We start from the raw sequence: 256083 nt of genomic DNA on the forward strand, positions 1-256083 counted from the left end.
CAATATAACCAGTTATTTCTTAAAAGAGGTGACCTGGTTGTGGCTGTCTTGCCAATTTTTGTGGCCAGTGACCATACCCACCTGTCGGCCCACTGCATTGTTATGTAGATTCATAAGCCTGGTGGCTTGTCCTCCTGCCTTGCTGGACTTCATGGGACCATCAGCAAAGGCAGAACCCATCTGGAGGCCATAGCGGAGGTTGTCCCCACAGCCACCCCACCTGAAGCCAGGCCCAGGCACCTCAGATGGGACAGATCCACAGGAACAGATAGGTAGCTCCCCTGAGGCACAGGCCCGGGCAATGGAATGACTGACAGCAGCAGCAGCCAATGCATAGACAAACGCAGATTCCCTGGTCCCTGTGAAGAAAGAGGAAGAATCCCAAAGAGTCCTGAATCCCAGAAATACCAACGTGATTCCTAGTGACACAGAGCTTTCTTCATACAGAGAAAATCACCACGTACTCTTCAGAATCATCCCCACCTCTCGTTCATTTGATGCTAACTGTACGTTTCACAAGGGTCTCAGCACAGTACAACAGCAATCAGAATTCAGGACCTGGGGAGAGGGAGCGTGAGGGAAGCGTTTCCTTTTGGCTGATGCTCCAGGCAACACTGATTTGGGCTCCAGAGTGAGCAGTGGCTCGCTCTCTTCAGCCTCATTACATGGGTCCTTCGAGAGAGCAGTGCTGTTTACAATTAGTACCTTGGTTTTCTACAGCTCTTTTCACCCAAGGATCTCAGAGCATGCATGCAAGCGCTCACTCTCTAAAGTGAAATCTCACAAACTCGTCACAAAACTGTGGTGTAGGTCAGCATTATTCTCCCCATTTCACTGAAAGAGAAAATGAAGTGCAGAGAGTGAGAGCAACTTGTAAAGTCACACAGCAAAACAGCAGCAGTTCCAGAAACAGAATCCAGGATGGTTTACTCAGTGATGAACTTTAACCGCTCAAGTACATCTCCTCTGACAGATTATTATTTCTATTATAGCAGCACCCTCCCCCATTAGGGCCAGAGCCCTATTGCATTAGGGAGACAGGGCCCTATCAGTTCCTTCCAAACAGCTCCCCCCTGCCCCCAACCCAGACGTGGGCAAACTATGGCTTGTGGGCCACATCCGGCCTGCAGGACCATCCTGCCCAGCCCTTGAGCTCCTGGCCTGGGAGGCTAGTACCCAGCCCCTCCCTTGCTGTGCCCCCTCCCCCGCAGTCTCAGCTCGCCACACCGCCAGCACTCTGGGCGGCGTGGCTGGCTCCAGCTGGGCCGTGGGGCTGCAAGCTCCTGCTCTCTGAGCAGCACGGTAAGAGGGCGGAGAGCAGGGGCGTTGGATAAGGGGCAGGGGGTCCTGGGGAGCAGTCACGGGACAGGATGGGGTTGGATAGGGGGTGAGGTCCCAGGGGGGGTGGTTAGGGGCGGGCGTGTGGATAGGTGTGGGAGTCCCAGGGGGACTGTCAGGGGTGGGGGTGTGGATAGGGGTCGGGGCAGTTGGATAGGGGGTGGAGTCCCGGGGGGGTGGTTAGGGGTGGGGGGTTCTGGGAGCAGGCAGTCAGGGGACAAGGAGCGGGGAGGGGAGGGAGGTTGGATGGGTCGGGGGTTTTGACAGGGGACAGTCAGAGGGCAGGAAGTGGGAAGGGGCGGATAGGGGGAAGGGGCCAGGCTGTTTGGGGAGGCACAGCCTTCCCTACCCGGCCCTCCATATAGTTTTGCAACCCCGATGTGGCCCTCGGGCCAAAAAGTTTGCCCACCCCTGCTCTAGCCAGTAATTCCTTTCACAGGAGCAAGAATGCAAAAGTCCTGCTCTGAGTCAATAGCAAGTGGACAAAACCAGGTATAAAAGAAAATATAGTTCCTTTGTGCCCCCCTCCCATCTGCATCTCATTCTGATTCTATTCTTAGTGCCATCTTTTTTCACCCTGTTTTGTTCTGTTCTTCACTTTCCCCTGGGATTAACTCTCCCCTTCTAGTTTGGGGGTCTCCAGCAATTGCTCTTTTTTTGATGTGGAAGTTAATGTCAGTCACACAGACTGAGAGCTAGCTTTGAGACTGCATCCTGCAGTATCTGCATGCTCCAGGCCAGACTCTGATCTCAGTTACACCGGTGTAAATTCTGTATCTCTCTAGTGACTTCAATATGGTTACTTCAGAGTATCTGACAACATGAATATGGCCCATTGACTACAATGGGAATTTTGCATGTGAAAGGACTGCAGGAGAATGAAAAACTACAGTGCCTAGGCAAGCAGAATATAGAAATGCCAGATGATATAGCAGAGCTTCCTTTACCTTTCATGAGGTCAGGGGTGAAACTGGGTGCATACTCAATGGAAGAGCAGTTCCACCTCATATCTGAGAACGTTTTCTGGCAGACTCCCTTGGTCTCTTTGGCTGCATGTACAATGCTGTGCATGAGCTCCAGGTTTCTTCGGCACAGCTGCAATTGGTCTGGAACTAGCCCATCCAATATCTTACAGTGCTGGGTCTCGTTCCAGGCTACCCTGCTGCCATTCACCATCAGCCCTCTGTCATGAAAGAGGAATTACCATAAATGAGTGAGACACGGGTAGAGAATCGAGGCCAGCCCACTCTTGTTGTGACCAGGGATGTTACTGGGGCGGAGAGGAGGAGAGATGAGCCATGTGTTGAGTATTGGTAACTGGATACCGGGCCTTTCACCTCTAGATCAGGAATCTGGTTACGGTCCAAATCAGTGACAGCTGTTCAGTGGTCTCCCACATGAAAAGAGGTGGTGGGTCTCAGGCCTGGAATCAACATTGTTAAAACAAACATAGCTGGTACTAATTGCATCCCTTTGTTGGCATCCTCAGCAGAGGCACCTAGACTGAATAGACCTGACAGCTAAACTCCCCTCTGGGCCTAGAGGCACCCACTCCAGATCCAGACTGAGGTACATTGTAGGGCAGTGCACTTGGGAAGCTGGTCCGTCCTGCTGCTGTCAGTGCTGGGAGTTGTCCTGGTGGCACTCCACCCTTAGAGGCATTCCCTTATACTGTGTAGGGAATAAGTGTGAACAGCGTGTGGGCTTTAAAATGTATGTCTCTAGCTCACACGTTTGTTACATTGACACACGGGGCCTGATTTTCGGAGGGATGAGCAGCCACAGCTTCCATTGATTTAAAATAGTGTTGGTGCCCAGAACTTCTGCAAATTGGGCTATAAACCGCCACATACGTGTGTATCTTGTATTTATTCATACATACAAAGGGCCAAACTGGAGCAAATGGAGACTCCCACCCACCCAAGGCTGCATGTGGCCCATTATTGCTATGTGTGAACTCAGTGGAACTAAGCAGGTATAAAGACCAGCTAACACTTGTATCCTGAGAGGCAAATGTCAGACTGATTTGAGATGCCACTTAAAAAGCAAGACTGAAAATCCTTCCATGCTAGCCCCAAGGCAGGCAGTGGCTAGTTGGCCAGAAGGGGAAAGGGCGGGATGGCTGTGTTGAGTTTAAAATCCAGTAGGGGAACAATGGCGCACAGAAAGTGTCCCTGTCCCAGGGGGAAAGGCAGAGGAGTTGGACTGCCAAATGGCAGAGGACAGAGAAAGGGAGCCAGCTCCCCGCCGGCTCAGCTTCTCCGCTCCCCTGGAGGGTGGCCAAGCCTGCCCTGTCCCCAGGTGGGTTAGCCCAGGCAGCAGTTTAGGGAACAGGGATTTTCCAGCTGAGCTGGGGAGCCCCGGGCAGGGCATCTCTCAGCTGCCGCGGGAGGGGTGGTTGCCAGGGGCTGCGGCCCCGCGCCCCACCCCTCTGCCCTGAGTTGCTACTCACAGCCACTGGATCGCCGCGGAGAGTCCCAGCTGCCAGAGCAGCGCCAGGGTGAGCCGCAGCGGGGCGGGGAAGCTCGAGCCCATCGCAGGAGCGGGCGGCGCTCAGGAGAGGAGCGAGGCGAGTCCAGGAGCAGGGCTGGGGGGCGGCCGGCAGCCCCCGGCTCTTAAAGCGCCCGGGCGCGGCACCCCCCGGGGGGACGGACAATGGGAGTTTCGGGTGCAATTCACACGGCGGCTCCGCTCCCGGCCGGACACGCGGGGCCGTTCGCAGCTTCGTGTCAAAGCCACACAACCCGCCCCTCCCCCGAAAAGGCCGCCGAGCCCCCGCCCCAGGGCCCGGCCAGGTGTCCCGGGGCTGCCCGTAGCTACCCAGAGTCAAGGAGAAGAGGGGGCAGCGGCAATGCCCAGGAGAGAACCGGGGGGTGCAAAGCCCGGCAGGATTGGACTGGGGGGGGTGCGGGCTTGGGGGGCACAGGGCCCGGCCTGGGTGGGGTTGGGGAGGCCGCAGAGCCCGGTTCTGGGGGCGGGACTGGTTGGGGCGCAGAGCTTGGGGACTGACTCGCGGCCACTGCCCTTTCGTGGCCGATCAGGGGATGGGGCCCCCTGGCTGTGCCCGGGGCCCCCTGGCTGTGCCCAGGGCCAGCCTTCCCCAACGCTGCCCCTTGGGGGCTGCTCTCCTGCCGGCTGGCCCGGGATCTCAGGGCAGTGCACGGGGCTGGTCTCGCAGAGGGGTCTCTCTCTGGCCAGGCCCTGGTTGCATTAACACTCCCGCGCATTTAAATAGCGTCAGACAAATATTTCAGGCAGTTCTCAGAGGTGTTGAGACTGTGTCAATCTCCACTTCCCCGGGGAGTAGCGAGAGGCTGGCTACCCCTTTGAAGAGGCGCTTTGAAATGAGAACTGGGCGGCTCCGGTTTATCTGCATGTGAATTGCTGTGAATCAAGGCAATCAACTGGGGGCGCTGTCCCGCTAGGAGCTCACGAGGGGTTTGTCCCCAAAACCAAGGGGAGCCCCGTTGCACTGCCCGGTCCCCTCCCGCAGATTAGAGCAAAGGCCAGTAGCGTTACACCGCTGCTTCAAACTCACAGCCCTCCTGTTTTACAAACCACCCATGGGATTGACCAAGGGGTGCGAACAGCTGGAGCGTGGCGGCCTCTTCTTGTAGGAGAGCCAGCCAGTGAATCCACTGCCAGCTTCTGCTTAGCACTTCCATAGGGCCTTGTATTTGCAAACAGTTTACAAATATTTAGGATTACTGAGCTGCCTGGAAGGGGAGACGATTAAGTATTAGTAACCCATAAACTCACTGAACGTTAAATCTCACCAAATGAGGGTAGATCCATCCTCATCATCCTATCCACTCATTATACTCCACACCTGAACATAGCCATTATATGAACAACATACCCTCATATCTCAATGTCTGTACTTTGACCCGTCAACCTTTTACCCCCAATCGGGGAGATTGCAGATTATGTGTTCCTTATGCCATCTGATCCTAAACTGAATTTCGCACCCCTTGATAATCTGTACGTTACTTCTATGTTTAAATGCTGTACAATTCACTTTTTTTAAAACATCATCTGATCCTGTTGCAAATAGGAAGAGGGAGAGGAACCAGGTTAAATTGCTGCTGCCGATTTACATTGTATTCACATTCTGGGTGATTTGCTTTACCTAGGGTAGTTCTAAATTACACCTCCTAGAGGTGATAGATTTGGGGGTGGGGGGAAGCCGAATTTTTGCATTAATTGACTTGACAACACTTTGTGAATCTTCAGTTTTCCACCTTCCACTGTGCAGTCAATTAGGGCCAGATCTTCAGAGGATCTTGAAATCATCTGAATCCATTTAAATAGTTGAAACCAATGGGAGTTGGGAGCTGGGCCTTCCTTCTCTAGTTTGAGTGGGACTTTGCTAAGACAAATGGGTTACAAAAATAGGACAGTGTGGCAGTAAAACCTCTGAGATTGGCAGGGAGGTTCAGCAGCCGATGTAGGATGTTAATATTTATTGTTTGTGCATGGATAGGGGGGACACACACACAAGGAGAAGTCCTTATCCGGAAGTTACTGTTTACAGTCTCACCAAGAAGCAAGCTGTAAAAGAGAAGGAAAGGTGAGGGTGACAATAAGAAGAACTCAAGATTACTATGTGCACATCTTGATGGTTCTGAATAAATTAAATATGTGTTTGCTCATAAATAAAGAATATCTACTCTCCCCACCTGTCCCTCAATCTAGCCATGATTAATGGGTGCATTTCCCAAGGTCAAGCCTTGAGGGATTTGAAGGAGGAGAACCAGGAGATGGCTTTACAAATTAGCTCAGGCAGGGTTGAAATTACTTGTAAATTTTTTTTTAACTGATTGAATTTCAAGCTGATGGTGTCTCCTTGAGTGATTTGGCCAGTGCCACACTGTGAACGGGAACTGAACTCTGGCAGTTCCTAGCCCCCAGCCCTGTGTTCCATTGCGTTTGTTCTTAATAATCCAGTGGCCACTGTTGCCTCTGAGTGTTTTATTCCAGGGCTGACATCGTTGTGGCTCTGGAATAAGTTTAGAAATGATGGAAACAGCATTATGCCATGGTTTAACAGTTGGTGTGAACATCAGAGACAGTGGCAATAGGGCACGAAGTAAAGGGTTGCTCTTCTTGGCCTTTTGCTCTGTAAGATAAAATGATACTGCAACCCTACACAAATACTTGCTTTGTGTTTTTAGCCCTTCTGCCCTCTCCTTCTCTCCTGCCCCCACTTCCTCTGACCCACTCTTTGTCACAGGTGTCCATTGTGGGCCAGGTATTGTAAGATAGCTCAATGATGCATTAGAGCATTACTACTATGGATTCATATACTCATGACTTTGTGGTACAAAGACTTTAAATGGAGCTAAAAGCAACAGGTGTCGATGTCCCATTAGATTGCCTGGTAAATGTTTTGCATTCTTCCTGAAAGGAGATTTCAGAGTTAAGCAATTTAGGATTACAGCATGTATGCATTGGCTGCAGCATAGAAACTCAGAGTATCTCTGTCAATGGGGCCATGTTCTGGCCTGTATATGGGACATGTAGAGGATGGAAAATTTCCCCTTCACCATCTTTTTATCATGGACAAAAATACAAGGGCGGGGACAGTGGGCAACACATCAAACTCCTGGACATTTCTTTGCATATTAAATAGGAGGAAATAGCTCAATGATACGACCAGTTGGCAATTATCAGTGCCATACCTTGAATGGATCATTATTTCTGGGGCAGATCTTGGAGCCCAATTTCTGCCGTGTTTGAAAGATGTTTTAAAAATACATTGTATTTATACATTTCCCCCCCTTGGATCTAGTGAGGACTAGAGACCTGGGCACCCCTTTCCCTCTGCTGTGACCCCAGTCTCCAGGTTACCTACAGTGTAGCTCAGTGCCAATACCCACCCCCGTTTAAACAGCAGGACTATCCAAATATATGAGTCAATCAAAAATATAGAGACCATCTCACTAAGCCTCACCAGCAGGGGGAATCCAGCCCCCTGGGAAAGGCAGAGACATGTGGGGCCAAATTACAGCCAAAAGCAGCAGCTCTGGCCTGTGTTACTAATAAAAGCAAGCTAAATCCCCACCGTAAAGGGGGCAGAAAGTAAATGAGAGAAGCCCAAAGATCCTCTCTTTTGGATCTGGGGCTAGGAGTTTGGGCTCCCCAGTGAGTCCCCTCCTGAAACTCAGCATAGGGATTCCTCGGAATCTGATTGAATGTGGGAAAATCCTGCTACTGGCCATTGACTTCTCAGTGTTACCTCCTTCCACTTTCTTTTCCTAGAGACAAATCCTTTGCTCTACCTGTTTGACTTGCTTAGGATATTAGGAGCTGCTAATTGTTTCATAACTGTATGAGGATCAATCTGCAGAAATTTAGTGTGATTAGGAGAGCCTCTTGGGGACACCTACCAGGGATGCGTCAGACCGGCTTGGGGAGAGCTCTCAGCATGCTGCCAACAAAAACATTTCCAATGTAATCCCATTAAAGCACCTTTCCAGAAGCTGTGTGAAGGAAAGGGGCTGCAAAGCAGCTTCCACCATCATTTTGGAATCCATAACACTGGCACAAGATATATACACAAGCACTGAGAACAGACACACTATACACAATACACAGCCCTAAAACTGATTGATTGATTGAACTTCCTCTATGCCTATCACCAAAACATCTGCCCACAGCATGACCTAACTCAGCATGATGCTGCAGTTAGTCTCACAGCACAATAAACCCCTTTCCTTCTGCACTGGCCCATACCATCCATAAAAAGAACCAGCAATTATCCAGCCAGGCAAATACTTGACCAAAGCAATGTGCTTTGCACTGCACAATGAAGCTCCAGCTCTGATGGACTGAATTCCAGAATGTGGCACACCACATAAAATACCCTCCTGCCTCTAGTAGTACCCCAGAGTGCACACTGGGAAAATTATAGCTAAAGCACCTCAACTATCTGAGCCACAGCACTGGTGCAGGAGATCAGAGCAGGTCCCAAACCACAGCAGGCTTCCTGGATCAGAAGCAGCACCTTGAATTCCACTGCTACAGTGAGTGAGGCCCTGCTGAGAAATGTACACAACTGAGTAAAACCATGCATATAAAACTCAGGGAATTTAGCAAGACAAAAAGACGTGGGGAAAATATAAAGGAAGGAATGCCTTCACTGCAGAGTTAACTTGGGCTCTTATTCACCGTAGATTCGTTTGATGCCTTGGTGCAAAGCAGGGCTGAGGGGAAAGATTCCCACTGGAACAGATGGGCTGTGTTGGAGCCAGCAGCCTTGTGAAGTCAAACGCTAATATCTTTTGGAAATATTCCCAATTAAGACCTTTGCCTTGGGCTTTTCCACTCTCTCCCTTGTTTTGCGATCACCGCTTTAAATGGAAGGGATCTTCTCTTTACTGGCCATAATTAGATGGGTAGTTTATATCTTCCCCCTGACCTCCTTTTGACTTGCCATCATGTGAAACAAAATGATGATAGAGCTTGGATTGCTGACCTTCCCCAGTTAATTCCCTGTGATGAAAAGGCATTTAGTGCTTTGTGTCTGAGTAATGGTCCATGAGGAAGGTACCTACTGGGGAGGGGATGAGGTCACTCCCAAATCCCAAAGGGAGATAAAAGAGGCTTAAATTAAGAGAAAGAGAGAATATCTAGCTGATACTGTGTTATTGCTGGAATCAACTGATTTCCATCCCATTAGCTTTTCTGCTCCTGGGCTCTCCCCGATGATTAGGTTTTGAACCACGTGGCTTTCAGCAAACCCTGGTAAATTGTGGAATGACTTTTCAGCAGAGAGGAGGGAGAAGAGACCCAGGAGGGGAGTGGGAGAGTCAAATGGAGGAAAACTGCTTCACACAGCTGCCCAACAAAGGCACAGCTGGGATGCCTCTGCAAGGACCCCTTCACATGGAGGCCAGTAGATACCCTCCTGCATATGGATTTCTGCTTCACTGTGTTCCAGGAGGAGGAGGAGTCTGGTCCATCTCTGCACCTCAAATCAGGGCACAAGACAGAACCAGTTTTCATTTACCATGTGTTCTCTGACAGAACGTTGCCAGTATCTTGCTTTGGGTTCTGAGGTTGAAACAGAGGGTTGAGTGCTCTGTATCGGGGAGAACGGCCTTTTCTTTTCCTGTGCAGTAGGGACTTGGAAAATCCTCCCTGAGCATCTCTGAATGGGGAAGATTTCCTGCTGGTGAAAGTAGGTTTGTGCTGCATATTTCGGAGAGAAAGAAGTGCCATGCAGTCTGGCTGGAGGATTTGGCCTGTCCCATATTCCTGGAGCTCTAAATTCCACGTTAAAGATCAGACTCTTACCAGAACTGGGGGCTAAGATGCCTATTTATTTTTTAAATCCATATATTTTTCAGCAAAGCATCTGAGCAAACAAAGTAGCAGTGGCCACCGTCTCCTGCCTTCCCTTCTTGCCTTGCCTGACTCCTTTCTAGTGTGTGGTCATCACGGAACCCTACAAAACTAGCCTCAGACACAACAGTGACATCAAGTGATGTCTCAGCTACAGCAGGACAGGTTTCTTGCCCTCTTCACTGCCCTGCCTTGCTTCAGATGATGGCCAGAAGGGAGAAGAAACAGAGTGGGAAAGATAAAGAGACAAATCAGCTATTATGGCTTTGATTCTCAGACTGGTATTGTCTCTGCTTGCCTGCGACTGACCTAGATGGAGCTCCAGCACATACATCAGTGCATCCTCTCTTCTTCCTCCATCTCCTAGCTGTTTGGATCAAGATACAGCATAATGGGAAGGGACCATCCATCCATTGATTGCTCATTCTTATGAAAGATTAAGACATTGGCTATGTTGCCAATGGCTGTGTGTGGTCTGCTGGCCACATTTCCTTGTTAGAGGGAGTGAAACCTATTCAGCAATGCAAAAAAGTTCACCTGTGAAAGAAGCCCTGATGGAAGGCCGTGGAAGGTATCCCTGTGCATTTCCTAATCCAGACAGACCCAAGTGGAGTTCAGAGAGCCTGGTAATACCATAGCCCCAGGTTTTCTTATTGCCCTGGACACATTCCAGGCATTTCAGCCTCTTCTACATTGTTAATTATCTTGTATGTCTCTCTCAGAAGGGTGGCAATTCCTCTTGCCTCTTCCAAGGCCATGAAATGTGCATCATCTCATCTGTGATGAAATTCACTGGCTGGTTTCAGATGAAATGCATGGAGGCGTGCTTGGGTGAGATCTGCTTCTTCTCACCGTGGAAAGCATGGGGCAGCAGAAGGGGACTGCCGAGGAAAGAAGAGCTGGCTAGGTGCTGCACAGCAGGAGAAACTCAGGGGAGTGCCAGGAGATTAGCCAGAGGGAGTCAACTCCCACAGAAATCCAGAGGCCTGAGGCAGCCTTGGCGTAATTCCTGGCTGGGAGCTGGTGGTATAATCATCATAAAGAACAACACATGCACTGTAGGTTCAGGAAACAATTCTCTTTACATTAGTTTGTAATAGCCTCAGCATCCTCCACCCAGCTCAGTTACTTCTTATCAATCCAAAGTCTCCTCAGGGCACCCCTTCTATTTAACGATGTGTGCTGCTGTCATTTTCTCCACTTAATGTTTGGGCTGCAGTTGGGCATTGCCCTGTGTTATCTAAGGACTTGAGTGTTGTCATTGCGTGTGAAATCTTTTTCTCCACCTTGGACCAGTTGCTCCTATAACTACTTTGAATTCAATGTGCTTACGCCCAACACGAATCTGGTCCATGAACTTCAGCCTCTTCTGGGAGCTATGAGAGAGAAACTGGTCCCTTAATTCCATGACACATTGGACAGTACACAAAATGAGATCCCAGAAGTTAGAACAGGAAAAGCCTCATCTAACTAGCCTGTTCTCCTGGGGTCTGGTGCAGGATTTGACCATACAGTATTATCTCCATTTCTTTGTCCTGTATACTATTAAATTATTCAAGCAATGGAGCTTCCATCAATTCTTTTGGGCAATAAATCCAAGTCAAATTGGTCAAAATGATTCCTGATAATCCGCCTACATTTTTCTTTGCTCCATTCCATCCTGTTGCTACTTGTTGTGCCTCTGGATGTCTGCAAATGTATTTTCTCACACCCTACAGGCATATGTGTTGATAGTTTTTACCTTGAACACAGCTCAGATATATGGCACACACTTCTCTTTAGTTATGGCTCACATACTATTTTCATTCTGAATCTCCTTTTTTAGTGTTTTTAAATAACTTTCCTCATAAGTTCCCCTTTGAGATGAAGTGTCTTGTGCTTGTTCTACGTCCAGAGGTGGGGGGAAAGTTTGAAAAAAAATCTGTTCAATGGATTTGGAGTTTTCTGAACATGAAAAATTGTTTTTTCAGCTGTGAAAAATCGTTCAGGTGCTTTTTCATGCTGGTATAACAAAACCAGCTGGAACATATCAATTCAACTTCATCACATCTTTAGCCCTCAGAGATGCATGTTTTGCTAAGCTTGAGTGAGCCATGAAGTAATCAGTGAGTGAAGCCACTGCACTGGGCATGCCTGCTATGTTATTTTACATATCAGCATAGGTGCCTATCCCATGCAGTTAGCCAAATTTTCAGAATCACATAGACCATGGAACATTCCATATTCTCCCAGCCTGCTGCCAATCCCCTGCACCCTCTGAGCACCATCCAAATGGGCACGGTAGCTCTGGCAGCCTCCGAACTGGGCCCCAGCTCTGTCAGTTTCAAAGTCATTGTGCTCTGTGCTCATGTACCCAGAGCTGCCTTGCACCCAGCAAAATGTGCTTAATGGGACAGTATCTACACTGGCTCTGTTTCTCTAAAATCTCCCACCGGTGCAGCTCCTTTCGTGTGAGCGATGTTGGGAATCCTTGTGTAGGCAGGTGCCAGCATTTTAGCTACTAACCCAGCTCTGAACAGGTTTTCATGACACGGTCGCTGGCACTAGGGGGAGCTACACCAGTCAGAGGAAAGGTGGTAGATTTGAGGAAAACTGGCAGAGACCCTAACCTCATTGGGTGATTTCATTGGGCTAATTTCATTAGGTCCCTCTAACAGAACCACCCAACTCCAAGGAAAGGTACTGCCAGCACAGTGCCTTTGCCCCAGCATTCCCACAACCTGCCCCAAGCCTCTATGCAAAGGCAGGCTTAGCAAAATACCACATCTGTGCAGAGTGTGAACTACTCATGCAGCTTCCTCTACCACAAATCCTGGGTGTCGAGAGGAGCCTAGCTGTGGGGTTCATTAACTGAATAGGTACAGGGACAAGGGACACTTGACTCTTAACAGCAGCTACCACTTGAGAACATGACAGAGCAGCAATTTCCCAGCAGGTGCTGCGATGGGATTTCTGGGCAATGGGAAGCTACTGCCTCATCTATCTAGCTCTGAGCTCTTTGTGCTCCTGGCAGGCCCCACACTGAACACTTGAGAAGTGGGTGTGAGAAGAATTCCATGCATTCAGAGGGAGGGAGCAGGACTCTCAGCAGGATGAGACAGGAAGGAGAACCCCCCTAAGCCTTCAGGAAAGTAGCACTTAGGATGCTAAGTGGCAGGTGACTCACCCTCACCAGCCATGCATTGTGACCCCTGCTCCTTGGTTTATCTGGTTCTCAGAGAAACTCCAGGGGATCTTTATGACCAGAAATGGGTTTGACTATCCTGGGCTGCATACAAACTGACAGGGCCCCAGAGGGACCTAACACCTTCCCCCAGCCTGCAGCATAAGGCCGCAACCAATACAAACACCAAATGCAGGGCCCTGACAGACAACTTCAGGATGCTCCTAAACACCCTCAGCTATACAGACTCCTCCTGCCCCTTAGCACTGACCTTACTAATGTGGGAGATGTTGGTGCCTCTCAGTCTAGTGGCCAGGTGTCCACACTGATAAACCCCTCCACAATTGGCTCTAACTGGCCTCTTTGCACCTCAGCAGACAGACCACAGAGATGGAGCTCAGGGCAGCCTGAGGCATGTTGGTGAGGTGAGCATGGGAAGGTTGCACTGCAGCTGCCTGGGCTGGACCCACTGTATGGAGAGCCCCTATTTGTCCCTTTTTCACCAGCATGCATGTTGCTAATCTGCAATAGAGTTGACTCCCTGGTACCTGTGAGACCCCCTCTTCCATTCTCCAGGCTCTCTGCTTCTTGCTCCAGCTGAGGATCCTCTCCCCACCCCATATTCAAAGCTCTCCCACTGCCCCACATCCCCAGCTGATGGGGGAAGGGACAGTGCAGTGAGAATAGTCCCTTCCCCCCTCCATACACCCAAGCACAGGCTCCCCCTCAGCTCCCCTCCTTTTCTATTCCCCCATTCACTCCACCTTTATGACCACCATAAACCTCTTCACATCTCCTTTTCAATGAGGCTGTAAAGCATGAACTGGTGACCTGAGGACTCCAGACCATGCTGTCACCAGAATAGATGGGTTCCTAACCCTTTGGCAGTGGGGCGGCTGATATCCCAGACATGCAGCCGGGCCTGGTGTCTGTGGCAAGCGTAACTGCACATCAGTCTGTCCAGGGGTCAGCTCCTGAGAGTTCAGTCGCCACAGGCAGGAATGCCCACAGGAGGCATTAGGTGCATCTGGTCAGGAGTCCAGGTGTAAATTTTTTCAGTTCTGGCTTGGAGATGATTGAACTAGGGAAAGAACAGGTGGGTTTGCGCAAGTTTGGCCCAAGATAGGGGAGAAATCTCATGACAACAGCTCACCAAAATTTGGTGCTGTTGAATTTACAGCCCAACTCCAGCCCTGATTTGGCCTACCTCCAGAACCCGCCCAAACAGACTACAGAAGCAAATACCAGCCTAATGGCTCATTATCTTGAATTATGAAAAAGCTAGCTCCTAAGAACCCTCTACAGTCACAATCTCAGAGACCATATGAAAATATAAGGTGAGGGTACCATCTAGTGGGGGACATAGTCAGATACCCAGATTTCCAAGATGTTCTGTACTGTGGCCTGCAGAACATCAATAAAGGCAAAATGAGAGTCCAGTTGGTACCCATCAGTTGGGCCTTCCCACTTTCATTGAACTCCTGCATTCAGTGCTGGCATTGGCAGATGGCAATTTATGGCATAAAATAATTTTTTTAGTTGGTGCATTAAAACTGGAGGCAGAGCTCCTGTCCAGAGCCCATTCCAGGAGGCACAGAAATAAGAATGTGTGTACACAGAGCATTGGATAGTGCCCTACATTTGAGGATCTCAACATGCTCTGTATATAATAGATATGCCTCAGTACAGCTAAGACATATTTATATCCCTTTCTCAATTCAGGTGATTCTGTCCCCAACATGGTACTGATCCCAGAGTCCCTTCCAGGGGGCACAAGGACCCCATTCCAGTTTGTCTCCTCCCACAGGGTAGACAGAGAATCTGTTCTTGGAGTCGTCCTCTACCTGTCCTTGGTACAAACTGCCTTAGCTAGCTAGTGCTTGTCACCCAAGAGTCAGAGTGTGAGAGATCCCAGACTGGCATTCTGTGCCCCATTGCCCTGGATTGATACCTGTTTGCTGCATCCTGGCCCAGATACACCCAATTATTGTTTGGGTTCAGTTCACCCAGACAGCCCTGGGTATGGCTGGTACTTTACACTGGCAACTTGGCAAACCCAAGAATCTAAAATCAAGTAATTGGCAGGCAAATCTATTAAAATCCCAAAGCACTCAAATATCAAAGCCAGTGAGAGTTTGAAAGGGAGAGGGAGAGTCGAGTTGGTGGGTATGATAGGCAGGTACTTATGCATCTGACACTGAGGAGCCAGCCTTGCTGTCAGTGTTACTGAGGGGATGGAGTACGGCAGAAGTTTGAAGCAGCCAGCATGCAGCATTTTGTCTGTCTGACCCCTGACCTCATTGAAGCCTGCAATGCAGCAATATATTGCCTCTGTGGCACAATGGATAGCGCATTGGACTTCTAGATCAATGACAGATGAAGTCATTCAAAGGTTGTGGGTTTGAGTCCCACCAGAGCCATATTTTGGTGGTTGGACTAGATGACCTCCTGAGGTCCCTTCCAACCCTGATCTTCAATGAACATCAGAGCAGGTAAAAACATTTACTCACCTCTGCTGTGACTGGATGGGAGAGGGGCTTTGCTGCATGTTAGCAGCAGATCAAACACAAGTCTCAGAGTCACACCATTTCCACAGGCAATTCTAGAAACACAGGACTGACCCCGAAGGACCAAACTTTCCTACCAGGTCAAAGGAGCAACATTTCATTACTTTGTTTTGATTGGATTAAAAGGTCCAGCAGAAGAAATGGCTGCCTGATGCCTTGGGCTCTGTTCACACCTGTCCAGTGGTTGGTGGCTATGGAAGAGAAGCCCAGCAAGAAGCAGATGTAGCAATGAGCAGAGTATATACGCTGCAGGAAGATCTGGATAATGGGGTTTAGTAGAAGCCAGGAGTAGCCAGTAGCAAAAGCCACCAGAAACCAAAATGGGGGCACAGTGGTTTGTTATTATTTTACAGGACATTGTCCTGGGTGTGAATTGTCCCAACCACAGAACAGGATCCTCTCCTGGAATAAGTTCATGTGGAGGCCCTGTGGGTACACGCACAGTATGACACAGACAGACACAGGATGGGGTTGGTTGTTATGATCAGGAGGCTTCATGGAGCAGGAGGACTCTTCAAAGTTGTTTGCACAAGTTGAGTAAAGGAGTTTGCGGCCTGGCTGGGAAGCGCTCCCAAGTGGTAACGCTGTCAGTTTGCTGGGAATTAAGGATAAGATTGGAACAGGGTGTAGAGCCTGGCTCTGAGCCGCTGTGTGTTAGGAGAAGCAGAAATACTACTACAGCTGAGCACTCACACAGCACTGCACTAACATCAGCTAATTCACATTCGCATGTGCCCCTGGAGACCCAGTGGTTGCCATTAGGGGCAACATTTGCAGATAGACATGGCACAGCGCTAGCCGAGACAGGGTAGTTTTTCATAGGCTTGGAAGAAACTGCAGTCACTGGTTACTGTGCAGGAGCCATTGGCAAATGCTGCCTGTTTAATGGCATACCGTGAAGATCACTATTACCTTCCCTTACTCACTGTTGGGGAAAATAAGGGAAAGAAGGTAAGTGCCAAGCTCCCATAACAAGTCATAACAAGCATCTGGGTTAGAATTCAGAAGCTGCTGGCTCAGTTCAGGTGCTGAGCTGTTCCCAAGCTCAGTCCACTGGAACATGCTGCCTCCTAAAAAGGCAACTTTGTGGGTCACCCCCTTTGCATATGAGTCTTGCAATGACCGGCTCACAGACAAGGGCTTCCTTTTAAAGCAAACACCATTCTTCAGTTGAGGTCACTTCCTCTTTCCAACCTGAGCCAGAGAGTGAACAAAGGGTAAGTGCTAAAAATACCCAGTCCACTTCCGTGTCACACTCCATCCTGAGAGGGGTTTTCCCAGGTCAGGAGGGAGGCTTCATTTTCCTACATAGACTCTTCAGAAAGGTTTTTTTTTTTTGGGTGGGGGGAGGGAATGTCATGGAGAAAGTGAAATGGAGCCACAGTAACCACTGCCACCCACCAGGGTGGCTGGTGTTGTTCTTGTGACCGGTCCGTGTGTCATGTGGGGAGGAGTGGAAGAGTCTGTATAAATGGATAAAAAGCAGGAAGGGAACACTTGGACAATATGACTATTTCCAAACCAGCCAGTCTGGATAACATGTCTAGGGAGTCAGCAGACAGACTGTCTCCCTGGGGAAATCTTGTAGGAAGGACAGCAGAGGGATCCAGGCAAACTGCAACCCATCACTGGGCTTGTCTATGCACAGAAGTTGCACCCATTCCATTAATCCAGTGCCACATCACACCTTGTTAAACTGGTCAAACTTCTGTATGCAGGGCAGGTCTCTGTAACTGCCATCCTGAGTGAAAGGGCAGAGGAATAGAGAGAGAGGAAAAGGTCATGAAATACCTAGACATTAAGGGAACTGTGAGCATTAACTAAACAGCATCGAGGGGGCCACAGAGAAAGCTTGCTAGGGAAACTTGATTGCTTCTGTGATAGGACGATGGAGCTGTGTTCATCCAAGGATTTGATAATAGCTTTCATGAAATCTTCGCTGATACATTAATTAAATTGGCTTGGATAGGAAGACCAGAACAAAGGATGATGGAAAAAGCGCAACTATTGGAGTTAGGGGCCCTTCAGGGCCCTGCATTACTCTGGCACACACCACTGGCTTGCTTGGTGCTTCTCACCAAAATACAGGTCACAGCTGCCAACATCCATGGGCTGCCTTACACACATGAGGCAATGGGGAGACCTGTACAGTGTTGCCCAAGAGTAGGGAAAAAGAGGTGTTTTGCTGGGAGTCCTTCTCCCATCCAGCAGACAGAAGGAAAATGGGGATGGAGAGAAGAGAGAGCCCCTACCCCTTGGTGGCCGGAGGGAGGCTGCTGGTGGTATTTGATGAGTATCTTGTCCTAGGACATTTAATAGCTAAGGATTGTGTGTTGCAATGACGTAAAGCCACCAACGCTCCAGAAGTATCAGGCTGTCATGTGGTGGTGACTCTTCCAACTGCAGCACTGTTCAGGAGTGAGGCAGCTCCCCCTAGTTCAGTCAAATCCTTAGGTGGGTGTGGGGGTGTCTGCATACACTTTGCATCACACTAGGGACAAGTACCTACTTCCCCCTCCTAGAGCTCCTCACTGAGGGGATAGGTGACCCAGGGTAGAAGAGATTGTAGGCAACATTCCAGGAGGGAGGGGCTGCCTCTCCCTCAGGGCCAGGCCTCCTTCCTCTTTCTGGTTTGCTGGCTGAACTCGTGGCTTCACCACAGAAAAGATACTAAGAAGTGGGCCGTGGGAGGCAGTCACCTGCCAGAACCGGCCCATAATAAGTGAACTCATGAAGGGACTAACTCAGACAGCGCAATTATAGCCCTGAGCTCACCCAGACTACAGTAACAGCAATGCCTCCTCCCATGGGCTAGGCAGTGAAGGGCAGGGGGTCTGTCCCCAGCACTAGCTGGAGAGGCTGGAGCAGTTTGTAATGCCACTCTGTTAGGGATTCCAAAGGGCTGGGACACTGTTACAGAGACAGCGCTTCGCACGCCCCTGAGACCATGCCCACTTACAGCAGCACAATCCATAGTTTGGGCTACCTGGCTGGTTGCATCTCCAGGCTCCCACCCATCTCCTTTAATGGAAGCTCAGCAGGTAGGATCCAGACAGGGAAAACATGCTAATGTAACAAGAAAAATTTCACTTCTGCTTTTCCTGGACCATCAGGCTGGTACAGTGTGAGTGAGGGAGATTTTAGACACACCAGGAGGGAGATTCTAAAAGGAGACTGCAAAGGAGGAGAGACTTTGCAAATTGCCTTCATGTCGCTCTACAGTGAGGAAATCTCCCTCCCACCAAGATGCCGCACTGGCTGGGCTGTGGCAGGTTCTAGTCCCTACTGAGCCCCATCACAGAGGAAGGAAGTGCCATGAACAAAAAACCCAGCACCTCTAATTAGAAAAAGCTGTCAGGGGAGTTTTGCTGAGTCACACAGAACAAGCAAGCGGTATTAAGAGATAGTGGAAAGGAGTGGCAGCAGGGACCACAGCAATGGGTGCCAGTGTAAACGAGAAGGAAAGAGAGTCTCTTTTCCATATATAGGGCATGCAGTGGGGCCCACTGAGCTCTGAGGAGGGAGAGCAAATGCATGGTATGGCAGGTTCTTCTGTCTAATGCACAGAACAAGCATCACCTTACCTAGAAATGCTTAGAAAACCTCAATTTCCCTCAGGAGGAGAAACAGAGTAAAAATAGAGGGAAAAGTTTATGAGCTTCTTTTGCAAAGATCCTTCCACCCAGAACATAGTGTAAAAGTCTCCCACTTGCCTTAGTTACCCAGCCTCCAACACCACCCTCCCTCACCTGCTGCACAGGGGACAGGAGGCTCACTTAGGCCTTGTCTTCATGAGGAAAAAAGGTGCGTTCTCGAGTTAACTAGCATGGGATAAAATCCTAGAGAAGATAAGGCAGTTTATGGTTTCACATGAGCTAGCAGGTTGAGTTAGACTATGAGGGAGCCTTGGGTTTACCGTGACCTGTTCACGTGCGTTAATACTACAGCTGCCTTGTCTTCACTAGGATTTTACCTCCTGCTCATTAACTTGAGTTAAGAACAGAACACACCTTTTTCCTAGTGAAGACACAGCTGTAGTGTCTGTGAAATGTTCAGTGGCCACAGCACTATATAAACCCTCGGGATTATGGGAAAACATTCTTCCCGCCCTGTCTTCCCCTTAGATGCTGTGCTTGACACACTGAGGAACAGAGAACAAATAATCTCCAGCCTTTGGAAGCTGCTTCTTGCATCTTTATGAGGACTGGAGCAGGATGGACATCCGAAAGGCAGCTTTGGGCACAAAGGCAGCATCGAGACTTTTGTATGTGTTTGCAGCCAGTCACCTTTAATACAGAAGTGCATCTAATGAAGACTAGAGGGCCCAGCGTGCAATGCTCCAGTTCAATTCAAGTGACCATCCACTCAGATTGAAAGGGAGGCATACTGGGGTCTGTAGACTCCCTGGGCTGCCCTTTCATATTAAAGGTGAAGGTGCCTGTAACTGGTTCCATTTTACGTTGCCAGCACGCATAGTTCTTGGGTACCAGGTGAATTACTAAGGGCATGGCTACACTTGCAGAAGTAGAGCGTCAGGAGTTAAACCAGGCCTTGGAGACCGCAGCAGGGAAAGCGCTGCCGTGTGTTCACACTGTCAGCTGCAAACGCAGTGATGTGGCCACATTTGCGGCACTTGCAGCGGCATTGGGAGTGGTGCATTATGGGCAGCTATTCCACAGAGCACCTCTTCCCATTCTGGTGCTGTGGCTTGTGGGAAGGGGGTGGGGGAATATGGGGCATCCTGGGTCCTGTCCCAATGCCCCGTGATGCATCACTTCGCATCCCTGTGCTTCCATCCACATTTGGCACCATCTTTCAACGGTTTTTGTACTGTGTGCTCTGTCTTCCCTTTCGGTCTGTGGGAATGGATTCCGAACTGCTGAGGAATATGCTGATGGATCTCGCCAGCACATCACGGATTGCAGTCTAGTTACTCCTTACGCTATCAAGTGACAGCGAAGAGTCCGAGGATGATGTCGAATTGGGGATTGGTCCTGCTTTGAGCAGGGAGTTGGACTAGATGACCTCCTGAGGTCCCTTCCAACCCTGAGATTCTATGATTCTATGATGACGACACAAGATTGCTTGTGGCATTCACGGACATGCTCACCACAGTGGAACGCCGCGTTTGGGCTCGGGAAACAAGCACTGAGTGGTGGGATCACATCATCATGCAAGTCTGGGATGACGAGCAGTGGCTGCAGAACTTTTGGATGAGGAAAGCCACTTTCATGGGAGTGTGTGCTGAGCTCACCCCTACCCTGTGGCGCAAGGACATGAGATTGAGAGCTGCCCTGCTGGTGGAGAAGTGCGGGGCTATTGCAGTCTGGAAGCTGGCAAATCCAGACAGCTACCGATTGGTCGCTAACCAGTTTGGAGTGGGAAAGTCGACTGCTGGAATTGTGCTGATGCAAATTTGCAGGACCATTAATTGCATCCTGCTCAGAACAACCGTGACTCTGGGCAATGTGCGTGACATTGTGGCTGGCTTTGCACAAATGGGTTTTCCTAACTGTGGAGGGGCAATAGATGGGACGCATATTCCAATTCTGGCACCAGACCACCTAGCCTCCAAGGACATAAATCGGAAGGGGTATTTCTCGATAGTTCTCCAAGCACTTGTGGATCATCATGTGTGATTCATGGACATTAACGCAGGCTGATCCGGAAAGGTGCATGATGCACGCATCTTTTGGAACACAGGCCTGTTCAGGAAGCTACAAGCCGGGACTTTCTTCCCAGAACAGAAGATCACCGTAGCGGAAGTCAAAATTCTTATTGTGATCCTTGGAGACCTGGCTTACCCTTTAATATCATGTCTCATGAAACCCTACACAGGGAGCCTTGACAGCAGCAAGGAGTGGTTCAACAACAGGCTGAGTTGGTACAATGACCGTTGAGTGTGCTTTTGACCATTTAAAGGGCTGCTGGTGCTGTCTGTTTGGGAAGCTGGACCTGGCCGATGACAACATCCTCATGGTCATAGCTGCATTCTGTACCCTCCATAACATTTGTGAAGGGAAGTGTGAAAGCTTCACTCAGGCATGGACCACGGAGGTTCAACACCTGGAGGCTGAATTTGAACAGAGACCAGAGCTATTAGAGGGGCCCAGCGCGGGGCTGTAAGGATTAGGGATGCCTTGAGGGAGCAATTCGATGCTGAGAGCCACCACTAATGTTTGGTGCCCTGCACGGGAGTGAAGTGCAGTGGCTCCAATGCTAGTAGGCATCTGTGTTTGCTACGTATGATGCACTGACTTGCAGTGCCTGTTGCTTTCCTGGGCTACGGTATCTTTTACCTAATGCAATAAAGAAGGTTTTCAAAGCCAAAAAAAATCATTTATTGAAAAGAAACACAACTGCTGGGGAACAGAAAAGGCATGACACATCTGTGCTGTGTGGGAGGAGGGAAGGGGGCGGGGTGGGGAATGGGACAAGCACAGATTTGCGTATGTCTTGTTATCATATTCAGCCTTTCTGTCTGGAGTGTGGTGCAATGGGTGCTGCACTTCAGGCTGGCTAAAATGCATGGTGAAGGGGGCTGAGTGCAGTGGGTAAGGGTTGTAGTTTGCTGGGCGGGGTGGTGAAGCTACAGGTGTCGGAGGCAGCTGGTGGCGGTAAGAAACCGGATGTTGGGGGAAGTGAGTTGGCGGTGACATGGGGGCACAAAGGAAAGAGTTTTGGGACAAGGGCTGTGGGGCAGGGGCAGGCGTGGATCTGCTCCGTCTGCAGTGCTATGAGCGCCTGCATTGAGTCTGGTTGGTGCTCCATAATGCTTAGCAGCTGCTCCACCCTTTGGTACCGGTGATCAGCATTCTGCTGGTGGAGCCGCCTTTCAGTCTCCCATCACTCCTATACTTTTTGATTATCAGTAGGGACTGCTGCATAACTTCATGCAGAAGGTCCTCCTGGCTTCTTCGCGGCCGCTTCCTGATTCTTTGTAGCCTTTCAGCTGTTGATAACAAGGACGGCTGGGATCTCAAGGTTGCATCTGTAAAGCCAAAATGCAACACTTAACAGAGGCAGCATTGTTCACACCAGACAGAGCAATGATTCGGCTGAACTTAAAGACAAGTACAATGTACACAATAGCAGAAAGTGCCCGTCCCAAAGCGAGCGCACATAACCCACAGGAGACCCGAAATGGTGAGTAAACAGAGGGGCAAGGAGGACTGATTGTTTCACGGCCGTACTGTCCTCTGGGGTTCTGTGCCTTGGGGAGAGCCAACAGCTGCAGGGGGCCCCTATACTGAACACTGTCCCTACATTTTCCACAGGATGAATTCGTCCTGGAAGATATCTCGCTGCTGAGGGTGACCTGGGGAGCAAGGGAGGATTTTCTACTACAATGCGGCTTCTGCCCTGGCCCTAATGCTGCTTGCCTGTGTGGATCAATGGTCCCTCCAACCCTTTTAGGCACAGTGGTGCGGACATGTTAGCCTTACTAGGACAAGGAACACAGTAGCTTTGCCAAGGAACCTGTGCAAGTGGATTGCCCAGCTTCTGCATGAGACCTTTGATGAGATCACTGAGGTCAATTACTGCATTGTGAGAGAGCACATCAACGCCCTTTTCCGCATCTAGACATGCATGCAGCCCTAACCCTCCTCACCCCAAGAGCCCACACCAAACAACTTCCTTCCCAAAATAAAAGCCACTTACCAGGCACCTCCTCTGCTATTTGTTCTTCCTCAAACACTGTCTGCTGCTACTGGCTACCTTCCTCCTGGCTTGAAAATAGCTCCTGGCTGTATGCGTATTGGGATGCCGGGCCGTCCTCTGGCTCTGGGCCCCCCTCCTCCTCAGCACCCTCGCTCCCGCTTTCCTCCTTCTGCCTTGTTGAACTCTGGGCTGCTAAGGCCTCTGGTGCTCTTCGGAGTGGAGGTGAGGTCGCCCCCAAGTATTGTGTCCAGCTCTTTGTAGAAACGGCAGGTCGCAGGGGCAGCACTGGAGCGGCAATTTGCCTCTCGGGCTTTGCGGTAGGCGTTCTGCAGCTCCTGCACTGCAGAGTGTCCTGGTCATGGCCTCTTTCCATCATGGCCCTTGATAGCTGCCTGTAGGTATCATATTTCCTACTGCTGGAGCGCAGCTGAGACTGGACAGCTTCCTCCCCGCAAACACTGATGAGGTTCAGCACCTTTCCATTGCTCCATACTGGGGATCGCCTGGCGCATGGAGGCATGGTCACCTGGAAAGATGCACTGAGAGCACTACACGCCTGGCTGAGCAAACAGGAAGGGGAATTTCAAAATTCCCAGAGAATTTAAAGGGCAGGTCTGACATTTGGTCACCTGAGGTCAGAACAGTTGAGTTCAAAGTGATGATCAGAGTGGCTAGAACAGGCATTGTGGGATACTTCTGGAGGCCGATCAGAGTGCATTAATGGACCAGGGCATCCATACTGGTCCCACGGCGCTCCAGCCAGGGCGCAGCAAGCTTTATGCTTCTCGTGGAAGTAGATTACCAGGGGCGCTCCAGCCGTGGAGTCCAGGCGCTCTACATGCCTTGCCAGTGTGAACAAGGAGTTAGGGTGCCCGGGGCTGATTTAATGCACTCTAACTTGCAAATGTAGCCAAGGCCTAACAAAGCTCTCAGTGGGGCACAGCAGGGCTGTCCTGGTTTAGAGTGCATGGAATGTACAACACTGAAGGCTTCTTCATGGGGGCAGGGGAAGGTGATGATGAATAAACCCTGTGAAGGTCAAGTCAGCATACTGTGGAATGCATGGAAAGTACAGCCTCGTATGTGGTTTAAATGAAGAACATTACTAACCAAGAGGCCACCCAAAATGCACATTTACAGCTTCAAAAACACCTGTCATAAAACAACAGCACCTGGGGCTTTGTTTATCATGAAACACCCTCTGAAGTAACCATGCCCTGGATATGCAGAGGGCATCCATCCCTCTCTCCCTTATCTTCTCTTGCATGATAATCACAGCTCTTGGGAGCAGCCAGATTGCTTATATAGCCCCAGTGGTGCGTGCACAGTGCTCTCCAGACAAATAAGAAAATACATCCCTGTCCTAAGGAGCTTCTAATGTACATGAGAAGGATAAATCCATAGACAACAACAGAGCCTGGTGGGTAGGGAGGGAAGCACAGTGGAATAGAGACCAGCATAATCCCATGGCCTATCTTGGCCACAGCACCCTTCTGGATCAAAGAGAGTCTGAACTGAACATGGAAACATGGGCTCAGCTCCATCCAATGAGATAGGCATAGAATTCCATTCATTCAGAAAGTCGGTTTGTCACAGCACGTAAGGCAGTAGTCGCAGACGTACAGACACAACGCAGGTGGCGGGGGGGTGAGAGGTAGAGGGCAGCACCTTCTTTAGAGCAAAGTGTCCTTTATTTTACAATGAATCATTTAATGACAATTCATGAATAATTTAAACCTTTTCCAAACCCCACTCACTCTGCGGTACTCTGCAGCCCTAGACATGTGTAGAGCTCGACTTGTAAACATTCCTGGGTGTCGCACTCAGTGTCAGGCTGGCTGGGGTGACAGAGACTAGAACTGAGGAACCCTGAAAAGCAATGGGTTTTGTCACAGCAAGCCTGGCAGCGAATGAACGTGTCTGAGCTCAAGAACAACTCCCATGATGCTAATGAGTGTTTCTCTTTGGCTTCCTGAGTCCCAGAAGGAGTAACCTGGCGGCTAGAGAGCTGTAGTACCACAGTACCTCAGTACCACAGGAGCAGAGTCCCCTACTCGCCAGGCCCTGCTCAGCACCTCAGCTTCAGGACTCTGCTCCTGCAGCATCTTTTAAATCGATTGCTGATTATCTGGGGAGTGTGAGCACCAAAGGTGAGAGCGTTACTGGTTAGAACAGTGACTGGGAGCTCTTTGCCTTGATGACTTCCATGGGTGGGGGAGGGCAGCTTTCCCTGGAGCTAGACAGCCCAATTGTGCTCTCCTGTCATTGTGGAAGATGTCAGCCTGTCACAGCCACTGCAGGCTTATGACGAGTTTAGAAATGGTGGCTTGGCTGTCCTAGTTCAAGCTCTGCCTGCACGCTGACCTGAAAAGCTTAGGGGTTTTGACTACAGAGAGGCAGAGAATTTTCAACTCGGGTTCTTTTTGTTGAGGTAGAATCATTCCTATCACAATGGCCAAGAACATGGCAAGCCACCCTCAGGCACACTCTGCACTGCTCAGAGCCACTTAGAAGCATCAACTCAGCACAAAGGTTTGGATGAAAGTTCAAGGGACAGGAGTGTCAACAAAGGGGAGAGTCACGTTTTTAAACAACATCCTGGGATTCTACAGAAATCACCCTCTCCCCCTTCCCCACAAGGCCATTTTTGATACTGTAAGCTGTTGTGTTTTGGGCCCTTACAGGAGAATACACTACAGATTTGTTTACACGTCAAGTGCTACAGCCAAACAGCTGCTGTAGTGGAGACACTCACTACAGTGATGGAAAGGTTTTTTCTATTGCTGTGGTAAATCCCCTCCTTTGAGAGGCGGTTGCTAGATGAATTTTTCTGTGGACCTAGCAGTGTCTACATCAGGGTTTAGCTCAGCTTAACTAAATCTCCCAGGGTGTGAACTTTTCACACCTCTGAGCACTGTAGCTAGGTTGACCTGTTTTAGGTGTAGACCAGGCCTAAAACTTCCTTACAAGGGGCGTTTCACATGACTCTGCAGCCCTCATATTGCAGGGGGGAAAGAAGGGGTGGGGGGCTTCTTGTTTACTAGGTTGACACTAAGAAGTATTTAATTTGCCTATTGAAAAGCCAAGTGACAACTCCTGGAGAATGCTGAACAACAGTTCTGTAGAATAACAATTCTGTTGCTGTGGAGATAACTATCTGCTCACAAACAGAAGAGGGTGGGTTCAGCTGTGAAGCAGGAGGGGGAGATCCCTGAAACAAGGTTGCTGCTCTTTGAATGGCAGGAAACCCATGAGGGAATTCTTTGTAAATACAACAATATTTCCACGGCTCCCACAATGAGCAGTTATCCCTTGCACACACACAAAAACAGTATGGAGAGATGGTCCATGGAGGCTACAGCATGTGTCTAAGCTGCTTGCATCAGGAGGGAGCACAGAATATTGATTTGATTTTGAATGTTTTATTGTCTTGTTTGTGAAGCCTTTAATAGTGAGGGGCAGGTGCCTAAAATACAATAAATATTATTCTCCCTCTCCTGCCCCGTACTATACTTCTGTAACTCTGTCTGTTACAATCTCTTCAGTTCTCTTTTCCTTATTTGGATGATAAGGAATGGGGTCCACCCTGTTGCTTGTGAAGCTCAGATACTTTGACAGCTTCTGATTCTTTTTCAGATGACAGAACATCCCGCAGCTGAGAAACAGAAAGCAAAGAGTGATCAACACCACCAATACCATCAGGTAGTGATTTCCTATCTGATGAGGACAAAGCCACGTGGGCTTGTTGGCTATCTTAGCTGAGAAGTTCCTGTTCTTGTCCTGATAAGAGCACAGAGTTTCATTCAGATCCAACACACTCACACGGGCAGCTTGTAGAATTTCCAGCCAGCTCAGTGCACAACAGCTAAAGGGATTGCCAGCAACGTTCAGATGATTGAGGCTGCTGGACCATCTCATGGTGGCAGGTTTCTCTAAGGCCTGGAGGTTGTTATTGCGAATGTTCAGGTTTTCCAGTGGAGAGCAGACCAGGTCTGGGGGCAAAAGACTCAACTTGTTGTCTGACATGTCCAACTTTTTCAGCATCTTCAGACAAGGGAACTCTGTCTTTTTATTGTCCATCTGGTTTCCTCTCAGAGAGAGCTTCTGCAAGGAGAATTCCAGACCCTCCAGAGCTCCTTTTGGCATGAACAAGTCTTCATTCTCAGACAGATCCAGGGAGACCAAAGAGGTTTGGTTGAACATGAAAGGATATAGCCTCACAATGTTGTTCCTACGTAAACTCAGATACTTCAGCTGAGGTATGTCACAGAAGGATGTACAGTTACCTCTTTGAGCTGAGTTATGACCTATTGGTATCTCTCTTCTATTAGCATTCTGGCTCTCACAAGGCTGGAGGCTGTTAGAACCAAGGTCAAGTGTTTCCAGTTTAGGCAGAATACTAAAAAACCACTGTGGCAAGGAATGAATGAAATTGCCTTGAAGATCCAATGATTGCACTGACAGAAAGGCATTGTCATGCATCATGCCTGGCTCCTTGCTTTTCGTATCACCAGGAGGTGACTCCACAGCGATATTATGGAGACAGTTCTTAGCCATATTGAGATTCTGGAGGGAGGTCAGATTGTGAAGGAAAGTAACTGGGAACAAATACAACAGGTTACTGCTGAGATCTAAGTCAGTTATCTTTGACAGTCCAGCTGCTGCATTGTAAATATTCAAGGATATGTTAGGTCTTGCCATCTCATCATACCACAGTCTGAACTCTGCTGTATTGGTGGAACTTGGTGCCAAAGAGACCATGGCATTATCAGAGAGGTTTAAGTGTGTGAGGCGATGCACCTTGGGGAGCTCTGGAAAGTAAATCAGTTTGTTGTGACTCAGATCTAGCACCTGAAGCTGGTACTGCTCCTTTCTCTCCTCTGTAACAAAGAACTCCAGGGCATTGTAGCTGAGATTTAAAACTTGCAGCTGTGTGAGGCTGAAGCCCGAGATACAGTGAAGGGAATTCATGGCTAAATTCACCACCTTTAGACTTACCAGAGCCTCAAAAGCGCCTTCCTCTATTTCCATGATGTAGTTGTTGTTAAGGTTGATCTCTCTTAGCTGTTGAGTTCCCTGGAAGATGCTCCCTGGCAGCCTGGTCATCTTGTTCCAGGATAGATCCAGTTTCTTTAAAGAGGTGAGATTGCTGAAGTACCAGGCTGCCATATCACTGTCCAAATTATTTGCCGAAAGGTCCAGGACCTTTAGATTCCTCAGTGACCCGAAGGCTCTTCCATTGGTGAAGTAATTCCTATCAAGGTGGTTTGCAGCTAGGAGCAGAGAGTGAAGATGAGTTAGATGAGTCAGGGCCATTTCTGACACAGTTGCCAACTGGTTGAAATGCATGTTGAGGTGCTCTAGCTGCCCTAACTTTGATGTGCAGCTTTCCGTCAGGTTTTGGATGAAGTTGTCAGAGAGGTCGAGCTGCTTAACCCCAGGGCCAAGCTTCTCTGGAAATGTGCGGAGGCCAAGACCTTGGCATGAGACCTGAACTGAGCTCTATGGAGAAACAAGGAAAGCCATCAATGAGAGTGAAGGAGCTCAGCCCACACCTCATTTCAAACCTGGCTCCTCTCCTATCACACACACACACCTTACTGCTGTTTGGAATTTTACTAGAAATCCTCAGACACAAGCACGCGCTCCCCTTAGGCAAATACTTTCGACGTGGCGGGCTGAGATGAAGGCATAAGCACCTTCACACACAGTTTCTAGCATAATCACAAATCTGACCTTGTGGGTGGGAAGCTCTTTCAGAGCTGTAGGGGGTTCTTTGTCACCTGGCTTTCTGAGGTACAGTGGGGGCCGGAACTCAGAGCCGTCCCTTGGGTACGGCAAATCGTGGTGACCGTTCCAGGCCCTGTGCTTTGGGGGCCCCTGCAGGCGGGACCGATTGGGTGGCGAGGTCAGTCCCAGAAGTGACGGATTTGTCACTTCCGCACTGGGCCCCACATCCCCCTAGGGAGGGCCCTGCTGACACTATTACCTTCAGAGAAGCCCCTGAAGAAGCTCAGGTTATTGGTTTGCGCTGCTGAAACCCTCCAGACTGGGTGACACAGATGCACCTATGCTGGCCAGCAGATCACAGCTTAGAGTCAACGAAGGAACCACACAGCACCTCTGCTTCCTCGCCTGAACAAAAATAAGGCACGAGGGAGGCAGACAGCTCCTGACTGCTAGGTCAGCACTGTTCATTGGCTGATCTCAGGTACCATCATCACCATCCTTTTCCCTTCACCGGCAAGGGTCTGTGTCACACTCACTGGGCTGCAGAAGGGTATGAGACTGTGTGGAGTCTGACAGCTGCATCCCAGAGCCTAGGCTGCAGTGGGGTGCGTGTCCTGATGGCTCCTCTGTGCCATGTGCCTCTCCCCCAAGCACAGCCCTCAGTCAGGCACATATCCAAGGAGGGGACAGGGAGAGAAGAATAGTTCCCATTGGGAACTGCCTCGTCATTTCTTATCCCACAATGAGAAACCTCAATCCTCTGGCAGCCACAGTCCTCCCTCAAGTGTCAAGTGATCCATCCCACCTCCTCTAACCACAGCCTATCACTTAGCGAGCGGAAAAAGACACAGGCAGGGGGTGTGATCAAACCAGGAGGCAGTGCCATGACCTCTGTCCCTTGTTTTCAAGCTGAAGTTTGTCATTCACTTGAGTGACTGGCTGGGAGCGAGCTCCAGCTTTAGCGCCTGGCCATGAAGAAAAAAAGATGTCTAGGGGTTAGTGCTCTCACTGTCACTGGAGAGACTGGGTTTGAGTTCAGGCCCATGTTCCCTGGCTCTCCAGGCCAAGACAGCCGGGGAGTAGAAGCTGGGTGGGTATAAGGGGAGGAGAAAGCCATCGATCTCATTGCTTACTGGGGCTCAGACGGTCTCCTCCTCTCTCTGCTCTGTCCCCCACATTCTAATTCTAGAGATCTGGTGTTTCACCAACTGGTCCCCAAAGGGGAGCCACCCCGGAGATCAGTCACAGAAAAGTGGGGGAGGAACAGACAATACAGGGTGACAAGATGTGTTCAGGGTATTTAGCGTTTCCTGGCCCCATACATACAAGTGCTGTGTCAAGCCTCACTCAGACACATGGTATCCAAAAAGCTGCCCAAGACAGTGTCTGTCTGGTAGAAACTGCTGAAGATGAGGGGTAACGATATCTCAGGGTGACAAAATGAAAGCACCTGGGTACAAGGCTAATGGTGAAAGGGGGGAGATTACAAGGCAGAGGTGGGGGGAGAGAGGCTTGAAGACAAGGTCTGAAAGTCCTTGAGGCAGAGAGAGACAAGAAAGTGTAAGAGAGGGGACATTAAAAGACAGGCTATTGAAGAGGAGGTGGCTGCTAGGCTGAGGTGGTCAGAGTTTTGGGGGAAGATTTTCAAAATCTGGTTTTAAACTTTTAGTATCACAGCAGGGTATGAGCACAACCAGCAGTTCCTGTCTGAGACCCACCGGGGGCATTGTTTGGCTATTAAATCACAAAGGATCCTGGGCAATTAGCCTTACCTGCTGGCATGGCAGAGGGTTTGGGCTCACCTCCGCACTAGGCTGGGCTTTGAGAACAGATGGGAGCAGCCAGAGCAGCAAATATCCTCTTTCAGCCAGCCGGTGTTCTGACAGAAACATGATGGGCTCCAGGAGCAAGCAGCCCCTTCCCACTGCTTCTGTGCTCTCATCTGGGCTAAGGGAGAGAAAGACTTCTATATAAATAGGCTCCAGTGAGGGCTTGGGGAAGGAGATAGTGTGTGGGAGTCCCAGCTACGGTAGTGGGAAAATAAAGATATAAGCCTCTGACGGGGAAAAACAGTATATGAAGCCACAAAGGAAAGAGAAACTAGGGAACAGGGGGTGGAGATGCCACTACACATACTTCCAGGTGATCATTTGAAACTATAAAGGAAATAAATATCAGCAAAATGGAGCCGATAAGGCCCAGGGAAGGAGAGGAGTTTTTGTGGGTATTCCCCAGTTTGGAAACCACACTGTTGTCCAAAGGGTTTGTCCTAGGGTCTTATCTGCAGCCACCTCCTGCTGTGCTCTGGGTCAGAACTCACAGCTAAGCCTGGTTAGCTTGGATAGGGGATCCCAAGCGAGCAATTAGACACTGTAGGAAATGCTGGGCTCAGGCTAGCACCTAAGACCAGATGGTGCCACCAGGCAAAATGTAAACTGGAAGAGTAGGGCCCCCTTTGCTGCCCAAGCTGGAATAGTCACAGGTGGGAGGTGCTAGACATTTGAGGGGAATCAAATCCCTTTCTGTGGTGATAAACAGCACTGGGGTCATTGTTCAGCACTACTGGCCATGCCTTCCTCCATGAGATGAGGAGGATATGAGGCAGGAGTGAGCCTGGAGAGGGAATTCCCTTCTCCCTCTCTGGGCTACTGCAGCTCATGCAGAGGGAAATTTTACAACAACACCTGACCCTTTGCTGGGGAGCGAATGCACCAAGGGTTTTACCATCCAGCTCCCATGAATGAATCACCCAGCACAGTCCTGAGGTGAAGTCCAGCTCACACCCTCACGAGGGGTTTCCTGCACCTGGAGTATCCCATGGGCTCCACTGGTGCTTCTGCTAGGGGGTGCCCAGTCTCCCACAGCCCATGGGCTACTTCTATTCCCAGGATCAGAGAAGCCTCCCAAAGGGATGGGGGATGGAGCCTCCCTGAGCTACAGGAAAAGGGAGGCGAGGGCAGAAGAGATGGGCTCAGAGAGGTAACCCGTTTAAACCCCTGGCATTCCACCTTCCCCTCGCCCCCAGACAGTAACAAATGTACCAAGAGGGGAACATGCCCAACCCAACCACACAGCTCTGAGCAACAGCAGCCAGCAAGAGCCTTTCACCTCCAGCATAGGGCGCAGTGCACAGAGAACAGAAGCCATCACTGGGGTGAGTGAGCAATGAGTCTGCAGTCTCAGTCCAGGGCTCTGTGAATAGGTGTTCACAACATCCCCTCACCCCCAGTTAGCCCCGAACTGAATGGGCCACAGAAAATGACCGCCTGTCTTTCCCTGGACAGGGTGCAACAGGCATGGGCAGGAGCCAGGGGTATATGTGGGTGATGGGAACGGGAACTTGTGCTGCCACTGCCCACTGCATTATCACCATGCCTTCCTCCTGGGCCCCTAATGGTGTGAAGCATGGCTGGAAGATGATTGCCTGGTATTTACACTGCACTGGGGGAGAAAGGGGAGAGAGAGGGGATTTTCCTATGACAGCCTCATATTTAGGGTGACCAGATGTCTCGTTTTTATAGAGACAGTCCCATTTTTGGGGACTTTTTCTTATATAGGCATCTATTACCCCCACCCTATCCCGTTTTTTCACAGTTGCTATCTGGTCACCCTACTAATATTAGCTCCCCCAATACCAGCATATCTCAAAAAAGAATTTTTCTGTGGTCACATATCCAGGGCCACTCTGCCACCTACTGGTTGGTCCATACATGTCACAACAAGAATGTTTGGCTGCTGGGACAGTTCATGGGATATTTTGCTAAGTGGACTTTTTTTGTTTGTTTGGCTCAATGCTGTTGACTCTTCATTCCTTTCCTGCAGCAGGCTGCACCGCCACTACCCAGTTTGCACAAGAGCTTTTATATTGTGGGAAAGCTCTCTGTTTCTTATGGTTCAGGTCTCAAGCAAAATGCAGTGCTGAGGGTCAGATGCACCTCAGTGAATAAACAGGGCTCTTGGGGTGAGTAGAGAATCCTGTGGAAGTTCTAGTCTCTGGACTGGAAAACCAGGTACAATGCTTTAAACCCATCTCCTTGGTCAGTCCTCAACGGGTGCAGGGCCCCTGAAGGCAACAGCTCTTCTAAACCTTGCTTGTTCATATTGATTCTATTGAAGGCCTGGGTTTCAGGCTATGAAGGCAAACACAGACCTTAGAGAGAGCAAGCCTTTATTGTTCTTTAGAGACAACCAAAAGATGTCACAAAATGTTTACAGCTCCAAAAAACATGGAATCTCCATTTAGGGAGACACTGGCCTGCAGCTCTCTAGCTCACCTCCTCCATCCAGCTTCACCACCCCTAGCAAGGAGCAGAGGAGCGGGAAGGGAGTACAGGGAAGGGAACAAAGTTAATCTCTCTCCTAGTATGGGTGACCTAACTCCCTAGCACAAGACCCAGGCTCTGTGCATCCCCAAGCCTTTTTCCACATCCCCAGAGTGTCAGATGGGGGAACCCAAACAAACTCCTCTGTGCACTTTAAATAGCTGGTTCTGGCCTTTAGGGTGAAATTAACTGAAAGTCCCTGATCAGACTCTGGCACACTCATGTACTCCTTGGAGAATCCCCAGCATTTCCATCCAAAGGCTGGGAATTCCCTGTGCCTATCCATTATCTATTCTGCCCTTTGGAAGAGGAAGAGGTGTCAATGCTGGCACCAATGACAGCGGCAATAGTGATGGGCATATCTGCACCGTCTGGAACACAGACACTCTCAAAGAGAACGGCCGTCCTGGGAAATATCTTGGTGCCAGAAGAGGTATCTTGTTCCTGTGCTGAAGATAGTGCCCTGGTGAGTTCGGCAGCATGAAAGAGAGCCTGCTTGGACCCCTGAATATGGGGCCACATGAGTAATTGAACATGGCCCTGCATAATATCTTTCACAAGGCAAGTTGCATTGGGCTCTCTGGAGGGGGCCAGAAGAACTTACACAGCTGGTTCAGAGGGGATCCCATCTTCCTCCATTATGTTCTGGATGGAGGTTGGAGGCAAATACTGCTGTAGGGATTCAAGCAGTGGCAATGTAGCCAACAGCTTTGAGGGAGGTGTCCAACAAGAGGATGGTGGTGATGGTATCAGCATTGGAGGCCCAAACTGAGGAGGAGTATGTGCCAAAGATGACAGCAGCACTGGTAAGGAGTCCCCAAAGGAAACATGTCGGTGCTGGAGGAGAATGATGCCTCCTGTTTTTCTTCTCCTTGGCCTCTCTCTGCAAGTTGGATGCTACCTCTTCTCCTTTTGCTCTGGGGGAGGGTCACATGGAGATCTGGAAGCCTGCCTTTTGCTTACAGCATCTATCAGCATCTATTCTAACAGGCCCAAAGGAGTCTTCAGTGCTGTCACAGACCAGTGTGCCAGTGTGGACTGTCTACATGGAGCTTGTGGTGAAGGACGGTGCCAGATGGAAAGCTCGGCCTCTGCAAGCATTTGCTTCAGAAAGGTGACCTCGGGCCTGATATTGCGGGAAGTGCCAAGGCAGGAGTGGCGAGGTGCCTCTATGGCCTCTTTAGAAGCAGACCTCAAGCTTCCTGCAGGAGTATCACGTCAGTTTACTTGAATGCTTGCAGTCTGAGCTAACTGTCCCTCCTTGTCTGAGGAGTACAACATGGCAAGTCATGCACTGGGGCACACTGTGTGATTGTCCCAGGCCTGGGGCATGGGACACATGCATCTGTCTCGGGGAAGATGGCTGAGCAAGGTGCTCATCTTTTGAGCCCCATATGGAATTTGAGATCCGACATGGTCCTGGAGATAACCCAAGACCAACATCCAACTAACTGGTCACTAACAAAAACTAACAACAATTAGCGGTGACTATCCAGAGCACGGGCTCATAGACCAGAGAAGACTCGTGCTGTGAGTTCTTGGTGGCAGTGGCAAAGGATCTGAGGGGTGCACTCCCTTATACAGATGGAGCCAGTGATGTCGTTCCGAATACAAGCGTGTGACTGTCCCCCCCCCAGGGGCAACTGCTTTTCTGTACAGCTCCACAGCTCAGCATCAGAGGCGCTGAGTCTCATCAGTGGGAATACAAGGAGAACCTGCTCTTGTGACTTGACACTGCTGCTGGGTGTTTCTCAGACAGAGCTAGACTGGGGCCGGCGGGGCAGTACCTGGCCAGACATGCCGCTTGGCCCCAGCTCCTGGGTCTGGCTGTTCTAATGGTTTCAGCAACACGGCCCTGTCCAGGGGGAGAAGGGAAGAGTGGCCACGCACCAGCAGTGCAACAGGCGTTAGTGCTGTAATGGGCCAGCATGCTCTGCACACAGGAATAAGCTAGTAACTTTAGGCTCCTTGCCTCACACCACAGCCTTCCTTCTCTGAATGAGGTGACCTGTCGGCAGGTTCATGGTATAATACAGCACCTGCAAAACAAACGGCACAAAGCAGAGAGCCCAGATACTTCAGAGAAAATCTCCCCCCCCACCAGTTTGAGAGTCCGAGCATGGTTCAGAGTGAGCAGGTGTCTATCACAACACACAACATCACATCTGGCCCTGACTAGCCCCCTTGTTGACAGACTCAGTAGAGAGGCCAAGGAAACCGAGTCCCCCTTTCCCACTTAGTGGAAGTTTTTCAGGGCTGGGAGGTAAGGTAGACTGAAAGGCAATGGAGTGTGCACCTCCCATCAACACAACCATCTCACTTTGGACTGAAAATAAAGCTCCTGCTTTGCAGTAATGCCTCTACCCTGGGACTTTGGCTAATGGGGTACAGTTCACTCCCTTCTTTTGCATACTTAATGCCCATTCCCAGCTCAATGGCCCGTGTCTCGGAGGGCTGGCATTCCCCAGTCACTGTGAGATCTCTCTGGTGTCCAGGCTTCGAGCAGAGGGAGCTCTCATGCACACATCTTGGGGAATGGATCATGAGTGTGAGCTGTGAACTGCTCTAGATCCTGATCCCCAGGCCATATATCAGGGAGTTACTGTTCATCTGTAATGGGCCAGTTCTGCTTCTCTCTCAGGCTGGCTCCCTTCTTGCTAGTCACTCTCCACGGGGTGATTACAGTCAAGACTGGCCCTAGCCATTTTGGCAGCCAGGGCAGAAAACATTTTTGGTGCCCTCCTGCCCCGAGTGGCCAATCAGCAAGCAAAAATGGCCAGCCAATCAGAGCTGAGGAAAACAAAAAGCCAAGTTGCAGTGGGGGAGGTTTAGATTGGATATTAGGAAAAACTTTTTCACTAAGAGGGTGGTGAAACACTGGAATGCGTTACCTAGGGAGGTGGTAGAATCTCCTTCCTTAGAGGTTTTTAAGGTCAGGCTTGACAAAGCCCTGGCTGGGATGATTTAACTGGGAATTGGTCCTGCTTTGAGCAGGGGGTTGGACTAGATGACCTTCTGGGGTCCCTTCCAACCCTGATATTCTATGATTCTATGATTCTAAGTGGAATAGCAGTACTGTGCCCTGGAAGGAAGCACCTGCTCGCCTGACCCTAGAATCCGTCCTGAGTACAGTGTCTTCTGGCTCCACACGAATCCAAGAAAGGAGACCCCTGGCCATTACTGAACAATGCTGAAGAGGTCAGGGTTCTATACCATTAAAACAATGCAGCACAAGGGAGCCCTAGCATGCAAAAATCATAAGGCAGGCCCCCAAAATGATAAGATTGCTTAAAAGTCATGAGATTTAAAAATATAAATCTGGGGGTTCTTTTCTCTTCTGAGCACTTAGGGTGCACTCAGTTCACATTTTCAATATTTTCTCTGCAACCATAAATACCAGAAACTTTCATTTTTAACTAAAAGCTGTGATTCTCATGCAATCTCCATCCCAGTAGCTGGGGCTGTAAGAAAAATACCAGCTATAGGGAGACTCATCATAAAATTGTGAGAACTGGCAACACAAACTGCTAGCAGACAGAAGGTTCTAAAGAGGAAAAAAGAAATGTTTCAGCCGGGACTGAACTAGGTCAAATCAGGAAAAAGCTTTATTTGCAAAGAAAATACTGACAATTTACATAAACTTACATCCCAGTTTATATACAGTATGTATATTTTATATACAGATAGTGTCTTGAATGAAGATGCTGACTCACAACGCAGCATCACTAGGTCACTGTGCAGCTCATACAACAGTAAGACGGGCTCGGAGTTGCTGTATCTGTGACCAAAACTCCTTTACCATACTATTTTCATTAACGAGCCTGAGTGGAGGTTTACTGGAAGCAATGATTCATAAACTGTTGACTCAATTAAAGGAAATGACACATAAACCTCATCTTGTAGGTATTTGTAAAGATACGCAACAACAACAACAAAATACATGATTGCTTCCTATTGCAAACTCAAGTGGGTAGAGTGTACAATCCAGGAGCCAGAAACACTTATCTGCAGGATGATGGGGGTAATAAAAAGAAAGGGGGGAGGGACCTTGCTGCATGATGGACTGAAGTTCAGCCTTCAAAAACTAGATGGTTGACACTGCTAATTCCAAGTCACCAAAGGTTTTGTTCCTAATGCTCCCTGCAGGCACAGTCTGCTCTCAGAAGAGACAGCGGGAAGAGATGGAGGCACAGAATAATGAAACGTACTACACTGCTATTTGTTTCAACAGTGAGTGAGCTTCTGTATGCAGCAAGTGGTGTTAAGCCTGCATTCATACTTATTTGCAGCATTTCTGCATTCCAAACCGATTCAAAAGCATCTCAGTGACATGTGTAGCCTGAACACAGCACTTGTGGATAAATCCTCAGTTCAGTGGGGTGACCTTTAGACTACCATAAAATACACACTTGCTTTTCTTTGCTCTAGAAACTTGTGGCAAGGCTGCTGTGAGCTGGAGAACAGCAACAGGATTCTGTTTCGGGGCAGGAGGGGCACTAAAACTGGAAAGACCAATAAGTAGCTGGACAACTCGGGAAGCTCAGGACTAATTTTCTTCACTGTCTCTCCCAAGAGGGATAAAAGGGCAGAATTGCTGAGATGACCTGTGATGGCTCCCATGATTGTGAGAATAATTGATCCATCCAGCTTCATTTGTTCAATTCAGAATACTTATCTAAACACAAATGCTGGCACTCTTCCATCACTGCATTTTAATTTCTAGTGTTCTTTAAGAGGAACATCGCAGTCCAGTGATGACCAGGCACGATTTGTCAGTAGGAGCAGGGCTATTTAAGTCCTCAATAGGTTAAGAAGGCAACCTGCTTATCTGTGTAAGAAGGGCTCTTGGGAATAGCAAAGGCAGCAGGTCAATCATTCCAAGGTAGACAGCTCACAACTAAAGGCATCTACTGCAGATATTTGCTTCTTTTAACAATGGCCTGACTGTAGCAGCATTTCCAGTTTCTCTAAAAACTGTCTCCACAGAAAGAGTTTTGGGGGGTTTAAAACTGTATATTGTAAATCAGTAACCATTTGCTACTTTTCTGCAACTGGGGCACAGCTAGCAATAAAACGACAGTTAAGGCCCACTGGTGAGGGTGGAGGAAGTAGATTGCTACTCAAAGAGAAAGGGCTGAGACAAAAACAGGAAGGCAGCAGGGGCTGCATTTGCAGAACACAGCACCACAAACACACACCAGAATTCCCGATATGCTCGACATTTGTCCATTACCGAAGCACTCCCTTGTCTCAACCCGATTAGCAACGCGTGTCAGACTGGAAGACATCACAGTGGATGACTGAAGCAAGCCCCTATTTTCCCTAGTATCTCGTTAAACTCTCTCACAGTGCCTCTTTTCGCCCCTGGTGACTACTAGAATCTGGTCTCACACCTCTTCTGCTCAACTTCCTTTGCACCACCAGAAAATTAAACAGGGGCCCTGAGATGTCTCAGAAAGAAGCCATGCTATAACCTAGGTTAGGGGTGGGCAAACTTTTTGGCCTGAGGGCCATATCGGGGAATAGAAATTGTATGGTGAGCCATGAATGCTCACAAAATTGGGGTTAGGGTGTGGGAGGGGGGGAGGGCTCCAGTTGGGGGTGTGGATTCTGGGGTGGGGCTGGGGATGAGGGGTTTGGGGTGTAGGAAGGTGCTCCGTGCTGGGATTGAGGGGTTTGGAGAGCGGGAGGTGGATCAGGGCTGGGGGCAGGAGGTCGGGGCATGGGAAGAGGCTTGGGGTGCAGGCTCTGAGCAGGGCTTACCCTCAAGTGGCTCACAGAAGCAGTGGCATGTCCCTTCTCTGGCTCCTAGGCATGGAGCGGAACCTGACCCTTAGAGCAGGGCCATGCCAGGGCTTCCAGGAGCCGCATGGTGCAGCCCCGACCCAGCTCCCCAGCGGGAGCTTGCGGGCTGGCTTAAAACAGCTCACAGACTGGGCCGTAGTTTGCCCACGCCTGACCTAGATGAACTTACAATAAGTTAGTCATTTTAATAACGTACTCTAATACTCCATTAATGAGATTTTGCTGCTAGAGAAGCCATTGTGTTTTCATTTATAAAAAGGCTCTTTATGGCCCAATTCACACTCTCATGCCAGCAGTGAAGACAATGGAGTTAAATTCACTTATGCCAGTGATGAATTTGGCCCTCAACATACTATCAGAGTTCTTCAGGTCATTTGCTCCCCAGCCTCCTGTGCTCGATGCCATGGAACTCAAGTTACACTGAATCCATCATTTGGTCTAATGAAAAATCAGAAAAGGTGCATTTCACTAACTGAACATACAAGAAATTAAAGCTGATGAGGAAGGTGCTATTCTGTTCCTTCCGGAGTCCTTCATTGCTGTTCTATGTACATGCTAGGAGGAATGTTAGACAGAGACACATGGTGCTCCCCACAGTGAGTGCTCTGCCGTTGCACAGATGGAATATTGCTGCGTAGTGGAAGCCATATCATTCAGCTGGGAATCATGGGGCCTAGCAGAATGGGACATAAGAGCTTAACTAACTCCGTCATCCCCTTCCCTGTCATTTCACAACTTTTGCTTGTCCCTAGTCTTGTCGTTTAAGTAGACTGTATTCGAAAGTATTATTGTTAATGAGTTGGTTAACAGAGATTCCCATCACACACATTTCCCAACTTCTTTGTTAGCAGAAGAATATGTCTTTCTAATTCATTCTGAGGGAAACAAACCACTGAAAACTAGTTAAATATCCTAATGCTCATGCTAATCCAACATGTTGAGGCTGGAAAGGAGGCAGATCATATGAAGAAAAGAACAACAGGGAATTTGTGCACTTATGGCATAACTATACCCCTCTAATGAGTAGTGATGCCTGAAGTCAAAGGCTAGTTCCCCCTATGATGCATCTCTCTCATAGGAATGGCAGCCTTGGAAGGTGCTTTTCTCCTTATACAATGACATCGCTCATTATGAATGGGGAAGAATAGGAAAGCTAAGGGTACTCCAGGCTGAAGAGTATAGGTTGGAATCTTAGTTGGCCAATCCAATTACTGCCTTTGTGGTGCTGATAGAGGGTCATTTTCAAATGCCAATAGGTTATCACTGTCCTTATTGGTAAAGAGGAAGGTAGCACCAGGCTGTCTGTTTAGGATTTTCTTCCAAACTCCAGAAATTCATTTTTATTTTAATATATTGACTGAGATATCACCCTCCCATATATAATCTGTATTTTTGGGAAAAGCTCTGTTCAAAGATGGCCAGGTTTTTTTTTAAAAGGGTATGATACAGAGGAGTGAATAAAGCTCTTTCCACTTCTCCAATTCAAGTACAGGTCTTGGATTTAGATCTCACCAATCAAATGGAAATAGTAGGAAAGAGCTGCTCAGAAAGCCTGAAGAAACATAGTCTTCGAGTTTTTCCATTAGTGCCTAAAAGGTATATTTGGACTAGAATCAGTTGAGTCCAGAGAAAAGAGAAGTGGGAAGGGTGTGTATGTGTTGGACCAAAGTTTTCAGTACAGGCCTTGTTGGAAAATAGTTAACCACCACTTATTACACTGTCTTTCTGATAGAGAAGGGCAGACAAGAAACGAAAGATTCTTCACTAGTGTAGAAAAAGAATAAAGCTCCTAAAACCCAGCACATAATGCCAATAACACAGAAAAGATTTCCCTGTTTGCTTGTATATGTAAATCTTAAAAATACCCATTTCAGTGGTTGCTGCAGAGTGTGTATGTGGGTAGTCGTGTTTGCAGCATGCTGCACTATGAAGCCTGTGTAAATATTTCCTCATATGCAACATGTTACTTTTGTAAAATCACAAGTTGCTGTTGCAACACCACCACTTCCAGGAAGTGCCCATTAGAGCAACTTAAACCTCTGGGCACGTGGCAGGAGCTTAAAGTACCAGTGGCACTGAAACATCTTGTGGTCATAGCTGCCTAGAGCATTTCAATGCTGGGCTTGCAAAATGCTGAGAGTTTGTTTTACGTGGTATCATTTTATTTTGTGACTATGTTTTAATGCTCATCAAATGCTCATTGCATTTGCAGCCTGCTTCCAAGCCCTCAACCTACTTATTCTTACAGTCCAGAGGATGAATGTAAATATCGCTGAGCAGGGATCATTCTCACCTTTCACATTGCAACACCATTGCCCTAATTTAGAACTCTCCCTCATAGGTGGAGAAAACCCATAGGTTTCTTGCCCTAAGTGTGCAAAGGCAGCAGTGTATGAGTCCCTAGAGAGAACAACTCCTCAGAAAGCCTGTCTTTTCTCGCCTTCTGCTGCTGCTGCCATGGATGCTATAGCTAGTGCAACATAAAAGCAGGAAACCCATATCATTCCTACCACAAATCTTGGGTGAGGACCACAGAGCAGAATATCAGTGCAGTAATACTTGAAACACTGAGGCAAGAAAGGACATGCGAGCCTTTCTTCCTCACAATGCTTTCTCAACTGCCTTTCTAATACAAGTCTCTATGCAAATCACAGGTGACCTTGCTCTTCCTGTATCCACATAAAGAAATAAATAGCTCTGGATCAGTTTTCTTTGTGGCTGTATGATAGAACCCCCTCATATTCTTTTGAAAAGCAGCACTGTGCAGTTCTGGGAGACTCCATGTATATACCAAGTTCATCTAAGATGTTGGTGCGTCTCCTAGCCGTATGGCCCCAAAGAAAGTTGTGTGCTTGCTCATGTTGATGGAGATGTCAGCATGGACCATTTTCACTGCAATCTTCTGCCTGGCTTTGAGGAGAGAGACCCCAGCTGTGTAACAGGTGTTGAAGTTGGTCTTGCCTGTCTCAATACTCCGGGTGCACTGTAGGAATGGCTTTTCATCCACCACCACCTCATAGCTGGCAAAATCTGTGAAGTTTATGTAGTACACCTATGAAGCAGGAGGAAGAAATGGTGTTACGGAGAGGGCAGAGGTGTGTTTGTGCCCCAGGAAACCACCCACTTCTTGCTGCAAATGTGCTCATGCATGTGCACCTTTCCTCAGTTAAACACGGATCACTTCCATAGTCCCTCTATACCTACATCTACAGTGGGCTGGCTCACTCTTAGCAAGCAGCACAAACAAGACCTTTATATGCCATATCCTACAAACACAAACCATGAGGGTGAGCAAGCATGGAAGTATTTGTGAATGGAGGCAACTCCCCCAGAAGCAAAGATCTAGGTGGGAATCCGGACAGGGACCAGCACAGCTCTCTCTTTATTAAAAAGGGAACTCAAGTGCTGCTGTAAAATAAAACATATTTAAAATATGCCACTAACAGAAAACTACAACCAGACTTAACCATTACAAATAGCTTCTCCTTTTAAAAGAGCCTATTTTAAGCTCAGGTCCTCCTTCACCTATCTGCCAAGTCTAGCTTTCAGGATCTCAGAGTGCCCTGTAGCCTGCCATTAATAATGCTCTAGGATGAACTATCTGAGGTGCTTTCAAAGTCATCTGCTATTATAGGGGGTAAACAGACTCTTGAACTCAGGCCTGGGCAGGTAAATGAAAGGGGAAATGATCTTAAAATACTTGGATTGAAAGTATAATATTAATAGATCTGCTATTTTTAAATCCACCCAGCGATTCTGTTACTGATTCAGGACATTTATGTTTTAACCTTGTTTTATTTTCCTGCAAAAGATGTTCCACACCCTTTAAAACATTGATACTGAAGAACTGAAGGACGTATGGTAGAAGTCTGTATGGGGAGTGGTAATCTCAGAGGACAATGGCAGGGCTCATGCATCTGATGAGGGGAAGCCAGTCATCCTGGAGGCAATGGGTATTTGTTAGGTTTCCATAGTCTGTGGACTTTCACTGAGTTGAATCCCATCCTGCTGATGCATGGCTGAAAGGAAATCTCATCACTGCACAGACACTGCCCAATAGAAGCTCACCTCCACCGCACTGCTAGCATATTGTCCCAAACAAAGAAAAGTTAGCTCTACTTTTTCCTTAACAGATTTCACAGGACAAAGTCTTCAGCGCTGAAATGCTGTTGCCAGCAATTGTCAGCGTGAGTTTAAGGGAACAATTTTACTCCAATTTGCAGCCTATATATTGGTGCACAGCTCCATGGAAGAGACTCTGATTAACTCATGTTTGGAGTCTGCACTGCCTCCCTTGGAACTGTTACTTACATACAGACAAGTCATACGAAGATGCAGCTGATACTATAAATCTGGAGTAAAGCTATTTTAATTATGGAGCCTCATGGAAGCCCTTTTGCCAACTGCAGAGTTTCTAAAATCTGTTTCAGTGTCGATACAGCTTTTCTCTGCAGAGGTCAATGGAGATACTATGGAGGGACTGGATGAAGTTTAGAAGCTCTGCAGCTGCCTCATTTCCTATGGAGTTCAGAAGCTCCAGGACATGGGGTTATCAGGATATTGAGACATCCCAATTAAACAATCCTTCTCCTGAATAACACTTGGGTGGAGGAAACAGTTCTCTGGGAGATGCCATGTTAAGAAGTGTACTGAATAATCATCATCACCATCATCTATTTACACAGCACTTTGCATCCTGGAGGATTCCAAAGCCCTTTACAGACTACATACATACACTGCACCCATCTCTGGAGTGAACTGCAGCAGCTGTTTTACAGCACACAGCCATGCTACACAATGATTTTGGAAGAGTATTGTATCCATTTAAAACCACAAGAGGAATTTTGGAGGGAGAATGGAATTACCTAACTTGGAATTTGGCCATGACACCAGGGTTAATAGTCCTACATTTATAAACGGTGACATGGGATCTTAAATGATCATGAGTAGTCAGGACTTTGGTTTTATCTCTCTCTTAAAAGACAGCACCTCCAGCAGCAAAGTGACCTCTAGCTTCCTTCTGGGCTTGTTGTTCAGTACTGACTTGGAATGTGAGTAACTGCACAATAGAATGTATGGAGAAAAAAACAGCAGGATTCATGGCATATGGAATTTTGTATTGAGTCTGCACGTAGGCTCAGTAACTAATGCCTTATAGCTTGTATTACGGTATAATACATGACCTTGCACTCCCCGAAATTTATCGTCCTCTTCCTCTACTCACATCCTAGAACATGAAATGGTTCAGAGCACATACAAGTTCCTGGCCTTTGCTGGCTCTCTGGAGCCCCCTTGTGGTTCATGCAAGGCTTTTCATTTTGAATACAGGAATAGGAGTTAGGCCTAGGACCGTACTCACTTCTACCTGACTATAGATGAAGTATGTGCCGTCCACCAATACCTCCAGCTCCCCACTGCGTGCATGCAGCTTAAACACCTTGGGGTTCATAATGATGCGAGACCAGTCATTGAGCACTCCACCTGAAAGATCTCAGTATGAGAAAATGGCAGTCACTCAGTACCCGTCAGAATGAAAAGCGCAGTAGCAACACAAACACAATTACAGATATCTTACATATAAAATAAATATATTAAAAGAATACTAAAGTTTCAAAGTCAAGCACTCAAAGATAGGAAATGCCAGAATTAAGGATGCCAGTAGATTAATTCAGCCCCCTTCTGTGTCAGCCTTATGATACTCTCTTTAATTTCATGTTATACTATTTCTTCCACAAGCACCCTGCCTCATTCAGTGTAACAGGGGGATGGTGCTCACTGAATGGTAGATATTCAATATTTCTTTTCAGTATATGGCCCTAGGCCTCATTTACTGCACACCATTCACAGTCTGGACTGAATGCAGAATGATTATTTCCTCCTGGGTGTGTCTGTGGAACGCTCACCGTAATCTGAGCGCTTCACAAACATTAATGAATTTATTCTGACAACACTCCTATGAGGAGAGGTGCTATTATTATCCCCATTTTAGAGGGAGGAAACTGAGGCACAGAGAGAATAAAGCCAAAATTGTCAAATGTCCACTAATTTTGGGTCCCCAACTTGAGACATCTAAGGCCTGATTTTTCAGAGTACTTCTCATTTACATAGCACTTTATGTATTCAAAGAACAGCTCCCATTGACTTCAACTGCAGTTCTGAGAATTCTGCACTTCTGTAACTCAGGCTCCAGGTGTCTCATGTTGGGCACCTGGAGAATAACGGAACACACAATTAATGGCCTCCTGTAAGAAGTTTGGTATAAGTGACTTACTTAGCATCACATAGGAACTCTGTGGCAGAGACAGGTAGAATTCTATTCTGCAGGGCAGCATTCAACTGCCTTTACCATGAGCCCATCTTATCTCTTCCTGCAACCCCCTGCCTCATTCCTTGCAGAATTTCCAACTTCTTCAACAAATGAGGCAAAGTCCTACAGATAACAGCCTAATTCACTACACAACCCTGATTCATCCCAGAGGAGGTACATCCTATGCACTGAATGAAATGAGGTCATGTGGGAAGAACAGTATGTGATCCTGTAACTAAAGGCTGTCTCAAAAATGCATATGCACAAGGGGGTCAAATTAAGTTTGCACAGGCAACCTTGATTCTGGCATTTCGTAACTTTTGAATGCTTGAATTTGCAACCTTAACATTCTTTTAACACGGTTTTCTTTGTATGTACTTATCTAGATTTAAAATAATAAAAATAAGAACAAAAATTTCATCATATGGTACTATACTGACTAACACTTGAGTCTTTAATGAGGCTGGAACCTTTAGATCCACAACACAGACCTCTACCACTAGACCTAATGGAGTAATTGGTAGTAGTAGTAGGCTGTTATCCTCTATATGAGCCAGCCGCTAGAGTGGGATGAGACACACACTTTGCTGGTTCTTTTCACAGCTATTTGCTGCCAGCAGGGGATTGCTGGCATCCACAAATACGGTTTTGATTTAAAGGCTCTGTGGGGGAATGTGTTCTAGTGGTTATAGATGGTTCCACCCAGTTCTCCCATGCCTAATTCTTTTGTCCCAGTTTATCTCTGCTCCTATCCCCTCCCCACCAAACCTGCCTTTTCCCTCTTCTCCTGTCTACATTCAAGTCAGGGTGTTTCTTCCTTCTCCTCAAGGTTGCTTGGGTGGCAGCAGGGGAACCTTTGAGAATGCAGCAGTGAGTCTACTTTGCTCTCACTTTTGGTGCCAGGCACATTAGCCTCCAGAAGATGGGAGGAACAATTGCAGGATAATTCTTATTCATAAGTTCTGTGGGAATGGAACATGCTCACTGTGGTTGCCATGGAGCTCTATGGTGATGGAGCATGCTCAGTACAGATGGAATGTTCAGAGAATTTTACTGCCAAATGTACATACTTCTACTGAGCATGTGCAAACAGTAATTTTCAAAGGCTTATAATTTGGTGAAATTTGGATGCACCAAAGGGGATCTCTCTCAACCTGTGGGTGACCCGCTTGCCATATTTCACATCCCTGCTTGAAAGCAGGAACCTCTCAATGAAAGTTGTAAACATTAAAAAAAGAAAACCACCACCACAGGCAAAACAATGTGTTTGCCCGTAATATAATTATCAGAAATAGCTGTAACATTTCTCTGAAACTTCAGAAAAAATTCAGCCTGAGATAGACACTTGGCATGAGAAATTTTAGCACCAATGGTTAAAGTTTGGCAATGTTATAAAGCAATGAAAATACGCTCTTTCAATGGATAGCATGGGGCAGCCTTAACTATAAACATTGCTATATTAGCTACGAGACAGTAAGGGGCACCCACTTCCCCCCTCCCTCCTCACTCCCTCTCCTGCAGCCCTCGGAGCACTCTGCAGCAGCCTCCTGTGTGTGAATGGAGAGCATGCTGAGCTGTAGCTGCTCTGTGTCTCCTCAGTTGGCCTTGCTTAAATTTATCTCTGTACGAGATGACTGGCAGACTGCTAATGTCATGCTGATTTTTTTTTAAAGGCTCCAGAGGTGATCCTGGCAATTGCAGGCCAGGAAGTCTAAATTTAGTACCAGGCAAACTAGTTTAAACTACAATAAAGAACAGAATTATCAGGCACATGGATGAACGCGATTTGTTGGGGAAGAGTCAACAACACGGCCTTTGGGAAATCATGCCTTATAGATCAATAGAATTCTTTGATGGTGTCAACAAACATGTGGACAAGGGCGATCCAGTGGATATGGTGTACCTGGACTTTCAGAAAGCCTTTGACAAGGTCCCTCACCAAAGGCTCTTAAGCCAAGTAAGGAGTCATGGGAGAAGAGGGAAGGTGCTTTCATGGATCAGTAACAGGTTAACAGACAGGAAACAAAACATAGGATTAAATGTTCAGTTTTCACAGTGGAGAGAGGTAAATAGCGGGGACTCCCAAAGATCTGTACTGGGACCAGTGCTGTACAACACAGTCACAGATGAGCTGGAAAAAGGGGTAAACAGTGAGGTGGCAAAATTTGCAGATGATACAAAATTACTCAAGATAGCTAAATTCAAAGCAGACTGCAAAGAGTTACAAAGGGATCTCACAAAACCGGGTAACTGGGCAACAAAACGCCAGATGAAATTCAGTGTTGATAAATGCAAAGTAATGCACACCAGAAAACATAATCCCAACTATACATACAAAATGATGGGGTCTAAATTAGCTGTTACCACTCAAGAAAGATCTTGGAGTAATTGTGGACTGCGCTCTGAAAGTATTTACTCAATGTGCAGCAGCAGTCAAAAAACCTAATAAAATTTCAGGAACCATTAGGAAAAGGAAACACAGAAAATATCATAATGCCAGTCTATAAATCCATGGTACGCTCATGCTTTAATACTGAATGAAGTTCTAGTTGCCTCATTTCAAAAGAGATATTAGAATTGGAAAAAGTACAGAGAAAGGCAACAAAAATCATTAGGGGTATGGAACAGATTAAAATGACTGGGATTAATCATCCTGGAAAAGAAATGACTGAGAGGGAATATGATAGAGGTCTATAAAATCAAGACTGGTGTGGAGAAAGTAAATAAGGAAATATTATTTACTTTTTCTCATAACACAAGAACTTGGGTCACCCAATGAAGTTAATAGGCAGCAGGTTTAAAACAAACAAAAGGAAGTATTTCTTTACACAATGCACAGTCAACCTGTGGAATTTATTGCCAGGGCATGTTGTGAAGGCCAAAAGTATAACTGGGTTCAAAACAGACTTAGATAAATTCATGGATGATAGGTTCATCAATGGCTATTAGCCAAGATGGTCAGAGATACACCCCATAGTCTGGGTATCCCTAAGCCTCTGATTGCTAGAAGCTGGGATTGGATGACAGGGGATGGATCACTCAATAAATTGCCCTGTTCTGTTCACTGCCTCTGAAGCATCTGGCACTAGCCATTGTTGGAAGACAGGATATTGGGCTAGATGGACCATTCGTCTGACCCAGGATGGACATTCTTATGTTCTTATGAGTGTCTTGGGATACTACATAGGAAATATGATAAATGTTCCAGTGACTTGGCTTGGGTCCAGGCAGGGGAGCACTTCTCACAGAATTTCTCCCCTTCCAACATAACCACAGGAGTTGAACCACGGGGAGAAAGGAGGCATCTGATGAATCTTGTGACCCTCCTATGGGCAGAGAGAAAAGAAACCTTTATGTAAATTGGAGAGGGACATAAGATCAGTTTTGATGGGGGAAGTGAGCATAAGCTCAATTTTACTGCAAGATCAAAATTACTGGAGGGAACAGCAACACATAGAGGATCAATTTTACTAGCAGAGGAGAACACAAGGTCAAATTTGCTGAGGATGAGTAGAGGGAGAAAGGGTCAATTTGTGAGGTGATTTGATGAAAAAAGATTTAGTAAGTTTGGGGGAAGAAAAGAACATCAACTAGTTGGATGGGAGGATCATCTGGCTGAGGGGTGGGTACTTAGGATAAATGGAGCTGGATTGATGTGCTTGATAGATTGGAGGTCAGAGATTTGGGGAGGCTGAGGAGAAAGTGAAGAGTGTGAGTAGAGATTTGATTTGGAGTCTAGGGGGTTAGAAGAGTAGAAAAGTCCATTGACTGGAAACTTTGGGAAGGGAACAGAGAATTGATAGGGACAGAGAATGTATTGATGGACTGGGAGCTACAGAATGGAGTAGGGTACTAGTGGACAGAGGATGGATTGCTGAAAAATGGAGGTAGGCATAGGACACATTCAGGACTGAAGGGAGGGCAGAAGATAGACTGGGGAAGAGGACTCGTCGTTCTGTGGAGGGGAGAATGGGTTCAGTTGGTTTGAGGAGGCAGATAATCTATTTGGAGGTCAGCAAGTGGGCAGAGGATGGACTGGGACAGAGAATTATTTGGAGAGACTTGTGTGTTTTAGGATAGTGGAGAAAAGGATGGATGAGGCATAAAAGACAGTTGGATTGATGAGACTGGGGGCAGCAGAAAGTCTTACTGTCACTTAGGGAGGCTAACAGAGGACCATATTGAGAAGACCATGAGCTGAACTAGTGTCTCATACTATGTGGTATATTGCATAGAAAGCCCAGCTATGAAATTGAGGGTGCAGGATGGGACCCTTTTAGTGGTTGACAATCTCTTGTCATTCTTACCATTCTTTACTTGAATTGCTGACCCTTGGCCCTGGAGATGAACCACAGCTGGCTGCAAATAAGAGTACAGCAAGTTAAAATTATCCAGATGCACTGATTTATTCTACTAAATAACCTTATTTATCTCTCTGTGGAACTGATGATCAGGACATAAAGTTCAAAGTAGTCATTGCAGACCTCCAGAATATTGCTGGCTGGGCAGATGCTGTGGTCACCTTCTCAAAACAAAACAGGGCTCAACTAGACAAGAGGACTTATTATTATTTTCTTTATGTCAATGTGGATTTGAGTGCATTCATTTGTATTTAAAGAGTACAATTCATAAAGTCTTTTCCATTTGAAACTCCTTGTACATCAGGAATGTTTTCTGTAAATGATGAAGTGGGCTAGAATAAACCAATGCCAAGAATTTTTTAAGGTATTTTAAGAAGATGAGAAAAGGTAGCAAACTTCAGTAAGCAGCAAATCCAGTGCTTCCTCTGCCATTTCCAATAGTAAAGGTGATTCTGGTAATTTCTTTTGGTATTTATGTGAGTGTAACAACCATTTAGCACAAGATGTTCATTTATATAGGAAAGTTACCACAAAATGGACGTTTAGAAAATGTTCCCTTGTAAAATAAAAAAAAAAAAAAAATATCTAGCCAACTCAACTGACATTTCCCCCTAAGACAGAGTCAACCAACCTGTGTCTCCCTGGAGCCAGCTTTGTCTGTCGCACCTGCAAAATATAATATCCACAAAATCATGATGGCACTTGAGAAACTTCTGCAAAACCAGATGTAACAAATCTCCTGCCTACTGAGTAAAAAACAGGGGTTTTCCTCAGAGGACCAGATCTTAGGTGGGAAAGAAGAAACACAATGAGTGACATTGAGCTTAACAATTAGCAGGTCTCTAAACTGGAAATGCTGCATTCCATCTTTCTTCTTGGTTTGCAATTTTAACTGACACATTAGGAGTCCCCAAACTTTATTCAACCTGTTTTCATTAAATAGAACAAATTGCAGCAACCCTCATCTTGATTATGGAGGTACATCCTCCAAAGACTACGGGTTCCACACTGCAATGCTCCAGCTCATTCTGAGAGCCAGACCACACAATGGGACCTGTTATCTTTGTGACACAGATCTCTTTAATAAAAATAAGGGTAGCTGTGGACTGCACTATAGAACTAAGGATTGCAAGTTGCCTATAAGCTGCATTTTGGCCACTCCTGGTATATTGACTGAAAGCCAGACAGTTTTCTCTGAAAGCCCCATGAGGGAAAGGGTAATAAACCTTGCCTGTCTTCAGGAAGGAAGTTTCAGTGTCCTGTTATCTAAGAAGATGAATTAAAACAATATATATGGAGTGTGACGTGAAAATGGGAAGTGCAGGAAAAAATATTTTCATGTGAACCAGGTGAAAGGCAAACAGATTTGCTGCTTGTGACTACTTTGAGACAAACCTAACAAGTGTCTCAGGAGCTTTTCTGATCCAGTCATGTCCTTCCCAATGGTTTACCACATCAGGTATGTGGATTAAGACAGATTAGCTTGTTGACCAAGATTACAAGCAGGGCAGCCTCAAACCAATCCATCTGACAACACATACATAGGGAGTTACAGCTGATTGTAGACTTCAGTACCAATGAAATTCAGTTCACTGGAGATTAATGGGAACAAATATTTTGACATCTTCAGAGAGAATGCTTAGAAATCTGCAAAGTGCTTTACAGACAAAAATGAAGCCTCAGCGGTCTGTGCGAGGTAGACAAGTATAACACCCATTTTACAAATTGAGAAACTGAGGCAAAGAGAAAGGAAATGACTTAAGACCTTACAGGGAATTGAAGTAACAGTACCCAGTTTTTCAGTCCCATGCTTCAACCCCTAGACAATGCTTCTTCTCAAAGAAGAAGTAACTGATAACACACAGCTATACGTAGATATTAACCTAGTTTCCTTTGGCTGCTCTGTTTAGCCAGAGTGCTAGTCCTGTAGCAGGTCATGTCAGGATACCAGCTCCTGGTAGTTCACTGCTTCTCTCACCCAGTGAAATGACTATGGATGGGGAATTTAAGTAGCATCTTTTTCTTGCAAATAGAACAAATGTGAACAGTATAGCACCTACAGCAAACCAGAACAACCACATGATCCTCTTGCCTTCGCTGTTTGTTATCACTCACTGTGTTATTTGGAAACTTAGTCTAAGTTCTTTGGGGCAGGGATCAGATCTTATTTGTCTGTGAAAGGCCAGGCTTATCTATGCACTGCACAGTACTAGTTAGTGGAGCAGCGCTAGTTAGGCTAGCTGGGGCAGACATAGTAGCCCGTCTCTAACCTGTCCAGCTGAGCTGGTAAGGACAAAGAGGGTTTTTAACCTCTTTTTTCTCCCTCTCCAGTTCTAGTTACGAGTACTAGTGTCTGTGTCCTGCTGAGAGATTGTACGTGGCGCTTAGAAAATGAACCTTCTTATGCTGTTATAACAATGCAGCCCCACTGCCTCAAGTTAGAACTGAAGGAGAGGTCTCTGGGTATGTTCTATTCAGTTTTTATGCCACTCATCACCATGGTATTTCCCCTCATCACTGTGGTCTGCAAAGCATCTGTCCAGTTAGGATTGAAATAAACACCTACCTGAAGGGCCCTGCAGCCCAGGTGGTCCCTGGGGGCCAGGAGGACCAGGAGGACCAGGTGGTCCCATTACAGTTGTGCCTGGAATTCCAGGGATCCCTGGGATTCCTGGGGGACCCTGGGGTCCAGGAGGTCCTGGTGGCCCTTGAGGACCATTGGGCCCTGGAGGACCAGCCTTTTTACCTGAAAAACACAAAATAGTGTGTTAGACCCTCTGCCTACTGAGCATTGCACAAAAAAGCTCTGAGTTGGCTTCCCTGTACCCTCCCATAAGAGAGCAACAGGTAGCTTCCTAGTGAGTGAGAAAAAGGAACAGTCAGGATCACGTTCTCACTTTCTATTCCAGAGTCAGCCATGTTGGAGCTGGTGAGAGATAAGCTAAAAGCATGATCAAACAGCTAGCTCAGATTTTGTGATTCAGCCCAGAATGTGATGTCATGGTGTGAGACAATCTGGACCTGATGACAGATAGTGACCAATGGTTGGCCTTTTTATCAGGTGATTGCGCTAGCTCTTGTTGGGTAGAATAAGGTGGGTTCAGCAGGGCTTACCATACGAAGAGAGAAATTGAACATGAAGGAAGCAGTTCCCTTATCTAACAGATTCCTTGAGGTGTATTTAAATATTTTTAATTAGGACTAAACATTCTACAAGGCTGTTCTGTAATGTAGACTGGAGAGGAGAGACGGAATCTATTATCCTGGAGCAAGAATCCTCAGACAAACATGGAGATGAACCTTCTATCCTAAAGATCCAGTTCATCTGCCTGCTTGGAAATCCTATTGTATTGCGTTCATATAGGGGAAATGCACTGAGCATGAAATTTGGGTGCTCTAGATTTGCAGCTATAGCCTTCTGGAAAGGCAGGCCTGGTTGACTAGAGTACATTTGGAAAAAAATATAGGCTTGAAGAACATGATCCAAATAGCCCATCCACAGTCTGGGGCACTGCATGGAGAAGAAGCTCCTTTGATCTCTTAGGGATAAGAGAACAGAGAGCACTGGCTGGGCTCTCCAAGTACCCCTGAACTTAAATGGGCCACTTCCCCCCATAATAACAGCCTTCTCCTGATGCCTGCTAATGTAGTTAGTCCTATAGCTCAAGACCTGCTAAGGGCTTATCTAGATTTATACCCCCCAAGATTGTGTGTGTATGTGTGTGGTTGTTGTTACAGTTGTACATAATATAACTTGTGTTTATGTTTTTTAAAACATAGGAAATTACATTGCCCGTTGAACCTTAATTCAGTCTCTTTGTGCATATGTAGAGGTGACTGAACTTCAAAATTTCCAATCTGAGGGAAATTAAGATTTCAAAATTTGGTTTTGTCCCAAATCAGGACAAAGTCAAAATCTCAGAATTTTTTGCGAAACAAAATATTCTGAAAATAGTGTGTTTCAATAAGGTCAAAACGTTTACTTGATAAAATTATAACATGAAAGTCAAAATGAAACATTTAGATAATTTCCTATGAAAATTTTGATTAAAATTCTGTGAAATGTTTCAATTTCATCAAATCAGTATTTTCTGGTAGACAACTTCTGTCATAAATTTTTTTACCAGCTCTATTTTTTCCCACAGGACCTATGTCTCATTCAGTGCACAAGCTGGATGGGCTCTGGGGATGAATCAGAATTGTGTGATGAATGAGGCTGATTGTAGGTTCCTGCTTCATTTGTTGCAGAAGTTGAAGGGTGTGCAGTGAATAAGGTAGGGGACTGGAGGGAGAGAGGAGATGATCTTGTGATTAAGGTAGGTGAATGCCAAACAAACTAAATTCCATCCACAGTCTTCCTATGTGATCCTGAATAAGTCACTTAAACCAAAAGTCTGGCATGTGGCTGCTAGTTAGTTGCATATCCCTCATTTTCTGGGTGTCCAACTTGAGACATCTGGAGGCCTGATATACAGAAAAACGAAACACACACACAATTACAAGTCAAGTCAATAGGAGCTATGGATACTCAACAACTCTTCCAGTAAGGTAGTGTGGTCTACAGGAAGGAGCAGTGGGTTGGGAATCAAGCTGGCCTGAGTTCTAATCCTTGCTCTACCACTGATTCACTGTGTGGCCTAAGAGAAGTCTTTTTCCCCCTTAGTTTCCCCATCTGTAAAATAGGGATAATAATGCTCTCTAATACTGCACTGGAGATAAATTCATAAATGTTTTCCAGGCATTCAGATACTATTGTAATAAGTGCTTTAGAACGAAGATGGAGGCAATGAATAACTTAGTATTAGTCACAGGCTTTGGAAGATGTGCAGTAAACAAGGCAGGGGCTACTAGCAGCATGATGAGGATACCAATATTGAACAGTTGTCTCATTCCCTGGGCACTGTCCAGCCTGCACATTGGATGAGGCAGTGGTTGCATCAAAATAAAAAAGGAATAAGTAAAAACCAGAATAATGCATATGTACAAGGGAACCTAACTGTGGCTTTTGTCTGTCTGTGTGATACCTTTGCCGAGAACAGATCAAGGATGCAAGCCCTCCAACTCCTGTAAAGTTAGTAAGTAATCTAGCTAGAAAATGTGTTTTCTTTGTTTTGGCTTGTAAATTCGCTGTGCTGGAGGAAATGTGTATTCCTGTTTTTGTGTCTTTTTGTAACTTAAGGTTTTGCCTAGAGGGATTCTCTATGTTTTGAATCTGACTACCTGTAAGATTATCTTCCATTCTGATCTTACAGAGTTGTTCTCTTGTCTTTTTTTGTTCTTCTAATAAAGTTCTGATTTTTAAGAATCTGACTGTTTTTTTTGGGTCTTAAAAATCCAAGGCTGGTTTGTGCTCATCTTGTTAATTCTCAAGCCTCCCCAGGAAAGGGGGTGTAAGGGATTGGGGGGATATTTTGGGGAAATAGGAACGCCAAGTGGTCCTTTCCCTGTTCTTTGTCTAAATCACTTGGTGGTGGCAGCATACTGTTCAAGAACAAGGCAAAGTTTATGCCTTGGGAAAGTTCTTAACCTAAACTGGTAAAAATAAGCTTAGGGGGTCTTTCATGCGAGTCCCCACATCTGTACCCCAGAGTTCAGAGTGGGGAAGGAACTTTGACAAATGTTATGGTGCAAAATGAAATAATGTCATTATTTTTGGTGAGCACAAAGTCGGAAAGGCCTCCCCTCTTTGGTATGTCCTAAGTACATACCACTGCCTAGCAGTTAACAACAAGGATGCCTAGAATCGGAGCTGCTGTGGTATCTACCTACAACTGATCACACTGCCTCTCCTGAGTAGTTTGATGGAACATGCAGGTTTTTTTCTTTCATTAGGTGGCGCAAAAATTCATTTCTTGTCTCTATCTGAAATGGAAGTTAGACAATCACCACTCCTTGTAGAAGTTAGTATACAGAACTCAGAGCTGACTACTTTTATGAAATACTAGAGTTCTCTCATTCTCTCCCCCATGTTCCTTTGCCTGCTCTTGTATTTTGAGTCATAAGAAAATTAAAAACTAGACTGTAGTATTTTTAAAGCAGAAATTTGGTTTAAACTATTTTATGAAAAGGTACATGTCTTAGGAGGGTGGGCAGAAGGTGTAAAAGCAGACAAAGTATATTGTTGGTAGTATTTCTGTCCCACTTAGCATGCATTCCTCTTCCAATCTGAGCTGGCAGGTGGTTGAGTACTCTTTCAGTCCCCAAGCTCTTCTCCTCTATAGGATTAATTACACATTTTTGAAATTATCACCTTGAATCAAAATTCAAATCTTTACACATCTCCCCTAAAGCATTTTTATTAAATTCCTTTGATTTATATCATTCTCTATCCTAGACTACCTTAATACAGGATCAAATGTGCGCCGAAGCCAGATTCACTGCTGAATGTCCTTGCTCTGACTTGGGAATCAAGAAGGAATACACATTACAGCTGTTTTAACTAAATCCTGCCCCAGAGGGCTATTCTGCTACTTCAGGTGTAAAACAATTAAATGTAATTCTGATGCAGCACATGAGCAGGAATGTGCATTTGATTTGTGCATCAAGTTATTTCAATGAATTTTCCACTATGTAGTTAATCTAACTTACTAACCTATGAAGTAGAAACAGAGCTGTACAGTAAATTGTGAGGACTCTTGATTCAGCCTCTAGTGAGGCGATCATTCCAGAGCTGAAGAGATGTATGAGAATTGCTGCATCTGGAAGATGGGCAAGAGCTTTCTTCAAATTTGGTAAAAAGAGCAAGCAGTCAGCTTCTGGGGGGGGATGAGGTACTTAGTTGCTCTATCTCTGCCACAAAAGATGTTACATAAGCCACCTTCTTGGGCAGAATTTCACCCATACTTGAAACCCTTTGCGCACAGGAAATGAGCTAGAGTTATTGAGAAAGACAGCGAGTGAGCATGAACGCATGTATGCCATACAAGGGAAGAAATCACAACATGGAAATGTGTTGGTGTATCCTCTCAAAAAACTCCTGAAAGTATTCAGTATTTGATTGAGAGCCAAAAGAGAAAGCTGATACTTATGGTTAAGTAGATGGCATCTGCATGGCTCCTGCATAGCAGACACTGCTTTGTGTAGAGTTGCCACATACCATAAATCTAGCTAGATTTCACAGGGTCATCATGCAATCACCAACACCACCACAGAATAGCTTTATAGAGTGTGCCTTGATTATTCGATTCCCAGCTTGCCAACTCTGTCTTCAGCTAAATGTATCAGGCAGCATGCAGACACTTCCTTTCTTAAAAGCAGGGGGAATTGAGATTTTTTCTGTTTTAGAACATGCCAACCAACGAACAATTTTTTTGGGAAAATATGGCAGCACCATAGAAACTGAAAAATATTGATTAATACAGCACTACCATTTTTTCCTCTACTGCGCCAAAGCAGTTCAAATGTCATAATTATCACTCCTATGAGGCGTCTAGTTCTACTGATCCTACATCAGCGGGATTAACTTCTCAGATTTTTTTTTTAAACTAGGTCTTTAGAAAATAAAATAATTAGGGCGCCGTTCTTAGAAAACGTAGACAGAGTTCCCAACTGCAGCCAGCATCAGCCACAGTTTCAGATTGTTCGTCCACAATGACGGGGGGTGGGGTCTTGTGGCAAGTGGGGACTTAGGCCCACCTCAGCTCCTCCCCCAAACTGGGAAGAGGCTGGTGCTGCCCTGAGCCTCAGGCAGGCATTGAGTGGTGCCACAGGGAATCTGGGACAAATGCTGTCCCAGAGTCATTCAGCACCGGGGACCAGGACTTGAAATGTACATTTTGAGACTGTCCCACCCAATTAGGGATGGGTGGTCACCCTATTTTAACCACGTGCTTACCTACATCCTTATTCAGCAAACAAACACTTATACATATGTTTAACAGTAAGGACACGTACAAGTTCTTTGGTGAACAAGGATGGACGTAAGCATATGCTTAATTTAAATGCATGAATAAATGCTTTGCTGAATCATATCCTAGATCAGTACTGCACTCTCTTTGAAGCATGTGGGCCACATCTGGAGGAACCCAAGCACTGCACACAGCAATTTTTTTTCAAACTTACAACGTTCTGTAAATGTACACAAGAATTTACAGAAAACATAAAAAGGATACTTCAAGGGTTGCAAAGGAAAGAGTAACAGTAGGTAGGCTGGCACTGCTTCTTTGAAACCGGGTTCCTGACATCAGACCTTTGAGAGGGAGTCTAGTAGGCAATTGAGGTGTTTTGATTTGTTAGATTCCTAACAGAAAGTCTGCGCAGAAACATAAATACTTCAAAAGAGGGCTGCACAAATAGTAGCTCTCAGGTACTACAGACCACTGCAGCTCAACTGGGCTAAAGTGCTAAATTACCTATTTAATAGAAAATAAACTCTTTAATAAGCACTTTTTAAATAAATCACGGAACATTTTGAACAGCTTGAAGGATGTGGTATTAGAGTCTGATCCAAAGCCCTGAAGTCAATGGACTTTGGCTCATATCCCTACAGACATGCTTTCTAAAAAGTTAGGCTTATTGCCGACTAAACTTTAAGAATCAGAGATTATGCTGAAAATCATTTTAGTGAAAATGACATGATGAAGGACAAGCAAACAATGAAAGGTTGGCCCATGACCCAGCCAACTGCATTTACAAATATGAAATCTTGGGAATTATTTGTATGCAGCTAATTACTATGCAGCTGATTACAACTGCATCCCCTACACTGCCTCCTCTGAATACTAATGTGCCAGCTTTTAGAGGGAAAAATTAGTAAATGTCTATCATTCTAAACATGAACCTGCTCAATGATGCAATCACTACAACAGAAGTGGAAAATTATATATATATCAGGCAAGGTATACCTAGACTGATAAGAGTAAAAATGCCATTTGTCCGGTATTCATATTGATCAGAGAAAGTTCACAGCCAAAAGTAGTTCTCATTTGCTAGAGAGAAGTAATTGCAGTGAGCAAGTAAATTAAATTAGAATTTTAACTTACCCTTTTTCTTGTTTTTAACTGAACTTGGACCTACAAAGAGAAAAGAAAGATACTGAAATTCACAGTAAGTGTTCCCTCTATAACAAAAAAATCAAAGAAGGTGGCTGGAATGTGATTTGGCACAAAAACAGAATAGCAAGGTAAGCTAGTGCTGTGGAAAGCATAGGCCTATGATCAAATGACCTGTGAGACCCAGGCACTTATGTGAAATCCTACTGTGTTTCCTTCTCTCAAACTGATGATCTATAAACTATGATGGCTGAATTCAGTATAGTGAATTTTGGTGAAAATTTCTAACAGAATTTCTCTTTTCCTTTTTGGGTAGATGAAGGTTAACTAAACCATCTGTTTCTGGACTACAGCAATTCTATGATGGATAATATTTTTCATCCATGGAGCCATGGTTCTATTAACACATATAGCCAAATTTTCACCTCAACTGCTAAACGGCCCACAATTTTGCACATAGGTTTTGATCGTGCATCTCGAGAATTGGTTTGTGTAAAAGTGGATGCATGCAAAAAATTGGTACACAAAACTGCAAGCACAACTGTTGAAGCTTGGTTGAAGCCCTTTAAAAAAATGTGACTGATAAGAAATTTAATTTTTAAGTGCTCCCTCTCCAAATGAATTTGGTCATAACTATAACTGCACAGTCATAATGTATTCATTTATGACCCATGTGGGTGACATATGAATTTCCATTGTAATTTAATTTAACGTAATGGACACTTAAAGGGAGTGTCAACATTTTCAGCTGTCAGTAAGATCACAGGATTAATTTCTCACGAATTACTTTGTAAAGAAAACAATCTTAAGAACTTCTTTGAACTTATACATTCAAGAACTTTCACCCAAGTCCGGTACGTAAGTGTTGGCCTGATTCTTAAACACCATCTTGCACGCCACAGACTTCACATTCCCGGCCTCACCTACTCTTCCCCACATCCCTTGTTTCTAAACATTTGAGTAGTTCCAGTGATAGTTTCCCCATTGTGCAGACAGGCTGAACCTTCTTTAGAGCTAAGTAATTAAAACCCTATTCCCCTCCCAGCCAGTGTCAAACCCTTCACAAAACACTCCACTAAAAGCTTGGTTTACTAGATTCACTTTTGCCAAAGGGAAACCAGAGCTAGCACTTTGCAAGCTTTGAGAAACCATATTGCTCTGAGAAACTCCAATGAAAAGCTTTTTTGCTAAGCTCTTTATTAAATTTTCCAGTTCCTGTAGAGAAGGCCAGTGATCTAATGTAGCTCAGTCTTTTTTGTACATTGGTATGCTACCTGCTGCTCTGAAAGATCAAGGAATTTTGTCTAATGTAAATTACTGAGGCAGTGGCTCCCAGACTGTTGTCTGTGGAACATTTAATGACGATCTGTGAAAAAAATGGCTGGTCATATGGTGCTTGGTCTCCTCCTTGTTTCCAGCTGCTACCATACAATAAAAAATGCTGAAAATGCATATATGATTTCCTACTATTACTTGTTCATGTCAGTAATTGTACTTTCCACAGGGAAGTTATGTGATTGACAGCGTGAGTGAAGACGGCTTGTGCAATCGCAATGGACAGTGTACGTGAGAAACTGTATTAAGATGTGGCCCTACTGTATTAAAGAAACCCCTGCCATGAACAGCAAGGCAGGAGGGGGAGGAGAGAGGAAATGTGGGGTGGGGACAGGAGAGAGAGTCAGTCTCCAGCTATGCCATGAACCAGGACCTGTTGGAGACTCCACTGCAGTCTAGCGAGTGCTGTCAATGGATGAGCCAGATGAAGGGGAAGGAATCTTGGGTAAGTGTTTGCACGTATTTTCCTTACAACTTTTAAATGTAAAGATGGCACCCAGCCCATCCCCAAGATAGCAGGACATAGGTATTGACTTTTCATTGTTTTACTAATACAATAAGAGGCAATGGTACAACAAACAGGTAGAGGAGCTTGGAAGCAGGCATGATGCTGCTAAAGTAGTTTATCTGCAATATCCGCCATCTGCCCATAGATCAAAAAGTCATATTTGGCCATAAGCGCTAGGTAGTTTGAGATACGAAACTGGAGACTGGCTGAGGAAAAGATTCCCGCTCCAAAGATATGATCAGTTCCTTAGGGTATCTAAATTCTTGCAGTATTGATGGGTATCAAAGATGGAGTCAGTTGAGAACCTGTGGAAGACAGCTTTGGTACCAATTCAGCTGGTACCGAGCACTTGGCATGGGAGTGAGTTGGCTCCAATCCCATCTGTACCATACATCTTTGGTATAGTTGACTTTCGTGTTACCGTTACCAAGTGTTTTTCAGGGGTGGGCTTAGAACTCTTCTCAATAGTGTCTCTGATGCTCTGGATGCAGGTACCCAAACTCAGTACCAAGTCTGTCTTAGATGACTGGCTTCTCTTCACTGTTGAAGCACTGACATCACTCGGAGCCTGCATGGAACTCCCCTTGGGACCTGAGGTCTATGTAGCCTTCTTGTGTTTTGGCGACTTCTTGGGAATGTACTCCTTACCTCATTCTCCTTAGAAGAAGATGTTGTTGAGGACTTCAGTACCATAGATGTACTCGATCCTGCAGTATTGCCTACGTCTCTAGTGGTTGCCAGTGACTGAGATTTTGACATGGACGGGGCACTAGTGGTACTGGGAGATCTATGTAGAGGGGGTTCTCTCCCCCTGAATCTGAAGCCGATTGTAAAGCTTACTCCCTCTCCCTATTTTTCTGAGATCTACCCTTGAAGGACATGCAGATATTGCACTTACTGAGGATACAAGTATCACCCAAACCGGAAGCACTTGGAAAGCCAGTCACTGATTGGAGTAGCTTCATGGCAGGACAGGCACCGGGAAGCCTGGCATTCCTGACTCAAATAAAAAAATCTCTAGAAAGGGAAGTTTGTAACAACTATCAACAAATTTTATCCATAAAAAAGTTATTCTATTTTCTTTTTAAGAAAAAAAAAAAGACCAAAGGGAACACCTGTTCCAACAATTATAAACACTATAAGGTAACTAACTATATGCTAATTAACATACATTGCTGAAATATTGGAGAGAACAGGCCTGTGGAGATTCCGTCTCAGGCTGAAGGTGGTTGAGAAGGAACTGTGGGTGGTTAGCCCATGCAGCCCTATATAGCCTCAGTGTGGGGCATGAGGACGTGTGGAATGCATGCATGGGCTGAATGGGCACCGCTACCAAAAATCTCTGATCAAAGGTACAGGCACCCCTGATGTGGAGCACCCACAGTGACACTACTCAAAGAACTCTGGTTCAGAGAAAAACACAATGTAATAAATTATAAATGTACAGCAAATACTGCACAATTCCCAGAGTCCCCAAAACTTCAGGGCCAGAGAACAGTCCAGCACAACGGATTACTGTGGCTGACCATTCAAGTGTTCTTTCAAGGCCTCCTTTAACTGCATAGCTTCATGTTGAGCTCTTGCAATGGCCCTTGTGTCTGGCTGCTTACAGTCAGCAAACATAAAAACATAAGAACAGAGAAGGGGAACAAAAATGATTAAGGGTATGAAACAGCTTCCATAGGAGGAGCAATTAAAAAGACGGACTATTCAGCTTCGTAAAGAAACGACTGAAGGGGGACATGATACAGGTCTATAAAATTATGAATGGTATGGAGAAAGTGAGTGTTATTTATCCTTTCACAGAACACGTGAACCAGAGAACATCCAATGAAATCAATAGGCAGCAGGTTTAAAATAAACATAAGGAAGTAAGTATTTCTTCAATTTGTGAAACTGGTTGCCAGGGGATGTTGTGAAGACCAAAGTATAACTGGGTTAAAAAAAGAATTCTACAAGTTCATGGAAGATAAGGCCATCAATGGTTATCAGTCAAGATGGTAAGGAATGCAACCAGATGGTATGGGTGTTTCTTAACTTCTGACTGCTAGAAGTTGGGACTAGAAGACAGGGGATAGATCATTCAATAAATTGTCATGTTCTGTTCATTCCCTCTGAAGCATCTGGCATTGGCCACTACTGGAAGACAAAATACTGGGTTAGAGGAACCACTGGTCTGACCCAGTATGGTCATTCCTATGTTCCATCTGCACCTGCTGAGTTGGTAGTTGAATCCTTGCTTGGTGCTTTCAAGGTGGCTGGTGCATGGCTTCATCATCCAGGGGAACAAGATATAGGCAGAGTCCACCAGAATCACTACTGGCATTTTAATATCGCAAGTGGTAATCTGCCCACATCTACTATGTATGTTTACTAGTAAAGTGGAACTCCACTGGTCTGGAGTTTTGTGGAAGTGTATGAAGGGGATTTATCACAGCCCTTAAAAGAAGCCCAATGGCAAAGCATTTTATAGAATGTTAAAAATGGCTCTGTGGATCTCAGGCTATGCTTGTTACAGAAAAGATGCTGTTCAAAATGTTTTGAATGTCACAGAGCTTGTGCAAGATGGGAGCCTTGCCCTCTCCACATGCAATGGCACTGTCCAGCAATCAGGCAGCTGCGGAAAGAGGTGGACACTAGAGTGAAAATACTGCTTGGCTTTAGCAACCAAACCTCAGCTGAAAATTATATCCTAGGTTATATACCTACAATGCTGGGTTTAACTCCACCACAAAGACTGAAGGCCACAATGATTACCAAGTGCATGGATTTACAAAAATGGAGGAGTAGGCTTATGCCCAGAATAGAGTACTGGTATTTGGACCTATCTGAGGCCTGGTCTACACTATGAGTTTATGTCGGATTTAGCAGCGTTAAATCCGAATTAACCCTGCACCCGTCCACACAATGAAGCCTTTTTTTTTTTTTTTTACATAAAGGGCTCTTAAAACCGATTTCTGTACTCCTCCCCAATGAGGGGATTAGCGCTGAAATCGACATTGCCGTTTCGAATTAGGGTTAGCGTGGACGCATTTCAAAGGTATTGGCCTCCGGGAGCTATCCCACAGTGCACCATTGTGACCGCTCTGGACAGCACTCTGAACTCGGATGCACTGGCCAGGTGTACAGGAAAAGCCCTGGGAACTTTTGAATCGCGAGCTCATCAGCACAGGTGACCATGCAGTCCCAGAATGGAAAAAGAGCTCCAGCACGGATCGAACAGGAGGTACTGGATCTGATCGCTGTTTGGGGAGAGGAATCCGTGCTATCAGAACTACATTCCAAAAGACAAAATGCCAAAACATTTCAAAAAATCTCAGAGGCCATGAGGGACAGAGGCTACATCAGGGACGCGACACAGTGCCGCGTGAAACTTAAGGAGCTCAGACAAGTGTACCAGAAAACCAAAGAATCAAACAGATGCTTCGGGACAGAACCCCAGACATGCCGCTTCTATGCTGAGCTGCATGCAATTCTAGCGGGGGCTGTCACCACTACCCCACCCGTCCGTGGACTCCGATGGGTACTCTCTGCCATGCCTGAGGATTTTGCAGATGGGGAAGATGAGGAGGAGGAGGACCTTGGGGAGAGCACACAGCACACCGTTCTCCTGGACGGCCAGGATATTTTTCTCACCCTGACTGAAATACCCTCCCAACCCAATGAAGCTGGAGAAGGGACCTCAGGTGAGTGCACCTTTTTAAATATAATACACATTATAAAAGCAAGCATTTTTTAATGATTAAGTAGTCTTGAGGACTTGGGATGCATTCATGGTCAGTACAGCTACTGGAAAAGTCTGTTAACGTGTCTGGGGATGGACTGGAAATCCTCCAGGGACATCTCCATGAAGCTCTCCTGAAGGTACTCTAAAAGCCTTTGCAGAAGGTTTCTGGGGAGAGCAGCCTTATTCCGTCCTCCATGGTAAGACACTTTACCACACCATACTAGTAGCAAGTAATCTGGTATCATTGCATGACAAAGCCTGGCAGCATATGGTCCTGGTGTTTGCTGGCATTCGAGCAACATCCGTTCTTTATCTCTCTGTGTTATCCTCAGGAGAGTGATATTGTTCATGGTAACCTGGTTGAAATAGGGGAATTTAATTAAGGGGACATTCAGAGATGCCTGTTCCTATTGGGCTGTTTGCCTGTGGCTGAAAAGAAATCCTCCCCGCAGTTAGCCACATGGTATGGGGGAGGAGACATTGGCGCTGAGCTGTTCACATTTGGCTAGCAGGGATCTTCCCTGATACCAGCCAGGCGGTGTGGGGAGGGGAAAAGCGATCATCCCAGAGAATTGGATGTGCGGGGGGTTTCTGCTGCTGCACATTAAGAGGAAAACCGCAGCACTAAATGGCCAACTCAACGGGCTTTGCTTGGTATGGGAAAGGAGGGCGCTGCTGTTCTGAAGATTGCAGAAGCCGAAAGACTATGGCTTACCATGGCTGCCTGCAAGCCGAATTCTGTTGCCCAGCACTGCATGTGTGATCTCTAACACCAAAGCTGCAGGCACTCAATGTAAGATGCAAAATGTGACCTTGTACCAAAATCACACGTGCTATGTAATGTGAATAGTGTTGTTCACCGTGAAAGCGTATAGCCATTGTTCTGTAAAATGTATCTTTTTAAATACTTCACTCCCATTTTTTCCTCCAGCAGCTGCAAATGTTTCAAGCCTCCCTCCTCCTTCCCAAATCCAAAGGCTGGGACTCCCAACCCCGGCTGGTTGAATAGCAGGAAAATATATTTGTCAAATATATTATTTGACAATTTTCACCAGTATTTATCAGTGACTTATATTTGACTAGCTATAGATCTGGTTGAACACTAGTACTGTGCACACCTACTCCAGTCTCTGGCCCCAGTGGTAGCTCAGTGGGGGGTGTGCCTCATGGGGACTGGTCTGGGCGGGGCTAGTGCTGGGGCAGAAACCAGGGCAGCAGTGCATGGTGCCAACAGGAGGGGGATGCACCTGGGCTGACGAAGACCAAGCTGGGGTCAGCAGGGGTGTGCGGAGCTCGAGCCTCAGCGGGGCCCCCTTCCGCTCCATGGGCACGGCCCACGGCCTTCGTGTCTCAGGTGCTTTCTGAGCAGTAAGGTGGGTGGGTGGGGGTCTCCCCAGGACACCTGATCACTCCTGCGCCCCCTCCTGTCACCCCCATCATTGCCCGCCCACCCACCCAAAAACCAGGGCCCACCCAGTTTTCCTGTCCTAGCTATGCCACTGAATCAGGTAATATGCCTATTGAATCTATAGGCTCAACATATGCTCCTCCAGGCCCCAGTTCATTAAGGTGCTTAAGCAGGTTCCCGGACTTCAATGGGGCTCTTACGTGATGCAGATTAACCATGTGCTAAAGTACCCCACTGAATCAGGGCCATAACACTAATTATACTTTGCTAATGATAAAAGTTAAGGAATTTACTGAACTGTCTGGCTTCAGAACTTTCACAAGTGTTAAAGATTTACAGATGATGCTATTTATTTAATTTAATTTGTTCCATGAAGAGAATCTCATGGCAATGCAAGGTAAGTCCAACAAATTCTAAATAAGAACATAATAAAAACAAAGCAAAACTGAGGTTTGACTGGAGAAAGAGAAGGGAAAAAGCTGGCAACACAAACAAAATGATTTCCTCAAAGAGCTCCTCACCTCGTTATCTCCATTCCTCTTTCTTGTGCAAAAGAGGAATAAAATGCATAATAAACTGAAGTGCACTGAAGCCAAAAAAGAAAGGACAGGCAAACTTCATCGGTAAATTCTTTCCAGAAAACTGGTTTGTCAGAGTCATTAACATTCCAGCAACAGAAGCATTTTATATCATAATTCACAAATTCTTATGAAAGTAAAATGACATGTCAAATTAATACTACAGAATTACATTTTAAAGTGACAACACAATGTCTTTCAAGTTGGATTTTATCCCTCTTAATAATTCTAGTTGCATATGCTTTATTTTCCAACTTTTTGTTATTACAATACATATATAATTGATTAATTACCATCTTTCAACTGAAGGAAATTTTCAGTTATGAACTCTCAAAATTAAGGGTTATTGACAGTGTACAGATGACAATAAGTGTTAATGACAGTTTATTATGAATTAGAGGAAAAAGACAAGAGTAACATTTTCAAAAGCGTCTACATTTCATTGAGTTTCAGTGGAGGCTAGACTCTAAAGTAGAACCAGTTGCAAAACTTTTGTCTGAGCATTTTTTTCATTAGAAAAAAATATTTCAATTTTTTTCCCCGAAAATTGTATCAATTTTGACAAAAATTCCACAGGGGGAAAAAAAATCACATCTAAACAAATCATTTTTAGTGATGGAAAATTTCAAAATTTCATGCTAGAATTTCAAAAATTCATTTTGCTTTTTTATTTTTATATTACTTTTATTATTTTTACATTATTTTATGAAGTCAGTAGTAATGGTGCATCATATGCACAACTCATTCCAATTTGGAATGATAAATTTTGAAATGTTGAAATTTCCCAATTGGAAATTGGAAATGGAAATGGAAATTCTGAGTTTTGTACAGCTCTACTTCTAAGGTACTTATGAAAATGGGACTTAGGTTCCCACTTGAAGACTCATCAAATTGAAAAAGTGAGTTAATAGCAGTTTCATGTACTAAATCTGCCCCATCAAGTTTCATGAAATATCCACACAAACATGTGGAAATGTACTTGGTTAAACAGGGGAAACACTGCAACTGATCATAAGAAGTGTTGTCAAATACACAAAGTAACATTGAGAAAAAAGTATTTTCTTTAATTTTTAGTTATAATTTTATTATTAAGGTGACAGTGTCCCTTTAAAAGACACTTACACTTGATTATCAATCACAATTTAGTGCTGTCTGACTGCAGGTACCTCCACATTCTCTTCTCATGTAAAGCCCAAGGGCTCACTGGCCAAATCCATAGAACCATGATTTGAACAGCGATATAGTACTGAATTCTCCTCTAAATGGAGGTCATGTATTGGGAAAAGTAAATACATTAGTCAATAATGACTCTTTTGCACCCTTCTCATCTTCGGGAAAGGTAAGGAGGGAACAAATGAGGTGCACCTACAAGCTGTGGTGGGGAAAAGCCAGCACTTTTTCTACAATACTGGAAGTTACCCTAATTCGGCCAGCTGTCAAATGTTACAATTCATGAGGTACCTACTCTGATTTCAAAGCTCCATTGAATATAGTTTATACGAGCTTATTTTTCACTAATGCTTGGCCTAATATTTAGTAAAATCCTCTTCAGATACCAGATTTTAAAGAACATAATGCAACATCCCTTTTTAGTCACTGAACCCCAGTCTCTGTTACAGTGGTGGTAGTGGGAGGGGAAGAGTCACTTTCAGAAACTTGTAAATGCCTTCTTTGACTTTGCTGCTTATCAAGCAGGTACATGCTTTGCTGGATTAGGGTCTTTAGTGCTCTGCAGCTTGCTGAACTAAGCCATATATGAAGGGAACTATAAGTATTTCTCTGGGGTGGAGAGAGGGAAAGGAAGCCATCTGGAGTCAGCAATGGTAGAACAAGCTGACTGGGGCACCTGGACAAAGGAATGAATAATAATTTTACCTCTGTGACTGAAGAAAACTATGAGAAGAACCCCAAAAAGTATCTGCTAGCTCCAAACCAAAATTTACTGCAGAATAATTCCAGCTTTGGAAAAAAAAGTTCAAATGGAAAACTGAAACGATTGCTCCCTGGCTGCCCACCTGACTTCTACCTCCCTTCAGCCTCTCCTCCAGCACCGGGGCTAGGGAGGCAGAGAGCCCAGGCACTTAGCCTCCCTACCTCTCCCCAGCTCCGAACGTACTGAGCATCTCAGCTTTCTGCTTCTCTGGCCCTGGAGCTGGGAGGAGGCTGAACATCCCATACTCTGCCTCTCTGGCTGCTGGGCTGAAAGGCTCTTATCAATTTTACTTTTGAAATTAACAAGAACCTTTTAGACTGGCAGCTGGGAAGTCACAAATTCTGTTTGGGGTCCCCTAATACAGAATTTTTCTTGTAATCCTGGCTGATAAAAAAAAAAGTTGTATTTTTTATTTTTGTTCCATTTGGGGACAATTTTTTTTCAAAACCACAAATTTTTTTTGTGGAAAGGGCTTTTCATCTTCTGGCCAGCTCTAGCAATTTTAAGATATTAAAACAAAGAATAAGATTTTCACTAACATTATAAAGCTGTCCAACAAATCATTCAGATCCAGGAGAAAGACACTTCGCAACAGAAACATGAAAGGGTTCTGAAGAAACAAAAAGGTCAGGTACAGTGCAGACAGCTGCATTGCAAAATTTCCTCCATTGTCCCAGAGAGAAAAAAAAAGCGAGGGAGAGACAGAAGCCTACACTGTCCTGGAGGCTTTCCATTCTTTATTTTCTGAACTCCATAATTACACATACGATATGCAATTACCAAACCAGCTATCACTAAAGAGCCTAGCTATAGTATTCCGAGAAGCAAAGGAAGAGCTGGCAGAGAGCATAATTGAAATTAAAAAAAATCAGGATGGAATCTGAGGGTTGTGTATCTGTCTCTTCAGACTTTCGAGTCATGAGAGTTTATTTCATGTTACATATATATATATCACACCATTAGAACTATAAACAGAGTGAAAGTACAAATAACTGTGGTGAGCCAAACACATTTGAAATGGATGGAACCAATTAGCTTCAAAGACGAATAAGGGGAATGAGAACCACATGGGACGTCAATGTTCACAGTCTATATTACAACACGCACATCTGTTCCAAGCACGGCAGAGAGAGATGCTGGGGCTGGGCAAGTGGATCTTTTCACAAACACAAAAATACTTCTGACATGAAAAAATACATTATTAGCAGCTTTGAGAGCTTCTGAGTCTCTGGGGTTTGCATCTGTTCATCTCCAGCAGGAGAAGTTGGAGATTTCAGCTGGTGCAGTCATACAGTCATGAGACTCCTCCGGTACAACATAAGACAGTCCTTTGTCTAAGCTTCCATCTTTGCTCAACATTGTTAACTTTTCTGATCTTTCAAAAGTTACAAGAAAATGCTGATATTCTTTCCTTTCACTCAGGATGGAAGGAAAAGGCCCACTGTAGTGTCAGACATTTTTAAAGTTCTGTTCTACTCTGAAAAGTAGCGAGATACCAGACTTGAACATTTCACATAATATCTACTAGTCCAAAGATTAATCCTTTTAACCATGGTGAAAGAGAGCTGTATTCTCACACCTTTCCAAAGCCACATCCCGCTATTTAAAGAGCGAAAACAGCTGTGTACATTTATTGTGTACTGTATCTAACATTTTATAACAACTTATTTAATATACTTAAAATTTAACTTACTCCCAGAGCTGGTTGAATAGCAGGAAAATATATTTGTCAAATATATTATTTGACAATTTTCACCAGTATTTATCAGTGACTTATATTTGACTAGCTATAGATCTGGTTGAACACTTAAAAAAAAAAAGTATTAGTTCTTCCAAATAATCTGTCAAAGGGGTTGATGGTGTAAAGGTGTTTTGACTTATGAGCATAGACTTTACACCTTTTCACTTTAACTTTGCTGAGTGTCCCTCTCTAGACAAGCCCTAAGAGATGCAGCAAAGAACTTTCGGACCGGAAGGAGAACAGGGAAGTTAAGTTGGCTTTGTACCTTCACAGCAAACCTTTGTACCCTCCTAGTCCTGGGCTGCTCTGGGAGCTGGAGATGCCTTAGCATAACTTTAGGCAGTCCTGAGGACCTGTCCAAGTTAGGGCAGCCTCCCTGGGCTGCCCTATGGGCTGCAGCACTGTCCAGAATCTCTACAGTGCTGTGGCCTAGGCCCTGCCATGCCATCCCTGGGGCATATCCCTATGCCAGGGTTTGTGAGGGGGGGTCCTCAGAAGGCAGATTGACAGCTGTCTTCCAATACAGTTTGTGCCAAAGGAATTCTCCCCAGCCATTTACAGGGTTTTAGGGCCCTTTTATGCAATTCTAGCACTTTTATCTGGCATAAGAGGCCACAGCAAAGGTAAGGATCTCCCCTTATGTGTATTCTCATAACTTACAATCGTTCCAGATTCTGGCACCCTCACTCTGACTAGTACCTTTCTCCCCAAAGAGCCCTACTGAAATTACCAGAGTAAAGTGTTATTCAACATGAGCAAAATGTGAGAAACTGAGGATATTAGTGACTAAAGTTTTTTAAAAATCAACTACAAATAGAACAATACAATCAAAAACAAATACAGATGTGTGATACCTAAAGATTATATGTACATACATGATTTTGTCTCCTTTACAAGAACTGTAAAGACACAAAACTAGCAGCGGAGGGGAGTTAAGTGGTCAGAACAAAGGACAAAGATGATTATCTGTGCCTTTAATTAATCGGTGTCTTTGTGAATATTCTGAATATATTGCTAATTTTAGAAATTTATATTCAGACAAAATCCCTCTCTTACCCCAAAAAAGTCCACTGTAATATCTTTAGCACCAGAGCAGAACCTCATAGATATAAGCAGTGGAGGAAGGAAAGCACAGATAGTATTAACACAGAGATAGACTAGATTAAATATACATCTTTCTTATTGGGGATAAGACAAACGAAGTAAGATTCCTCCATCTGGCAAAGGCTCTCTCCAAGCCCAAGAATCTCTTCTTGACTCCCATGTTTGCTTTTTACTTTTCTCTTCTCTTCACCCTTACATCAGACCCTACAACACTGTGACCATCACATCTCACTGGGTGAGCAGAATTTAACACTTATGCTGAAACAGCTAGCTAGGTTTTTATAAAGAATTGGACAGGGCACAGGGGCAGAGGATTGCAGACTCTGAACATTTCTCTCTTATGTGGAATCATTCTACTTCAGACAGCAAGGTGCAGCTAAGCATTCAGCACATTGTTCACTTAAAATAATAATTTCCCCCCTCATTTCATCCCAAAGATGTGCTGCCAAGTTCTACCATCCAGACTGCATAACTCTGAAACACCCCACGTACTAGTGGACTATGGTGCTGGCCTGTAAGGGGTGAAGTTTGTTACATCCCTCATTTTGATAGTAAAATATATACTTTATTTGACTCCCTGTGGGATAATCCATTTACTTTATTTTTAATTAAATCATCATCCAGTAAGAAAGAGAACTTGGCTGGCAAATAGTGAAAGTGACCTGAAAATATTTTCAACACAGAAGAATAGCTGACACAGTAGCAGAACGGCATATTGGTATTTTAAAGAAACTGATTTTGAACAGCTCTCTGGATCATGAGCTCTTTTAAAGCTAGTACCCCAGATTTGTTTTGAGGGGGAAAGAGGCAACAAATGGGGTGGGAATGGAGAGCCAGAGATAGTGAGAAAGAACAACAACCAGGAAAAGGCTGCTCTATAATGCAGAAACAAAAAACCCCCTGCAATTAGTTACCTTCTCGTAACTGTTGTTCTTCAAGATGTGGTGTTCACGTCCATTCCAATTATGCGTGCGCGTGCCATGTGCATGGTTGTCGGAAAGTTTTTCCCTTAGCAGCTCCCGACGGGTCGGCTGTGGAGCCCCCTGGAATGGCGCCTTCTTGGTGCTCAATATATGACCCTGCCGACCTGACCCCCGCGTCAGTTCTTTCTTGCCAGATACTCCGACAGAGGGGAAGGAGGGTGGGTATTGGAATGGACGTGAACAACACATCTAGAAGAACAACAGTTACGAGAAGGTGAGCAACTGTTTTTTCTTCTTTGAGTGCTTGTTCATTTCAATTCTAATCAGGTGACTCCCAAGCTCTACCCTGGAGGTGGGGTCGGAGTCAAGGAATCGCTGATTAGAGCACTGCTCTGCTGAATGCCTCATCATCTCTGGCATGCTGGGCGATACCATAGTGAGAGGTAAATGTATGCACCGATGACCAAATTATTGCTCTGCAGATCTCCTGCATCAGAATCTGGGTCAGGAAAGCAGCTGACGAGGTTTGTGTCCTTGTGGAATGTGCTGTAATGGCAGGGACTGGGACCTTGGCCAGCTCTTAACATGTGTGGATGCAGTCCGTGATACAGAAAGAAATGCATTGAGTAGAGACTGGGAGTCCTTTCATCTGGTCTGCCACTACCACGAACAGCTGGTTCGACTTCCTGAATGGCTTAGTGCGCTCGATGTAGAATGCTACTGCCCGCTGAACATCCAGTGAGTGCAGTCTCTGTTCTTGGGATAGAAGACAAGCAGAAAAATGTCTTGGCTAGTATGGAATTGAGATACTACCTTAGGAAGGCAGGCTGGGTGAACTCTGAGTTGTACCTTGTCCTTGTAGAAGATCATGTAGGGTGGGTTGGAAGTTAGTCCTTTAACTCAGACACCGTCTTAGCTGATGTGATGGCGACCAGGAAGGCCACCTTCCATGACCAATAGAGAAGGGAGCAAGGCGCCAATGGTTCAAAAGGGGGCCTCATGAGTCTGGAGAGGACCAGTTTAAGGACCCATGCAGGCACAGGTTGTCGAGCCTGTGGATATAACCTTTCCAGGCCCTTGAGGAAACACCCTACCATGGGGTTGGCAAATATGGAATGTCCAGACGTTCCCGGATGGAAGGCCGAGATAGCAGTGAGGTGTACCTTAGTGGATAACGCTGTGAGGCCTTGTTGTTTCAAGTGCAGGAGATACTCTATGATGAGTGGTATAGACACCTGGAGTGAAGCTGGGTGCACCAGTAAGTGCACCTCTTCCACTTATCTAGCTAAGAGGCCCTGGTGGATGGTTTCCTGCTGCCGAGTAGGACCTCCCTTACCGGTCCTGAGCACAGGAGCTCCATCAGGTTTAACTGTGAAGCTTCCAGGCCGTGAGATGGAGGGACTAGAGGTCTGGGTGGTGAAAGCGACCACGATCCTGTGTGATCAGATTTGGGTAGAGTGGTAACACAATTAGGGTGTCCACTGACCGCTTCAGAAGCATGGTGTACCAATGTTGGCAGGGCCATGCTGGGACCAGCAGGATTACCTTTGCCTTGTCTCTGTGGATCTTGAGCAGCACCTTGTGCACAAGTGGGACTGGTGGAAAGGCATACATGAGGTGGTCTCCCCAGGGTAGCAGGAATGCATCCGAGATCGAACACAGGCTGTGTTTCTGGAAGGAGCAGAACGCTGGGCACTTTCTGTTGCTCCAGGTGGCAAACAGATCGACCTGGGGAAACCCCCATGTTTGGAAGATGGAATGTATGATATCTGGACGGATGGACCACTTGTAATTGTGGAATGATCTGCTGAGGTGGTCCGTTAGCCCACTCCATTCACCTGGAGGCATCCTATGCAGAACTCCCATAGCTGGAAGGCTTCCTGACAGATGGGGGAAGGAACGGGCTCCACTCTGCTTGTTGATGTAAAACATGGCAGTGGTGTTGTCCGTCATCACTGCCACACACTGGCTTTGCAGTCGGGACTGGAAAGTTTGGCATGCAAGTTGCACCACTCTGAGCTCCCAGATATTGATATGGAGCGAGAGCTCATCCTGTGACCATATGCCCTGTGTTTGGAGATCTCCCAGATGTGCTCCCCAACCCAGCGCTGATGCATCCGTTACCAGGGACAAGGTGGGCTGTTGAAGGGGACTCCTACACACACCCAAGAGTCAAGCCACCAATGGAGGGACTCGAGTACTTGCTCTGGCACCGTGATCACTGAGTCCAGGCTGTCGCGCCCCAGGCAATAGGCTGAAGTGAGCCACGCTTGGAGTGGTCTGAGCCTCAGTCTGGCATGCCAGACCACATAAGTGCAGGCTGCCATGTGGCCGAGAAGACTCAGGCATCCTCTTGCTGTAGTGGTCAGGTACCACCTGAGGTTCTGAATTTTGTCTTTTATGGCTTGGAATCGGGTTTCTGGCAGGAATGCTCTTACCTGTACTGAGTCCAGCACCGCCCCGATGAATTCTATTCTTTGGGTTGGTGATAAGGTTGACTTGTTCATGTTGAAGAAGAGTCCCAGTCTCTCGAAAGTGGATCTGACTAATCGGATTTTAACTCTACCTGCTCCCTGGAGTGCCCTCGTAGTAGCCAGTCGTCGAGGTAGGGATATACCTGCACCTGCCTCCTCTGGAGGAAGGATGCTACCACCGATGTGCACTTGGTGAACACTGGGGGGCCGTCGATAGACCGAACGGGAGGACCGTGAACTGATAATGTTTGTGGTCGACCATAAACTGTAGGAATCGTCTGTGCACAGGCTGAGTGACTACGTGAAAGTATGCGTCTTTCATGTCAAGGGAAGGGTACCAGTCTCCTGGATCCAGGGAAGCGATGATCGTGCTCAGGGAGACCATGCGGAACTTCAACTTCAGCATCAACTGGTTGAGTCCACGCAGGTCTAAAATAGGTCTGAGACCCCTCCCCCCCTTTGCCTTGGGGATTAGGAAATAACGGGAGAAGAATCCCTTGCCCCTTAGCTCCTGAGGAACCTCCTCCACTGCCCCTATGGCGAGGAGTGACTGCACTTCCTGGATAAGGAGTTGCTCGTGAGAAGGGTCCCTGAAGAGGGACGGGGAAGGAGGATCAGAATTGGAGAGAATATCCCCCTTCTTCTGTGCGAAGAACCCAGCGGTCTGATGTTATTTGGGACCATGCACGGTAGAAGTGGGATAGCCAATTCGTGAAGCAAGGGGAAGGATCTGGTGTCGTAGTGGGTACGCAGTCCCTGGGCATATCTTCAAAAGGCCTGCTTTGAGCCCGATGATGGTTTGGTTGGGCCCTGGCCCTGTCCTGATGGGGGATGGGAAGGCTCGTGCCTGCCATTCCTACCCCTCCATCTATAGAAGTCCTGTCTGGGTCAAGGAGGGTAGGAGCGCTGCTGTTGAGGCTGCAGTTTAAAATGTTTACTTTGGGTTGCTGGAGTGTGCATACCCAACGACGTAATGGTCACCCAGGATTCCTTCAGGCTGTGCAGCTTGAAGTCCATCTGCTCAGAGAATAACCCTGCACCTTAAAATGGCAGGTCCTGCAGGGTTTGCTGCACTTCAAGGGGGGCACCTGCAGCCATGAACCTCTTCTCACTACTAACCCTGATGAGAGGGTGTGGGCAGCAGAGTCCGACGCATATAGGGAGGCGTGTAGGGAGGTTCTCACCACCACTTTCCCTTTCTCAATAATGACTGTGAATTCGGCCCTGGAGTCTGATGGGATAAGCTCCTTAAACTTCAACATGGAGGCCCCATGAGTTGAAGTTGTATCTACTGAGGATAGCTTGTTGGTTAGCTATCCTCAGCTGCAGGCCCCCTGTTGAATAGACCTTTCTACCGAAAAGATCTAATCTTTTAGACTCCTTGGACTTCAGAGCCGGCCGCTGCAGTTCCAGTCTCTCCTTTTTGTTGACCACTGTCACTACGAGGGAGCAGGGCTGCGGGTGCGAGAACAAGTACTCGTACCCTTTAGATGGGGCAAAGTACTTGCGCTCTATGCCCCTTGTTGTAGGCGGGATCGATGCTGGGGTCTGCCACTGCATTTTGATGTTGATCTGTATAGTTTTTATCGTGGCAGAGCTACCTTAGAGGGACCCTCCGGCATTAGGATATTGAATGTGAGGTCCTCTGGCTCGATAACCTCTTCCACCTGTAATCCAATGTTATGGGCAATTCTGTGCAGGAGGTCCTGGTGTGCATGGAGATCTATCTGAGGAGGACCCGAGGCTGAAGTCCCTGGAACCGCCTCGTTCAGGGATGAGGATGAGGAGGCTAGAGAAGGTATAGGGCCCTCCTGACCTTCCAGCTCTCTAGTGTCCTCCTGGTTGGTGTCTGGGGACTCTGTGCTGACCATTGTTGCGGCAGCGGTGGTCTGGCCAGCTGTCAGAGCTGTCGCCGTGGTTGTTTTGGCAGTGATCTGGACAGGCTGCGAACCCTGTGCTGTCGTCATTTCTGATCTTTGAAGCACCAGGCAATCTTTAGGTGGTTGGGGTGCTCAGGTTTCAGAGACCACTGACCGAGAGCCCCCGGAAAATGAGCCCTGGGCCTGGTGATAAGCCCAGGTAGTCCAAAAGGGCCACTGAGGGTGCAGTTGGCAATGTGGAGGCCATGGCACCGGTGTCTCACTTCTACGCCTATCCCATCCACGTCTGCTATGGTGGGAATAAAATGAGTCCCCATCCAAGTCAGATGACACCAATCTGGACCATAATGACCACGGCAACACCGACCAGTGGCAATGTGCCTGAGCCGGGGACCGGTGGCAATGTGCCTGTGCCTGTGCCTGGGAGTCTGGTGCTGGTGATCGGTGCCGCTCCGCCACTGTTGGAGGTTGAGATTGTTGTCTCATTGGTACTGGGGAACTGCACACGGGGTCCAAAGCTGGAGATCGGTGCCTTGGTGATGTCGAACCTGAGTGGTGCCGAGGTCAGTGGTGTCGGACTGGAGAAGGTGATCGCTGCACCATGGCTGGCTTGCCTCTAGATGGCACCAGATGCAGTGGCACCAGAGGCTTGTCTCTGATAGCCAGAGGTTGAGAGGCTGTCTTCACTATTAAATCCCTGGCGGCTTCAAAAGTGTCTGGGGTGGAGGGGAACTCCTCCACCTGGCACTGCCTGTCCAGGGAGTCGCAGGGCGCTGGACTCGACAGTCCCCTCCAGGGAACTGAAGTCAGTGGTGCTCCTTGGGTGTCGAGGGACACACTGCTGTTGCGCCTGGCGGTTGGGCTGCCATCGGCACTGGGGAACGGCCCCTATCAGTTTTCTTGTGCCACTTGTGCAGCACTGGCAAATGAGACCAGTGCCACGTGTGCACTGCTTGTGGTTCTGGGGAGCGTCAGTGCCGAGGGTCTCTTGGAACAGAGACCGAAGCGCTCCACACCAATGCTCTTGGTGCTGATCCTGGCACTCTGTGGCGGGCTGGGGACGGAGAGTGGACTCCATCAGAAGTTGTTTCAGATGGAAATCCCACTCTTTCTTCATCCTGCAGATTTTGCACCTGTCTGTTTGGTGCTCTTCCCTCAGACATTTCAAACACGTGTTGTGGGAGTCACCAGTTGGCATGGGCTTACTGCAGGTCCCGCAAGATTTAAATGAGCCCAGGGGAAGGTAAGGGATAGGGGAGGACCTTAAGATACATTATAGCTCAAAGATATCTCATCATGGAATAGGGATTATGAATTCTAACTCTGTAGTATGAGACAATGTATTCGTGTAATGTTTAAGAAAAGTTTTGTAAATGAGTTCCAATAGTTCATGGATCAGGGACCCAATCTTAAGGGATTCCAGGGGCTTCAGTATAGGTTATTTAGGTTAATCTTTCTATCTACCCAATGGGACTCAGTGCTCAGTCTAGAAGATACCATCAGAGATGCTTAGTTTTGCAGTTCTCAAACTGTGGATTTGTGTATCCAGAGATAACATGCTTGTTAACAGCAAAAATGTTTTAAAATAAATTAATATATAGAGGTGAGAAATAACAGACCTCAACCCTATTGTTCCTCTGCAAATTTGTGTACACAGAGTCAATCCCTTACCTCTCTCTAAAAGTGCAAAGTTTCCAAAAGTTCAATGCATAGAAGATTGTTGGGGGTGGAATAGGTCTGGACAAGAAGAAGTCTGGAGAGAAATGTGAGAAGGGAGGGAGAGCCAGTAGAAACAAAAGTGAAACTGTTTGAGCTTGAGGTCTTTCTGAGTGTAGCCTTCATTGATTTGAGATCTACCATACCATTTTCTCACCAGAAGGGAAAACCTATAATGGCAGCAGTGATTTTTAAATCACTTAAAAAATGTATAGTGTGTACTTTCTAAAAATAAAACCTACATCTATCTCTGAGATGTGAAGAATATGTATTAAGGTTATAACAACCAACAAGAATGCACTTTTATGTAGAAATACATGATTAAATCAAGTCTTCCTGACTAGGGATTTAAATCATGATTTAAATCAATTTGATTTAAATCTAATCCACCTTGGTTGAGATACATGCACGTCATTTAATTTACAGAGAATGCAGCACCTGTGATACAGAAAGCAGCAGAAGGGATGAGTGTAGCATATTATCCTACTTCAGAGAACAGGTTCTAGCCCCAAGCTCCTACAGACCTATGCTCTTGCTGGATAAATTCCAAGGTCTACAGAAGGAAAAGAATAGGTGGTGATGCAACTCAAAAATATTATAGTTGGCATCTCTTATTAAAGATTAACAGACTTTACATTTTTTCTCTGATTTTACTTTCTGCACACTACATTCACCATGATTGACTCTGTGTATCTTCAAAATCTGTAACCAAAAAAATGTTGAAAACGTCTTTAAGACACATGAAGATATAGGTGGGACATTTAAAAAGAAACAACTATGCTCATTTAATTAATAAAGGTGGGGTTTGCTGAAAAATAATTCCAATTCCACCAAATCAGGTCAGTTTCTTGTTTTTTTTTTTTTTTGATGTAAGCAGAACTCTGGGAAATATGTCTATTTTAAAGAAGTCCCACAAAAGGGTAGATTATATTACATATCTGTCAAAAGAGGTATGATTAACGAGGTGAGCTGCCTTCTTAGGAAGAGTTCCAAATCGTGACGATTAGAACAGAGTAGATCATCTTAAAGCATACTCTGATAGCATAAACATTCAATTTAGAGCTGAGAGCTCTCTTTCTTTGGATAAATTTTATTGGGAGGCTAGGAGGTTTTGAGATGATATAATTACACATTCGACATTACACAAAAGCATGTACACAAGTTAGTCATGTGCATGCGCGGACACACACAGGCAAGTACAGCTGCCATATGAATTGTTTTATATAAGACAGATACCATGAAGGAAAAAAATAATAAAAAGCCCACTGAAGTATCTTTAAAAATTAGTTTAATCTAATATCAAATCCAAATTACTAAAGCGAACTAATAATCATTTTAGCTCCTATAGGACTATACAACCTGAAATCTGAATTTCCTGAGTTTGTAATATTTGTTCCAGGGAAAATTACAACATTCCTGCAATGAGTGCCATTAAGATACAGGCATGTATTCTCAATCTTAACTCTATATAAACACAATTTTTGTTTGAAAAGATATATTACAAGCCCAGAAAATATAATATAGATGTACATAATGAAAATCTTGCATAGACCTAAAGGATGGTGAGATTAGGTGCTCTCTAAATGATCATGTCCACTGTATAGAGAATTAAGTGAAATCCAAGTTTACAGAGCTAGCCAGTGTAAGAAGCAAGGCCTCTTGCCTAATCTACCAACACCTAGTGCCTCCCAGATAGGGTTGCCAACTTTCTACTCTAACAAAACTGAACACCCTTGCCCTGCTCCTCCTCCAAGGCCCTGCCCCTTCTCCGAGGCCCACTCACTCCATCCCCCAACCCTTACTTACTTGTTCATTTTCACCAGGCTGGGGCATGGGTTTGGGGTGCTGGGTGTGTGTTGAGGGCTCCAGCAGGGGGTGCAGGCTCTGGAGTGGGGCTGGGGATGAGGGGTTTGGGGTGCAGGAGAGTGCTCTGGGCTGGGATCGAGAGGTTTGGAGGGCAGGAGGAGAATTAGGGTTGGGGCAGAGGGCTGGGGTGTGGGAGGGGGGTGAGGGCTCCAGCTGGGGGTGTGGGCTCTGGCGTGGGGGTGTGGACAAGGGATTTGGAGTGCAGGAGGGGGCTCCAGGCTGGGGCTAAGGGGTTCAGAGGGAGGGAGGGGGATCAGGGCTGGGGCAGGCGGTTGGGGCATAGGTGGAGGTCAAGGTTGCAGACTCTGGGCAGCACTTACCTCAGGTAGCTCCCAGAAGAAGTGGCATGTCCCCCATCCGGCTCCTAAGTGGAGGCGCGGCCAGGCAGCTTGTGTGCTGCCCCATCTGTAGGCACTGTACCCACAGCTCTCATTGGCCATGGTTCCCGGCCAATGGAAGCTGCAGAGCTGGTGCTTGGGGCGGGGGCAGTGTGCAGAGCCCCCTGGCTGCCTCTATGTATAGGAGCCAGAGGGGGGACATGCCACTTCTTCTGGGAGCTGCCTGACTTTTAATGGCCTGGTCAGCGTCTGGGTCCCTTTTCGACTGGGTGTTCTGGTCGAAAACCAGACACCTGGCAACCCTACTCCCAGACTAGTCACTTAACCTGTCTCTCTTTTTACCCATGTATAAAATGGGTGAGAGATTTATTGTAGGTGAAATCCAAAAAACATACAAGATGTCTACAACCACTTGGGGGAAGCTTTGTTACTCTCATTTTGCAGGTAAAGACAGAAAGACGGAGTGAGGTGCGAGTATCAGAGGGAAAATTATTATTTTTTCACTACAAAAAATTATTTTCTCTCTGTTGATACTCACACCTTCTTGTCAACTGTTGGGAATGGGCCACATCCACCATGATTGAATTGGCTTCATTAGCACTACAACAAGTAATTTCCCCTCTGTTGATAGTCACCCCTTCTTATCAACTGTTGGGAGTTGGCCACATTCACCCTAATTGAGTTAACTTCGTTAACACTGACCCCTCACTTGGTAAGGTAACTCCCATCTTTTCATGTGCTGTATATTTATACCTGCTTACTGTATTTTTCACTCCATGCATCTGATGAAGTGGGTTATAGCCCATGAAAGTTTACTCCCAAATAAATTTGTTAGTCTCTAAGGTGCTACAAGGACTCCTCGTTGTTTTTGCTGAGCCTGTCCAGCTCAGCTAGCTTGCTCTGACCTTGTCTAGTCCTTCAGTGAAGCCAGACCCCCCTGCTATCAAAGCATGCCTGTCTCTTCCTCTCTACTGCCCAAACCTTGTCTGTCCCTGTGGGTTTCTTGAGTTTTTATATCTCCATACCAACACCTAGGTTCTTTGTTCTCATGGTTGGGATTTTCCACTATCCCCTTCTTGCAGAGGAGATGGCAGGACTAGCTTCTCCCAGCCTCAGCCAACCTCCATAGAGTGCTCGTTTTTTGGTCAGAGCAGAGTTGGTAAGGTCAACGAATCTCCACTGTCTTGGCTCCAAGAGAGACTTGCTGCAGCCCTGTCAACAAATGGTGAATTCAACATCTACTAAGGTAGGGTTACCATACTTGAACATTCAAAAAAGAGGACACTACATGGGAGGGCGGGCGGGCTATTGCTCACGCCCCCCGCCCCCACCCCCATTCCAACCCCTTCCCCAAAGTCCCCACCCCAACTCCACCCCCTCCCTGCCACATTGAGCCCCTTCCGAAATCCCCACCCCGGCCTGCCTCCTCCCCTGAGCGCGCTGTGTTCCCCCTCCTCTCCCCCAGCTGCGTGAAACAGCTGTTTCGTGGCGCAAGCGCTGGGAGCTAGGAGGAAAAAGCGGGCACTCTCTCGAGTGATCAACATTCACTCTCTTTCTTGAATGATAAACTCTTCTTTGGGGAAAACTAATAATGGCAAAATCCCAGACGTTTTTAAGATATTTAAAAATTCCTCCCGGATGGTGATTTAAGAACCAAAAAGCCGGACATGTCTGGGAAAATACGGACGTATGGTAACCCTAACTAATGGTATGTTTATGCTGCAACTGGGAGTGATCCTCCCAGCACAGGCAGACAAACTCAGGGTATGTCTACACTACGGAATAAGGTCGAATTTATAGAAGTCGGTTTTTTAGAAATCTGTTTTATATATTCGAGTGTGTGTGTCCCCACAGAAAATGCTCTAAGTGCATTAAGCGCATTAACTCGGCGGAGTGCTTCCACAGTACCGAGGCTAGAGTCGACTTCTGGAGCGTTGCACTGTGGATAGCTATCCCACAGTTCCCGCAGTCTCCGCTGCCCATTGGAATTCTGGGTTGAGATCCCAATGCCTCATGGGGCTAAAACATTGTCGCGGGTGGTTCTGGGTACATATCGTCAGGCCCCCGTTCCCTCCCTCCCTCCGTGAAAGCAAGGGCAGACAATCGTTTCGCGCCTTTTTTCCTGAGTTACCTGTGCAGACGCCATACCACGGCAAGCATGGAGCCCACTCAGGTAACCGTCACCCTATGTCTCCTGGGTGCTGGCAGACGTGGTACGGCTTTGCTACACAGTAGCAGCAACCCATTGCCTTCTGGCAGCAGACGGTACAGTACGACTGGTAGCCATCATCGTCATGTCCGAGGTGCTCCTGGCCACGTCGGCTGGGAGCGCCTGGACAGACATGGGCGCAGGGACTTAATTTGGAGTGACTTGACCAGGTCATTCTCTTTAGTCCTGCAGTCAGTCCTATTGAACCGTCTTATGGTGAGCAGGCAGGCGATACGGATTGCTAGAAGTCGTACTGTACCATCTTCTGCCGAGCAGCCATGAGATGTGGATGGCATGCAGTCCTTCTGCACCGTCTGCTGCCAGCCAAAGATGTAAAAGATAGATGGAGTGGATCAAAACAAGAAATAGACCAGATTTGTTCTGTATTCATTTGCTTCCCTCCCTCCCCCGTCTAGGGGACTCATTCTTCTAGGTCACACTGCAGTCACTCACAGAGAAGATGCAGCGAGGTAAATCTAGCTATGTATCAATCAGAGGCCACGCTAACCTTCTTGTTCCAATAAGGACAATAACTTAGTTGCACCATTTCCTATTGGAACCCTCCATGAAGTCCTGTCTGAAATACTCCTTGATGTAAAGACACCCCCTTTGTTGATTTTAGCTCCCTGAAGCCAACCCTGTAAGCCGTGTCCTCAGTCGCCCCTCCCTCCGTCAGAGCAATGGCAAACAATCGTGCACCTGAGAGTGCTGTCCAGAGCAGTCACAATGGAGCACTCTGATGGGGCTAAAACATTGTCGCGGGTGGTTCTGGGTACGTATCGTCAGGCCCCCGTTCCCTCCCTCCCTCCGTGAAAGCAAGGGCAGACAATCGTTTCGCGCCTTTTTTCCTGAGTTGCCTGTGCAGACGCCATACCACGGCAAGCATGGAGCCCGCTCAGATAACCGTCGCCGTATGTCTCCTGGGTGCTGGCAGACGCGGTACGGCTTTGCTACACAGTAGCAGCAACCCATTGCCTTCTGGCAGCAGACGGTGCAGTACGACTGGTAGCCGTCCTCGTCGTGTCCGAGGTGCTCCTGGCCACGTCGGCTGGGAGCGCCTGGGCAGACATGGGCACAAGGACTAAATTTGGAGTGACTTGACCAGGTCATTCTCTTTAGTCCTGCAGTCAGTCCTATTGAACCGTCTTATGGTGAGCAGGCAGGCGATACGGATTGCTAGCAGTCGTACTGTACCATCTTCTGCCAGGCAGGCAAGAGATGAGGATGGCTAGCAGTCGTACTGTACCATCTTCTGCCGAGCAGCCATGAGATGTGGATGGCATGCAGTCCTTCTGCACCGTCTGCTGCCAGCCAAAGATGTAAAAGATAGATGGAGTGGATCAAAACAAGAAATAGACCAGATTTGTTTTGTACTCATTTGCCTCCTCCCCTGTCTAGGGGACTCATTCCTCTAGGTCACACTGCAGTCACTCACAGAGAAGGTGCAGCGAGGTAAATCTAGCCATGTATCAGAGGCAGGCTAACCTCCTCGTTCCAATAAGAACAATAACTTAGGTGCACCATTTCTTATTGGAACCCTCCGTGAAGTCCTGCCTGAAATACTCCTTGATGTAAAGACACCCCCTTTGTTGATTTTAGCTCCCTGAAGCCAACACTGTAAGCCGTGTCGTCAGTCGCCCCTCCCTCCGTCAGAGCAACGGCAGACAATCATTCCGCGCCTTTTTTCTGTGCGGACGCCATACCAAGGCAAGCATGGAGGTCGCTCAGCTCACTTTGGCAATTAGGAGCACATTAAACACCACACGCATTATCCAGCAGTATATGCAGCACCAGAACCTGGCAAAGCGATACTGGGCGAGGAGGCGACGTCAGCGCGGTCACGTGAGTGATCAGGACATGGACACAGATTTCTCTGAAAGCATGGGCTCTGCCAATGCATGCATCATAGTGCTAATGGGGCAGGTTCATGCTGTGGAACGCCGATTCTGGGCTCGGGAAACAAGCACAGACTGGTGGGACCGCATAGTGTTGCAGGCCTGGGACGATTCCCAGTGGCTGCGAAACTTTCGCATGCGTAAGGGCACTTTCATGGAACATTGTGACTTGCTTTCCCCTTCCCTGAGGCGCATGAATACCAAGATGAGAGCAGCCCTCACAGTTGAGAAGAGAGTGGCGATAGCCCTGTGGAAGCTTGCAACGCCAGACAGCTACCGGTCAGTTGGGAATCAATTTGGAGTGGGCAAATCTACTGTGGGGGCTGCTGTGATGCAAGTAGCCCACACAATCAAAGATCTGCTGATATCAAGGGTAGTGACCCTAGGAAATGTGCAGGTCATAGTGGATGGCTTTGCTGCAATGGGATTCCCTAACTGTGGTGGGGCCATAGACGGAACCCATATCCCTATCTTGGCACCGGAGCACCAAGCCGCCGAGTACATAAACCACAAGGGGTACTTTTCGATAGTGCTGCAAGCTCTGGTGGATCACAAGGGACGTTTCACCAACATCAATGTGGGATGGCCGGGAAAGGTACATGACGCTCGCATCTTCAGGAACTCTGGTCTGTTTCAAAAGCTGCAGGAAGGGACTTTATTCCCAGACCAGAAAATAACTGTTGGGGATGTTGAAATGCCTATATGTATCCTTGGGGACCCAGCCTACCCCTTAATGCCATGGCTCATGAAGCCGTACACAGGCAGCCTGGACAGTAGTCAGGAGCTGTTCAACTACAGGCTGAGCAAGTGCAGAATGGTGGTAGAATGTGCATTTGGATGTTTAAAGGCACGCTGGCGCAGTTTACTGACTTGCTTAGACCTCAGCGAAACCAATATTCCCACTGTTATTACTGCTTGCTGTGTGCCCCACAATATCTGTGAGAGTAAGGGGGAGACGTTTATGGCAGGGTGGGAGGTTGAGGCAAATCTCCTGGCTGCTGGTTATGCGCAGTCAGACACCAGGGCGGTTAGAAGAGCACAGGAGGGCGCGGTACGCATCAGAGAAGCTTTGAAAACCAGTTTCATGACTGGCCAGGCTACGGTGTGAAAGTTCTGTTTGTTTCTCCTTGATGAAACCCCCTGCCCCTTGGTTCACTCTACTTCCCTGTAAGCTAACCACCTGCCCCTCCTCCCTTCAATCACCGCTTGCAGAGGCAAGAAAGTCATTGTTGCTTCACATTCATGCATTCTTTATTCATTCATCACACAAATAGGGGGATGACTACCAAGGTAGCCCAGGAGGGGTGGTGGAGGAGGGAAGGAAAATGCCACACAGCACTTTAAGCACAGCACTTTAAATGTTTACAACTTTAAAATTTATTGAATGACAGCCTTCTTTTTTTTAGGCAATCCTCTGTGGTGGAGTGGCTGGTTGGCCGGAGGCCCCCCCACCGCATTCTTGGGCGTCTGGGTGTGGAGGCTATGGAAGTTGGGGAGGAGGGCGGTTGGTTACACAGGGGCTGTAGTGGCAGTCTGTGCTCCAGCTGCCTTTGCTGCAGCTCAACCATGCACTGGAGCATACTGGTTTGGTCCTCCAGCAGCCTCAGCATTGAATCCTGCCTCCTCTCATCACGCCGCCGCCACCTTTCAGCTTCAGCCCTCTCTTCAGCCCGCCACTTACTCTCTTCAGCCCGCCACCTCTCCTCCCGGTCATTTTGTGCTTTTCTGCACTCTGACATTATTTGCGTCCACGCATTCGTCTGTGCTCTGTCAGTGTGGGAGGACAGCATGAGCTCGGAGAACATTTCATCGCAAGTGTGTTTTTTTTTCCTTTCTAAGCTTCACTAGCCTCTGGGAAGGAGAAGATCCTGTAATCATAGAAACACATGCAGCTGGTGGAGAAAAAAAAAGGGACAGCGGTATTTAAAAAGACATTTTATAAAACAATGGCTACACTCTTTCAGGGTAAACCTTGCTGTTAACAATACATACATAGCACATGTGCTTTCGTTACAAGGTCGCATTTTGCCTCCCCACACCGCGTGACTACCCCCTCAACCTTCCCCCCTCCCTGTGGCGAACAGCGGGGAACATTTCTGTTTAGCCACAGGCAAACAGCCCAGCAGGAATGGGCCCTCTGAGTGTCCCCTGAAGAAAAGCACTCTATTTCAACCAGGTGACCATGAATTATATCTCACTCTCCTGAGGATAACACAGAGAGATAAAAAACGGATGTTGTTTGAATGCCAGCAAACATACACTGCAATGCTTTGTTCTACAATGATTCCCGAGTATGTGTTACTGGCCTGGAGTGGTAAAGTGTCCTACCATGAAGGACGCAATAAGGCTGCCCTCCCCAGAAACCTTTTGCAAAGGCTTTAGGAGTACATCTAGGAGAACCGCGAATGCCAGGGCAAAGTAATCCTTTCACATGCTTGCTTTTAAACCATGTATAGTATTTTAAAAAGATACACTCACCAGAGGTCCCTTCTCCGCCTGCTGGGTCCAGGAGGCAGCCTTGGGTGGGTTCGGGGGGTACTGGCTCCAGGTCCACGGTGAGAAACAGTTCCTGGCTGTCGGGAAAACTGGTTTCTCCGCTTGCTTGCTGTGAGCTATCTACAACCTCCTCCTCCTCCTCCTCCTCATCTTCTTCGTCCCCAAAACCTGCTTCCGTATTGCCTCCATCTCCATTGAAGGAGTCAAACAACACGGCTGGGGTAGTGGTGGCTGAACCCCCTAAAATGGCATGCAGCTCATCATAGAAGCGGCATGTTTGGGGCTCTAACCCGGAGCGGCCATTCGCCTCTCTGGTTTTCTGGTAGGCTTGCCTCAGCTCCTTCAGTTTCACGCGGCACTGCTTCGGGTCCCTGTTATGGCCTCTGTCCTTCATGCCCTGGGAGATTTTGACAAAGGTTTTGGCATTTCGAAAACTGGAACGGAGTTCTGATGGCACGGATTCCTCTCCCCAAACAGCGATCAGATCCCGTACCTCCCGTTCGGTCCATGCTGGAGCTCTTTTGCGATTCTGGGACTCCATCATGGTCACCTCTGCTGATGAGCTCTGCATGGTCACCTGCAGCTTGCCACACTGGCCAAACAGGAAATGAGATTCAAAAGTTCGCGGTTCTTTTCCTGTCTACCTGGCCAGTGCATCTGAGTTGAGAGTGCTGTCCAGAGCGGTCACAATGGAGCACTCTGGGATAGCTCCCGGAGGCCAATACTGTCGAATTGTGTCCACAGTACCCCAAATTCGAGCCGGCAAGGCCGATTTAAGCGCTAATCCACTTGTCAGGGGTGGAGTAAGGAAATCGATTTTAAGAGCCCTTTAAGTCGAAATAAAGGGCTTCATCGTGTGGACAGGTGCAGGTTTACATCGATTCAATGCTGCTAAATTCGACCTAAAGTCCTAGTGTAGACCAGGGCTCATACTATACGTGCTTCAGCTAGCATGCTAAAAAATAGCAGCATGGATTTTAAGATTCAGGCTGGAGCTCAGGTTCTCAAACCTACCTGACCTTCTAGGCTTGAGAAGGAGAGGTAACTTACCTGGTACAGTAACTTGAGTTCTTTGAGATGTGTCCCCCCTGTGGGTGCTTCGCATCAGGGTAGGTGCATACCCATGCACTCTTGGTTAGCGATTTTTGTCAGCAGTGTCCACAACTGCACCCTAGATACACTTGTGCCCTGCCACCACTACGGTTCCTTCTCAACCACGTAAGTCCCAAGAAGAAGACTCCAGAGCAGAGGGGAAGGTGGGCAGGTACTGGAGCACCCGCAGAGACGAACATCTCAAAGAACTCTAGTTACTGTACAAGGTACACATCTCCTCCTTCGAGTAATGTCCCTATGGGGGTTCCACATCAGGAGACTCCCAATTAATACCTCCATCATGGAGGAGGATGCCAAGGAAGTGGATTCAGTACAATTGTAGAACAGAGGTACCGCAGGCTGTGTCAGTCCCAGAGACAGGCATGAGAGCATCATGCTTTAAAATCCTAGGCAGATTTTAAATTTAGAGGAAATATAGGTTTCTCCCAAGCAGCGTAGGCAGCTTGAATGTCTGTCACTGTGGGGAAAGGACCAGTGGCAGGCCTGGCAAGGTTTGGAAGCCCAAGGTCTTGAGCATAACCTGTACTTGAGGCTTCGGATGAGGGCTGGGGAAATAAACCCTCCTGGGACCAAAATGGATGAACAAATAAAGGAAACAAGGAGAACCCCTCCAAGCACAAACTTGTGTTGGTAAAAGGAAAAAAAATAACCTAAGAAAAAAATAAAATGAAAAAGGTATAAAAGCATGGTACAGAGAGCCGCCTGGCTCAGATAACAGACACCCCAAAATTCCATCTCAAGCTGCTGGCAGTTGAGAAGGAACTGGTGTGGTGGTGGGAATGCTCCTCTCTATATACTGTACTCTCGTATTGTGGCACAAAAGTGTCTAGGGTGCAGGCACAAACCTGGTGACACTGCTGACAAAAATTTCTTAAGCAATAGTGAACGGATGCACACATATTCTGATGTGAAGCACCCAAAGGGACATGACTTGAACAGAAACCAGAGCTTCAGCCCAAGCCACAACATCCGCACTATTTTTAGCACTCTAGCTCAAGCCCCTCTACTGTGAATCTGTCTACCCGGGCTGGATGGCTCACTCCCAGGTGCAGTGTAGACATACCCATAGAGACATTTCATGATACAACCATTTCATATCATCAACATGAATTCATAAGTTGTACATAGTGTAGCTGTAGCCGTACTGGTCTCATGATATTAGAGAGACAAGATAGGTGAGGTAATATCTTTTATTGGACCAACTTCTGTAGACCTGAAGAAACACTGTGTGTGGATTGAAAGCTTGTCTCTCTCACCAACAGAAGTTGGTCCAATAAAAGATATCACCTCACCCTCCTTGTCTCTCTAAGTTGTACACAGACAGATTCCCAAAATTGTCACAGGAAGGTCTTGAAAATTATCCCATAACCATCCTCTACAAGGGTTTGTGTACTTTTATGTGAAGTATCAGATGCAGACTATTGTTGAAGGCAGAATACCGGATTAAATTATCATTGGTCTCCTCTGCTATAGAAATTCCTGTATTCCTCAATACTTACCAAACACCTACTAAGTGAAGGTCATATAAAAAAGATGAGGCCCTGAGACACCAGTCTGGTTGGAACTCAGTTCTCACCAGCAACTTCTGGAAAAGGGGAAGATTCTGGAATTCTTACCAGGATGCTGTCCCTGTACACTACTTGGGAGCTCCATTACTATGGAGCACATAAAGGCCCCAACAAAGATAAGGGACCCATTATGCTGTAAAAAGACATAATGACCTCTGTACCAAACTGCTTACAATCTACACAGACCAGACAGGTAAAAGATAGGAGGTGAAGCAGAAACAAAGAGAGTGAAGTGACATGGTCAAGGTCACAGTAAATCAGTGGCAGAACAAAGCTCTCCTGACTCTCAGTCCAGTCTCCTGTTTACTAGACCATGTTGCCTCCATCTTTCATACCAGCCTCTGACTACCAGGTAACTGATAAATCTGAAGCACACTGTCATGGATCCACTCACCACAGTGGCACCTCCTGCTGGCCGTCCTAGGGATTAGCTCTGCCAGTTGGTGCGCCCTCTTTGCGTGGTGCCTCTCCCGTCATCTTCTCACCCTGAGGACCCACCTCACTCCAGGAACCGCGGTGTCCTCTGCATGACTTGGCCCTCTGGCCTGGTTATAATCCCTGTTTCCCCCTTCAGAGTTTACCCTGAAGTTTTTCTATGCAAACGCTCCCAGCCAGCCTTCTACTGGGCTGCCCTGATGATGGCACTATCCTAGTGGCCATTAGCGGAACCCAGGCCCACCCTCTACTCTGAGTTCCAGTCCAGGGACTTTCAGCTCAGTAGTTCTGGGCTCTACCCACTCATCTGATGTTGCTTCTTGGAGCTTTCTAAAGCCCTAACAGAGTGCAATTGATATCATTATTGTCATTTTTTACTGTTGCTATAAGGATTCTGAATGACAGCTGAGAAACTGATCAGCCTGGTAAATTTTTATAGATTTCTACTGCTAGAAGGAACCACTATAATCATCTAGGCTGATCTTCTGCACAACAAAGGCCAAAAAACCTCGCCCAGCAATCTCTACATCAAGCCCATAATTTCTGTTTGAGTTAGAACATGTCTTTTAGAAAGACATCCAGTCTCAATTTAAAGATTTCAAGTCATAGAGAATCTACCATACCCCTAGATAAGTGTTCCAATGACCAAATATTAACATATCAACTTTGGTCAAGTCTCTCAGCCTCCGCTCCTCCATTTATAAAATGGGGGTAATGATATTTGCTTAATTCACAGGGGTGCTGAGGCCTAAATATTTCAGAAGTATTATACAAGTGCAAAGTATTATTAAGGACAGTCCATGGCTGAGTTGCGACAACTCAAGACATCGGCATGGAGCCATATACTTAATTTAGAACATATGTTTTTGGGAGGGGTTATGCACCAATATGTCTTCAAGATTTTTTAGGAAATTTGGGCTAACCAGATGAAAGCTGTCTGAAGCATGTTGAAATATCAAAATTGGGGTCATGCAAACTTTCGGAAACATGCAGAAGTTGTTTTCAAAGAGGAAAGAATTTCTCAGCCAAATTCTAAAGAAAACGTCAGAGGGACAGTGCTCACCAAGAAGAGTGAATTCAAACAAATTTGGAGTTTACAGCCCAAAACATGTTCAGTAAAAAATAAGCTAGGAAAACATCTCTGAAATACTATTCATCATGAAACTACCCAAACATCTTACCCCAATTTGCCCCAAGCCTGTCAGGGGGGAAAAAGAAAATGTATGCAGGCAAAAGATCATGTCTGCGTAATTTCAGAAAGAATGGTTTAGTTTTGTTCAAATTAGAGGCAGAATGTCAAAGTAAGCCTTATAACTTGGAAGCTAATTTCAACCCTAACTACAATAATATAGAGAAGAGTAGGTCAATTAAAAATTGTCATACTATTAAAATATGCCATCTATTAAAAAATTATTCATCAGATCCAGAGACTGTAAGGTTAAAAGTGCCCTATTAAACTGAGAGATGATCTAGAGGATACACAGACATTTATGGTATTTACATTTCAATACATTGCTACTATCATATTCTTGACCTTTGCTACAGAGAATAAAAAACGGTTACCTACCATGTCTTTCATCATGGGGGGAAGAGAGGTGGGTATTTGCCACAATGCCTTAATGGTGTTATGGATAGTCTTAATGAGGGGCAAAGCCACCCTCGAGGGACCTTCAGGTGACCAGAATGTCAGCCACAGGGTCGGTCTCCTTCGATACCTCCTCTGTCTGCATGCTCAAATTTTGTGCCACCCTCCTGAGCAAATCTTGGTGTGCCCTGTTGTCCATGGCACACAGTGTGGTGGAAGTGCCCGCTACCACTTAATCCATGGAGGATGAGGAAGATGCCCATGGGGCACTGGGTCTTCCTGACCCTCTGGTTCGCAGGAATCCCCTTGCGCTGAAAAGCCCTGTGGAGTGCCAGGAGTGGGGTTGGTTTCTGGGTCCGTGCCTGTCTTGGGACTGGTCCCAGTGCTGGGCCTGCGTGCCCATCTTCTGCCGTTGTGGAGGTTCCCAGGCTACTGATGTCGATGATAGAGGGACCAGACCCGTGCCTCCAAAGCCACCGACAAAGATCTTGCACCCGGCCCTTGGGCTTGGTGTTAGGCCGGGGTCAAGAAGGGCCATTGAGCCAGCACCTGCCACTGCAGAGGCCAGGACATCATGGGTAGTGGCTGTCCTTCCTCCTGTCTAGAGCAGTTCCGAGAGTGGTGCCTGCTTTGCCTAGAGGTGCATGACTCCGACCTCAGTGACCAAGGCTGTGCGGAGTGAGACAGTGCTGGACAGCAATGCTGAGGTGAGGGTGAGCAGTGTCTCATCAGTGTCAGCTTGCCTCTAGAGGGCATGGTACCCCCTTGTGGCGCCGGTGCTGGGGACTGCGGCCTCATCGCTATCAGGTCCCTAGCCGTCTCAAAGGTGTCCAGCATAAAGGAAAGGTCTAGATTCTTCTCCTGACACTCTCGCACTGGGGAGTCAACTAGATAGACCCAGACTCAAAGACCTCCCTGTGAGGTCAGAGTCAACAGTGCTGAGTCAGAGCCAGAGCAGGGTGTCCGGTGCAGGACACACCCCACTGGTGCCTCCTCGCTCCACTACCTTAGTGGGAGAGCGACCTCTGTCTGTTTTCTTTCTTTTGTGTGGCACCGGCGAATGGGTGTGGTGCTAGGCACTAATACCGGAGGAGGTCTTTGGCATTGGGGAACGGCGTTGCCAAGGGTCCATGGAGCTCGAGTCTTTTCTTGGTGCCACGACCTCTCTTATCGAGGCTGGTGCGCTCCACACCAAAGTGCTGGGCTTGAAGTCAGATGCCACCTATGCCAGGCTGGGGATGAAGGGCTTATTCCATGAGGAGTAGTTTCAGCCTGAAGTTCCTCACCTTCTTGGTCCTTGGGCGGAAGCCTCTGCAGATCTTACACTTATCTGTTTGATGGGCTTCCCCCAAGCACTTCCGACAGGAGTCATGTGGGTCTCCCTTTGCAATAGGCTTCAGACAGGACCCGCACGGTTTGAAACCCTGAGACCGAGTCATGTCCCAGTCCCTGGGTGGGGAAATATGTGTGGGGGTGGGTGGAACCACCAACTGAAACTTATTGAAATCTAACTAAAACTACTTGAACTAACTGACATTAAGTTTTTTAACTATTTACAGATAACAATGAGAAAAATGTCCACTATGGAATTGGTGTTAGCAAGAGAGGAGCCGCTCCAACGACCGTCATTGGAGGTAAGAAGGAACTGAAGAGTTGGTGGGTCAGCAGGGATCTATATACACCGCCATGAAGGCGCGACTCCAGGGGACTCCACAGCTGACCCGAAGGATACCACTAGGCCTTCCGGCGACTGTGCAAGCAGCATGCACACACTTACTTGGAATGGACATGAGCAATCACTCAAAGAAGAAATTTATGCTCATGGAATATTTAAAAATCGTGGTGCATTAGAAAGCACATCTGCATAAATATATGACCTTGCATAGCCATTTTGGCATTTGATGTGGCCTGTAATTTCTCTTTGAAATCCCTAGCAGACCATTTATTTATAATAATTACAACAGAGAAAGGTGAGAGGAGCATGAAAAGGCAAAAGACAATCCAATCTGAGATCACATTCAGGTGAGCAAGCCTTGGTTGATCAAAATGTTACTATCCTGTCCCATACAAGACCCTAGCTTCTGCAAATTACTAAGATTTAGAAGTGAGGAACTATTTTTATGTTCAGCAGGCTAAGACGTGTAAGTCTAAAGATTTATTTCACTACTGGTTGCTCAACTTCTCTCTTTACCAATGAAAAACAAATAATATCTGAAGCAAAAAGCTGGTGAAAGAAGTATTAGTCATCTAAGCTACTGCTGAAATACTTTAAAAGCCAAAAACAACTAGCAATAAACAGCAGTCTGAGACATAAGGATGACTAGATTTATAAATCTGTTCATCATTTTAGAATATGAGGACGATTCTATAATGTCACAGCTTTCATTTCATAATCAGTGTTTCTTCCCATTGACCTAAAGGACAATAATTGAAAGAATAATTTCAATTATCTGTTACTTATATAAACTACTTTTGTAAATAATAAAATAAAACTTTAAAAATCATACTTCCATCTAAAAAAGTATTCCAGATTTTTACTGTAAGCAACACCTAAGACTACTAGAACTGAAAGGGATTAGGGGAAAATATAGTTTTAGTTTATTTACTTTGTCCTAAATTTTCAAGCTTGGGTGATGAAAATTAGGAACCTAAGTATATTTAAGCAAAGTGATCTGATTTTCAGATATGCCCAGTACCTGCAGTTCCATCAGGGGGAGTTGAGAGGTGCTGAACACTCCTCGGGATTTGCCCCCCTCCCCTTTAAAAAAAAATTAAGTACTCTTCTAAATGCTAAGTTTTAATAAAAACTTTCTTAGCATCCATGTACTACACTTTTAAGGATTATTTTCCATTTAGAGAGATAACTTAATACATTACTGTTCAAATGTGTAATATCTCAGAAGCTGTTTCTCAGAGAAGTACATTTGCAGTATTACAATAGCAATGTGTTTTTATGATTTCCTGTTTAACAAAAGTTTAACTGATTGTATTTTTATGTGACTATCCTTCAAATAGGTTACTATGTTCATTTATCTTAATAAAGTTCAAATATTACTTTCCTTAAAATATTATTGAACTATTTCTTTAATGAGGAAGACTGAGCATACCTTATACTTGCATGCTATGGGTTTAAAGTTATTAATACATTTAAATTACACAAGTAGAAATGAAATGAAAAATAAACATTTTTGCATAAACTGATCTCCAATGTATGTTTTTCCATAAAACATACATGGACATCCAGTGCAGAAAGCAGTAAGTCCAATGAAAATGTAAGGCACTGAATTTTAAAAAGTGATCAAATGCTTTGAGAACATCCTTAGTTACATTAGATAGGATTACAAAAAATGTAAGAGATAACCCTTCTTACTTCATCCCTTTGACTGCTGACTCCATGACTTTGTGGAGTCACTGCCCTCTTGACCTGCCTCTTGAGGTTGCACCCCCACCTCCATTCAACATGCTCCATGACTGCTGTTATTATCCAGCTCCTGCTTTTACTGAAATTGTGGTCTCACAATAAATAGCTAGTTCTAACTGGCTATCCACTGCCCCACTCGCTTGACTGCTTACTCCATATCCATTCATTGCACGACTGTCTGCTAAAATAACTCACTGCTAACTGACCTGTCTCATCACATCTGGTTGACTGCCTATTGACGCTGCTATTGATTGATTGGGTTTCCACTTATTGATTCAATTGCTCAGCTGTTTTCTAATCATGTCAGTTTGTTACTTTCCCATGGCTCTCACCACCCTCCTCATCTGCATCTACAATTCTCCTTTCTACAAATTCCTCTCCGTCCACTGACTTCATTTCCCCTTCCCTTTTATTCTCTCTCCCCTCCACAGGTCCCATCAGCACACGGTACCTACTCCTTTTCCCCTCTTTATCCTCCTGATCCAACATCCACAACCTCCTCCTCCTCCCATCTGCTGATATCTATGCACCCTACCATCTGCCACCTTCCTTCAGTTTCACCATCTTTCTGGTTAAGTAGCAGTACTTCTTCAACTTTCAGTGACTGCCAGGCCTACAATCCCAGCTGTCTGTTTACCACTTTTGACTCCCTCCCCAAACCCTCTCCACCTCCTGTCCTGCCTTCCCTCTCCACACAGGATCATGCCAGCTGCTTCAATGTAAAAAAAAAAAAATCAAACAAAAAAACCCCAACCCCAACTAAGTATGACATCAACTCTCCCTTTACACTTCACCTCCACACTGAACTCTGTGTCATGGACCCTGAGGCTGATCCCTTGTTTTTCTCCTTTAATCCCTCCACCTGCCCCAGTGACCCATTCCTCTCCCATCTCTTGTTCTTCCTTATCTTCAATCTAATCCCTGCCCTTGCTCTTTTCATTAACCTTGTACTCTCCTCTGGCTCCTTCCCCTCATGGTACAAATATGCACTGATCTCTACCACTGCTGATCCATACTCTTCTCAAAATCTTGTCATCTCCTGGGTTTTCATGACTCTAACCTTTCCTGGATCGCCTCTTAACTCTTGGATTGCTCCTTTAGTGTCTTGTTTGGTGGGTCTTCCTCCTTTCTTCCCTTTTTCAGTGGTGATCCCTTAAGGCTCCATCCTTGGCCCTCTCCTCTTCTCCCTCTATGCTATTTTTGGGTGACCTCTTCTACCAACACGGCTGTAACTATCATCTTTACGCCGGTGACTCACAAATCTCCTTCTCTAGTCTGGATCTTTCTCCCTCGATCCAAACAAAAATCTTAGCCTGTGTTTCTGAAATCTCCTTATGGATGTCAAGCTGTCATCTGAAGCTTAAAACAGATAAAACCGAGCGCCTGGTCTGTCTCCCTAATCCACTCATCTTCCCCCTTTCTTTATTCATGGTGGGCAGCACAACCATCCCCCTTGCTGCATAAGATCATAATCTTGGTTTCATCTTTGACTTGGCCTGGCCCACACAAACAGGCAGTGTCTAAATCTTGCTGCTTCTTCTTTCACAGTATCTCTCAAGATCTGACCTTTCCTCTGTGCCTGCTCTTGTCCAAATCCTGATCATTTCATGTCTTGAGTACTGTAATCTCCTCTCTAGCATCAATGCTTGCAACAAAGCAAATTCCCCTCCCCACAAATTCATTCAAAATACCACTTCTAAGATCATCTTCTTGGCATGTCACTCTGACTAGGTCTTCCCTCCAAATCCTTCATTGGAGCCCTTCCTAAGCCACTTCAAACATGAACTTTTTATCCTTACTTTCAAAGTCCTCCACAGCATAGCCCCATGCTACCTATCCAACCTATTATCTTATTAGAAGTTTGATTCCTGCCTTTGATCCACTAATGATGCCAGCCTCGATTGCCTGTTTCTCCAACAAGCCCTTTCAAAGTCCATAAAGCCATTGTCACACTTCAAGACAGCGGCACCTGTATTCCCCCTCTATGGCTCAGGAAGAGCACTCAATCTAGGCAAAGCCAGGCTGCCGCCTGAAGTAGTTTTCTGAGAGTACTGCTATAATAGCCATATTCGAGTTATGACTTCCTTAAAAAGTTAGCATTTTTCTATATCTAAAACATTAAGGGCCTGATTCACCTCAATGCTATGTCGTATTTATGCCTTTGGAATTACACCAACATAAAACTGGAGTAATGTGGTGGTGAATTAGGCCATACATTTTTGATCAGTTGTAATTCAAAAGCATCAAGACAAACACTCTCTTTTAATGTGAATGTGAGCAAGATAAGTTTCAAATAAAAGAGAGGTTTGAGGTTATTTTTCTGTGAAGGTATTTAGAATGGGGTCTTATGTAAAATTTTGAATGAAAACCCTGTTACCAGCTTAACTATAGAGCCACTGTTGCTGGCTCAATAATTACATTAGACTGAATTCTTTAAAAAAAAAAAATTCTTGGCTCTGCTCACATGCAGCCAACCCCAGCCAAGTTCCTTGGGTTCACATGAGAACCTGCAGCCTTTCCTATTTAGTTTGCTGCACTATTGCTGGATATGGAGGACGGCAAGATGTGTCTCATATGTAGCCCTTTGTTTTCCTTCAGGCATTTAGGTGGGGATCCAAATAGTGCTCTTTGCTACAGAACTGACAGACATCACTATTTCTATACATACAGGCTAATATTTCTAAATCAAGAATCCAGAGGATTTTTTTGGGCTTGTTGGCTGGAGCCACAGGGTTTATTTTCTTTATATACCACTGCTCCATATTTCTTACTTGATCAATACCACACATTTAAATTCAACCATTTAAAGAGCAGTATCGCAGCTGTGTTTTTGTTTTGTTTATTTTATTCAGTTGTTCCTTAAAACAAAACATTCTGACATTTTAAGTCATAACCCATGGAGATAAACAATAGACATATGTCGTGAATTCCAGAATAAATGATTCCCAAGTGATTTCTCAGCAAGAATTTGAACAAGTGTCCTAAAGGTTCTGCTACATCTACAACGTTCACTGGAGGAATGTTTTAAACAAACTCCCCATTACAGTCACCCATATGAAATTAAGGACAGGTGTGAGGTAGTCTGCTCTCAAGTTTACCTCATGTCTGCTAGAAACCTACATGTTTGTGTTTTTCCTGCCACTGACACTTTTATCCACTTACTGTACATTTGTAGAAATATTAGACAGGTACATTATCAGATAAATAATATGATTAATTACATGCATGCATACACACCCACATAATAGATCTAAGATAAAAGCTTTACTATATCATTTCCATCTCTTATGTCTATGAATCTACAAAAGGGGCTCATGTAAAGTAAGAAGGTCTGCTCTGTATCTTTAGTGACTGGGATCTTTGCAATATTCGCTGTCTTACAGCCCTTGGAAGTGAAACAATACTTTGCTGAACATTTTTTTGTATGTTTCTCAGTTTACCGGTCTATGCTGTTTCAAACCAGATTAACACAGGGTCGGGGGAGGTATATTAATGAGAGTAATAACCACAATGTACAGCAAAATTAACAAATTCCCATGTAAAATATAGAATATGTTGCAATTAAAAAAATCTGCATAACTTCCCACTGGTCCTGTTCTTCAGCTCTGTGAAATCCTAAACTGCTTTCATGGTGTATAGTGTACCTAGTCTATAATACAACCGCCTGATTGCTTTTACACAAGGGCATACAAGTCAGGGCTCAATACAGCTGCTGTAATCTGACCACCAGAGGGTGCCAACTGAAGGAACTATGTGGCTAAAATGATTGAAGGGTCACAGCATATTCACTGAAATGAAAGCTCAGCAGTGAATGCTCTAATAAGTATTTCTAATAAGACAGACAACCGAGTCCCACTCCAGCAGTGGAGAAGTCATGAACTACTAGTTTAGTTTAGTATTCATGGTGGTGTCAACACGGCAAGAACTTCATTATGAGTATGCAGTTCAGATGCAGTCACATCTGTGCTGTTGTAACGTTTGTATGCTACTCATCAGTACTGGCCATGTTTCTCAAAAATAAGTACCGATTTTGGGTGCCTCAACTTTAATGCCCAACTTGAGGCATCTTGAAAGGTCCTGGTTTTCAGAAAGGGTTAAGCACCCATCCTCTGAAAATCAGGGCCCCCTGCAAGGTGTCCCAACTCAGGCATTCAGAACCGAAGCACCTGAAATCACTAGTCACTTCTGAAAATCTTACCAAAAGACATCATAGGATTCTTGTTCCTGTACTTTCCTCACTGTAATTACTGAAAGCCTCTCACAATATGATCAGTGCTATACAAGACACAAACTGAAGTTGCCCTCCTCTGAAGAGTTTATCATCTAATATACATACAAAGGAGACAAGATACTCTCTGAGACTATTACAAGAGGAATAACTTGGATGGGGCTTTTTGAAGAGTAGGGGCTAGGCCTATGACTCAATTCTTGTAGGCAATAGAGAAGGAAAAAAACTTTTTGAGCAGTTTGAACAAGGAGAGGGTGGTGGCTTGGTGAATCAGGATAAGGGCTTTGAAGATGAAATTCAGGCTCCAACCAAGTGGTACATTTACAAACGAGTGGAGTATTATTTAGTTGCCACATTCAAAAATCTGCTGACATCAGGATGGTCAAAAGAAAAGGAGTACTTGTGGCACCTTAGAGACTAACCAATTTATCTGAGCATAAGATGAAGTGAGCTGTAGCTCACGAAAGCTTATGTTCAAATAAATTGGTTAGCCTCTAAGGTGCCATAAGTACTCCTTTTCTTTTTGCGAATACAGACTAACACAGCTGCTACTCTGGAACCTGTCAGGATGGTCAACTGATTCTCAAAAATCACATACCAGTAGCACATTAACCATCGCAAACTTATGCCAAGTCTCACATTCAAGTTTTTCCTGGAGGTACAGGTGGGTTTCTGTGGTTAATCTTACACACCAGTGTTTGAATCTCAATACACATCCTTGAACAGATTCTGGCTATGTATTTCTTTTTGGAGCCCACACAAGCATGTTTCTCTGTTATGTGTATGTATATGTTGCATCTTGAGATCTTCCTTTCAGCTAATACACCCCCAAACTCAAACTCACTTGGGATGGATCTGGGGGCAGCACATAACTACTACAATGACTGGTGCATTATAACACTTTAAAATAGTGCAGATGAAGTTTCTAGCCACAACTCTTTAGGACTTGGAGGTGTTTTCTTGACACTATACACTGTTTGGATTTCCACCAGTCCAGATATCTCTTCAGCACTCAGAGCAATAGCATCCTGGTACATGTTTTCCTGAGATGTGTTCCAGCAAGAATCCTTGATGGTACTTTAAGTGGAACCTTACCCTCACAGAAAAATGTCTGTGTAAGGGTATGTCTACACTACGAAATTAGGTCGAATTTATAGAAGTCTTTTTTTAGAAATCGTTTTTATATAGTCGATTGTGTGTGTCTCCACACAAAATGCGCTAAGTGCATTAACTCGGCGGAGTACTTCCACAATACCAAGGCTAGCATTGACTTCCGGAGCATTGCACTGTGGGTAGCTATCCCACAATTCCCGCAGTCTCCACCACCCCCTGGAATTCTGGGTTGAGATCCCAATGCCTAATGGGGCAAAAACATTGTCGTGGGTGGTTCTGGGTACATGTCGTCAGGCCCTCCCTCTGTAAAAGCAACGGCAGATAATCGTTTCGTACCTTTTTTCCTGGGTTACCTGTGCAGATGCATACCATGGCAAGCATGGAGCCTGCTCAGATCACTTTGGCAATAAGGAGCACATTAAACACCACACGCATTATCCAGCGGTATATGCAGCACCAGAACCTGCCAAAGCGAAACCGGGCGAGTAGGTGACATCAGCGCGGTGACCACAGTGACGAGGACATGGACACAGACTTCTCTCAAAGCACGGGCCCTGGCAATGTGGGCATCATGGTGCTAATAGGGCAGGTTCATGCCATGTAACGCCAATTCTGGGCCCGGGAAACAAGCAGAGACTGGTGGCACTGCATAGTGTTGCAGGTCTGGGACGATTCCCAGTGGCTGCAAAACTTTTGCATGCGTAAGGGCACTTTCATGGAACATTGTGACTTGCTTTCCATTGCCCTGAAGCGCCAGAATACCAAGAGGAGAGCAGCCCTCACAATTGAGAAGCGAGTGGCAATAGCCCTGTGGAAGCTTGCAAAGCCAGGCAGCTACAGGTCAGTCGGGAATCAATTTGGAGTGGGCAAATCTACTGTGGGGGCTGCTGTGATGCAAGTAGCCCACGCAATCAAAGATCTGCTGATATCAAGGGTAATGAGTCTGGGAAATGTGCAGGTCATAGTGGATGGCTTTGCTGCAATGGGATTCCCTAACTGTGGTGGGGCCATAGACGGAACCCATATCCCTATCTTGGCACCGGAGCACCAAGCCGCCGAGTACATAAACCGCAAGGGGTACTTTTCGATAGTGCTGCAAGCACTGGTGGATCACAAGGGACGTTTCACCAACATCAATGTGGGATGGCCGGGAAAGGTACATGACGCTCGCATCTTCAGGAACTCTGGTCTGTTTCAAAAGCTGCAGGAAGGGACTTTCTTCTCAGACCAGAAAATAACCGTTGAGGATGTTGAAATGCCTATAGTTATCCTTGGGGACACAGCCTACCCCTTAATGCCATGGCTCATGAAGCCATACACAGGCAGCCTGGACAGTAGTCAGGAGCTGTTCAACTACAGGATGAGCAAGTGCAGAATGGTGGTAGAATGTGCCACTGGACGTTTAAAAGTGCACTGGTGCAGTTTACTGACTTGCTTAGACCTAGCGAAACCAGTATTCCCACTGTTATTACTGCTTGCTGTGCGCTCCACAATATCTGTGAGAGCAAGGGGGAGACGCTTAGGCAAATCGCCAGGAATTTTCCGCCAGGGCAGATTGGAAGAGGCCCTGGAGATTTTTCGCCTTCCTCTGTAGCATGGGGCACGGGTCACTTGCTGTAGGGTTCTCTGCTCCTTGAAGTCTTTAAACCACGATTTGAGGACTTCAATAGCTCAGACATAGGTGAGAGGTTTTTCGCAGGAGCAGGTGGGTGAAATTCTGTGGCCTGTGTTGTGCAGGAGGTCAGACTAGATGATCATAATGGTCCCTTCTGACCTTAGTATCTATGAATTCATCACACAAATAGCGGGATAACTTCCAAGGTAGCGTGGGAGGGGTGGTGGTGGAGGAGGGAAGCACTGGGTGGGGTGGTGGAGGAGGGAAGGACAAGGCCACACAGCACTTTAAAACTTACTGAATGCCAGCCTTCTGTTGCTTGGGCAATCCTCTGCGGTGGAGTGGCTGGGGGGCTGGAGGCCCCCGCACCTTGTTCTTGGGTGTCTGGGTGAGGAGGCTATGGAACTAAGAAAAGCACCCTATTTCAACCACGTGACCGTGAACGATATCACTCTCCTGAAGATAACAGAGAGAGATAAGGAATGGATGTTGTTTGAATGCCAGCAAACATACGCTGCAATGCTTTGTTCTGCAATGATTCCCGACTACATGCTACTGGCCTGGCGTGGTAAAGTGTCCTACCATGGTGGACGAAATAAGGCTGCCCTCCCCAGAAACCTTTTGCAAAGACTTTGGGAGTACATACAGGAGAGCTTTATGTGGATGTCTCTGGAGGATTTCCGCTACATCCTCAGACATGTTAACAGACTTTTCCAGTAGCTGTACTGGCCGTGAATGCCAGGGCAAATTAATCATTAAACAGGCTTGCTTTTAAACCATGTATACTACTTTAAAAGGTACACTCACCAGAGGTCCCTTCTCCACCTGGCGGGTCCGGGAGGCAGCCTTGGGTGGGTTCGGGGGGTATTGGCTCCAGGTCCAGGGTGAGAAATAGTTCCTGGCTGTCGGGAAAACTGGTTTCTCCGCTTGCTTGCTGTGAGCTGTCTACAACTTCCTCATCATCATCTTCCTCATCCCCAAAACCTTCTGCTTCTGTGTTGCCTCCATCTCCATTGAAGGAATCAAACAACACAGCTGGGGTAGTGGTGGCTGAACCCCCTAAAATGGCATGCAGCTCATCATAGAAGCGGCATGTTTGGGGCTCTGACCCGGAGTGGCCGTTTGCCTCTCTGGTTTTCTGGTAGGCTTGCCTCAGCTCCTTAAGTTTCACGTGGCACTGCTTCGGGTCCCTGTTATGGCCTCTGTCCTTCATGCCCTGGGAGATTTTGACAAATGTTTTGGCATTTCAAAAACTGGAATGTAGTTCTGATAGCACTAATTCCTCTCCCCGTACAGCTATCAGATCCTGTACCTCCCGTTTGGTCCATGCTGGAGCTCTTTTGCGATTCTGGGACTCCATCATGGTCACCTGTGCTGATGAGCTCTGCATGGTCACCTCTGCTGATAAGCTCTGCACTCACCTGCAGCTTGCCATGCTGGCCAAACAGGAAATGAGATTCAAAAGTTCGCAGGCCTTTTCCTGTCTATCTGGCCAGTGCATCTGAGTTGAGTGTGCTGTCCAGAGCGGTCACAATGGAGCACTCTGGGATAGCTCCCAGAGGCCAATACCATCGAGTTGCGTCCACACTACCCCAAATTCGACCCGGCAAGGCCGATTTCAATGCTAATCCCCTTGTCAGGGGTGGAGAAAAGAAATCTATTTTAAGAGCGAAAAAAAGGGCTTTGTCGTGTGGACGGGTGCAGGCTTAAATCGATTTAACGCTGCTAAATTTGACCTCAACTCCTAGTGTAGACCAGGGCTAAGAAACACCAGAGGTGCTGCAACAATTGTTATAGTGGGGGTGCTGAGAGCCCTTGAAATAAACTGTAAAACCTGTATATAATGGAAACCACTTCAAGTCAGGGGAATGCTGCAGCACTCCTCACACGTCTTGTTCTAGCACCTATGGCTAACACAAAGGAACTTATTGATCTATGCCTCTTGAGTCAGATGGATGTGTCTCTTAAAAAGGAGAAGTGAGCAGGAAAAGTTGCCATTGTGAGATGTACATAAAACCCCACATCATCATTACATAAAAAAAGAAATAAAAGACAGGCAATAGTTTAAGGAAGCTTGGGGGCAAAATAGCTTTGCAATGCATAACCACAGAAAAGAATGAGTTCTGAGTACAATTTGCTTCTCAGGATGGGAACATCCTGGAGGTATTTCTTTCTAAGAGGCAAAAAAGGGAAGGAAGGAGGCAAAATAAAAAAAAAGAGCAAATTCGTACTATGACTTCTAACTATCTGACAGCTGACTGTAGAATAAACCATTTCATGACAAGAGAGACAATACCAACAAGACTGCTCCCATTGATAAAGTCTGACCATTATTAGAGAGGCAAACCCATACAAACTGGCATATTATTTTCAAGATGTCAGGTAAAGCTACTGATGTTAATCCAGCTTCTGGTATCCCAACAGAATTGGTTTGCGATCTTCATGTTAACAAAAGCTACCTGCTCCAGTGAATTCAACACGGATCAGGCCCCATAAAGAGCTCTCCTCAGCAAGAAAGTTGTCAAAGTAGAAAGAGGCAAAGCATTAGCTCTTCTTAAATTGACATCTGCTAAGTTTCTTCCCATCCTCCCTGCCTCAAAATAGAGGCTAGGCCAACAACCACTCTGTTTCTCACCAAATTTAATATGAAAAATCTAGGAAGGGAAAACGATACCAGTACTGCAGGGATCAAACTGGGCATGGAGATGAAAGCACAATGAGCTGTAGTTCTTAAGAAGTGTTGTTATTTTTTTCTTAAAAGGGCCTATTGACATCTGCTTTGTAAGACATTATGTCTGTCACTATTTATAACATCATCCCCTCCAAAGGGCAAGAGCACGGAATTGTCTCCTATAGTTTCAACCATGCTTCTCCCATATTTTGGCTTTGCTAGCATGGAGCCAGCAGTATTTTTACTGTTGCTCTGGGAATAGAGATCTAACATTTCAAACACGGTTTCTGTAAAAGCGGACTAACTTCACATTATTTATGTTTTTTTGTTTTTTGGTTTTTTTTTTTTAATAGCACAACTGTTGCTAATTACCAGTCCCAGAATGATTTGTTAATCTGGGAGCTACAGCCGTACTACAACAGAATAGACATACCAAAACAAAAAGGAGCCAAAGAAGGGAGGGGGAATCTGTGGATTAAAACAAAATTAACTGGCAAGTGGAGTGGGTAGTAAGAAGATTATTGTATTATAGAGCATATAATAATGGAGAAATAAATAGGAACCTAAGAAGCTGAATAGTAACAGAATAAGTCTGCTTCTTCAAGAAGAGAACTGAAATGGTAAAAACTCTTATTTAAAGAGTTGAGCAAAAAAAAAGTTAACCATATAGGCCTCAACTGTAGTCAAGGAGCACTATGGGAAACTTAGGGGGAGTGGCTTGTTTGTATGGCAGGTTTCAGAGTAACAGCCGTGTTAGTCTGTATTCGCAAAAAGAAAAGGAGTACTTGTGGCACCTTAGAGACTAACCAATTTATTTGAGCATAAGCTTTCGTGAGCTACAGCTCACTTCATCGGATGCATACTGTGGAAACTGCAGAAGACATTATATACACAGAGACCATGAAACAATACCTCCTCCCACACCACTCTCCTGCTGGTAATAGCTTATCTAAAGTGATCACTCTCCTTACAATGTGTATGATAATCAAGTTGGGCCATTTCCAGCACAAATCCAGGTTTTCTCACCCTCCACCCCCCTCCCCCGCCCCCCAAACTCACTCTCTTGCTGGTAATAGCCCATCCAAAGTGACCACTCTCTTTACAATGTGTATGATAATCAAGGTGGGCCATTTCCAGCACAAATCCAGGTTTTCTCACCTATGCTCAAATAAATTGGTTAGTCTCTAAGGTGCCACAAGTACTCCTTTTCTTTTTGTTTGTATGAGTGGCTTTAAAACACTTTTGCATTCCCCGTCTCCATTTTAGAGCTGTTCTGTGGTGGGCTAGACAGCAGTCATAAGTCTTCTCTAATTTATTGTGGCTGCCCATGTCACAAATGACTGTTCTAAGAGCTGGGAAGCTGGCCACATGGAGGAGGGAGGGGGAAGAAGAAAAGGGCCTTGCAGTACAGGAGCCCATACGGGGCACTCCTAAACTGAGGGATCTCTGGGAACCTGCTAAATTGGCTTTTGGACACTCACAGGAGAGAGAAACACTTTTTTACAATAATGTGATTGTAAAAATGACAAAAATGCATAGCAGGGGTGAAGGGTAGGTGTAGTATTCAAAGTAATTGAAATCGTGTTTTGAAACTCACTTAATTTCAAGTTGACAGTATCCCTCTGTTTCCCTTAATTCTTCCTGGTGTTCTCCAGCAGGTAGTGGATGTGCGCCTGCTGGGACACCTTATTTCATGTGGTGCTCTACACACCCCTTTGTGAGCGGTTTTGTTTTTTGGGCTAGGACAGGACCATTGGCTTCCATCTTTTCTTCCCCTTTTGGGTGCTGAGGCTTGGGTGGAGTAGGGGAGGGACAGTTCCCCACACTCACTCAAGCAAAGGGACCACAATTGAGCTTGGCCCTTCTGTGGACAGCACAAATAGGAATGATGGGTTGAAAAGGACCTCACTTCCCCTTACCCCTATATCTATATAAGAACTAGGCAGAATCTGGCTCTGTGTGTGCGCAACAGTTTTTAGAAGATCTGTTTAAGGATCTGGTCTCCCATGTTTCCTTTCCAGAGAGCCCAGCATGAAAGCTTATATATCATCTATCCCAGCCTTTCTAAAAGCCCAAAACATCCACTTTAGGAGGAGGACAGAGAAGATTCTGTGATTCTTACTGTACTTTTGTAATCTCTTACCCATACCCCATACTTCCTGGCCAGAAACAAAGACTTAGGAGAAGAGTAAGGTCTTTGGGACAAGAACTGTATCTTCTTTTGTATTTCTATGGCACATAACACATTGTAGGTGCTACTGGAAACAGATAAATAATACATCCAATTTAATAATAGACTGGCTGGAACATGATAGCATCAGTTAAGGTACTGTTTTCTACACTTTTGAGTATCTTTGCTTCTCATTGCTTGTGTGGATCTACTTGAATGTTTACAGATTAATTCCTCACTAATGTTAAAGACCCCTTCAGAAAATACATCTTTCCTTTTGGGTTTCTGTAGTTTATCTTCTTTCATTTTTAAGTGATTTTTTAGAGATCAAATGTTTCAAACATGGTTTATTTAAACGAGAACTAATTTAACATTCTTTGTGTTTTCTTTGTATTGTACAACTCTCCATTCTCTAAACTAATGCAGAAGCCAATGTTACAGATAATATAGCATTCTTCCTTTGTGATTCATTGGACACTTCTCTGAATCTTAAAAAAACAAAATACTTTGCACAAGTCTAAAATTAATCTTATAAATTAGACAGAGAAAAGACCTATTTTATTTGTTAGGCAGCAACAATGTGCTCATTGCTACACATGTCAAATATAAAGACCCTACTTCTAAGAATTTATAGTCTAAAAATTGTATCATTCTAAAAACTGCTCTATTAGAATCTGGACATGGATGTCCTCTGTGGCCTTGGGCAAATCTTCTAACTTCTCTGTCTTAGTTTCCCCATTTGTAAAATGAGGATAATATTTACCTACAACTCAGTGGTATGAGTATGAAATCATTAAATGTTTGTAAAGCACTTATCAGTGATAAATATTATCTAGTCCATTCAATGAAAGATTGTTTCCTAACTTTGTTCTTCATTATTTTGACCAATCCAGTTTTAGGTAAATCAAAACATGGGACTTTCATTTGCCTCATGAAATTTAATTTCCCTCAAATGGCAACAGGTAAAAGACAACACATGAAGCTAGCAAACACCTACATGCTACTCATCTTACAAATACTAGTATTATCTGTTGTACCGTGCTCCAGCAACACCCAGGGTACTCAAGCCAAATCAGGACACTTCTATATAATTAAGAACATGTGCTCCTGACACATTTTTCCTTTTAAAAAGAACCTTGAATTCCGACAATGCATACTCAGCTTCTCCCATGCCATTAATTAAGCATGTGCAATCATTTATAAAGCACAGTGTCAAGGGGCAACTTATCAGGAGAACAAACTACAACTTGTGGCTCTGGCAATTTTGTATGAAAGAGCTTGATATCACCTATTGCAATATCACCCTCAAGAAATCCAGAGTAATCTATCTAATTTACATGGAAACATGCAGCTCAGGAAAACACTAATTTTTAGAATGCTTGTACTTTCATCTTCTAACAAAGTACAATGGACTTTATGGATGACTGCTAGTTGATGAAAGGGTTGTGAAAGAATTAAAGGTTTTCATTTAGGCACAGAGAAGAAGAGTATAGCAATCTAGAACAGGGATTTCAAACTCAAATCACCAGGACGGCTGCATGAGGACTAGTACATTGGCCCGAGGGCCGCATCACTGACACCTTTTCATATAAAGATACAAAAGCCCCCGCCTCTACCCCCTGCCCCGCCCCCACTCCACCCCTTCCATGAGGCCCTGCCCCACCTCTTCCCACCCCTTCCCCAAAGTCCCCACCCCAACTCCGCCCCCTCCCTGTCCCTATTCCGACCCCTTCCCCAAATCCCTGCCTCTGCCCTGCCTCTTCTCCGCCTCCTCCCCTGAGCATGCTGCTCCCCGCTCCTCCCCCCTCCCCCCGGAAAGTGCTAAGTGCTACCAAAAAGCTGTTTGGTGGCAGGAAGCGCCTGGAGGTAAGCAGAGGGGCAGGGATGCGGCACGCTGGGGGTGGGAGGCGGCGGGTGAGGGGAGCTTGGTGACTGCAGAAAATAACTCTGGGGGGGTGTGGGGGTTGGGGGAGCGGGGAGCTTGGCGGGCCGCAATAAATAACTCCACGGGCCGCGCGTTTGAGACCCCTGATCTAGGGCATCCACTGTCTTTCAACAGATATTTCTTAAAATAAAATGATCTTCTATACATATGCTACTATCAAACTAGCATTTGGACAGTTTAACAGGCTAATTAAATTACTGATTGTAACACTACACCCCATATTCATCCTAGTAATATTATTATAATATGATTATGGCATAATTGAGATGCATTTTGTACAAAATGGGTCATGTAAGGTGTCATTGGAAAAGTTATGATTGGCTGAATATGATTGTCCTATTTATATGTATGTATCATTTTTGTAACTGAAGTTGGGCCTATTCAAGGTAATGGACCATTAGGAAAAACAACAGGCCTTAGGAGAGGCTTATCTCCCACTTGGTAAGCCTTCCTGAAAATGCTCCAGACAGCCTGTAAGGAACGGCTGCTATGACTCAGCAAGGTATGCATGTTACCAGGCCACATGACTCTGCACTCCATTTTGGGATGTCTGTATTTTTCCACCAACTGGTCTGGGAACCAAGTTTGGAACAAAGGGTTCCCACCATATGCTAAATCTATATAAGGCTGGGAGTGACATCACTGTTTGTTCTTCACTCATCCACATCCGAACACTTAAGAGAAGCTCCTAAGGAAAAGGACTTGGAACGGGGGAGGGGATCCCAAGCTGCAAAGCAAGTGCAGCTTGTGCCTTCAGAATCTGCAAGCCTGCTTGTATCATCAGTCAGGGTCAGAAATTGTTAATTCAAATCCTATCCTTCTACTATGTTAAGATTTGTTTGCGTTTTTTTTATTTACTAGGTAATCTGCTTTGATCTGTTTGCTATCACCTATAATCACTTAAAATCTATCTTTTTGTAGTTAATAAACTTATTTTAAGTTTTAAACCAGTAAGTTTGGAGTGAAGTGCTTTGGAATCTTAGCTAAACGGGCAGGGACTGTTGCATTTCCTCTCCATGCTGAAGGAGGGGCGAACTCTATGAGCTTACACTGTACAGTTCCCTGTGCAGCGCAAGACGACATAATTTTGGGTTTATACTCTGGAGGGGAAGGTGGGTCGTGCCTGGGGAGCTGGGGGTCATCTTAGCTGTAGCCTCTCTATTGTTGGTTCATGCAGTGGCTGGTCAGAGAGCCTTCATGTAATTGCAGCTGGGTGTGTCCCTACCTGTGTGAATGCTGGTGGAAGCGTAGGACCGGGAGCGAGTCTGCAGCTTGTCACAGCAGCACAGTGTGAGAGGGAGCCCAGGCTGGTGAGTCAGAGAGCTCAATGGTACCCCGGTTCGAGGTGGCACCCCAGGGGGAACCCATCACACTGATCTCTGTCTGCATCACTAAATTTTAACAATTCTTGTATACTAGAAGCTTTGTAACTCATGCAAGTATTTTGCAAAAGTACTGGAATAGATTTCAAAGACTCAGTGTGAAATTAATTGGAACTTGATCATTCATTCACCTTAGCACCACACTGTCAGATTTTGTTATTCTTGTTTTTAATATTACATGCCAGATTCTAGGATGAAATACATTCTAGAATATTCAAGGAGTTAAATGAGGAGATATCTGAGCCATTAGCGATTATCTTTGAAAAGTCATGAAAGATGGGAGAGATTCCAGAGGGAAAAGGGAAAATATAGTGCCAATCTATAAAAATAAGGACAACTTGGAGAATTACAGACCAGTCAGTTTAACTTCAGTACCTGGAAAGATAATAGAGCAAATCATTAAGCAATCAATTTGCAAACATCTAGAAGATAATAAGGTAATAAGTAACAGTCAGCATGGATTTGTCAAGAACAAATTGTGTCAAAACAACCTCACAGCTTTCTTTGGACAGGGTAACAAGCCTTGTGAATGGGGGAAATGGTAGATGTGGTATATTTTGACTTTAGTAAGCCCTTTGATGACCTTCTCATGATCTTCTCAAAAACAAACTAAGGAAATACAACTATGGAGCTACTATAAGGTGGGTGCCTAACTGGTTGGAAAACCGTTCCCTGAGAGTAGTTATCAGTGGTTTACAGTCAAGCTGGAAGGGCATATCAAGTGGGGTCCTGCAGGGATCAATTCTGGGTCCGGTTCTGTTCAATAAATTCATCAATGATTTAGATAATGGCATTAAGAGTACACTGATAAAGTTTGCGGGCAACACCAAGCTGGGAGGGGTTGCAAGTGTCTTAGAGGATAGGATTAAAATTCAAAATGATCTGGACAAACTAGAGAAATGGTCTGAAGTAAATAGGATGAAATTCAATAACGAAAAATGAAGTACTCTACTAAGGAAGGAACAATCAGATGCACACATACAAAATGGGAAATGACTGCCCACGAAGGAGTACTGCAGAAAGGAATCTGGGGGTTACAGTGGAACACAAGCTAAATATGAATCAACAGTGTAACACTGTTACAGAAAAAAAGTAATCATTCTGAGATGTATTAGCAGGAGTGTTGTAAGCAAGACAGAAGAAGTAATTGTTCCGCTCTACTCCATGCAGATTAGGTCGCAACTGGAGTATTGTGTCCCATTCTGGGTGCCACAATTCAGGAAAGATGTGGAGAAATTGGAGAAAATCCAGAGAAGAGCGACAAAAATGATTAAAGATCTAGAAAACATGACCTATAATGGAAGATTGAAAAAATTGGGTTTGTTTAGCCTGAGGAAGAGAAGACTGAAGGGGACGTTAACAGTTTTCAAGTACGTAAATGGTTGTTACAAGAAGGAGGGAGAAAAATTGTTCTCCTTAACCTCTGAGGACAGGACAAGAAGCAATGCGTTTAAAGTGCAGCAAGGGCGGTTTAGTTGGACATTAGGAAAAAAACTTCCCAACTGTCAGGGTGGTTAAGTACTGGAATAAATTGCCTCAGGAGGCTGTGGAACCTCCATCCTTGGAGATTTTTAAGAGCAGGTTAGACAAACACCTGTTAGGGATGCTCTAGATAATACTTAATCCTGCCATGAGTGCAGGAGACTGGACTAAATTACTCTCCACGTCCCTTCTAGTCGTATGATTCTATGATTCAGCTGGAGTCACCCACTGAATCTGTTCCAAATAAAACATACCTGTCAGCATTTTGGGGAGAGAAAATCCTGGGGATTTCATGGTGCTTTAACTTATTTCTTGGAATATGGCCACAATGAAACAATTTCCACTGTGAAATTGCGAAACCTTTAGGGGAGGGGGCAATTTGTGAGGCCTGAAGGCTAGGAGAGGAAAACTAACAATAGATGGGCAGAACAAAATTGCAGGCAGAGTTTGGCTAGTTTAGCAAGCATCAAATCATATAGGGCACATAATTTGAATGCTTTTATCTTTCCTTGAAGATGGTGCCAAAGGGAGGGATCAATTCTACGCATACTTTCAAACAGCATCAATGCAAGTTACACACTTACCAAGGTGAGAAGAGAGCACCTGTTGGCAGTGCTTTGGTTTATCCTTTTGGTTAACAGATGACATTTTATTAATTCAAAGTGAAATTATTGATACAGTTTCATGATAAATTAGTTGGGGAAGCTGATTAAATTATACCTTATTTTCTCCCCTATTCCAATTTATTTTCAGTTTTAAACTATTCAGAGTTAGAGCAGAAATATCATCAGTAACAGTTTTTACAAAAAGAAAAGAGACATTTAATCATTGTGGTTTAGAATCAAGGAGAATACAGTCTCTACATTCCAGACTTCTCTACAACTCTCAAACCCCTCTCTTCTGCTCCCTCATCTCTGTTGATTCCAGGGTCTCCTCTCTCTCATTCACGGTTGATTCTTTTGATATCCTCTTTCTTTACTGACTTGTATCCCTTACCCTAGCTTAGCTCCCATTCATTTCCCTTAACTCCTGCTTTAGGGAGGTCAAGATCTTCTGGAGAAAGTCCAGGGAATCTAAAGACTTTCTCCACTATAAATTTCTCTCCTACTTTAAGTACAGTAACTCCTCCCTTAACGTTGTAGTTATGTTCCTGAAAAATGTGACTTCAAGTGAAACGATGTTAAGCGAATCCAATTTCCCCATAAGAATGAATGTAAATGGGGGGGATAGGTTCCAGGGAAATTTTTTTTTTGCCATACAGCACAGTACTATAGTTGGGAGGTGCCCCCGCCTTACCCCACACAGGCACAGCCCACTGGCACTGGAGACAACGAGGCAGGCAAGGAGGCTGAAGGTGCCGTAGGCTAGGAGAAGCATGTTGTGCAGCAGCAGTGGCAGCTTCCCCTACTCTGAAAGCACAAGGGGGTGGGGAGCTCAACCCTTGGCCCACCCAGTCCACCCCTTCCCCCAAACCCCCACCCTTAACCCGCCTCTTCTTCCCCCCCTCCCCCTTTACTCTGCACGCCGAGTCCTCACTCTTCCTCCCTCCCCCCCGCTTCCTGCCCACTGCAATCAGCTGGCTTGAGATGTTCAGGGGGCAGGCAGGAAGGGGGAGGAGCGAGGACTTGGTGTGCAGCCTCCCCACCCTCCTGTCGGCAGCAATCAGCTGGTTTGCAGTGTTCGGGAGGCACGGGGAGCCTGCGCGCCAAGTCCTTGCTCCTCCCCCCTCCCTCCTGAATGCTGCAAGCCAGCTGATTGCCTTGGGCAGGAGGCGGGGGGAGGAGGGAGAAGGTGCTGATCCGCAGTGTCTGTCAGCGGGCGAGAGGTGCTGTGTGTGTGTGGGGCGTAGAGGAGCTGATGGGGGGCTGCCAGCTGTGGACGTTATAGCGAATCATTGCGCAACTTTTAATGGAGCATGTTCTGTAACTGAGCAGGGACGTAAGATCGAAACAACTTTAAGCGGGGAGTTACTGTAGACTATCTTTCTTGTAATATAGTCTCTCTAGCTTGTAAGCCTATAACTCCCATTAACTTCTCAGACTTTTAGGGCTTGTCTACACTGGCACTTTACAGTGCTGAAACTTGCGGTGCTTCGGGGTGTTTTTTTTCAAAGTTGCAGCTCTGTAAAGCGCCAGTGTAGACAGTGCACCAGCACAGGGAGCCACACTCCCAGCACTGGTAGCTACGCCCCTCATGGAGGTGGTTTTTTATAGAAGCCACATTTTTTTTACACAAGCCACGGCAGCGCTTTAACATTGTCAGTATAGACTAGTCTTCACTTTAATACCACCTCCACCTCTTTTCCCCTTCCTATAGAAGCTTGCTAATTTTTTTCCACGAGAAAGCTGACATCATCCTCTGAGAACTCTTCACAGCCAGCAGACCTTGTGTCATAAAAATAAAGGGAACGGTAATCACCTTTCTGTATAAAGTGCTATAAAATCCCTCCTGGCCAGAGGCAAAACCCTTTCACCTGTAAAGGGTTAAGAAGCTAAGATAACCTCACTGGCACCTGACCAAAATGACCAATGAGGAGATAAGATACTTTCAAATCTGGAGGGGGTGGGGGAACAAAGCGTCTGTCTGTCTGTGTGATGCTTTTGCCGGGAACAGATCAGGAATGCAGTCTCAGAACTTCTGTTACTTAGTAAGTAATCTAGCTAGAAATGCGTTAGATTTTCTTTTGTTTAATGGCTGGTAAAATAAACTATGCTGAATGAATGTATATTCCTGTTTTTGTGTCTTTTTGTAACTTAAGGTTTTGCCTAGAGGGATTCTCTATGTTTTGAATCTGATTACCCTGTAAGGTATTTACCATCCTGATTTTACAGAGGTGATTCTTTTACCTTTTCTTGAATTAAAATTCTTCTTTTAAAAACCTGATTGATTTTTCATTGTTCTTAAGATCCAAGGGTTTGGGTCTGTGTTCACCTGTACAAATTGGTGAGGATTTTTATCAAGCCTTCCCCAGGAAACGGGGTGTAGGGCTTGGGGAGATATTTTGGGGGAAGACATCTCAAAGTAGTATCTTTCCCTGTTCTTTGTTTAACACGCTTGGTGATGGCAGCATAGGGTTCAAGGACAAGGAAAAGTTTGTACCTTGGGCAAGTTTTTAACCTAAGCTGGTAAAAATAAACTTGGGGGTCTTTCATGCAGGTCTCCACATCTGTACCCTAGCGCTCAGAGTGGGGAAGGAACCTTGACACCTTGAGTCTCAGTTTTGGTAGATAGAGATCCTAATTACCGAAATAGATTAAAACAGTACTTGAACTGTGAATTATTTACCCTGAAAATGGCGGAGGGGAGGGGCGCTGAAGTTACAGTTTTAAGCTTCCCAGCATTAATTGCTTGTATTTTAAAGAAGCTTGAGATCACACTAGATGATCATAGTGGTCCCCTCTGACCTTAATATCTATGAGTCTATGTCTTGGTATGATAAGGTGCTATGCAAAATGAAAAAAAAACAACCAGGGAGTCCTTGTGGCACCTTAGAGACTAACGAATTTATTTGGGCATAAGCTTTCGTGGGCTAAAACCTATCTGATGAAGTGGGTTTTAGCCCATGAAAGTTTATGCCCAAATAAATTTGTTAGTCTCTAAGGTGCCATAAGGACTCCTCATTGTTTTTGCTGATACAGACTAACATGGCTACCACTCTGAAACCTATGCAAATTGAGTAAGCTATGTTTTACTTAAGAATTTTGGCATTTCACTTAGAAGAGCTAAAAAAGGTTAAATTATATGACCTCAAGTATGAAGTTTAATGCTGGCAATATGCAATTTATAATTTTAAAGAATTTTGTTTAATGCTTAAAATGTACTTAGAGTATCTGAAACTGGAGAACAGAATGAAATTGCTATATTAAGAACCACCAACCTTTCGGGATGTATATCTATGGGAGAAGACTCAAAGAACTGGTGTCAAGAGGGACTGATATCGGTCTCCATTTCCCCTGCATGCATTGCTCTTGGACCCCATCACTACTATCCAAGCACCTAATAAACAGAAGTAAATTTATTTTCACAACACTGCTTTTTAGAGACTGTGAATAGAGGTACACATTGTCATGGTGACAGGATTAGCTGCACCTCTATCCTATTCCTGGTCTGAGTGCTCCCCAGGTGTTAGTCCTGGTCTGAGTGCTCCCCAGATGTTAGACAGTCTTTGTGCTTTACTTTTCCTGTGTGTGTGCTCGTGTGTGAATATATATATTTATCAGCATTGATATAGATCAATCACACCATTTTCCCACACTTATACCAGGATCTTTTCCTGGGCTACAGTAACCTTCATATCAACTGTGTTTACCAAGCAGGTTGCAACTGGGATCAGTGCCGGCAGTGCATCTCTTTGGGAGTCTGTGACCAGTGGTGAAGATAGTGACCAGACAGCCTATTTAAAAGTGAAGTACTATTCAATGTTAACAATAGGAACAAAGCATTTAGAGAAAAAGAATTTTAAAACAGTCTACATGCATCTTACCTAGAGGCTTATCATCCTATGATGGTAGCCGAGGCAAGGCCTAGCTTCTTCAGACGCCCCCAGCTCTCCCTGAAAAAGCACAAGAACAAATCCGCACGGACACACCCCTGGAATCCCGACCTGGGGTATTCCATCTTCTACCCAAGATCCATAAACCTGGAAATCCTGGACGCCCCATCATCTCAGGCATTGGCACCCTGACAGCAGAATTGTCTGGCTATGTAGACTCCCTCCTCAGGCCCTACGCTACCAGCACTCCCAGCTATCTTCGAAACACCACTGAATTCCTGAGGAAACTACAATCCATCAGTGACCTTCCTGAAAACACCATCCTGGCCACTATGGATGTAGAAGCCCTCTACACCAACATTCCACACAAAGATGGACTACAAGCCGTCAGGAGCAGTATCCCCGATAATGTCACGGCAAACCTGGTGGCTGAACTTTGTGACTTTGTCCTCACCTATAACTATTTCACATTTGGGGACAATGTATACCTTCAAATCAGCGGCACTGGTATGGGTACCCGCATGGCTCCACAGTATGCCAACATTTTTATGGCTGACTTAGAACAACGCTTCCTCAGCTCTCGTCCCCTAATGCCCCTACTCTACTTGCGCTATATTGATGACATCTTCATCATCTGGACCCAGGGAAAAGAAGCCCTTGAGGAATTCCACCATGAATTCAACAATTTCCGTCCCACGATCAACCTCAGTCTGGACCAGTGCACACAAGAGATCCACTTCCTGGACACTATAGTGCTAATAAGCGACGGTCACATAAACACCATCCTATACCAGAAACCTACTGACTGCTGTGCCTACCTACATGCCTCCAGCTTTCATCCAGACCACACCACATGATCCATTGTCTACAGCCAAGCTCTGTGATACAACCGCATTTGCTCCAACCCCTCAGACAAACACCGGCAAGATCTCTATCAAGTGTTCTTACAATTATAATACCCACCTGCTGAAGTGAAGAAACAGATTGACAGAGCCAGAAGAGTACCCAGAAGTCACCTACTACAGGACAGGCCCAACAAAGAAAATAACAGAACGCCACTAGCCATCACCTTCAGCCCCCAACTAAAACCTCTCCAACGCATCATCAAGGATCTACAACTTATCCTGAAGGATGACCCATCACTCTCACAAATCTTGGGAGACAGGCCAGTCCTTGCTTACAGACAGCCCCCCAACCTGAAGCAAATACTCACCAGCAACCACACACCACACAACAAAAACACTACCCCAGGAACCTATCCTTGCAACAAAGCCTGTTGTCAACCGTGTCCACATATCTATTCAGGGGACACCATCATAAGATCTAATCACATCAGCCACACTATCAGAGGCTCGTTCACCTGCACATCTACCAATGTGATATATGCCATCATGTGCCAGCAATGCCCCTCTTCCATGTACATTGGACAAACTGGACAGTCCCTATGTAAAAGAATAAATGGACACAAATCAGACGTCAAGAATTATAACATTCAAAAACCAGTCGGAGAACACTTCAATCTCTTTGGTCACTCGATTACAAACCTAAAAGTGGCAATTCTTCAACAAAAAAACTTCAAAAACAGACTCCAACGAGAGACTGCTGAATTGGAATTCATTTGGAAACTGGATGCAATTAACTTCAGCTTGAATAAAGACTGGGAGTGGATGGGTCATTACACAAAGTAAAACTATTTCCTCATGTTTATTCCCCCCCCTCCCACACACACTGTTCCTCAGATGTTCTTGTCAACTGCTGGAAATGGCCCAACTTGATTATCACTACAAAAGGTTTTCTCCCCCCTGCTCTCCTGGTGGTAATAGCTCACCTTACCTGATCACTCTCTTTACAGCGTGTATGGTAACACTCATTGTTTCATGTTCTCTGTGTATATAAATCTCCCCACTGTATTTTCCACTGAATGCATCCGATGAAGTGAGCTGTAGCTCATGAAAGCTTATGCTCAAATAAATTTGTTAGTCTCTAAGGTGCCACAAGTATTCCTTTTCTTTTTGCGGATACAGACTAACACGGCTGCTACTCTGAAACCTGTATCAGTAACCTTTCCCCAAAAAGCTATTAAAAACTACCCCTTGGAGGGTGGAGATGCAGGAGAGAGAGTAGCTTTTTTCAAGCAGTTTGGTAGGCTCAGCAGGAGACTGGGCTTCCCTATTTGTCCCCATAACAACCCTTAAGTGTTTATCATAGGGTCGCTTATCTTGAGCCACTGTTTTCTCCCTGCATGTTTCCTTACAGCGAGATATTAAACCAAACCAATACGGTATTTTTTTAAACAATCTTATTAATTGTAATAGGACGCTGATGCAGTGTTTAGATTCTTGGGAAACTCTAGAACATATGTTTTTAGTTTCAAGTTTTTTTGTGTGGTTCCAGCAGAGATTATTATCTCTTACGCCTAGCCAGCTAGACAATTTTTTAAAAGGTTTAACATAAAATGCTGTTGAACTGCAACATTGAGTACCATACATAGGGGGCCGATTCAGGAAAGCAAACCTATCAAGAAAGGACTTAAGCATTATACCTAAGAGCCTTCCTGAATCAGGCCACACATAACAGGATGTACAGAGATGAAAGTAAAGCACTAGAATAAATTCTATGCAAAAATTAGTCAGAAGGTTATGATTAGCCATAGCAAACTAATCACTTTCTGTCTTTTTGGTCATGGAAAAGTGGAGATTTTTTTCCATTAGTTAGATTCATGCTATCTACTGATGTAAAATGACTTACTCTTGGATACTGACAAAAGCCTTAATCCTCAGGTGAGCCACAGTTCTGGTAGGTGAACTAAGGAAGAGAGGTGGGGTCAAAGCTGACACATTTCTACAACCCACCATCCCGGAAGTTATTGGGGCTAGGCTGTAGCAATTGCCAAGCTGTAGTTAGGTTATTATTACTAATAATCATTTATATAGCACTATGCTTTGCATAGAGTTTGAAAGAGATTATAAAAAATACAACCCCTACTCCAAAGAGTTTGCAACTGTAATCAGACCAATTCAAAACGTGAAGATAGACAAACTAAAGGGGTAGGGAAAGAAGAAACAAAGTGTTACAACAAAGAATGTGAATCACTACATCATGAGTGAATTATATATATAGATAGATTCTCATATTTTGAAATAAAGACTGAGGAAGGGAAAGAAGAATAGGCAAGTGAAGTTGACTGATGCACAGGATGTATGATGTTATTCCAGGGTTAGGGAGCAGTTTGAAGAATGTTTCTTCTAATTACTCATCTCTATGTACCCAAGTTAGCGAATCCTACTAACCTTTCACATATCTATGCAGAAACACAAGACAAACTATATTATACTATGTGAAAGATGCCCACAATCAATCAGGTGACGGAGTATGAGATAACTGCCCAGATCTTCCAAAAATGCATCAATGCAAACATGATTGTGCAACATGGGAGGTATACAGGGGGGAAAATGCTCTAGCATGGATGTCCTGAACTATATTACCTGTAATGATGTCAGATGAATGAGACAAATTTTGATTACATTCAACCTGTTTCTATTATAGTGCAAAGTAATGTTTCTACTATAGCAGGGATCGGCAACCTTTGACACATGGCCTGTCAGGGTAAGCCCCCTAACGGGCTGGGATGGTTTGTTTACCTGCTGCGTCCATAGGTTTGGCCGATCACAGCTCTCACTGGTCGTGGTTCGCCACTCCAGGCCAATGGGGCTGCAGGAAGCGGCTGCCAGCACATCCCTTGGCCCATGCCACTTCCTGCAGCTCCCATTGGCCTGGAGCGGCGAACCACGGCCAGTGGGAGCTGTGATCAGCCGAACCTGCGGATGCCACAGGTAAACAAACCGGCTCGGCCCGCCAGGAGGCTTACCCTGGGGGGCCACGTGCCAAAGGTTGCCGATCCCTGTACTATAGTGTCAGAAGACAATTAAAAAACCCAAGGGTCTCCACTCCTGTGGTTTGAGACCCAAATTTTGATTTCTTAATTTTTTACCAGGCTGGTGAGTTGATAAACACTTAAATTTCTGGTGCTGTTTTTTTATTTTCTTGGCTCAGGCTTTTAAGTAGTGGTTATTTACCTGGCTCTTGGCCATGATGGACTTAAACTCCTCTCTGAGTTTGTGGGCAATTTGTCTGTAAATTCTGAAGTGAATCCCTGTTAGTATAATCATATTTGGAGAGAACCGCTTGGTAATTTGCGATTCTCATTTATAAGCTCGCCATAGAGTTGCTTTTTCTGCCAACAGGGATTCCTTGTCCCTATGTGTGGATATCTGTTGTCCCTGCCTATACCTCTCATTTGCAGCCATCACCTCTAATGATCCTGGCACCAGGTGAAAGAAGAATTGTTCAAAACCCTGTGCTGGAACTTGGTAACTTTGGTTAGCCTTTTTAGATGTGGGTTGTATGGAGGCTACAGCCTGCCATAACAATCTAGTGAGATTTAAGAGGTCTTCATTGATAGGCAGTGCCACTCAACTAGGGACTGCAGTACACAAGATGTTTAGTAGCCTGTGAGGGTTCTCCTGGATAACTTCTACAGGAGCTGAGCAGAGGCCACTCTCCTCTGTAGAGCAGAGGCCACTCTCCTCATGAGCTCCTGTAATGACTTACAGTTGTTAGGCATAGATGGTATAGGCTCAGGAGCAATAGCTTCATCTGGGGAAGAGGATGATATAAAGAATGGGATCCACTGAGGTTCATTTTTAAGTTCCTCTTCTGCCTGTGCCTTAGAGATAAGAACCTGAGGAGGTGGTGGTTTGGTGGAAGTGACTTTTTCATTAAGTTGAGGCTCTGGAGATTGAGGTCTTGATTGCACTGATGAAGTGGATCTGCTAGCATGAGGAACAGCCACAACGTGTCTGGTAAGGCCAACACACAGGTCCCCAAGGGTTAATATCCCTAGAGAGGGATCTATTGCTAGTGTAAGATTCCACTCTGGAATGACGAGCTGTCAAGGAAGGAAAAAGTCTGTAACCCAATAATGATGCCACAGGAAAGGCTTCCCTGCTGCTCCCTAACTGAAGATCAGAAGGAATATTCTTCAGGCAGGACAGCTGAAGTGCCAATGGGTGTGGATCATGGGCTAAGATAGAATGTCTTCACCAGCACTGTGGGTAAACTTTGTACGTAGTGGGTATTAGTACTCCTGACTGATGCAAACTCAGCTGAGATGAGTGGAGAGTCCAAGATGGATGAAATCATGAGATCTCTAGCTACTATATATGATTGTGGTGTAGCCAGTACCAATAGAGTCAGTAATGGGAAGGACTGTACTGAATGTGAGATGGAAAGCAACTGCTGATACTGAGCTAGTCAGTGCTGAGAGAGTAATCGGCATTGACCTAGTTGGTATCAAAATCGTTGGTACTGGGGTTATCTGTACTGGAAGAAATTGAACCACTGCAGTAGAAGATAGCAGTACTAGGTCCTGTGACGAAGTCTGCTCAGTGCCAGATTCAGGTAAGTTCTCAGTTGGTACTTAGGCCTCATGTTTATGGGCTGAATGGCTGATCAAGAAGTCTCTCCTGGTCTTTGAGCAATACTTTTTTCCCTTTGAGGTATAAGATAACTTAAAGGCTTTAGATGATGGCTTTAGAGACTGTGACTGATGCGTCTTCTCTCTAGTGGACTTCTGGGGATTTCTCCCTCTTTCACAGGACGAGGTCTTCAGAATCAAAAGGGCTACTGAAGGTACAAAGGCTTATGAAGCACTCCTCAATGAAACAATCTGGGTGCTTAGTATTCTGGGAGTGACCCAGATACAAGGTTGGATGTGTGAAGTTTTTCATGAAGTATATTCTCAGTTGGCTTTATCTAGATTTCTTTGTTCATCTAGAGAAGGATCTACATACAGTGCATCTCTCTGAAATGTGGCCTTCTTCTAAAGAAAAAGCACCTCATGTGCCCGTTGTTTACAGGTATGGCTGCTTGACAGGACAGACAATTTTTAAAACCCAGGGATTTTCTCACTGGCATCCTAAACAAAAGAAGAATAACCACAGTATTTGCATACCAACCCAGAAAAAAAGGGAGAGAATTCGCTCAAAAACAGAGAGAGAGAAAGGAACACTATCAAAAACCTACCACTATCTGACTACTGACTAATTATTATGTAAACTAAGTTTATAAAAGAGTTCTGATAAGTGCTGAATAACAGTAAGCTATGAGGCATCAAGCTATGAGCTGACAAGGAACTGAGAGGGAGTTGGGTGGCCCCATCTCTTTCTGACCCTGGTTGAGAGCAGGAAGACACTCAGGATGTATATGTCGCCCCAATTTCTGACCAAAAGTGTCCGGCTCAAGTGCTTGGGTGCACGCACACCTGCAGTACAATATATATGTACACAAACACTCAAAGAATATTAAGTATTTAGAGGTTAAGCAGTGTGGAGCTTGGACCAATCTATTCTACAACCACACACAGTGTCCCAGTTACAACACATCTCCACTCTGTAGCGTAGTGCTGTTCACAGCTGTTTAGCCTGCACAACAACCTATTGAACATGGATTTTAAGGAAATAGGGAGCAAAGGCAGTATATGAACAAATCATGTCAGTATGCAAGCCAAAGGCCTTACTGTTAGACAAGATGAATTCCCTTATTGAGTCATTATAAAAAATAATGATAGTTGGGGCAAACAACAATTGGTTAGGATATTAATTTTAATATCACTGACTAGACAGTGTAGTGTGGAAACAGGAATTTATGGAACTAATGATCTGGATGCCAAGTAAGTTCAGGGAGGCACTACGAGACAGGAGCTCCCTTGTTAACTTACACAATCCACCATATATTCACTACCTGAAAAAACTGCTTGTCCCTCACTTGTCTGTGAAAATGAGAAATGCAATTTAAGAAATAAAGACAAACTCACCATCAGGTCCTTCACTACTTTTACTCCTTTTATTTCGGCGGACATGCCTAGTTTCTTCTTCAAGATGCGATTTTTCTTCAGGGAGGAAGAAATTCAGCAAGGCCAGCTGGAACAGTAAGAACATCAAGTTAAGGTTTCTTTACCAACAAATTATCACTGCCAGACTGACTGACCTCCACCTCTTTAGCAGAGATTGGAGTCTTGATATCAATAACTTCTTAATTCCATGAAGAATAGTTTATCTAAAATTGATTAGCAGAACAGCATAAAATGTTAGCCTGCTATCTGAATTTCTGATGCACCCATAAGCAGCATAATGATCTCAAGATCTCAATTTTCTTGGTCAGTCATATGTCAGACTTATAGAGTACATGACTTTCCTATGTAAAGAGTACTCCTGTATGCCTGTGATGAGAGAACAGGTATGAGATTAGGAATGAGGAGTCATTATTTTAGTGCTAATTCTGTCAAATGAATCAGCATTACGTTGGCCAAAGTCACTTTATTTCCCTATTTGTAAATGACAGATAACATTTTTCTATATTGCATAGGTGAGATTAATTAGCCCATGCTTGCACAGAGCGGTGAAGATTTTAAATGCTGAAGTATATACATTTATTACATGGGGAATGGTAGTGACCACAATATTTAGGTTTTCTAGCACTTTCCATTATAAAAAAAAAAAGTTTCCTTTAAAATATTTTTTTTAAGAGCTCTGATAGTTACATGGTTTGCAACAGTACTTTGAATGTTGGCAACAAGACAGTTCTGGAGTTAAAGAGGTGCCTTTTGCTCTCTCCATGAAAATCCAAATCAGACTGAGCTGAGCTATAAGATGCTGAAAATCTCCATTTTCTGTCTGTGCTTTCCCAATAGCACTTGCTACAGACTGACTGCTAAAATAGCATAACATATTATCAGCATTGTGCATAGACTGTCCCCAAATCTCTCCTCAGCATATGACATGTAGCTGATCCTCTAGACAGGACACAAGCGAAGTGATGCTTCATCTTCTCCTCCCTGGTACTTTCCTCCATCCAAATATCCTTTGACCTAGGGGAAGGTGCAATGTGCTGGGAATCAGACCATCAGGATTCTTACATTCACCTCTCCTATTGTCTGATATTAGTTTATGTGCCTTTTACATCTCTTATTACTGAGGAAGACCTTATATCTTACTGAGAGGTTAAAGGTGTAGGCCACTTAGTCACACTACTTTCTGGAAACTCTGCCAAATGTTAGTATTTTTCTATGTGATCTGTAAAATGAGGAAACTCAGGCTTATCTACGTTCATAGAAGGTAACATAACATGTGAAAATGTTGCTTTAAATGACATGTCCAGAATAGGGTTGCCAACTTTCTACTTGCACAAAACCAAACGTCCTTGCCCCATGCCCCGCCCCTCTTCAGAAGCTCCACCCCTTCTCTGAGGCTCTGCCCCCACTCACTCAACACCCACCCACCCCCCTGGTTGCTCGCTCTCCCCACCCTCACTCACTCGTTCATTTTCACCGGGCTGGCTCAAGGGGTTGGGGTGCGGGAGGGAGGGCTCCATCCGGGGGCACAGGCTCTGGGATGGGTCTGGGGATGAGGGGTTTGGGGTGCAGAAGGGTGCTCTGGGCTGGGACTGAGGAGTTTGGAGGGTGGGAGGGGGATCAGGGCTGGGGTAGGGGTGTGGGCTCTTGTGTGGGGCCGGGGATGAGGGGTTCGGAGGGCAGGAGGGGGATCAGGGCTGGGGCAAGGGGTTGGGGCAATGGGGGCGGTGAGGGCTCTGGGATGGGGAAGAGGGGTTGGGGTGCAGGAAGGTTCTCTGGGCTGGGACTGAGGGGTTCAGAGGGAAGGAGGGGATCAGGCCTGGGGCAGGGGGTCAGGGGTGTAGGCTCTGGACAGTGCTTACCTCAAGCAGCTCCGGAAGCAGCGGCATGTCCCCCCTCCAGCTCGTACACAGAGGCGTGGCCAGGCGACTCTGCACACTGCCCTGACACTCCTGGCCAATGGGAGCTGTGGGGGTGGTGCTTGGGGCGGGGCCACTGTGGAGAACCTCCTGGCTGCCCCTACACGTAGGAGCCGGAGAGGGGACATGCTGCTGCTTCTGGGACCCACGTGGAGCCATGGCAGGCAGGGAACCTGCCTTAGCCCCCTGCGCCGCTGACCGGACTTTTAATGCTCCGGTCAGTGGTCATGACTGGAGCCACCACGGTCGCCTTTTTGACTGGGCATTCTGGTTGAAAACCGGACATCTGGCAACCCTAGTCCAGAATCACACAGGAAGTTGTATGTGGTAAAAAACACGCTGATAGAACCTAGTTTCCTGGGTGACATTCAATTACCTTAACCATAAGACCATCCTTTCTTCTTCTGCAGTCTGTGTCTCTTTCACTACATGACCTTCAACTTATGAAGCAAATGTGGTAGGAGTCCTATAGACAATAGCCTCATTCACTGTACACCTTGTGATACATTGCTAACCACCATCCATCCTAGTCACTGAATGAGGCAAAATGTAGAGAATGCTGAAAAATAGTATGTGATCCTGTTTCACCTAGGAGGGTGATGAAGCACCTAGGGAGGTGGTGGAATCTCCATCCTTAGAGGTTTTTAAGGCCCGGTTTGACAAAAGCCCTGGCAGGGATGATTTAGTTGGTGTTGGTCCTGCTTTGAGCAGGGGGTTGGACTAGATGACCTCCAGTGGTCTCTTCCAACCCTAATATTTTATGAGTCTATGAATTCTATGATTCTATGTAACTAAAGACTATATCATAATATATACACATAATCAATATATACATAGATATACAAGCCACAGAATAAAAATTTAAAAACTCTTCAAACAGGGATTAATCCTGGCAATATATGTACTATTGGCACACTACACTCAGTGGTATCCAATGTACATATTGCTGAATTAAAATTGATCTGTGCTTGTTCTATAGTCTAAAATGTGAAATTTCAATATTTGCAATTAAAATGAGAAAATTTAGAATAAAAAGCAATGTGTCTCAACTCTAAGGCAAAAACAAGCTCCCTATTCATAGTATGATATCTGCCCTTTATGTCATTAGAAGGTTCAAGAGAATGCCATGTCAAATGTCAAGACACAAATCAATCATCACAAAAGGGGGTTTGAAATCCATTAAGACTTTTGCTTCCATTACTTGGACCTCATTTTCAAACAAACAAACTTAAGTTCCCTTTTACATTAGAATATTATTCTCATCTATTTCAAGCCATCTGTAATGTTAAAAAAACCCTAAAGTTTCCATACTAATTCTTTATACTATAGAGCTTTCTGATTTTCTACAATAAGGTTAGGTAGCAACACATGGAGATTTTGGAGATCCTAGCTGGAAAATAATTAAATGAAACTAAAGATGACGGATGCAGTCATTTCTAATTATTCTCTGAATAATTGGTACTCACTTGCTAATTTATTAAGCTCCTTCATAGGCCCTTGACTTATGCATTGTTAGGGCTGCAGATTTGTTATAGCATTTTTTCTAAAATAAAAAAATCATGGAACAATCATGGTAAATGTAATAAAAGTCATGGGATTAGTGATTGCTCTGTGATATTTGATAAAAAATGCCCAGACAAATGAGGGGGCAATGACCATCTGCAGCAGCACCCTACCCCTCATCTACTCTGGTGAGGCGAGGAGGCCCCGAGATAGGAGGGGCTAAGAGTGTGCCTCCTCTGGCTCACCCCAGGCACGGGCAGTGGTTGCTCGTGTCCTGCAGGTGTGGGCCCAGCTACCTGCTCCAGACATTGCAAACTGGCATATGGGTTGCAGTGCCCTTCGCTCAGGTTTGGCTCTGCTGCCCCTCCATCATGACAGGAGGAAGGAAGCAGGAAGTAGAGCCAGATCTGAGAGAGGAGTGCTGTGACCCTGTGTGCCCTGTCACAACACACACAGCCGTGCCCAGCCCTGCAGACATAGGAACCGTTGCTGCAAGGTGAACTTCCTCTCCAACTCTTCTCTCCAAATGGGGCCTCCCCTTTGCATTGGGCTGGCAACCCACCTAGAGCCTTCCTGCAGGAAGTCACTGTCAGAGAAATCTTGCATCTGACTTCCTCTGCTCTGTGACAAGCTTGCAATCTTGTCAAGAGGCATCTCTCTCTCTCTCTCTCTACTGTAAGTCTCACTGGGCACTAGCATTTAGACATCTTTACGGGCCTTTAAATACAATTACATCCAATATATCATGAATAATACCTTATACCTGGAGGAGAACGATCTTTATAATCTGATGCAGACTAGCCCAGAGACATGTAGTGTCACTTGCATTCAGAAGCTCGATTTCAGTCAGTCATTCTAGTTATTCCAAGAAAAGAAGATATATCCATAATCTGGTAGCATCTCCTCCTCATAAAATATTGATCTTCAAGAAATACAGATGATTTAGGAACCAAATGTTTAAATAATCCTTTGATTTGTCATTTATTCCAATCATGTCATCCATTCAGTGGACAGAAACGGACATGGTATTTTATGTAGGTATAAAACAAATACATTTTATCTGTAACTTGGGAAGAGTATTGAGAAATAAACGGCACAGGACCCAAACACAGCACTGTTGTGTTACTGACCTGCACAGGAAAAGACACTAGGTTAAGAGGTTAAATTAGATATAAAGGAAGGATAAATTCCTTCCAGGAATTATTAGGTAAAATTCTATGGCCTGTGTTATGCATGAGGTTAGACAAAATGACCAAAATAGCCCCTCCTGGCTTTAATATTTATGAATCTCAGAGAACTCTAGTAGATTAACATACTACAGATACATACTACATGTTACAGATAAAATCTGCTGAGTGACTTCCAGCTGAGATCAGCTCAGCACACCTCCTACTGGCTCAGCCACTGTAACTAAGATCAACTCAGCACAGGCCACCCATACTGAGAGCATGTCCAGCTACAAGAGGGGGTAAGAACTCCATTAAGTTGGTTAAAATTGTGGAAGTGCCTAGCTATCAACTGGAAGATACGGACAAAACATAGGAAAAATTAAACTCTGATATCTATGCTTCCATCCAAAATCTTCAAGATTAATAAAGTATGGTTTGTCTCTTTATAACATGAACTCCCACATATATTTTCACAGCTGACAAGGTAAGAATATCTGATACAGAAGATAGCTCATATTGAAGTGGGGTCTGTAATTGCTATTATAGGATAAAGACCTATTTGGCACCCATGACTGTCTTTCTAACAGCCAGGATTACGATTTATTGTGCATGGGCTATAAACTCATTACACAGGTGTTGAAGCCAGTATAAGATTTCAAAAAGACTAAGATACTTCACCACACAGGAATGTGTGATCCCCCTAGGGAGGTCACTCCACCCCAGATTTTACTTATTTCCCCCCCCCCACCTGCCTCAAACTGTATTACCTAAATTAGCATATATGGGGAAAAAAACATTGCTCTCTAATAGAAGACCAAGCACTAGGACAGGGAAAGAAATCAGAAAACCCTGGATTTGAGCAAAGGGAATTGTGATCCCAGGTGCAATTTAAATGATTCTGGTCAACTTTTACCTGTTCATAGAGAAAAGCTCAAATCTAGTCTTCACAATTCCTGATATTTTATTTTGCTTCTACAAATATTAAATGGATCTTTATTTCAGTGACATGTTATAGAAGAAAGCAAAATTAGCATCCCTGATAAAAGCAGTTGGAAGTTGGGTGTAGAGGGCTTTGTTTTCCTTTAAAAAAAATAAGACACATAATTCTTATAAGAAAATTACTTCTAAAAAACTTCTCAAAATGAATGACACATAAAAGCAGCTGCAGCTACATGTCCATCTAACACAGCTCATTTACCCTCATAACACAACAAAGACTTTTCCTTTCTAAACAGCATATGACTAACCTGTTTAACTGTTACGGTATCAGAGGTCAAGAATTTAATACGATTCAAGAAAGGATTAGATATTTAATGTGGATATTAGAAAATCCACAGTTATGATTGCAGGGGGAGCAATTTAAATCAAGGTGATTAAATTAACTTGATTTAAAATATAATTAATTTAAATCAGGTTAAGGTTTTGTAAAACTAATTTGAAAGTTTGTGCTACTGTAATTTAAGATTAAAATTTATTATAAACTAAATTATAAATGCTAAATGCTGTTTGTATTGCTTCTACTAGTTGGGTATCCTTTTGAGTTTTATAAAACTGCTATAGGAAAAAAAACAATGCACTGAAAATTAAAACCCTTATCTGCAAACAAGCAAGTACACAGCTTACACAATTATGTAATTTTACTCAAGAAGAATCCCACTGATTTCAGCTGGACTACTCCTGTGCTTAAAATTAAGCCTGTGCATAACTGTTTGTAGCACTGGGGCTAAAACTGTACTTTCATTAAAAGCATTCCTCTTAGTGGCATAGAAACTTTGTTATTTCAAAACAAAGTTGTTTCAGTGTTAACAATGAAAAGTTTAGACTTTCCATACATTATTAAAGCTATCATGAACTTTTTCATGATCTGTTACGCTTTGGTAAATGAAATATTTCATTTACTTCTTCCCACTGCTACCATTTTTTCCTTCTAGACATGCAAAAAGATTTATTTTAGGGAAAAATACACTTTCCCTTCAATATTAAATATTTTTGTTAATGATCACAGATGTACATTTCACCACAAGAAGCTGAAATAAAAGACTGTTAATAAGAACAGACCATAATTTTATCATATGATCACAGCTGCTATTGAACACAGACTTATTCTAAAACCAGATTAATAAAAATTGTTTTCCTGCAGAAATAATGATATAAGAATAGGCTCTGCAGTATCTCCCACTACCCTAAGAGCTAGCTCATACAATAGCCATATTCTATGGGGGTAAAAGGCATGACAGGATAAGTCAGACATATTAATGACCAATCCCATAACCCTTACTTACACAAAAATAGTCCCCTTTAAACTAGTGAGACTACTGCATGAGTAATGACTACTCATAGAGAGGTTAGAATGAAGTCAGTGCCTGGACAAAGTGAGAGAGTCTCAGCTCTACTCCACTAATGACGTTGCTCACAGGACATACTGGATGAAGGGAAGGGAAGGGCAGGCAAGGAGCGTGGCTAGAGTGTAATGTACTCTCGCAGTTCCCAGCTGGCATGTAGCACTTTGGGAACCATAGCTAGCTGGTAAAGTTTAGAGCAGCCTGCAGGCTGTTCTATCCTGCACATGGGGACAGACACAGGCGGAGAATCAAGGAACAGTAGCCAACTCCCAGACAGTCTTGCTGCAGAATTAGCATAGTGGGTGGAGAAATTATTGTGGGGAATCTAAAGTCAAAAGGATGGTTTATGTTTAGTTCTGAACATGGTGGGAGTATTAGTCAGAACTTTTAACAGGAGTTGAGGAGAGATTGACTATCTGATGCACTCACAAGACTTCCTCTATTGGTTAACAGGTTCATTATTCCAATGGAACACAGCAAGAGGGGAAAGTTATAAACGGAGAGATAATCTGTATGTCTACACTTGGAGCTGGGGGTGTGATTCCAGTTCAAACAGACATACTTGTGCTAGCTCTCACAGAGCTCACATGCTCAAAACAGTAGCATCGCTGCAGTAGTATTGGCTGTGGTGAAGAGCAGCACAGGCTAGCCACCGTTTGCCGATACCTGTGCTCTAACAACCACATTATTACTTTTAGTGTGCTAGCTCAATGGGACACAGCCTTATACAGCTAGGTCCAGTCCCATGAATGGCTTTGAATATCAGGATAGAGACCTTTAACTGGACTTGGTATTCAGAAAGTACATTTGGTCACTACATAGCTGGACTGATTTGAACTGATCTGAAAAGTGAATAATGCCTTTTCCATTCACAGCCCTGAGACGTGATTAATGCATCACCACATAGCTCTTGAGCTCTATAACTTTTGGTGTCAGATGTACAGCTGCAAATATGAAACAGCCTTAACAGTGAGGGTGATCATTATGCCTCCAGCTAAACTTCTCTAGTCTTCTACCATTTTATTTCTGTTCACAACAAAAGATTTAATATTCATCACTATACTCTAGCAAAATTAACAGATGCTCACCTCCCAACAACTATATTGACAGCTACAATATGTGTATTGCTATTTATTAACTGATAACATTTTGATGGATCAAAAAGGTCAAGAGAGCTGAAAACAGCCCAAGTATCTTGAAAAGGTATTGACAGACAAAGCTGACAAGTCATTATCAGCATTTTAAGGATGAGTATGATATTGTGTGTAGGAGTTTGTGATATAAAGGTACACTTAACAAGTTATCACCATTTACATTTTGGAAACGCTTCATTTTGCCTGCATGTTAATGTTCCTCTCCTGCCATCCCCACAAACCAGCTTTCTGTATATGGACTAGACCTTGACCGCCTACATTATCTTGCTTCCTCTTGGTTTTATTTATATTTTAAATAAAAAACACGACAAAGCATATTTGTTATACTGGCAATGATAAAATTATCGTCACTATTTTTCATAGGGTTATATTCTATAATATTTTTGAGTGAGTGGGCATGGCAACCTGTCACACAAAATAGAAACTGGTTGCAGCTCTTTTGATTCCCACCAGGAAAAGTAACTGTTCATGTATAGTGTCTGTCAGGGTTCCTTCCCCACTCTGAACTCTAGGGTACAGATGTGGGGACCCACATGCAAGACCCCCTAAGCTTATTTTTACCAGCATAGGTTAAAAACTTTCCCAAGGCACAAATTCCACTTTGTTGTTGAACAGTGTGTTGCCACCACCAAGTGATTTAGACAAAGAATCCAGGAAAGGCTCAGTTGGAGTTCCTGTTCCCCAAAAATATCCCCCTAAGCCCTTACACCCCCTTTCCTGGGGAGGCTTGAGAATAATATCCTAACCAAGTGGTTACAAAGTAAACACAGACCCAAATCCCTGGATCTTTGGACACTGAAAAAAAATCATTTATTTAAAAAAAAAAAGAAAAAAGAAAAGATAAAAATCTCCTCTGTAAAATCAGGTTGGAAAATAACTTTACAGGATAAAAGAACATGCACAAAACACAGAGGAACCCCCTCTAGCCTTAGTTTCAACGTTACAACAAAACTGGGCTAAACCTCCCTCCAGCAAAAGGAAAATTCACAAGTTGAGAAAACAGAGATAAACTAATACGCCTTGCCTAGCTGTATGTACAATTTCTGTAACATGAGAGACTGGTTCAGAATGGTTTGGAGGACATGGATTGATGTCCAGTCCCTCTTAGTCCCAAGAGCGAATGAACAAAGAAACAAAGAACCCAAAACAAAGCCTCTCCCACCCCCACAGATTTGAAAGTATCTTTTGTCCCCATTGGTTCCTTTGGTAAGGTATCCTTATGGTTATGACAGTGTCTCACTCACCATAATTCTCCTCTAGTTTCCCATTGAGTATCATTATTACATGACATTCCTTAAGTATTTTCTAGGACTGGGAAACTGGGAATGAGTGACAGGGAATGGATCACTTGATGATTACCTGTTCTGTTAATTCCCTCTAGGGCACCTGGCATTTGGCCACTGTCAGAAGACAGATACTGGCCTAGATGGACCTGGGGGGCGGGGGGAAGAGAGAATCGATCTAAGATACGCAACCTCACCTACGAGAATAGCATAGCTGAAGTCGACATTCCTTAGATCGACTTAGAATCACTTACTTCGCGTCCTTGCGGCATGAGATCGACGGCCGCTGCTCCCCCGTCCACTCTGCTTCCGCCTCTCGCTCTGGTGGAGTTCCGGAGTCGGCAGCAGAATGATCGGGGGATCGATTTATCGCGGCTACAGTAGACATGATAAATCGATCCCCGATAGATCAATCGCTACCCGTCGATCCGGCGGGTAGTGTAGACGTGGCCTTAGAATTATGGACCAGATGTAATGAAAATTGGGTCTTGACCTCAATAACAGCAGCTTCTTTTCCCCACACTACAAGAAGGATGTGGGTAAATTGGAGAGAGTACAGCGAAGGGCAACAAAAATGATTAGGGGTCTGGAACACATGAGTTATGAGGAGAGGCTGAGGGAACTGGGACTGTTTAGTCTGCAGAAGAGAAGAATGAGGGGGGATTTGATAGCTGCTTTCAACTACCTGAGAGGTAGTTCCAGAGAGGATGGTTCTAGACTATTCTCAGTGGTGGAAGAGGACAGGACAAGGAGTAATGGACTCAAGTTGCAGTGGGGGAGGTTTAGGTTGGATATTAGGAAAAACTTTTTCACTAGGAGGGTGGTGAAACACTGGAATGCATTGCCTAGGGAGGTGGTGGAATCTCCTTCCTTAGAAGTTTTTAAGGTCAGGCTTGACAAAGCCCTGGCTGGGATGATTTAATTGGGGATGGGTCCTGCTTTTGAGATGGGGGTTGGACTAGATGACCTCCTGAGGTCCCTTCCAACCCTGATATTCTATGATTCTATGATCTTGCTCTGTTCCACAGCACCTGGGAATGGATAACATCTGACAAATGGGTGCTAGAAAACATCCACAGTGGATATTCTATTCATTTCACCTTCCTCCCCCTCCCCCAAAATCCTTCCCTGTCCCTCTTCAGGGACCCTTCTCACAAGAGCCTTTTGCGACAAGACATAGATCACCTCCATGTAGGAGCCATAAAACCAGTATCTCAACAAGTATGAGGCAAAAGTTTTTACTTTCATTACTTCCTAATACCCAAGGAAAAAAAGGTGTGTGTGTGTGTGGGGGGGGAGTTTGGAGACCCATACTGAACACCTCAGAGAACTCCACAAGCTCATCAAGGCTCAAAAAGTCAAAGTGGTCACTCTAGCAGCGATTATTCCAGCTCTGGAACAGGGAGACTGGTTTTCAGCCCTCTACCTTGAGGATGCTTATTTCCATATTTCAATCTTAGCATCCCACAGATGGTTCCTCAGATTTACCCTAGGACACTACCATTACCGGTACAGAGTATGCCCCTTCGGGCTATCATCAACTCCCAGAGTATTCTCCAAGTGGCAGCTCCTCTCCATAGTGGCAGCTCATCTTTGTTCCCAGGCGATCATGATCAACCCCTGTCTAGACAGCTCTCTCTTCTAGGCTCATTCCTTCGACGAAGCTCTGTGGGTTACCCACAGGACTATGGACTTATTCAGAAGCCTGGGCCTACAAATCAACATCCAAAAATCGATTCTCTCCAAACAAGAGCACTCCTTCCACAACACACATTCCTCAGTTTTCCCACGCTTATGGAGACCGTGCAAACAAGCCTTCATATATGAGCCAGACACTGCGTTCCAACCAGGGGTGAAACTTAAGGGACTTACCGGTACGCAGGGCGGCCAGGGTCCTGGGGCTCCAGTGGTGATTTAAAGGGCCAGGGGCTCCAGCTGCTGCCAGAAGCTCCGAGCCCTTTTAAATCACCGGGCCCTAGGGCAGCTGCCCCTTCTCTTCCTTCTCCTCCCCTCCCCCTGCCCCATCAATGGCCCTGCCTGTACGGTCGGCTGTATACTGGCGGCCACTTTCTTACTGGTACGCCAGACCGGACCAGCTTACTTTCACCTCTGCTTCCAACTGCTGGAGCACACGGCAGTGGGTACATTTGTGATAGCTCATGCCAAATTTCATGAGATGTCTCTATTCATTGTTCAGCTTGGTTTACAGGCCGAACAGAGACAGCTTAGACAAACCCATGTTATTGCCCACCAAGGTCAAGTAATCCTCCTCACCACCAGTACATCCTTCATAGGATGGAGAGAACATCTCAACAAACTCAGGACAGAAGGCAAGTGGTCACCCACAGAAATATGTTTTCATATCAATCTCCTCGAACTCAGAGTAGTCAGGAATGCATGTGCTCACTTCCTTCTGCTGATCAGAGGTACACACACAAGGGACATGACAGACAACAGAGTATTCATGTAGTACAGAAATCATCGAGGGTGCCAGATTGCTCTCCCTTTGTGCGAAGCACTAAAACCATGGAACTGGTGCATTTCCCACAATGTTATGATATCAGCGGCTTACCTACCCGTAGTTCAGAACACAACAGTAGACCGTCTCAGCCGCAAGTTCCCATACGACCATGAATGGGAGATGAACTCAGTAGTACTTCATGACATATTCAGACAGTGGGAGATACCAACAATAGAAATGCCCATGATATATGTGGTTATATCTTCAGACAAGATTTTGTAGTATTGCTGCCAAGTCAAAGAGCAAATCATGTTTTTCACTTCTTGTATTTTATAACAAAAACTAAAAATAGCCTATAAAGACAAAGGCCTTAAATATATTGAATATCTCCTTCCATAAACATGACTCTTTGTGTTCTCTCTTCTTCTCTGGAAACTAAATATTTTACAATCTGTTCAGAGTGTTGCATCCCATGTTATCATGGATATATTTTTGATCTGGTACACTCAAAACTAACACAGAGACAGCTGTTCCAAACCAACAGCTCTGACACAGTATTTCAGAACACAATAAAACAACTGTATTGCCTGCGAAGAATGTCTGTAAAGAGGTTAGTTACGGTAACAGTCTTTCTCACACTAATAATCTCTGACATTGAAAATGGACAAGGGAATCTAATCATGATACTGAAAAAGCAATAATGCAAGAGCACCAGTTTTGTGCTTATTTTCAAGTACTTAGAGATATTGTGCTATAGAGGAGAGGGGAGGTTTTTTAGGGGGGTGGGTTTTTATGTTCTGTTTTTGTTTAAGTTCTCTGGCACATTTGGCTCTAAGTTTTAGTTAGAGACAAAATACCTGATTTACATGAACTGATTTGTTAGTTTAGTTTACAGATGATTCAAAGATGACTTGTGTATTTCAAATCTTACTGCTTTATCTACCTACTCTGAAAAGTTACTCTAAACTGTCATTTTATGGTTCCATGTTTATTGTCTCAACGATTTCCATATCAGACACGCTCATTTTACAAGTAAAATGTTATTTCTCATTGCATACCTGTGAAGTTTGCCTTGGATCTGAGAGTCTGGCTGCATTTTTTTCCCTCACAAAGGTTCTGCAGGCTAAATTAGTCACACCTGTGCAATCTTTAAATTGTGTCTTCAGTGACACCTGTGAAACCCCCTCAGTGAATTTGCACAGACTCACCTCTCTCTATTACTTGTGTTGTCACTGCAAGGATAAGAGAAGAGGAAAGTAAGCAAAATCTGTTGTCACTGAAGTCAGCAAGCATCACACACACACATAGGAAGCATATCTGTTTTATAGACGTGCCACTTTTTATGTAGTCACATTTCAGAGTATAACTTGTTTTCTACTACTTTTCTCTTTGTGCTGTTGGAGCCTTTTGAAATCTTTTCGTTGTGTTTCCAGTGGAACATCTTTGGTGCTATAAAGTGCCTCTTTTGGGGATATATGCTATGTCTAAGACACTCAAAGAATGAGATAGGTAGGTGGCTAAACCCTGAGAATCATTGTAACACCACAGCATCAGGTTTGTGGCATACCATAGTTTTTCTGTCCAAAAATAACTTCGTGGCACATCTGGTTTCATGTCCTGAGGAAAGCTTCCTATTTTTGTGGTACCTTTTTAGAGAAAATGTTTATATAAGTATCTTATTCTTATTTCTATAAACTTTGGAATGCGGGTTCTTTTTAAAAAACCAAAAATAGTTTCTGTGAGTAACTGCAGGCTATACTACTTCGGTAATTCCTATTGTGTTCTCATGACATTCCAGAGCATTACTGTTCAGCCTTTCCAGCGAGGATTCTGCATGTCAATGCAGTGAAAATAAGTTCTTTTGAATGTGTGATTTTGTTCTTCTTTGTTTTGTTGGGATATACAAAGGTGTAACTGACTCATCCCTGTAAGGCATGTTTTACAGGTTATTTGGGCTCCTGCCTCTGTTCAATCTGCATTCATCCTTATAAGAACCTGACAGCTGTGGTGAGTGAATAGCAACAGGATGCACTGCGAAAGGCATAAAATCTGAACATAAATTTTAAATGTTTCCTTTAGAATTAAGCGGTTACCAATAATACCGTTCTTTTCATTTTGACTTTTATTGGCAATATTTGCTTTAGAATGAAGCAGGCCCTTCAGGGTCTATTGGCAGTGTGATGCCTGGTCCTATAGGGAAACAGTTTAGATCCTACTGGCTGGTTCCTCACTTTCCAGGAGTCAGACTGAAAGAGCTGTAGAGAGTGTGAAACTTGTGTCTTTGAGCAACCTGCACCAACAGGAGCATTTTACAATTCCTAGTTGGAAGAACAACTTGGTCCAATAGGACTCCTTTGAGGGAGAATTCCAAGGAAAGTTCGTTTGAAAATATGAACATTGGTCTCATCCTCCGCCCCCCCGGCTCCCAATTACATAAACTTGCTTCCAGCTAGGCGGGGGGGGGGGGGGGGGGGGGAAGGTGTGTAAGATGGGGGAGGAAGTAATCAAATGTTCTGTGCTCAACTAGGCTCCAATTCTGTGAATACTTTGTGTGAAATCCTAGCCCCATGGAGTCAATGGCAAAACTCCTATTGACTTTAATGGGCCAAGATTTCACCCTCACCGCATATGTTCTTAACTTTAAGCAGTTGAATAGCCCCAATGAAATCACTCCCCTTGTGCCCCCAGCTCTTGGATAACTGCCAAATCTCCATATACATCAATACTGCCATGTTCCAAAGCTCACTTTTTATCTTAAGTTGGACAGCTGCAGTATTGCCAAACTCATGGGATTTTAAACATAATGCATTTTGGGCCCTGTTTATTTGTAGTCTTATTTGAACCTGGTAGGGTTCACATTTTCAGCCTTCCCAAGCACAGGGGCTAAAACCCTAGCTTTTTTTCTCCCCTCTCAAATAAAAGTTATAGTCTCTCCTAATCGTATGCCCTTAGGAGCTGGGGCTTTAAGTAAATGTCAAATATTGTGAGACTTATAATTTTAATCACAAGAATTGGCAACACTCTGCCTGGCAGGGAAGTTGTGATGTCTTTGATACGAGTTGAGAAAATGAATCTTTGGTGAACCACTTGGTACAAATCTAATTCAAAAGCTGTCTCAAATAAAAAAAGAAACTTCTAGTTTTCGGGAGTAGATTCTATTCAGAAACAGGGAAACCATCAGTTTTCAAACCAAAGCTTTAAACAATGATGTAATGTCAATAATTTCTAGTCTTTCCATATTACATGCTCCAGTATTAAGTCACAAGGCCAAAAAAATCACACCCAAAATGACTAAAATTTTCACTGCTAATATTGACATTCCCTCAGAATAAAACTAAACCAGAAATGTAGATTAATTTCTTTAAAGGAGTATTTAAAGGCACCTGCAGTTGTTAAACTGCTAGATCAAATAATTCTTCCAAATATCAAACTTTTTGGCAAAGTTTCTTTAAAAGAAAAAGAGATCTGCCTTTGCCACAACATGGAACACTGAAATTGGGAACAGCTTGTTTCATTACAGACTGTTCTAAGCAGTAGAGCACATAACTTTATCCTTAGTAGGAATGCACCAGTCAAGGAGTCAAGATAAAAAAACTGCACACAAACCATAAAAAAAACACTACAGCCTCACTATAGAATTTTTTGTTTGGACTTCCTCTGGTCTGCTTTCCACTCAAGTCAATGAAGTCTTGAAGATTAATACAAATCTCTCTCATCTATATATACATAGATATTTTGGATATAGTGTTCTATATACACAAATATAATAAGGCTGAAATTTTCAAAGCAGTTAAGGAGTAAGGTGTCAAACTTGCATTGAACTTCAATGGGCTTTTGGCACCTAACTCCCTTAGGCGCCTTTGAAAATCCCAGTTTAAATATTTTATGTATTTGACATACTTAGATTTGTTGCATTCCAAAAAAAAGTTTACATACACATGTTGCACTATTTGCACACGGTATCTACCAGTCTGCAGTGAACCGTGGAATTTCTCATGCTGTTTAAGAATAGCGGATGAATCTACTAAAACGAGTAATTGATTTTTCCATTTTGTGACTTTGTACACTATGTATGTACTTAAATCCCAAATCACTGCAAAGTAGAACTCACACTGATTTGAACTAGGCTCATAACTAGACACCAAACAAAGAATTCAGTGGGATTTTATTTTCTGGAATTTAAATCAACTTTAAGTACTTATATTGCCCCCATCACCTCAGTATTGAATGCCATAGTTCATTTTTATGTTGACAACATTTTTATGTTAACTCCTGTCCAAGACAGCTCCCCAAGCTCATGCCATCTGATGGGCAAAACAACGCCACCTTAAAATTACATTCTGTATTCACAGCATCTAATCTACAGTTTTATAGTCATTATTACATCCCCCCTTTTAAAAAAAAACATCTTTCATCTGTTGCTATTTGAGGTCTGCCTCAAACTCTCCTTCAGCAACAATAACTAGCAAATGAGATTAATTGAGTACTGACAATGGACAGAGTGTATAACGATAGTGACAAGGCATATTAGAAATATCTCACCTGTAATTTCTGCATTTTAGAAAAAGAAAAGATTTTATAATTTAAGCCTAGATATACCACAAGGGCACTAAAGCTTACTAAATTTGGTAGTCTGAAAGGCTAAACAGTGAACTTCTTTACACTTGTGATCTTCACCTTTTGTCTCACAAGAAGTTTTAAAAAGATGGGGCCAAAAGGAATTCTGAAGCAAAATCATGGAGTACTTTGATGGCTCTATGACGGCTGCATCGTGCTGAATGAATGCTGATTTGCTCACAATAAAATGGGGCATTGTGTGTTACTGTCACATTGGATATGGATAATAAAGAAAATACTACTGCTCTCTTACAGAATTCAGAGCAAATTACTCCAATGTAGTGTTACATGTTGTCCCTCAATTCAAGTTTGAAAATTTCAAGAATCTATGAGTGGGATGTATATGCACCTGCATGTCGGTGTGTAAGCCTAAATTTCCATAGAAGTAAAAACTGCAGGATAGGATGTGCAGTAACCAGATGATACCTACATGCCTTGCTGCCCACATGCCTATATACTACTCGGTTCAGGTATTTAAAACAATTAGCAAACAAAAACTATGTTTAGTGGCAGTTAATGCTGCAGCAGGATACATTCCATCTACCCCAACATCCTAAAGGAAGGGAAATACGTGAAGAGACATGTTCATTCCTCTGCACCTTCATATTACCTCCAATACTATGGATAATACACTACACCACTCCATAAGGCTTTCACTTCCACCTCTAACAGATACCAAAAAGTAGTACATACCTCTAATTTCATCAAACCTTAACATCTCCTGCTTTCATATTGATTACAACAACTGATATAAAATTTGATTGTCACATATTCCATGCATTTGGGAAGTTATTCTTTCTTAATACTGCTGAGGTCACTATTAAGGTTTTGCACTAGAAAGCAAATTTGAAGAAGCTGGGGTATATACAGGGTTTGGTATTTATTGGAGATAGAAGTGAAAGCCTTATTGAGCAACTAAGTGCATTATCAACAGGGATCCTAGTTTTCTGTGAATATAAAAACAAAATTCTCCAATAAAAACAAAAATCCACATTTTTCCATGAGAAAATGAAATGCTGAACTTTAGTTTCCCTAGCCACAATATACATATTTATCAGTTGAACACAATATTTTATTGTTATATAGCAGAAACTAGTTTCTCAAGCCTCCATTATCCAGCTCTCCGTATTAACTGAACCACCAGTGGCCTAGGGCTAACACTGGTGGGGCTCAGGTGGTCAGCCCTTGCCGGCTGGGGTGTGGGTTGTCAGCCCCCTCCCTCCCATCTTAAAATAAGGGATAGAAAGCTGTTTGCCAGTTCTCCTGATTATCTGAACTTTTGATTATGCAATCTGGCCCAGGCCCCAATTAGAGGGGAGAAATGGGGTTCCAGTGTAAATTTAAAGCACATTTAAAAATCAACCACAAAAGTGGGAGGTTGTACAGATTGAATAAGTGACACTAGTATTGTCAGTAAAATGTAGTTAATATGTTCTTATTTTTTCACAAAATGTAAAAACGAAAAGATTCTTTGTAAAAAAGCAAATACCGCGTTTTTTCATGGCAAACGGATTTCTAGGATTCTTGGTTATCAATAGTGTTGTAGGTGATAATGAAATTATAAATTGCTCTATAGACAAATATTACTGATATTCTAGAAATCAGTACATGAGGAACAAACATGTGGACAAAAGACAGTCCTAGAGTTTTAGATGTCACACAAAAGGGACACAAAAGAAAAGAGAATTCAGTGAGAAATGCCAAAAGGGGTGATTTTTAAACTCCTATTAGTCTCTGTATCAATTTGTTTTCAATCAAACCATCACAGAATATAAACTTTGAGCACTATTTGTATTTGTTTTATTTTTTGTCATTTTAAAAATATTTTTATAAAACAAAGTTTACAGCACCTGTTAAAACTGGACTCTAACACAACTTTAACTACGGTACAGCTACTGTTGTGCCACAATATAAACAGTGTGATTGTTTCTAGTGAAGTTGTTCCATTTTCCCCCTTTTTTCCTTTAAATATCAGATATTTGAACAGTTCCTTATAAAACCATACTGGTAGTTTCTTATTTTTCTGAGGAATTTTACCCAGTGTCTGAATACCTAAGAATTTGCTTTCCTGAAATTTAATGCTCCTTTTGTACTGCAACATTAAGTGAATCCATTCCTTACTATGCTGAATTCAAATATCCCTAGCAAAAATATCTCATTTTGAGTTTTCCTCAGTCTTAGAGCTACTCAGGTTTTCCAGTGGGACATTTTTCGACTGGAAAATGCTGATTCAATGAAAATCAAAGTGTTTGGTGGGAAGCGTTAATTCCGCCAAAGATTTTGAGGTAACTTCAGCCTGCTTGTCTGCAGGTTTCAGAGTGGTAGCCATGTTAGTTTGTAAAAACAAAAACAACAAGGAGTCCTTGTGGCACCTTAGAGATTAACAAATTTATTTGGGCATAAGCTTCCATGGGCTAGAATCCACTTCATCAGATGCATGGAGTGAAAAATACAGTAGCAGGTATATTTATACATAGAACATGAAAAGATGGGAGTTGTCGCGGGGGGGAGAGGCGAGACGGTCAGTCTAATGAGACAATTCAATTAACAGTAGAATACCGAGGGAGAAAAAATCACTTTTGTAGTGGTAATGAGGGTGGCCCATTTCAAACAGTTGACAAGAAGATGTGAGTAACAGTAAGGGGAAATTAGTATGGTAAAATTAGGTTTTGTAATGACCCATCCACTCCCAGTCTTTATTCAGGCCTAATTTGATGGTGTCCAGTTTGCAAATTAATGCCAGTTCTTCAGTTTCACGTTGGAGTCTGTTTTTCAAGTTTTTGTTGTTGTTGAAGAATTGCCACTTTTAAGTCTGTTACTGAGTGATTAGGGAGGTTGAAGTGTTCTCCGACTGGTTTTTGAATGTTGTAATTCCTGATGTCAGATTTGTGGCCATTTATTCTTTTGCATAGAGTCTGTCCCGTTAGGCCAATGTACATGGCAGAAGGGCATTGCTGGCACATGATGGCATATATCACATTGGTAGATGTGCAGATGAATGAGCCCCTGAGGGTGTGGCCGATGTGGTTAGGTCCTATGATGGTGTCCCTTGAATAGATATGTGGACAGAGTGGGCAACGGGGTTTGTTGCAGGGATTGGTTCCTGGGTTAGTGTTTCTGTTGTGTGGTGTGTAGTTGCTGGTGAGTATTTGCTTCAGGTTGGGGAGCTGTCTGTAAGCGAGGACTGGCCTGTCTCCCAAGGTCTGTGAGAGTAAGGGATCACCCTTCAGAATAGGGTGTAGATCCTTGATAATGCGTTGGAGAGGTTTTAGTTGGGGGCTGTAGGTGACGGCTAGTGGTGTTCTGTTACTTTCTTTATTGGGCCTGTCTTGTAGTAGGTGACTTCTGGGTACCCTTCTGGCTCTGTCAATCTGTTTCTTAACTTCACCAGGTGGGTACTGTAGTTTTAAAGAATGCTTGATAGAGATCCTGTAGGTGTTTGTCTCTGTCTGAGAGACTAGAGCAAATGCGGTTGTATCTTAGAGTTTGGCTGTAGACAATGGATTATGTGATCTGGTCTGGATGAAAGCTGGAGGCATGTAGGTAAGTCTAGCGGTCAGTAGGTTTCCGGTAGAGGGTGGTGTTTATGTGACTATCGCTCATTAGCACTGGAGTGTCTAGGAAGTGGATTTCTTGTGTGGACTGGTCCAAGCTGAGGTTGATGATGGGGTGGAAATTGTTGAAATCTTGGTGGAATTCCTCAAGGGCCTCCTTCCCATGGGTCCAGATGATGAAGAGGTCATCAGTGTAGCACAAGTAGAGTAGGCGCGTTAGGGGATGAGAGCTGAGGAAGCGTTGTTCTAAGTCAGCCATAAAAATGTTGGCAACTGTGGGGCCATGCGGGTATCCATAGCAGACAGGCCCACCAAATGTCACTTTCACTCTCCACTGATCATGATTGTCTAATAAATGTCCACAGTCATTTTGCCTTTTCATTCCTTGTGCAGAACCAGTTCTTTGGTTAAGGATATAAGAAGTAGGCTCAACACAAAAAGATATCTAAATTCTCTTAGCAGTCCAACTCTCCAGTTATCATGTAATTAATATTTTTTCCTTTATATGTCTGGCACACAATGCATATCTTTCATATTCCAAACTAAAAATATTCATCACTCCTGACTTATTCTACTCTCTTTGTATATGCCACAGACAATGGAGTAACATCAGGGTTTCATATTGTACTCTGAAGTGAGGTGGATATATGCAGAATAATTCCAAAATCTACTCTTGTGCCAGACACATGAGCCCTGCCACCACAATACATCTTGTTCTTAATCCATACAGTCTATTTTTAAAATATATTTATTGGTTTATTAAACCCAATGGGACGCCAATAAATGTACAATCATTTTAATTACCTCCATATTTTGTTTTCTATAATATTCTTACAATACAGTGTTAGAGATAATCAGACACACAGAGATGAAAATTGTCTGATGATACTTTCCCCAAGATAGGGATTTGTGCACAGCACTATACAAAAAACCATCATACTTTTACTTATTATCTTAATGCATAGCTGAGCTAATAATGGTCATCTTGCATTATCACCTTTGCTTAGTATCAATGGAGTGTCTCGAACAGATACGGTATGAACTGCTCTATGTTGTATTTCCAGTAGCTGTGAATGGAATCTTAATGCATTTTAGAAGATAACACTACCCTTTCCTTATTTGCACCATGCCGGCTCAATGAGACCACACCCTCTAACTGTCATTTACATTACAAACCCACCTTCAGTTGAAATTCTAGGGTGAAGTTAAGGTTATTGGTGCATCTCTTCGCACCCTGTATTTTTTTCTTTTTAAATATGTGAAAGCGTTATGGGAGAATTACACTTGACATTACTGCAGTCAGCCATTTTGTGTGTCCAGCCACTGCTAGCTGAAAACCAAATACCACCTCACCAGGAATGATCATTAGGGCTCTGAGAGGCAAGCCCAAACAGCTGCATGATTGCCATTTTGCTAATCAGAATGGGAGGATGAGACAGAGTTAATGTACCATGAGAATGAAAGGAATGTTTGGAAAGTAGACCTTGGTTTTAAGTGCCCGTCACATAAATTTTACTGTTGTTATAACTAGAAATACTTTGATAAGAGATGAGTAATTTGCTGAAATTAGGAGAATCGGTGACCCATTAGGAGTCACTATGAGTTATGTGCTTTGTTTCAGTTATCTATAAAAGATTAAGCAAAAGAATACATTTTGGAGCAGTCCAAGGGAGCTTTTCTTCAGGCAAGAAGCTGACACCTGAACTCCCCAGTAGCTGGATGAAAGAGGGTCCCCGAAAGCCAAGCTGTTGATCCCTTGAAACCATATCAGACTTTAGGTAACTATAATGTTTGGGGAGCTCTGAACCTATTGTGATAGTACATATGTGTGTGTACTTGAATAGTTTTAGGTAAAAGCACTCTTTTGTATCAATCATTTATCTGATGGAGGAGCTATGTCCCTGATGTTTTATTCTTGACACCACTTGGAGCGAAACAGTTAAATTACAACTGCTCTGAATTCAGAAAACCCTGGGTAACAAAAGGATAGACTTTTCCCCTACCTGTGCCACACCAAACCCATGTTTGAACACAAAAAACCTCAGATGCCTACATACAGCATTACCAGAAGCTCAGTAATCATGAGAAGTCCTATAAGAAAACACCTAAGTGCATGTGCAATTGAGGAAAAAGTTCAGAATGGAAATATCGTTTCCATTTCAGACTTCCATTTCAGATGGAAAAATAGTTAAGACTGTGGCTTCAGGCCAATGCTGGCAATAGAGGTTGTGTTTGGGAGGTGAAGCTGACTGCCCTTAGTGGCAGCTCCTAGAAGTATTGTGGCTAAGTAGACAATGCAACTGAAAACATAACGGGACCAAATACAGCAGCTGAAGCTGCTACATCCTTTAATAGGATGCAGTATATGCGCTTTCCTCATGCTGGCTGCTGGGAAGTGGGCTATGGCCCCATTTTCACCCTGCCTGCTCAGGGGCGTCTAGCACTGTTGTACTAGACTCCCTTGATCCTTGAGCATTCGATGGGAACTCAAAACCCAAGACTGTGTGCTATGCAGCAATGCAGTGGAAGAGAGAAGTTAAATAACCCAAGGCCATAGTATATTAGTTAGTAAAAAAAATAATTCCAGAGTCTCACAGAAATGATTCACAGCATATTTTTCATGGAAAGAATTAGTGTAGCCCTTTTTTTGACATTTGTTTAAATAATTATCACAGAATAACAGAATTATAGAAGATTAGAGTTGGTAGAGACCTCAGGAGGTCATCTAGTTTCTACTTGATCTGGAAGTTCCAACTCTAATTTAGACTTCAGGAATACTCACTAATTACTCTGACTTATGAAAAACCTTACAGGGTACGAAGACGACATCAGGAAAATTTAGCTCGAGATCATTCACAGATGCAAGGAAACAATTATACTTGCGTCTATACTTTAAGCTCACCACAAAAAGTATTTAAATATTGCATTGACACATGGTAGGGTTATTTTGCACAAACACATTTGCAAACATTTAGCCCTGTTACATACATACGGGTGACATCTGCAACTAGAGAAATAACATGTTGTATCAGAATCTGAAATGCCAAGCAAAAATCCTTCATATCAAGATGATACCGTCTCACGATATTTTTCTTCTCTCTAATTTGAGTCTTTCATATAATTAAGATTTTGGTCCACTGATCATTCTTTGCAGGTATGTCCCAGAAATCTAGGGAAAGCTTGGCTTATTAAACAAGGAACCAAGTATTCATTCTTTTAAGACAGAAAATCTACTCTAGTTTTAACTATCAGAGACCATGCTGTGCATGAGAGACTGGTGGAGGATATAAACTGCAAAGAGAAGAATAGAGAAGTATTTCTTGCATGATTGACTATCAATTAGATTTCAAATTAATTTGTTCATATCTATAAAATATCAACCTATAAATCCACACAATAAGGCTCATTAAGATACCCAACAATGTGTGTTTGTCTGTCTTGAAAAATCCACAGTAGCAGATTTTTCACAATATGTAGTGATGAGCTACACCCACATATCTGTGATTATAATCAAGTATCACAATATGCATCACCCTAAATGGAAGCAGAAGCAGCTAGAGGAAAAGTCAATATTTCCAGATTAAATTATGAATTTATTGAGTTTATTACACACATACACAGAGAACACATTTATGGTTTTTTGAGGGAAAGGTGCTGCATTACTCTTGCATTTGCTAAGTCACTACATCACTATACCAACACTGTATCACTGTTGGAACTCCCACTCTTTTTGCCAAGACAACTTTGGTGTTGTGTGTTCACCAGTGTTCAATTATTCTTTTTCAGTGCATCAGTATGATCCCATCTGGGTGGCACAATCCTAGTTCTCACCATGAATTTAACTGGCTTCTGCCACACGACACAACCTTGTCTATGCACGGAAGTAAGGAGTAAGAGGGGCTGTCCACACTTAAAATTTCAGACTGGCATCAACTTTGCCCCCATGTATCCTTGTCTTAGTTGTAGGATAGGCTAATGTGAGTCCTGTCATAGCAACCAGATTAAGCACTTCAGGTCTACAGCAGTAACACCTGACTGGAATCCACCTTGACTGAGAGGAAACAGAACAGATGCTGCAATAATAACTCATTCTAATTGCCTCTAGCAAAGAACTAGTGCTAGACTCTGTTATCCTTGCACTGCATTAGGTAGTAAGTGCAAATCCTATTATGCCAATTTGAGTGCTTTGATGTTGTTTTGGCCTGGTGACGAGTAATGCGGTTATATGAGCTATACTGATGCCTAGGCAGGTATTTCTTATGTCTAGGTGTTGTTAAATGACTATTACTCGGATAGAATTCCACTGGTGGTAGGAGGCAGAGTATCATCATGCCTTAATTCTTGCTGCCAGAGCAATCCTGGCATCTGCAGACAAAGCTGCATTGATATCACTGGGGACAAAAACTCAGTGCCTACAGCCCAAGCTATGCCTATAGATCTGCATCAATACCTTTGCACCCTGCTACAGAACAATGCCACAAAACTGCCCCAAACCTGGTATTTTGAAGGACCAGTGTTTTCTACTACCAACAAGGTAGGGGTACAGCACAGGATAAATTGGGCCTGATGATTACACTCCTGTAGATTAATCCCTAGTTTAATTTAGAAGTTAAGTAGAAGACTCCAGCTCAGGAGACTATCCCAAAACACCCAACCAAGTGAGGCATGGATGGAGCGAGATTGAACATCAGTGCTCATCAGGCTGAATTAACAAATCTGAGGAATCATAGAAAAAGATCTGGAGACACCACTTTCGAAAGGAACAAGAATGCAAAGTACTGATGAGGGAACATCTGCCCCACACAAAACAACCCACCTTCTTTTTATCTCTTTTGTAACTGAAAGAATCTGAAGCAAATTAATTTGTCCTTTGAGGAAAGAGAGAATATGGTGGAAGCAGCAGCTAAAGGAATTTCCTTGATAGGTCATCAATGAAAAAGGAATGGACTTTGGAGCATAAGGAGCTCCTAAACTCCTTCAATGGAGGCAGAATGAACCACATAAGGTATGGATGTGTGTAGCTGCCTTCAAAGCTCCACAGGCCTTGGAAATTTCTGCCTGGTCTTGCCCTGGAGCTGTGCACCTATGAGTGGTCTGTTAAAACTATACCTTTAAAGAAAATGATCTCTACACATTTCCTCTCCAAGTAAGAGTCATTTTATAAATCTTCAAACCAAAATCTTCAAAACTGTTTGGTATCTTTAGATATAGTTAATAAATGTTACTTACTCATATGAAGTCCGGTTTCTAGGATAAAATATTGACACCACTGTTAGACCAAATTCATCCCTAAATAAGCAGGTACAATTCCTGCTGACTTCAGCATCTGCTCATTCAATTATGAATTTGATCCAGAAGAGTCATATTGCTAGCAATAGTCCTTTAGGGCTCACTTTGTAAGTCCATATGATCTAGCACCTTGTCTATAATCAAGTTTCTGCAAAAACATTTTGGTGTAGTTCTTTTCTCAGAGTAGAGACTTCTTTAGAGAAAAAAAAGTTGTGTACTTTACTCAGAGGGGATCAGACTGTTGACACCCAAATGAGATACAGGTGTGAAGGAGGTATTAATGAATGCATCAGGCTAATGCTGAACTTCTTGATCTACTCCACCTGTTGGCATTGGAAGGCGAAAGTAGAAAAACAAGTGTTAGCTTTAGCATGAAAGATAACTCATATGATTTTTCAATGGGAGCAATTTTATGGGGCTCCTGCCCCAGCTTTTTCTTTTGCAGATGCAATGGAATTGCACTAAAGTAAAGAGCACTTTCCAGGGAACATAGTTGAAATGGTGGTAGTACCAAGATTACTGTAAGGCAAGGAGCCTATGTTTGTTTCCATAGACAATGGAAAGAATTAAAGACAAACTCACAAATCGTAAAAAAAGCTCCTGCAATTAAGCAATTGCTCCAGCAAAGAGCTTAAGGACATGCTCAACTTTAAGCATGAGTCATTCTATTAGATTAAAAGATCAGGGACTCACAAACTTGAGTGCCAGCAAAGCACCTGGTAACAGAGGATCCACTAACATGTAACCAGAGCTCCTCAGACCAAAATGTGCTCTGTAGACCACAGTTTTATTTATTTATATTTATCTGAACAAGTTAAGAAGCACCTATCCCATGCTCTAGTTGTCCTTAGGATATACAGCAATTTAATGTGGCTCCCATGATCAGAAACCACCAAGAGATGACCAAAGAAAATACCTTCCTCCAACTACAACAATCTTTACTGTTTCCCCCTCTACTTTTTGTTTCACCAATTTTAGATATTGCCTGTAACAGCAGTAGGCAAAATTCTAACAAGTGTGATTACTAAGTTGACTGTGTCCCTCTAAATAGGTTAAAAAATAACAAGAACATTTTGATCAGTGAATAAAGATAACTTCCCCTCTCAATTTCGTTTAATTTACTTTATACCTGTGATTCAATAATCCCTAGTATTTACCCAATTGTCTAAAGACTCTTCTGGAAAAACAAAAACAAAAAACCAACAACCCCAAAACATCAGAATTTCTAATGCAAGCAGTGCGCAGAAAAAAAAAAAAAAATCTATTCCCTTTCCCTTTACAGCCTGACAAATACACATGCACACTCACGCACACACACACACTCTCTCTCGTTCTTTCTTCCCGGGCCCTATTTATGTATTATGTAGAAGGAAAAAAAGGACAAATGTACATATTTATTTATTTGTTTGCTGGCCACTTTAAATATACCACTGAGACCTTACAATGGTAACTCTTCCAGTCACTTAATCTATACACTTTAGACCTTTATGTGCATATTTAGGCACCTACATACAAGCAGACAAGTTTTCAGAAGTTTGGGCACCAACAAATCCCACTGAAGCTTAGGGACCAAATGAGGCAGGTTGTGTGGTGTGGACATTAGGGTTCCACCTGATGGATCCTCTTTTTGGCATGCAGTATGGCCAACCACAAGTACTCTAAAATTATAAGCCAGGCCCCTCCTCCCTAAATCATGAGATTTTTAAAAACTAAACTAAACTCCTGTTTTCTTAGTCTTTAGGGTGCATTCAGGTCATGTTTTCAGGCTTTTCTTTGCAACCAGGAAGACTAGGCAATTATCTTTATTTTTTTTTTAAATTAAAGCCAAGCTTCTTGTGTAGGAGTATAGGCTTCAGGAAAGACACCAAATATTGTGAACTAGCTCCTGCAGTGTGATGTGCACTACACATTACATTGAAGAACTAGGACCAAGTAAGTCAGAATTTATTTATATTGGTAGAAAGAAGGGGAGACCAGCAAATTATAATAGTCCGGTTATTTAAGGAATATTATGATATTGTGCAGTGGTAATTTTTCAAATGGTTTTTAAATAGCGAATATTCTCATTTTTTGTTGTTATCTCTTATTCTCATCACTTTCCACTGCCAGGGATGGAATGAGAGTTGCAGAAATTAATAGATTAAGCCTGAGAACCCTTCCTTCTCCTTGTTCCTCATCATTCATACAGTCATCTGTGACCTCTGTTACTTGTTCTTAGAAGTCTGCCTTTTTAGAATATCAAATTTAACTTTTAAAAAAAGACTAAATGAATTAACAGTATTTTTTTTCCTATTAATACTCTTTATAAAACAAGGTATTTTTATAAAGATGCACAGCATGTTAATAATTAAAAAGCAGCCTAAGCTATATGAAGATGTCTGGCTTATCAAAGTAACTAGAAAGATTGGAGTCATACTTGAAAATTTTCACAGTAGCTTTTCCTTTGATATTAACATTGTGAGCTTTCGTGATGCAGTATTAAGATAACTACAGTAAGAGGTAAATTTTAATGGCTTTTCACTAAGTGTGGATACAGAATTCTAATGGGAGTGGATTGTTGTGCAAAAGCCAAACCATGTAAAGTCCTTATTCAAACTCAATGCCATAGTTTAGGTATGTACATGTCTCTCTGTTCACTGTAGCAGATAAAGTGTATCAGTCATATTAACACTGACAGTTATCTGTCTAGTTTGTAGAACTATATCAATTTCATGGCTATCACAGATATGAACAACAGCAAACTGACTTCTGTAGAACAAAGGTTAGTGGTTTCTGCTCATGTTGAATAGTGCGCCCTGATTTTACTAATTGGGAACTGAGAATTAAAGGTCTGCATAACATAGCATATAAATACATTGGTCTTTTACTTAGGGAATTATGGTTCAACCATAATCAAAAGTTACCTATTTGATTAATTTTATGGCCTAAATAGAGTCACTGATAGACATTTCTACATATCACAAAACCATAATATGCTAACAAGATTGATTGTATTGGTTCAAGACTAATGTGCATTTCTAGAGCTGTGGGCTAAGCTACACTGCAAGTGTTACCAGACTTACTTTTCTAAGTGTTACAAATTCCCCAAATTTACACTCGCTCAAAAAAAAAAAAAAAAGAAAAAAAAAGTGACCACTGGTGATAAAAATAGAAATGCAGAGCAACTAATAAGTTGAAGATCTGCTAAGCATGAATTCATGATTTGATATAACATCAGCAACTGCATTTTGAGATCAATCATTTGAGTTAAATTGTCAGAATCAGGATTCCTCTGCTATAAACATGCAGCGTTTGGTTGTGGATGCAAAGAGCAATAAAAAACTCTCTTCCTTTACTTTATCTGAGTCAAAGGCTACTTCTTCTTTAGGAGGACAAACTGTGTATTTTATCGTGTCAAACAAGTGAGGATACTGTTAGACAAGATGTTGCACGGTACTAATAAACTTCATCCTATGCAACTTCTTAGTAAATGAGGATCCTCGATGCTAGAATAGCCAGATGTTTCTCCTCAGCCATTGCAGTACAGATGGTGCACAGCTGTTTGACAGCTGTTTTTTAACAAGCTCTTTTGCATGATAAAGTCACTGGAGAAATGTTCATTTCCAGAAAAATTGGAAGTGACTGAGTTTCTTTTTTCTTATTTAAAGATTTTTACTTTGTGACAGAGGAAATATTTTGCATTCCTGTAACACCTTCCATTTCAGTTTATTAACATGTAAAAATATTTGGGGCCCTGACCTTTAACTGGATAGGTATACAAGGTCTGTAGGATTAGGAGTTAGTTAATTAATCCTCTGAACATCAAATGGTAGTTGACTCCATTTTACAGACAGGAAAACTGAGCTGCAGAAAGGTTAACTCAACTCTGGGGAAGGCAGAGGACAGGTCACAAAAAAAAAAAGTATACTTTTTTTTTTAAAAACATAAACAGTATTGCCAGCTTCAGATACAATAAATAAAATAAAACAAATAAATAAAAAATCATGAGGATTTAAATAAACAAGATATTTTTTAAAAATTCCATTCTGTTTAAGCCTTTCAAGCATACTACCTATCACTGATTTGTGCCTGATCATTTAAGGTTCAAGTGAACACCTAAAAACACAGGCCTTCCTGTTGGCCGCTCTGAGGTGGATTCCACTTATCCTCTTCTAAGGATGTGGAGCACTGCAATTCTATATTTTTCATTCCCCTTCCTCATCACTATCCTGTTTGTCTTCTCTCCCGGTTGCCCTCCCTGCTCCACTCACATTTACCCTCCACAATGCCCTGATCTGTCACCCCCACCCCCATATTTTTCCTCCTTTTACCCTTATAGTATTATGCCATCCCCTATTTCCCACTGTCTAGTTCTACCCCTCACTGCTCCACATTCCTTTGTGTTTCCCCTTGTTTTCCTGCCCAGTTTCCTAATAAAAGAACCCAGAAAATGATAGCCATCTTTACTAGGGTAAGCTTCATTTCCACAAGCAAAGGATGTCAGGAAATAGAAGACTTTTTGACTAGAAGCAACCTTTGGCTTCCATTGAAATGAAATTAGGGAGGAACAGGAGCTATTTTGAACAAGGGCATAATTCACAAATTTGATGTCAGAAATTGAGAGATCATGAGAAACTTAAACCCACCAAATATTGCAAGACTTGCAATGAAACCGACAGAGCTACCAACTCTGTATAAGTAGACTTCAAACAAAAAATCCTAAAAAGTACATTGCTAATAGTACTCTGTGTTTCAACTAGTTTATCATAGACTCGTAGACTTTAAAGGCAAGAAGGGACCATCATGATCATGATCATCTAGTCCAGGGATCAGCAACCTCTGGCATGCAGCCCACCAGGGTAAGCCCCCTGGCAGGCCGGGCCGGTTTGTTTACCTGCTGTGTCCGCAGGTTCAGCCGATCACAGCTCCCACTGGCTGCGAGTTACATATAAGTTATGTATAAGTGTGTGATGAGAGCATTGTGAGGCCAATGATAGCATAATGCTTTGAAAAAGTGTGCTCTGATGTCCAGGTTGCAGCTCTACAAATATCTTTTAAGGGGACATTGTTCAAGAATGTAACTGATGTCGCCCTGGCCCACATGGGGTTCTTTGTGATGCAGGTGGTAGCAAGTTTGAATACAGGTAGAGGCCCATTTGGAGAGTCTCTGTGTCGATATTGTAGAGACCTTGGAGTGCTCTGCTGTTGAGACGAATAGTCTTGGTGACTTGCAAAATGGTTTTGTTCTGTCCAAGTAGAAGGCTACAGCCCATCTGACATCTAGCATGTGCAACATTGCTTCTCGAGAGTCGTTATGTGGCTTGGGATAGAAGGCAGGTAAGTGTATGGTTTGGTTAATATGAAAATTTGTAGCCACTTTGGACAAGAATTTTGGGTGAGGAGGTAACATGATTTTGTCTTTGGTAAATACAGTGTACGATGGTTCAGCCATCAATGCTCCTATTTTGCTGACACGTCTTGCAGACTTGATTGCCACTAGGAATGCAATCTTCATTGACATATGTAGGAGCGAGCAGGTTGCTAAAGATTCGAAGGCTGGTCTTTGAGACATTTGAGCACAAGATTGAGATCCCATGGTGGTGCAGGCTGGCGTACTTCTGGGTATGTGTTCTGTATACCTTATAGAAAGCGCCATGTAATCGGGTGAGCAAATATTGAAGCCCCTTCTATCTGTTCATGGAGGGCTGTAATGACAGCCAGGTGTACTTTAATAGAACCTATGGCTAACCCCGTTTCCTTCAGTTCTAGTAGGTAGTCTAGGATCATAGAGAGAGGCTCCTGGGTCGCATCCAGCTGTTTTTGCTGACACCAAAAGGAGAATCTTCTCCACTGGTGGCGGTAAGTATTTCTAGTGGTGAGGCGACGGCTATTTAGTAATACCAGTTTTACTTTCTCCAAACAGTTCAATTCCCCATGTTGGAACCAGAGAGGAGCCATGCTTTGAGATGGAGTTTCGCTGGGTCTGGATGGAGCGTCAGGCCCTTGCTCCGAGACAGGAGGTCCGTCTGGAAAGGCAGTGTTTGTGTGGCATGGACTGCTAGATGTGAGAGGTACAGAAACCAAGTCTGTCTGGGCCATGTCGGGACAATGAGAATGATGTATGCTCTATTGAGTCGTATCTTGCAGATGACCCGTGGGATCAGTGGTATCGGCGGGAAGGCGTACGTGAGTGACGCGTTCAATGGGATGAGGAAGGCATCCCCTAATGATCCTGGTGCCAGGCCTGCCCTGGAGCAAAATAGTGGACATTTGTGATTTGTCACTGAGGCAAAAAGGTCGATTACTGGGTGATCCCATTTTTGGAATATCGTGCTGAGAACACTGTCATGGATTTTCCACTCATGTTCCTGTGAGAAGTGCCTGCTGAGGTTGTCAGCTGTAGTGTTTTGACACTCTGGTAGGTATGACGCTGTGATGTTTATATTGTTGTGGATGCAGAAGTTCCATAAATTCATAGCTTCTACGCATAGTGAGTGAGACCTGGCTCCTCCTTGGCAATTGATGTAAAACATGCATGCCACATTATTGGTGAGAATACAGATTGAGATTTCTTATATGAGCGGGAGGAAGTGTCAGCATACATTGCGGACCACGTGGAGTTCCAGGAGATAGATATATAGTCGGGTTTCTGTCACAGACCACTTGCCTTGTACATTGTGGTGACCCAAGTGGGTGCCCCAACCTATCAGGGAGGAATCTGTTGTAATAGTCACTGATGGGAGGTCTTGTTGAAAGGGAAACACGGAGCATACATTCCCTGGCTGTGTCCACCATTGTAGGGAGAGGATAACCCTTGGTGGTAGTGTCATACATCTGTTGAGAGAGTGTTTGCTGGGTACACAGACCGTGCTCAACCAGTGCAGCAGACAGCACATATGGTGTCTGGCATACTTTACTACAAAAGTTGTAGCTGCCATATGTCCCAGAATCTGAAGGCATGTCCTCACTGAAGTTTGTGGGCTCATGGTCACCGTGGAAATAAGATTGGTCAATGTAGTGAATCTGTGGTTTGGCAATATTGCCTTGGATTGTATGGAGTCTAGGTCGGCTCTGATAAACTCCAATTGCTAGCTTGGTTCCAGGGTGGATTTCTTCTCGTTTATCTGTAGACCTAGCTGGTGAAACAGGTCTATTGTGGTCTTCAGCATGCCTACCATGTCTTGTTGATTGGCACCCTTGAGAAGGCAATCGTCCAAATAGGGGAAGATGATGACTCCTTTGCATCGTAAATGTGCTGCTACTACCGCAAGCTTTTTTGAGAATACGCGGGGAACAGTGGACAGTCCGAAGGGAAGGACCCTGTATTGGTAGTGGTTGGGCCCTACTGTGAACTGCAGGAACTGTCTGTGGGCAGGATGTATTGTAATAAGAAAGTATGCATCTTGGAGGTCGAGGGCTGCAAACCAGTCCCCCCTGTCTAGCGCTGGGATTATTGTGGCCAGGGTGACCGTTTTGAACCTGTGGTTGCATACGAACCTGTTGAGTTTTTGGAGATCTAAGACAGATCTCCATCCTCCTCCTTTCTTCTCTGTCAGGAAATATTTGAAATAAAAACCCCTCCCTCGGTATTGATGTGGTACTGGTTCTACAGCACCCAGCAGTAGGAGGTGGTCTACTTCTTGTTGCAGAAGGTGCTCGTGAGAGGGGTCCCTGAAGGGGGACGGGGAAGGGGAGAGGGTAGGTGGGGTGGCTGTGAAAGGAATGGTGTAGCCAGATTGTATGATCTCCAAAACCCATTGATCTGTGGTTATGGTGTAAAGTGAGGGCATTTGTCAGGCAGTGGGTGTATGCCTAGTGTACACAGCATCGCTCGGGAGGCCTTCATGGTATGGAGGACATCATCTGTTTGATACGAGAACAGTTTATCCCTATCGAAGGGGAGGTCCTCCACTTTTAGCTGTAGTTCTTTTGGAATTCCCAAAGCCTGCAACCATGATGTTCTTCTCATAACCACAGCTGTTGCGGTTGTTTGGGCAGCTGTGTCCACGACATCCATTGAGGCTTGCAGCGCTGCGCGGGATATTAACTGACCCTCGTTGATAATGGCATTGAGTTGAGGACGTTTATACTCGGGGAGGTCCTCCATGAGCTCTTCTATTTTACTTCAGTTAGAGTAGTCGTAATTTGCTAGTAGAGCAGAATAGTTGGCAACTCAAAGCAGAAGGGTGGCTGACGAGTAAACTTTTCGCCCAAAGAGGTCCAGTCTCTTGCTTTCTTTACCCTGCAGTGAGGAGTGGAAATGAGGCTGTTTACTGCACTGATTAGCAGCTTCTACTACCAGAGAGCAGGCTTGAGGGTGTGAAAACAAAAATTCCATGCCTTTGGCTGGAACCAAGTATTTCCTGTCAGCCCTTTTATTGGTGGGTGGTGCCGACGCCGGTGTTTGCCATATTACCTCTGTAGGCTCCATTATAGCCTCATCCATGGGGAGGGCAATCTTGGTCGATGATGCCGGTTGTAAGACTTTTAACAACTTATGTTGTTTCTCCTGCACCTCATGTAAGGCAATTTGTTGGCTGTTTGCTACTCTTTTGAGGAGTTCTTGGAACTGTTTCAGGTCATCTGGTGCTGTAGGGGTAGACAGCATCACCACTTCGTCTGGCACGGAAGATGGGGGTGGGGAGGTGGTGAATCACCCAGGTCTTTCTGTGATAGTATCTCTTCTTCTTCTATCTCTGTCTCGGGGGGATGAGAGGTTTCTCTGTGTGGTAATGTTGGGTGTACTCTGGAACCTCTTGTGGCTGGGGAAGGGGGGCCAGAATAGGGGTTCTGGTATGTGGGCCAAGGACCCAATTGTGGCCATTGCATGGGGTAAGATGGCAATGGGTAAGGCCAGTGCTGTGCATGCCAGGGCTGTGAATGCTCGGAGGGATGAGGCTTAGGCTTCACAGTGTTCCATGTAGGTCTCGTCTGTGATGGGGATGAACGTTGAGAGGAGAAGCGGTTGTCCTGCACGTCTCCTTCCTTGCCAGTATGCATGGAGAGTGGTGCAGGAGATGAAGGATGGTACCATGCTACGTAGCTCAGGGAGTGTTCGGGTGGTGACTGTGGTGCTGAAAAAACCGCTATGTCATCAGTATGCAGAAGTTGCACTGGTCCCACCTTGGGGTTGCGAGTGACCGTTGGAGCGCTGACTGGTGCCGGATTTGGTTTGTTAGCAGGCATCAAGTCTTGGGTCAGTGCCGGTGGCAGCAGCATTGATCATGGTGCCGCTGCCTGTGCCGCGCTCTGCACCGAGGTAGTCAGTGCCATGGAGGAAACTTGACGTCTCAACTCTGGCGCCACGCGTTGGGGTTCGGTAGGACGGTCCCGGAGGAGCCCGGTGCCTCATAAGTGCTCACTCTGGATAAGTGGAGCACTGAGGGTAAAGATCTCGCTGGGGAAGCTCTCTTTTTCTGAAACCCTTGCTTGAGAGGTCGAGGCTCACTTCCTGAGAGTTTTGGAAGTCGGAGCCTTATCAGAGCTCAGGGATCTCGATTTATGAGACTCCCCGGAGGACGTCTCTTGCAGAGGTTGGAGGGATTTCTCCAGCAGAAGCATTTTCAGGCAGAGATCCCTGTCACATCTTGCCCTCATTGTTAAAGTGGTGCAATGTATGCATTTCTGGGAGATATGAATTTCTCACAGACAGTGAATGCAAGATGTGTGGCCATCAGAGACCGGCATTGGTTCACGGTAGGAGTCACACTTTTTAATCCTGTTGAGCGCAGCATAACTGCAGTTAAGCCTCTCCCCACTCTCGATAGATGAGGGTGGGAGGTAATTGTAATGGTAAACTGTAGAAACTATTCCCAAACAGGGAATTAAGCCGAGAAAAAGTAGTCTTTTTTTTTTTTTTTTTTTTTAAGAAAAACCTCTCCGAGGAACTAACGAAACTATGTAACTAAGTATAGACTAATAAGTTCCTATGTAACTTGTAACTCCCTCCCCCGTGCCCCGAAAGTAGCAAGGAGAGCGCTGCTGCAGAGCGCCGTCTGCAGCCGAGGACAGTTGAGAAGGAACTGAGGGGGCGGTCGGGGGTGTGCGTGCTACAGGAGGTGCCAACGGCTGCACGAGATGACTCCTGTGCGCGCCCTTCCCCCAACTGAGTGCTGCTGCGAGAAATCTCCGATCTCCAGTGCAGTGACGCACCAACACCTAGCGTGGAGCACCAACACGGACACCACTCAAAGAAGAAGCCAAATTTATATTCTAGAAGGATACGATTATTTGACTGTACCATTCTAAATAATGAATGACAAAGCACAATATGGTAATAAAAGTAATAACTATAATTACTCCAGCTGGGATAGGTTAGGTATTTTAGAACTCACTACTCAAAGAATTAAATTTAAGCATAAGAGAGAAATAAAATTATGCAATGCACAGACCAATCACAAAATTAAAACAGTACTACAATGCTTAATTAACTTTGAAAGAATAAAATTATAACGAATATATGTGCACTGCAGATTTCAACAGGAAGTACCATGAAGTGATAGCAACAACAACAACACATGTGTGTGAGTGAGAGAGAAAGAGTGTTGGGGGAAGAGAGAGAGAGTGAGTGAGAGAGAGAGAGAAAGTGTGTGTGTGTGTTGGGGGGGCAGTATATGTATGCCTGAGTAAGTGTGACAGCACGCTGTCTCTTTAAGCAGAACACTCACCAGCCTAAATGCTTGTTCAGACAAAAGCAGCCATTGGCAGCACCCTCTCCTGACCCAGAGGAAGCAGCACGTACAGGCTCCCCCAGTCAACCCCTCAGCAAAGAGACCAGGTACACAGGTGGTGGGATACACTGACATCACATTTCAGGAAAGATGTGGACAAATTGGAGAAAATCCAGGAGAAGAGCAACAAAAATGATTAAAGGTCTAGAAAACATGACTTATGAAGGAAGATTGAAAAAACTGGGTTTGTTTAGTTTGGAAAAGAGAAGACTGAAGGGGGACATGATAACAGTTTTCAAGTACATAAAAGGTTGTTACGAGGAGGAGGGAGAAGAATTGTTCTTCTTAACCTCTGAGGACAGGACAAGAAGCAGTAGGCTTAAATTGCAGCAAGGGTGGTTTAGGTTGGACATTAGGAAAAACTTTGTCAGGGTGGTTAAGCACTGGAATAAATTGCCTAGGGAGGTTGTGGACCCTCTATCCTTGGAGATTTTTAAAAGCAGGTTAGACAAACACCTGTCAGGGATAGTCTAGATAATACTTTTGTCCAGTCTCCTGCACTCATGGCAGGACTGATGTTCTCCCGAGGTCCCTTCCAGTCCTATGATTCTATGATTTATATGGCTTTGAGACAACATTAACAGACATCAGCTATTGATGAAGTATATAGTTATTACAACCTTAACCTTGATATATTTCAATGAGATGGATTAACTTGTTATGGTGCACACACTTTCTTCACTGGTTGAAAGACTGACCCAAATTAAAACTGGAGAGTAACCTGATGATAATTCTAGGTGAACAGGGGCTCCAAGAGGAGTCCTCTCTTTCCCCCAGCATGTTTCCATACCCTCCTAAGTGTATTCTCCCCTCAATAACTTGTTTCCTCACTAGCAAGCCACTGAGACTGCAGCTACTTCCCCTCCTCAACAGCTCTATGCTGGCTTGACACCTGCAGGGGACATTAAGCACAGGGGAAGAGAAACAGTCTGCTTGACCTCACTGCTGCTGTCACCTGAAGAAATCCTGATCAGTCTCTGCTTCACAGATAGGTGCACAAGAGAGACTTTTGTTGAACAAGCATACAGCACAAATATAAAAAAGAAAATCTCGTGCAGTGATTTCAAATTATTTATTTTCAGGATTTAAATGAATTAAGTCAAAAGTACCAGTCATCATAGAGAGAAAGCCCGGTATTCTGGTAGTCCCTGTTAGCAACACCATATTTTGTGTTGTGTTGTAAAATGGGGTAGAAATTCAGGTTTCTCTGCTAAAAGTAAGTAAGCCAATATATGTGAAATTTTCCCGAATGTTAAACGCAAAGGACTTTTGGTTACTTTTAATACATTTTTAATAGCAAGTCCTTGAAAGTCTAAAAAGGGTGAACCTCTACTGCCTGAGATCAAAAGACCCAGCTCTGTTAACTTTAAGCTGGTCACAAACTCAAACTTTTGTGCAGCACATCCACTAGAGAGCCACACTGTAAATTTGCTTTATGTTTCCACTTCTGCATTTAAAAAACCCTACAAAACTAATATACGACCCTGTGGTGTCAGCCATGTTCTACGTTATCCCCTCCCAACACAAAATACTACAACAAACATCCCCACTCAGTAGTGTTGCAAGGGGTAAAGTGGAATGGGGCAGAGTTAAGGTTGCAGCACGTGCTATATCATAATTGGGGTAACAAGGTGCGTGCTGGTGGGTGGAAAAGAAGGTATGGTTAACTTGGCATGTCCTTGCTTTTGTGGGTTTGTTGGGTATACTGTGTGCATAGCAAACCTACCACTCCACAAGGGTATTCTATATTAATCTATTGTATTTGAAAAATAGTATATGATTATAGTATTGTAATGCATATGCACAAGGGAGCAGAAGTAGTTTGTACATCCTGGAATCTGTTGTGTGTGCCACTAGGAGGCAAAAAATTCTGGGGAATTCTTCCTGAGGGGTGTATGTAAGCACAGAAACAGGACAAAGATGTGATCTGTTCCCAGTTGCTATGGAGTTGGGGAACACTTCAATATGAAAACTGTGATAAATGGAAGGGACTGCAAATATCCTATCTAGGTTTTTATACGGTCCCCAATCAACAAAGCATCTGAGCATCTATTCTATCATTTTAGATCACTGGGCTGCTGTCTTGTTTAGTTTTACCAAAAACACAGGGAACGCTCTTCAAGACCGAGTTAAACATAATATGATCTTTACCCAATACTATATAGTGGTTCTGAGTTTTACATGTCAGTTTTGCCTTCACAAGCGTAGAAGTCACCAGCTTACCTTGCAAAAACCCACAACTAACGTGCAGGAGAGATAATCACACAACTGATATTGCATAAATAAAAATCAAGAAAAATTCATTTTGACAAAGATTTTGGACAAACAAGCAGCATAATAATCATTACCTGATTCAGTAAATCTAGATTCCTTGACACAATAGATAGTGGATGGGGGGTGGAAACAATCAATAGTGCCAACTCAAAGTATGCCCTGTGATCAGATGCAAAGCGTGCAGTCTTTGCTTTTGAAACCTGTGCTTTTCAAGATTTGGACACAATTCATGTTTTGTAGTCCTAGTAAAACAGCAAAGTAAACTTCAGGAATCCTGTAGTAGTATTGAGCTAGAAAGTTACTGAAGGACAAAATAAGTTTATATCCAAGAAACCTGTTAATTTATTTTTTCCAGATTGACAAATTGCTGCTTTCAATACAGAATGTACTATCTATAATACCAGTGTTAAGACACTTCTACAAATGAAACCGCACATAGCACACTTTTATTGCTTTCAACTTTATTGTCACTAGTGTGAACAGTTCATTTAAAAAAACAAGCAAAAAATGAGTTTTAATTAGTGTTGGATAGCTCCCGGTAGCCTTAATAACGAATTAAAATAGGGTTTCATGAGGATATCAGACAGTATGTTTTTTCAAGTAATATCAATGATTATTTCTTGATAACAAGAGCATATAATCTCACATGTATTAGTTTGGCCTTCAGTTTGTACAGTGCTCAGCATATTGAGAGTGCTCAGTAAATAGCCAATCTGTTTTCCATGCTAGTAATTACAAATTCTGTTCATTTCATGTAATTTCTTTCTCTAACATTTTATAAAATTCATGTTAGGAAACTGAAAACAATCTTGTCTATATATATTGTCTTTCAGAGTTTGAAAAGTTTACTGTATCCCATTAGGCTTTTTTGTATCAAAACCATTCATATCAATGGTGTGAATCCGGTCATATGATATAAATTGGAGTGTCATAATTTTGACTGATGCAGGTACAACTGATTAGAAAGGATGACAGGGATATTTGAAAAGGTAGGAAAATCTTAGAAAACAATTTACAGGATTAAAAGAATGAAGATGGGAAATGCGTATAATATAAAAATACACCAAGCCAAAAAACAATGAATTTCCAGCCAAAGAACAAACTATTTTGAAAAGGATATGAAGGTCTAATGTCTGAATTGGCTTCTAGATCATTGAGAGCCACTGGAATGAAACTAGAGTGTGTGGATGGGTGTCATTTTTGTGACTGTGCTTTAGTTTACACACTCATAAATAAATGCTTAAACGTTTTAGAGTACTCACTACCCCCAACTCTTTAAAAAGAAAAATCTCTAGGGGCAAGGACTGCCAACTTGACTTTGGAGAATGGTATGCAGACTCCAGCTTTGGCTATCAGGACCTTCTGGTTGTAACCGACAGAGCCATAGAGCATGAAGCTGGTGTTGTATGTGGCATGACAGATAAGGCCAAAACAAGGTCTTGGCCAGGTTTGACTGCTTGTCTCTGATCACTAGGGAGCTGCTCAGTTTCTGTAGCATAAGCAGTGAAAAACAAAGCTTACAGAGAAACCTCAGAGGATCAGGATGTCCTCTATAGAGAAGCCTATATTCTTTTGTCTAGAGTCCTTGAGTGTTTCCCCCATTTCCATGAGAATAGTATTTCTCTTAGCTGTATCAGGGATAGCTACATACACCTTGAAACTCTGTGAAAGGCTCTACATCCTTTCTCAGAAATAAATAAAAGAAAATAAAGCACCCAACAGATTGATAAAGTCAGGGAAATGCCACTCACTATCCACCAAATCCTTTATGTATATGCACACCCACAAAGAGCTGGGAATTTGAAGAGCATGTATGAACTAGAAAATGCTGGATCTTCTGGGACTGGTTCTGCCAACTTCTATTCCTCCAGTTTAAATACTTGGGCAATCCTAGAAGTTAAGTGCAGCAAGTCTTTTTTGACTTAGCAAAACTTCCCCCTTATGTGATGGTAATCTGGGCCATCCTGCCCCTTCTCTAGTTCACATCTTTCCATTGGATTTTATCATCCTCAAGGGGTTCATCATCGTCTCCACAAAAAATACCCAAAAAATTCAGCTCCCAAATATGCTAGTCATCTGAAAAGGCACTCAGATATTCTTTCTAGTCCCTTTCTCTGGGCTGAAGGAATCCTATTCCCTTTAAATGATAAATCTGCATCTTATTATAAATCTAGAATGCAGAGTCTAACATATACTAGATTTTAGTCAGTTTTTCTTCTGGTGAGTACTTATCCTTGGACTGTTCCAGTCCAGCAAGAGTTCAAGTGGGAAACTTCTTCGGACAGGACATGTCTTGATGGCTGAAACTTATAAGGGATGCAGAGCATGTCTGAATGGGGCTGAGGGTGGTCGTGGTGGAAGATAACATTTTGTTCTTTTTCCTCTTTCCCCTGGCATGGCCCCTATGTTGCTCCACTCCCTGTGGCAATGTATCAGAAGCTGACCTGCCACTTACCAGTGCTGAAGCCAACAGAAAGAATGGCCTCCTTGATCATCAACAGAGTTGCTTCCGCAGAAGACGCTAGACTGGCCCAAAGTAATGTGTTCAGTTACTTTGGTGATAATATAAACACACCAGAGATGCTTTAGACTCCCCCAAAGTACTGTTCCATGAGATTAGGGTGAGTAGTTGGAATGTCACTAGTTCTTCTTGTCAATAGAATAGACTGAGTGGGCTGGATTTCACGTTGGAGATTGGGTACCATGCTATTTGTCTGGAGACAGCTAAGACAAGTGAACCCTGGACAGGTTGCCCAACAGACCTGTGAAACCAACAGGCAGAGCACTGAGAAGGAGAACTTCTGGGTTTCTTAGAGGACAGTCTTTTGGGAGGCTAGGGGGAAAGTGGGAGAAAAGCCTAAGTGCAGAGATGCAGTGAGTCCGCTCTTCTCACAGTTGATCATGAAGGAGCCTACAACACTTAGCTTTGTTAGACCCTTGCAGTGTGGGCAGCTCATGGTCCTGCTAGCTCCTCCACAAATCAGCTGTGCTGTAATACAAGAGTGGCCAACCTGTGGCTCTGGAGCCACATGCAGCTCTTCAAAAGTTAATATGCGGCTCCTTGTATAGGCATCGACTCCGGGGCTGGTGCTACAGGCGCCAACTTTCCAATGTGGCAGGGGGTGTTCACTGCTCAACCCTGGCTCTGCCACAGGCTCTACCCCCACTCCACCCCCTTCCCACTCCCTCCCCTGAGCCTGCCATGCCCTCGCTCCTCCCCCCAGAGCCTCCTGCACACCATGAAACAGCTGGTCGGTAGGTGCTGGGAGGGAGGGGGAGGCGCTGATCAGCAGAGCTGCCGGTGGGTGGGAGCTGCTGGGAGTGGGGGCGGGAGGGAGCTGCTGACATATTACTGTGGCTCTTTGGCAATGTACATTGGTAAATTCTGGCTCCTACTCAGGCTCAAGTTGGCCGCTCCTGCTGTAATAGATACTTTCAGCTACTGCAAGCCAGTTTTCACTTGGCGTAGCAGGAAGAGCTGCACACTAATGTGTGATCATTAATCTTCCGAATCTTCTGAAATTTACTCCTCCGCCACCTTCTTTGTTCAAGCTATTCAGTTAGGTAGCTAAAGAATGCTAGTTCTACACCCGTTGGAAACAACTGAGGTCTGTAAACCTATTTGTAGGGGCTGGATAACGTCATAACACTGGACATCATCTGGTGGCTGGAAGGAACCATATCCAAGGGTATGAATGGATATAAACAATCAAGGAAAGAAAGTAGCAGTTTTACTGACAAGACAGAGATACATTATGATGTACAGTATAATGCAAGCTCTAGACAATCAATTCTTATTATTGGTCACATGGTGCTGCTCTCCATCTTGTACATTTTAGCAACTGGAAATTAAAAGAAATACATTACCACTTTTCCAGATAAGTAATTGTTGCACTTTCCACAGGAATGTTAGTTGACTAATTGGGGGGGGGGGTGTATGCATATTATACTATATTAAGATGTAGTCCGCCCTATTAAAAGGTCTGAGAAGTTCTCTAAAGGGAGATCAAGCTGCAGTCTACATCATAAACAGACAGTTGATTTAACCAAAAATAATATATGTGGGTTACTAATACTCATTTATGAGTAGAATGCAAGACATCATAAAGTGCTGACAACTGCACAGATGCTGCAAGACACAAAGCTCCAGGATTTCTCTATATCTAGGTCTACTTTGAGTGGCAGTGAGAGTACCAAGTTAGATACCAAAATAGCAAACGCTTTAAGAAGGCTGTGGGCTTCTGCTTAAACAAATATGCTGGTCTTTCAGAATAAAATTTTGGCTAGCTATACTTGGCCGTAACTATTCCCTGTTATGCAACTATGCGTGTTCTAACTCTCAGTGATTTCTGATGCTGCTCAAACCCGCAACTTAAGTTCCATTGTTTAGTAAGAACTCGAACAGTTGAATAAGAGATGCACAATAGTGGTATGTAACAGCCAAGCAAAAAGTTCCATTAAAAGGCAAAAGAGACAGCCCATAGGATCAAAGAAACAAAGTACTGGTGCATGTACCAGTGTCAAAACAGTTGGTTTAGACTAATAAGAATATACACACAGAATATGAAGATAATTTGTAGATTTACACTAAACTATTATGAATTATGTTAGAAAGGGTCCCAGAGTTCTTTCAAAATGAGTTTAAGAATAAACAGTTCTAATTCAGGTTGTATTATTGAAAGCAGATGCACTAGCTAGAGCACTTCTGTTACAGCTGTGAATTAAGTGTATTCAGTTACAATGATCCACACAAATATAAAAAGGGGATCCTAATACTAAGTCTGTCATCTCCAGATGCTTGTGTTTCACATAGTAGGCACAGTGGAAATGCAGTAGTCACAGACAGCTTTCTGTAATAAAACTGCATACCTAAAAGGAGGAGAGGAGAGGAGATAAAAACCCCTATTATTTTAATTTTTAGAAGGATTTTCATTATCATAGGAGCGAAAGACATATGGACAGGATGACAAACTTATAACTTCCTAGGGAGCACAGATGCAGAGTTCTAGATAATGTTAGTTGACTCATTTAAGAAATCAATTATGCTTCAATTGAAGGCAAACTTTACACTGCAGATCCTGGACTTTACTTTCTTCTGGCGTTCTGTAAATTTTCCACTAGCAGTCAGATCAGATATATTTAAAAGTAGTTTTTTTGAGCAGACATGATGCCTATCAGCATGTCCTAACATCTACCTAATCAGTCTTGGTTTACCATTTCACCCACACACCCTAAAGTGGCTCATTTTCAAACATCTGAGTGTTGACACATCCTATTCTGCTGAATTACGCAAAGAAGCAAGTAGCAAAAGGTTGAATGTAAATAGTCTCATGGATTAGTTGCTGTGTGTCTGGCCATGAGCTATGCTTAAAATTATACTGATATGCATAGCATATTATGCATGCATCAAGCAGAACACTGAATGAAAGTTGGCAGTAATTTTTATCATAGTACAATAAGCTTCTGGTGCTCTTGATCTACATAATACTCCCAAACACATCCAGTTGAAGGTCACTTAGTATTTTCATTAAAAGCTTCTCAAAATGTAAAAAAAAAAAAAAAAAAGTTTTACTTTAACACACATTGCAATGATAAAAACAGAGTAGAAAAGCACCTACTACTACACATTGCATGATGTTTTTCTATGCATATGTAAGTATTCAATGGCTGGGCTATAGGAAAACATGGATTGTCTCAGCTATTCAAACTTGTGTGTAAGAGGGCAGCAGAAAGAGAAGTAAAGCCAACTGAAAGCTGCAAGTCCCAGAGGTGCTGGTAGTCTACCGCTTTCAGTAATCCCTTAATGCAACTCATAACCTGTACTGCCTCAGTTCAGTTGTATTCTCAAATCTTTTCTGATATCCTCTCAATACTTATATAAAAAAAGAGTAACTCACACTATCAAAAATTCTGTTCCTCATCAATAAAGCACGTTAAAGGAAGAGTACTCCTCTGTTAGGCTCATCACACACAGGATCGCAAGGAAAGCAGCAGATTCTTCAATTAAGCTTTCCTTCTCTCTGGCCCAGCCTGATTTTCTACAATGGCAGGGGTGAGTACTTATCATGCAGCTACCTGTCTCCCTCTCCCAACCTGCACTCAAAATTGTATGGTTGTGGCCACTGGTGTAGGCGTTCTTTTCTTAAAAAAAAAAAAAAAAAAAAATCCTTAATAGGTTAAACATGGATGGATTTGGGAGATTAAACCAGGAAGAGGAAGGAGGAGCAATTAGGAAAGAGAAGATGTTTGAGCTGTGAATAATATTTAGATAGTATATTTTCAGTAGCTATCCTACCCCAAATTTTCATTTTCATCAGCTGTGTATGTAGGCATCAACACATTACTTATACAACCAAATGTTAAGCACACACTTAACATGGAATTGAAAATATTTTATGCAATATATATGTTGTAATAGGGGGTCCATGGGTGGGTCATTAGCAGTGGGGACTAAACCCAGGACTTCTGGTTCTGAAACAGTGAGCTTCAATTGTCTGAGCTAAAAGAGCCAGCTCTATTAGCTCCAAGATATTGTAGGCTCAACCTCCATGCAATCCAGCCATCACTAGAGGGGGACAGAGCACCATACTAAGTATTTGTTTTAATTGCCCTACTATTATTATTTCTTGCTGTCTTTGCTTAACAATTCAAAGTCCTTTGGAGACCATCCTGCCATTGGAGTAACTTCATGCTCTTGTATGGATACATAATAACTATTATGATGATGTCCGTTGGGAGCTTTTGCTGGAATGAAAGTTGACTTAACTTGTTACCAAAAATGAAGATGCAAAAATATTAAGGTTAGAACTTCACAATCAAAACTTTTACTAGAATCTTAGTTTTCAATTTCCAAATATTTCTGCTTATTCCTGACCAAAAATCAGGTTTTTTATGAGAACGTTAACAACATAGTGCTGAGCAAACACGGTAATTTTACTTTTTGAAAACAGTTTAATGTTATGAATTCTACATTACAGTATCTTAACAGCTAGGTCCAAATCTCCATTCCTTTTCTTCAAAACTGATTAAGAAAGATATCAGGTTTCAATCTTGAGAACGGCTCTATGTACTGTAAAAATGCAAATCAGCCCATCCAATAAAAATGAAAAATCTGCATTCATGCCTCAAAATCAGTATTTTTGGCTTGGAAAATCCTTCTTAATACTGAGAACCATGTCACTGTAACAAGATCTTTTTTGTAGCCTTGGGCTGGTATGGTGCTCGTTGTTTTCAGTCTGTCCTCTTTGTTTCAACAGACTGCCTATTCAGACAAGTACAAAATGAATTCTTCTTTGTTTTGTTCTAACACTTGAAAATTACATTACTCAGTCAAAAAATGGGGTGAACAAGTTATAGCATAACTAAGCATCCAAACTGATGAAACAGTTGTAGAGAAAAGTTTGCAAAGACTAACACAGAGCCTTCCTTTAAATTACATTATCCTTTTCTTTAAATTGTATTAATGTAGAATATGGGTGCATCATTTTAGATTTCTCATGCAGTGGGAGACCATCTTCAATTTTAATATTCCGGTAGAAGCAAAGCCCTGGTCTAAATTGCAATGCTGTGCAGGACCCATTTAGCAGGAGGAGGGATGGCAATGGGGAGCCCATGGAAAAAGAGAGTAAAGGAAAGAGAAGGGTTAGAAAAAAAATTTGGTGGACATAAAATGACAGGAGAGAAAGGGAGGAATAAGGGGGGAGAGGGGGAGGAACTTTTAAATTTGGAGAAACATTTTATCTACGTATAGCTGTAAAAGAATAAATTATTCTAAATGTCATCCTAGGGGTGAAATAAAACAGATCTATTTATGACTCCACATGGAAAGTAGGTGCAGTTCTCCCTGTAGCTAAGTTTGAGCATCTTTAATATAGAAAGGACAAAGAAGACTGCTCCTCATACAAAATGCCATGCAGTGGGTATCTTCAACTATAGGACTTTAATGAAATAGCTTGAATAAGGAGTGTAGCGCACAAATTCTCTTACTTTTAGAGTCTTAAGTAGTACTACTAGTGGTAGGTCTGCACGTGTAAGTGGGGAAAACAAAAAGGTCTACCATCTCTACGCAGTCACAAACTAGGGAACAATGTAGTTTCAAGAAGTTTTTAAAACTAGTTTTAACAAAGGAATGCAAGTTGCAGGTGCGGGTGCAATTAGCCAGCTGTAAGTCATGTTTAGCAAGAGCTGCTACAGTATAGTCTACAATCAGTGGAATTCAGTTCTGAATGCAATAAAACTCAGTAAGTTTCGGGAAAGAGATAATACTACCTATGCGCAGTGCCTAGAGGAAAGAATAAGACCGACAATAGACTTCTGCAAGTTTTAATGGGGAAGCTCTTTGTATGAACTGACAGTCTCTTCTCATTAGGCTAGATAAATTACAAATGTTAATATCTGAGAAAAAATAGTGTTTCTAAAACAATGAAAAATGAAAACCCATATGAACATAAAACAGAAACTAAACTGAAAAGATCCAAATGGAGGACAAACCAACACTAAAAAGGTACCATTGCTATGGATAGGGGGCTAAAAATAGAGAATCAATAATGCTGCAAAATATTTGACTTCTTGGAGTCCATGTGGGCTCTGATGCCATTACCTTAGTTGAAAAGTTGTTGCAGTTTTGGGTGTTGCTTTAGAAAAGAATCCATACATGTTGACAGTTGCTACAGAGCTCCCACGAGAGGTCCAAAAGGCACAAGTGTGGTTGATGGAACAGTGAGACACACTCCTTCAAGCTGTTCAGAAAAAAAGGGATATTACTTACCCCAAGGCTAAATTGTTCTATTGCTCTTCCCAGAACTTAGCCCTGTCATATGAGGTGAAAATCAATCAAGAAAGGAGTACCTCAAAATGGAAGTAGCAGTTTCAGTTATAGTCAGCAAAAAACAGGTTAACAAATTGGGATAAAATGTTTATTTTGGCGGAGATAAATCAAGAGCTTTCAAAGTTCTGGAGAGTATTTGAAAGGAAAGAGATGACAATGAGGACAGTACGAGACTAGAACACTATGTTATTTAACCACCCCCTCACAGATAACAGAAGGTTTCAGTTTATCATAGCTGGACTTCTTGCTCAAGATGCAAGTATTACAAGTTAGCTTGGTTTTCGTAAAGCAAAACTACCAGATCAGGAAAACTGAAGTTACATTAATACCCTATTCAAACAACCTAAACTGGGGTTTGAGGAGTTAATAAAAACAGAAAAATCTCAAAATTACAGTAGGTAAGATACATAAATTGCAGTATTTGTCTTTCTTCTTGTCCTTCAAACCACTACAGAGAGATTTTGAATACACTTAAGGCAACAGAATACAAAGGGATGTCGACCACTTCTTCATCGACATCACTTTTATTTTGTGATATTTTCTTGATGGGGAGGGAGAAATGTCTTATACAACTGGTTGTTGATAAGACAGGTATTCACAAAAATCAAGGTTGTACTGTAGTAAAATGTTAAACATTATTCAGTCCTATGCCCTAAGTAATGGATAGGCAATATGTGCATTATCTTATAACTAAAGTAAAATATTAGTAGTATCAAATAAAACTGCTAGCCATTTTACCAGATTATGAGGACTCGTAGTTCAAGCGCATTGTTCACCTTATCTCATTCTCTTTTTACAAGTTACGAATCCTATAATACTATCCATGTTAACTCACCAGACTTTTGATTACAAAAGGTGGTATGGGAGCTGTTCCTCTTCACTGTGATTAGCACTTTGCTGCTGCTAACTCAGGCCCTGTCTACAGGAGAGAGTTCCATAGGTTTTACTTTACCTCTAAACAAATCTATTTAACATGGTGCAGAGGGCAGTGTGGACTTTCTTATTTCAGTTTAAGAGCATGTACACAGCTTTCTGCAATAGATTCAATAAATCAGTTTTAAAATTACCCCAGTTAAACCAGGTCAACTTTCTAGTATAGACCAGGCCACAGTAGCACCTGGGATTGGAACTGGTGGACAATCAGGTATGAACAAAGGCAGGAGCACTGGCTGCTACAAGTGCTAAGTGGGAGAAGGTAGCCTCTCAGCATATGCAGGAAGCTTTGATTGGTTATTTTCTAAGGAGGAAGGCAGAATAGGGAAGCCAACAACAATGGAATTTCCTGATAAATTACAAGTTGTCCCTGTAAACATATAGGAGGGCTTGAAATCTGTAGTTCACTGGGAAAACCCATATAATTCGCAGGCCTGATTTCATGTGTTAAGTGCTGAACTTAACAGCCAGGACAACAATGCATGCAAGCCTTAACCTTCTAATAACGTAAGATAGAATCATGGCGTATCACAGTATTTTGATAAAAGGTCAATAAAATAGACCACTATAGAAAACAGAAGTCAACTATCTCAGCGGTCCATGGAAGAAATTAACAACTCAATAACCATTCACTGGAAAAGTTGGGAGGTCTCAGACTCACCAATTTAACATTACTAGGCTTTAAGAAGACTGTCAACTATAAAAAAAAATCCCATACAATTCTGCTGGAGTGTTTACTTACTGTTAAATTAACACCTATGACTACTGTAGCTAGCAGATTAGAGAAATATTTATCTATTTCAGTTTACTTTGTGTTTAGTGACTTTCACTCTTTCCCCTGCAGTCAGCTCCCATTGTTTTTGTTGGTCTTTTACACAGACACTGAGGAGATAAATTAAAACTAAAGCTTACCATTCATGTATGCTTAGGATTTTGTCTCTACCCAGTTGCAGCTCCTCAAATTTACAGCTACTGCCAAATGTGCTGTATGACAATTTACTGTCAGGAACATAGCACTAGCAAATGCAATCAGGTTTACACATCTGGGCGCATATTTGAACTCTCGTGCCAATTTTTTGTTCCAAAAAAACTGCAGTTTAACACATTTTCATTATAAGATTAATTCTCATAAGATCTATTTACAAAATGCCACTGAATACTTACTTAAAATTTCACCTCAGTTTCCTTCTTTCCTTTTGCCCTAACCCACTTGCAGATACAGGAGACCTATGGTAGGAGTCCACAGTCATCTTGCTATATAGATAAACTATATAATCTCAGATGTATACTGATAATAAACTACTTAGGCACCCATCAGTGAAACTACAAAGGAATTACTCACACGCTTTGAAATTAGTATGTATTAATCTGCTGGTTGCAGAATCAAGGCCTCAGAGTGTATACCTAGATTCAAAGCTAATTTCTCCCCCAAAAAACACAACAAATATGACAGAACAGTTGACAGAAGTGTGGCCTAAGCACCACTGGCTTAAGTATGGGAACCAGAAACTGCACAGTTCTAACCTTGACTGATACTCACTCATTCAAAGTTGTCTTAACTGTCAAACCCAATATGCCCATTTTTAAAATGAATATAATATTTATCTGACAGGGGTTGGATCGTGATTAGATAATTATTGTAAAATGGAATGGGGGATTAATAGATTTACTCAGAGTAATACAGGAAGGCTATGCCAGAGCCAGGATTGAACTTAGATCTCCTGAAGTCAACCACTAAGCCATCCTGTTTTGTTTTATTTGGGGGGGGGGGCGGAGGGAGGAAGAAGAGTCATCCCTGCTCTGCAGCTGCAAACTATCCCTAAGGAAAATTCCTGGGGTAGTCAGTTCTGCATCACCACCCTCTGCAGGTATGTGAGGTGGGTTGGCTGCATGGCTGGGCATTCCTATGTCCTAGCTTTCTTGGAAGCCACGGTGACCCATAGGTACTACAGGCTGTTGGGCACAAATTAGGGCAGCCCCTTGAGACTGCTATAATCTGTGATAGGAGCTTCACCAGACCACAGCAGCCCTAAAATAGGGAAATATTGCCTCTCCCCTTAAGTCCCTGCCTCAGGCTCAGAACCTGGATGAATCCATGCTTTAGTCATAGACAATGCAAATTTATCAATAACTATGTAAGTCACGACCCCTGCCACAAAAACCAACAGCAGAGTGCTCAAATTAAGTGATCATTCCTCTCAACTATCTTTGGGAATTCTTGCTCTAACAACAAGAATAAGAAAAAAGTTACCAGTGACCTTACTGGAGTGCTAACAAGTCACTTTTAGGAACCATAAAATGTTGCAAGTTCATCTTCCTGCATATTTTACAGCAGCATGTGGGAAGCCCTATTGCCAGCGGGGTGGTTTTTTTTTTTTTGGGGGGGGGGGGGGGGCGGACCTTGCACTGATCATTCAGATGCTACAATTTCTCTGATGATTTGGAAATAGGAAAGACAAGCTTAGGACAAAGAAAGATGAAAATGAGGAAAAATCTAAGAACTCACACCTTTCTTTTCTACACTGGAAGTGAAATATGTTTTGGCAACTAGTCCATCTATGTCAGACAGCTCACCCAAGTCTGCCTTTGTACCGGATGGGTTAGGAGAAGGGAAGATAGGCTTCTGCTCATTCTCCTTGAGATGCAATGCCTGCTGGGTTTTTTAAAATTTTGCAACCCTCCATTTCAGCTCAACTGCTTCTTTCGGTGGATGTGAGCCCTCCTATGCAATGATGCTGGGTCTGGGTACAGGACCTGAGAGATTGTAGGGCAGAGCAGATAAGGTAATTGGGGGCTGCATGAAGAGGTTCACCAGATCTATACCAAAAGTGCCTGGCCCATGCTATTCTGATCATTGATCCTGAATCTTGCTGTAGAGCTTCCTCAGGACCTTCAGTATCATGGAGATCAGTGGGAAAGATCAGTCCCAGTGTCCAGAGGTGAGAAATGTATCTGACAGAACCTGTATCAGAATTGCTTCAGGAATGAAACACTTGCTACAGACCAGATCAGAAAAAATGCTAAATAGGTCTATTGTTGAGAATCCCAACTTGTGAAAGATTTTCTGCAATACTGAGTCCTCGACTGATCATTCATGGTTGTCTAAGAACTGCCTGCTAACATGATCTGCTAGAGAATTCTGAATGCATGGAAGATACAGAGACAGCAATAAGATCAATTGATAAACATGCCAAATTCAGAGCCAAATGGCCTTCTGACAGAGTGGCTCCTCCTGCTCTATAGCTACACATTATGTCAACAGTATTGTTGGTTACTCTCAATTTCTGCATTCCTGGAGCAGAGGAAGGAATTCTTTGCATGCCAGATGGATGACTCTTCATTCCAGAATATTTATCCATGGAAAAGCTTCCTGAGGGAGCTGTAGGCCCCAAGTCTGAAGGTGATCTAGATGGGTCCCCACATCCCTGAGCAAAGGTGTCTGTCACCAGACTTTTGGTAGGAAGAGGGACAGACAAGTGTATTCCCTTGCACACCTGAAGTGGGTCATTCCACCAGTTTAGTGAAGAGGAACCATGACCAACATGTTCATATGGTGTCTACAGGGTAGATACAAGGATTTCAAAACCATCTTTGCACAGAATGTAGGTAATGTCTGGCAAACTACATTATATAGGAACATGACATCGTATGTCCCAGAAATCTGAGGCATGCTTTCACTGATGTCTTTGGGTGAACTTTATGTTCACTGATGAGGTCCACTACAGTTTGGAATCTCTCCTCTTGTGGATGATAAGCTCTCGCTGACCTGGAATCTAACATGACTCCCACAAACTCTATTCTTGGAGTTGGAGTACGTGTTGATTTTTCTCTGTTGACTTTGAGGCCCAGTGTGGCACAGACCAATAAAGGTTACTTGGATTTAATTGGTCACCTGCTTGGGTTATCTTCCCCATATCGAGCAGGCATTGAGATATGGGTAGACCTGGATTCCTAGTCTCCTTAAACTAGCTGCTACAACTGCCAAGCACGTCGTGAACATGCTTGGTGCTGTGGAAAGATCAAAGGGCAGGACCATGTATGGGTGGTGAGATGTTCCTACTAGAAATCAGAGTTATTTCCTGGGACCTGGATGTATGGCTATATGAAAATAGGCATCTTGAAGGTCAAGAGCAGCAGATCGATCTTGAGAGTCTAATGAAGGAGTTATGGAGGCCAGAGTTACTATCCTGAATGTGAAACGGATGAACCTGTTGAAATGTTGATGGTCCAGAACAGAATGCCAACCACACACTATTTCGTCTTTGGAATGAAAAAATAAGATAATGGGATTAAAGTCCTCTACACCTAAACACTAAGGGCACCTCTTCCACTGCTCCAAGATGCAAAAGAGAGAACACTTCTTGCTCCAATATTATCTCAAAAGAGGGATGGGGGTGGGAAGAGATAGGGTGGGAAGGAACCAGAATTGTATGACAATCTGACAATCTCTTGGACCCACTGGTCCATGGTGATCCCAGTCCAGGCTTCCTGAAAAAAAGAAAGGCAGTTGCCAAAAGGTGGGGAAAATGAGTAGAGAGCCTTCAAATGTTCCTAGTATCTTAAAAACAAAAAGAAAAAAAGAAAAACAGAGCAATAATGATGCAAGTTTTTCAATCCAATGAGCAAACTAAAAGTTAACTACCTTCCCAACAACTATACTAAACCATCACTAGCAATCACAGAAAAGCAGATAGACACTGTCAAAGCTCCATCTCGGTGTTACACTTAGTAACAAGAAAGTATGGCCTGAGTGGATAAAATCCCATCTCGTGCATATGGGATGCATGTGCACCAAGAGTAGAATACATATGGACAATCACCCAAAGAAGAAAGTTAAGTTTTATTTCTATAGAATTTCAACAGCAGAAATTCATTCTCTCTTTCTCTCTGGATCTTCTTCTGATAGTTTATGATGCATTTTTCACATTTAAAAAAAAAGTCATTCCAAGTTGAGAGCTTTCCTCAAATTCAAAATTATGCTAGGTACTTTCTTGCCAAAGGAGAAAAAAAAACAAATCTAAGAGCTTATTTTACTCCTTTTGAATTCAGTACCTGTAAACTCAATTTCTATCTGGACTTTTTGTATAAACACTTTACAGTGTTAATTACAATAGACAGTAAAAGTTAGTTTTCCCAGTGTAATAAAAAGTGTTTTTATGAGAGTCAATAAATGGCTCTTGAAACTGTAAGCTGATGGCTGGTTTTGTTGGTTTTTTTAGGTACTACTCAAGTAGTAATTGTTGACTGAAATTAAGATCAACTTTCTCCCCCTCAGAACAGGATGAGGGTCTTTGCCTTATTTTGAGCTCTGATTATTTCAGAATAGGATGCTAGGTCTTGTAAAGAAAATCTTAATGAGACTTGAATTCTTCTGGATTTTGATTTGGCTACGCCAGTAGTTCTCAAACTTTTTTTTTTTTTTTTTTACTGGTGACCCCTTTCACATAGGAAGCATCTGAGTGTGTGTCCCCCACACACACACACAAACCAAAAACGAACACTGTTTTATATATTTAACACTATTATAAATGCTGGAGGCAAAGCGGGGCTTGGAGTGGAGACTGACAGCTTATGACCCCCCCAATATAATACCCTCACAACCCCCTGAGGCATCCCGACTCCCAGTTTGAGAACCCCGGACTACTCTTTCCAGTGTGGCATTCCTTAAGTCTGTTGTTCATTATAAACTCCTCCCCATGTCTATTTAGACACTGTGACCTCCATGCGAACTGTTTTGTGTGTGTGTGCTTTGTTTACGCTAAACTTAAATTACAGGAATTCTTCCAACAATATTAAAAGAAGTTAGCATCAGACTCTTTAGGGACCAGTAGAAGCTACTATTCTACTTTACAATTGCAATACTTAATGTCTCTCCATTCAATTGTTCTACTAGGGCCATACAATAGACAGAAAACAGATAGCAACTTCTGTTAAAGAAAATGAGCAGCACGTGTAATATTTCCCACTTACTCTACTACCTAGAGCTAAGCTAAATTCACATATTGAAGTAGTTGCACAATCATAACTCTTAACACACTTTGCAACCATTTTACTTTGATCTTTATAGCAATATTTCCCAAATTGTCAAACTGCATACATTTGAAATGGAAAGTTTGGATATACACACATTTACAGTACATCTAAACTGCCTGCAAAATACAAAAAAAAAAAAAAAAAAAAAAAGACACCTGATAACTTTTTAATCCTTTAGGTTTTCAAGGCCCTCTTTTTGGTATGGATTAAGATAATCTAATTACATGCCTAAAGATTAATAAAACAGGAAACGCTAGGGTTTAGGTTGCACAGCCTTGCATACGTAAAAAGAGGGCAGAATTAAGATCATGACACCATATGCAAACAGCTTGAGATCTACTACATTTCAATAAGTTTATGATGGGTTCTGTTTGAGAAACACACTGTTAAGGAAGAGATCGCCTGATGAGTACTGAAGAGCTGCCTTTTAACGAACAGGTCAGTTCGCTGATATCAGATGCTTGCTGTCTGACTTAAGAGTTAACTGTCTGTTTTGGCTCATGCGTAGGCTGAATGAGGAAAAATTTATTACTCAGCAAAAGATCACTCAGGATATTTCCAGCTAACAACCAAAGGCATCTCCTGGATTATTTTGCTTGCATATGAAAAGGAAGTCTCGGCAAACAACAAACATTCTCCACTCACACTGTGTTATGACGAATAGAGATTTTAACAACCCAACATCTGGCACACTAATGGCTTTGGCTTATTTCTTTGCATGGTGAAAGATACATCAATTCATTGATCTGACAAGTTAATATAGATTTAAAAATAAAAACACAATTCAAGAATTTTCACTGTATCTGGCCTTTCATCTGAACTTTAAAAGTCAGTTAACTGTTTTCAAATTAGAAGGCAGTCACAGGTTTGGTTAGAATCAGAAGCAAAAATGATCTAATGGATAGCAGATTAGACTGGAGTTTGAACTCAAAAGACCAGGGCTCAATTCCTTGCTGAGCCAAACACTTCAGGTGTGACTTTGGCAAGGTCACTTAAGCTACCCTGTGCCTTATTTCTTCATTTGCAAAGTGGGGTAATACCCTCACGCACCCACCCACCCACCTACTCTCACTCTCCTCACATGGGTGTTGTGCGGATAAAATCCATTCATGACTGAGATCCTCAGATCCTACAGTGATGAGGGCTATATGAATACTAAGACAGATCAGCCTCTCCAGAAACACAAAGTATATTAAAATTCCCTACAGAAAGACAAAGGGACCATAGCTAGGTACAGTAACTTGGAGAAAAAGGCGAAGAAGACACAAAAGACAAAGAGAAAGGAAAGTTGAAGTTTAAAATTGACTGTTGGGGAGGTAGAGGTTTGTGCTATTTTCTTTAATGTATAAATAGAGGCCAAAAAAGTTGAGGGGGTTGGGGGGGGAGGGGGAGGGGAAGCTTTCATCATATATTTTCACTTTAGGAAAATCAGGTCTCATCTCCTGCTTTTCCTGGAAGACTATGGGCAACTAGGGTTTTACATACCAAGGGAGTAGAAATTGATTCAAACAGGACTTTCTATTCAGACTTTCTGTTTTTGTTAACACCTATTTAACTCAAATGCCTAACTATTGGCAAGAGAATCATTTTGTTAAAGAACCAACTTTTCAGTCCCTTCAATTAAGGGATGACAAAGTTCTCAAAAAGTTCCTACATCTTTGAATCCTCCACGGGAGACATACAGAAAAGCATGGAATACCATCCTTGATATTCCTAAGGCCTGTTCTACACTAGAAAATTAGGTTGGTCAACTACGTTGGTCAGGGGTGTAAAAAATCCACACCCTCCAGCAGCTTAGTTACACCAACCTAAATCCCTGTGTAGACAGCACTAGGTCAATGGAAGAATTCTGCCATTGATCTAATTACTATCTCTTGGGGAGGTGGATTGCCTTCTCTGACAGGAGAATCCCTCCTCTCAGCATAAGTAGTGTCTACACCATAATGGTATAGCAGCACAGCTGTGCCACTGATGTGTTTTAAGTGTAGACAAGCCAAAAGGTTAAAAGTGCGCAGAAGAGACTTAAAACATGTTCTGGCCTACTTTGTACATCATAAAGAAGGAACACAATTACAGACCCAATTCTTCTCCATCCCCATTATTCAAATAACCTTTTAAGACAGGATTTAAGAAAAGAAGTGATTCAGTTATCTTACAGTAAAGCAAGCACACAAATTCCAGAGAAATGGAGCTGCTACATGAAGAAATTAAGATCTTTTTTTTAACAGGCTACTTCTCTCCTCCAGATTACTCAAATTTGAAGAAATTTCACAACAGTGAAAAGGAAAAACAGAGGGTGGAGACAAGAGAAGAAGAAGACAGCAAAATTAGATTAACATGGAGAAACAAAAGCCCGTACTCGCCAAAAGAAATGTACACCCAAATTACTATATTCAATGCGAGTGTGAAACATGGAAAACAAATACTGAGACACCGTGGACATCAAATTAGATTATCAGGTTGTGAAGTGATGCGTCAAAATGTGCAAAAAAATCAAATTATAGATTGGGGATATAATATCTCTGTGTAGCTATGATGCATAATCTGGAATATTGCATTCAGTTCTGGATTTTCACTACTACCAGAAAGATATTGAATTTGAAAGGAGAAGTGAACAACCTAATAAAAATCGGCAAAGCAAAATATGCATGGCTTAAGTAAGGAGTGAATAAGGGGTGAGAGTCAGTTGAGTTTGAAATCTGTAAATACCAAGGCTAAAGATTTATTTTGCCTGGTAATACTAGAATTAATCAAACGGAATTACATTAGGGACAATCCAGGCTAAATATCAGGAAGATTCTACTGAGATGTATTAGGCTGTGGAATAACTTTCCAAAAGAAGCTGTGATATTTGAAACTAGACTAGACAAAGCACTAGGAAATATAATGGCGGGAACAATACATACATATATATTCCATTTCATGTCACCTAGATAAGCTGTTTTATTTTATAAAGATGAGACCCATGAAGAATCTTGTCTAATAGAAGGGGGTAGGTATTGTCTTAATATGTGTTTAACTGCAACTTGCAGAATGGGGCTGCAATTCTGATCGGTGCCTTTACAACCTTAGTGCAATATAAATAATAACTAGTTACCATGTAAATAAAATCTGGACCTAAATGAAATGTGCTGACTTTTAGTCACATCTGCATCACAGTGGCAATGCCAATGAACTTTAATATACATAATGTCAAAAAAAAAAAGGCAAACATACTGTAATTTGGATCATTTCTTTTGGAGTTTTTCTTTATATTTATAGATATTTTTAGATTCTCATATTCCCACCCCAAAATGGAACACTTAAACTGCAGATTAATTTACGACTTAAAAAGCAAGTTGCTGTTTTCCTAATAACAGATTTAACAAATTTGTTCCACCTGTTCAATTATTCACCCCATGTCTTTCTTGTGGTTTCATTGAAGTTTTTTAATCCAAACCTCAAAGACTCTAAACTCAGCAGTGAAAAGACAAGCTCAGCATCATAACTGCCACTCATGATCTGAATGCTGCTCCAAATTACTGCAAGCTTATTGCAAGTAAGTTGATGCAGACAGAAAAATTAAGGTCAATGGTTATAGGCACACTACGTATGTTCTTCAGAGGACGTTTTCCCTATGTGGTTACATCTCTTCATTAAGCTCAGAAGGTTATTACACTAACTTGATGGTTTGTGCCAGTTACCTCAGTTACCATGTGGCATAATTCACAAACAGCGAATGATTCAGAAGGGTAAAAGATATAATTGTTCACCATACCCACCCAAATTCAATACAACATTTTTGCATTGACTGCTACCCAATAGCATAAGCCTCGAAGCATGGACCATACATATCTGGAACTGTTATAAAGAGTTTTCTGGTATGTGTGGGATGACTTATTACAGAATATAATTTAGAGTACAGTTTCCCTGTTCTAAAACTTGAAAGAAAAGTTAGTTTCCAAAATATTTAATTCATATAATCACAAGCAGCCTTCTACTGAAGACCAGCTCCATAAATAGTTCTATGGGTTAAACTAAAAATGACAGATTTAGGCGCACATTATACTCTTGGTTCATGACAAATTAGTATATAAAGGTTAATTTCTTACTAGCAATTCAGTTTCTACAAGTTCCGTATCACTCCAGACAGAGAGTAATGAAATGAATAGATATTGCTCAAAGCTGATTCCCAAGTTTGTGAAAACCCCAAGTCTTCCTCCTGCCATTCTCTGAAAAACCCAACCCAGTAGGGCCTTTTGGATTTTATCAGTTCTCTCTCCCACCCACACACCCCTTTTAAAAAAAAAACTTGTTGGTCACTGACATTTTGTATCGCTGATTTTAAATTAACTGTAACAACTCAGGAAAAAAATAGGTTTCATTTTGGACCATTTAATAGAAGTTACCACTCAATGTGTCATAACAATAAAAAAAAGCAAACAAGAATGTTAGAGACAGGAATGCTGAATATAATTCCGTTATGTAAATCAAAATTATAACCATAGTGGACTACAGTGTTAATTTTTGATCACATAATACTAACAAGGAGTATGGTCAACATAAGGCAGTTTAGAGATATGACAAATAATCAGGCACATGGAAAGATGTGCATGAGAGATTGAAGAGAGTTAGACTGGAGAAAAAAAAATATGATGGGACATGATAAAAGCATACAAAATAACAAACAGTACATATAAAGTATTTACTTTGTTTCAGAATAGGGATATTCAGCGAAGCAAAGGTATAGTTAATGGAACAGAGGCATCAAATTTAAAATTGCCAACACTTATCTCCCTCCTCCCCAGACGTATTGGGGTTTACCAAGCCAGTAAGAGCTTCGGTCACAGTCTGCCTGGTAACCCTGGGTGTCTTGTGGCTGTGTAGCTTTGATCCAGAACTGACTAACAGCCCACAAGCCTCATCCTGGCTTTGCCCAACCTGGTTATTCCCTGCAGGCTGACCTTAGTACTCTTCTAGCCCCAAAATCATCTTAGTACAGGAACCAGTCCCTCTAGTTGAACCCTCACAGAGTAAGTGTTAGCTTTCCTGCCTTTACAGAGACAGTAAAACACCTCCACCTATTAGCTTTCTGGAAGCACAAACTTTACTGAACTTACACAGCACTGATGATTTATAATGAAATCAAAACAAGTTTACTAATAAAAGAACATGGATTAAGTGATATCAAGTAAAAGATAAAGGTAGAGATCATTACAAGCAAATAAGAGTGAAAACTTGCTAGATTAAGTTTTAGATGTCAGAGACAGTCTGTTCAGGATGCTTTTTTTCATCCACAGTCTCCTTTCTAGCATTTTGCTGGCCAACCTGGCCAGCACCTATCAGAGACAACAAATTACTTGGTTTCTTTGTCTCCTAAGGTGAAGCATCCAAATGGAATCTCTCTGTGTACTTTATATCCCAAAAGGGGTATCTTTGTCTTACAAGTCAGGAAGGCCTCCTGTAGATTCAGTCTCTTCTCTCTCTCGGGGATGCAGAAACCACATTCTCTCTCTCTCAGGATCAGAACAATCTCCATTGGTTTAGCATGATGGCTTCGTTAATATTTAAACTGAGGCAACCTGCATTCCTTTGCCTAGGTCTGACCTGTTTATCACCTTTATCTAGGCTACGCTGTGTCTTAAACATGTTCCAGAAGAATTCAAAACTTCACATAGAACATTAACACACGCATTTTACAATGATATTAATAACCAGCATGTTATTAGCTTTCATACGATACCTCAGAGTCTTTTGTAGAAACATCACAGTAACATATAGGGTGTGAATATAGGACTGACTAGGGTCATCCTGCCCAACTAATCTTGTGAATTCAGTGCTATTAGATATCATTGGGGCCAAGCCTTTACAACAATGAAAGAAAAAGGAATATACATTTATACAGGTTTCAGAGTAGCAGTCGCATTAGTCTGTATTCGCAAAAAGAAAAGGAGTACTTGTGGCACCTTAGAGACTAACATTTATACAGTTAATGAAAAAAAGTCTAGAAGAGATATAAACCCTTCTGCTTCAAGACTTAAGTCAGCCTCTAACTGAGGGGGTCAGGAAGAAGCTCTCTCAATGGATAAGTTATTCCACAATTGCCCATATGAGATTTTTTGCAGCTTCTTCTGGATCATTTGGTACTAACAGTGAGGCTACTGGACTAGATGGATCACTGGAATGATCTGGTATGGCAATTGTTATATTCCTAACACCAACATCTTTGGATGGAACTGGTGACAATGCTAGTGGGACAGATACTACCCCTTTTTTCAATCTTTGGTTTCAGTGTGGTGAAGGGATGTATGCTTTTAAATATTATCCATTTAGCTGCAGTTCTCCCACACGGTCTCATTTCAGTTTTATTCTTGAAACTCTTGTTGGTATCTTGATTCCCACTCTGTTTTACTCTCAGGTAAGTAGGAATGCCAGCAGTCGCTTGCTGAATGTAAAATAAGGTAGGGACAGCAGGACTTTGTGCCACATTGGCATTATTCCCTACTAAATCAACATGCTGTACAAATGAGTCATCTGAAACCCAACACTTGATCTCAATCCACACTCATTCAACGCCCAACCCAAAGAAACTTATTCCATCACAGACAACAAACAACAAATACCCTAAAGAGTTTATAGTCCTAGTGCAAACCACAGAGATGTATTTATGACATGAAAGCTGGAACTGGGACTCACCACGTATCTGCTAGGTGGAAACAACTCCGAATCCTGTCTAGTTCATTAGGGATTAACCTATAGGTAAAGTGCTCTGTAGCTCACTAGCAAAATTAGAAATGAGCGAAATTCTGACATTTCAAATTATGTTTTTGTCCCGCAACAGGATGAAAAGTTGAAATTTCACACATTTTTTGCAGGATGGAAAATTCTGAAAAACGTATTCACAAATTTCAATATTTTTGATTGAAGTGAGGCGTTGACATTACCAAAATCAAAATGTATGATTTCAATTTTTTGAACTGACCTAAAACATTTTGATTCAAGTCAGTCAGTGGTGCATTGCCTCATGGGAATTGTAACTTGGGAGCCTGATGCACCCATTCTTCCCTATGGAGCTGTTTGCTGGCTGGACTACATCTCCCATGATGCACCATGCAACTATAATCAGAGAAATCCATATTGTGTTATAGGAGATGTAGTCCAGGCAGTTGTTTGGAGAGAACAGGGGCCCAGACTACAACTCTTACAAATCAGTGCATTGACAGGGAAATGCAGTTTAATGTTTGTTGAAATGATTTTAAATAAAAAATGTTGTGTCAGTTCCACAACTCAAAATATTATGATTTGAGTTGAATCATCCCAAACCAAACTCATTTATAATTTTCCCCAGTGCAAAAATCAAATAGTTTAGCAAAATTAAAAAACTGTGGAAAGCTCATTTTTCAGAAACTGTATTTTCAGTTGTAAAATCATTTTGTAAAATCCCTGACCAGTTCTATTAGCAATGCGCTGTCGCCAGTCTTCCATAAGCACAAATGTGGCACCTTTGAGAATGGGCTGCCTTCTGGAAAGTTACATTTATTTAATCAAGTTTTTATCTTTCTTTTGGAGTTTACATAGGCAGGGTCTTCCATTCTCTGGATACACTGACAAAATTTCCCACATTTTGTTCTCTCTCTCTCTCTCATACACATTAAGTCGGTCACATTTTTTTTAAAAGGACAGCAAATCTCCCATTAAGCAACTATAATAAAACATCCAAATTTACTTATAAATACAATATCCCAGGGTCCTTTATTTTTTATAAATATTTTCACTCTCACATGAGTTGTTAGCAGGGTTTGACCCCAAACCTTCAGATCCAAAGCAAAGACTTCTGACACTTTGGCTATCTGAGTAACTAGTGTGGGGAAAGCATGAAGTTACCCTCTGGGTGGACCATTTCATGCCAAGAGAGACAGCACACATTCCCAAAGGATTACACAAGTATTTGTGAGACAGCAGTGAATACTCTGAACATCAGGATTCTTGGGGTTTTTTTTGTAGCTCTAATGGCATACTGGATCTACTGGTTAGATATTATTATCTAAACATAACCGTGCTCAGAACTGAGTCATCTGCAGGGACTGGGCCTGGACTTCTGGACATAAAAGAATGAAATACAGTATCTTAACATGAAAATAGTAGCAGTCAAACAACTATATGCGATAAAGCAACCAGAGAGGGACACAGACCTACGCTGTTAGTGTAGGCATAATTGTAATGTTCTTTCTGCAAGTCTTTCAGAACAGCTGAGATTTGTCTGTCATAGAAACTTGGATTCTATTTCCACCTCTGATTGAAGCTCTCAGTTATCTCATTTGTGAAATTGGTGAATGATAGTTATCCCCAAAGTATGAATCCTTGGTTCATTATAGGGGAACATACACTAACAAGCAGTCAACGGAAGACCTTCCCCAAGGAAAGTTACGTTTATTTATTGTGTGGGGGAATCAGTCTCTCTCATTTTGCTTCCCAAAGATGACATGAAGCTTTCAGCTTTTCAAGTCATCATGAGATTGTCTGCTACAGAGAACAAAATCACATTACTCATGTTAAATCTGAGGGAGTTGGCAACACTGCATTGTTAACATGATGTTTTGGGTCCAAGAAAGATCAATGTTAATTAGGATGCTTATAGGAAGCGAATACTATTTCTATAAAGCCAGAGCTGCTGCTCATATTCTAGTCAAGTGAATTAATTAAAAGCTCTTGATAAACACGAGTGGTCAGTATAAAAATGGATGGAAAAGAATAGTTAACTATCAAGTGCTTGTGTGTGGGTTCTACTTCTAAAACTAGCTGTAACCAAATGTTTGGGCCAGATAGGGTGTAGGGCTTGTCTACATGGGGACACTTGGGAAGGAATGTGTGGGCTAAGGAAAAATGTAACAGTGGCCTCTTGGAATGAAGGAGTGTGGGAGACACCTAAGGACTTACCTACACAGGGACATTCAGAAAAGGTAATCTGAATTAACTCAGGTGGGGGGGGGTATTAAATTGGATTAAACCACATTAAACCCCTGCACAGCCTCTCTCATCAATAAATTTGGATTAACTTTTCCGAGTGGCCTTGTGTAGAGAGGTGCTTAGGATACTCCCACAGCCCTTCGTCCCAAGAAGCCACTATTTTGTTTTTCCTTCACCCACAAGTTCCTTCCCATTTTAAACACCTACAAACAATGCTCCTCTACAAGAGAATAGGATAGAATGGCAACCTACTCCAAGGCCAAAACTGCGCAATGAAAACACCTTGCTGGACAATCCAGATGGTCAGCCTCCCCCTGAATCACAAGGGCACAGTTTTCCATACGAGAGATATGTTCCTCTGGCCTAGAATCTCCAAGATGATCCTAAACTGGTATCCTCAGCACACTGTAATGCCCACAGCTGAATCAGATTTGGCACCTATGTGCTACAATTCCCTGTTATTTATCTTGAGTCAATTATCCCCAACAGCTACTCAACCTAGCCATCATTAATTGGCAGACTTTTTAGAGACATCACATGGGAGTCTTGAGAAGAACTAACAAAGCAAACCTTGTACTCCTCTACCATCAATGCAGTAGAGCTACCTTGCAGAGTGAGCCAGCTAATCAATCCAGACTGCATAACCTAGACACACACATTGATCACTATGAAGAACTATCAGCATGCTTCACTGATAAAATCAAATATATCCAAAACTAGCAGTCCCACTTGTCCTCCAGTTACAGATTAACACTGTATAAATATTCAAGATTTCTAAAACAATTCACACACATGATAAAACACTTCTTCTTGAAAGAGTGCTAAGGGCACCATAAATTCATGTTAATTTCTATACAAATGTTGAAGAAAGCCCATTCTTAGCTCTCATCTTGTATTTTTGCACACATTACAGGCTAATGTTAATTAAGCATCTTGCTTACAGCTTGAATCTAACTTCATTTTAAGAAGTTTTCTGTATTGCCATTTTCTCCATTTCAATATTACTTTACAAAGAAATAATTTTGATTGCTTTAGGACCCAGTTCTGCTCCCAATTTTGCGTCTACTAAAGTCAAAGGTAAAATTTCCATTGACTAACAGCAACAGGCTAAGGCCCTCATTTTGTAAACTATGTATTTATTTTTAAACTAGACATCTGAGACGTTACGGAGGGATTGTTGAGGATTATCCAGCCCTCTGACTACTACCCCATGCGACTCATCCATGTGGGCACTAATGATATTGCAAGGTATGACCCTCAGCAGATCAGAAGTAACTCCAGGGCTCTGGGAGTAAGGGTGAACAATTTAGGAGTGCAGGTGGTGTTCACTTCGATCCTTCCAAATCAAGGGTAGGGGCCCAGGCAGAGTCAGATGCATCTTGGAGGTGAATGCCTGGGGTCGCTAGGAGGGCTTCAGCTTCCTTGACCATGGGATGCTGTTTCAGAAAGAAGGACTGCTAAGCAGAGATGGGGTCTCCCTATTGAGGAAGGGGGAGAGCATATTTGGATATGGACTGGCTAACTTAGCGAGGTGGGCTTTAAACTAGGTTCGAAGGGGGCAGGTGACCAAACTCCAGAGGTAAGTCAAACATATGGAGACCTGAGAGATGGGTAAAAATTTGGAGGAGAATGGGCTGTTATAACAGGGGTAAGGGATAGACAAGACAGAACTGGAGGGGTGGGGATCAAATCAGTATCTTAGATGTCTATATGCTAATACAAGAAGTATGGGGAATAAACAGGAAGAACTTGAAATGCTAGTAAATAAAACACAACTATGACATAGTTGGCATCACAGAGATAACATGCATGACTGGAATATTGGTATAGAAGGGTACAGCTTGCTCAGGAAGGACAGGCAGGGAAAAAAGGAGGAGGTATTGCTTTATATATTAAAAATGTATACACTTGGACTGAGGTTGAGATGGAAATAGGAGACAGACTTGTTGAAAGTCTCCAGCTAAGGCTAAAAGGGGTAAAAAACATGAGTGATGTCATGGTAGGGGTCTACTACATAGACCACCTAACCAGGAAGGAGAGGTGGATGAGGCTTTTTTTTAATCAACTAACAAAATCATTCAAAGCACAGGACTTGGTGGTAATGGGGAACTTCAACTACTCAGACATCTGTTGGGAAAATAACAGCAGGGCACAGATTATCCAACAAGTTCTTGGAATGTAGTGGAGACAATTTTTTATTTCAGAAGGTGGGGAGAGATTGTTCTAGATCGGATTTTGACAAATAGGAAGGAACTGGTTGAGAATTTGAAAGTGGAAGGCAGATTGGGTGAAAGGGATCATGAAACGGTAGAATTCATGATTCTAGGGAATAGTATGAGGGAGAACAGCAAAATAAAGATAATGAATTTCAAGAAGGCAAACTTTAGCCAACTCAGGGAGTGCGTAGGTAAGATCCCATGGGAAATAAGTCTAAGGGGAAAAACAAATGAAGACAGTTGGCAGTTTTTCAAAAAGACATTATTAAGGGCACAAGAGCAAACTATCCCACGGCATAAGAAAGATAGGAAGTATGGCAAGAGACCACACTGTCTTAACCAGGAGATCTTCAATGATATAAAAATCAAAGAGTCCTACAAAAAGTGGAAACTAGGTCAAATTACAAAAGATGAATATAAACAACATAAGTAGGTAGGGACAAAATTAGAAAGGCCAAGGCACAAAATGAGATCAAACTAGCTTCACACATAAAGGGTCACAAGAAAACAAACAAACATTCTATAAATACATTAGATGCAAGACGACAACCAACGACAGGGTAGGCCCATTACTCAATGAGGGGGAAAAAACAATAACAGAAAATGTGGAAATGGCAGAGGTGCTTAATGACACCTTTGTTTCGGTTTTCACCAAGAAGGTTCATGGTGATTGGACATCTAACACAGTGAATGCCAGTGAAAATGAGGGAGGATCAGAGGCTAAAATAGGGAAAGAACAAGTTAAAAATTACTTAGACAAATCAGATGTCTTCAAGTCACCAGGGCCTGATGAAATGCATCCTAGAATACTCAAGTAGTGGACTGAGGAGATATCCGAGCCATTAGCGATTATCTTTGGAAAGTCATGGAAGATAGGAGAGATTCCAGAAGACTGGAAAAGAGCAAATATAGTACCAATCAATCAAAAGGGAAATAAGGACAACCCCCGGGGATTTACAGACCAGCCAGCTTAACTTCTGTACCTGGAAAGATATTGGAATAAATAATTAAGTAAATCACTTTTAAACATCTAGAAGATAATAAGGTGATAAGTAACAGTGACCATGGATTTGTCAAGAACAAATCATGTCAAACCAACCTGATAGCTTTCTTTGACAGTGTAATAAGCCTTGTGGATGGGGGGAAAGTGGTAGACATGGTATATCTTGATTTTAGTAAAGCTTTTGATACTGTCTTGCATGCCCTTCTCAAACAAACCAGGGAAATGCAACCCAGATGGAGCTACTATAAGGTGGGTGCATTAACTGATTGGAAAACAGTTCCCAGAGGTTCACAGTCGTGCTGGAAGGGCATAATGAGTGGGGTCCCGCAGGGATCAGTTCTGTGTCCGATTCTATTCGATATCTTCATGAATGATTTAGATAATAACATTTAGAGTACACTTATAAAGTTTGAGGACGATATCAAGCTGGGAGGGGTTGCAAGTGCTTTGGAGGATAGGATTAAAATTCAAAATGACCTGGACAAACTGGAGAAATGGTCTGAAGTAAATAGGATGAAATTCAATAAGAACAAATGCAATGTACTCCACTTAGGAAGGAACAATCAGTTGCACACATTCAAAATGGGAAATGACTGCCTAGGAAGGAGTATTGCGGAAAGGGATCTGGGGGTCATAGTGGACCACAAGCTAAATATGAGTCAACGGTGTAACTCTGTTGCAAAAAAAGCAACCATCATTCTGGGATGTATTAGCAGGAGTATTGTAAACAAGACATGAGAAGTAATTCTTCCACTCTACTCTGTGCTGATTAGGCCTCAACTGGAGTATTGTGCCCAGGTCTGGGAGCTACATTTCAGGAAAGATGGACAAATTGGAGAAAGTCCAGAGAAGAGCAACAAAAATGATTAAAGGTCGAGAAAACATGACCTATGAGAGAAAATAGAAAAAATTGGGTTTGTTTAGTCTGGAAAAGAGAAGACTGAAAGGGAACATGATAACAGTTTTCAAAGACATAAAAGGTTATTACAAGGAGGAGGGAGAGAAACTGTTCTTAACCTCTAAGGAAAGGACAAGAAGCAATGGGCTTAAATTGCAGCAAGGGAAGTTTAGGTTGCACATTAGGAAAAAATTCCTAACTGTCAGGGTGGTCAAGCACTGGAATAACTTGACTAGGGAGGTTGTGGAATCTTCGTCATTAGAGATTTTTAAAAGCAGGTTAGACAAACACATGTCAGAGATGATCATAATACTTAGTCCTGCCATTAGTGCAGGGAACTGGACTAGATGACCTTTTGAGATCCCTTCCAGTCCTACGATTCTGTGATTACTTTTGTTTCATCCCAGAACAGCAGCACTATAAACTGAAATAAATACATGAAAGACTAATCTATAAATGATAATTTACTAAATCAATCTGTCAAGGGGCCATTAATTTATTATGTATGCCTCCTGCACGTACAGAAAATCTTGGGGAAAAATCCAGCCCTGGCACAAAGTTCTTTTTTTAAATAAAAAAGAAAATCTGATTAACTGGATTATCTTAAAAGCTTTCTGGCTACATTAACATTAATTTAACCTAACAGTAAAACTTGGGATACTGAGCTCTGAATTGTGCCATTATTTCTAAAGGAAGATATTAAGTACTTTTGTGTTTCTCACCTTTTTTCCCCTCTTTGTACCTCAGTTTCAAACTTTTATTATTTATCTTTTATTGTCCAACTGAGTTTTACCCTGTCTTCTAGTTTAAACAGTTACCTTTCATGCTTTTTGGAGGTCTGACTTTATGTACATTTAGTCACAATATTTGAAGTTAACATTTTCTTTCAACAACTCATGCTAGGCAATAAAATAAATGTTATCCAATTATAGTTATCAATTGCTTGTAGCCAACCATTAAATGCCAAGAAACATCAGCAGGTAAAAACAGTAAAATTAATGTCCCATTATTTTGTGACATGACTGTACACTGGATAGTTTCAGTAGCAGTCTTCCTAAAATTCCAGTATTTCCTACACAATTGGGACCAATGCTCACATTACTTGCCACCCTGAAGTCACTTCTGCTCAAAGGCCCACAGCATAAAGTTGAGGAAACCATGGTGTGCTATGACCAGACCGCTAGGTAACTATGTCAATGAGGCACCACTTTTCAGCCATCAACCTGGGGGCATGACTCCCATTTACTATCTCATGGATCTCTCTTTTTCTATATGTAAAGTTTCATTCAGAGCTCTTTGATCCTTTAGAAGATGTCTGTTCTTAAACAGAAAAAATACTTGATTGAGGGATTTCTGTCAAGGACAGAGTTTAATGTCATAGAGGATATTAAATATAGCATTTTCTCCAAAGAAGGAATTCTCCCCTCCTAAACTGGTTCATCTTTTAAGTAAGTTTTTCCCTCTCCGAAATTCTCTAAATCACGTTTTTGACTTCTCCTCACCTTGGAAGCAGACTGACAAAAGAACTGAAATGTCTTTGAGGCTGTAATGCCACTCAAGCTACTGGGGAAGCACAGGGTACTGGCTGTAGGGAATTCTAAAGGACTGGGTAAAAAGGAGGAAAAATGCCTACTTCTCTAGGGACTGCTGTTTCCTTCCTTGGGGAGCACAGGGAAGAAAATGCAGAGATTGCAGCCCCTGAGTCACCACTAGACACTCCAACAATTTATTTTACAGTGCAGACATATGTACAGTCTGCTTGCTGAGAACACGGTCCTTCTAAAAGTAGGCTACTAAAATAAACGACAAGGAAGCAACTTGCTCACATGAGAGGAGAGGACTCAACAAACTTCTTATCCATTACACTGCACCAGGTAGAACAACTTTTATTTTCCGATTAGCTGAAATAGAATCCTACACATAAAAGAAGAAACTATAACACATTCCTCTCCATACTAGCTATACTGCTTGTGGATTCTGGATTACTGGACAAATTCAACAAAAAAGTTATGTTCTTTAAAAAACACAAGTTTTGAGTAGTTTGTACACAATAGTATTTATTCCATTGAGTGAACAGCTTAAAAATCTATATTAGGATACAACACTTAAGTGTACATGAAAAAAAAAAAAGTAGGATAAATAGCAGTGTGATGACAAGGGACATACAAGAAAGAATTTCACCTAGTAGTACCTGCTATTTATCCCCAAAAGAAACTCTCCAGATTTGATTATGAATACACCATCACACAAATTCTGACATTTCCTGACTTGACTTTGCAACCTTAACACATAGTTTGTGGGCAAAAAGACAGAAATTCCATTTGTGGAATCATGACGACACCCACAGAGTTCAACAGGGGTGGAGCCTTTTATATCCACAGCACAAACATTTGCCAGTTGAGCTATGTGAGTAACCTCTAGCAGTAGTAGGTTGTCATTTTCTATGTGGGCCAAGTATTAGAGAGACAAGGCACATGCTTTGCTAGTAGATTTCACAGGTATCTTCTGACAGTAAAAGGGATGGCCAGACTCAGGAACCCTTGCTTCTATTCCTGATTCTGAGGGGAGTGTACTCCAGTAGTTACAGATGCTCTGTCCGTGGCCCCAGTCTCCCTGCCTCCCAAAATGCCCTCGCCCCTTGTGACAGTCTCCCCACGGTCTGTCTGTCTCCTTCCTCTGCTCTCTAGTCAAAGAGCTTTCACCTCTTCTTCCTTGCTGCCTGGACACTAGCAGAGGAACACTGATAGCATATCACTGCTCTCTGTTTCTGTGCCACAAAGGCCACTGGCTGACAGGAGGAGCAGTTGCAGGGAAAGTCCTGCTCAGCCCCTGCAGCCCTGGGAGGGAACCTTCAGAATTTAGCAACAAAACTAACAAGAGCCTGAGGATGTTTGAGCTGAGATTTTCAGAGACTCATAACTTGGCCAAATTTGGGCAGATTTTCACTGGGGGTGGCAACCGCCCCCGCCACCATAGTTCAAGTCTCACTACCTGTGCCACCTATAATTAACATCCTTGCTGTCTTATGGCTTGTCTACACAGCTAATTAGTGCTTGGCAAACTGATGCGTATGTCTACAGAGAACTAGCCTGCTGCAAACTAACTGGCCATGTGGATTCTGCTGCTGCACACTGAAGTTCTGTAGTGTGCTTTGATGTACTGCAAACAACGGTACTACAGAGTATCAGTCATAACACTACTCATTGGACTGTGTCCAAAACGAAAAATCATATCTATCAGTCAGAAGCATTTGTTAATATAAACAAGTCACCTATATATTTAGCTTCTAAAACACATCAGGAGCCTTCAATAAGAAAAGTGTTTTACAGAGCATTTAAATTTAAATGAATACTTCCCAGCTGTGCTAATGTCAATACCGCAGCAGTCAGAGAAATTAAGAACCATGTAGATTTTCAAGCATGTCATTTGTATATTATAGTTTTTTTATTCCACAAATTAGTAAATTTTTACATTTAAAAGTAAGTGTTTAAAGAGGTAATCGACTGTATGCCTTTCTTTGTAGGAAAATAAAGCCACTTATGTGCAATGCGTGAAAACCCTTTACTCTGAACTAACATGAAACTGACATGAAAGGAAGTTCTTTGAATAGTAGAGCAAATGCATTACTAAACAAAACAAACATCTGATTTCAGGTTTTCCTCTCTCCACTAATTTAATCACTTATCTTGAAGTCAAAATGCCTTTTCAAATGATTCTCAGAGCATGATATGCCATGTACTGCAAGTGAAACTGAAATGTATTATTTATATTGTGGTTGCATCCAGAAGCCCTAGTCACGGTCCAATCTTTTGTGGTAGGCACTGTACACACAGTACAAAGACGACCATTCCTGTGTCAGAGTGAAATTCTTAATTTACAATTAGATGAAATAGCATATGGTTAGTGCTTTGCAGCACTACAAAGGGGGTCAGAGGCAACAGTCCAACACTAGGGATCAGAAATTTTTCAACAAAAAGTTTAGCTGAAAAATGCTAATTTGTCAAAACCAAAAAATGGGTGTGTGTGTGGGGGGGGGGGGCGGGACGACAGCTACTTACCTGTTCCATAACTGTTCTTCAAGCTGTGGGTACAGATGTATATTCCACTTATGGATGTTCACATACCTAGAGCACTGAAACCAGAGAACTTTTCCTAGCAGTACCTGTAGGCTAAGGTAACAGGGTGTGAGTGCTGCCACTTTCCCCAAGCTATAGAAGGGTGGCGCCACCCCCATTGGCCTCATTTCCTTCACACTGAAAGTCAAAAGTAGAGATTCCAAGGCAGAGGGGGTGGAGGATGGGTCGTGGAATACACATCTGTACCCACAACACAGAATACAAAGTGTACAGTGCTCACTTTATATTTATTTTTATTACAAATATTTGCACTGTAAAAAACAAAATAGTATTTTTCAATTCACCTAATACAAGTACTGTAGTGCAATCTCTTTATCATGAAAGTTGAACTTACAAATGTAGAATTATGTACAAAAAAACTGCATTCAAAAATAAAACAAATGTAAAGCTTTAGTGCCTGCATGTCCACTCAGTCCTACTTCTTATTCAGCCAGTCGCTCCGACAAGCGAGTTTGTTTACATTTGCAGGAGATACTGCTGCCCGCTTCTTGTTTACAATGTCACCTGAAAGCGAGAACAGGTGTTTGCATGGCACAGTTGTAGCCGGTGTCACAAGATATTTACGTGCCAGATGCGCTAAAGATTCAAATGTTCCTTCATGCTTCAACCACCATTCCAGAGGACACGCATCCATGCTGATAACGATTCAAAGCAATGCGGACTGACGCATGTTCATTTTCATCATCATGAGTCAGAAGCCATCAGCAGAAGGTTGATTTTCTTTTTTGGTGGTTCGGGTTCTGTAGTTTCCGCATCGGAGTGTTGTTCTTTTAAGACTTCAGAAAACATGCTCCACACCTCATCCCTCTCAGATTTTGGAAGGTACCTCAGATTCTTAAATCTTGGGTTGAGTGCTGTAGCTATCTTAGAAATCTCGCATTGGTACCTTCTTTGCTTTTTTTCAAATCTGCGGTGAAAGTGTTCTTAAAACAAACAACATGTGCTGGGTCATCATCTGAGACTGCTATAACATGAAATATATGGTAAGAATGAAGGTTAAACAGAGCAGGAGACGTACAATTCTCCCCTAAGGAGTTCAGTCACAAATTTAATTAATGTATTTTTTTTTTTAATGATAATCATCAGCATGGAAGCATATCTTGTGTAATGGAGGCTGAAGCATAAAGGGACATATGAATCTTTAGCGCACCTAGCACATAAATACCTTGCAATGTCGGCTACAAAAGTGCCATGCGAACACTTGTTCTCTTTCAGGAGACATTGTAATTAAGAAGTGGGCAGCATGATCCCCAATAAAATGTAAACAAACTTGTTTGTTTTAGCAATTGGCTGAACAAGAAGTTGAACTGAGTGAACTTGTAGGCTCTAAAGTTTTACATTATTTTGTTTTTGAGTGCAGCTATGTCAAAAAAAATAAATCTACATTTGTAAGTTGAACCTTCAGAATAGAGAGACTGCACTACAGTACTTGTCTGAGGTGAGTTGAAAAATACTAACTCTTGTTTGTCATTTTTGCAGTGCAAATATTTGTAATCAAAAATAATAAAATTAAGTAAGCACTGTACATTTTGTAGTCGCATTGTAATGTAAATCAATATTTTTGAAAATATAAAAAAAAAACAAAAATATTTAACAGATTTCAATTGGTATTCTGTTGTTTAACAGTGTAATTAAAACTGCGATTCAGTTTTTTATAATCTCGATTAATTTTTTTGAGTTGCCTGCGATTAATCGACAGCCCTAGTTTTTAAGTCCTCAAACTGGCTTTTAAGCATGCATTAGAAAGCATCCAGACAGGCTTTTATTGTGTCTGTGGTTAGCAGATCAGCAGTCACAAGCCACAGACAGTGAAAGGTACTTAGATGCTTTTCTAAAACATGTGGTTTACTAGTAGCTAATTCTTGGAGAAAACATTTGAATGCCATTTTGTTTGTTGTTTAGAACATGGTTTTCATGCTGTTGAAGTTAATACCCCTACGCACACAACTGTGGTTTTGTTAAATAATCATAATGGAAAGTTCTAAGCCTTCTTCCGCAAAACAAAAGGTTTTAAATAGTAGACTACTTAGCTTCCTATCTCAGTTGTCATTAGAAACACTGTGACCGGGGTCCTAGTGGGGAGCCAGCTGTGGTCACTCAATTAGGGTGAACTGCAAAGAATGGTGCAGACAATCCCCCAAAAGCTAGTGGATATTCCAATACTTAGATTTACCAAGCCAGCCTAAAACAGCTTCTTTATTACCTCACTGGTTACTCAGGAGTCCAAATAACACAGCTCCCTTAAAGTGATCCAGCCTCAGGCCTCCATCCAGGTACTTAAGTCAAATATGATGATTTTTGAAAATCTTATTTCATCATATAAAAGAAAAGTTTCTACCAATCCCAAAGTATCAGACACATTACCTCCCAGGTTAATGAATGTTTCAGATCTTACCCAAATACATGCTACAGCCAATTCTTATTAACTAAAATTTATTAAAAAACAGAAAAAGAGTATGGTTAAAAAAAAATCAATATACATACAGATATAACTTCAGTTCATTGAGGTTCAGATTCATAGCATAGATGGTGAGCTTTGTAGCTGCAAAGAGTTCTTTCAGAAATAGTTCATAGGTTACAGTCCAATGTCCAAATATCACATTCAGGGTGTACCAGCATAACTGGAACCTCAGTCTTGTGACTCAAGCTTCCCCTGATAAAGCCTAAGCAGATCTGATATGACAGAATCAGGACTCAATGATCTTTTATACAATTTCATGTCTTTTGACAAGTTGGGAGTTCAAAAGGTAATTAGCATGACTTTGAAGGAGGTCCATCATCGGTACTTAGCTATAGAATTAGCAAAAGACAATTTTCTTGTTCCTCCACCATTCACAGTACATTTCAAAGAGAGATGAATACCGAGATATCCTATGGTTACAATTCATTTAAATGATAGGATGTTCTTTTGACCTCTGAATTATCAGAATACAGCATAGACAGGGATTGTTCATTGTCCACCCTACTCATACATATGTAAATACACAAAAACACAAACATTATTTCCCCACATGTCTTATGAGGTTTATTCTTTCTGCAGGATGTTTAACCCTTTCTAGCCATGCGTCACAATCATCTTTATCATGTAATGCAGACCCAGGGCCAGTATACCAATGATAGTTTTCCTAATTTAATTCTTGTTTAGCACATACAGCATACCCTTGCACAATGAACCACATGAGTCTCAGGGTCAGTTGAACTGGCCTATGCTTTGTCTCCCCATAGGCACTTGTCCAGAGTGGAGCGCCTTAGGACTCTGTGGCAGACAGCTGTAAGTCAGAAGAGCCCCAGATCTGTTCAACCATCCCTAGGTGCCTCCAGAATCCAGAAGGCCGCAATGATGTTGCAAAACTACCTTGTTCCCTGACCTCTGAATCAGGTGTTACGCATTTAACTTTCTTATATGTTTAGGATTTAAAAGCAAAATTCCATGACTTAGAAAAAAATATTTTTGTTAAAGGGTCATAGAGGGTATACAGCTAAAAGTACAATCATTGCCCAAAAACAAGGTATAATTTAAAACCACAACTGTGGAAAGATTATTACAAGTGGGTAGCACAAGTCTAAGGAGGCAGAATATTTACAGGACATTTGGATTATGAGAAAAGTGAAAATGAAACATGGCAGTACTAGTGAAGTGTGCCGTTTTGCAGGTGTGCTTGTTCTGCTGACTAAAGCCAAATTCTATATAGTCCATGAATCTGTTTGCACATGTCTGTTCTTAGATGGATGCAAAGCTGGTGCTATGCCAGCTTCTACAGTAAGATAAAAAGAAGGTAAACAGGGTTAAAGGCGGAGTCGCTGTCAATTCAGGTTCTGGAAAGGAAGTCACCCATAGAACACAGTGACTTTGAGAAAGAAGAAGAATCAGAGTTCTCGTTTCAGTACAAGTTCAACATCAGCGAGGACTACAGCACGGGAAAACAATCAAGAACATGTTAAAATAAATATGATTACATTTCTTATAAACTTTAGCTGACTGTAAAATTTGCTTTTTACCATCATTTAGGAATAGAAATCTCCTTTCCTTCTACTATAGCCAAATTTTTGCACAGCAAAGCTAAGAGTTTACAGCAGAGGTGGACAAACTACAGCTCCTGGGCCACATCCAGCCGCACGACCGTCCTGCCCGGCTCTTGAGCTCTTGGCCGGGGAGACTAGCCCCCGGCCCCTTCCCTGCTGTCCCCCACAGCCATGCTGCAGCGCAGGCAGCTCAGCTGGCTCCAGGTGGCCGTGGGGCTGCAAGCTCCTGCTGCTCTGAGCTGCATGGAAAGAGAGCGGAGGGCAGTTAAGGGACAGGGAGCTGTTGAATGGGGTGGCGGTTTGGGGGGGGCGGTCAGGAGACAGGGAGCGGTTGGATAGGTGTGGGAGTCCCAGGGGGCCTGTCAGGGGGCAGGGGTTAGCCTGACCCCATGCTCCAAGCCACCCCCTACCCCCTGTAGATAGGGGTGTAGATAGGGGGTGGGAGGTGGCTTGGAGCATGGGGTCACGGGAGGGGGTGGTCAGGGAACAAGTGGGGGGGTTGGAAGTGGGAGGGGGCGGATAGGGGGCAGGGGGACCATGCTTTTTGCGGAGGCACAGCCTTCCCTACCCAGCCCTCCATACAGTTTCGCACTCAGATGTGGCCCTCGCGCCAAAAAGTTTGCCCACCACTGGTTTACAGAGACATAAGGGGTCTGATTTGGCTCCCTTTGAAGTTGATGGAAGTTTTTTCGCTTCACTTCACTTCGCTGGGATTTGGATCACACCATTAAATCTTAATATGCTAGCTCATTGCTAATGAAATTTGTTTTGTTAAAACAAAGATGCAAGAAAAAATGACTAGTTAATGGATATTACAGTGCATGCAGATAAGAGGTTTGAAAATATACAGGAAAGTATTTTAAACTTTAGTCTAAGACTAGCAAAGTGAACAGTTACATCTTTTTTTAAAAGTGCAAATATATCAGTAATATAGAACACACAAATATGATTTAAATACCACTTGAGAAAATGACAAGCAAAAAAATTTAAACTCTGGACTCGTGTCAATCTACTCTAAGCTTCCTGGTTATCTGCACTTATTGGTATACAACTGTGATGCACAACAGGATGTTAGAGACTGGGGTAAAAAGTGCCTAAGTTTCTTAGGAACCTAACTCTCATTCTCAAAACTGACTTGGGCACTTAAGAACTTAAGTCTCATTAACGCTCAATATGAATTAGGCAATTTTGAAAATTTTACCCCAGGGCTTGATACCTGGTCACTGGTTTATATTGCAAAATAGACTGAGCTGGGAGGACAACAGGTTATCCTCTGCTTTCTTATGGAGTGCTAGCCTGATGTATTTCACCATCACCTGGTTGTCAAAGAAACAGTGTTAGCAAGTGCTATATAGGCATTAAAATACACAAAGGAAAGTTAGCAAGCATCAACAAGTCCACACTTAAACTCAAATGCTCTGAACAAAGATTAATTTAGCACCTTTTAGGCGGAGCGGTGGCAACAGCTATAGTTAAACTCAGTATTTCCGCTATACCTCTTTATCCCCTTTTTCTTCCCCTCTTCCACCACCTCTCCCCCTCCCAACACACGTATTCAGTAACTCATGTGTTGATCTAAGTTTTCTAGGCTTGGTCTCCTTTACTATAAAGTCTGAGAGGGGGGAAAAAAATCAGATATTTTAAGTACCACGTTTGGGAAACTTTTCTTGATTATAAAAAAATTCTTATAACTTGTTTTAGATAAAGACACCCCATAATTCTAGTGATTTCAGTTTTGACCAAATCACCATAAAATCCTGGTCTACAAGGGAAATTATCTCCAATTTCATATAAAACAAGGATTTAAGTTATTCATTTGGTGATCACATTATAAAAATTCTCATTTGTATGAAGCTAAGCCAGTTTTAAATGTTATAATGACAATATGGGTATCACAATGACAGTTTGAGGTATTATCTTAATGGTTTCATTGGACATAGGTAATGGTTGGCAAGTAGCTCAGCAGGATCCTTGGAGGGTTTCAAAAACTGTTAATTCCAAAATTATTTCCTGGATTAAATTTTATTGAGCCCAGAGGCATGAAGTAGATGCCAAGAACCACATAAGCTTTTGTAAAGCATTAGCTCCTTTATAATACTCTCCTATAGCAACTTCTATGTTGTATGTATTTCAAATAGTTAATTAATCCTCAACACCACTAGTTTAAAGTAGCCAAGATTAACTGAAGGAAAGAAGTTTAGTGATTTGCCCCATTTCCCACAAAAGGTCTGGGGCAAAGTTGGGAACAGAGCTAGGATGCCCAGTGCACGACAACCATAGTGGCTGTGGATCTTGCAGCTGTATCAGGCACATCTAAGGATGCCTGTAGGTAGTCCTGGCTACAAGCTGTCCTTTGGTCATGATAGATTTAAATTGGTCTCTCTTGTCCTCCGGGATGTCGTTAATAATGTCCATCAGTTAGGAGTAGTTGCCATGGTCATATTTTGCCAATAGTGCCGCATAGTTGGCGACCCAAAATTGGAGAGTTGCTGATGAACAGACCTTGCGGCCGAAAAGGTCCAGTCATTTCCACTCTCTCTCACTGGGAGTGGACCTGTCTACCATGCTAGTTGATGGCATTAACGACGAGAGAATTTGGTGCAGGGTGGGAAAATAAAACGTCCATGCCTTTTGAGGATACATAATATTTTTTAATCAGCCCTATTGCAGGTAGGTGATATTGTGGCTGGGGTCTGCCAAATGTTTTTGGCTGGTTCCATTAGTGCATCATTGATTGGAAGTGCTATTTTGAAAGTCGAGGAAGTTTGCAGGATGTCCAGCAGTTGATGTTGGGACTCCGGGACTCCCTCAAGTGGGGTCTCTAAACCATCAACTGCTCGTTTGAAGAGCTCTTGAAACTGTTTAAAGTCAGCGGTGGCTGTAGATGTTGGGGGCATGATGGCCTCATCCAGGGAAGAGGAGTTATTGGTAGGGGGTGTAATGTCCTGCGCTAGGTTCTCCTCCCATTCCCCAGAGGTCTCCTCAGCAGACTCCGACAGTGCAGGAACTGAGACTGATGGTGGAGTTCTAATCCCCTCCCTATAGGGGTTGGGAGGTCTGCTGCAGTGCCTTCTATAAGCAATAGAGGGGTCCTAATCAGGCCATTGTGTGGGGAACAGCATAGGGGGCCCCATTCATGGGTGACCATACTGGGTATATGTCCTGCCCATAATAAGACCTTGGTCGCAGAGGTCCAGGGGGGAGGAGCGTCTTCAAGAGAAAACACCCTCTTCCTCATGATCCTCCTCGCTGGAAAATGGAGGTCTAATAGTGACTCAGATTGTTCCAGTACTGTGTGTACTGGAGAGCTGAGGGTGCCGAAGAGTGGGGATTGCGGTGTTAACAATACGAATAGGTCTTTATGATGGAGGAACTGGTGTGGTGCCAGTAGTTTTGGCGGCAAAGTTTTCGGCGCTGTAGAATTGGTGCCAATATTTTCAGCGGCAAAGTTGTTGGTGCCAATGAAGTTGTCATAGATGCAGCTGTCGGCACTGATATGGATGGTGGAGTATCCAGTAGTGGCATAGCCTGTGGTAAAGGTCTTGCTTCCTCCTCCTTAATCAGTGCTGACGGTGCCATGGAGGAGAAGATAGGCTTGGTCTTGCCTCTTGACTCTGAACCTATGCGCTTGGGATCAGCGGAGACCACAGTGCGGATGGTGCTAGAGGATCCTGATGCCTCATAGGTACTCAGCTGTGGTGCGGTCAATACCAAGGAGAGAGACTGAGCCAGAGACCAGTTCTTTTTGGTCAGTTTTTTAGGAGAAGTTGCTGCTCTTTTCCTCATTGCCTTTTTAGAGAAATGAGCCTTCCTTTGTGAAGAAAGTGAGGTCTCTGGAGACCTTTGTCCAAATGGGGTCTGCTGGCCAGGATCTGAAGTCAGATGTAAAGACTTGTCCATTAGAATGAGCTAGGGACCTTGTCAAAGGCTTTCTGAAAATCCATGTATGATGTATCCAGGGGATCACCCCTGTCCACATATTTGTTGACTTACTCAAAGAATTCTAATAGACTGATGAGACATGACTTCCCTTTACAAAAGTGGTGTTGACTCTTCCCCATCATGCTCATCTGTGTGTCTAATAATTCTGTTCTTTACTACAGTTTCAGTCAAATTGCCCGGTACTGAAGTTAGGCTTACTGGCATGTAATTGCCAGGATCACCCCTGGAGGCTTTTTTAAAAATTGGCATTGTATTAGCTATCCTCCAGTTATTTAATACAGAGGCTGATTTAAGCAATAGGTTACATACCACAGTTAGTGTTCTGCAGTTTCATATTTGAATTTCTTCAGAACTCTTGGGTGAATACCATCTGGTCCTGGTGACTTATTACTGTTAAATTTATCAATTTCTTCCAAAACCCCCTCTAATGACACAATCTGGGACAGTTCTTCAGATTTAGGACTTAAAAAGAGTAACTCAGATATTAGGATCTCCCTCATATCCTCTGAAGTGAAGATTTCATTTAGCTTCTCAACTATGGTCTTGTTTTCCTTAAGTGTTCTTTCACTACCTTAATCATCCAGTGGCCTCACTGACTGATTGGCAGCCTTCCTGCTTCTGATGTACTTAAAAAAAAATTGCTGTTAGCTTCTGTGTCTAGCTAGTTGCTCTTCAAATTCTTTTTACATTTTACTTGCCAGAGTTTATGCTCCTTTCAGTTTTCCCTCACTAGGATTTGGCTTCCAATATTTAAAGGATGCCTTTTTCGTTCTAAGGTCTCTAGAGAACTTTTTCACTTTGGGCTCTAGGACCCAACAGGGTGGGAGAGTCCCAGAGCTCAGGCTCCTGCCTAAGCCAGGAAGTCTACATAACAGTGAAGCAGCCCACAGCCTGAGCCCCATGACCCAGAGTCAGCTCTCATAGGCCAGTCATGGGTTTTAATTTGCTGTGTAAACAGACCCTAATTACCTGTGTCATCCCATTTTAAAAGTTGGCACAACATTAGCTATCTTATAGACGGAAACTCCTCTTTATAAGTGACCCGAACACAAGAGAAAACATCTGCATTTTCCATGATGTATTTTGAATTTCTGCAAGAGACAGCTATGAAATGAAAAAAAGTTAAAATGCTATTTATCCACCTTTGTAAAGTGTTTTGAGATCTATGAATAAGAAGTGCAGTATAAAAAGGTATTATTCTAAAGTGTTTAAAACTTGTTACATTTATAAGTTTGTGTATTTTTCAGCTCATACAACCAGATCTAAAAGTGTGAATTATAAGAACAACGGGAACTTTACATTCAAATGTTGCAAAAACTGATTTCACGCTTGGCAGAGAATTTTATCAAGTATAGTAACTCCTCACTTAACATTGTAGTTATGTTCCTGAAAAATGCTACTTTAAGTGAAATTATGTTAAGCAAATCCAATTTACCCATAAGAATTAATGTAAATGCAGGGGTTGGGTTCCAGGGAATTTCCCCCCCCCCCCCCCCCAGACAAAAGACATATCCACACACACACAAAATACATTTTAAACAAAGAATTTAATACTGTACACAGCAATTATGATTGTGAAGCTTGGTTCAGATGGTGAAGTCAGAGGGTAGAAGAGGGTGGGATATTTCCCAGGGAATGCCTTACTGATATATGATGAACTAGCACTCAGCTGAGCCCACAAGGGTTAACACATTGTTGTTAATGTAGCCTCACACACTCTACAAGGCAGCACAAATGGAGGGAGGGGAGACAGCACAGCAGAGAGAGAGACACCATGTGTGTGTGAGAGAGAGATGCACATTGCCCCTTTAAGTATGCTGACCCCACTCTAAGTACACTGCCATTTTAAGTAGATCAGCAAGTTGAGACAGCAGCTGCTGCCAGTAAGCTCCCTCTGTCCTGAGCCCTGTCATGTGTGTCCTGCCACAACCCGCTCTGTGGAGATGGGGTAAAGGAGTTGGGGGCAGAAGCAGGGGGACACCCTGACATTAGCACCCCTCTTTCCCCCCGCACAGCAAGCATGAGGCAGCAAGCATGAGGCTCCCAGGAGCAGCTTCAAGGCAGAGGGCAGGAGCAGCACATGGCAGTGGGGGAGGGACAGCTGAACTGGCCGGCAATTGGTAGCCTACTGGGCGGCTGCCGCAAAGAGAACTTAGGGGAGTGGGGAGCTGATAGGGGGGCTGCCGGTCCACCCTGGTTCCAAGCCCCCACCACCTAGCTCCAGTGGCTGCTCTTTCTGCAAACAGTGGACAAAGCAGGCAGCTGCCAACCAACATTATAAGGGAGCATTGCACAACTTTAAATGAGCATGTTCTCTAATTGATCAGCGACGTAACAACAAAACAACGTTAACTGGGATGATGTTAAGTGAGGAGTTACTGTAATTACAATAAATCCTGCTGACACCTGGTGTAGGTGCACAAGAATTCAGTGTTCTAAAATTATTCATGTCAAAGAGCACCACCAGAGATTCAAAAAGAATGCAACAAATGGAAGACTGGCACTGGTAGAGGGGAAGAGTTAAGACTGGCATGATCATAACTTACAGTTCATATTATTTTAGGACATTTCCTAAAGAAGTTAATGATACATCTGCTCAATATTACAGGTTTCTTTGCTCAAGAAAATTTTAACAGGGCTTAAAAAAAAAATGCACCCAACACCTAACAGCCAGAGTGAAAGACACCTGTGTGTTTGCCATTTACAGCACTCAACCCAAAGTTTATGCCCCTAACACCACAACTCCTCACAATTAAAGGAATACACAATTAAATGCCATATACAATTGTAAGTCTACTGATTTTAAAAAAATGGTTTTACTTCTCTTGCTTTTACTGTACCTTCTTCCTGGCTTTACTCCATATTTTTCTCTTTCCAAGAATCGATCAGTGTCTGTTTGTAAATGAACTTGAGTGTTTCCTCTTTTTCTTCATTCTTTTCACCTCTGGTCTCTTGCCTGACAATGCATTCTCTACCTCCTTCTCCCATAAAATTTACTCCTTTCTTCTGAATTCTATACTCCTTTCCTAATGTGATGTATCAGGTTTTTCCTCCCAGCCATCCCTGCCAATCCACACTCAAATTTTAGCAAACACACACTTGCTGAAGCACTCGCTGCTCAAAAAAGAGAACAGTGACCCTCCCCACTCTGGAAAAATACTGTAAGTAAATAATTTGATTTACATGAAATTCATAAACTACCTTATGTATAAACTTGGCGTGGTTTTAAAGAAATGTTATCCTTGTGGAAAACCGTGTATGGTGGACCTGCCATTCACACTTATAACTCATCCACTGTTCTGGCAGATGTATTGCCACTAAGAAGGTGGTCAGAGATGAAAGACAGCACATAGCAAGGGGCTCAAAGGGAAGGCTCAGAGCCCTATTAGAACTACATTTAATGTCCCAAATTGGAATGGGCTTTTATCAGTGAGAAGAGCCATCAGGTCTTTCTGAAATCACCCCACGATTGGCTGAGAGAACACAGAGGATTCTTGTGTAATGGGGATGACTGGCTAAGATGGTTGCTAGCACACATGCAGAAAGCTACTTGATAGGGATGATTTAGTCCAGAATAATTGGATCGAGATTTTGAAGGTGATAGGTGATCCTGTCGAGCCCATGTAAAAATCTCATCCATTTAGACAAGAACATGGATCTCATGGATTCTTCTCTACTGTGCACTAACATAACCTCTGAGGAGCATGCTCTCTCTGATTAAGTTAGCTATTCAGCATCCATGCTGTCAGATGGAGCGCTGCAAAATTCAGATGTAACATATGCCATTGGTTCTGGGAAATCAGAGCTGGAATGCAGGCAAGGTTATAGGTTGTTACACTGAAAGGCTCCAAAGGCCAGCATACCAAAATTGTCTCAGCCATGCTGGAGCTATTAGAATTAACTTGGCTGCTTCCAGCTTGATCTTTATTATTCTTGGAAAAAGAGGAATCAGAGTATGAGCAGAACAGAGCTGGGGACCATGGGACTTGAAGTGTGTCCACTTGGACTTCAGCCTCTGTCCAACACCCATGCCCCCAGAGCACAACTGTTGACACTTCATGTTCTCTTTGGTTGTATACAGGTCCATGCAAGGAAAACCCTACATTAAAAGAAATGATTTGCATGATCTTCTCAACTGACTACTTGTGACTATTCATAATCACCCTAAAGCATCTGCTAGTACATTGTGTATGCCCGGAAGATGCAGAGCTGTTAAGCTAATACCATGGAGAATACAAACATTCAAAAACTGTATTGCTTCTCAGCACAGTGCAGTGGTTGTGTGGTCCATTATTTGATTAGCGAGTCCTTTTATTTCTGAAAGAAATAAGTTGCAGGCTCAATGGATGGCTCTCAACAAAACTTATGTTTATGTGGGGAGACATTTCCTGAGGTGAAGACACATTTTGAGTTCTTAACTTGCACGTGTGGGTTCTCTACCTTACAGCGAGAGCTAGAATTACTAACTATTACTAGAGTTTTTGACCCAAGGGAACTCACCTTTGCAAGGGGAAGGGAACTCACCCTTGCAAACTTGCAATTCAGAGACTGGAGGACTTAGGATGGCATATCCACTAACATGTCCACGTGATGCTTGTCTGGTTGATATACTGACTTCAACCAGCTATGTAAGCAGAGTAGATGAAGTCTTGCATGTTGGATTACAAAAGTGCATGATGCCATCAGGCCAAGAAGCCTGAAGTATGTTCTTATAGCAGTCAGACAGGCTTGCAAGTGTGTATGCAGCTCAAACATTGTTTGAAACCTTTCTGGAGGCAGACAAGCCATAGCTATGGTCAAGTACAAAATGGCTCGAACCAATTCTATTTTCTGTGTAGTGATCAAAATTGAGTTCTCTATTAACAGATCCAGTCAAATGAACAACTGAAGGATATGATGAATGTTCTCTATCTTTTGCCAAGATATTCCCCCCCACTAATGAGTCATCAGAGTACAAGCTTACCTGCAAAGAGCTCTCCAACCACCCAAGGAAGACAGACGATCCTTGATGGAGATTCGATATTCAAAAGAATGGAAAGAAAACTCTGCAAAATGACAGGCGAACAACAGGACAGAGATGTCATTCTGAGATTTGACAGGCTTCTGAAGTATACAGGCAAGGATCCACTGATGGTTCATATTGTACTAATGACACTGTGTTGTGGGATAACTCACAGATAGTAGATGACTTCAGGAAAACTCAGAAGCATTCTGAAAAGAATATCCAAGCAATCTTCTGAGATCCTTCCTGTCCCACAACCAAAGAAAGACAGAAAGCAAAAGATTCAGGAAGTGAATTGCCAGCGAGGTAAGAAATGGAGGGTGGAGGGCTTTGTTCTCCGTTTTATGAGGTTGAGACTATCAAACTATACAGAGCCCTTTCCCCATAAAAAGTGGGACAATCTCCTTGGGGACAGGCTGGCTAGAATAGTTAGGAGGGGGGTTATATTATTAGCAAAAAGGGAGGGTAAAAAGAAGGAAAGTATGAGGGCTCAATTAGCACAAAACTGAGATGCTGAGAACAAAATTAAATCAAGGAACCAAAGGACATGAAGAGAATAAATTCTTAACTTGCCTACATACTAATATCAGGAGTTTGGGTTATAAACAATTGGAATTGCTCATTTAATAGAATAAATCCAATCTAGTTGGTATGACTGAAGCCTGGTGGGATGATCTGTATGATTAGAATGTTAAAAATCAATGGTTATAACCTACTTAGTAAGGAACAAGGAGACAAAAAAGGAGAAGGAGTGGCACTCTATATCAAAATACCATTACCTGTTTCTGAGTCATTGATAACACAGAAGAAAATGACCTTGAATACTTATGGATCAATGGCCTGCCAGATAAAGCGAAAGACGGGGTATTAATTAGTGTCTGATACAGACCACCAAATCACACTAGGGAAAAGGAAGCTGTCATCCTGATGTGCCCATCTACAATATGTAGCGGGGGAAAAACTGAGATCATGGGTGATTTCAATTTGGGTGACATATTCTGGAGGTTTCATGCTATCCGGTACTAAAACATCCTTGGAATTTCTAAATACTATCTATGACAATTTCCTAACTCAAAATGTTGTAGCCAACACAGGGGAATTTTAGGTTAGACCTTGTCCTAACAGATAATGAGCAACTGATCAGAGATTTACAGGTTAATAGTAGTTTAGGTACAAGTGATCATGTCTTAAATCACATTTATAATGTGAAAACAGAATTAAATCCAGACCAGTAATATTACATATACATACACATACACAGTGCTTTAACAATTATGTGCCAAATCAGTAGGAGGAAGAATTTAATCAGAAAAATGTGAATGATAATGGGCAATCATTTAAGAACACTACAAAATCCACAATTTAGGAAGAAGCCCAGGCTAGTTAAAAAAACAGCCTGATTCAGCAGGGAAGTGAAGGCAACTGTACAAAAAATTATATATAAATAACAGATAGAAGAAAGGGAAAGTTCAGAATTGTAGAAAATTGATAAGAGAAGCCGATGGGCACAAAGAAAAATCTATGTCCAGCAGAATTAAGGACAATAAGAACGCTTTTTAAAATAACATTGGGAACAACAAGAATCCTAACAATGGTATTGGTCCACTACTAGACAGAAATGGTAGAATTATCAAAAATAATGCAGAAAAAGCAGAAGTTTTCAATAAATATTTCTGTTCTGTATTGGGGGTGAAAAAACAGATGATGCAGTCTCATCATTTTGCAATAACTCTTTCCATTCTACTAGTATCTCTGCAGTATGTTAAACAGAAGCTACTAAAGTTAGACATTTTTAAATCAGTAAGTCCAGATAACTTGCATCCAAGAATATCAAAAGAGCATGCTGAGGTGCTTACTGGACCATTGATTTTCAGTATGTCTTTGGGCACTGAGGAAGCTCCAGAAAATGAAAGAAAGCTAATACTGTACCACTTTTTAAAATGGGTGAATGGGATGACCTGAGTAAATATAGCCCAGTCAGCCTGACACAGATCCTGAGCAATATAATGGAGCAGCTGATAAGAGACTATTAATAATGAACTAAAGAAGGGTATGTAATTAATGAAAATCAACATGGGCTTATGGAAAACAGATCCTGACGAACTAACATGGTATTTTTTTTAATGAAATTACAAGTTTGGTTAATAAAGGTAGTACTATTGATATAATAAGACTCCTGTAAGGCATTTGACTTGATGCCACGTGACACCTTTATTAAAAAACTAGAATATAAAATTAATATGTCATACAATTAATAGATTAAAAGCTAGCCATCTGATAAGTCTCAAAATGTAACTAAGCAGGGAATCATCATTGGGTGGGTCTGTTTCCAGTGGAGTCCTGCAGGGATGTTTTTTAGGCCCTACATTATTTAACATCTATCAACGACTTGGAAGAAAAACACAAAATCACGAATAAAGTTTGCAGATGACACAAAAATTGGGTAAGTGGTAAATAATGAAGAGGACAGCTCACTGATTCAGAGCAATCCAGATCACTTGGTAAACTGGGCACAAGCAAACAATGTGGATTTTAATATGGCTAAATGTAATTGTACGCATCTGAAAACAAAGAATGTAGGCCATACGTATTGGATGGGGGATTCCATCCTGGGATGCAGAAAGTTTTGGGGATCATGTTGGATAATTAGCTGAACAGGAGCTCCCAGTGTGACACTGTGGCAGAAAGACCTAATGCAATCCTGGGATGCATAAACGGGTGAATCTCGAGTAGCAGAGATGTTATTTTACTTCTGTATTTGGCATTGGTGCAACTGCTGCTGGAATACTGTGTCGAGTTCTGGTGCCCACAATTCAAGAAGGATGTTAATAAATTGGAGAGGATTCAGAGAAGAGCCGTGAGAATGATTAAAGGATTAAAAACATGCTTTATAGTGACAGACACAAGGAACTCAATCTATTTTTCTTTATCAAAGAGAAGGTTAAAGGGTGACTTGATTACAGTCTATACATACCTACACGGGGAACAAATATTTAATAATGGGCTCTTCAATTTATCAGAGAATGATATAACATGATTCAAGGGCTGCAAGTTGAAATTAGATGTAAATTCAGACTTTAAATAAAGCGTAAATTGTGATCCTTGATGGATCCTCCATCACTGACAATTTTTAGATCAAGAGAGATGCTCTAGGAATTATTCTGAGGAAGTTCTGTGGGCTGTGCTATATGAGAGGCCACAGACCAGATAACAATGGTCCCTTCTGGCCTTGGAATCTATGAATACCCAGATCCCCAGCCATCTAAAGCAAGCTGTTACAACAGCTAGGCACTTTGGCCCATATTCATAAAGAGACTTGGACATTGTCACACACTGCATGGCAATGCCTAACTTTCAAGCACCTAGAAAAGTCACAGGAACAACCCCACAATCCAGAAACCCCAAGTTAGGTACCTAGGCTCCCTATACAGTGAATGGGGAGAGAAAGGCACCTAAACTAGGCAATGGGAAATGCTTAGAGTCACTGGAGCCAAGACTGGACCCTGGATCTCCCACCTCCCAGGCGGGTGCCCTAACCAGGAGGCTACAGACTCACTCACTCGCTCCCACTTTCTTGCGCTAGTCCAATGCCTATTTATATATGGCAGAACAGCTTCAAAATGAGAGACAGAGAGCCCCATATCAGAATATTTAATAAGTCTTCTACTGCATTCAGAGCCAGAAGTGATTGGACTTCTTGTTCTAACATGCTCTAATGGGAAAGGTCCCTGAAAAAGAACCCTGAAAAAGAACAATAAAGGTGGATGAGGGTGGGGTAGGGAATGAAATTGGATCACATAAACCCACTTCTACAACTTCTAGTACACATCAATCAGTTGTAATGGTAGTCCACAAATGGAAGTGAGACAGGAAGATCCCCAAAAGGGAGGAGACAGGATAGGAAGATCCAAAAGTAAGTTGTGAGAAGTCAAATTTGTTGTCTCAAAAGATGAAGGAGGTGGGAGAGAGATGACTTTGTGGCTGATGAGGACTTTCTCCTACAGAACTTCTGTTATTTTCTAGGAGGTTCTGTGGGTAAGCACTGATGTTACGTTAGTTATCTATAGTAAGCCTCTGGGCTAAAAATGCTTACATTTAGGGGCTGGTACATATATACCCAGCAACCACAGAGTACCTCATACCTCTTTGAGGGTGTGAAAAGCATCATCTGTCTCATCATTAAACAAATGACAACCCTCAAAAGAGGAGGTCCTCAAACAGTTGTCTGTAATTCTCTAGGAATCTCTGAAGGCCTGAACATTATGTTGCCATGAACCTATGTTTTATCAATTGTACTGGAGAGCTGTCTGGCCCTCTACTACAGTGGACTTACATTCCTGTCTCGAGTCCTGAGGCAAGTTAGCAATAAATGTTAACATCAACTCCCAATTAATAAAAACTGAACTTGACCAGTGCATCTTGGTAATCTGAAATCTTAATTTGTCTTCAGGTAGACCACCACTTGCTACTGAAGAAGAAGTGTAGCTCTTTGGCTCCTTGTCCTTTGGAGCAGATCTCTGATAGTGACTGTCAATGAAAGATCTCACTACTGTCAGCAAGCAGCCTGGTAGTGGGTGGATATAAAATCATTCAAACCCACTGGATGATACATCAGCCTCCTTACTTCAAAGTAAGAGCTAAAAAAGCTGGGCGTCTGCCATACAGAGTTTTTGTTTGGTCTAAGAGACCCTTCAGGATTGGGAGAGCTAGACATCTGGTGCTGAAATATGCGCAGCGTCCAGCAATTTATGTGGTCTGGAATATCAAGAGTTGAGGCTACTGTCCTCACCAAGTCCTGGAAAATCTTTTGGCTGTGCAGTTGATGATGGCTCTGGGATTACCACTTCTTGATATGTGCAAGGATGGACTGGTCTTTCACTTGCAATACTTCATTCAAAGGAGACACCTCCTGAATTGGTTCCACTTAGTGTAGAGATGAGAGTTCCCTTCTTGATAGTTCAGGAGAAGGAGATTTAGTCCCCCAAGAACCCCAGAAATTCTAGGTATGCTGAAAAATAAGGCACTGGTGACCAAGAAAGTGGGTACCAATGTTCTGAGTCCATTTGGATTCCTGTTTTTAGTAATATTTGAGGGGTAGTGATCCAGGGAGTCCAGATACACATATTTTGCATGGGAAGGCTTTCCGCTTTCTTCAGAAACAGATAAAGTAAAGGAGGAGAAGTCCTCATGAAAATGAGAAGCTGTAACCTTTGTAATAGTGGGAATCAGACTAGAATTCACTCTTATTTGGTACGAGTACAGTGGAGTGAAGGCAGTGCTGGGGGAAATAGAGAATTCAGTAACAAAGAGGTCTCAGATAGCAAGATATAATTGCAGACTTGAAAGGGCCAATGACGACTTGGTACTGTAAAATGAAAGTAGGCATAAGATTGGTGCCACAAGATACTGATTCTAGCAAAATCTCATTGGAGCCATAGGCGCACTAGACATTGGCTACCTGGTGAGACCACTGCAATACCAGTGCCTGGACATGCAATCACTGTACCAAGTCGCCCGCATCACTGATACAGTTATGGAGAAGATCTGAGGTAAGTCTAAGGCAAAATTAGCTCCAATCCAGTAGTGGTTTGGGTGCTCAGGGAACTTTTTTTGAAGTTTTGAGCTGCCATATAGGTCAGATCAGGGGTCGGCAACCGACAGCACGCATGCCAAAGACGGCACGCGAGCCGATTTTTAATGGAACGCTGCTGCCTGCCGGGTCCCAGCCGCCAGCCCTGCTCAGCCCGCTGCCGAACCCAGGCCAGGACCCCGGCAGGCAGCAGTGTGCCATTAAAAATCCTGCCCACCCCAGCCCGCTCTTCTCCGCTCTCCCACCCCCAGTGGGGGCAGGGTGAAGAAGCTTGGTCCTGTCGGCTGCTGCAGCAGGGCAGGCAAGCTCCCCCCACCCCCGCCTCTTCCCCCAGCGTGCTGCATTCCTGCCCCTCCTCCTCTCCCTGCCACCGATCAGCTGATGGCCCTTGCACAGGAGGGGGAGAAGCAGAGCCGCAGCACGCTTGCTGCTCCGGGGAGGAGGAGGAGAAGAAGAGGTGGGGATGGGGCCGTGGGGACGGGGCCGTGGGGTGGAATCAGGGCATATCCCCTCCAGCCCCCTGCCGTGAGCCGCTCTGGGCAGGAAACACCCCCACGACCCTAGCCCACACCCCCAGCCCTCTGTCCTAACCCCTGCACCCCCCCACACCCCATGCCCGACTCCTGTGCCCTCCTCACACACCCGCCCTGACTCTTGTACCCCCCACACTCCCACCCCCACCCTGAGCACCAAATGGGAGCTCCTGCACCCCCCACCACATTCCCACCTCCACCCCTCGCACCAAATAGGAGCTGCCCAGGTAAGCACTCCACACGCAAACCTCCTGCCCCAACCCTGAGCTCCCTCCCTCATTCTAGCTCCTGGCCAGACCATGCACCTTAACCCCCAGGCTGCTCCCTCACCCCCAGCCCTGTGCTCAGTGCATTTTGAAAATCTTGTTTACTTTACACACGACAATAGTTTAGTTATATAATATATAGACTTATAGAGACCTTCTAAAAAACGTTAAAATGTATTACTGGCACGCGAAACCTTAAATTAAAGTAAATAAATGAAGACTTGGCACACCACTTCTGAAAGGTTGCCAACCCCTGGGTCAGATGATCTGGAGGTTTGGGGGCTTTGATGACACGCTTAGAGAAAGGGATCTGTATCTCTTCTTATAGACTCGATGCTTCCCACTACTTCTGTGTTCAGAGGGATTCCTCAAGCCAGAAGATTCAGGTCATGTCTACACTACAGCCACTACAGTGGCATAGCTATGCTGGCATAACCCTGTAGTGTAAACAGAGCTTACCACAATAGGAGAGGTTTTACCAAACGACAGTAGCTAGGTCTACAGAGACATTTTTCCCTCAACCTAGCAGTCTACACCAGGCTTCAGTCAATATAGTTATGGTGATGTACCCATTTGTTTCATTTAATCGAGGATTTATTGGTGTGATTAAGAATAATTAATGTGTGATGGCTAGGTTTAAATATGGTAGGATCATAGGAGTATAAGGTTGACAAGCATTTATGAGCAATGAGAGTATTAGGTATATAAGCAAAGTAAAGCTGTAATGCAAAGCCTGCTGAGGCCTGTAAGATTTCAGCTTAGCCATACTAGGCTTTAGGCCTAAGGATGGTTGACTAAGTAGGTGACCCAGGAATAACCTTGCACCAGTTAAGTTATAAGATTACTGTAAAGAACATGCCAGTGGGTAATGTTTGGGAAAATATGCCACAAAGTAATCATCTAGACCAGTGCTTCTCAAGCTATCTGATGTGGGGGAGCAGCAATTTTTTTTTTATCCCCCAATGTGCGCGCAGACCGGCAGCCGAAGGCTCGCGGATCAGCACCGGTCCACGGACCACCACTTTGAGTAGCACTGATCTAGACAAGACACCCAATTGTAACATCATGAGAAATTCTGCAGTAACCGCAGTTTACCATGGAGACTAGCCTATGTAGATGCTAACAAAAATAAGGAGAACTAAGAGAATAACCTATGAAAAGTAAAGCACCCCAAAGTTTATGGGGTGTGGAAGTGAAATTATGGAAAAAGGGGTTGACACCCTTATGCATATGTCTGAGTCTAGCAGGCATAAGTGTAACTAGGATAAAAGGTGTTGCCCAGCCTGTGTGCTGGGAGGAAGAAACACACAGAGAGATACCAGGATGATATTGCCTGCTGATGGACCCTGAAGTGGTTAAGTGATGTCAGTCATACGGCTAAACACTTTGAATTCTCTCTCTCTCTCCCCATTATTGTATTTTAGTGGATTTGTTAATAAATAAACTTGTACTAAACCGGTCTTGTTTCTCGTGTGCTTCTAGAGTCTCTTAATACTAATAATATTCCTGATGCTGTAGCCCTCAGGAGAGTGAATCTTTACAGATCAAAGTCTTAGACTGCATTGGTTAATCAATACACCCATCCATCAATAAAGCTACAGCAGATTTTTCATACCCGTGAATGCCATAACTATGTTGAATTAAGTTTTACGCATTGACCAGGCCACAGTAGCATCTTCAACAGTCTCTGAAGACAGACATACAGAAGCACTTCTCTCATCCTTAGTTTCTGCTGCAAGGAATCTTGTGTCATAGACCAGAGGCATTGGTCAGAGACAGGATGCATTGATTTTTCAAAGATGAACATCCTAAGGTGAGACTCCCATGCTCACCAAGTCCTCCTGGTAAATGCTCTGCAAATGGAGCTTGTATTTGAAATATGCCCTTCATCAAGGCAGGTCAAATATCTTGTGTAGCCATCATTTAATAGCATCACTGCCTCACAAAATGGGTAGCTTTTGAATTCCAGGAACTTATGGTCAGTCACACTGACTAAATTGGTACCAAAAACCTCCCAGGAAGGAAAATACAAAATACGTACAGTTTCTCAACAGGAAAAAGGAAATGCTACAAAATTGCTATACTAAACCTAACCTACCACTAACAATTTACAGCTATTTACAGAATAGAAGGCTGCAAAGTGTTCTAGAAGTGAGCTCCAACTTGTAGCCCCATATAGTGAGAAGGAACTGAGGGATGTTGCTGCGGTAGCCCCACCCTTTATGCCCTCAGAAGCACAAGGATACTCAGGGCTCATTTGCCACTCCAACAATTACTGCTGATCAGAAATCTCCAGCTTGAGTGAATCGAATCATAGAATATCAGGGTTGGAAGGGACCTCAGGAGGTCATCTACTCCAACCCCCTGCTCAAAGCAGGACCAATCCCCAATTTTTGCCCCAGATCCCTAAATGGCCCCCTCAAGGATTGAACTTGCAACCCTGGGTTTAGCAGGCCAATGCTCAAACCACTGAGCTATCCCTCCTATGCACACCTCAAACAATAGAAAACATATATGGGCAACACATCTTGAAGAAGAGTTCTAGATGCAGGCAAATACAATTATATAATTGTAGTTAAACCAAAATTGTAATGAAATACTTAAAATGCACAGATATCTGAATACAGCTGTTTTATATAGAGATGTGCAGATGATCTCTGAAAATATTACAATACTAGTGAAATGTGTTGAAGATAGGAATGGGATAAACTCCTTGAAAGGAGTAAATTAAAAATATTATTTCAGACTTCTGAATAAAAATTGCTGTCCACCACAGAAGTTAAAGATAGATTTTAGAAGACACGTGTTTGTATTAGTACCAAAATTTGTATTGTATTTTATGTATGAGGACAGCAATATCAAGTCTTTCCACGCTGTATAACCAACAGTCCTTTCCCCCACAGAAAAGCCAGTCTACCATAATCATTCCATCCCCAAGTTGATTTGATCAGGAATTCTCATCCTTTACTATCACATTATTGCCAAGACAATGAAGTGACATAAGGAACAGTGCAAGAGTTCCTTGCTGTGGAAGAATCCTTTCCAAGCACAGGTAGTTATTCCTGTTGTATTTAGTCCAGGCAATCTAGTTGTTGCAATGTTATTAAGTAACATTTTGCAGTAGACATGCCAAATCTTATTCTACACCTTCACTGCCTTACCAAGAAAACAGACAAAGTGTGTTAGAATACATAGCTGAAAACCTGAATGATACTCAGGGTCTGTTGCAAAAAATAATGACATATTAATATATCTCCCAATAACTACTATGATAATGCCCATCAGTGGTAAAAAGAGGAGAGTTTGCTCTATCTGTAGTTTTGATTTCATATAAATCTACCACCAGAACAACTACTGCTTGGATGCAACCAGTGAGAAAACAGAACAAATAAAACAAAAAACACAAGTTACCTTAGAGATCTGCGGATACTGACATGAGAGAATACCTCTGTTTAGCATTTATACCAACTTGACACCCAACCAACGTTCCATCTCTCCTCCTCCCCCCATTTCTTTTTTTTTTTAAACTTAGCAGTACATTTATACACCAAAGGCAAACAAGAGGGCCTTTAATCCAAAGGCTACATCTGAGGAAGATATCCTCTATGTTGATAATGGTAGACACTGGTGACCACATTGTTCCTTTTGCATGTTTTTTTTTTTCCATATGAAGCTCTAATAGCGACTAAATTACATATTAGGAAGTCTCACTAAGTAGGTCATAATGCCTCAGGAAAAGGTTTGATGTGTCATAATTAAGGTTATGATTCTGTCACAGGTATTTTTAGTAAAAGTCAGGGACAGGTGGTGGGCAATAAACAAAAATTCACGGAAGCCAACGATCTGTCCCTGACTTTTACTAAAAATACCCGGAGAGGAACAAACAGAGCGCTGCCAGGTCTTGCAGCTGCTTTAGTCCCACAACTGCTCCTGTGGCAGAAGCCGACCGCTGCTGCTCCAGCCCCAGAGGAGCTGACCCAGCCCTGGCGAGCTGCATCAGCAGCCCCAGGAGGGCCACTAGCCAGCTGCTTCAGCAGCCCCACCTCCAGCCTGTGCTCCGGCAGCCCTGGGGTGGCCACTGGTCAGCTCTTCCAGTGGCTGCTGCCCCGGGGCTGACAGCTGCTCCAGCCCTGCTGCAGACAAAGTCCCGGAGGTCCTGGAAAAAAAATCACGGAATCCATGACCTCCATGACAGAATCGTATCCTTAGTCATAATTGATGGATAGTTGATTTAACTCCAAGAAATAGGATGCTTTTTGTTTCTTCCATGGCAGTTGCAAGGGGGCAACAGTCCCACCTTACATTCATTAAAAGCAAGGCTTCAAAATCCATCGCCTGCTAGATGTCAGTAGAGAATTATTCAGAAGAATTGCTCAGATTATATGCAAAGGAACAGACTGATTCAAACAGAATTTAGTGTTTTTAAACTAGATTCTAGAGCAAGTTTCAGGACTACTTTGAGGGGGAATTACTGGAGATACAGTTCTTTAACAGAGTTCTCACTCTCTGATTTATCTTGAAGTAATTTCTTAGAGAAAAGAGCTACCACAAAGGTTTCAAACTGATTTAAGTCACTGCAGTCTATATAGTGCAGTACAGATGGGAGTTTCGTTTTCAATGGGGGGTTAACTGAAGATTATACCTAAGAAACATTGCCTGGAGAAACAGGCTACACTAGTCTCAGTCCCTTCCCATTCAGATGTTCATAAAACATAAGCCTGACTTCACGATAACTATAGTCAAGATCCTATCAGAAGAACACAAAAGTAACTTGGAGGTTCTTTATATTAAAGGACTTTTGCTGTTTTACCGGCTTTCCCAGGTCTCTTTTTACTCTATAGAAGCAAAAATCTCAGGGAACACAGTGTACTCTAGTTATAAGACTCACATCCATCCTGGAGAACTTGATTCTTACACGTGGTTGATTCTTACAAGTGGAATATTTTAGGTACAGGAATGATTTTGTCCCAATGGTTTTGATCACTTTATGCGGGTGATTCTTATAAACGGAGCGCACTGTATTTGTATTCAGTCAAATAGTAAATCTAAAGCATGCACAGATAGTAATGCAAGCGTCAATCTGATCCTTCTTTTGATGTGACGTTTAACCAAATTAGGCAACTATTTGTATTCTAGAACTTTACAGTGCATGTCAGCAAATGCAGGAAATAGAAAGGCAAAATTCAAGATACCCCTCAAAATAACTGAGCCTTGAGTGCATGCTGCAGGGCTCAAATGCCACATTAATGACTTCTTTACAATGAAATATTGTAGAAATTAATTTGGACAGAAGATATTTGAAGAATTAATTAGCACATCTTAAGCCTACATCTGTGATGCTACCCGCTGTCCATTCTTTGAATGTGCACTATGTCATGAAGTGCCTGCCAAACTCAAATACAGCATAGATACTGAACTATTTCTATAGTCAAGCAATTTGTTTTGAACAGATTGCTTGTATTATACCATTTTAGCTTGGACACCTACCTGTGCAGTGTCATGGCTACGATTCAAGGCCTTATTGAGCAAATCATGCTATGTAACATAAAAAATGGCAGCAATCTAAAAGTCAAAGGTAAAGTAGCATTACCAAACTGCTGACCTAGATGTTAAATTGATGATGCAACAATAGTGGACCGACTGGGACAAAGTTAGGAACTGCAATTCCTCAACCTTTGTCATGAAAGAGCTGTCCTTGTATCTGAAATTAAATGCAGTTACATGTTTCACTACCATGTGAGCTAGGAAAGCACAATTATTAAGCTGCCAAATCTCTCTCCTGTCACGAGGTCATTTTTTGGAGCTCAGCCAAACAAGGTTCCTGCCAAGAGCCTGTTCTGTCCAATGAAGGTATCTATGCTGACCATCACTGCAGATTCCTTCCCCAAAAATGCAGGAAACCTTTTTTTAAAAAAAAAAAAAAATCAAAATTGTACAGATTTACAGCAGATTGAATGACTTCAATAATCAATACAAGGTGTAATCATTCTAGATTTGTGCTGAAATAAGATTTCCATTTAGATGTTTTTAAGTGTGATAGATTATAAATACTTGTATATTCATGGCACACTATGTGTTAATTTATCAGCGCGATGAATGTTGGAAGTAAAACCATGCATATTTAAAACTAATTTAGAGACTGATATCTAATGATTATTGTAAATGCTGTGGAATAATGTTAGTTTTAAAACACTGGTAATTTTTTTAAAAAATAGCCTGCTCAATTTTATTTTCTTCTGATGGCGTTAACAGGGTGCTGCTAGCTACTATTACTATTTGGACATACAGAAAAGAATGTAAGCAACAGATGATATATCAGAGAAGTGTATAGTGTATTTAATTTCAACAAATATTACAGTCCCTCTGATAATTTGGGATTATTATATTATAATAATATCTGGATAGGACTGTGGTTACATCATAACTTTTTAAATGGGGTTAATGTTCTGTTTTATAAAGCAGCTGGAAACCTTAATCATAATGAAGAAGTCTATTGCATATTTTGTATCACTTAGCACAGTTGGTGTTGATTTTTAGTTACAGAATTTTACACACGCTCTAAACTATTGTGGTTATGTAATACAAAACGACATGCCTTAAAATTTAATCTATTTTCCCACAAAGATTGAAGTAATCCTTTGTCTTTGCAAGGAGCTTGAAAAAACAAAATAAAACAGGTGAAAAGGAGGGGAGTATATTCCTGAATATTATCAGTTATACATATAGTCAAAGGCACCATGCTCTGAATATGCACATACTGTTCAGTTACCTACAGGTAGGCACTTCAAGGACAAAAGTGTAGTATACTGTCCCTTAAATTGGCGTTTGCATGTTCTCATTATTACTTAGAATATTTCCATCATAATCAAGCATTTTAATGTTCTACTGCCCAGCTATACAAGAATGAACATATTTAGACTATTAACTTACCTGGAGTGTTTCAACTGCACAGACAATATTGGACCTCAGTCTGTATCCAAACTGATGAATTACCCCAAATCCATATACAACAGAGCACATATGGTTTAACTACTTAATCTGGTTAAATGGAATCACTGTTTTATTATTTCATGGTACACTTGTTCAGTCAGATAGCTTTTAAGAGTCATCTCATTTCGCATGAAGGCCCCTGAGGAACTTCAAGCATGCAGGAGTAATATTGTACAGCTGAATACAGAAAGAGGCAATCTAAAGATTTAAGATATCAAATAATCAGTTTCAATTCATTTTACATTGACAAGGCTTAAAATAAAGAATGAAAAACTGTTAGAATTCCATAGTTTTTCTTTGAGTTCAATAGGTAGCTTATTTTTACTGTTTGTAGCTACAACAAAGTCTGTTTCCCATAATCAGTTGTAGTTCAGGTACAGTACATTAAAACTGAAGACTTGTTGAGACTTGAACAGTGAGATTGATGTCTTATGGTCAACTGCCAAGCAGTGGAAACATTTATTCCAAATACATGGATTTTTCAGGGCTATGTATTTTCTAAAATGAGGAGGGCAGCAACTGTAATATCTCCTACATGGGCTGAAGCAGGGCTTTATGCTTGCTACACAATAGCTTTCTTTACAAGTACCCCTTCACCCACAATTGTGCTTTTTACCCAGGAAGGAGAATGTGTCACTGGAGTTTACATTCAGCAGGGACCACCATTCCACCTCCAATCATAGGAATATACAGTTCTAAAGACAAGTAACTAGATGGATCAAATTATTCTAAACAAAAGCAGGCTGCCTTCCCCAACCTTACTGACTAGCCATTGTTTATAGAGTGACTCCACATATGGGGTGATGACCTGAACATGATGAGCAGGAGCCTGAGCCCCATTTCCACTCAGTCTATGGCAGTACAAGACAGGGAAAGTGGCTTCAGACTCCACCTCCTTCAACGGCGTTGCATGAAAAATGAGGGTGGAGGGAAAACAAGAGAAGAATCCAGTTTATTGCCCCAGTCAACCTTTCAGCCAGTTAGGCCAGCAGCTATTAGCATAGAGCAGCCCTTCCTCCCCATCCTTATTGAAAAACAAAAGCCACTTTGGCTCAATAGGAGAGAAAAAGCAATAGACACTCCAAACCAGAAGAGGAAAGAGCAGCACACAAAAAGGGATGCAAGAAAAGTGATATGAGTGGAGGCAAAAGAATTATATAAATATAATCTCCACCTTAAAATTAAGCAGTTAAAATTTGATAACAATCAGTTAAAGAATGTTTATTCTGTCTGATCATTACATACATACTATTGTTACAATTAACACCTAAGATTACAGCATTTTAAAAGGTAAGTAAATATCTTTGTTTTCTCTGTCTTGTCAGTTGTATAGTTTCTCCTTCCCTCTGGATAGTCAATTTCCCCAGTTGTTAGTGTCAACCTTTCAGAAGACAGCGGAGAAAACACATTTTGTCATAGAAAGTGTAATTTAAAGGCACCGAAGTTAGTAGAGGGTTCAACAGCAGTTGTAGATGAAACCATTCAATTCATTTTTAAAAAGTGTGTTAGATTTAAGTGAATAAGTGACCTTTTGATTAACATCAATAACTATAGGTTTCAGAGTAACAGCCGTGTTAGTCTGTATTCGCAAAAAGAAAAGGAGTACTTGTGGCACCTTAGAGACTAACTAATTTATTTGAGCATGAGCTTTCGTGAGCTGTAGCTCACGAAAGCTCATGCTCAAATAAATTGGTTAGTCTCTAAGGTGCCACAAGTACTCCTTTTCTTTTATCAATAACTATATGAAAACAGAAAAAAAATTCCCTAAATTTCAATCCCGTATTTAAAAGCATAGGTAGCTGGAGTATAAAGATCAAACAGGTGATCAGGACCTTATGAAGGATATCAGACTTTTTTTTTCTTTTCAAGCTATTCAACTTTCATGAGAGTGAGTGCCATAAGGGAGAGTGATAAAGCTAATGCTTCCTGAATTGCTGAAAAGGTCTGGAAGAAGCCAGAGATAAGAAAATTGTTGCAAGAGCCTCGGGAAGGATTCTATTGTTTATCAGGACAATTGTCACTTGAAGTACCCCTTCAGGCATGTATTGTACTAAATTGCCAAGATTCACAGCAAAGAAAATGATGAAGTGGGGGTGGAGAGAAAAGGTCCATCTAAACATACATCTGAAGTACAAAACCTCACAAGGCTAAAATGGTTGAGTGTATAGCATTATAAAACACTTTTAGAATTTCTGTAATTGGTGACAAGAGTTTTCCTTCCTATTAACCCAAGACAGCAACAAGGTCTCTCACCCATTCATTCCCTACCCCTGAAATGTCTGGTCAAAGATCTTTATAGTCCTCCATCAGAATATGATGAAAGCATGCACCCACCTGGCCAGAAGAGGCATGCATGATATTCCAAAGTTGCAGCCACAAGCCATTACGTTCTTAAGTCTGTTGCTTCGAGGAAGGAAAGACGGACCAGATTCACCTTTCCAAACAGGTTGTGCCAAGCCTGTGCTAAAAGCCCTAACACGGGCTAAGGACTGGATGGAATTCACCCTTGTAGGTGAAACAGAAGCCCCAGCGTTAGTATTAAGGGGCATTAACATCATGCTGGGGAGTCGGAGAAATTCTTCAAGGCAGAGAATTTGTTTCACAGTGATCGAGAAGGGAGCATGCCAAGCAGCAGGACGTTCTCCCCAATGCCCAGCCACCCTCACCTGTCTCCAAGACAGAATCGATCAGCCCTGAAGAGCAGCTGCACAAACGCCGGCTGTCTAAGGAGTGCAGTCACTTGCCCTGTACTTCCCGTCCACCCCCACACCCCGCAAAGCCGCCCCCGTGCTCACACTCCTAGTACCTCCAAGCTCCAGTCACCCCATTGTTCCCCAGTGCCCGTGACTCACCTGCTGGCGGCGGTCCGTGGGTTCGGCGAGGCGCTGCAGGCTGGCCGAGCCAGCGGAGCCCTGGGCGGCCGTGGTACCCCCCCCGTGACGGGGAGAAGGCGTGGGATCGGGGTCCCGCTCCCGGCGGAGCTCGGAACGCAGCTCCAGGTAGCAGCCCAGGGTAAGGAGGTGCAGCGCAAGCGAGAGCGCGAAGAAGCCCAGGAAGAGGCGCCAGCTGCCTCCGCCGCTGCCCCGGCGGCCACAGGCGCAGCCACCTCCGTCAGACTGGGGCGTCGCGTGCTCCCTGCGCTCGGAGCTCATGGTCAGTACCACCGCAGGCGAGTCCTGCGAGGAAAAAGAAGATTGGCTACTGCTCCATCCTCGCCCGACGAACCCCAAGCCGGAGCCGCAGCCAGGCTCTACGGCCAGAACAGCCGCCCGAAGCGCCCGGCCAGGGGGAGGAGCCCGCAGGGGCGGAGCCGCCACGGCCTCCGACACGCCTGGCTCCTTGTCCAGACAAGGCCTGGAGGCGGGGCAGCTGGAGGACTCCGCCTTACCTCGCCTGGCCTTAATTTAACTCTTCGCGAACGGTTGGGAGCTGGCGGCTTGGATATGGCATTGATCTCATCCCCATTATACAAGGGAGAGGAATCTGCCTAGGAGCACCGGGTACAGCCTAGAACCCAGGAGTCCCTCCTCAAAAGCAGGGACCTAACTCCCTGCTCAGCGCCCCCTGCTGACATGTTGGTAATTACAAATTACAGTATTGTAAATTCTTTCAGTAAATCACTGATACCTTATTTCAATCATCAGGAGATTTTTGTCTGAGAATATACATCTTACTACTTATAGTAAATCAGACTACGAATGGTGGCAGAATATGGAATGTTGGTGCTAAGGGAGCTCTCAATTATGATGCTGTCTAAGGCATGATGAAGGGGCAGGAATAACAGGCAGAGGCTCACAGCACTATAAAGGTTTTTCCCTATAGACCAGGCACACATACTTTCCATAAAAGACTTTCCATACCTTTAATTTCCCACTGTGAGAGATGTTGAGTAATACGAAGACAGACTGGAAGAATACTGCTAACAGCTGTAGCTGCCCCTCCAAACTTTATTTCCTTTTGGAATTACAGCACAGTCAATGTCAGGTAAAGATGCAGCTCACCTTGTCCAAATAAGCAAGTCTTAGGGGGAAATGGACTGAAGCATAGGATGCATAATGTTTCCCTGTTGACACTGCTCAAAGCAATAAAAATATAAAGCAAAGATGAAATACGCTCTTTGTTAAGAGCAGACAAGGATCCCCTTATTGGTAGCACTGCAGAAAGACAGCATGATTTAGCATCATGGGGCCAACCCTCCAGGAGTAGGAGCAAAGAGTCCTGTGGCTCCTTATAGGCTAACAGACGTATTGGAGCATAAGTTTTTGATGCATCCAATGAAGTGGGTATTCACCCACGAAAGCTTATACTCCAATACATCTGTTAGTCTATAAGGTGCCAAGGGACTCTTTGCCGCTTTTACAGATCCGGACTAACATGGCTACCCCTCTGATACTTGACCTCCAGGAGCAGTGGCAACAGAGGACCTGCAGGGACAGCAGCCGGTGAGAGAGACAGAGAGAGCAGCAGAGAGGGCGCCAGTACTTACCCTCAGCAGTCAAGACATATCTATGTGCATGGGTAAGCACGGGGCAGCAGGTTTGCATAATTTTTGGTGGTGCCCAGAATGGGTCCAAGTCCCACCCCCAACCCTGCCTTGTAAGTCAATATATATTTTTTAAAATAATGTAAAAATGGACTGGAAACAGTAAGCATTTAACAGTTTCCCTATATTGCACAATGTGCAGGCATGGGTGGGGAGGGACGAGGGCTCTGGCTGGGGGTTCGGGAGGGGCTCAGGGCTAGGGCAGAGGTGTGGTGGATGAGGGCTCTGGCTGGGGCTGAAGGGCCTCAGGGCTAGGGCAGACGGTTGGGGTGTGGGGGTGAGGGATGAAGGTGGGGCCGCGGATGAGAGGTTCAGGGTGCTGGAGGGGGCTCAGGGCAGAAGGTTGGGGTGCACAGCGGTGAGGGTTCTGGCTGGGGGTGCATGCTCTGGGGTAGGGCAGGACTGGGGATGAGGAGTTTGGGGTGCAGGCAGGCTGCCCCGGGGCTGGGGCCAGAGAGAAGGATTCCACAGTCCCTCCAGCCCTCTCTGCCCCCCAGCAGCACACTCACCCTGCACCACTGTCACTGCATGTATTCCTAGGGACTCGGCCCCTCTCAGGTCTAGGAAGCCCCCTCACCTCCCCTGTGGTGGGTGCTGGGGAGGGAGGGCTACCATCACGTGTGTGCCTCCTCCCTCCACAGGCACCGCCTCAGCCTGCTGCCAATGCCACTCCCTTTTGTAGCCAGCAGTTGCTGGCAAGGGAGCACGGCGTGGAGCTGCAGGGCAGCCGCCCCCTTCCCAGGCGGGGACGATCTGAGGGAGGCGTGCGGGGGCAGCAGGCGGGGCCGGGAGAAGCACGGCTCCCCCAGCAGGTGGGGCCGGGGGAGTGACCTGGCCCCGAACATTGGTGGAGCTTGGCCCCCATGCCCTGAATTTGCTGGAGAACGTCCCTGGGTAAGCATGCATTTTCTCCCTCCTGCAACAGAGTTTGCTGCTGGAGTGGTGTTGGAGGGGGCTATTAAGATTCATGGAACATTTTCTCTCTCTTACAGCTACTGTTTCAAGCTCTTTGGAGTAGGGCTGATGATTAATCGCAATTAACTCACGCGATTAACTAAAAAAAAGTAATTGCGATTAAAAATTAATCGTGATTAATCGCAGTTTTAATAGAATATCAGTTGAAATGTATTCAATATTTTGGATGTTTTTCTACATTTTTAAATAAATATGTTGATTTCAATTGCAACACAGAATACAAATATTATTATTTTTTATTACAAATATTTGCACTGTAAAAATGATAAACAAAATAAATAGTATTTTTCAATTTACCGCATACAAGTACTGTAGTGCCATCTCTTTATCGTGAAAATGCAAGTTACAAATGTAGAATTTTTTTGTTACATAAGTGAACTCAAAAGCAAAACAAAGTAAAACTTTAGAGCCTACAAGTCCACCCAGTCCTAATTCTTGTTCAGCCAATCGCTAAGAGAAGCAAGTTTGTTTACATTTACAGGAGATAATTCTGCCTGCTTCTTATTTACAATGTTACCTGAAAGTAAGAACAGGCAGTCGCATGGCACTTTTGTAACTAGCATTATAAGCTATTTGCGTGCCAGATATGCTTAACATTTGTATGCCCCTTCATGCTTTGTCCACCATTCCAGAGGACATGCTTCCATGCTGATGGTGCTAGTTAAAAAAATAATGCTGTAATTACTTAGTGACTGAACTCCTTGGGGGAGAATTGTATGTTTCCTGCTTTGTTTTACCCACATTCTGCCATATATTTCATGTTATAGCAATCTCAGATGATGACCCAGCACATGTTGTTTGTTTTAAGAACACTGTCACAGCAGATCTGACAAAACGCAAAGAAAGTACCAATGTGAGATTTCTATAGATAGCTACAGCACTCGAACCAAGGTTTAAGAATCTGAAGTGCCTTCCAAAATCTGAGACGGACGAGGTATAGAGCATGCTTTCAAAAGTCTTAAAAGAACAACACTCTGAGCGGAAACTACAGAACCTGAATTACCAAAAAAGAAAATCAACCTTCTGCAGGTGGCATCCAACTCGGATGATGAAAATGAACATGTGTCAGTCCGCACTGCTTTGGATCGTTATCAAGAAGAACCTGTCACCAGCATGGATGCGTGTCCTCTGGAATGGTGGTTGAAGCATGAAGGAACATATGAATCTTTCACGCATCTGGCATATAAATATCTTGCGATGTCGGCTACAACAGTGCCATGCGAACGCCTGTTCTCACTTTCAGGTGACATTGTAAACAAGAAGCGAGCAGCATTATCTCCTGCAAATGTAAACAAACTTGTTTGAGCGATTGGCTGAACAAGAAGTAGGACTTGTAGGCTCTAAAGTTTTACGTTGTTTTGTTTTTGAATGCAGATTTTTTTGTACATAAGTAAGTTTTTTGTAAGTTCAACTTTCATGACAAGATTTCACTACAGTACTTGTGTTAGGTGAATTGAAAAATAGTATTTCTTTTTTTTTTACAGTGCAAATATTTGTAATAAAAATAAATATAAAGTGAGCACTGTACACTTTGTATTCTGTGTTGTAACTGAAATCAATATTTTTGAAAATGTAGAAAACATCCAAAAATATTTAAATAAATGGTATTCCATTATTGTTTAACAGCATGCTTAATCATGCAATTAATTTTTTTAATCACTTGACAGCCCCACTTCGCAGACTCAAGCAGACATCACTGCATAGGTCAGATTTTAGATGTGCTTTATTATCACAAGGACTAGAAACTTACTTTAAAAAAACTGAGTGTTGTCAGCTCTCTTGATATTTGGGTTTTCTCTTAAAGTTCCAGCTCCTGAGGCATGGGATCACATTAGAAAAATCTCATGGATCTATAAAATGTAGAAAATCTATAATATGCATTTATTGATTCACAAAACAGCCCCTCAAACCAGTATTCCCTGTGAAGATTCATACAGTATGCTGGCAATTCAGTTATTGTTCATACACAAGCACATTACAGTTTAATCATGATGTGACACAAATAACACAAAGCAGCACATTATGCAATTATGGTGCTCTGTTAAAATGTGCTCCCAAGCTTTCCTCAGCTGTATAGCACCTCACTGTGCTCTTGTAATTGCCCTTGTGTCTGTTCAAAATCAGCCAACAGTCTGGTAACATCTCCCTGTTTACTTCAAAAATATTATGTAAGATATAACATGCAGCAACATCAATAGGAATATTTAGCCCATGAAATCAAGCCTTCTCATTAGACTTCTCCAGCACCCCTTCAATCTACCAAATGCACATTCAACAGGGTTGGTAATATCAGGATTCAGCCACTAGCAACAATAACTTTGTGAGGGAGCGAGGGGGAAGAGTTTTTATTTTCCTTTTTAAACAAAATATGGGTCAAGTTGTAATTCACCCCCAGCATGTCCACTCCCTAGCATGACAAAGAATAGCCAGGAGCTCAATGATCTTTTTCAGGGTTATTTTAGTCTTTTTCTCTACTATAACAAGATTGTTAGAGACAGAAAAGTGCTATTAGATCATTTAGTCTATCCCTTCCTCTAAGCACCAATGCAGAATTGTAACCTATTGTAAAATTAATAATAGTTTCTCCACTAGTTTTTAACATCCCAAGTAAAAGGGCTTTCCATCCTTTCCTGAGGAGACAATTCCACACCCTGATAAATTTCTGTGAGTGAGATATATCCCTGATGTAACTCTCCTGCTATTAATTCCATCCCTTTCCTTCCAGCTGCAGTCCTGTGTACCACCATATTGTCCATTTCCCTCCTTGCTGTTGTCACCTTTCAGATATTTGCAGACTGTTAAATCCCCACTCCATCTTCACTTAAATCTGTCTAGCATAGGTAACTCTTTTAATCCTTTCTCCTTTTCTCTGAACTTCCTTCAATTTGTCAATATCTTTCTGGTAATAAGGGGCTGAGAAATGAAATCAGTATTTCTAGTGTGACTGCCCCATAGCCACTGTGACATACCAGTAAAATCCAGACTAATGAGTAGCTGTGTCATCCTTGCCCTGTAACCCAGCTGTGTCCTCCGTGTAACCTGGCATGCCCTTTACAATGCTGTGCTGCTGTAGCCTCCAACCTGGACTGTTCACAAACAGCTTCCAGTATGTAAGTCACTCCCAGTTAGGTCTTCATGTGCTGCAGCCAGCCAGTCACACCTTGGCTCTTACCAGTTTTGAAGATTACCACACAGTCACAGTGTGTCTTCACTAGCAACATTAAAGTGCTGCTGCGGCAGCGCTTTAACATGGCTGTATAGTCACAGCACCAGCGCTGGGAGAGAAATCTCCCAGCGCTGTAAAAAAACCACCCCCATGAGGGGAGTAGCTCCCAGCACTGTTGCACTGTCTTCACTGCCACGTTACAGCGCTGAAATGTGCAGTGCTCAGGGGTGTGTTTTTTCACACCCCTGAGGGAGAAAGTTGCAGCGCTGTAAAGTGGCAGTGTAGACAAGGCCTTAGTCTCAGATTTCCCCCCCAGAAACGTATGTCCTGTAGTGCCCAGCCCCCTCCTAGACAGTATAAATATATTAAGTCCATTATGCCTTTAAGGGAATAATATACACACTACTTGTTACCCCAAATGCAGTTATCAAGACACTTCAGTTTAAACACTTTGGATAAGATAAAACAATAAAACTATCTTTTTAGCTACAAAGAGAGATTTTAAGTCAGTACAAGTATTGAGGCATAAAAGTCAGAAATGGCTTGCAAGAAAAATACAGATAAAATGTTTACTAGTGCCTAACTTAACAAACTATATAAGATTCAAAACAAAGTTTTCCCACCAAATGCTTTCAGCAGTCTTACTGACCAAACTCTTCAGATCAGGACCCCTCGCCCAGAGTCCAAAAGCTGCTGCTTCCTTTGCCTCTTCAGGTGCAATGAATGTGATGGGCAGGGAGAGCGAAGGGTGTCTTGGGATGTCCTGCTTTTTATAGTTTCAGTCCCCCTCTTGAAAAACATTGTCAGCTAGCAGCAGTGAGACAGGCAGGCAGTCTGTGTGGAAGGAAACCCCATGCTGTTTCTTTGCTAAGATGTAGATTTTTCCCTCTGCCTCCTTTCCTGCCAAAGAATGGCCACTTAGCAGGTAATGGTCCATCAACCTTGTTTACATTTGGCTGAGGTGTCAGTTTGCCCTTTGTCTCTGAGGAACTTGTTTGGCCACTGCCCACATTTATCTGGAAAACATACTTTTAGTCCTAATTTCAGTTTATGTTTATAACTTCACATACAACACTGCTACATGCATTCTGCCGTGATATTACTGATCAGCAAATAATGAGTTTTTAAGTGATACCTCATAAAGCATACCTTGTACAAACATTATTACAATAGCATGTAGGGTGTGAACACAGGGGCATATTCTGTCACAGCCACAAGCTCTCCTACCTTTCATACTCCATGATATGATGCATCTGTGTACATGTGATTGCCACCATATTTGCTGACCCCAGAGTTTGAACCAGGGACCTCCAGACCTAAAAGCATGAGCCTCTATATGTTAGCTAAAGATGCAGGATTTTAAGGGAAGAGCTGTAACAGACCTTCTGTGGATGTAGCAGAGGGAGACACTCAGTACATACTGAGCAGTGGATTACATATGCTGCACCCAAACTGCATTCTTCTCTCTTTCTCATAGGTTTGGTTGAATCCTTCTTTCACTCCTCTTTTCCACTTGTATTCCTGATAATTCTTCAGCTCCCAATTAATCTTGTCTCCTAGCCTGTTCCCTGCCTCTCTCTCAGGATTTCCCACTGCTTTCACTCCATTCTCTTCTTCTCCTCAGTTGCCACAGAACCATTCAGGCTTCCAACTGCCATGCAACCTTTTAGTGTCAACATTCCCGCCTTTCCCTTGTCAAAAATAATCACTATGTTTGGAAAGCTATGCATCCACATGGACCCTATTACATGTGCCCCCCTTGTTCACATGCCCTCTGTCCTTGCTCAGACACATGCAGCACCTAACTCACTTTGACACATGTAATTAGGATTAGATAGCTTGGAAACATCTACTCTGAGAGCTGTTGCTGCTACTTCTGAGAAGTTTAGGATTTGGGATCATAGCAACAGCTCCTTTGCCTCTCTGCCCCTACCTAGAGACTAAGTTGGGTGAAAAAAAGAGTTTCTATTCTTACCTGGCAGAGATGTGTCAAGTGCAGTGCAAACCCTTTTCACACATAAGACCTAATTTTACTAATTTTCAGAGAAAGTACAATAAATGTATGGGGGTGAGGGCAAAGGAAGAAGGGGGACACTTTTTAGCAGGGAGGGCAGAATCAGCCACTGAAAAGCTCCCTGTGGCCCTCTTTATACCCACCTCCCCACCACATATTGTTGACCACATCTACATGGGCAGAAAAGGTGCATGTTTCAAACAAGTTACTCAGTGGAAAACCAGTCAATCACTGTAGACACAGCTAAACATCCCAAAATCATTTGAGCTATTTGCATGGAAACCTGAAGGCTTCTGATTAAGCTCTATTGCCAAGCCCAAATGTTCAAAAGTTATGAGTCAGGACGAATGTTCCCTCTAATTTTTGACAGGCCGTGTGCGCAAAAAATTTCTGTGCAAATTGTTGTGCTTCTGTGCAAATTTTTGTGCGCATGGGGTTTTGCCATGTGCGCAGGGTTTAGGATCTGTGTGCGTGCGCACATGCGCACAGCTTAGAGGGAACAGTGGTCAGGATCCCCAAAAATCCTGAGATTGGCTTAAAAATCATATAAGTAAAAAAAAATTGAGTTCTTTTCATTTGCTTTTTGGTTTTTCAGACCCCGGGCCACCTTCAGGTCACATTTTACTGCTGAGGGAATACTGCACCAAAAAATTAAAAATTCTGCACCAAAAAAATTAGAATTCTGCACAAAATACTTCAAAATTCTGCAAAATTCTTCAAATTTTATTTGTCAATAAATAAATGTGGTGGCTCCAGCATGGGAGTGGGGAGCACAGGCCACTGGATGCACAGAGGTGGGAAATCACCCTGCAGCCCCCTCTCCGCTGCAGGACACAGAATCGACAGTGAGGCTGCATCTGATCCTGACATAGCGCAAGGGCCAGGCCTGCCTCAGCAACACCCTAGAGCCCTGCTCCTCTGTGCCAGGTGTGGGCAGGCAGGCTCAGCCATGTTATTACACATGGGGAGTCCTGGTGAAAGTGGTTGGGCCCAGCAGAGGGGGTCTGGGTGTGGGAGGATGGGGATCAGCAGGGGCATTCTGGGTGTGAGGGCTCAGTAGGGGGGTCCAGGTGCTGGGGGAGTGGGGCTTGGTGGGGTAGAGGTCTGGGTGAAGCCAGAGAAGTTTCTGGTCATGCATCTGATCCAGCCCTGTCAGCTCCTTGCAGGAGAAGAGCAAGTCCTGTCCTCCCCTGTCCTCAGTCCAGCTGGGAATAGCAGCTGAGCTGCGCACAAGGCAGGAGCCACCAGCCAGGGCGTCTTCAGCCCAGCATTGATTTACTTCTCCGCGGGCTGCTCTGGGAGCCTGAAACAATGCGCCCGTGCTGCTGGAGTGGGGTGTTTGCAGGGCAGTCCTTAGGATTTATGGGGCCCTACACAGTATTATTAAACTGGTGCCCCATGCTCCACTGAAGGCGGTCCCCAGATAGTGCCGCTGACCCCAGTGTGTCAAGGGGGCACAGCTACCACCCCAGCCCATGGACCCCCAGAATCCCCCCATTGCTGGCACACACCGAGCTTTGTATGCAGCAGATGCTGCAGCAGTGGCTCAAGGCAGGCTTCGCGCTGTCACATGGGGGCTGCATCTTGCCAGAGCCCACGGCCCTCCTGCAGCCCCTAGCCACTCCTGGCTCACCACGAGCATTTTGACAGGAAGTACCAAGCAGTAACAACAACAACAACAGTAATATAAGTGTGTGTGCGTGTGCGTGTGTGCACACATGCACGTGTGTGTGTGCATGACAGAGTGTGTTTGAGAGGGAGCCAGTGCATGTGAGAGAGACAGTGTGTGTGTGTGTATGACTGTGTGTTGGGGGACTATGTGACAGAGTGTGTGTTGGGCCGTGTGAGATTGTGTGTGTGTGTCACAATCTGAATCGGGGGACTGTGACTCGTGAGAGGCAGAGTGTATGCGGGTGTGAGAACCAGTCTATGTGTGAGAGAGACAGCGTGTGTGTGTGTGCGCATATGTTAGGGAAGTGTGAGAGACAGTGAGCTCACTGTTACTTTAAGTCCCTGCCTCCCTCCCTCCTTTCCGCGCTCGTCCTGGCTCCCCTCTTGCCCCCCCCGCTGAATGACGTAGAAGTTCCGCTCCTCCTGTGCTGGCCCTGGACCAGCTCCCACTGGAGACTGAGCGGCACAGGCAGGCAGCGTCCAGGGAGGAACTCTGCTCCGGGTGGTGGTGGGCCAGGCCACTGCGCCGCCAGTGACCTGCTATGCTGCTCTGGGCTCCCTTGTCTCCAGGAGCTGGTGCTTTGAATGAAACAAGAAATACTGTGAGTTTTGTGATAAAACTGCAGGAGCTGGTCACACTGTAAGCTAGCTCAGTTGAAAAGATCTCACATCTTTTCTACCCAAATAGGCCACAGAGTTTACCTGGCGCTTCTTTTCCTGCAGGTGGCCTTCCCCTGTGCAGCAGCGGCTCCTCAAGGTCCTAGGAATCACCTGTGTTTGAGAGCACCTTTCTTGTTTTGCTGCTCCCTTAGAAGGGTAGTAACTCCTTGTATCCTGCTGCTGACTGCCATGCCCTTCTCCATGTTGCAACACTCTCCTCTAGAGGCTGTTCCACATGGGCTAGTGACTGCACAAAGGATAACTGTGTCCCTCCTGCCTCCAGCAGGGGCATTGAGTGCACCTGCCTGCCTGGCACTTTCCTGCAACCAGCTCCCCAGGCCCTCCCCGCACTAAGAGAATCAGCAGGGGCTGCTCACTCAGTGTCTCTCTCTTCTCTCACTCTCTGCCTGGCTTGGTTGGCTGCCCCTTTCACCCTTCCCCATACCCGTCCCTTTGACACAATTCTTCTCACATGCTTGACCTGGCTGCTATTAAATTTCCCTTCTGCCCCCTCCTCTCCCGAGGTCCTGCTGCTATCACAGCACTTTCCTCAGACCCCTCCAACTCTCTAGAACTGCCACAGAACCTTCCAGGCTCCCACCGACTGCCACAGAACCTTCCGGGCTCCCACCAGCTGCCACAGAACCTTCCAGGCTCCCACCAGCTGCCACAGAACCTTCCTCCCCCCCGCCTTCCACAGAACCTTCCACCCACCCCCAACTGCCATGGACCCTTCTGGGCTCCCCCCAACTGCCACAGCATCCATTAAAGAGACACCCCACTGAATGAAAAGAATCCACTTTCTGGGGGAGGAAAATGCTATTCCTTCATATCGTGCACCTCCCCTCCCCCTGGCACTTACACATCCTTCCTACTATGCATTAAAGATGCAAACAGATGAATATACAAACAAATAAATAGATAAAGCCTAATAATAATAACTAATAATATCTAGCTCTCAAAATAGCACTTTTCATCCAGGGTCTCTGTCTCTAAGTGTCAGACTTTGCAAGTAATTTTAGAAGGTATTTTCTTTCCTTAGTCTGCATCTTTCCCCATCCCAGCCCTATTTTGCCATCATTTCCCTCTTCCAGTACAACACCACTTTTTTTAAAAAACAGCCAAGCTTAATTTAAATTAAATTCTAATTGTATGACATGTATTGTTTTTGACATTAATGCAGATTTCCTGCCCCATCATTGGCACTACCATAGATTTCCATTCCAGCACCATATCAAGTGAAACCCCACCAAGCTCTTCAGCTCTTACTTAATTATCTTTTCGAAGCACTCAGCCAGATCTCTGTCATTTGCACCTTAGCCCACAAACAATTTATGCAGGCAGAGGCAGGGGAGACTGGGTAGGAGTCTCTGGAGTACAGATACAATAACCAGATCAAAGGTTGAGAAATTAGATGAGAGGGCGGATAAAAGGATTAGGATAAAGGGTCGTAGAGAGTGGATACTGTAGAGATTAGGAAGAGAGATCAATTAATTATGAAATTGAGATAACAAAGAAGAGAAGTAGATCAGAGAAGTTAAAGAATGTTCAGGAGAGTAAGAGAAAAGAATTCAGTTGTGAATTGAGCTGGACTGCAATACAAATACATACCCCACTCACCAGTGTGTTATGTATCCCCTGTGCCTGATCCACAGAGGACAGGAGTCTGCTACAGTGCCTGGTTGGTTAGGTCAAGCTATGGAAATTCATGCTTTTAGCTTTGGAGGTCCCCAATTCACTGCCGTGAAGACTACATTATGCATGCAAGCCAAGGGCAACACTACGACATTTCTCTAGTTTATACAGAAACTAAAAAGTGAATACTGCAATGTTTTCCAAACTACACTTTAAATCTATGTGATCTGCCCATCACATTGCACTTGGGAGTGGTTAGAGAGGTGGAAATTGTAGAAACTATTCCATTGTGACTCCTTTTTAGGTGTGGGTAAGAGAAATTAATTTCTGATGGGAACTAAATGAATAAAACCCAGGTTCTGGAGAGGATGGGTTTGAAGGTCTCATGACAAAACAAGAGCAGCCATAAAGGGGATGGATGGGATGGCTTTTCTCAGCACATAATATTTTTTCTGGTTTCATGCAGTAGGTTAAATGACTAAGACCCTGATCCTGGTCCATATAGAGACCCCTTGCACCAGTACAGACACTCATTGACTGTAGTGCTCTGCAGGCTCGGGGCCTAAGTAGCTATTGATACTAGGTAATGGCAATGAATGAGGGAAGGAAAGCCTCACTCCCCATTCATTCCTAGAAGCATCCTTCCAGTAACAGATTTGAGTGAGGAGAAAGATGGTCACAAGGCTCAGAAGGCAATAACCTACAGGCAGAAAATTTGTAAAACAGCAATTTCCTTTTTGGAACTCACATTGGATCAAGGTTAAACAGAGATTTGATAAACCACTCCCTTTGGGATATTGGTGAGGGGATCTGGAAAGAGAAAACAGCCCCTAGGACTTGTGAGTAATGGTAAAAATTAAACTGCCTATAAAAGAGGCTTATTTCAAACAACTAGCAGATACAATACAATTCTAGGGAAAATTCATTGATATATTTGTTTTCCTTTTAGCTGTTCGCTTCAATTCTGGCAGCAATTGCTCTCTCGGCTCTGGATTTTTAGATTTGTGGATTGCTAGCTTTCTAGACTTGACTTGCCCATATAAACATGTGTGTTCCATCTCAAAATGAAAAGTGATAAAAAAACAGAAAAAGTACATACTTTTTGTAATAAGCAATTAATTTGTGATTCTAAATAACATTTTGAATATGCTAGCCATATTCTCAGGATCAATCGGATAAATGCATCTGTTTTATTTTATAGAGATCTGAAAATGTTAAGACTTGACAGTTTTTTTGGAGAAAAAGCACACAATTTTTGAAATAAGCAATTCACTTGTGATTCTAAATAACATTTTGGATGTGCTAGCCAGATTCTCAGGATCAATTGGATAAAGGCATCTGGTTTATGTTATATGTTAAATATAAATATAAATTTTATATGTAAAAATGTTAAAAGTATCTACAAAAATTGTCGTCTTACTATATATATTTTTAGATCTAATTTACTTATTAACATGAGATATGTCCTTTATATTTCTAGACCTCACAACCTGCTTTTCCAAATTCAGACTTCTACCACTTCAGCTATTATTTTTACAGTATACAAAGGTACGCTGGGCATATTCAGCACATGTTAGAGAGATATACTTGTGACAGATATTGCAACCGCATGCAGTATCTTTGGGGGACCATATTATATTAACTTTATGCATGGTTTATGTGTTCCGGTGGGTCAGGGATTGTATGCAGCTCTGGGGGAAAGATTTCCACAGCTCCTACAGGAATTAAAAACAGTGGGGGGTGATTAAGGCTAATCACTGAAACTATACAACCCCAGAGAGGTACCACCTCTTGGGATGGCTTGCATATATGGATTCAACCTGGGTTTCCAGAGACCAACAGAGGCTGAGTTTAAACTGACACAGGACCTCTTTTGATTCAGAAAACAGGCAGGACCTTTTGTCATGGGGCAACACTTGTGGAAGGGTTAGCTTACTAGGGCCCCATAAGGCTGATGGGTGAGCTCTGGTAAGCTTTTAGCTTGTGTGTAGAATATTTACTGGTTTTGTATATGTTTTTCTGTAATGCTTTTGTCTAGGAATAAACATATTTTGCTTTGTGAAGGTGGTTGGTATTTGGCATAAACTGTAGTAGTAGCCCCTGGAGAAAAGTTAACCACAGGTGGTGGATCTTGGTCAGATTTGCTGGGAAAACCACAGTGAGATACAGAGGGGCAGTCACTCAGTGTTGCCAACTTGGAGGGTCCAAAAATCACAAGTCAGGTCCTGCACCACAGGAGATCAACTTAAAAATCATGAGATTTTGAAAAATAATAATCTGGGGTTCATTTATGTGCCTTCTGGATTTTTTGCCTTTAGTGGTTGCTAATTCCAGCTTTTCTCCACAACCACCAGGGTCAGAAACTTTTCTTTTTTAAATGAAAGCAGAGAGTCAGGACTCCAGGAGCTGGTCATATAAGCAAAACATCAAGTATCACAAGGCTTGCAACAAAGTTGGGAGAGTTGGCATCTCTGGACTTAGTCTAAACCCCAGCCTGGAGGGAGAGAGACCACAGGGCTCCGCTTGAGACAAGTGACAGCTAGACAACCTGAAACCTTTAAAAGAAAAGGAGTACTTGTGGCACCTTAGAGACTAACTAATTTATTTGAGCATAAGCTTTCGTGAGCTAAAGCTCACTTCATCATATGCATTTTCACTGAATACATCTGATGAAGTGAGCTGTAGCTCACGAAAGCTTATGCTCAAATAAATTAGTTAGTCTCTAAGGTACCACAAGTACTCCTTTTCTTTTTGCGAATACAGACTAACACAGCTGCTACTCTGAAACCTTTAAGTGGGTTCCCTTGAAGCTGACCAAGGGTAGGGACAGGATGTCAAAAGTGCAGTTAACCCTGAAACTGTGACAATGATCATTGTTGTGAAGAGCTTACAATCTCCGTGTGGCTGTTTCTTCCCACCATTTCAGCTTTTCTGTCAGTAGCAATAGTGCTAGTGTAGACAGGGCAGTGTTTTAATCATCATTTTGTCTAAGTCTCCTCAGAGCAGATCTACATGACAGTGGTAAAAATACCAGGGGATGCTGATCTCTTGTCCACACTAGACTCAGGGGAACTGAAATGGAGTTACCAACAGTAGGACATTTTTCAAGAGAAAAAAGTCTAATGCTGACATGCTTTGGGTCATCTATATTATGAATACAACCATGTCAAGGAATCTATTTTCATCACAGATTGCCCCTCAGCCAGTGACAAACATGGTTCCAGTTTGCAATGTAGACTGGGTCTTAATTATGTTTCATAGACAAGCTAAAGACAAAGTGATTTGGGGAAGAAGGGCAGTGCTGATTGACTTTTGGGCGAGGACTGACATAAATGATATTGGATGAAAGGTGTATGCCAGTAAGGAGTTGCAGTAATTTATTTTAGGTGGAGAAGGAGTTTGCTGACACAAACTGATTTTGGAGGGAAGAGCAAAATGGAACAAGGTAGGGGAGAAGAGGGAGAAAGAGAGGAGAGGCTGTGCTTAAGTGAGTGAGGGAGTGAAAGGGGAAAATAGTGAATCAGGAGGTGAGTGGATGTGAATGAGAGTAGGAGAGAGATTGGGAGAGGACAGTGCAGGAGAGTAGCTGGATTGAATTTAGGAGAGAATGCCAGACAATGAGGAGAGTGTATAGATAGCCTGGGACTGGGGGTAAAGAAGTTACATGCAAAGTATTAAATGTGCTCGGTCAGCCTGTCATTCTGCACAAAGAAAAACAATGAGAGCATCCCCTAGTGACGAGGAGAGACGGGTGCAGAGGAGATGACATGCTATAATAAAAATACAGACTCCTTATCACTGAGCTGAAATATAATACTTTCTGCCACTGGCTTGGTGGGGAGAGAGTTGTTTTAGGGTTTTTGTAATGTAAGCATACACATTTTTGGCATTAAAATATAGAAATATGATGTCGCTTACTTGATATACCTTGGATTTCTCAGTCTGGGATGGCTCTTTTGACCTTTAATGTCCATTAACATTCCTTTAATCAAAGTGAGTTATTTCTCTAGCTATGCATCATACATTCTCTGTACTCCTCTGAAAAGAAGAGCTGCCCAAAGGGGCTGGCAGGGACAGATCTGTGAAAGCTACAGAATTAATCTTGGATGACACGGAATGAACACATATAGCATTTTGGGCTCAGACTGGCATATTGCAACATCATTTCCCTGATACAAGAACACCAAATTCACATTCTGCAAGGACCGACATCTTTCACCAGCATGAGCAAGGTGTCCTATACCCTATGATGGACTCCGTAGTGAGGCTCAGATGTTTGTAGAGAATACAGAAATAAGGAACTGGTCTGTGAGAATTCAGAGATGGGGTAAGCTACAAAACAAGAAAGAATTTTGAATGCACAAGAGGAGCAAGACATTAGGGATGAAGGGGAAGATGAGATCAGTGGACCAGCTATAAATACATATTTGTTGTTGGGCCATAAAGCCAAGCTAAAATGTATTAAACTCTGAAGCAAATCCAACTTTCCAGACCTGATTTCTCACTAGGGAGACAGGAAGAAGGTACTACTGTATGCTTCTCATCCAGATCAATACTAGTACTTTTAATTAGTCTCCCCTTTCCTACTTTAATGATGAGCCTCCATGATGAGCACAGGACCACTGTTATTGCCCTCCTCACATTCAGCCATGTAGGCTGTAACACATGATGGATCTTGAGCTGCTCCAAACCCCAGTAAAGTGATTGTGAAAATTACTCCAACTCCACCGTCAGATGCTTTAGGCAGGTCCTGGGCTGGCACACTACTATAGTACCATTATACTGAATGGTTGGCAATCACAGTGCCATTTCACATTACAATTTACCTCATTGGCAAGAGCTGCTTGTACCTGCCAGGCTGTCTTTAGTGGTCACAATTAAAAAACAGAATGCTTCAAGATTTCCAAGTCATGTCATATCTTAGCACACAGTGAGGAAGGTTGGAGATGATCATTTGAACCCCAGATAGTGCAAGCAATGTCCCCACAGCTACCTGTGTTGATGCTTTTCAGGTAAATTCCTGAAGTACTCTCTGTGCTTGAAGCTTGGGAACATTATGGAAGCCTCAGTCTCTTTTATTAGTATAGATAATTTTGATTTTTCTTCTTTAATCCAAAAATTAAATAATTAGCTTCATGTGAAAACAGAGAGCTCCTCCTCCCCCAGGCCTTGCCTGCTGGGCAGCCACAGTGCAACACAACTTAATCTTTTTTACTTGATTAGTACAGATTTTGAAAAGCTTTCTGTAAAGGACACCACAAACACAACCTGGATCTTCCCCAATTACGAAAACAATTGAACACAATGAAATTGGCTGACATGCATCCAATTCTCCATTTAAAGAGAGTAAAGTGGAGACCAAAAATAAAATAAATCAGTTCTTCAAACTAGAAAAGCCACATAATACACAACCAACTAATTCATAGCATCTAACAGCATTCAGACAACCATTGTCCATAGTCCATTTAAAGATAGACAGTCAATTTGTACTCTCATATAGCAAAGGCTTTGAGAGTAAGAAATAGCTATATTTTATAAACTCTTAAATAAGGCAAATTAGAGTCAAAGAAGAAAAAGAAGGGCTCCTCCAAGTTAGAACTGTGGCAAATAAGAGCCTTTAATCATTTCTCCATCTAAAACCACCAGATCTTCATCCATTTCCAGAAGGGCATCACATTAGAGCCTGGAAAGTTTCTCGCTTTGTCCTAATCATAAAAGTCTTGAAGAGTAACCGGAAATTTGGCTGGGCAAAATAAATAACTGCAACCTTGGTGCCAATATTAATAAATCCTAATTTGAACATATCCAGTACATTTCATGTTTGCTGTTTGGGAAGGCCAGGAAACTTCCTTGTTCTTCTTTCTGAACAATAGAAAACATGATTTCAAATTGCATTTTAGATAAAGATGAGACAAGAGAGACAATGAACATCCACCATCTCTTGTCAGACACCTTAGGCCTACATTTTCAAATGTGGGTGCCAAAAGTTAGGTCCTTAAATCCATATTTAGGTATCTAAATAAAAGTGGCCTGATTTTCAGAGGTTCTGAATGCTTAACTCACAGTGAAGTTAAAGGGAACTGCAGGTGTTCAATATATATGAAAATTAAATGACCTTTTTAGATGCATAAATCTCTATTTAATTGCCAACCTACAGGCAAACAAGTTTGAAACTATGGCTTTACCTTCTCTGACAACAAAAGGAGCATCCAAAGCCTTATCTGTAATCTGTTAAACTATCTTCACAAATATTGGAAGTTCAGATTTCATAACCAAAATCCATTCAGGGCTTGTCTACACTGTGTATCAGTCCGCACCAGAGGTGTAAATTCTAGTGTTCACTAATATGTTGTGCACTAATTGGCGTGGCACACACTAAAAGTTCCCTAGTGCACGTTAATGAAGTAAGGTTAGATCTCTGATCCCATTCACCATTTCAGCTTTGGAATCATTCCTTTTCCTTCCAAGTATTTTTTAAATTTCAGTTTCAACTTGGTTCTCCAACATTTCTACTTTTTTTCCCTCTGGACAGCTGCATTTTCCTTGATCTTTACAGGAGAAATTTTTTGACACTTTCCATTTCAGTCTTTATGGAATCACAAGATAAATTTACAGCTGTTCCCTTTGTTTGAGCCAGTTTTTACATCTATGGCCTCATCTATATACAGAAATTACGTTGGTTTGATTTATATAATCTTTTAAAGCATATTAATTAAACCAATGCAACTCCCTTTGTAAACACTCTTATCTGTGTTTAAAAGTAGCAAATTTCAGTTAATCTTAAACTCACTCCAAACTAACAAGTGTGACAGGGTCGGGCCAGATGGCTACAGGAGAGTAATTTTTTTTTTAAAGCAGGAGAAAATTTTATTTGCATAACACACTTACAAAAAACCACCAAAAAAGATAAAACAAAACTATGCAACAAAACAAAAGCAAACGCAATGTATAACACAGCAGCCTTCAGGCGAGAGAAGTGTTCAGGCTTGACTGCGCCCAGAGCGGGGGGCTTCCTCAACACTCATGGTCTTCCACCCTCCTGAGTTACCTGGTGGCCTAGAGCGGGGGGGCTTCCTTGACCCCCTTGAGTTACCTAGTGCCACGCCCAGTGTCACCAACTATTCTTCTCCTGAGAGTGCCCAACAAGATGGGCAAGGCTGCGGGGTGGGCAGTTTGGGGGGGGGACGTGCACCCACGTGTGAAAGGACCCCTCCTAGGTGGTGGTGATGATGGTATCCACAGCCGCAATGTCTGGGGCTGGGGTCTCTCTCTCCTCCCCTCAATCAAAGGGTCAGACGGAGGGAACTGGACGGGGTCACTGAGCAGAGAACCTCGGACAGCGCCCACTGCTCTTTGAAGGCGTCAAGGGAGTCAGTGGATGCCGCCCAGAGGAACTCCGCCCGGATACATGAATGTACTGAGGATCAGAAAATGGCTCTACAGTCGCAGGAAGCTTCATCAGCCAACCTCCTCTCTCTGGTTTTATAGATGGCTGTTTTAGCTAGGGCTAGGAGGAGGTTAACCAGGAGATCCCGTGACTTTGTGGGGCCACGGATGGGGAGTGTGTAAATAAAAAGATGAGGGGAAAAGGGCAACCAAAAGCATAATAAAATATTCGTGAGGAGCCGGAAAAGGGGCTGCAGCCTGGCACACTCTAAATATACGTGTGCCAGGGTTTCCCTCACATTGCAAAAAGGGCAAGTATCTGGGATGGGGGTGAACTACGTCAAAAACACGCCAGTGCTCACAGCTCCATGAAGGAGCTGCCAACTGATGTCCCCGACGGGCCTCGGGACCAAGGTGGAATACAGGCTGGCCCACCGGGGCTGCTCACCCTCCAAAGGTGGCAGGAGGTCCCGCCACTTTGTATTGGGGTGGGACACCAGGGTGAGGGCGTGAAGGGTGTGAAGCGTGAGTGTGTCTAAATGTTTCCTTGGCGCGGTTTGGAAGCTGACCGGCTGCAGTTCATACAGCCGGCTCGCAGTGAAAGGGTGAGGGGTTTGTTGGGATCTATGGGGTAGGGGCCCAATTAAAAGGTCCGGCAGGCCTGGGGTAGAGGGTGGGCGGGGTGCGCCCTCGTGCAGGGCTCGGTTGAGGTAAGCCCGAGCAGCGGGCATCAAAGCAGCCTTCACCTCCTGAAGTACACGCTGGGGGGTGCGAGGTCTGGAGAGTCCCATGCACCGAGCGAGCATCAGGGGATCCAGCCAGACTCCCCGGTCGTAGTCTAGGAGGTCTCCGACTCTCGTGACTTCTGCCAGGACCAAACTCTGGCGCACCGAGCAGGACTCCGCCACCTGCACTCGGAGCTGGGGGTTGAGTAGCAGAGGCTCCGCAAGGAGATGTGCTCCCACGGTGGCCGCCGCGGACCTGGTCATTGAAAACAGTTTCCAGGTCCGGAGGAGGTCCTGGTAGAAGACCGGTAGCCCGGAGAGGTCTCGCGGAAAACCTCTCGGACAGAGATAAAAGAGCTGCCGGTTGTATTGGAGCCCTTGGAAGCGGCGCAGGAAGGCGTGCGCCAGTATGCTCCACGTCAAACTACCTGCACTATAGAGGAGCCTCTGCAGGGACTGGAGGCGGAAGACACGGACCTGAGTGTGCAGACACTTCAGTTTAACTAAGGCACAATTTAAAATCACATATTTAGGTAAACTGGTGCAACTTTGCATGTAGACAAGCCCTTTGAGCAATTTATATTTCATTTAAACTCTCTTTGGTTGGGGGAGTTGACCAGGAGTGTAGTTTCCAAGCAGATTGCACCAGCACCTGTATCCACAGAATTCACACAGGCTAATATTGCTTTTTGCAAGGGAGAAACAAAAAGCTGCTTCTGTGAAATTCTCATACCATACCACAACATCTAACTGCTCCAGATAGACCAGTGGTCTTACCTGCTCTTGAGTTGCCACCATCTCTCCATTTGGATTGCCCATCACTGCTGGTGCAGTCACATAAAAACATAGGTGGGAAATGGCAGGGGAGTGAGGCTTCTAGGATTGAGAATATTTAAGTCTTGCATCTTGTTGAGTGGAATATCAACAGGATAAGAAAAAGTTAGAGGGATACCTCCCCCTGATCCGCATCACTCCAGTGATTTACAGTGTGAGGATACAGCTGATCAATAGCAGGGTTTTTATTGCTAGCACACACAAGCCACATGCAATTTCTAGTTAAAAAAAGATACTAGTCCCAGAAAATATGTTGAGTTGCGTGTGTTAAACTACATGGATATACATATCTATATATGCAAATTAAATGCAGCCCTCAGGGTCCTGGAAAGTTGTCAGTATGATCCACGGGGTGGTTAGAAAGGTTCCACAGGGAATCACAGTTCAGTGGATACTTTACTTCCCCTTATGTCAGACTTCAGCTGTTTTCTTCAGCACTTACCGCTGTGCTATTTCCTTGATCAGGTTAGCTGTTTCTGATGCCTTTATGAGGAACACCAGTGACATCCAGTGGTCACTTGGAAGAATCACAGTTATGTGAACCAAGATAAGTTTTTCATTCATGGATGGGTGCCCTGGGAGTTCTGCTCTACTAGTCATTGTTTCTTGCTTAGATGATACAGTGGTTAGATTCAGTATGGATTTCAATGCATTCCTCATAGATGGCCTTAGGTATTTATGCCAGGGCCAGCTCCTGTTTCTATGTGGTAGTCTAGAGTAGTCACAGATCTGATAAACCTGCATGTCCAGTAAATATGAGAAATTTGAGTACTGAATTAACAAAGCTGAGTTACATAGCTGTGAAATGGAAGCAGAGCCAGAAATGAATCTGGAACACTGGGTGGAGAAGGTGTTGCCAACTCTTGTGATTTTATCAGGACTCTTGTGATCTTTGTTGTTTTTCTCAAAGACCTAGCTCCTGGAGTCAAGTGATTATATGAGTCTCAGTTTCATTTTAAAAAGTAACTTTCCCTCATGGTTGCTTAGAAAAGCTTGAAAATGAGGCTGAATGGACCTGAAAGGCTGAGATGCCAGAAGACAAATAATAAGAACCCCCATATATTTTTAAAAATCCCATGATTTTTAAATCTTATGATTTTTGGGACCAGATTCATTTTTTGAATACATGGAATTGGCAATGCTGTGAGCCATTCATCTCTTTAGACATCGATTCCAATCCAGATTGGGCCATATATGAAAGGAGCAAAGGGACCTTAGTTCTGTTCTTGCCGTATGTTGCCCACATCACAAAAGCACCACACATTTTCAGCTCTTGTTGTATAGCATCTGCTCTGGAGAGGTCTAGAGGGGTGACTCTTTGGCATATATGTGGGGTGGCTTACAACTGTAATAGGAGGGAATGCTACAGGCCAGGAATGATGTACACTGGCAACACTGCATGAAGAATAGCAGGGCGGACTGCAGGTCTGCACTGACCATGTGGGAAGCTAGCATTGGGCCTTCCTACTCTTATGCTTGCTTCTAGTCAGAGCTATTAAGCCCAGATCCACAAATGTATTTAGACTCCTGACGTCCACTGAATTCAATGGAAGTTAGGAGCCTAAATACTTTTGAGTATTCTGGCATTCCTGTTTGAATCTGACAACAACGAACACTGAGTTATTGAAAACTGCTCTTATTTCTGATTAAGTACTAATAGATCTCCATAAGTGTATATGGTGCTGTACACTGGAAAATATAGAGCTGGACATAAAATGGGTCCCTGCTGTAAGGGCTCATAGTCTAAAGCTATTGAAGGGGATTGGAGACAAATGCCACAAAGAGGATGAGTGCGGGGAGACCACTTGTGTTTCAATGTTTCCCTTCCAGGAAGGTAGTGATGAAGGAAGGAGCTTGGTGTATATTTTCCTTCTAGACTATGGGCCTAAAGGTGATCTCACTATATACATGGAAGCAGAGAAGTTGCCGCTCCTGGTAGCACACATTCATGCTTGCTTTTGAGAAGCTCATGGTTATGCTTTCTTACTGGAAATCATCTTGACTTTCCCTTGTCTGCGTACTTGGACAATCTCTAATGATGGGACTGGCCTGTGGGGCAACAAGCTGTGCTAATCTCTAGTATGAAAACAGTTACTCTGTGGGAATGGGGCTTTCCAAGAGAGAGCTATAAACTTGGTCTACTTGGAATCACATCTGATCCATAAAACCTGCCAGGACATCTGAGCCACGTGTAAGGTGAAATGTTCTTTCCTCTCCCAAACATCTGATTTAGTTAAAGCATCTGATGGTGTCCGAAACCCAGAAATGGATTTATATATTTTAAAAGGGATTCTCAAGCCCTACAACAGATTGCAAGCCAAGCTAATAAATCCAAAACACCATGTTTGCATTTACAAATTGTTACCTTGCTGTGAGCTTGGCTACATCTGGACTCTCTACTACTTCCAGGATCTATCCAGCCCCCATCAAAATAGAATCTGTCCTAGTCCCAGTGTAACTCCCAGCACTCTGTGCCAAGTCCTAGCAGGTTTCCTTTACTAATAAACTGCAGGAAAGGCCATGCAGATTAGGCTCCAGTCAGATTGGGTGAAACTCCTTAACTCATCCTGCTAATTAAGATTTTTCATTTGTGATGATCATTATAAAAATAAAACCCACAAACCTCAAGCAAAATATGACAAATTGACCTTAGAAGAACAGACCCACCCCTAGAGGCTTTTCGTATCCCATCATTGCCCTAACTCCTTCATTTCCAGTACCTGTCCCCACTCCCTGACTCCTTCCCCTCCCAAGGTATGAAGAGCACCTCCATATGTCTTCATTTTTAACTTAAGACCTTTAAGAGTCTTTACAACTATTGTCCCTAAGGCACCAACAAAACAGAACCGGGCTCTGTGGAAAGCTGAGATGTACACTAGGGAGCTATATAATTATTGCTATTGCCCTTTAGCAGTGATCTTGGATGACAATTCTTCTGCCATGGCATTTAGCAGGTATCATCATTGGGATAAGGTAGATTTACCTGACAAGATCAGCTTCCTCTCATGGCAGGTGTCCTGAAGCACTGGAGGACCTTGGTCCTTCCCCTTGTCTTCGTCATTTCTAACTGGCTCCTTCCAAGGTTTAGAAGTAGCAGTTTCAGTTGGGAAGGGGAGCGTGTAGTACTACAATCCTTGTGCTCTAAACCCTGAAATAAATGCCTGGGACCGCTAACCCTCCCTAGAATTCAACAGAAAGAGCTTCTTCAGATTATCCCACCTGAGCTCTCCATATGGCCTTGGCCCCTCCTTGCAGTTGCTTTGATTTGTAGGCCTCAGTCTGCAGCAGGCAGGCCAGTTGTGTTTTCACTTTGCCCATTATACCAGCAGCAAAAACAAAATGTCAGGGACCTCGCTATAAACAACTGGTGAATGGAGAGTCATAATTTATTACAGGTCAAACAGGAGGGAGGATCTGGATAGCAGGTCTGCCTCATAGGGTGGAGAGAGGGCTGCAACATTACACTTTTTTTCTGTTGTCTTAAGTGATATGGAGAATAACATCTAGACAATTAATACAAACTTTCAGAACAAGAAAAGCAATTCACATGTTGAAGCTGGGACCTGGGAGTGGAGCTGTTTAAATTTAATGGCTTAGGCTGACCCCAGATAACACTGCTGAATTTCTTTTGGTCAGGGTTCTACCCTCAGTTCTTTAGTTGAATGGCTTTCACTGTATTGCTTAATATTTCTGTCTCTAGGCAGATCTAATAACCTTTGGACCCTGCCTGCTGCAAAACAAGTAACTTACCAAACCAATAAGCAGAATTGTTCCAGCCTCAGGCTGCTTGGATCGTCTTGATCTTGAGTCATCCCAGCAGGGAATAATCAAAAGCACCTTCCCTGAGAGATGGGATACCTCAAAAATCCCTAATTTACTCCTGGACTCCACACCATGAAGATGTGCATGGGGAGATGACCAGACAGTGTGTTTGAAACATATTGGCTTCTTCCAAGGGAATTTTTTGTGTAATCTTCTGCACAGCAGGTAGGTCCCTGGGGCAGAATATTATAGAGATGAAAATCAGGTGCCAGCCTTATTGAGGAGAGAGCCAGGCTTGAGTAGACAGCCATGCTTGGCACCCAGGGAAGGAAAATACATACATGTGTGTGTGCATGTGGGAAGAAGCAAGAAAGCAGGCAGTTGGCAAGCAATCTGCGCAACCCTGAAACAATGCATTATGTTGAGGTTGCAGAGCAGAATAGTGATATTGGCTTAAGGACTGAATGTGTGATGGAAAGGAATGGAGAGATGAAAGTGTATAGGAGGATGGTGAGTAGGTATTACTGCCAGATAAGAGAGTCTGAGGCAATTCTAACCAGGTCAGGTTTAGGCCTCAGGAGGACTCATTCATTAGCATAAGGAGTGGGAAAACTGAAATGAAATTCATTTGCTTCTCATTTGAGATATAATGGGCCCAATTCATTATATAAACAGGATGTAAGTTGGGCAGAAAATGGGAGAAAGCAATAAATTCTCTAATGTCCACTAATTTGCCATTCAGTGGGGTTGCAAAATGAGTACACCTGGATTGGCAGGGACCAGCAGCTTAGGCAATATCATTGGAATATCCTACAAAATACTTAGGGCCAAATTGTGCCATCCTTCATTGGGTGTTTTGCTCAACCAAGGACCATAGAATTTGCCCTTTATCAATTTTGCTGGAGGCAAAAGCCCTTAGTGGGGAGGGGCTTCAGGCATCTCTTCTTCTGTGTGTACTTTTTGAAACTGTACTGTTTGGTGAAATCTGGCATTCACAGGCAAAATATATATTAATCTGAAGTATCTCTGTGGGTCATGGACAGGAATGATTTTAGCTTTAACCAAGGGAGAGGAGGGGGAATGCACCTTGCCTGAGGCCACAAAATCACCACTTCAGTTCTCAGAGTGATACATTCTTTTTATTGTGTCCAAAATCAAACAACATATTTGGTATTTACTATCCTGGCAATCAGTTTTCTCCTTCATACATTTTATAGAATACATCATATTCCATCTCCCCTGGTTTTGTTTAATGGATTTTCTGTTCCTGACTTCACTCCACCCATTCTTTCTTCTTTATCCTTTTCTTATGGTACACATTGGTGTCTTTTTCCTCCATTCATCTTTAGTGTTTGTTGATCTCACTTTCCTCCTTTCTCTCTGTATCCCTCTCATTCCCCTTCTGCTTTCTTTAACAGTTTTGAGAGAAAAAGCAAGAAATTTCAGCTTAGTGCTGGATGGCCAAAATGTAGCCTTCAGAGTTTTAATATGTAGCCTCTTGGGTACCCATATAAAGTACTTGACTTGGTGCTGCATGTCCTAGTCCCACTGCATGCTGGACTCTTAGTCCAGATGTAATGAATTCCAGATGGGCATCAGAATCATGGCAGTTGCCACAGTGAACCTCAGTGGTTTAGTCATTATTCTTATATAAATCCCTTGTTGGAATTGTGGTGTCTGTCATTGCCTCTGGCTGTCCTGAGGTGAAACCCACTGAAAAAATGGGATGAGCAGAAAGAAAAGAAAGGTTGCAAAAAATTCAATAGGACAGTGTTATTGTCCCTCTATTCTGCCTGCTCTGTCTCCATTTGATATTGGATTCTGTAGGAAACCACCAATAGGACAGACATATGAGAGCTACTGGACCCTTCATTCATGCTGTATCACTTTCCCACATTTATATTTGATCAACAGTGGCATCTCTTTGCTGTGGTTTGCAGGACAATTTCTGTTATTCACCTAGAGGTAAGAGGCCAATTGGGCACTAAGGCTTGACAAGGTACAATCCCAGCTAAGCGCCGCAGAATACAAGACATATTATATAACCTAGTAGTCCCAAATAAAGCCACAGAGAAAGTGAGGGGGAAATTATCATCAATTCTTAACATTTTATTTCTTTACTGGGTTAAACAAAGAGCAGAGAAAACCTCTGCCCCAAAATACAACAGAACTGAAAGCATTACAGGTACAGAGACTATTGAACACAGAGAGTAGTAGGATAATATTTTTAATACAACTGAATTATAGCATGGTTTTGTTTTTTATTTTTTTTGTTTGTTTTTTGTCAAACCATCTTGGAAAATAAATGTAATAGGACCTAGTGCAAAAAAGTTCTAAACATGAAGCACAGTGTATAAAATGGCATAAGAAAACTGTCCCCTCAAAGGACACAGTCACTTTCTTATGACAGATGGGAGAAGAGAGAGAAATAGAAAAAGGGGAAAACAGGGTTTAGAGAAAGCAAGGGGAAGGAGAAGGCAGAGAGAAAAGAAAGCTGGAAAGAAAGAGAAACTGGGCAGAGGGGAGTAGAAAGAATATTTTTACTTCAGCAGTATGTTTTGTTTTTTTTTCACCTCGCCACCATGTACTGTAAAAGGACCTATTGCAGGTCTGCACTCAGTAACCACCAATATTTCACAAGCACTTGAGAAGGGTTTGGTCACAACCAACCTTTTTCACATACACACAAGTTCATCCCACTGGGGCTTACTCGATTCCCACTGACATTCTCTTGCCCCACTCCATGTGATTCTCCCAGAGCTATGCTCTCCAGTGCTTGGCCCCAGTTGTCAGCAAAGGGTTGGAGAGGACATGTGTGGTGCATGAGCTGTAGCTGCAGAAACAGCATCTCCTGTGCTTGAGATGGAAGAGTCAGGATGATTGTATAAGAAATGTCTTCCTCAGGATCCATATTAGATTTTCACCATCCCACCCCTTAAAAAATTTATTGAAAAACATGATGCCTGCTCTTCCCACTTCCAAGACACCAGCTTTGTGGTTTATCCACTGGAACAGTGTGTTTAGTTTCTCTCCCCTTTTAAACTCCTCTGAGTGTGTGAGGGAATCTCTGGTTTTTAAAAGGCTGCCCCTCTCTGTAGTATGTGAGTGGATAGGTTTAGAAGGTGTTGGATTGATTTTAATTTGGAAAACAAAATCAGAGATTGTTTAGTAGAGTGGTTGGGGGCAGTCAGCATGATGTCAGGTTTTGGGAGCGTAAGTGATGCCTCCTTGAAGGTGAAAGCATCACAGTTACACACTTCTCAGTCAAGAACGCACAGAAGCAATTCCCCAAGTAGGTTATCTTGGATTAAATGAACATAATCACTGTAAAACAGAAAACTCAGACTCAGTTTTGCTGCTGACCTGCTGTACTTGGAACTTCAAAGAATTGGGATAGATGATGTTTTAATTAAATATTTAATAACTCAGACATACAGAACATGTACTCTAGCAGGAGAAAATCTTATTCAGTCATCCAGTCTGTCTCTAGCCAATGGACTAGGAGCCCAGTGAGTAGTGCCACCATTGCCCTGCATTGAGATTTGGGTGAAGGTCACGAGAACTGATGGCTGCATAGTGAATGAAACTCAGAAGTTCTTTACAGGTTGGGTTCCATCAGGTGCTTGAAGAAGATACCTGGTTAGGTGTTTGTGCCCTATGGGAGGGATTTGGAGTCTAGATATTTGGTTCCTTAGGATGGGTTGTGCCACATCAGGTTAGCCGATAAGTCTAGCAAAAAAAGCAGCAACACCTAAAAGTCTCAGAATAGGAGGGAAATGTATCTACAAAGTTCTGGAAAACACCATCGTGTGACAGGTTTCGGAATTTGCCCATAAGCAGTTGCTGCTGCCTTGTTCACTGAGAGATGAGGAGAGTTTCACTTATGCTTGCTGGGAATCAGACCATTAGGCTGTACCCATTGGGTTCCTCTCTGGGAAGCATATGGAATACTTTCTTTATTTTATATGAGGAGAACTTTAAAACATACCAAAGAAATGTATACCAAAATGTGTCAACTTTCTTCTGAGGGAGACTACTGGTGGGTGTCCTTGGTCAGTGAGTTCTGCACGTGGCTTATAAATCATGTCCATGTGCTCGGGGCATGTCTGCTGGGGATAGATTAGAAATCTAAAACTGAAGAAATTAAAATTCCAGCAACATTTAAAAGGAATCAAAGATATTTTAAAATGTCCCTATTTGAAAATGATTTATACATTGTACATGACCCCAATGTTTACCTCCCTTCATCACAGAAGGGAGACCTGAAAGGCTGGAGGAAGTGCTGTCTCCTTAAGAATTACACCAGGGATAGCTTGACAGTCTAGGGGCAGCACAGAGGATCTGAGTTCAGGTTCCACAGGCCAATGGACCAGGGGTTATTGGTTATATAACCAGGCCAATGGGTTATTATGAGACCCCCTCATTCACTTTTGTCCAGCCTTCCCCAGCTAGAAGGATGGTGTATGGCTCTGATGTGAAACCTACCTAAGGGGGAAAATGGCTAGAGAGCCTGGAGGACTGCTCCCCAAAAGAGGTCCAAGCAGGTGCTGGTAAATACACTTGAGACTCATCTAATTGCAAGTCCTCAGAGTGCAAAGTAAGTCCAGTTTTTATAATGCTTCTCCAGTCAGTCCTCGGAAAGAAGGGTCAGTGGTGGGCTTCCTCAGCTTTACACTGCTACTTCTTGGCTAGGGATGGCAGAACTCTTGGGTTGGAGCTATAAGAATGGTGAAAATATTCAAGGATTTCAGGGTTCTTGTAAGAACTCTGGAGACAAACTATATAGCCCATGGACCTTATTCTCTACCTGCTCACACCAGTGTAAATCAGGAGTAGCTCCAGTACTGTCCATGCAGATACACCAGGGTAAAAGCGGTATGAGTGAATGGAGAGTCAGGCCCCAAGTGTACCACAGCATTATCGCTCCTGTCTGACAGCCACACAATTTGTATCAGGTTCTTCCAATGAAAGATTAAATAAAATCAGAAAGATGGTGTCTACAATTATCCATACAACTGAGGAGATACCATTTATCCCACTTCTCCTGTGTCAAGTGACTTCTGTCTTTCTGCTCCAATCCCTCCTTAAAATATACTTTCCACAAAACCTTTCAATTTTAATCCACCAAAATAAAAACTCCTAAATGAACAAACAATTTACATTTTTGAGATGGGCCCTGCTCATACAGAGTTGTGTATCTGAGCTCTACTGTCTTTTTAATTGAGCCAGTATACAAGGCCTGTACTGTCCTCTACATTCCCCTACCATACTGTAAGTAAATGGCAATAGTCACCCAACCAAAGCACTATCTAAGGAGTAACACAGGTCTGAGAAAAACCTTAATGAGCTGCCAATAAGCTACTGCACCTCTGAAATGTAGAGCAAAGCAACACTGACATGGAAAGGAAGGATCTGCACAATCCTTACACACATATGCCAATATCTGAAGGCTGTAAATAGGGACCATTTGAAAGGAAAAATAGAGATCCTTACCTTCCCATTGCTAGACAACTCTATTGTCCCACTGAAATGCATTAGAATTCATTTGTTGGAAAGATCAGCATGAAAAGATTGTAACATTTTGGCTAAATATTGGAGACTGTCCTTCCTAACCCAACTGGAAAATAATTTAATAGAGAATTCTGTCCCTGTTATTAGAATTCTTTAGGATGGTTCCAACAGTCTATAGAAAGGATTCGATCTTCTATTAAATTATATAGTTTTTTACAGTGAGTTCCATAAAATCCTACTAAATTTCTGTAGAACTCTACTGCTATCACCCATAATTAAATTTCTTTACGGTAAATATACAGATGTGGTGGCTAGGCATAATATTTTCCTTTGTTACAAGCCACTGTAAGGTGTTCTGGGCAGAGACTATTCTAAAAAGCATAGCAATAAAGTCTGAACACAAACTAGCAACCCTCCCTAACAGAAGTCATCATGGAATGTTCCACAATCATCACCCTTAATTTCAAGGGCCGCACAAGAAAACCATGATGGTGAGAAAAAGTGAGGGAATGTTTAGAAATGGAAGGTGCCACTGTACTGCTAATCAGGTGTCATGTTTGTAAACTAGCAGTAACCGAAGTGGTAGCTACCATGAGTGAAGTTTTGTTTAAGATGGGGCAAAGGGAACTGCCTCCTTCCAAATATTATCTGGGGTGCTGCTGGGCAGTGACTGAGCTGCCCTAACATCTTCCACCAAAGCAGAGCAAAAATATGTTCAATAAACCACTTCAAGGTGTTTTCTGAGAGTTACCAAGTTACTTGATGTGTTCTGCTTTAGTTATCAGACTCTTTCAAAAAGAAAAGGAGTACTTGTGGCACCTTAGAGACTAACCAATTAATTTGAGCATAAGCTTTCGTGAGCTACAGCTCACTTCATAGCTCAGGAAAGCTTATGCTCAAATAAATTGGTTAGTCTCTAAGGTGCCACAAGTACTCCTTTTCTTTTTGCGAATACAGACTAACACGGCTGTTACTCTGAACTCTTTCAAAATATTTTCTCTAATCCAGTGCCTGGATGAAGACGAGACTGCCTGGGAATCCTTCATGTGGGGCTGCAGGGTATCCATATTTTCACAGGAAAGAGGTTCAGCTAATGAGTCATATCTGTCAGAGGAAACAAAGCCTTTTTTCAGATTTTTCTTTGATTATTTTTAAATAATTTTATAGAATTTGCACTTTATTTTAAGTGCAAAGCCCCAAACAAATACCCCAGCTAGATCCAGATAGAAAATGGGCAGCTGTTTCACTAGCTTTCCTTTCACAATTTTACCAGTGCACCTGAGTCCTGATCTGCTGCTCTCCCTAATTCAGGCCGTGGGCTTCTCCTGAGTAGAACTTGCCAATAATGTCAAATGATATGGTGGCAAAGTGTGTGAATAAATATTCACGAGGTCTATGTGTCCTGTGGGAAAGTAAGAGAATCCTGGCTAACTCTGCCCCATCAGATCCACACATTGACTCAGACAGACAGACAGACCCTATAGGGGAAGGGTAACACTTTGCATGCATCACAACGTCTATAAGGAGCTACTGCTGTGGGAACAGGTTCTTTCTCTCAATGGAGCAGAACTCAGTTTGCATTGTGGGGAACATTTGATTTTACATGTCCACACCAATGCATGGAGTCTCTCTCAGGAACAGTATCCCCGATAATGTCACAGCAAACCTGGTGGCTGAACTTTGTGAGTTTGTCCTCACCCATAACTATTTCACATTTGGGGACAACATATACCTTCAAATCAGCAGCACTGGTATGGGTACCCACATGGCCCCACAGTATGCCAACATTTTTATGGCTGACTTAGAACAACACTTCCTCAGCTCTCGTCCCCTAATGCCCCTACTCTACTTGCGCTACACTGATGACATCTTCATCATCTGGACCCATGGAAAAGAAGCCCTCGAGGAATTCCACCATGATTTCAACAATTTCCATCCCACCATCAACCTCAGCCTGGACCAGTGCACACAAGAGAGCCACTTCCTCGACACTACAGTGCTAATAAGCGATGGTCACATAAACACCACCCAAAACCAGAAACCTACTGACTGCTATACTTACCTGCATGCCTCCAGCTTTCATCCAGACCACACCACACGATCCATTGTCTACAGCCAAGCTCTACGATACAACCGCATTTGCTCCACCCCCTCAGACAGAGACAAACACCTACAAGATCTCTATCAAGCGTTCTTACAACTACAATACCCACCTGCTGAAGTGAAGAAACAGATTGACAGAGCCAGAAGAGTACCCAGAAGTTACCTACTACAGGACAGGCCCAACAAAGAAAATAACAGAAGGCCACTAGCCATCACCTTCAGCCCCCAACTAAAATCTCTCCAGCGCATCATCAAGGATCTACAACTTATCCTGAAGGACGAACCATCACTCTCACAGATCTTGGGAGACAGGCCAGTCCTTGCCTACAGACAGCCCCCCAGCCTGAAGCAAATACTCACCAGCAACCACATACCACACAACAAAAACACTAACCCAGGAACCTATCCTTGCAACAAAGCCCATTGCCAACCATGTCCACATATCTATTCAGGGGACACCATTATAGGGCCTAATCACATCAGCCACACTGTCAGAGGCTCGTTCACCTGCACATCTACCAATGTGATATATGCCATCATGTGCCAGCAATGCCCCTCTGCCATGTACATTGGACAAACTGGACAGTCTCTATGTAAAAGAATAAATGGACAGAAATCAGACGTCAAGAACTAT

General features: G+C 43.4%; 3 protein-coding genes across 6 annotated transcripts in view; all 3 read right to left on the reverse strand.

The window, feature by feature from the left end:
- The window catches only part of LOC140916947 (protein Wnt-11b-like), a 6548-nt gene extending 2675 nt beyond the window's left edge, over positions 1-3873 (reverse strand). Inside the window, exons 1-3 of the mRNA XM_073358841.1 lie at positions 3791-3873; positions 2286-2521; positions 82-359 (exon numbers count right to left, since the gene is read on the reverse strand). Of these exons, the coding sequence (XP_073214942.1) occupies positions 82-359; positions 2286-2521; positions 3791-3873 (597 nt within the window). The remainder of the gene's footprint in view (positions 1-81; positions 360-2285; positions 2522-3790) is intronic.
- A 20893-nt stretch (positions 3874-24766) lies between these two features.
- On the reverse strand, positions 24767-30783 carry LOC140917678 (transforming growth factor beta activator LRRC32-like). 2 transcript variants are annotated; one of them, XM_073360974.1, is made up of 2 exons: positions 30579-30783; positions 24767-28578 (listed from the first exon to the last, which is right to left on the reverse strand). In XM_073360974.1, exons 1-2 carry the CDS (start codon positions 30696-30698, stop codon positions 26584-26586), a joined length of 2115 nt encoding a protein of 704 aa, XP_073217075.1. In that variant the 5' UTR covers positions 30699-30783; the 3' UTR covers positions 24767-26583. The 2 variants fall into 2 exon arrangements, with proteins under 2 accessions (XP_073217075.1, XP_073217076.1); XM_073360975.1 differs by having other exon boundaries at positions 24767-28349; positions 30579-30645.
- A 5928-nt stretch (positions 30784-36711) lies between these two features.
- Positions 36712-224402, reverse strand: EDA (ectodysplasin A). 3 transcript variants are annotated; one of them, XM_073360976.1, is made up of 9 exons: positions 224325-224402; positions 223317-223640; positions 122817-122922; positions 58583-58612; positions 52168-52347; positions 50233-50267; positions 49548-49599; positions 44293-44423; positions 36712-41985 (listed from the first exon to the last, which is right to left on the reverse strand). In XM_073360976.1, the coding sequence occupies exons 2-9, from the start codon at positions 223614-223616 to the stop codon at positions 41734-41736; spliced, it is 1086 nt and encodes a 361-aa protein (XP_073217077.1). In that variant the 5' UTR covers positions 223617-223640; positions 224325-224402; the 3' UTR covers positions 36712-41733. The 3 variants fall into 3 exon arrangements, with proteins under 3 accessions (XP_073217077.1, XP_073217078.1, XP_073217079.1); XM_073360977.1 differs by lacking the exon at positions 224325-224402 and adding an exon at positions 223853-223919; XM_073360978.1 differs by lacking the exon at positions 224325-224402 and having other exon boundaries at positions 44299-44423; positions 223317-223808.
- Positions 224403-256083: the final 31681 nt, after the last annotated feature.

Source organism: Lepidochelys kempii, chromosome 9, assembly GCF_965140265.1.
Source record: "Lepidochelys kempii isolate rLepKem1 chromosome 9, rLepKem1.hap2, whole genome shotgun sequence".
NCBI classification, from domain to species: domain Eukaryota; kingdom Metazoa; phylum Chordata; order Testudines; family Cheloniidae; genus Lepidochelys; species Lepidochelys kempii.

What these genes read in the sequence shown, in the direction of transcription:
- LOC140917678 (XM_073360974.1), bottom strand. Translation starts at nt 30,698, where the DNA reads ATGTTTCTGTCAGAACACCGGCTGGCTGAAAGAGGATATTTGCTGCTC. An exon ending in ACCCTCTGCCATGCCAGCAG is followed by an intron (nt 28,579 to 30,578) that starts GTAAGGCTAATT and finishes GTTTCTCCATAG; the next exon opens with AGCTCAGTTCAGGTCTCATG.
- EDA (XM_073360976.1), bottom strand. Translation starts at nt 223,616, where the DNA reads ATGAGCTCCGAGCGCAGGGAGCACGCGACGCCCCAGTCTGACGGAGGT. An exon ending in AAGTAGTGAAGGACCTGATG is followed by an intron (nt 58,613 to 122,816) that starts GTGAGTTTGTCT and finishes TTCTCTTTGTAG; the next exon opens with GTCCAAGTTCAGTTAAAAAC. An exon ending in CTGGCTCCAGGGAGACACAG is followed by an intron (nt 49,600 to 50,232) that starts GTTGGTTGACTC and finishes TCTTATTTGCAG; the next exon opens with CCAGCTGTGGTTCATCTCCA.